The sequence below is a fragment of the Eumetopias jubatus genome, unplaced genomic scaffold (assembly GCF_037043125.1).
Source record: "Eumetopias jubatus isolate StellerSeaLion01/CBP00866 unplaced genomic scaffold, mEumJub1_p1.0 scaffold_6, whole genome shotgun sequence".
In the NCBI taxonomy this organism is placed as follows: Eukaryota; Metazoa; Chordata; class Mammalia; order Carnivora; family Otariidae; genus Eumetopias; species Eumetopias jubatus.
Genome location: NW_028274812.1, coordinates 5,081,793 through 5,370,150, shown reverse-complemented (window position 1 = coordinate 5,370,150; position 288,358 = coordinate 5,081,793).

The window sequence follows — 288,358 nt, the reverse complement described above, 5'->3', positions numbered from 1 at the left end:
ATGATGAGTAGTTCCCTGGAAATATTTTTTCAAAAATGAGAAAGCCAGCTTTAGAAAAGAATCTAGATTTCTTCTCCCTAGAGTCAAATATCACACCAAGAGCAGAATTCACTGAACTCAACGCATACCCACTGGTGTGTGTTAATCTCCCTTTGTAAGGCAGGCACTGGAGTGACTGTGCCTCTCTCTCCTCACCAGAACTCAGGCTCCCTGGGCAGGAACTTTGTCTCCCTCCCTGCCCCAACCCAGAGCCTGAGACATACACTTTTTGAATTGAATGTTGAGTGAATGCGAAGACAGAGGGAAAAATGTACCAGGCTCTTCCTTCAGGTGGACATCTAAACACAGAAGGGCAGGGGAGATTTCTCCAGTGTAGGCGAGAATGAGGCAGGGTGGAGGGCCCAGCATGAGCAAAGGCCAGGGAGTTAGAGAGAGTGGATGTGCTTGGGGAACAGAGAGGAGCTGGGTTGCAAATGAAGAGAGAAGCAGCTGGAGGGCTAGGCAGGAGCCAGAATCTGGAGGACCCACAGAGTGAATGCAGGGAGTCTGCAACGGTTGTCAGAGGAAGAGGAGAAGCGGAGGCAGGAAGGAAAGGGGACAGAGCAGGAGAGAACTGACCCCAAAGTCAAGGACGTTTAATTAGAGAATGAGGAAGCAACCAACTGTTGAGCAGCTTCAGCATTCCCAGTGGGGGAGTGGGCATCCCCCTGGGGTGCAGGGGGGCCCTGCCTCTGGGTGTAGTCAGGCTGCAGTTAACACTAGAAGGTGGATGAAAGGTGAGCTTTTGAGTCAGATGGCGTTAATTGAAATTCCAGCTTTGATATTCGGTTGCTGCTGGGGAAAATCCTTAATTTCTCTGTGCCCTGGTTTTCTAATTTGCAAAATGAGGACAATAATACTTATTTTGCATGGTGGTTACAAAGATTATATAAGATTATAAGATGATGTATATAAACTTGACAGTAGTAGTGAGAAATGAGTAAGTGATAGACACTACTTAGTACTGGAATCTTCTACCTGTGATGGTCTACACAGAAGACAAAAACCTTCTCAAGGCCTTTCTGTTCCTTTGACTCAGTGAGGATGTGTGACCAGACAGGAAACCTGGACCCGAGGTGGCCTTCCAAAAACAGCTTTTGCAGATGAGGATGAAGATATAGTAAGGCAAATGCATTAGTTTTCTAGGGTTGCTGTAATGAAGTCCCACAAACTGGGTGAGATGAACAATAGAAATTCATTTTCTCCTAGTTCTGGAGGCCTCAGGTCTGAGATCCAGGTGTGGGCAGCATGGGTTCCTTCTGAGGCCATGAGGGAGATCCCCTCCACACCTCTCCCCTGCCCCCGGGGGTCCGCTGGCCTTCAGTGCTCCCTGGCTTGTGGAAGCATGGCCCTGACCTCCAACTACATCTTCACATGGGCTTCTCCCTGTGTTCATGCTTGTGTCCACCCTCATGGCCTCATCTCAACCTAGCTAGTTCTACTTGCAATGATCCTCTCTCCAAATAAGGTCATGTTCCAAGTTCCTGGGGTTTAGGACTTCGACATTTGGGGGCACACAATTCAGCCCATATACATGACATAAATGTGATGGACAAAGCTTTAAAAAGTGCCCCTTCCTTTTTTCTTGACAAATGAAGACTTTTGTCACTCGGGTTGCTGTTTTCCTCTCCACCCTGGTTCTGCCATACACCCCCAGTGCACACTTGATGGCCTGCGTTCCTGGTGTATTGACCCTCCTAGGCCCAATGGTTCCCACTTTGTGATGGCCACCCTCTCACTTGATGACACACTGTCACTGCAGCATCACTAATAGACACGTCCGTCTCTGACTCAGTCGGCTGCTCCCATTAAACTGTCCGACCCATCAGTCCAGTTATTCATTCATCTTAACCTTCTCCTTATCCATTAGTCCCTCTCTTTACTTCCTTCCATACCCGCCTTTGAGGCGTTGGTCCATCAAATTATCACTTACCTAATATGCTCCCTGTCTCGTAACTTTGTTAGTCGTAACTCCGGCTCTAGGTGAACCCAACAATATATTTTCACTGTGCCTACTCAAGCATCTCAGGAAGGCAGAGAAATTCACACCACTGGGCAGCTAGGAGGACACCAGCCTTGAGTGGATCTCCACCCTTCCCAGTAATCCTTAGTTACTGTTTCAACCTTTCTTCCCTCTTCCAGAAACTCTAAAGCCTCAACAACATCTTCCCTCTCAGAAGTGAACCCTGATTCTTTTCAGGGAAAGTGAAAGTATTTCGATTCAAACTCATCAACTTTCTGCTACCAAACCAATACACCTGCCTGTCTTGTTCACTCCCATCTTCATTCCCTCCTTCTGCACTTGGAGGAGGCAATCATCCTCCTGATGGATGCTTCCAGTCTGTCTGCATTCCACACTGTTATCTCCTCCCATCTTTGAGAAATGTCTCAGTATTGGTTATTCTTTCTAGCTTTAATTCTCTCTTCTTCTACATTCTTATTACTATTTAAATATGCTTGAGTGGGCGCCTGGGTGGCTCAGTTGGTTAAGCGACTGCCTTCGGCTCAGGTCATGATCCTGGAGTCCCGGGATCGAGTCCCGCATCGGGCTCCCTGCTCAGCAGGGAGTCTGCTTCTCCCTCTGACCCTCTTCCTTCTCGTGCTTTCTATCTCTCATTCTCTCTCTCTCTCAAATAAATAAATAAAATCTTTAAAAAAAATAAATAAATATGCTTGAGTGTCTACTATCTTTATAGAAGAAATGCATCTCTTTTGATCTGACATTTGTCTTTTAGTTTCTTCTTTATCTCTTTTCTCTTCCACAACCAAATTCCTTGCAAAAGTGTATGTAATTACTAGATGATTTTTTTAGCTACAGAAACATGTAATTTATTTTATCCTATCCACATATAAGGGTTACATTTTCATAACTGAGTTTTTATTTTTAATTGTGGTAAAATACACATAAAATTTACCTTCTTAACCATTTTTAAGTGTACAGTTCAGTGGTGTTAAGTATGTTCACAGTTCTGTGTAGCCAGTCTCCAGAACTTTCATCTCGCAAAACTAAAATTCTGTGCCTGTTGAACAAGTGCCCCCCTTCGCCCCTCTCTTCAGCCCCTGGCAACCACCATTCTGCTTTCTGTCTCTATGAATTTGACTACTCAAGCTACCTCATATAAGTGAAATCACACATTATTTTCCCTTTTTGTGCTAGCTTATTTCATTTAGCATGATGCCCTCGAGGTTTATCCATGTGTTAACATGTGTTAGAATTTCCTTCATTTTTAAGGCTGAATAATATTCCCTTGTATGTATAGACTACATTTTAAAAATTCATTCATCTGCCAGTGTATGCTTGTGCTACCTTTTTGCTGTTGTGAATAATGCATCTATGAACATGGTATACCAACATCTCTTCCAGACCTGGCTTTCAATTCTCTTGGGTATACACTCAGTAGTGGAATTACTGGATTATATGGTAGCTCTACCTTTAATTGTTTGAGGAAACACCACACTGTTTTCCACCAGTTTACCTTCCCACCAACAGTGCACAAGAGTTCTAAATTTTTAGTCCACATCTTCACCAACACTTATTTTCTGTTTTTTTTTTTTTTTTTTTTTTTTTTTCATAGCAGACATCCTAATGGGTGTGAGGTAGTATCTTATTGTGGTTTTGATTAGCATTTCCCTGATTAGTGATGTTGAACCTCTTTTCACTTGCTTGTTGGTTTTTTGTATGTCTTCTTTGGAGAAATGTCTATTCAAGTCCTTTGCCCAGTTTTAGCATTCTCTTTGCAGCATTTGGTTTGATAGATCTCTACCTCCTTTTGTACCATTGGCTTCCTTGACACCGGATATTTCTATTTTCCCCATTCTTATGGCTGCTCCTTTTCAGTCCACTTTTCTGGCTCATCCTCTTCTACCATGCTTTTGCTTTTTGCACAGGTTTTTCTGTCAGGTCTCCTTTCCTTCCCACTCTACTCTTGCAGGGAATGCTCATCCTTACTCATGGCTGTTGCAGTCTGCAAGCACCATTTATATTCCAGTGGCCCTTAAATTTAAATTTCTAGATCAGCCAGCTTCTCTGAATTCCAGATGCATATTGTTTAATTGCCCACTTGACATTTCCACTTGCATATGTTAAGTGTACTTCAGCATGTTAAAAATTGAATCTGTGATCTGTCCCCAGAAGTCATTCTTCTGCCTGGATTTCCTACCTCAGAAAAATCACCATTATCTGTCTGGTTCCCAGAAACCTCAGAATTATGACATTGTCCTCCCTTCCTTTTGAATCTTGAGGATTTCAATTCCTAAAAATAATAAACAATTCGTACATATATTTCTGCTCTTGCCTACTTATATTCAACCTCATTGCTACACACGTGTCTAACTCTTATTATTGCCTTCTAATTCAACTCCTATATTGAATTTTCTGTTTATATACTGCATGCATAGTGATGTTTTTGAAATAAACATTGGAGTATCCCTATGCATTTTCTAAAATCCTTTATGGACTTCCCCTTGTTCTGCGAGTAATGTCCAGTGATTTCTTCTGCCACAGGGTGGGAGTGTAGGGGAGAACAGAAGGGGACAGAGGATTGATCCCTTGAAAACTCCACCCTGAAGGTCTGCAGAATGGAAAGTCATGGGAGAAATCATGGCTAGGAGGACAGGAGGAAGACCAGGAAAGGGAAGGAAACTGAAGTTAATGGAGCAGTGCTTCAGGAAGGAGGAAGGGATCAGATGATACTGAAATGTGCAGAATGCCGAGGGCTGGGAAATGTCTGGAGTGAGTTGAGGACAGAATGTGATGTGAGTAAATGGAGAGAGTTCTCCTGAGTTTTGCTGTGAAGAAGAATTAGATGGTGTATTGGTTTGCTAACTTTGTTGTAACCAATGCCACAGACTGGTGACTTGAATGACAGAAACTTACTTTCTCGTGGTTGTGGAGGCCAGAAGTCTGAGATCAGGGTGTTGCCTGGGTGGGTTCCTCCTTAGATTTTGGACAACCTTCTTCTCAACCCTGTGTCCTCATGTGGTCTCCCCTCTGTTCTTATCTGTGCCCAAGTTCCCTTTCTTATAAGGACACCAGTCATATGGAATTAGGGGCCACACTAAAGCCCTCATTTTAACTTAGTCACCATTTTAAAGGCCCCGTCTCCAAAGGGGAGATAGTCCTAAGCGGGAGTTAGGACTTCAACATACGAATCTCTGTGTGACACAGTTCAGCCCCTAATAGATAGGGCAAGGGATCCAGGGGCATTATATCACCCTAGGTCCTTTTTACGTAAAAACTCTGGGACTGACTTGGCTGTTTTTTATTTGTTTGTTTTGCCCAAATTGCTCCCTTTTCTCTACCTAGTTACCCCTCGTCACCCCTCCCAATAGATCAGTGAAGATGCTGGTTCTTTAGATAACACTTATCTGATCCTTTCAGCTGAGGCTCTGTCCCTGCAGTGATTCTCCCTGTTTACTAAAGTTCACTGGATAGCACTCACCCGTCTGTAGTCTCTCTCCCTACTAGACTATAAAATCAAGGACTGTAGGCTCTTAGGTGTTCTGCTCCCCACTGTATGCTAAGGATCCAGCAGAGTGCCTGGCACATCATAGGTACTGAGTAAATATTTGTTACATAAATGATTGATTGAAGGAAAAAACCAATATGCTCCCTGGTAAACATTTATTTTAATTTTGCATACTTCTAAAAGTATATTTCAGAGGTTCAGTGACTCATGCAAATAAATAGAAACAGGCACAGTTAAGGGGGAGGTCAAGACCACCAACAATAGGAGGCTGCAGTAGAAGGCACCTTTCTAACTTTCTGCAGATGGTCACAAAATGCTAATTATCCTTTCACCCAATGTCCTTATATTGCACCATACACCAGTTTTGTAACCCTTTATGTATTTGAAAGGTGTTATCTTATAAATGTCCCTTTATCCCAAGATGTGCTATGAATATACACTAAAGTACGTTAGCAAGAAAGTTAACCTACTTGAAGTTATATCCACATTTAGTTTTCCAGCAATTCTAACTCTATCAAGGCATTGGGAGTCAGATCCAAATTCCTACCCCACGCTGTGACATCTGGCACTGGCCTCACTGTCCCCATGTGCTCCCCACTTTCCCACTGCTGCTAACCCATGCAGGCTCCTCCAGATCTTGTGACTTTGAACTTGCTGACCGGGAAGTTCCCCTCCCAGCTTGTAGGTGGCCTTAGTTCTTCTGGTCACAACTGAAATGTCACCTCTGCTGTGAGACCTTCTGCGACTTACATAGTTGAGGGAGCAACCTTCCTGCTATCCTTTGTCATGTGTGGCATCCATCCTTAACGATTCCCACGGTCACTATCACAGCCTGTAAATGGACTGGTATTCGTGTCTCTCTCTGCCTGCTTCTCAGCCATTGCTCCCTCTGCTGGAACGTGAGCTCTGTGAGGACAGGGCGGCTTTTCTCATGAACTTCAAATCCTCAGCATCTAACACAGGGCTGTTGTATAATAAATATTCGTTTGGTACTGAAAACGTGTTTAGGTGGACATTTAATTCCATTACGAGAATTTAAAGGCCAGGAGAATTAAAGTTAAAGTTTGTCGAAAGCAAAAGCAAAGGCAGGCTTTGACTTTTAATTGAGCAAGTTTTAGATGAATAGAGACATTTTATGAAGTGAGAGCTGAGAGTATAGGGTGAAAAAGCCCCCTGGTGTGGCGGGAGGGCAAACGGTGTTTCCCTAGGGGTGCCCCGGTGGCTCCATCGGTTACGTGTCCGACTCTTAATTTTGGCTCCGGTCATGATCTCAGGGTCGTGAGATTACACCCCGCATTGGGCTCCACGCTGTGCACAGAGCTTGCTTAAGATTCTCTCTTCCTCTTCCTCTGCCCCTCCTCCTGCCTTTTTCTTGAAACAAACAAACAAAAAAACAAATAAATAAAAACTCAAACAAAACTGTGCTTCTCTATAGTGCTTAGCAGTATGTTGGGGACACCTGAAGCCACAGATAAACACGGCATGTGCTGAATTGTGTCCCTCCCCCAAATTCATATGTTGAAGCCCTAGCCCCCAGTGTGATGGTGTTTGGAGATGGGGTCTTCAGGAGGCAGTCAGGTTTGGATGAGGTCATGAGGGTGAGGCCCCAATGATGGGATTAGTGCCCTTGTAAGAAGATACGCCAAAGAGCTTGTCTTCATTCTCTCCAGCACATGAGGGCACAGCAGGGAAGTAGCCATCTGCAAGCAGGAGGAGGGCTCTAGCCAGCACCCAACCATGCTGGCATCTTGATCTTAGACTAGCTTCCAGAACTATGAGGAGATAAATTTCCATTGTTGAAGCTACCCAGTCTACAGTATTCTGTGATGGTGGCCCAAGCAGACTAATACAGCATGTCTTCTGACAGTCGTAATTTTACACCCTGGAAATTCGTTAAAGACAAGAAAGTATTTGCACACCAACTACACTAGGACTCCACATGGCTCAGTCTGTGCTTGATCAATCAAAAATGTCAAATCATGTCCAAAAAAACAATGAAAAGCAATCAATATCTTTTTCTAGTCTCTCGAGGAAACCGCAAAAGGAAAAGCACCGTCTTATTCCATTGTAAAGACAGAAAAGATGCCCTCTCTCTGGTCACTCTCACTATCCTCCATAGGCAGTAGCTCTGCCTCCCAGTGTCTGCCTTAGCTGCTCTGAATCCCTGAACCCCAGTCCTTTGGCTCCTATTGATGTGCATTTTAGAATTTGGCTTACTGATGCCGATGACTCTTCACTTGTGCTCTTTCCTCTAACATGGTGAGGTGCTCCACCACAGATACCAGGTTTTGCTCTCTGAATAAGAGATTTTATCAACCCTCATAGGAAGCAGCATTTCGTGGCTTCCAGAGCTTTCCATCCCTGTACGGTTCCTGTGACAAGCACTAACCATGACTCAAAAATCTGTCCCTGGTCCACGTTTTGGCGTGTCCTGTGACTTTCTCAAGTTCATAGTTGCTATCAAGCTGCTGAAACAGTTCAGAACTGGTTTGATGTCAAGTCTTCCAGCAGCTGCTAGCTCTCAAGGAAGCCGGTAGGTGGGTCTGCCCAGGTCCTAAATGAGCTCAAGTGTGTTTGCTGTCACTCTTTTTTTTTTTGCCTTCATGGGGAACTAGGAACATGGGTGTCCATGGATGTTGGGGTAAAGAATAACACCTGGCTTGCATTACTGTGAAGAAGGTTTTAGACTTTTCTGCTAAGTGGACTTACACATCGCCACATACGTCTGGTACTGTGCACTGAGTCCCAATTAGTATATGCTCTTTCAAATTGTAAAACTAATCTCTCTGTGATCTCTACTATGTTTGTGGTAGACATTACTAGTTTCCAAAAATAATTCCTGTTCTTCCTTTTCTAGAAACAGGAAGACTACCTTTCTCAACCCCCTTTGTACTTAAGTGGAAGAACAGTGTGTGATTCGCCATGTTTTCTTCTCCTGTCTTGGCTAACCCTGAAGCCTTATGTTGTGTTGGAGGTGCCGCAGATTGAAGAAACCTGAAATTCTGTGCTACCTCTTGTGGGAGAGCTGTCCTCCATGAGAAGACATCAGGCTTTGTGTGAAAAAAAAAAAAAAGTTTTGTTTTGTTGGATGCTGAAAATTTGGTGCGATTTGCTACAGAGCATAACCTAGGCTATCCTGATTGGTAGAACATCCTTCCATTTTTTGGATGTTTTTCTAAGGATCAACATGGCTTGGACCTGGCCATCCCCCATGATCTTGTGCTTATATTCAAAACACACTCTCGGTCAGGTATAGGGTAACAAATGGGAAACAAGCTATGGACTCCAACTTGACTTCAGAGCAGCAAGCCTAGAAAATGATGTGGAAAGCATTACCCAAGAATAACTGGGGCCTCTGTGGACAATCTTTTCTTATTATCAGCTCCAATAAACACAACCTAGCATAGAAAAGGAATTTATCGTAATTCCAATATTTAACTCCATTTATTGAGGAATTATTGGTGGGGCAGAGGAGGAGGTGAAGAATATATTCTCAATGCATGGAAATACCTCTTAAATTTCTTCCTCCCCATTTCTGCCTCTTTCAGTGTCCTCTACACAGAACAGCAACTCTGAAAAACTCTTGTCTCTCTTGATTTTTCACCCCCAGCCCCTCAAAACTCTATAGCATCTGATACTTGCCAACATGTTGTTTCACTAGGGTGGATGGGTCCTCTTTTCTCCTGTCTTCCTCTTTTGTTTTGTTTTCTTTTCTCCTGCCAGTTGTTGTTTGTCTTTCCAATAGAAGGAAAAAAAGACTGTATATATATACTCATATACATTAATAACCTTTGTCTCTGTTGCATATGAAGACAAGTATCAAATTGCTATGCCAAATTAGCATGAACTTATTAGCTAGAATAAAAAAAAAAATCAAACTTTGGGCAGACCATAGTGGTTTAGAACTTGAATCCCAGAGTCCCTCTCTCCCAAGATTTATTGTTTACTAGCAGTATGAATTAGCAGATTAAGTCTTCTGAATGTTACTAAATGCATTTGTAAAATGAAATTAATAATACTACCTACTCCACAGGATTATCATTAGGTTTTAATTCGATAGTTCAGGTAAATCATTTGGGACAGTATTTCACACATAGTAAGAGCTTTCTCCTTTCCCTCCTCCTTCTCTTGGATGCTAGCCCACCTCATTTTATTCTCCCCTGTCATTTGAGAAGCACTCCATTATATTAACTCACTCCATCCTTATAGCCACTTTGAATTAGATTGTATAGTTCTTCTTTTGCAGATAAGGACATGGAGGAAGAAAGGAGAAGAGGCAAAGGAAACAAGATGAATGAAATGCTCAGGGGCTCAATTTCCCTCATTTCAATTTTTCCTTGAGTTGAGAAGGTAAATAAGCTTTCTGCCCCCACTTTCCCCAACTCTTTTCTATATTTCCAGGCCAGACTAGGAACCTAGTTAGGAGAGCTATGATCCTTTAAAGATGAACATGAAGCAATCTGGCAAAATAAAATATGGGCTAGTGTGGGCCAGCTGTCCCATCGAATTTGATTGATGGACTAGAATTTCCAAATATTCTTCTTACTCACAGAAGATGACTAGTGTATTAGTCTGTTAGGGCCACCATAACAAAATACCATAGTCTGGGACACTTAACCAACAGAAATTTACTTTTTCACATTTCTGGAGGCTGGAAGTCCAAGATCAAGGTGCTGGCAGGTTTGGTTTCCTCGGAGGCCTCTCTCCTTGGTTTGCAGATGACCGTCCTGTTTCTGCCTCTTCTTGTGGTTGTCCCTCTGTGCACAAGTGTCTGGTATCTCTCTGTCTGTATTTTCATCTCCTCTTCATATAAGGACACAAATCATATTGGATTAGGGTCCATCTTAGTGGCTTAGCATTAACTTAATCACCCCTTTATAGACACTATCTTCAAATACAGTCACATTCTGAAGAACTGGGGGATAAGGCTTCAACATATGAATTTTGGGAGGAACACAATTTATCCCATTACAGCTATAAGGTATAAATATACTTTGTCAACGTGGTGATGTGTGAACATTTTTGATATGTGAGGAAATTCATTGTTTTTAATGCAGAAGGCTCTATAGAAGTTCAATAACATCAGGGCGAAGTTAAGTCACATCCCAGGGAAATGGAAATCACTGTCCATGTGTGCTGTCTTTGGAAGCTGTGGCAAGTGAAGCTCATTAATGTTCACTTTGGTCATGATTTAATGATGAGCCAATGATGCATTACTAGCTCATAAAAATCAACTCAGGAAGTCGAACTTGTAATGATATTTTGTGTGTGTGTGTTGAGTTGAATGTTGTGAGCATGACTTGAGAGGGAAACTAATAATGCCCAATGGAGAAAAAAACACCATTCTCTGAACCCAATTTAAAGAAGAGGAACAAGCCCAGTGTTTAAGGAGGAAATATTTTAGTCTACAGTATATTCTAAGGCCAGAGTGTTTAAAAGGACTGTGGCCTCAATATGTCCAAGGATTGTTTGACACCATCTTTGTGAGAACCTATTGGATATGAAAAAAAAGTCCTCAAGCTATTTTATTCCTATAGAGTGTAGAGTGCTATTTCACAGTGGTATCAGCTATTTTGGGTTGGATATTTTCTGCTGCTCCTTTCCTCTTTGAAAGCAAAAACTGGAACCCCAGGAGCTCAAGTTGTTATGAAAGGCAGAGTGTCGCAGGTGTGGTGGCCAAAGTTGAATATGAACACGTCTTCCTTTGTTCCTTTGTCAGCAGGTTTGGACCAGAGTGAAGGCCAAGGTGTGGATAATAATGCAGTTTTGTCTCTCTTTATCTGATAATCTCACTTTCATGGGAAGATCTTTAATCTTGGAGTTCAGCATGCTTCAGTAATGTGATGAAAGAGACTAGGATGTCTCATAGACGGTTGCGAGCACAGGATGCTCCTCTCGAGGCCAGAAAGTAGGAGCTTGAAGGGCAAAGCAGAAGCCCACAGCTGAGGGCGGAGTTGACCACAAGCATCCTCGGATTTTCTTGAACCATGGAAGGTATAGTTTGAATTCTTGGTTATTTAAAATGATGATTTCTCCAGGGGCGCCTGGGTGGCTCAGTTGGTTGAACATCCCACTCTTGGTTTTGGCTCAGGTCATGATCTCATGGTGGTGAGATCGAGCCTGGCGTCAGGCTCCATGCTCAGTGTGGAGTCTGCTTGAGAGTCTCTCTCTCCCTCTCCCTCTGCCCTTCCTGCTCATGTTGTCTCTCTCTCATTCTCTCTAAAATAAATAAATCTGAAAAAAAAGATGATGATTTCTCCAGACAAAAGTCTTGTAATCATTTAATATTGTTGAAAGTGATCTTTGGTTCTGGTAGATGGTCTTTCCTTGTAAAACTAATAGTCACATTGACCTAGTTGTTGTGGGGATTTTAAAGTTACTTTAAGTTTTCTGTAATGATTTTATGATAAATAACTTTAGTAAAATTAAAGGACTCTGAAAAATAACACTCACATTCAAGGAATCTTCATAAGACCTCTCCAACTCTATGAGTCTATGGCCCCAAGCTCCTCCTTCTTTCCACTGATACCTGATGGATCACCCTCTGTCTACAGCTTTAGTTACTATCCGTGCATTATCTTTTCTCCTGACTTCTTGTTTCCTCAATTTCATTGAATCTAACCCTTGGAGTGTGGGATTGCTTCAACGGGATGATCTGTTTCCAGTGCATAATAAACACAGAAAGACTGAGAGTTCACCTGGAGGATGTTTAAGGTATCATCTAGTTCAAAGATTTCCATAATCCCGTGCTCATCTCCATAACGCATGTACTTCTCCATTTTATCCCACAGACAATATCGTTCTTTGATTCACTCTTTGATCAAAAGAGCTTCAGTGTTGTTTGACTATTTCTGGGCTTCTGTGTCTCTTACATTCTGCCAGATGCTGCCAGGGTGGTTTTCTATAGCATATTTCCTTGTTTTCCTTAGTTTTAAGGCAATGAAAGCTTTACAGCCTTTCCAAAATAAGTAAGTCTCCAGTATCTGAGTAGGCAAAGCATTTGGCAAGTCCCAATATTTAAGAGACTTTGTGAAGTGTGTTCTAAATTTTTCCTTGTTTCTCTTCCCCCCCACACTAGGTGAGCAATGATCTTTCCCATCCTTTCATCATTTGTCTCTCTCCATGGCCCCCTGAGGCTTGCGACCAGATCTTACGGAGGTAGTCTCTCTGAATGATAGCCTGTTCATTGCCAGAATTTCCCTGGGAGGGGCTGTATTCTCTTTACAATCCAAACAACCAAACCAGAATAAAATCTCTGCAATTTTTCTGGCCTATAAACAGCCTGCCTTCCTTGGTTCACTTCCTGACACCTCCCCAGGCTGTTTGGGTTTCTGCAAACATCCTTATTGGCTTCAGGAAGGGTGGGGATGCAATTGTTTAGTTGTTCAAGGAGTTCTGAAGTCTCTCTCATCGGCCGGCAGTTCCTTAAGGAAATAGGGCCAGAACGGGCACTCCAGAGGGAGTGAGGCAGGGAGCAGAATGAGGATAGACACCAAGATGAACCCTTGCCCCGAAGTGCAGATCTGGGAAGGTTTGGTCAAAGCAATCGTGTTGCATCTCTAGCAGGCTTGTTCACGTGCAGCCATTCCATGCAATAGCACAATCACACTCAAAGCGACCTGTGAACCACTCTGCTTGACCTGTTTAGCTCAACTAGCAATCTTGTAAAAGCCTCCCAGCCTGCCACGGGGACATCTCTTCAAGGGGAAACGGCCATGTCTTCCTCTACTAAAGGGTGGAGGCAGATCCTTGGCTTAGGTTACTCAGGGTGGCTTTGTGGGGGTCAAGAACTGGGTTGGTATGAGAGCATGTCCTGTCATGGACAAGAGCGCGTGAATAAACCTGCAAAGAAACCAGGTCCCCCTTTTTTCTTTCTCTTCTTTTTTTCTTTCCTTTCTAAACCCAAGAGCAAGGAACAAAGACTAAATGGATTATCTTTCTGCTCTTTGTCCTCTTTCTGACAAGAACAGCTGTGACATTGTGAATGACAAAGAAGGAACAATTTGCAGAGATACTGAGCCAAATAATCAAAACTGAGTCTCTAATTTACACATGGAAAAATGTGTGACTTTGGGGCTGATTCTTGGAACAAATACAGACTTGCACCAGTAGTTGGAGATCTGTGTACCTTGGCATTTCCACCATGATTAATTCTGCCATCGCACAAATGCCACCACGCTGAAGCCTACCAGGCCTGCGCAGTTACTAGCCAGGCCTAAGTTCCTGGACAACTGATGTTTCAATTTTAAGCCTTTCTTTATTGACAGTACATCTATAAACCACAAAGTAGATTACAAATCCATTAATATGTACTTTCCTACTTTTTCAATGTTACAGTGTATTTTGTAGTATGGTTTTATTATTATTTTTTTATTATTATGTTATGTTAATCACCATGCATTACATCATTAGTTTTTGATGTAGTGTAGTATGGTTTTAATGTGTTCCACCCATCGCTAGGTACATACGATAATATTTAACAAAGCTTCTTCAGTATGTTTTCATGAGTTCATAGTGGGAGTGCCTTTAACATTCAGGAGTCCTAGGGACCTAAAAAGTAGCTTAGAAAATAGCTCAAAACTTACATGGTGACACCAGCAGATTCTAACTATTTTTTTCTCCATCTCTAAGCTACTCTGAAATGGGTGCCACTGTTTATCAGGTTGGGATCTGGTTCAGTGGGTCCTATGACTTACTCTGTGATCTCAGGGAAGTCTTTGTTTTTCAACCACTTGTATTTTTGAGGATGATATTCTTCAAATGGAAGTTGTCAGACAATTCTCCCAGGGGACCCTCAAGCTCTCAACTTAATATGTAAGCTAGATACCTTCACTAATGTAAATCCTGGTTCCCCTGGACTAGGGCTCCATCTAAAGAGGGACACTGAACAGTAGAGTACTTATGCTGTACTGTGTTTCAGTGTTGGTCGCTTTTGTCTCCCCCAGTGGACCTAACCATCAGTTAAGGGTGTGTGTGTGTGTGTGTGTGTGTGTATGCTTGCACGTGTGTGAAAATGGCACCATGGTGGTCCTTGTCTGTTGTTCATGAGTCAAAGTCTATGGTGAACTTGGTTGGATATCAAGCATACCAAGATGTTGATAAGTTCCCTGATCTTCAGAGTTATCTAGAAGCTCCAGATGGCGCTGAGGAAGGGTCATTAAGAAATCTTGTCTAGTCCTTGGTGAGAAGTAGGGCAACGAGAGAGTAAGCTCTGGGTTGGCTAAGTTTTATTTACTGTGAGGGAACAAGAACATACATAGCAGGGCCCTCAGGTCTAGGATTTGGGATAGTGAGGGAAACAAATGTCACAGAATCAAGTAGAATCTCTTGAGTAGATACACAAGTCAGAGTTTGGGACCCTCTGATTTTAGTTATAATGACTGAGACCTTTTTGTAGGTGTGTTATCTCTTAGTTTCTCACCATAATTAATAATATAGCGTATTAAATGGAGTTCCAAGGCTAAGGGTGGTGTTCGATTTGCAGATAGAAATATTTTAATATTGTGCTTGAATAAACTTCATCCTGCCCAGGCTCATGGCTTTGCTTTTGGTTAGAGTATTAATAAAAGGTGATGGTGACAACCACTTATGATTCCTGTTCTTGTCAAGTTTGGTTTGAAGTTTTCATTGTGTGTAGGTAATTATATTTTTCTTTAACATTTTGTTACTTTTTTTTTGATTGCCACTTTATCTTTTTATTCAGAGCTGTTAGAGGACAAAAGAATTGCTCCTATCTAGGTTAATTTAATAAACACTTAAAAAAATCTTCTTCAACACAATACGGTAGAAAGAACCCAGGAAACCGTATTCTTGGCTTTAGGTCGCGACTCTGTCCCGTGTGAGCTTTGGTGAATTACTTGATCTCACTGGCTCTCATTGTTTGTTTGTTTGTTTGTTTTATCTAGAAGCTGGGGATAAAACTGTGTGTCCATGCCCTCAAAAGTTGTGATAGTCAAGTGAGATCTTTGCAATGCTTTGTGATAATGGTTCTGTTTTTGAGATTTCACTCTTGCACCCATTACCTATAATAAAGATGACCACAAAGCATCAGTGGCATACAAGCTTAAGAGTTTATGTTCTCAGTCTGGGACATTTGGCTAGGGCTTTACCCATCTTGGCTGGACCTGGCTGAGCAATTCTCATTTCTGCTTGAATTGCTTCTATGGGCGTCAGCTGGCTGTCAGCTGATCTAGGATGGCCTTGGAGGGGACAATTCTGGTGACTGCATGTCTCTCCTTCAGCAGGCTAGCTTAAACATGTTCTCATGATGAAGGTAAAGTACAAAAGCAGGGGTGACTCTGATGGCACAAGCAATTTCAGACAAATCTCTGCTTGTGTTCCGTTTGCTACCATCCCATTGGCCAAAGCAAGCCCAGAGCCTTAATGAAAGGGCAGTGGGAAGCTACACTGCAGGGGTGTGGATTCAGGTGAAGAAAGGGCACATGTTTGTGATATGCCACAGTGCTAAATTAGGGAGAGTGGGCAGGGTCAGAGCTGGAGTAAGATTATCCATGAATTGGTCATTGTTCCAGCTGGGCAAGAAGAGTGCATGAGGATTCATTATACTCTTCCATCTACTTTTCCATAATAGAAAGGTAAGTCAAAAAGGCCCAAGTTCCTCCATTTGGGAAGCTTAAAGCAGGTTTTCTTGAGACTTTTTCGTGGATCCAGTGTTGTTTTCTTGTTCTCATTAGGCTGAACCGGATCATAATGTCATGATTCTTCTGCACGGGGAGCTGGCCTGTGGGTGGGAAGGCAGTGGGGGAAGGCACAGATTTCTGAACATATTGGAATTTTTACTTTCTCTGCGTTTGACATTGCCGTTGTGCCCTCAATTACCAAGTTTCGATATAAGAATTCTTTCTACCCGTGCCTGCCTGCCTTTTCTTATGAAGCATATGACAGAAATATTGTGTCCTTTATGTGCCATATAACATATAGGCAGATACTTACACATGTTAATTGTTTGAGCATATGACAATTTCAACCTGCTTGCGTGAGACGTTCTTTCCTCTTGGTCTTCTTCTTTCTCTCTCTTTTTTCTTTTTCTTTCATGTACTCATTTAAAAAATATATTAAACTTCAACCAGGAGCAGGCATTGGGTTAGGTCTTGGTGATGAGAGGGGGAACAGAAAGTCAGATCTGCCTTCATCCAGGCTGCAGTTCATTATTTCAAGCTCAAATTCATCAGGCATGCAAAACTCTACTGTGGTTTAGATCCATCAGAATACTTTTGATTATGATATTAGATCCATCAGAACACATGATATTTAAATGGTAATCCTTCTTTCTAATGACAGAATGCCTGGGCAAAGTCTTCTGAAACTAAGCAGTCACCTTTTATAAATCCAAACCTTCAATCATTCCGTACTTCCAGATCTTTATATTTCAAGTCATAAGTCTAATTTTTTTCCTGAACGTAATTTTTACAGTCAAATCTCTGCAAATTGCATATTTGGACCACGTTGAACAATTCACATACAGTGAGGCAATTTACACTCAAAACTCAAGAGAGGTGGGCCTGGTTATGTTCATTTTCCAGCAGCACATGAAAATAACAAACTATATTGCTTTCTTAATGCAGTTTCACTCTGAATTGGCTTTATTTTTTCCATTTGCTTGCCCAGAAACTCTCCTTTGTGGCATTTCTCTCTTTTCAGCATGGTGCGTTCACAACTAAGGCTCTCAGGTAGAGGAGGGATGGTCTATGTCAGAGCGAACACAACCTTATATTCAAGGTTGCCCTCTTAGTTCACTGCCAAACTATGTCCTTAAGGCACCATTTTGGACTTTGGCAAACGTGAGAGAACAAAGTCTCGCATAGCCACACCCAGGGCGGTAGATCCAGCTGGGCAAGAAGACGTTCATTCATCTTTGAAATGCAGCCAGGCCCCTGCTAATTCCAAAGGGCGTCACATGAGAATAAAAGCCCCCTTCATGACAAACAAAGGTGTATTTCTGGTCTGTTTCCCACCAGGTTCCATTTGTAACTTCCAGTGGCTGCTAGGAAGATGAATGCACCTAAACTGGTTTTGCTTAATTGAGGAAACCCAGTCCACCCACTGTCAATTTCCAGGTAATGGGGAGTCTTTTCGCAATTTTGTTTTAAATTGAATTTTATTTCTGGTAGTTTATGAAGAATTCAGTCTTTATGATCCCCTTAGGAGCATATTCTGTTTTGTATCAGGGTTATTTCCAAGAAGAGAGACAGTTCGGGCTGGAGCCTGTGTGCCCTCCAGCTGGCTTCTTCTACAGTCTCCTTGTGGAGAAAAAAAACCCACGGCAAACAAATGCAGGAGGGCTGATGAGGGCGATGCTATACATATGCATTAAATTGTAAGGGCAATAGGTCTTCCCAGCTGTTCACTAAATGCTTCCGCTCTGGGCACCACGGGTGAGCTTGTTAACCTTTCACCTCTGCAGAGGGGGATTGGCAAGGGTGAACTGGCTGGTGTTCTTTTGAATCTACTGCTATTTGTGGTATCAATATGCTCATGATGGGCCCAGATGGTGATAAAGGATTTTAGTCATGAGCATCTTTGAGCAGGATTCATGTGCCATATTGCAAAGTAAAGGAGCAACATTGTGGTTTAGTTTTTCTCGTTTATAGAATGGGCTTTGGATGGTGGAGGTTTGGATTTGAATCTGGGCTTTGGAAATTTCCAGTGATGTGACTGTTGTTGGGTTATTAACTACTGAGTCTCATCTTCCTTGTGTCTGCAGAATGTGAATGACATTTTATATCCCTACCTCCGGGAGCGTTTGAGGATTAATTAAATACCACTTGTAAAGTGGAGAGCATGATGTTTTAACAAAGGGCGACTTTTACAAATACTGATGATGACGATGAGGAGGGGGGGGTGAGTATGAGCGCAATGAGCGTGATGAGAGATGCTTTCCAAAGTCATGTGACCTGGGGAAGCAGCCCCAAAAAGATGAATTGAACGCCACCAGGCATCCATGTATCTCATTTGTTTTCAACTCTCCAGATCTTTATCCATGGAGGGCGAGCTTCCATATCTGTGCCTCTTTTATGAGGTACCAGTGACCTCCTTCTGGTCTTTTCTTTGATCTGAGTCAAGCAGGCTGTTGACACAGCGGTTGATGTAGCATTTCTACCCCTCTCTCTGTGCGGAGTATTTTCTCCACTGCTCTCTTTTGATATTCTTTTTGAATTGACTCTCCAACGGGGTCTCATCCTTGAGACCAAAACTCCACCCAAGCCTGTGGGCAATTGCATTCTGCGTGCCTGTTGAGACTGTGGCAGGTGTCTGCCGCTCCCCCTAGGTGGTTGCTCCCACTGATTATAGTACGGGGTTGGCTCAAGGCAGGGGTCTGAATCCCCAGTCTGCAAGCTAAATCTCAGCTGCTGCCTGTTTCTATAAACCAAGTTGATCAGAATGGCCAGCCCATTTGCTTACATGCTGGGGATGGCTGCCTCCTCCTCCAACAAAGAATCAAGTCATTACACAGACCTCTGGCCCACAAAGCCAACCTTATTTACTCTCTGGGCATTTATAGGTAAAGTTTACTGACTCCTGGTTTAGAAAGTGGCAAGGGCTGGACTTTCGGGCACAGCTCCATTATTCAGCATGGGATGTGGGCAAGGTCTCTTTGCGGAAGTAAGAACTTCCTCCCCTCAACCTCCCAAATTTTCAAGTTAGGTGGTAGAATTATTGTCTGTTTTTTTCCCCAGAAGGAAATGTTGAAAAATAAGCATTCTCCGAACAGCATTTTACCAGAAGATTTAGATCAGTATTTTTTTCAGAAGCTTTTGTGGCACCCCGTTCTCAAGTAGTTTTGCTAACTCTACTAAGCCATGAGGGGGGAGGTCATACAAGCTACTTGAGGAATCAGGTCACCGGCTACCAGGTCCAGCCCTCCCTGCAACCACACGATGCAGCTGTGTGCAAGTGACAGAACAGTATGCAGAGTTAGGTACAATCGTGGGCAGACAGCGATCCGTGAGACCACATATAGAGAATGTAAGTAAGGGTTGTAAAGAGGATCAAAAGAGCACATGTTTAAATGCAGAGAGAGACCCATTGGAACACGGCAAGAAATCTCAGAATCTTTCCTATCGTAATTTCTGGGCGTCCCTTAGACCTTACAAAAGAGTAGCACACAAAGGAGGGAGGAGAGTGGGAGACGGCAGGGCTGTGAGGAGCAGGGCCGGCTGGCACGGGGCAGGGGGACCATGCATAGCTGGACAGGAAAGGACAGGAGGTGTTTGTGTGAGGACAGACAGACGAGCAAACGCTGTTATCTAGTGCTCTTCTGTCTAAGGAAACTTCTGGAATGGAATAACAGTCAGCCAGAGCCAGAAACCCCTACCCAGGCTGAGGCACCAGGGTGTGTGGCCAGCGAAGAATAATGGGCTACTGGGAGGTGCCAGTAGAAGAAACGTCGAAATGCTAGCTTTGTGGGCGGAAGAGCGAGCGTTTGGGAAGAGCGAGATGATTTTGTATAACGGAGGAGTTAGAAGTAAGCAGGGCTGCGGTACTGCAAGACAAGAATATAAAAATAGCTGACGCGAGACCTCAGTTTCTCTCCGCGAGGCGGCCGATGAGTCCGTGGGAAAGCCCGCATCGTGGGTGAAGGGGGTGGGTCTCAGGTTCCATCTGTCACTATCTCTGTGAGTACGACAGTCAACTTCCCACAGGCTCAGCCTTCTCATCTTTAGTATTGGGTCGGGTGGGATGGGGCAGAGACTTGACAAAATCTAGGGATGCTTCTCCCTCCAAAAATGCTACTGCTTTACGTCTGTCTGTATCGTATCCGCATTTCACTGTTGGTGGTTCAAGCCTCTCATCAGCCATAATCTATCATCTATCTATCTATCTATCTATCTATCCATCATCTGTCTCCTATCATTTCTCTCTCTTATCTATCCATTCTCTGCCGTCTATCTTAAAAAAACGCTGCCATTGTTTGTTTTGTCTTCACAGGAATAAAATGCATTTTTTCCCCGTAATTTAAACATGTCTGTTGCTCTTAAGAGTTTGAATCACCCCACACAGCTTGGTGGTTGGGAAAATTCTGATTGGATGAGTTCTGGTTTTTACTTCATCGTACAGAGTAAATACAATAAGCAGGGGGAAAAATCTAGCAAGTCACAAATAAAAAGCAATAAAACTTTAAGCGTGTGGTTTTTTTTTTTTAAGATTTTGATTATTTATTTGGCAGAGAGAGGGTGAGCACAAGTAGGGGGAGCAGCAGAGGGAGAGGGAGAAGCAGACTCCCCGCTCGGTAGAGAGCCTGACGTGGGGCTCGATCCCAGGACCCCGGGATCATGACCTGAGCCGAAGGCAGACGCTTAATGACTGAGCCACCCAGGCGCCCCTTTAGGCATGTTTTTAAAAAATTATGCTTTGAAAGTCACAGAATGTACGCCTTCTGGTAAAGCGGCTCTGGGGAGAGGTGGGAAGGCAGACCCAAGACAAGAACAGAAATCTGCCATTGCTGAAGTGCTTGCACCACACCCGCATTAGCTCCTTTAAGTCTTGTGCCCTGTGGCTCTGCCCCCTGGGAAGAGGTGAGTTCTGTCCCCAGGAAGCTAATTGGCTTGCTTGGGGAAGGGGTGAAGGTGAAATTTGGATGCAGGCAGGTAGTTCCCACAGGGTCTGCCCTTAAGTCCTGTGCCCCCCGGTGCCCCCGCATTTCATCACGGTGAAGCACGCTGATTTAAGGGCAGTTCAGCCCTCAGCTTTGTGCTGGGTGGTGTGGCAGACACGACACGCTCGGCAGTCTCCAGCCGCACATGCGTATTCCTGCTCTACCAGAAGGGGAAGTTGGACGTCTTACTCAATTTTATTTTCCTATTTGTTAAATGCAGACACAAATTTGCCTCTCAGGGGATCACCGTATGGATTAAAGAAGTTACACTTATCCATTATCTGGCACACAACAGGTATACCCAGGTAATAATATTCATCTTCTCTTCATTTAGCGTCCAGAGTGTGCAGTGTTTTGTTAGGGAATGTGCTGGGAACAAAAGAAGGCTAGGGGCTGGTATCGGCAAGTTTACAGTTTAGCTGAAAAGAGAAGAGAACAAAATCATGCATCCTGGCACTCTCCATTTGTCTATGCTTCCAGACTCCAAGGAGACACCAAGTGGACGGGTAGAGAAGGGACATTTGTCAGAGGGATTCTGTTTGGATTTGAGCTTTGAAGATGAATATGGCTGTGCATTAGGAGGAAGGAGGTACAGGGCATTTCACACGAGGGAAGAGCACGAGGAATGCCCAAGTGAGAACAGGCTTGAGATCATAAAAGGGCTCACGAAGCGGAGCTGTTTTCAGGTTTAATAGGGTGTGTGTTGGTGAGAAGTTGTCCGATGAAACGTTGCGGGATGAAGCCTGACGGGAAATGCTAGGAGGTCTGTATGACGATTCCTGATGGAGGTTACAAGAACGTGGCAAAACACAGACCTGAAAGGCAGAGCCAACCGTGACACAGAGTCGAAGGTTTACAGCTGACCTCATGGGGTATGGTGGGAGGGGAAGTAGAGGGACCGGATTGCCCCAAGGTTGTGCCTGAGTGCGACCAGGAGGGTGACAAGAAGGTTGGTGATCCCTGGTGGTGTGGAGGGGAAAGTTTGAGCTGCTTCTGCTAATTAACTTTGAAAGTCTTTCAGTGGTGCTTCAAATGTCACTCAAAAGACTAGTCTTTCCCATCTTTCAATTAGTTCCTGAGGGTCCTGAGAACATATTTCAGAATATGATACAATGCCAGGGAGGGTGAAACAATCTTCTAAAACAAGGTTTCTAAGTATCTTGAAGCATCAGAATGTGCTGTTCTTTGTTAGCTCTCCTGGAATAACTGGAAACATTCTGCTTAAGGGTATGTATGTTTGTTTTCTATTGCTACTAACACATTACTCTATATTTTAGCCCGTGGGAATGCTCATGTATTATATCAGTTTCTGTGGCTCAGGAATCCGGGAGTCTTAGGATGTTTCCATCAATGTGACAGCCAGGGCTACCACCACCTCAGGCTCCCACCCAGGGAGGACCGGCTTCCAACCTTACTTAACTGGACGTCCCCGCAGGGCTGCCTCCCAATATGACAGTGGCTTCCCTGCGCGTGAGCCACCTGACAGAGGGCAAGGGGAAGCAGCTGAAATGGAAGCCACAGTCTCTGATCTCAGAAGAGACATCTGATGGCTTCTGCCATGTTCTGTTTGTTAGAAGCGAGCCAGCAGTTTCGGTCCACATCCAGCAGGACAGTGTAACCCGAGGGCATGGGCACCAGAAGGTGAGGACAACTGGGGCCATCTGTGTCCAGTGTGAGGGCTTCTGTCTTGTGCTTCCAAGCAGGCCTGGAAGCTGGTCTGTTTCATTATCAGCATTCAAGCCTCCCCCGACAACCATGTATTAAGGTCCTACTGTGTGCAAAGCCCGAGTAAATCAGAGTCCCTGCCCCACATCGCTGCCTTGGAAATGTGAGTTACCATCTGAGAGTCAGATCGAAGCCGGCTTCTCCCTCTCCCACTCCCCCTGCTTGTGTTCCCTCTCTCGCTGCGTCTCTCTCTGTCAAATAAATAGATAAAATAAAAAGAAGTGGTAAAAAAAAAACAACAAAAAACTGCCAGTTATTTAAAAAAAATGCAAAGCATTATCTTATAGGCTTTCACACGTAGTGGGGAGAAAACCGTACTTAGGATTTTATGTAAAGAGGGATGATGTCCTTGTAGATAGTTCCTGAAGCTACTATTAGCAAGAGGATGTTTTTTACTTTTCTTCCAGAAACTGTGAACAAAAGATGTTGAAACACAAGAATCTGTGCCATTTGCATATGTTATACTTGCTCTTTCAAAAATAATTAGTAGTTCATATATGGAGTGGGCCCCTAATGTGCTTCCTAAGGTCCTAAACTAAGTAGATGTCGGTAAGAATCCTTTTCATCAAACCATGTACTCCTATTAGTTTTAGAAATGATTCTAAGAACCTTCAGAACATCTTGCCTTTCTGTGGCACATATTTACATTTGTTTTGCTTCAACTTCAAGCACATTCATCTATTTTAGTGACTCTTTCAAATGTCTTGGATTTTTTTTTTTTAACTGAAAAAGGCATTTGAACAGAGGGAATCTTCTTTGCATTGGTTTAAACTTTAAGAGGTTTAGAGATTGAGTAATATTCTAAAAATAATATTTTGTAAGAGTCTGAAAAAATCACGTGCATGCAAAGGAAAAAAAATACTTATTACTACACGGGTCTCATCAAACTAAACTTGAGTCAAAATAGTGTTTCCAATTTATACAGGCTCCTCGAAGAGGCTCATTTTGCTTACCATGCATGCTTCTCAGGTGAGATGACTTTCCATTATTAACTATTGGATAAATTGAATAAATTTCCCTTGGCAAAGGTCACCCTTAATTATCAGGGCTTGCCTAATCAGGAACCTCTCTCTCCCTTTGTGTTGAAACAGCTGATTGTCCAAAAACACTTGCATAATATCCTTTGCATTGCTCTTTTCCCGCCTGAGGTAATCAATCACCCTGTTTGCTTTTTAAATGGGAGTGTTTGTAACTTCTGGCGATTCAACCACTACGGGAATACTAAGATAGGAGAACGTTTGAAAACATTTGAAAATATTTGCAAAGCCCTTCCAGATCCTTAAATAAAGACATATTTTGTTAAGAGCATGGTGTTTTCTTGCCTTATTTTAATCTTTTTACCTTAATGAGAAATCGATTTCACATAGTCTATTTGAACATGAGTGTATTTCCCCTCTCTCAGAGTTGCACACTAAGGGAAGCAGAGAGCCTAGTGTGTGTTCCCACCACGTCAGAGAAAGCTTTGTTTTAAACACACGGGGGAATTCTGCTGAGGGCCCGCTGGGCTCTGGTAAGGACAGCTGCAAGTAAGTCGATAGCTTTGGGCCAGGCCTCAGATTCACGGCTGGCCCTGGGCTGGCAGCTGACCTGGGCATGAGCATGTAATAACAGCCCGACTCCAGCAATGCTGGTCCCAACTCTGGAAAATGCTGGGCAGACGGGACAAATGCTTTAGGGAACAACTGGTTTGAAAGAATAGACTGTTTTAAACTCCCAGCTGTGAGGGCCATTTGTGAGAAAGACTCCATGCTAGGGTGAGGGTCAGAAACAGCTGTTGCCTGGGGTTTAAATTTCAAACCAAAGTAAATTGTTGGCTCCCGGACAGGATTTTGATCATATATGGATTTGTTGAAATTCAGCTGTTTACTTCTATAGGGTATGGTTCAGTCCACAGGTCTCCTGTCATTTCAGGCTTTACCAGCCTGAAGGCAGAGCCCACCCAATAATTCTTTAGTCCTATGTGCGGTCCTGAAAGCCTAGCTTTCATAGCCAGGAGGGTCATAGCCATTGCACTTGTGCAGCCCCTAATATTCGGTAAGTTCTAACTATGTGCTTGTTAAGTGAAAGAATAATTTTCTAAGTTAGAAAACTGTTTTTTAGAAGATCTGTGTGGGGTGGGAGGGGTACTTCCCTACATCAGACGATGGAGTCAGGAAGATGTCGCTTCCTTTCCTTTAAGAGATCACATAATGGCAAAAAGGAGAACAAGGAAAACACAACTTTGGTTAAACTGTGAGATATGACTAACCTAAACCACAATATATAAAAGAGAGCACTGAAGGTCCAAAGATGGATTCCGGAATATTCGAAGCAAGGAGACCGTAAGTGCAGATTGCTGGCACAGCATGCTTTTCCAAGGCATAAGGAACACTTGGAGAGGTGAATTGAAGTCTTATCTCAGGGGAAAAGGAGTTTCCCCAAATTATTTGCATAAAAGAAAATCAAGGAAGACGAGAATCAAGAAGTGGTTTGTTTTAGATTTCAGTTGTGTGGGGAGGACCAAAAGCTAAAAAAACTCATGATGTGCTATAAAGAGAATTCCAACCAGCCTGTAAGAGAGCCCTGCCTCATGACTCTTCTACTAATGAATTGGTCTGGGGGTGGGGGCATCAGTGGATTGGAATACAACATATTCCATGTAAAAATGTTACAAGAAAAAAGGATAAGGCAAAAAGAAAAACAAATGGCAGATAAAAAATAAAATGTCACAAAGCAGATTAAAACTGCGACCAGGGCACCTGGGTGGCTCAGTCTGTTAAGCGTCTGCCTTTGGCTCAGGTCATGATCTCGAGGTCCTGGGATCGAGCCCCGCTTCAGGCTCTCTGCTCAGCGGGAAGTCTGCTTCTCCCTCTCTCTCTGCCCCACTCCCCCCCTTGTGCGCTCTCTCTCGCTCTCAAATAAATAAATAAAATCTTCAAAAAGTAAAATAAAATAAAATAAAATAAAATAAAATTGTGACCAAAAATGTCCATGGATTTAAGAATAAAAGAAAAAACAAGGATGAAATAATCTAAGCGATAACCTCTATAAAACTGGAGCAGAGAGCAGAGATATGAGAGCTGAGGGCAGAAATGGTGACATGAAAGAAGATGAACATGCATTGTGAGAGCTATAGGAAAGAAATGAAAAGAAAAATAAAACCATCATCATAATGAATATTTTATCGGCAGCAGCACAAAGGAGAATACACAATGCTAAAGGACACAGTAAGAGATAAGAAAGATAGGACTGCAAAACACATGACATTCAACATATGAATAACTGGGGTCCCTAAAAGATTAAGCCAAAAAAATATAATAGAAAAAATATTTAAGGATACAAGACAAGAAGACATTCCACAAATAAAAGAAAATTAAAATCTAGAGACTGAAAGGACAAGTGGAATTCCAGGAGAAATTGACAAAAATTGATATACTAGAGATATTCTAGTAAGTTTATTGGATTAAAAAAAAAGGAAATAATTTTTTTGGCAAAAATTCCTCTAAGAATAAAGCATTCATCCTGGTCTTGGACTTCAGAGCAACATTCAGTTCCGCATAGGAAAGAATGCATTCAAGAGACATTGGCAAAATGAAGAAAACAAAACAAAACAAAAATGTTTAAAGTAAAAGAATAAGTAAATTCCCAGCAAATGCAGACAGGAATAAATCCAGAGGTCATGATTTTATATCAGACTTTAAACAACATTAAACAAGGCACGTGAAAGAGTAGAGAGTGCAAACGACAATGACGGTGTCACAGAACGCCTATACCAGAGAAAATAGCAACAATATTTTTAAAAGTTAAACAAATAAACACACATGTAAACAGAAATACTAAGGGAAACAGACAAACTTATGGGTAAAAGGATACTTTGAGTCATTCCCATAGTTCTTCACAGATCAGGCAGACAAAAAGTAACATTTAATAAGGGATATCTAATTGAAATCAATTAACATTATGTCCATAAAATAGAATATGTCTTTTCTGGTATCATTAAAATTTTCACAAAATCTCACCAAAAAAAAAAAAAAAAGAAAAAAAAGAACCCCCCCCCACACACTCTTTTCCAAAGAGTAGAATTGTATACATAATATTCTCTGTTCATATTGAGACAAACCAGATATTAAAAAAGGGAAATCACTATCCTCTGTAAATGAAGAATAAAACAGTAATAAAAACCATGATGATAATGACAAAATATATTCTTTGTAAGCTGCTGTTGAGGAAAAGAAAAAAATAAATATGGAAACTGGAGGATATCTGAAAAATAAGGAAAATAAATCCCACACAAAAATTATGGAACAAGAAACTACAGACTTGAGTGATATTCATAGTCTTAAATATGTGCATTCACATCAAAGGAAGATGAATATGTGCATGGTGAATGCAACTGGAGAAGTAGAAAAATAATAATAAAATAAGCTAAAGAAAGGAGATAATAAAGAACAGCAGATATGGTTGCATATTATACAAAAATTATAGAGGAGATAAATAAATTTAAAATGAAAATAAAATTATTATTTTTTATATTTATAAAAATGAATATTTCTTTGAAATAAAAAGGAAGTAAAAATATAGATACGTTGTTGGCAAATCCAGTTAAAATAAACAGCAAGAAAGCACAAATGCATAAAATAATAGGTAATAATTACAAGTAAGCAGAAATTAAAGAATCATAACAAGTTACTTTCTTTATTTCTGCATAAATAATTTCAGACCCTAAAGCAGATGATTTACCAAAACTGACCCTCCAAAAGGGAAGTATTTAAAGAGATCAGTTGTTGTATGTGAAATACAAAAAGTTTTCGAAGGCTACTTTTTGAAAAAAAGGAATCAGGCCCAGATTATTTGATAGGGAAATTCTACCAAACATTTCAGAAATATAAAATTCCAACATTACAAAGGTATTCTAGAGTACATAAAAAAGAAAAAAAATGAGCAGCTTCTAAATTCTTTTTATGAATTTGGCTTTATCTTGTCAACCGTAACACAAATAGGATGCCAGAGAAAGCCACAGAGACAATCATCCTCATAGATGAGCAATATTACAAATACAATCCAGGAGCATCATAAAATAATAAAATAAATAAAATGGACTTATTCCAGGAATTCAAATTCAGATTTAAAGAGAGAAATGGTGAGATCATTTCCAAAAGTGCTGAGAAGGCTTTTGCTAATATTCAATGTACATTCTTGACTAACAGAGGAGTAAGGGATAAATATTTATAACAGCTCCTACATGTAGACCCAAAGGGCAGCAGCGCGTTTGTCAGACATACATTGCATTAAAGTGAAGAGCAATCAAAAAGGATACCTGCCTGTCATGACTGTTATTTAGCAGTGTTTCAAAAACGCCAGCCAAAGGTATATGACGAGCGAGAGAGAGCGAGCACGCGCTAAGGGGTATAACCATTGTAAAGAAGAGATAAAATTATCTTTATTTGCGCATGATATGACTGTTAACTGAAACATCCAGGAGACCTAATGGAAGAACCATAGGTAAGGTGCTGGGTGCAAGACTGATATATGCATGGGTCAGCAGTCTCTGTGCATATAAACAAAAACCAGTCGAGATTATAGTGGAAGAAAAGGTCTCACTTAAAATAGTGACCAAAAAGACTAAGATGTGTGGATATAATTTTAACAACAGTTGCACATGATCTACATGGAAAACATTTTAAAGCTGTACTGAAAGACACAAAGTCAGTTTTGTACAAAGAAAAGTTTATTTTTAAAAAATAGAAAGACTATCATAAAGCTTTAGTTCTCTCTAGGTTCATCTATAAATTGAATGAGATTTAAATAAAATTACTGATGGGTGTTTTCTTTGCAAGCCAGATAAGTTGCTTTTAAAGTTTCTGTGGAAAAATAAACACATAAATTTAGTCAGGAAATTTTGAAATAAAAGAATAAAGAGGGGCATACTTACTATATTTAAAATAGTATGGTCGGGGTGCCTGGGTGGCTCAGTTGTTAAGCGTCTGCCTTTGGCTCAGGTCATGATCCCAGGGTCCTGGGATTGAGCCCTGCATTGTCAGGCTTCTTGCTCAATGAGGAGTCTGGTTCTCCCTCTGCCTGCGGCTCCCCCTGCTTGAGCTCTCTCTCTCTGTGTCTCTGACAAAAAAAAAAAAAAAAACTTAAGAAAATAGTGAAATCAAATCTAAAATAAAGTAACATTTTTCACCTATCAAATTGACAATGACCAAAAAGTTTGGTATCACAAGGATTCTGCAAGCATGTGGAGAGACAAGCACTAATTGCTTGGGGAGTATATAGTTGTACAACCCTCATAAAGGACAAATAGGCAACATCTACCAAAATTAAAAATTATGCATACTCTTCTAGGAACCAGTAGTTCAGCAGTTCCAGTTTCTAGGAATTTATCCTACACACATTCTCGTACTTGCGCAAAATGACCCACATGTGATGATATTTATTGTAGCACTTTTTCATCAGACTAGAAGTCCGTCAGTAGGAAAATAGGAAACTGTTAAATAAATTATGATACATCTACATATGAGAAAATTAAGCTTCTGTTAAAAAGAAAGAAACAGCTCGATATGTCCAGATAGGGAATGATCTCCAAGAAATGTTATATGGGAGAGGTGACAGAACAGCATATTTGGTATGTTACCATCTGTGTAAGAAATGTGTATGTTTGTGTGAGAGAGAGAAAGAGAGAGCGAGAGAGCAAGAGACAGAGAGAGAGAGGGAGCGGGAGAGGGAGGGAGAGAGAGGGAGAGAGGAAGGGAGGTTGAAAGAAAAGGAGGGAAAGGCTGACTATCTCTTTGAGATAATTCGTAAGAACCTGGAAGCAATGGTGGGGTCTGGGTATAGAAGGAAGATTCCGTTTTCATTGACTCTGGTCTTGTGCCTTCAGAATGTGGAAACCCCATGCACATACTACCCATTGACTATAATGACAAAACGAAGTTCTAGGAAAAGCTATTTCATAGTACCGTACCTCTTAAGCATCACTCCTAGAGTTAAAAAGGTCTTTGTCAAGTTTTAAAATCATGTCATGATTTTAACCAGTATCTTTATATTTGACCATCTGTAGAAATAGAAAAAGTGTCATTAGCCTCTGAGAGATGCACATTTGAACATACTATTGCATTGCTTTACAACTTCTTCCCTTTATCATGATCTCGGCGTCCTGGGGTCCAGCCCCCCATTGGGCTCCCTGCTCAGAGGGGAGTCTGCTTCTCTCTCTCCTTCTCTCTCTGTGCCTCCCACCTGCTTGTGCTCACATGCTCTCTCTCAAATAAATAATAATTAAAAAAACATAAAAAAAACTCCTTCCCTTTCTCCCTTACATAGGGTAAAGTTCTAGCAACCTGTTGCAAAATTCCAGAACTTCCATGCCCTACACTTTGCTTAGCCCTCTGATCTCATCTGCGAACACTTCCTGCTCCTTCATGCTCCAACTTCCAGAGGGGTGACCTGTGTCCCCGTCTCTCTTTTTGCTTCTGTTTTTTTTTTTTTTTTTTTTTTTGCTTTTGGATCCACACAGTGTGCATCTTTTCTTAGGAACTCTTCCCCTTTTCTGTGTGAAGCTTGTCAAGGCTGCCCTTGAAGACGTCGCTCGGGCGTTTTGATCTCTGGGGCCTGCACTGGCATCTGATCCTGTGCTGGGCTCACCTTAGTATGCGACACACTGTGCTATCGTTGCCCCATTTGTCTGAGCCCCTTCCTAGATCTGGGACTCCTTAGGGACAGGCGTTCCACTGTAGTGCCCCCGAGGACAGGTCTGCGGTTAGTCACTGAGGCAGAGCTTGAATGTGGCTCCTTGCTGCCCACTCTCAAACGGCCCCATTCCTACCTATCTCCTTACTGAGCTCACATTTCCTGAGCCAGCATCCCAGAGTGCGCTGCACACCTTCTCACCTGCCCCCCAGAAACTTGATGTCATGGGCTCTTCTTGACCTCAAGGAACACCTATACTCTCTTTTCTAATTTTTTGCCTATTTCATAAAAATGTGTGATATTCCTGGATCTCTAACCTCTTCCTCTGCAAACCAACCGTTCTCCAAACTCAGTTTCCACCTCTTAGGTGACTCCTCAGTCTGTCCCCTTCTCTCTAGCCCCACTGCTGAAATCATTTCTGCTGCATTTGTTGGAATGTCCTTTGAACCTACCTCTCCACCCCTTGCATCTCTCTTCTCCAATCTATTCTGGCCTTAGCCCCACCAGATTCTCTGAAAGGTGACTTCATCAGGTCTTTCTTGGCTCAGAGCCCTCCAAAGAGTTTGTACAGGACAAACCTCGAGCTCGTTGGTATGATGGATAATGCCCTGCACCACCTGGCAATTGCCTCCTTCTCTGGGCATGTCACTTGTCTCTCCTTTTTCAACTTCAGTTCTTGAACATTCCTTCTTCCACCTTTTGGGGGTCTCCCTCCCTACAAATCCCCTCGCCCAGCCTCGGTGACATTTTTACTGGAAACCCTTCCTTAACCCCACAAATACGCATCAGCACCCCTTCTAATGTCTCCATCTGCATCCTCTTTGGCTGCTCTCTCTGCACTTACAGTGCTTTGTTGTAATCATCTCTTTAAATATGGTAATTTCAGTGAGGGTAGCATGATGGCATTTTGCCCCATTTCATCTCCAGTCTGGTATAGTCGGTGGTCAACTAATCTTTGTTGAATCAATCAAGGAATGAAAATGTGTGATGTCCCCAGCAAACCCAAGGGAGAACAGGGTTGGGATCCTTGAGGTTAGCAGGATGGAAGCAAGAATGGATGAGTCAGGAGGGGAGGTGATCTGAGAAGTGAGGAGGATCTTGCTCTGTCCTCTCTCTCCTCTGTCTTGTCTGTGGCTGCCATACCTGCTTATCTAAACTGCCCCCACTAAATTTTATGTATTTCATATAACATTGGTATATTATTAGTATATGAATTATAATATATAATTATAATATTGTATATTGCAACATAATATTATAATAGCAGTAAAGGAAGTGTTAAACAGACACATTTTATCCCTAATCTCATCAGTGTATCCATTGCTTTCATCATTATTTTGTTTTTCCTATTTTTTGTTTTTTATCCTTACATAGCCATAGTCATATTTTACATTCTCTTTGCTCACTTCGTATTTCACTGTAAGCCTTTTCCCTACATTGTATATTCTTGAAGAAAGTGAATAAGTGGGAGTTTAGTGTCCTCTGTTCCAAGTTAAATAAGCTTGAATCCACTAATGTTTACTCAAGGGTCTTAGTTTCCATTAACTTAGTCATCGTGGCTGCTCATCTCTGGATCCTTTCCAGACCTAACACATTCCTCAAAATGCAGAAACCAAAGCCACACCCTAAACCATGCTGATCCCTTGTTCTCCATCTTTGCAGAACAATCTGTACTGCTCAGCTGCCATCTCATTGCAGGGTGTGCCCTATTTTAAGAAATGTAGGATTTAAAAATCCAAATTTATGGTACAGATTAACTGGAGAGCAATTGTTACTCACAAAGAGTTTATTTATTTATTTATTTATTTATGACAGAGAAAGAGTGCCTGTGGTGGGGGGGGAGGTGGCGAGGAAGAGAGGGAGAGAGAATGGTTTTTTTTTTTTTTTTTGAGAGACAGAATCTTGGAGCCCCACATGGGGCTTTATCTCATGACCTTGAGATCATGACCTGAGCCAAAATCAAGAGTCGGACGCTCAACTGACTGAGCCACCCAGGCACTCCCCCCTTTTAAAAATTTTTTATATTATTTTTTTAAAAAGAGTTCTTTGTTTTTAAAAGGATCACCATAATATATCTTTAAATAACAAAACTTCTGGTACATATAGGATGGATTTGAGAACAGCACTTTTGGGGAGCAAAATTGCTGTGTAAGAGGAGGTACACTTTCACTTTTCAGAGGCAAGTGTCCACATCTTTCTCTCAGATGCCCAAGTGTCCATTCCAATCTGAGAGTTGAGTCTTCCACCTAATTTAGAGGTGTTGCTAGTTCTTAACTCAGACTAACCATGGGGGAGTTTAGTACCTGGTGTAGGGCTTGGTTGGTTTTATGGTGTTATTCGTTAGACATAAGAATAATTGCTTCTTGAAATTTTCAGTTAGCATAAGGGGAAATTATTAGAATGCTTTAGTCTTTCATATGGCTATTCAATGAACTGAATGAACTATGAGTCCATGGTATTTGTTTAGTTAGATGGTCTAATAATATGCTGTTTATTTGTTTGGCATGCAAAATTATTATTTATTATAAACTTCACCTCTTTTAACCTTTCTTTTAACACTAATATTTAGATAAGAGTAGACATTTCACACAGAAAAATTACTATTATTTTGATTATTGTATATTATAATAATATTTTACCAAAAAACTAAGCTTCTAGAATTCCTGGAGACTGAAGCAAACTTACATTACGGGGAAGACTTGCAGACTATGAATGTCTCTTTTGTGTGTGAATTTGTTGGGAAAGGAAGTGAAAAAATCCACAGAATGAGAAAATATTTGTAAATCATACATCTATAAGGATATAGTATTCAAAATATATTAAAAATCCTTATTACAATAAAAAGAAGTAAAAAGACAAATAGCCTAATTTAAAAAAGTGGGCAAAGGGGTTGAATAAATATTTCTCCAAAGATGATATGCAAATGGAAAGTAAACTCAAGAAACAATAAATTCAGCATCAGGAATCATTAGGGAAATGAAAACCAAGCGCATGATGAGATACCACTTCATATTCACTAGGATGGTTATAATGGTCATTGTTATCATCATCGCTGAACAAGAACAAGTGTTGATGAGGATGTGGAGACACTGGAACCCTCACACATTCCTGTGGGAATGTATAATGTTGTGGGCACAGGGGGAAAGTTTAGCGGTTCCTCAAAAAGTTAAACATAGGATTACTATATGACACAGGAATTCCTCTCCTAAATATATACCCAAGAGATTTGAAAACATGTTTACATAAAAATGTGTACAAAATAGTCATTATTTACGATCACTCCATAAATGATCATTAGCAGCATTGTTTATGATAGCAAAAAAGTGGGAACAAACCCAAATGTCCATCAACTGATGAATGGATGAACAAATGTGGAATGTCCATACAATGGAACAGTATTCAGCCATAAACAGGATCTATGCTATCTTGTAGCAATATATGCTATAATATGGAGGAATCTTGAAAACATGAAGCTACATGAACAAAGGCAGACACAAATGACCACATATTGTATGATTCCATTTCTAAGAAATGTCCAGAACAGGTAAATCCATAGACATAGAAGGTAGATTAGTGTTTGCCAGGAGATGGTTGGAGAGGGAACTTGGAAGTGACTGCTGAGAGATGTGGAATTTCTTTATAGAAAAGTTGTGGAATTAGATAGTACTGATGGTTGTAGAGCATAGTGAATATATTAAAAAATATTGAATTGTGTACTTTAAAATGATGAGTTTTATGATATGTGAATTATATCTCTGTGAACTACCCATACCCCTGATAGATTTATTAGAAGCCCCTTTAGAAACTGCAGACTTACTCTTGGTTGCTGATGGGTCTTATCTTAGGATTGAAACAGGAAAATATCAGATGAGTTAAGCTGAAACAAATCTCACCTCACCTCTAGAAAAAGACTCTTTACTAGAGGCAAAATCTGGCCAATGGGCAGATAGAGATGGGAGGTTAATATATATATTTTTACTGGAAGTAGCTATGCTTTGGGGATAGTGCACGGTTTTTTAATGCTTTGTAAGCAAAGAGAGTTCTTGACCTTAGTAGGAACCTCAATTAATGGGCAGCAAATCAAAGAATGACTGAGTGCCCTAAGGCTATTATAAAAGTAGATGCTCAAACACAAGGGAGTAATATGGAGGCTAAAAGAAATGCCTTGGCTGATTATTATGTCAGACAGGCAGCCCCCACTGAGATTCTAACCCTCATAACACAGCAAGAGACTAAATCTTTGGAGAGATTCAAGGAGGCTGTTATAGAATGCAAGGAGATCAACTCCAAAGTAAGAAAATCTCAAACAGAAGCTTGCAAAAATTTTTTATATAATTCCCCAACACAAGATGAGAAATGACCAATGTATTCAATCAACACTGATGGGGAAATTTTACTAAAATCGTTAAGGGTGAAAGTGGGAGAGGTCTCTGGCACATGTCTCATTTGTCACCAGCAGAAATCTGATGAATTTGTAAAGGTGGGTAAAGGTGGGACATGAGCAAGAGCCCAAACCTCAGGACCACTTTACTCAACTCCAAAAGGATTACATACAGCTGCCCTCTGAAGTTGGTTTTGCATGTCTTTTGAGCACTGTTTGATTATTTTTAGGATGGACTGAAGTCTTTCCTTTTTGAAATTCACCAATTTTCATTATAGCAAAAAAAAAAAATTATTTGATTTTGTGTTCCCAACTTGGAGAATTACTACTTACTTCTCAAGTGACAAGGAATTCCATTTTATTGGGACTATTATTAAAGAGTCTTGCAAAAACCCTGCCACTTGCTCAGAAACTGCAGGAAAGAAAGAAGTAACAAAGAGAATTCTAAAATTCAAATCTGCAAAACTTGCAGGTATTTTAGAACTTCGATGACCTAAGGTACTACCACTGGCTTTAATGACAAGGTCAAATGACTCTAGGACTTGTTGACTCAGTGCTCATGAATTAGTAAGAGGCAAGCCCATGTATTTGTCAATATTATTTCCAAATCTAGGCTCCACATTATTGCAAGAGGACATGGTCAAATATTGCAGGGACTAATGTAATACACCCAACTGTATCAATGGGTACAACATTGGTACAATAACATCATCCTAGACAGACTTTACGCTATCTAAAACCCAGATACCTGGTCTTCTGGAGGGGACATCAGAGAAAAACAGCTCCCAAGCCTCAAAGGGAAGATATTATTAAGCACTATTAACAACTTAAATAGTAAAATTCCAAGGGAATGATTCTTGAGTTATAGGTCTCAATTAAAGAGGCAAAAACTTATCCTCAACTCACAGAAGACTTTCTATGGGAGACTTCAAGCCAAAGGTTCTGAGAAACCCCCAGAAGCAGATGATCTTTAGAACGAAACAGCTTCTCCCCAGAACTTTGAACCAGGCTAATGACTTCATGAAACAGAGACATCTTTCACATAAGATCTACAGAACAAGACCACAGAGGGTCATGCTTTAATCTGCATTCTTTTGTTCTTAATTTTTCTAGAGATCCTCTTTCTTTTCCAGTCAAGTTAAGGCTACTTTGACCTATGTAACTTATAAGGCCCAATTCTTAATATTGGTTTTTGCATTCTTAGTCATTCTTTGGTATGAGCCCACTATCTGGCTAAAATTTACTTGTTAAAGCATATGACCAAACTAACTGGTGGGATTTTACACATTTTACTTTGGAGCTACTCAGCTTCCCTCTGTTCCACTTTCTTGTGATAGAATTAGAAAATTAATTAATTAATCAATTGATTTCCTGGGTAACTGGACTCAACCATTAGGTGACTTTTGATTTGGCAAACACCACAATAGCTAGAAATATATATATACCTTATCTTGCATGTCTGGAAAGGGAAATTAACGTCTCCATCAAAACAATACTTGGGGACCTTTTGCGGGAGCTAGTTTTAGTAACTGAACTTTCACAGAAATAGGCAGTTTCATCAATAGTCTCTCCTCAGTGCAGGCTGAAGAATGATGACAAGGACGATACTGAGAAATAGAAGCATCTCTATTACCACATAGCATACTGTCCACCTTAACATAACTTTACTATTACAATGTCCATATTAACATATTTTCATTATTTCAGGGATTTTTGTCCAGAGAGATAAAAGTTGCAAATAACTTTCTGAAAGACATAAGGCATTGTTTAATAGAAAGCATCAAACTACAGTTTACTCATTGAACCTCTTGCACTGAATTGGAATTCCCAAAGCAGCAGGGACATAGAAAAAAATATTTGAAGACTAATGGTCACTCATGATGAAAACTATAGACACACAGATTTAAGAATCACAACAAACCCCAAGCACAACATGAAGAAAACTATACCAAAGCACAGCATAAATGAATTGCTTAAATCCAATGCTAAAGGAAAACCTCAGAATCAGCCAGACTAAAAAGTCCTGATGTCTACAGAAGAACAGATAGAGTGACTGCTAACTTCTCACTGCAAATGACAAAACAGAGGAGTAACATCTTTAGAGTCTTGAAAGAAAAACACTGTTAAGTGTTTAAAAATCTATACTTAGCAAAAACTATGAAAAACAAGACATATAGAACCTGAAAGTATTCACCGCCAGTAGACTCAAATTAGCAGAGATTAAAGGAAGCCCTCTATGGCGGAAGGAAAATGATACCAGATGGGAATCTAGATCTATACATAGGACTCAGGAACACAGGAAATGGTAACTACATGGATAAATATATAGGACAATTTTTTAAAGATTTTTTTTTTTTTTAAGAGAGAGAGAGAAAATGTGCATGAGTGCTGTGAGGGGAAGGGCAGAGGGAGAGAGAAAATCTCAAGCAGACTCCACACTTGGTGTGGAGCCCGATGTGGGGCTCCATCTCATGATGCTGAGATCATGACCTGAGCCAAAATCAAGAGTCTGACGCTTAACTGACTGAGCCATCCAAGTGCCCCTTTTGATATTTTATTTTTAAGTAATCTCTACACTCAGTGTGGGGCTGGAACCTACAACCCTGAGTTCAAGAGTGGCATGTACTTCTGACTAAGCCAGCCAGGCACCCCTATACAGGAATTTTTATTATTAACTCTCTTTAAAAGATACTGAACTGTCTAAACAAAAATAATAACAATGTATTATAGGGCCTATAATATGAAAAGGTAAAATGTATTAAAGTAATAGCTTAAAATCAGGCAGGCCAGAAATTAAAGTATATGGTTTTCAAGTCCTTTAAATTATACAAGAAATGGTATTATATTGCTTGAAAGTAGACTGTGATAAAGTAAAGATATATACCGTAAATCCTAAAGCAACCCCAAAATAACAGAGCAGAGTAACAACTAATGAGCTAAAAAAAAAAGAGATAAAATGGAATCATAAAAGAGATTCAATCAGCCCAAAATACAGAAAAAGAGGAAAAGACAAGAAAGAACAGATGTGAGCAAAATGACAGATTAAATCCTAATCATATCAATAATCACATTAAATGCAAATGATTTAAACAGCCCATTTAAAAGGCAGAGACTGTCAAATTGAATGAAAAGCCAAGTCCAATTATAAGCTGTTCACAAGAAAATTAAAGGCACAAATAGGTTAAGTGTGCAAGAATGGAAAAAGATAATCCCATGCTAAAAGACCAGTCCAAAGAAAGCTGCAGTGTCTGTATTAATACCAAGGATACCAAAGACTATTACCAGGAATAGAGAAAGTCATTTCTTCTTCCTCTTATTTTAAAGGGGACAGTCAAAAGAGCCTAAAAAATTGTAAATGTTTATGACTCTAATAACAGAGCCTCAGAATATATGAACTGGAAATTGAAAGAACTTCAAGAAGAAATAGCAAATCCACAATTATAGTGGAAAATTTCAATAGCCATTTCTCAAAGTTAATAGAACAAGTTGACAAAAAGTCAGCAAAGGAATAGTAGACGCAAACAGCACTATCAATAATCAGGACCTGATTAACACTTACAGAACACTCTGCTCTGTGAAAGCATAATGTTCAGTATTATTAGCCATTGAGGAAATAACATTAGTGCCACAATGAGATGTCACTACACACCTATTAGAATGTCTCAAATTAAAAAGATTGACCCTACCAAGTGTTGGTGAGGATGCAGAAAAGTGAAATTCCATACATTTCACATGGGTGGGAATATAAAATGATACAACTTTGGAAATCACTTGGGCAGTTTCTTTCTCTTTGTTATTGAAGTATAGGTGACATACAGTGTTATATTAGTTTCGGTTGTACAACACAGTTATTTGACAATTCTATATATTACCCAGTGCTCACCATGGTGAGTATAGTCACCATCTGTCACCATACAATGTTTTTACAATATTATTGACTATACTCCCTATGCTGTGCTTTTTTGTCTCCGTGACTTATTTAGTGTGTAATGGAAGGTGTACCTTTTAATCTCCTCCACCTATTTTGCCTGTCCCATCAACCCCTCCTCTCTGCCAACCACCAGTTTATTTTGTGAGTCTTTCTGTTTGTTTGTCCATTGTTTGTTCACTGGTTTTGTTTTTTAGATTCCACGTATAAGGGAGATTGTGTGGTACTTGTCTTTTTCGTGACCTTTTTCACTTTGCATAGTAATAACCTCTAGGTCCATCCATGTTGCAAATGGCAAGATTCAGTTTTTTGTAGCCCCGTAAAATTTCATTGTATGTGTGTGTGTGTGTGTGTGTGTGTGTATGTGTGTACACATCACATCTTTTTATACATTCATCTATGGATGAATGCTTGGGCTGCTTCCATGTCTTGACTATTGTAAATACTGCTGCAGTGAACATGGTGTGCATATATTTTTTAAAATTAGTATTTTCATTTTCTTTGGGTAAATGCCCAGAAGTGGAATTATTGGATCATACGGTAATTCTTTTTAATTTTTTGAGGAGCATCTATACTGTTTTCCATAGTGGTTGCACCAATTTACCTTCCCACCAACAGCACATGAGGGCCCTCTTTCTCCACACCCTCATCAACACTTACTATTTCTAGTCTTTTCGATCCTAGCCATTCTGGCAGATGTGTGGTGATATCTCACTATGGTTTGGTTTAGATTTGCATTTCCCTGATGATAAGTGATGCTGAGCATCTTTTCATTTGTCTGTTAGCCATCTGTACGTCTTCTTGGGCAGTTTCTTAAAAAGGTAAATATCAACCATATTATCCAACCATTCCACTCCTAGGTGTTTAACCAACAGCAACGAGAGTATATGTCCTTATAGAGACTTGTACACAAATGTTTAATGCAGCTTTATTTGTAGAAGTTCGAAACTGTAAACAACCAAAATGACCTTCAGTGGATGAATGGATAAACACATTGTGATATATCCATACAATGGAATACTTTACAACTCTAAAAGGAATGAATTATTGACGCATGCAATGCAAATAAATCTCAGAATAATAGCGCTAAGGGAAAGATACCAGACAAAAAGAGTACATGTGTTAAGATTCCACTTAAGGAACTGGAATCCACACTGACAGACAGCAGATCCATGGTTGCCTCGGAGTAATCGGCAGGGGTGGGAAGGAACAATTAAAAAAAAAAAAAACACGAGGAAACTTTTGGTGGGGGATGGGTATGCTCACTCTTTGGACTATGGTGTTTGTTCCATGCATGTATATGTATGTCACAACTTACAAAATTGTCCAATTTAAATATGTGTAGTTTATTGCATGTCATTTATACACCAATAAAACTTCTAGAAGTAAGCCATTTTACAAAAACTGGAAATAGAAAATTATTATTAATGATTCTTACCCAACCTAAGCAAACCTCCAAATTGGAAGATTCACCTTAAGCCCAGCTTCCAAAACCTCAGCAAATACCCTTATTTTGCCCTTCCCTTTCTGAAGTGTTGAAAGGCTCTGTTGAGTGCGTGCCCCCTTTGCCCCACTAAAGCCATAAGCTCAGCTTTGGCTGACCAACAGGTTGGTCTGGTGATATTTTGAGGAGCCAGAATTTGGTAGTGTTTCAATACCATGGACTACCCTGCAGCTCCAAAACAGAAGCAGTTCTAAACCAAGAACAGAGGATTTTCAGGACACAGCAGGTAAGTAGAGAAGCCAAAGGCAGAGAGAAGTCTTAACATTTTTACAAAGCACTGATTAAATAAAACAACATTTTAGATGAATAGATATATATGCTTGTGCCGTGCTGATATGACCCATGCGGAAAGCTCTGAGTAGAATTATGTCAGTTGGTAAACATTGGTTGTCTGAGGAAGTGACGGGCCAGACAGGAGAGGGGGGAAGGGAGGGGGTAAAGTGAAAAATAAGCAAGCGAGTAAACTTGTCTAAAGAAGAAGAAAAGTGTCCATAATGAAAGCAGCAGTTGTATAGTGAGCCATTTCTGTGCTTCAAACGTGGCTTTAAACTGTTCATAGCCATAATGTCAAGTTTCCTCGTATTTTCCTGAATTAACAATCACACAGTATAAAGTATTATTTTATTACACTCACCGTTACCTCTCTCTCTAACCTTAGCAGCCTATTATCTCATTGATTATAATAATTCTCTTGTAAGTAATAAATTTTGGAATAATAAGTTCTCCTTAATGAGGATCTTTTTTTAAAATAAACAACCATGACTTTCGCTTTCTCGTTTGTTTTACAAATGTCATTAACACTTGACTGCTTGATCACTGTTTCTTGGTTTTTAAAGATATGAATCTTCTAGTGTATTTTTTTTTTTAAAGAAAACTGCTCCAGAGCTCATGTTATCACTTCTATAAAACTAGCCTAATTCCATACAAATTGAAAAGACCTTGGCACTGCCTTTGTCTCTGGTGAAAAATGAGTCCCATTTGCTGACTGACCTTCCAAACAACCGCAGCTTCCACAGAAATATATAGGATCCATCGGCCCACAGCTGTTACCTTCCCAGAATCATGACTTGAGTGCTCAGGAGAAAACTCATTCCACTGGTAAGGCTGAGTTGACGGAACACTCAAACTACGCTAAAATGAAGTGGATGCATATAAACCCTGAGAGAGCTTTGATTGGAAGCAAGAGGGGTCTGTTCCTGAAGGCAGGCACAGTTGTGTCGTTGAGAATATTGGCTGCTCACATTCTGGATTATTCGAGAGCCTTAAAATAGACGTTTCTCATGGCCCTTTCACAAAATGGATATGCGTGAAATTTTCACAAATAATGAGGTTTATGAGACAGACTTGTGGCTGAGAGTGTATTAGGTTGTTTGGAGAGGTGAATTAACATCTTTTGTCTATTTGTGGTCTCCTGAGAGACGCTCAGGAATGCAGTGACCAATTCCTTTTCATGCTGTTGACGGAATTGCTTCTTATCCGCAAACAAACAGATTCCCCTTGTTCTTTTATGCTGCCAGGCAGCTCTCCGCTACCCAGATGGCCAGAAACAGGTTCTTCCCTCCCGTATTTCCTTGGAGGGTGGGACAGTCGAGCTTGATAGACGGCGGAAGCAGTTTCCTTTATGACCTCCCGTTTCCTTGATTTCTGACGCTCCCATCGCATTGCAGGGGTCACCTTGGGAAGGGTGGGTAAATGTCTTATGTCGTGTTAGGATGGGAGATTTGGCTAACGCCTGGGTAATCTGAAAGGACTCTTTTGCCGTTTGGGTATCGACTTCCTGTGTGGCCTACGACGTGTGCTTTCATATGCCTCTTCTTGCCTTACCTGCTTTCTCCTTGCCCCGAATGGGCCACTCAGGTGCTGTTCAGAGAATTGTTTTATTGTTCAGCTGCAAAGGTAAAGCGTATGATGCGAGGAATTCCAAGATGAGATTTGCTGGGATGCCGACAATAAGCCCTTGTAGATAAGCAGAGGGAAAATTTTTAATTAAAACTAATTAACATGAAATTGGAGTTTCTGGTCATTAATTGTGCAGTCTGATTAAAATTTCGGAAGCTCCTTAGGTCTTGCACTAGTGATTAAATCTGTGGGAACAAGGATATTCATGGTTTTTTGCCTTTGCAAGTGACTTTGCTCAGACTTTTCTACACAACTTTTATTTTCACTCTGGAATTAGACTGAGGTAATAGGCCCGGGGATAGAAGCAAGGGATGAGGTGGAGAAATGAAAAACTTAGCGACACCTCCCCGGAGCACAAGAACCAAAGTTTTCCAGGTGTCCCGCAACCTCTTCCTTCCTGGCAAAGAAAGAAATTCCGTGAGGTATGAATGGCCTTTGCGAACTGTTCCAGAACCACTGAAGGCTTTTCAAGAACAGCATTTCTTCCCTTTGGGCTCCCCAGCGCCTCCAGGAGGAGAGCAGAGGCCTCAGGACAAGCAGCCCCCTGGAGGCAGGGGGCAGAGGTGACCCGCCTTCCAGGTCCCGGTCTTGCTGGAGGTAGGACTGCCACGGTCAAGGCCCTGTGCTGCTGTAGGGGAGCTGTGGTCTGGGGGAGGCCACTCACTCTCCCCCTGTATCTGGGATCTGGAGGGAGTCATCCAAACTTCAGAAACCTGATTTTTATCACCAGTGGCATAGAAATGATAGCATGAGTGCCGTTGATGCCAAAGGGGCCCCCACCTCTGCGGGATGTGCTGGAAACAGAGGGGATTGATTGTGCTAGCCTCTGCTAGAAGAAGGACAAATAAGTGGCAAGAGATGCTGGTCCTGGCGGGGTCTACTAGTCTGTGTTCTCTGGAGAAACGGAACCAATAAGATATATTCTTTGTCTTAAAAATTATTCTTATTAATATATTCTTTTGATTATAAGTGCAATACCTGCTAATGTAGGATATTAGTAAAATACCATAGAAGTAGAGAAAAATAAAATCACCTGCAAATCCCTCATCCAGAAATGACCATCTTTTTATATCGTGGTGTATTTTCTTCTAGCCTTTACTTATGAAAAATTAATTTTGATGTCACATAAATGGTTCTACAAAAGTATTGCTGGAAGTTTACATTTAGCAATTTTATAGCTCATGGCTTTAAATTTGAAATACACACACACACACATATTTGTGGGGGAGAGAGTGAGAGAAACTTATTTTTAGGAATTGGCTCATATGATTGCGGGCCTGGCAAATCTGAAATTTGCAGGGTAGGCCAGAAGGCTGGAAACCAGGAAAGAGTTGATGTTGCCGTCAGCCTGCAGACCGTCTGGGGGTGGATTCCTTCTTCCTGTGGGAGGTCAGTCTTTGCTTTGTGGACCTTCAACTGTTTTGATGAGGCCCATCCACACTGTAGAGACTCAATCTGCTTTACTCCAAGTATACTGATTTGAATGTTAATGTCATCTACAACTGTCTTCACAGCAACATCTAGACCAGTGTTTGACCAAACATTTGGGTGCTGTAATTAACCTTCCAGCCCAGGCTGCAGATGGGTGGCCCAGAAGCTCTACCTTGATGGTTTAGTCGGAAAATCAGACATGGTTGGGGGGTGGGGAGCAGTTCTTGGGAAGAGGAAGGACCTTTCTATTCCAGCCACTTCACGCTGGTGCTCTGCAGACCATTTGTTAACAGACATTTGGTAGAAGCCCTTGTCAGCACATTACCTGTACACAGGCTCCCTGAGCTCTTGGGGCTCTGCGAGAAAGTCCTGAATGGACCCCTGGACCGTGCACAGTGAGTCCTGACTCTCCAGGAAGGAGTTCTTGGAGGCGGTTCCATCACAGGCCATCGGAGGACTGAGAAGTCAGAGGTAGCTGACTGGCTTTCACTCGAGTGTCCTGTGGGAGTTTCCTGATTGCTCGCCTCCAAGTCTTCATAGGAGAGTAGGAAGCCAACTGACAGAGGAGGGCTGGCTGAGGCTCTGTGCTTGGGTAAAGCCTCCATTCTTCTGGATGCTTTGCTTTAGGGCAGAGGCTGTTCGGGGAGAACTCCTGTGTTTGATTAGCAAGAGATGTTTATCCTTAAAGAAATTCATCCCTGCATCCCACCCACTTTCTAGTTATCACTTAAGAACCACTTTATTTTTAATATCTTAATGACTTTTTATCACATATTTGCCCATAAGAATATCACATGACACAAATATTTTTCTACGTTTCATTTCATCCAGTATGTATTATTTTTTTTTCTTGGTGGACATGTATATCCTGCTACATTTTTCAGTTTCAAACCACAAGATATAACATTGCTAAATGCTACCTCCAGCAGCACTTGTATGGAAACAGTTATGTGACATCAGAATTAACTTTTCATAAGTAAAGGCTAGAAGAAAATACACCCACAATGTAAAAGAATGGTCATTTCTGGGTGAGGGGATTGTAGATGATTTTATCCATTTTGTTATACTTTCAGTGTATTTTATTAACATTGTACATTAGAATGTACTATATGCATAATTAAAATATATCATGAAAGAATTTTTAAGGACAAATAATAAAATTGCATTATAAACAGACATGATCCATGTAATAGGATCTTTCAGAATTTAATACAGCAGAGATTTCAATAATTTGCTAAGCTTGTCTGACCCATCCTGATATTTGGGAACTAGACAGGCAATTATTTGCAAGGCTCTAGTGATAGAAAGATAAAGAAGTATCAAAATCTGGGGTGGACCAGGGGCACCTGGGTGGCTCAGTCGGTTAAGTGTCTGCCTTCAGCTCAGGTCACGACCCTGGGGTGCTGGGATCGAGCCCCACAATGGGCTTTCTGCTTAGTGGGGAGCTTGCTTCTCTCTCTTCTTCTGCCTGCCCCTCTGCCTGCTTGTGTTCTTTCTGTGTGTGTCAAATAAATAAATAAAATCTTTAAAAAAAATCTGGGGTGGACCACATTCTACTTGTCTTAATGGGCTGATTTTACTTTTTGTACTTGCTAAGCTTCAGCGAACCTCCTTGGGTCGGTGTTAGAAGTCGCCCAGACCCATGCTGTCCAACCTCATTCAGGGTCATCATGGAGTGGCAGTGGTGTCCCTAAACCCACTGACCCCCAAAGTCTACAGTCTGGGTCACACAGTGAGGCAGACAGGACACTCCATGTTCTGAGCCCAAAAGTCTCGTCTCAACTATACTTACTTCATCCTTTCTGTTGGAATTATTCTTCCTTGCAGGTGTCTGGATTTTATTTATTCTTTCATTCTAGAATTCATCACGCATTGATTTGTTACATTAATTTGGTGATGTCTTGTGTCCTTAATATGCTATAAACCATCTGAGGACAGGGGCCATGCTAATTTCTTCCTGTAATCTCTGGAATTGCTAGCACCTTGCTTCGCAGTCGATGTTACTCCACACTGATGTTTCTATGATGTCATTCTGGATGACTGGCTTCCCTGGCTGATGTCTCACCAATATCAGGACTAAACACAAAGGCTCAGGGTATCTGTTAGACATTTTCTGTGGGACTGAGGAGGAGGGTCAAGGACGCCGCCTACAAACCAGGCTTTGTCAAGACCCACAAGCCAACGTGACTGGATGAGGTCACTCTTTCAGACTGAAATATCTAGCCTCTTTATTTTTAAATTCAATTGAGAAGAGTGGTCAATTTAGAAATTAAAATGGATTTCAGCCATAAGGGACCAGTTAAGTCTTTTAAATAAATTATCCACAAGATCCAAGCCAATAAGAGGAAAAGCAGTATGAGCTCCATAAAGCCGCCCAGGAACATTTAGAAAGAAATTTACTCTGTTTGATCTAGAGGAAATCCAGACTCTGGTTCTCATTCACTCAATAGGGCTGTGTCACACAAGAGAGCGCTCAAGAACAAGTAAGGACAGGGCACGAATAAAAATATTCGTGGGAGTGGTCAGCACTTACACAGCTCACACTATGTGGCATTCAATTAGCTTTTGGTATCTCGCTCATTACCCCCTTCTCAAGATAATCCAGCTCCCAGCTCTTTGTCTGCCCAAACACCCTTTCTCCTAAAATTCAGATGCTGGTTAGAAGTCATTGAGATTCCTTGGATTTTTATTAAGATTCTCCATTTTCTTAGAAATGATTTCCAGGCATCAAAGCTTCTGGAAAGGGTGTGGAAATCAGATTTTATACATTGAGCTCACCTGATATAACAATTAAGTTACATGTTTATGTTCAAAGGCACTTGAATGTGGGACCTTAGGCTTCTGCTGGGAGGCTCAGGCTTGGAAAGAGGGCAGATAACCCTGTGAAGGTAAAAGGTGACACGGAGGAGGAATGGAGCCACTGCAGACCATCAGAACAACGGCATGGAAATTGGAGAGGATTATTTAAGGGCTGTTTAGGTTTTCAGACAGCAAGGAGAAAGAGTCCTCCAGAGTCTCAGACCCGACGGCTGCTTGGCGACTTTTCATGCTGGTGGACTGGAAATTGCGTCCTCCGTTGCCAAGGACAGTGAGTTCGAATTCTTCGTGTTGTCTGGATTTGAAGGCAAGTGACAGAGAGCGTCTGACACGGGGAGACTGACGATGGAGCCGGCGAGGGGGTGTTACCTAACTACGAATGTTCTGGAAATTCACTTCTTTTCATACAAACTATTCTCTCTCCGTTGCAAGGAACCAAACAAGGCACAGCCTGGGCGGGAGTGTGTGCTCCCCAGAGGCCAGGGGAGGTGCTGAGCTATGGGACAGAGTTCCTGTCCTTCGTTCCCTGCAGAGAACAGATGCCAGGAAGACAAAGTAGCACACGAAAACTCCTCCCCAGACTGCAGGATACTTACCAGCACTTCTTTTATGAACAGAGGACTGATTCTCCGAGCCCAACTTCGGGAGTGTTGGCAGCGAAGCCTGAAATTTTCTAAATTATTCTGGGGATGGTACGTCATGGCTATAAATGTTCTAAAGTGCAGTCTTCATTAGAGCTATGAACCAGTCCAACTTTTTTTGAACATATAGATCATCTAAAGAGTTAACAACTACACGAGTTGAGACTTATTCAAATAATATTCTTTCTGAGCCCTACATGAGTGTAGAAAAAGTAGCAGGTACTGTGGATGGTCTGTGAAGGCCTGTTTCCCTACACTGGTGTGAAGAGGAATTATTTGTGTAGAGACACTAGAGGATTTGGGCAAATTGTAAGGGGTGCTCATATTTTTGATGCAAATGGCAAATGGCAAAATCTGATAGTGACAGACATCCAGTGGAGTGTGTGTGTGTGTGTGTGTGTGTGTGTGTGTGTGTGTGTGTGCATTAGAGCTTTAGGGGGGAGTGAGGAAGCTTGGGACCAAACCACCAGCGAGGCTCAGGCTTCAAAGATGACAGAGGAGTTTATATGATGATTGTATGTACATGCATGTGTGTATGTATGCGTGCATATTCTCTCTCTCTCTCACACACACACAGAACTCTAGTGACTTATTGGTTTGTTTATTGTCATGCTAACTACCCTAAGCAGTGTGGTCCTCCCCAAAGCTCAAGACCCAGAATAACTGATCTCATGCACCTTGCACTTGGGTCAGCATTTATAAGGATGCGGGGCTTCATGTTCATCGTTACCCCTTTTTTGCCAATACTTACCATCTTGCCTTCTTGAGTTCCTCACGGAGTCAAATCTCAAAAGCAGAGTGGACTCCAGAGCATGCTATTTCAACCAGAGGGGCAACCTGAATGGTTGTCCTTAATTGTTGGAATGGAGCAAGAGAAGGGATTTTAAATGAAAAACCTAAGAGCTCTGACACCATTTAAGAGAATGGGGATGTTGACATTTCGATTCTTACTCTAAATTTAACTTTCTCAATTATTGCTTTGGGGAAATGGAAATTACTGTAGTTGGGGGTAATGGATACAGCAAAGTGTGCAAATTTTGCCCAATTTATAAACCCAGGTTTATGGTAATTATGACCTCAATTTTTTCTTATTCTCTGCATTCTCTGAGTAAGCACGGGGAGTTGCTCTTGGCTTTGACATTTAATATTAGGCTGATCTGGGCAGTCCATTTTCTTCCCTTCTATCTACACAGACATGTGTGCACATGCCTACACACACTTTCATTTTTCTTCAGGCGCAGGTAAAGGTCTGGGATGAAGTTCCAGAGATAACACTAGTTCAAGCCCCTGCCTCAGGCAATGCTGACCAGCCACATAACAAAGATGGCAGTAAGTCCCATTAGTGGAGAGTTCAAGGACTGCTTGCACTTAGTCATAGGGACACAGAGTTTTCCTGAAAGTTGAACAAATTTTCTTTGTATCTGATGCAGGTTTACATTATGCAGGGTCTTTATTTAAAGACAATTAAAATAAATTCTATTGTGAGAGGTGGAGGTTCTCAAAATCCTTCAGCCTGTCTGTGGATAAACTTACCAGACGGCAAATGCCAGGCAGACTCAGACTCAGGCTGGCCATAGCGGAAGACGCTTTGATGATCTTCGCAAAGTCTATTTCTGCCGTACCCTCCAGGTTCTTATAAAATAAGACTGTGTTATATGCTTTCCTGGTTTATTCTTCTAAGATGTGTCTTCCTTGCTTCTTTAGTTCTCTACTATTTTCTCTTTCTAATATTTGCTTAGTTCAGTGTTTGGCAAAAAATGGCACTTAATGAATATTTGTGGAATGGATTAATGAATATAACTCAGCATTTCACAACTGCTGTTAATGGATGTTATGCAGAAATTGGGTGCCGTTGTCAAATTCACTTAAGATATCAGAATAAAACAAAGTTGAATAGGTTCCTTTTCTATAGGATCTGTCAGAGTGTAAAATGTCAATATGCATTGTGTAGAAATAGGAGGATGGGGTTTGCTGGAGCTTCTTAGAACAGTGCTGGGTGTGAAACGTATGTCTGTGTGTGTTGTTGCTCTTGTTACTGCTGATACTGTTATTACAGTTGTCTTTGGAGCCCTCTTTCATAGAGTTTCTTAGGACTAGAATTCCACTAGAACATCCTTTTGGGGAAGGCTGACCTCCCCTCTCCTTGTATTAAGGGGATTCATTGATTCATATGACATTAATTAGAAATTTAAAATAACTCATTGGGGCTAATCTGACGTTAATCTTGCCACCATTTATAACAATGTAGTTTGCTGGGAAATCAATTTGGCAAAACAAACGTCAGGGAGAAAGCTTAATTTTAAGCAACAGAATCTTGGAAGTACCCAGCGGCACTTTGGAAGCACCCAAGTATTTGCTTAAAAGTGTAAGCATGCCAGGGACAGCTAAGAAGCCTGCATGAAGAAAAATAAAAAATAAAATGAAAAAAAGACCACCTGGACCCCCTTTCTGGCACCACCGCATTATCTTCATTTCCTTTCTCAAGAATTTATTTATTTATTTGACAGAGGGAGAGACAGCGAGAGCAGGAACACAGGCAGGGGGAGTGGGAGAGGGAGAAGCAGGCTTCCCACCGAGCCGGGAGCCCGATGCGGGGCTCGATCCCGGGACCCTGAGATCATGACCTGAACTGAAGGCTGACCCTTAACGACTGAGCCACTCAGGCGCCCTCCTTTCTGTATATAAAATCAGGACGCCATGTTTGTGGTTCTGTCTGTGGGAACTAGGGATACAGCTCCCTAAAGTTCTTGTTTTTACACTGAGTTGTGTCAGTATTAAATCTCATTGTGGTTTTAAGGCTGATTTGTCATTCATCAAGGTCCCTTTGGATCCTTTCTTTGTGTCCCAACCTGTGAAGCTTGCTGCTCTTCCAAGCATCGGTCGATTCCTCGTCCTGGCCAGCCATTCCCACAGGGGTGCAGGGTGAGAGCCACGATCGCCCCCTCCCTGTACTCCCCGGGCCATCATGACCTTGCCATGTCCCTCCAGGCTCAGGAGAGCCTTTCTGAGACTCCTAGACTATCACCTTTCTGTGTTGTTTCCAAAATCAACATTCTTCCCGAAGCCCATTGCTGACCCTATTTCTATGTAGCGAGTCATTGTCAGAGAAGGAGCTAGAAGGGATCCGACAGGATTTTCTCCCACGTTACAATCATATGATTCTCACTCAGCCTGCATTTCCAAAGGAACCCTTATTTGGAATGAATTCTAATATTTAATCAAACATCAAACTTTCATTTACTGGTCAGTAATTACCACCAATGAGTGGTAATTACCTCCATCCCTTCTTCTTTCCTTCCCTCCTTCCCTCTCTTCCCTCCTTCTCCCCCCCCCTTTCCTCTTCTCTTACTTCCTTTATTCATCGGGCCCAAGTTTGCCCATTCCCAGGCCCTGGGAAACTTCCTTGTGTCCATGTCAAATATAATAGCTCATGGCTCTTCAGTAGCATTTGCCTATCTGCCAACCAATGCGCGACTTTCCAGCCTGCCTTTGGTGTTCTAATAAATCTGGCCAGAGAGAAGGGCCCGTTGTACTCTGGATTTATGACTAGTAGCCCCAAAGAAAGTTACAAATTCATAAACACACATTTCTAAGTAGGGCTTTCACACTGATTTTCTTTTGTCAACTTTAAGAAAAAAAAAAGATTTAAAGTTGAGTTTATTACAGCTTGTGAGGAGTTGGAAAAGGACTCAAGACAAATATTTTTGGGCTGAGAACATGTGTGAGGTCACTGTGCCCTCACAGTCTTCTCCTGGTAATGCTGCTGGTAATAGGAGACGGAAATCTGCAGTCTATTCCTGGAACCTCCTCTGACTCATCCCGTTATCCGGGGACAATTCTTATTATTTCTGCATTACTCTTCCATCTGTAAAATGTGGATACACGTTAATGCTCTAACCTTCAAGCATCCTTGAGTCTAGGGTGTTCTGCTGGGATCTGTCCTTCAGCAACTTCCTGGAAGCCACATTTGGAAGAGTGGCCAGGGGCCAGCCAGCCCAGGCATGGAAGGAAGTGGAGGGGTCACGATCTTGGTGGCAAGTCTGGGGTCATTACAGAGGTGAGGGGATGTTCATCAGGCTACGCCCAGAAGTCCTGAAGCACCTCCCAAGTTTAGGGTCTGGGACATATGCCAAGTCATTAGCTGCATAATTTTTATAATGGCTTAGAGATGCTGAGGACATAGACACTTTGAAGCTTTTATAGGGTAATAGTTTCCTTTGACTTAGTGAAACGTGGGTGGACAGGAAAGGGCTTGGGGGTGGGCATCACCAGCAACAGAAATCCAGGTATGCATGCTCAGGCATTCGAGATCAGCCAAACTGGTTTCTTTATGCAAAGTCCTGGTTGTTTGCCAGGGGTGTCTCCCCGCAGTTGTCATAACTGTGGTTGTGTTGAATACTGTGAGTGAGAATGTTGGACGTCTATCGAAGAAGGGATAATGAGAAGGCTCTTGGGAAACATCACATCTGGTTGGAAGGGTGGGGACAGGCATATGCACGTTTGTCCCATGGCACATGATTAGAGATCATTGGCAGTGACTGGCTTTCATGACAGGCAGCAAGTTTACAAGCAAACCATTCAAGGACGCTGATAAGGACACTAGAATGTTCTGTAGCTTCAGCGTCTGGGACCAGACCTTATGGCAGTATCTGCTCGGGAAGTGAATGATGTTATAATGCCTGCAAAAGAATAAAGAAGTTTATGATTTAACAGTGGCTCTTTATCTTTCCAGTTAATCCATTTAACTAAGAAATGAGAGAGAGATAAAATCACCATTTGTTCTGTTTCTTGTATTTCAGGAAGGAGTTGATTGAATGCAAGTCCAAGACTGAATCCTTGTTAAAGGGATAAGGACAGAGAATTCATCTCCAGGGTCCAAGTACTTGCTCTGAGCAAATGGTATATTGTAATTAAGCACTAATATATTAAGCACCCAGAGTTTAAAATGATTTTCGCCAATTAATTCTGATTAGCGTGTGAAGACCATAAGGACAAGAATCATTATCCACTCAAGCAGTCCAGAGAGACAGCCACAGGCCACAGGGTCACCTTGAACACCTGCCCAGACCCTCTGGGTCCCTCCTTCTCCAGAGCCGTCAGAGCCCGAGGATGCACGGAGACGCATGGGGGTTCCAACTGTACCTCGCACCGAGGGGAACATGATGGTGGGACGGAGACGTGCACAGTAACAGAAGTCCCTAGGAAGCCTCGCTCTTCCTTCTCTCTTCTGGAAGCCTTCTATGGGAGGTTTAGTAACAATGCTGCTATTCACTGAAAGCTGACTGTGTACCGAGTAACAAGAAAACCCCACTACATATCATTGGCGCAGTAGCCCTGTGACATTGGTAGCGTTAAAACCAGGGTGGTGTATTATCATGTGCAGCAGGTAAGCGTGGGCTCTCGGAGCCAGATCGGCTGGATTCAAATCCCAGCTCCGCCAGCTCTGGGCTGTGACTTTGGGCACGTTTCTTGGGTCCCAGGTCCTCATCTATAAAATGGGGATAGTAGAAGCGCCCCGTCTCATAGGACTGTTATCATGATGAAATTGTATAATAAATGTCAAGTGCTTAGCTTACTACCTGATAGTAACCTTTTAATACGGACTAATAGCATGACTGGCTGAGCTCTCTAAGAACAGGAATTCAGAGAGGAACGAGCTTCTGTAATGCTGGCGCCATCAGCTCAGTCAGGGAGCTTCCGAAGGAGGATTTGTAGACAGGCTTGACTTGTTGGTGGCTGCTGTGGGGTCCAATGTAGGCAGAAGCTATTCGCAGCGTATCATGCAGCCATTTGAAGTGTCTGCAACATCTTACAGGACACTCGGCTACGTGAAGTTCCCGTGGGTAGGGGGAGCTGAGTGCCAATCGGTATGGGTTATATCCGGACCGATCCGACTTTGGCTGGAACTAGACTTGCTTTAGGGACTTTGGGTAAAGATGGACAAGATGTCATTGACACAGACCCTGGCTTGCCACTGCTCGGACCCTTAGTTCCACATGTGTGCACGTGATTTATTAAGTCTGTAATGCAATCAGTGTTCGTTAGAGTAAAAAACATCCATTTCAATTTCTGCTGAAGAATGACCTTCTGTTGTACTAACAGATGCTGCCCGGAGCGTCGGCTCATATATCTCCAGGTACTAAGGAGGTGCTGCCTGCACCCCCGAAGGTTAATGCACCACAACATGGATGAGATGAGTGGCAATGTGTAAGAAGTGGGCAGGAAGGAATGTGTGAAAAGCAGCTGCTTTACTGGGGCAATTTTCCCTTCAGTTGAGTTATCTGCAGAGGCTTTTCAAAGTTGAGCAAAAAAGACAAAATGAAATCCAATATGCTTTGGGACAAACAGGGATACTAATTCAGGATTTCTGTCTTAGTAAAAACATTCTGATTATAAGAGGAATGGAGGCTCACGGAGGAACATTGAGGAAAAACTAGAATTATAAAAAGAATAAACAGATTATTCCGATATTATTTTTCTTCTAATATTATTGGAAGAGTTTCTTCTAATATTATTTTAATGGGTGCATATGCATATACATTTAAGGGGGTGTAAACAGGGAGTATGCAATGTGAAGAAATTTGCATCTTTCTTTTTTATATATAGCGCATATTGTAAACGTTTCTTCATGTCATTCGAGAATTTAAAAAACATGGTTTTTGATGCTTCCTTACATTCCATTATATATTGGAGTGTGACCTAGAAAATCAGTATCAATAAGTTTCTTTAAATTTTTCACTATGATAAGTAATGTGGCAATGAGCATCCGTTTCTATAAATCTTTGATTGTGTGCCCCTTAGCCATTTGCTTTCCTCCATTCCCAGCCCTGCCTCCTGTGCAAGCCACTATCGGCACTTGCTTCTTCTCGGAAGTCCCTGCTTCCATACTGGCCAGCACCACCTAGCACCCAGCATCGTCGTTCAAAGATGAGAATCAGACTACGTCCTCTTCTTGGGCTGTTCTACATGCCTTCTAATCACCTGAGACAAAAGCCACACTTCCTACCCTGGCTCACGGAGTGCACTATTGCTGCTTTGTCTTTGTTCCAGCTCCGATGGCCTTCTGCAAACAGTCAAGGTCATTCCCACCTTGGGGTCCTGCGCCAGCTCCTCCTTCCTCCAGGCACCCTCCCTTCCTGCGGCGGGCTCCACTGTCTGCAGGTCTGTCTGAACGTCGTGCTCTATCACCCTGTTCTGACTGCCACTCATTACTCTGGGAATTTTTTTTTTTAAAGATTTTATTTATTTATTTGACAGAGACACAGCGAGAGAGGCAACACAAGCAGGGGGAGTGGGAGAGGGAGAAGCAGGTTTTCCGCCGAGCAGGGAGCCCGATGTGGGGCTCGATCCCAGGACCCCGGGATCATGACCTGAGCCGAAGGCAGACGCCTAACGACTGAGCCACCCAGGCGCCCCTCTGGGATGTTTTTTAATCAATGGATACGACCTATCTCGAAGCTCTAGGAGAGCCGGCTTCATTCACTGCCCTGCGTCCGATGCCTAGAGCGGTGTCTGGCCTATAACAGGTCCTTGATAAATGTTGAATTAACTAAGGAATGGGCGAATAAACTCCTTTAATGTTGCTCTTCCTGATGCTGTGCCTTTGGTGATGCGGTTCTCTCAGGCTGCCATTCGCTAATCTCTTCATTCTGCTTTTTGGGACCATTTCTAAGCTTCCATCCTTCACGGCTGATGCAGAAAGCCTTTCTCAGCCCATTGGCCTGAGTGCTCTCTCTGTTCTTCGAGGCCTGCAGGGCCTCGTGCTTCTTGGAGACCCCTGGTCCTCGCTGTGTATGTCCTGGTCGTTGATGCCTCTCATGACCTGCAGTAGAATCTCAGAGTCTTCGTGACATGGAGGGCATGTTTCTCAGCTGTTTCTTCCGTAGCACCCGGTGGTATGACACAGAGTGGGTGCTCTCTGAACATTTGCATACTTGAAGCTGCTCTTGCTGTCGTTGACTTGCGTGGCATTTTAGGGCTAATAAAAATATTAAATGGAATAAGCTCTGATCTAGCTCCTGTTCTCAAGAAAAGTACTCCAACTTTGCCGTCAGTTAGGGCTTTATTGATTCTGAATTGGAGGGAGGTGGGAAACGGGGAGCGAGGGAGTCAGGAGTAGATTACGGATTAGATCTGAGAACGTGTGGGAGCAAGTCTGTCTAAATCAGGGCTACTCCTTCTTCCCAACTCAAAACTCATTAGCATATCTATGGAAACAGTCCTCCAGCTTCTATTTTTCTTACTCTGACAAACCCACATTGGCGGCGCTTGTTTCTCGATGTGTCTCCAAAGACTGTCAGATTTCTGGTCTCCTGATGAATTGGGCTGCTGGTGGCTGAACAGCCGTGGTTGGTGACTTCACCGTGGGGCCTCTGCACTCTGTCTACTTGACAAGGCCTGACACTGGCTCTGCTTCTCCCTCTTGCTTGAAGGGACGAGGGAGGGAATGTCTACAGGTAACCGGGAAGGTAAACCTGCAGGGCAGGGTGCATCTTGGGGTGGGTGGAGCAGACAGCCAGGCAGTTAGGGAGGGAGAGGAGAGGCTCCAACGTTGTCCAGTGTTCCTTGAAACCTCGGTATGCAACATGACATCAGGGACCACGCCCTGCCCCAAACAGGCTCTATCACGGCCATCTGGCACTTGACTCTACGAGAACTTTCACTTTGCTGCCAAAAGATGTCTTTCACCACACAAACTGTCTTTTACCTGCCCCGTCTCAGACTCTCCCCAGGGCAGCTGATCCCAAGTACACTCTTTATAGAAAACAGCACAGATTTAGAAACCATTTCTTCCCCCTCTCCTAATTTCCTTTGTATTACTCCATTGTCAGGTCTCCAATACTATAATTTTATTTGCTACCAAAATGCCAAGGATAAAGCCATTTTCTTTGACACAGTCATTATTTTAGGGCTTCCTATAGAATTTACTCTGCTTAAACATGTTGTAGGATTGATTTTTGCACTTCTTAATGCCTCGAGCTTTTCACTTACAGCACATTTTTTAAAGGAGCAGAGATGAGACTCAGCCAATCCTTGGCTTCGCGGTGGGGTTGGCCCTTCCTGCTGTGGAGGAGAGTGACAGCTGCTGGTGTCGGATGGAGAAGGGCAGGAGGGGCAGCGAGGCTCCTGTTATTTAAAGACGTTGGTGGACAATGACTGACAAATCTTACTGAAACACTGGGAGAGGATACAAATTTTGCTTCCATTCTGTTAGAGTTTTCACCTTTCAAAAACATTCATTTCTCTCTTTTTGTCTCTTTTAGGAAAACCATCACACTCGAGGGGCTGGGCAGGCTACTGCATGAGAACATTAAAGAAATGCATCCATTAGTTATTGAGGGACTGAGGACATCTGACTGTGTGTGTTAATGGGTGGTGTGGAGAGAGGAGCAGAAGCCTGTTCGCCCAGTCTGGTAAGGGACACCCCAGGGTGCTCCCGGAGCTCGAACAGGACTCAGAGGTCCTGTTTCACCTGGAGGTGGTGGTAACAACACCGACAAGGAGGACTAGCTCAGCTCATGTGTGTTGAGCACCGGGTTCAGCTGTTACCCGTCTGACCTCGGTTCCCTTCCAAGGAGACAGTTACCATTCTTAGCCCATTTTAGAGAACAGGATATTTAAAATTGAAGGGTCAGATAACTTGTACAAAATAGCAAAGGTGTCAAATGATGGATCTGAAACTGAAACCCAGATCTGTCTGATTAAGGAGTCCATCCAAATTTATGACCACAAGTGTCTCAGGTCAAGGAATCGAGGGATAGTTCTGGTTTTTTTCTTCTTGCATTTGGCATCGTGGGAGACCAATATGGTTGTCCGGGCTATTTGATAGAATCAGATTAACTCTGTACTGCACGTGGAGCCTTTAGACTCTTCTGCAACTCTGGCTGATGCCATATCCTGCTAACCCAACATGCGCTCCTATGTGGCCACTTCAACACTGCCCCAGGTCATTTCAGGATGAGGGCAGGGCAGAGTCTTAGCTCTCTGGGTTTGTAATGGAGTGCTTGTATGGGGGAGAGTGGCAGGCAGAAGATGTCACAGGGTCAGATTAGAACAGGGCTAACGTGAGCAAAGTTGGACCACAGTTCCTGGAAGTCATATGTAAAACTCTCAGAGAATCTTTGGTTTCAGGAGTAGAAAGTGAGGTTGGGAAATGCTAATATCCTGGGGCAGCTGATACCTTGGAAGCTGATTCCTGGCCAATGTTACCCTGGATTTTTGTCAAGTTTATCGTGTCATACTGTTTGAAATACAGAAGCTTACCAAGTGTTGAATCTTTTGAGTTGCTTATGAGTTCCCTAAAAAATACCAAAAGCCTTTTGAAGTCAGGAACACATTACTGAAAATTTGTTTAAAAGGCTGTCTTTCTAACAGTGAAGATTAACTGCACCAAGAAAATGACAGTTTTATTTGGGCAGAGGTGAAAGGAGACTTTCCCAAACATGGAGAAGGCAAATTAACATTGATCAAGCACCTTCCTACCATGTACTCGGCCGTATGTGCTGAGGCAGATGCTGTTGTCTTCCATTTGATGGAGGGGGAAACTGAGACTCAGAGAGGAAGAAGAGTGAGTGAAGGAGGCGACAAGGTTGCTGGACAACAACAGAGTTTCTCAATTGTAGCACTAACACTATTCGCGGCCAAATGATTCTCTGCCGTAGGGCTGTCCTGTGCCCTGTAGAATGTCTAGCAGCAGCCCCAGGCTCCACCCATTACAAGCTAGTGGCCCTACCCCAGTTAGGACAACTAAAATTGTCTCCAGATCTTGCTAAATGCCCCCTGGGGCACCAGGTAGCTCCCGGTGAAAACTCCCGATTAAAAGGGAGTTAAAAGGACGTTTTGAGGAAGTCCGTGGTGGTAAGTGGAACCCAGCAAGGGAGCAGGGGTGGCACGTGGGTGCTAAGAGGGAGTCCAGGGGTCTTCTCCAGGCAGGAAGAAAGAAGTACAAATGGAACTGACCTTAGGAATAAGAGGTCGTTCTTTAAATAAAAAGAATTACCATTTATTGAGTACTAAGTTTATGTCAGTGTTTTACATGCATTACCTCATCCACCCATGTCACAAACATTATGACTGAGGTTCTGGAAGACATACAGACATGGTTAAGGCACAGAGTTGTCTCAGTAGACACAGGTGCTTCTCTCTGGGCTCCCAATCAGTCAATATTCTGAAACTGGATCTACTCTTTGTGCGAGGAGCTAGTCTCACCACCCCCTTGCCTTGTCAAGACCCCAAAAACAATTCAGATGAGGGAGTGGGTAACTGTACATTGAAGACAAAGGTGTCATTTGTCATTTAAGAGACAGAGATAGGAGTTCAGGCTCATGGAAGGGAAAACAATTCGTGAAGCTACCTGCATTACTCTTTTAGGAATATCTGTGTGTTTTCTTGATGGGAGCTCCTGGCTTGTAACGCCAGTGCCTTGTCACCTCAGAATTAGAGTCAAAATCTTCACAATGCCTGTCCTCCCCCACCCCTCAGATCGCCTCCTACCACCCACCCCCTACTCAGGTCACTCGGCTTGGGTTCCTGGAACCTCCAGGCCATGCTGGGGCCTTTGCCCCGGAGGATTCATTCAGCTGGAACATCCCTCCTGAGCTGGCGAGCGTCTCCCTCCTTCAACAGCTGCTGGAGGACTCTCCCTTTCCTTCACAGCAACGATCTTCTGACTTACTGGAGCTTCCACTCAACTTCACTTACTGTCTGGCTTCCCTTTGTAGAATGCAAATTCCACACGGGTGAGAAGTGTTGTCTGTGGTCCTCACTGCTGTACACCTGGGAACCGTGACTGGCACATAATAGGCGCTATTCGAGATAGTGTTGCATCAAGTAAATTTCCTTGCCGGACAGGTTGGTGGGATACAATGAGAGATGCCTGGGAGGGGCGTGTCGAAGTGTGTGAAGGAAGCTGAGCTCCGTCCTGAGAACCAGATTCTATGCCTTTCTCTTCGGGTGCTGTTCTACCTGCCCAGTGAGCCAGGTGGTTCTGGGAAGAATGCTGACGATGTGACCTGGTTCTTTTCTAAGCAGTCATGGTCTGTTGGATTTTGTGAGTTTGAGCTTGCCTTGGCGTGAAAAGAATAATCACATTTGGGGAAATAAAAGTAATTACTCCATATTGCTTAATACATCTAATAATTGTTTAATAAAGGATATAAAAATTTCCTTGCTTTTCACCTTAGTAAATGTCACTCAACCTATAACCTAATTACTTCAATTTTCCATTTAGAAAATTAATTCATTCTGAAGGCATGAAAAAGCAGCTGAGAAATTTTCCTTTCTGGCTAAAGACTTAGAAACTGAGATGAGTTCAAAGACCCCCCTGTCCTCAGAGGTCAAGAGCAGAGCTTTCAAGTTGGCCAAATGGACTTGTGCTCGTGCCCTCACTCCTTGAGCTTGACCTGAAGGCCATCAATTAAAGCAGATACAAGAGTCTCAGGCTTCTCTCTGTCCTCTTTCTACTTTCAATTTCTTCCTTCAGGGGACTCGCCTGATACACAGAGATCTCAGCCTTATCATTAAACCGGGTGGGAAGCCTCTTGTGTCCTTATATCTTAGTTTCCCCACTTGTGAAAAGGAGAAGAGAAGTAAAAGTAATTGTGTCAAGTACCTACTGTGTGCTAGACATCGAGCTAAGCTTTCTACACATCTTATTTACTTCCCATATCTTGGTTAAATGAGTAAGCGAACAGATGAATAATGAACATATAAATATTGTCTAATATTTATGAAAGCCCACCATCTTCCAAGTGTTATGCTAAGTATCTTACATAAGTTTTCTCAATTCCCATAACAACTCTATAAGAATTGTGATTATATTACTTGCTCCATCTTCTAGGTAAAAATGTGGCTGTTTGGTGAAGGTAAATAATTTGCCCAAATCACTTAACGTATAAACAGTAGAGCTTGATCTTGAGGTATTATTTTTGTCTGGTTGAAACAAAGCTCAAAAGTTTCCAATACCATTTTCGAGATCACCAAGCTAGCATGTGGCAGATCAGCCTACAAAATATTTCTTCATTACATGACACACTCATCTTCTTCAAAGTGGTTTCTTGCAGCCGACATGATGCTCCACTGAACGCTGAGATAATCCTTGGATGCAGACATGGGATCCCCTGTCAAGAGGCGGGCTCAGCAGCATGCCTGTGCTGGGGCAGGGCTGAGATGTGCAGCCGTGGGCCTCTCTGTGCTAGACCCACAGTGCCGGGCTTCCTGCTCACTTCCCACTGAAGCTACTCTCCGTCCTCAAACGTGAGGCTCAGGGAGCAGATGGCTGAGGGAAGAGCCGCCTCACAGCGACATCTGTGGTTCCTACTTGGAGCAGGGAAGCTGTTGGGAGGCCCTTTGAGAGCTGGGCAGAGACAGAGATATCCCCAGAGGCCAGGAGGCTGGGGTGACTATGGATATTGACATGAACATATTACCTAGAGGTGACCAAACCTGAGACAGGTGTTTTGCTTTGAAAAGAAGCAAATTCCCTCTTTGGCAGTGCCTAACTGTACTAACTCCAGATTCCAGGCTTGGTCCGAAGAAAGCTCCAGGGGGCTGGGATTTGGGGTGGGAAGAGGCTCGCTGTGGGCTAGAGGGGCATTATTGTACCACTGTAGCCTTGTTCTAAGAACTGACTCACCCAATACTAATTACAAGTTTTCTCTGGCTAAGGAGACTTAATAGATCTTTGGCTTTTTGTTCTTTTCACCCAGTGGATAAAAATTGATTGTGACTAAGCCTGAATGATACTTACTTTTCTCCTTTTTGCTCCCTCTTCACAGTAAGGGCAAAGTCACTAAGCAGAGCAACTTCCTACATGTCTCCCTTGTCCTAAGCAGACGTCTGTTCTCAGGGCCCTATTAGCACAATCCCTGCATTGACCACCCTGGGTCCTCAGTCAATACGTAGTACTAATATTGGGATGATGGTGATGTCTAGCTGATGTCCACAGGTGGGTAAAAGAATGATGTTCCTTTCCTTAAGAATGGCACAATTCCTGGGGAGGATTTTTTAACGGAATAAGGAAAAGCAGCCGGGGGGAGGCTCTGGTTTCCCGGGGCCCCGACCAGGTTGCTGTGAGAACATGGTCACTGCAATAGGGTTTGACAGCTAGCAGAATTCACCATAAAGTTCTCCAGGGGGACAGGGTGTGTTTAAAGAAACCATGGATGGAAATACAAGGACCACCTCTTTCTTCCTCTTGAACTTTAAACATGGATAGATCAATGGGCTTTTGTTATTAAAAAGGATAATGAAAATGCTTTTCCTGAAAGAGCAAAGTTCTTTTCAAAGTAGAATGCATCATTCACTTCTAGCAATTCCTGGTGAGGAAGATAATGGGCTTTCCCCCTGAATTTTACAGATTGAAGAATTCAAACCTGCACAAGGGTAGCTGCAAGGACCAATGTGGGAAGTACTAGTATGTTTGAGCCTTCTTTACATGGACCAGTGGGCTTGTCCCCAATTCACACTGCTTATGGCAAATGCTTCCTTTGTTCTTGTCTGGCTTCCTAAGATTCTCCGATGAAGATATTCACCAGTGGAAGCTAAAGGATAAAAAAACGCATGAGATGGCGATGAGACAAGGTAAACTGAGCTTGGCAAGCAAAAAAAAAAAAATGTTATTTACTGAGATGGGGATGAGAGTACAACACACATCTTTAATTTCACAGTTACATTTTAGGTAGAGCATATGTTCAAAAGTTATGAGCTTTAATATTTTAAGACTCAAAGAAAGAATTGTAATTCATTTTTGTTCATCAGGATTATGAAGCTGCCAGGAATCTCATGGGGTGCTGGGAATAGCAGTTCATTGTGACAACAGAAAACTGGCCTTGGGTTGAGCATTAGAACAAGCAGGTGACTGAGTGTCTGGCGGGGTCAATGCCTCAAATGTGGCATTATTTGAACTTGTGCCATTTCTTGGATGGATCAAGGCTAAATTTTATCTGTTTGTATGTTCTGTTTTTATATTGAGAACTTACTAGTTTTTAAAGAGAATAATGCCTATTATAAAATAGACAATGTATACTTTGCCTCCTGCTCAAAATATATGTGGTACCTTTGTGAATGGATGTTTACTCTTAAGGAGGGAAGCGGGGCATTTGGTGAAGGCGGATGGACATGTGTGGGCAGCACGTGGCAGAGTGCTGTGATGTAGCAGGAGCTTCGGGAACCATAACTAGGATAATGTCGATGTTCTATTTGCCTTCTTGGTTTCTTCCTTCCTTTCTTTCTTCCTTCCTTTCTTTCTTTCTTTCTTTTTCTTTCTTTCTTTCTTTCTTTCTTTCTTTCTTTCTTTCTTTCTTTCTTTCTTTCTTTCTTTCAGACCTTATTTGTTTGGCAGAGAGAGAGAGACACACAGCTAGAGAGGGAACACAAGCAGGGGGAATAGGAGAGGGAGAAGCGGGCTTCCGCCGAGCAGGGAGCCCGATGCGGGGCTCGATCCCAGGACCCTGGGATCACGACCTGAGCCAAAGACAGATGCTTAACCGACTGAGCCACCCAGGTGCCCCTGCCTTCTTGGTTTCTAAATAGCTTGCATTCTATTAAGTTGAATCACATGAATCGGTTCTATTTGCCTATTTCTGATCTATAAAAATAGGAATTCCATACAAATCAACCTAATAGTAACAGGTTATTGTAACTGTAATGTATAGCAACAACCTCCTAATAGTCGTCTGTGGTTACCCGGCCCCAAGAATGGAGGTGGGTTAGAATTGTTAATAGAATCCTTTGTGGAAGAGTTTCCTGGGTCTTCAACAACCCTGCATGTCCTGAGTGGTACAAGGCACGACGCGAGAACCTCTGGGGAAGAGTTGAGTAGACTTGGCCAACCCGGTCCTCCACTGGAGGCAGCAGGAGAACCAGCCCTGGGGACAGTCTCTCCAAAGCTGGAGCAAGGGGAAGGTGGAAACATCGTCTCTAAGGTGGAAGCAGGTAGCCTCACCATGGGGGTGTGTGATGGGGTAGTTACTTCCAGGGAGGGAGGGCTGAGTCTCCTTCCCTCCCTTACTCTTGCTCACTTTAGACTTTGAAAGGCCACTGCTCAATTTCCTTCAACAAGGGGCTTCAGGGCACCTACATTATCTCTAAGCCTCATTACTTGCTTGACGGTATTTTGGTGCAGTGCTAACTCCTCAAGCAATTTACGCCCCCAAACAATATTCTAAAGCTCAGCTAATATCTGTGAAGATCCATTGAAGAATTGTCATTTTTTTCCAGTCTATACATTCTGAATAATATATGCAAAACTGTGTTTTCTTGTGGCATATTTCTGCATTGGACTTAGGAGCATCTTGAGGTATGTTTGTAAGGTATTTTCTAAAAGCAAGATATTCTCCAGAAAAGGTTCTGCAAAATCAACATTGATTCTCAGGGTGAGGCATATAATATGCACCTTACTAGTTTTTTTCTATATTAGAATCAATTCCAGACCAATAGACACAACTTTGAGCTTTAAAGATTGGTGACCTTAATATCTTTGGCAGAAGGCCTTGGGAGAAACTACTGCAGAGGATTCTCTATTGTTGCACCTCACACAGGGAAATGACTGCCAACTTGCTGTCTCTAAGACTTATCAGTATTGCTGCCCAAAACCATAAAATACGCTCCTCTTGACCTTTTGAGTGCATGTTTTAATTATGATAACGCTACCAGCTGTAACAGGTTTAACAGGATAAACCCTGAAAGTTTAGTGGCTTAGCCCAGTGGAATTTATTGCTTATGCAACAGTCTAACAAGTGTGTTCAGGGGATGGTTTCCCACACAGTGATTCAGGGATACAAGCTCCTTCCCTATGGTGGTGCCATTATTTTCTGCACGTGGCTTCCAGGTTCACTGTGGGAAGGGAACAAAAGAATAGTAAAAGCACATTAGCTTCCTAATTCAGCCCAGAAAAGACACACATTATTTCTATGTATGATCCTTATTAGTAAGAACTAGTATCACAGTTCCATCTGGATGCAAGAGGAACTGGAAAATTAGTTTCCTTGCAGCAACATTGCACTGAAGGGAGCGCGCATCCTTGTTGGACCGCTGGTTGTCTGCCACAGTAGAATATAATTCTTTTGGTTTGTTACCATTGAAGACTCAAGATATCCTAATGACGTGTGCTTGGGATTTTTTCTGAAGGATGATGAAGAGCATATATTCTTGGAAAGTTGTTTCTTCTTGGAGAGTTGGCCTTCTCCCAGATAGGCAGCCTGATGGGTGTGACCCTCCATCTTCCCTGTGGGGTCTTGCTTTCCTCTGACTTCTTTTGCTTCATTGACTCTGGGAAGGAGTCACCCGCCTTCATGTTAGAGATGGCAATTCTATTAGAAATGTCACCTTTGATTTCTGTGACATATAGTGATTCGGTATCATTAGGGAGATGCTTTTCTTGGGCCATTATAAATGTCAAATTTGGTTCAGTCAGAAAGCACAGTTGGAGGAATTCACTGTGAATGCTGCATGCAAGGTAATCCCACAAACTCATCTAGGAAATCTCCAGTATCGCATGGTTGAGATAGTTGACATGGCTTTTCAGTAACTCGGGGATGTCTCCCCAGCCTATTGATTTCATTTGCAGAATTTGAATCTCTAAACAGTGATTGTTGGCTCTAGTTAAATGTGTGCCATAATTCTACAAGTGCGTTAAATATTTTATTCTTTTGTGTAGCAGAAACGTGGAGGGATATTCATGGATAAGTGTAAATGGGCAGGAGCTGAAGATTTGAAATCAGACCTTGTGACCTTTTCCACTTGAGTTTGCTCATCCAGTGTGAATACAATAGTGCCTGTACCATAGGAGAGTCTTGAGGACCGAGTGAGGTAATGCAAGCAAAATACTTAGTCCAGGGCTTGGCACATTGTAAGTGCTCAATAAATAGTAACTCTTCTCTTCCTCCTTCTTCTGTATTAGCATCCTATTGCTGCTCTAACAAATGACCACAAACAAACGTATTATCCTACGGTCCTGTGAGTTAGAAATCCAACATGGGTTTCACAAGGCTAAAATCAAGATGTTGACAGGGCTGGTTCCTTCTGGAAACTTCTTACTTTCCAGCTTCCAGAGGTGCCAACATCCCTTGGCTCATGGACCCTTCCTCCATCTTCAAAGCTAGCAACAGCGGGTGGGGTCCTTCTCACACCACAGTTCATGGCTGCAGCCTTCTCTTCTACCTCCATCTGTCATTTCTGAAGACCCTTTAGACTACACTGGCATGCCTGGGTACTCCAGAATCATGTCCCCACATTAAAGTCAGCTGATTGGCGACCTTAATTCCATCTGCCACCGTAATTCCTCCTTGTCAAGTACTCTAACATATTCACGGGTTTGGGGCAGTAGGATGTAGACATCTTTGGAGGCCATCACTCTGCCTGCCATACCTTCTTCTCTTTGTTGTTATTAAAATGTTTGAACCCTTCACATTCTGATACACTCGATATACTGCTCTGTCTTTTCTGTTTATAGAATGAACTCCTCTCAATACCGGAATCTTCTAAAGTAGTTTTTTGATGTCTAACTCCTGTTTTTGCTCCAAAGCAACTATTTTAAGCACAGTGGACCAGAATAGAGATAGCGCTCTATTATTTACCAGTAACTATTAAAAGCAAAATAATAATGCATATTACCATTTTCCCCTTTTGGAGATGCTCATGTCACTAGAAAATATGTTTCATTTGGAGCCAATATAAACCACCAATGGATGAGCAAACACTATCTGGGAGGCATTTATCCCTGCAGAACAATTCTGGAATGATGCTGTATTAATTCTCTGCACTATGTAGGATACTCAAAGGGACAAAAACAAAACTGAAAATGAAAAAACTTCCAGCGTTGTTGGCCTTGTTACTCTCTGACACATGACCCCTTCTCAGTGTGTTTGCATAGTTATCAACATCTTTGGCCATTTCAAAGGCTGGCTCTGATGGCGGGTTTCCAAGCCACGGGGTAGAACAGGGTGTGAGGGCTCGAATGGGTCACATATCAGGGCTGGTCCTGCTATCGGTATTCATGGCCATTCTTCCCCTTCTCTGCGTCCTTTCATATCTCTTCAAAGGGACTTGAAAGGTAGTTCCTTGCACAGAAAAGGTACTCTGCACAGTGGGAAGGAGGACCAGTTTCTTGGCATTAAGCATCTCTCCAACACTTGATACCCACCAGTGTGTAGCGGACGTCTCCCGGCTTCTGTCCAGTTTCCTCCCGCCCGGCTCCCAGGCCTCTAACTTCCTCCATCCTCCCCTCCCCAGCGCTGCTGTAGGGGATCCCCCGGGCCAGCCAGGGGCCTCCGGGAGGAGGAGAGCAGAGCCCTGTGCCTGGCTTGGCGGGGGAGGGGACCAGCCTCACAGGGGGCCGCAGGAAGGGATGGAAATTGGAGAGATGTGGATAAATTCTATTTAGCAAATAACACAATATGGGTACAGGCACAATGGTTTTTTCCACTGGCAGATTATCCCAGGCAGCGGCTTTGCTGTGTGAAGAAGGAGGGAGAAAGGAGCCGAGTGCCGAAGAAAGGCAAAGGCGGGTGGTGGCCGCAATCAATGCTGTCCTTTGTGGCGCCTGACATTTGAGGGGCTTGTTATCGGCGATTGCCGGCTGCTTTATCTAAATGTATCTCTCCAGCTGCCAGGCGCTGCTGATAGGCGCGGGATGCGTGATGGCCCTGCAGATAGGAGCCACCTCCCGGGCGCTGGCGCTGTCACTCTCCAGCGGGGCCTCTCCTCCCTCTCAAAGGGAAGAGGCGCCGTGTCCCTTCTCAGAGTCCCAGCCATGCTCTTTGTTCCTCCGTGGCCTCAAGGAGACAGACAGAAAAACCCAACCCCCAACAAGTCAGCCACCCACTACCAAACAAACAAAGGCTGTGCTGGAGGCAACTGAGCTCCAAGGAGGGACAGACAGACAGGAAGGAGAGCTTGCCATTTCTTCATTTAGACCAGACGCTCTTCTCCAGTGTCTGTCCTTCGGTCCCGGTCGAGGGCAGCAGCTGTCTGGCATGTATACAGCTCTCCTCTCTACTCTTCGGACCCACACATGAGTGTGTTCAGTTGGTGCCAGGTTTTGATCTCGCTTTACAAAGTCTAGCCTCTCTGCAGCTGCACACCTGCAAACACGCCTACCTAACGCCGTGGCCGGGACACATCACCCTTGACCGAGCGCACCTCCTGGTATCGGAGGCGATCATAGGCTGGAGGACACTTCTCCTGAGCATCTGGTGTGATCTGGTAGTGCCACACCAGGAAAATTGAGAGGCCACCGCATGACTGTTAGGATGACAAGGATCAAGAACCCCCAAAGACAAGCGCTGTCGAGGCGTGGCATAAAGGGAATTGTTGCACACTGTCTGTGGGAATGCAAAATGATGCAACCGCTGTGGAAAACAGTCTGGAAGTTCCTCAAAGTCCTAAAACTAGAACTACCCTACGATTCAACAATCCCATTTCTGAGTATTTATGCGAAAGAACTGAAATCAGCAATTCTGTGATCACTGCAGCATCATTCACAGTAACCAAGATATGGAGACAATCCAAGCGCTCATCAGTGCAGAGCGGATGAAGAAAGTGTGGTATATACACACAACCGAATATTGCTCAGACTTAAAAAAGAAGTCGATTCTACTACAATAAGTAACAACGTAGATGAAACTCGAGGACTTTATATTAAGTGAATTAAGCTAATCATGCAATGACAAATTCTGCATGATTCCATTTATAGGAGGTATTTAAAATAGGAAATCCATGGCAGCAAAGAGTGGACGGTGGTTGCCAGGAGCTGGGGAAAGGGGCAACCGGGAGCACCAATCCACAGGCAGAACATTCCAGTGATGCGGAATGAAGAACCTCTAGAGAGATGCTGTACAACGTTGCCTGTAGTCAGCACTAATGTGTTGTATGTATAACAATTTAAAAGGACAGATCTCATGTTAAGTGTTCTTACCAAAAAAAAAAAAAAAAAAAAAAAGGCGAGGTCTCTAGCACTAGGCATCCTTTGTTTAAAACTTCCTGCTGTTACTTACTGTTGCAACCTCAGGCAGGACCTCAGCCTTGCTGCCGTTTGTCCGTCTACGAAGTAGCAACAATGCTCACATTTTTAGCCCTTGTGAGAATTAAATGAATCATCCCTGCCTGGTGCCTGGCCTGTAGTAGTTTCTCAGTATGTTTAACGTATCATTATCTGGTCCATCTTCTTAGGAAGGGCTACACCAAAACTATTTTAAGTGTGTGGTTGAATGTCTCCTCATCATTTGGATACTTCCAGGAAAAGAAGTTCTTCCAACACCATATGGATGAATTAATGTATAGCTAAAGTAATGAATTCTTACACTGGTCTATTTTTATGTTCCCTGTCCTCTCTTGGCCCCACATTTGGATACTTCTCTCCCCACATTTAAAGTATGTTTCCTCTATCATCCATCAATAAGTTCTTGCATTATGTAGGGTGTTATAAAAGAAAAATAAATAGAGAATGAAGACACAGCGTGTTCTAGAGAGCCTGTGCAGGGGGTACAGCAGGTGAATGGAGGAGGCTGGTCTCGGCGGTGATGTCCTATAACCTACCGCCCATGATCTGCAGAGGTTTCTCCTTCCCAGCTGAGCATGGCCTCTTTTTTTCAAGACATGATTAAAATGATCTATGCCACTTAAAGCTTTGGGGATCTGCGTGGAAATGTCAACTCAGAGCTTGGCACAGATTTACACTTGCTTTTGGTGGTCATGAATTTGTTAAGATAAACATTACTGGTGAAATTAACCATTTTTCCCCTAATGTGAATTTTTGCTATTGTGTTGTCTGAGAAAAGCATCACCTAACACCAAAAAAAAAAAAATAGTTTTAGAAGTCCATAGATAGAGCAATATTCATCAACTCTATTATCTGTTTAGCTACAAGGGATTCTTTGCCAAATATGATAATTAATTAGCTCTGTACTTGAACTCCAGGGTGATTGCCTCTCATTAGGGGCTGGAGTGGCCCCTGTGTGTGTGGCTGCTCAGCTGGCTCTGCCGGATGGTGCTTTGGGAAGCTCTATGAAGAAAAACAACATCAGTATAATTATAAGTAAAAAACAACAACAACAAAAACCACAAAAACCAAAGTCAGATGCTTGTGATGTACTTTCACAAGCTTGGTGTTTCTTTTCCTGACAAACTTAGTAAATAGAAGGCTTGCGATGTGGGCTATTATTGAAATAAGAAAATACTACCCTTATGATCACTATCACTGACACAATTCTGGAGAAAAATAAAGACCGAGCCCTTTAAAATACATTTGGCATTTTAAAATGTATTGCTGCGCTTTGTTCTTCTCTAATTCAGTTTTCAACTTGGTTGTAGGATCTGATTTAGTTTGGAGCTGCTGTCTGCATCATTTTGTTATTGTGATGCTATGCTAGAGACAAGTGGAGCATAAAAGGCCATCTTTGTTCTCAGGGCAGCAAGTGTCCTGAAGGTTGAAGAAAAACAGGGGCGTCTTATTCTGCTGAACACTCAAAAGAATAAAGCAAGCAAGTAGTAAAAGTGTAATCGTCTGTGTGTTTTTTAAAGAGATAGAGCTAGACTGTGCCCGCAATGTCTCTACCCGCCTTGGCCCCCCAGCCCCGCCCCCCAGCCTCCGTCAGGGTTCAGTCCTCTCAGCAGAAAAGCAGAAATGCTCCTGGTCTGGCCTGCCCGAGTCCCCCGCAGATGCCCTCTGAGTCCCCTTTCCTCCTCACAGCCTCTGCAACTCCACGTGGGTGTCCACCCAGACATGCGTGGGCCACGTCACCTGTGGGAGAATGTCTGTGTCTGCAAAACCAGGGAGCAAGAGGGAGCCCGTTTCTCCCAAGAGCATGTTTACATCCGTCTGAACTTTATGCCAGCTGAAATATTTATGAGTTTTTGGTGTGTGTGCTGAGCCTGGCGGGATCACAGAAGCTTCAGTGGCCCAGTGGATGGAATTTGTGACCCCCCCCTTGCTCCCATTCAGTTCATTCCCCCCTCCCACACACACACTGACACTGACATTTGTCCTAAACCCTCTCTTAATGCTGTAACATAATTCATTAGGACAGCCTTAATGAGCTGATAATTAGTCTGGTGGGAGGGGGCAGAAATGCCAGACTCAGAGAAAAGTCGAGCAGGCTGGGGCTTCTTAAAGAGCCCTGGGAGAGCTTTTTGTCAACAAAATGGATCACACTTGCAGGCAGTAAAACTTTCAAATGACCTTCATGTCAAAATATTAGGCTGCTATTTTTCGCTGGATGGTAGTTTCATAAACATAAAAAGCACACATATCATTCAGAGTGCAGCAAAATTTGTCTCAAATACATGAAGCTTCCCCCCCCCCTCGCTTTTTAGAAAGACTAATATAGGCTTTGTATAGTGGAGAAAATGACAGAATGTTCTAGCCTTTCACTTGGGCTGAAACAGATATTTACAGCAGGCTCGCGTGCGCTCTTCAGCCCCCCCGCCCCCCCGCTCTCCCTCTTTAAAGGAAAACATTAAACTATGTACATGGACATAGAAGTAGATGGGAGAGAAAGATATAAATCCTAGAGAAATTTTGCTTATCTTCATTCAGGAAAATTGCCTACTGAGTTGCACAATTTACAGAAAAGGCAACTGCATTAATATTCGACGAGCAGTCAGAAGACAGAGTTATAATGAACTGCTGAAAGTAGCTCTTCTTAATGTGGAGAAAAAAATCACCATGACTATGAACAATAGATATTTTTACTTCTCTGAATCCATTTCTTCTCAAGGTTAAACTTCAGGAAGACAAATGGATATCTGAATTTTGCATTGTCAAAGTGAGAGTATAACCACATTCCCAGGACTGTGTAGTCTCTCTGCTGCTGGAGTTTTGGTTCAACGCCCCCCCCCCCCCGCCCGCCCTTCCCTCAATCTGGGAAGCATGAGGGATGTGGGATACATGTGAGCCAAAGCAGTACGAGAGGACTGATGATGTGCTCTGATTTGAGCTCAAAATCCGGTCTAAGCGGTGACTCAAGGATAAGGCACCAGCTTGGGGAATGAGAAACAATGATGATTGGAGGGACACAGAAAATCCAGCTACTGATAAAGATGAGAATAAGTAATTATATGTCATTTTTGAATAGTGCCCTGGTTACCAGTCAATAAAGATAATGCACATTAAAAGTGCTTTGCCAAGAAAAAGGCATTATGTAAATGTTGTGTTTTATTGCTGCTATCAGAATTAAGAGGTGATTACTTAGCTTGGGTTTCAGTGGCATAAATAAGAATTGGCCCTGCCTCTTTCCATCACCTTTGACGTCCCGTGTTCAAATAGAACTCCTTCCTGCCCTTAAGACGGGAATCATCAGATGTGCAGCTGAGTAAAGCACAACCCACAGTCCCTACAAACAAGTGCTTGTAGAGAGTTTGTGAAAGCAAACCTTCTTGGCACATTAATCTAGGTTATGTTTTGGCAAATGGCTTTTTGTTGTGGCCATTACTGGACGAGCCAGGGACATGGCCTGATGGGTGAGTGCCACCCATGCCAGGGGAATTGGGTCTAGGACGGTAGATCTCCTTTCCCATCCCATGCTTCTCCAACTTGGACATCCGTACAAGTCAGCAGCAGGGAGGGTCTGGGTGGGGGTCTGGGGGGGTCTGCATTTGTAACAAGTTCTCAGGTGATGTCATTGCTGCTAGGCCAAGGATAATGAGCCTTTGGTGTTTATAGTCATCTGATAGTGTTCATGTCACAAGACCAGCTTCTCAGAGACTGGTTCCTACCCAGCCCTCAGCTGCAGTTTGGGTACAGACCAGCCAGTGAGCAGAAGGGCACGAGGCTGGGAGGTCACGGTTCCAAATTACGAATCAACACCAGCATACATCATCCAAGATGACCCTATCAATTTCGCTTTTCTAAACTTTTAAAACAGTAAGATGTTATATATTCTCCCAATATACTTTAAAATTTTTAACATTCTTTTTTTATTTTTTAAAGATTTTATGTATTCATTTGAGAGAGAGAGGGAGCATGAGCGAGGGGAGGGACAGAGAGAGAGGGAGAAGCAGGCTCCCCGCTGAGCAGGGAGTCTGACCCGGGGCTCAATCCCAGGACCCCGGGATCGTGACCTGAGCCGAAGGTGGATGCTTAACTGACTGAGCCACCCAGGCATCCCTCTCCCAACACAATTTTAGATTTTATAGAGGGAAGGTCTTTTTCTTGGTTGCACATGATAAAACTCTTCAAAACAGAGTCCAGACTTGTAACATTGTTCATTGGCTGAATTTATTAGAAAAAATTGTTTCACATCTGAGCGATATCCTGTTCTCTCAGCCATCAGCTTGCTACACATGTTGGGGTTCTTGCAGTTGTGCATCCCCAGCATCCACCTTCATCTGGTTTTAGGACACAGGGTAGCCTGGGCAGCCTCAGAAACCCTGGAGTCACACTCACACTAACTGTGAGGACTGATCCTGGAACCGGGTTCATGTTATTGGTTTGTACAGCGGACGCCAGTCCATGTTCTGGATCTCTCCATAATCATAGGCCTACCCATGGTGGCCCAACTGTAATCTGATTGCTCTGTCCCAGGGCCTCGTTTTCAATGTATTTACATTTACAGGAACTTTGCTTACCAGGGTATAACGGTCCTCAAGTGAGGAGCAGTCTGGAAGAATATGAGCAGATATGATCAGGAACTTCTCTCCCAAGGGCCTGAGTAGAGCTGTCTATGTATTTTTTTTAAATTTTTTATTGTTATGTTAATCACCATATATTACATCATTTGTTTTGGTGTAGTGTTCCATGATTCATTGTTTGTGCATAACACCCAGTGCTCCATGCAGAACGTGCCCTCTTTAATACCCATCACCAGGCTAACCCATCCCCCTACCCCCCTCCCCTCTAGAACCCTCAGTTTGTTTTTCAGAGTCCATCATCTCTCCTGGTTCGTCTTCCCCTCTGACTTACTCCCCTTCATTCTTCCTCTCCTGCTATCTTCTTCTTTTTCTTTTTTCTTAAAATATGTTGCGTTGTTTCAGAAGTACAGATCTGTGATTCAACAGTCTTGCACAATTCACAGCGCTCACCGTAGCACATACCCTCCCCAATGTCTATGTATTTTTAAGTGCAATCAGAGATTGGTTCCAAGAAAATTGCTCTCTGCAGTTTTTTCTATACCAAATCTTTCTCGCCAGCAGAGAAAAGTCAAGTAACAAGGAAAAAGCCCCCAAGTGGGCATCAAGTTCTGATAATCCTACCTTCATAATGTCCTGTCTGTTCATTCCTCATCTGGTATAGCCAAGCTCCAGCATTGCCCCTGGGCTGCTCTAATCATCACCTGGACTTCTCTCGTGTCTGGGATTTTTCATGAAACCGAACTCCTTTTAAGTTTATCCTAATTGAGTCTTTTGAGTCCGTGTTTCGTAAATGAGCACGGTGATCATATTTTACCAAGGACTGCAAGTGTCCTCTCCTTCCTTCCTCACTTACGTTCCAACCCCTTAGCTCAGCTGAGTGGCTTCTGGAAGAGAGGGAGAGCTCAGTGAGCAGCCGGAGTCTCTAGCTCCAGGTGAACCTCAGTAGATAGCCTGAGGGGTCGAGGGGACAAGTTGATTTTCCAGGCAGGAAAGAAAGCTGAGTCACTTCCAGGAATGAAGGAAAAACCCGGAGCCTCAGCAACCAGAACCGGGTCGGGAAGCAGAAGCATCCACATCCACGGAACCCTCAGCTCTGATGGCTCGGCCCCTGCAAGGCTCCATTCTGCAGAAAAGACCTCTCCACCACCGCCCAGCCACCTCGTCCAAGTTTAGCAACCTCGGTGGAAAGAGGAAAGACTAACCCCCACGTTGACCACTGAGGGCCAGGCAAAGCGTCTGGCTCTGCCGGGGGGAAATGCCCACCTTTTTGGCAGCACTTTGCTGGGCGGTGGGACAGAGAGATGAGATGGCAAGCCCAGGTGGCCTCCCTTAGGCTGTGAGCGGCAGCATTTCCGACCGGTTAGAAGGGAAGCGGGCTGGCATCCTACAGAAAGAAGGCCGGGGCAGCCCCAGGATGGGGTAGCCACAGACTATATCCAACCCTGCCATCTGGACAAGAAAGTGAGGGTTCACCTCTGTAGGGTGATCCTACGTTTGTAGGATCCCTGTGTCCTGAAGTGGACCCCTGAATCCCAATTTATTGAATCCCGTTTATTTCCTGATGTCCTTAAAATGAAACAGACAGCCAAAACGTGCTCCCGTTACTCTGAACGGCGTTGCTCTGGGTTCATCACAAGTGGCCACGCTTTAAGGTTCCGCCATTTCAAGGCCTCTGGCAAGAGGGACAGCCGGAATGATTTCGCTTTAACCAGTTCTTCCCAAGTCCTAGCTGCACTTTTTCGCTGGAATTCTCACTCTCTTAACCTGTTCTGTGGGGTCTGGCACAGAAAGCACCTCTGTTCCTGACTCCGCCGAGAAGTTGTGTGGTCTTTGGAACACCCAGACTCATCTGGAAAGATTCCCAGTCTGACAGCTGAGCTGGAGGCCAGAGCAAGCTCCGCCCCCCGCCCCCTCCCCCCGGAGGCAGCGTCCTCCGCTTGCCCCCAGCCTGCGGCGCGCCCTCCCCAGACCCGATGGACGATGGACGGACCGTGTGGTCCCCGAAGAAGCCCTACCCCTGTTTCTTTCTACCCAGTCTGAACCTGGTTGAAAGCGGCAGCACTGGCGGCTGTGGGCCTGATGTCCCCCTGGGGAGCCGCCCGCCCTCGCCGCCACCGGACCCTAGCGGCTCTCAGGACCAGAAGCGAGGACTTTGCAAGGTGCCCTCGTTCACAGAGACGGTGGCACTTAGGGTCTCCGTGCCGGTGGCTCGCATGAGCTGGCTCCGGGGACATGTCAGCCCCCTGCGTCCTCACCCCGTCTCCCCGGCTCTGGCAGGGGACTGGGAGCGCGGTGCCGGAGCTCGGTGTCTGGGTTCAGATCCACTCCAGAGCGCCCACGGGCCCGAGCACAGGACTCACAGACTCTTGAGGGCTGCCCACCCCGCACCAGCATGGATGTGAGGGAAGCCGCAGACGGTGGCTGTCACAGGTCACAGGAGAGGTCCATAACCGTGAATTTCCCGCTGCCCCCACGCCTGCAGCTCTCGCTCATCCGTGTCGGGCTGTTAGCCGCCCTCCCGCCCGCCACGAGCCGAGGCCGCTGCCAGGCGGACGCTCACCCGGCCTCCCCCTCCCTGCCTGGGGGTTTGCTCAGGGACGCCTCTCCGATTCTTCTGGACCAGCCCGTCAGGCCCTGGTGAACACGCTGTTCTCTGAGCTGAGCCAGAGACCCCCTGGGTTCCCTCCTTGGGGTCCTAGGCCACCCTGGCTGGTGCGTGAATGAGGCCTCCGGAGGGTGTCTTGCTCACTTCACGCTCAGGGTCTAGCAGCTGCTCAGTAAACAGATGGTCCCAAGCTGCAGAGGGGGTCACCCTTCCCGTCTGCTCCGAACCAAACACCGTCGGGGCTCTCTTTCTCGCTCCTCCTACTGCCCCCCGGGTCCTGGAGGAAACGAGGGCATGTCCGTGACCAGAAGCTTCTCAGCAAAGGGTGCAGTAAACTGAGGCAGGGGTCTTCAAGCTAAAGAGAAGAAAAACTGAGTGCCAAAAATTGGGAGCTGGCCGTTTACATCGCCCCTGGACGACTTGAATGGTGGGGTGCACTCAGCGCGGCTCCTGTCCTCTGCCACCTCAAACCTGGCTTTCATTGTTTCTGGTCTTCACCAAGTTAACGCTTTACCAAAATGGCTAAGATTGTCTTTCTATCATCATCTCTCTTCTTTCCTTGAGACTTTATCATGGTTCACAGCACAGTCTTTTTCTATGTTTTTTTCTTCCTTTTCTTTTGTGCACTTTTTACTCCCTTCTTTGCCTCCTTCCCTCTCTTCATGTTCTCCTCTCCCTCCCTCTCCTAGACGGTGGAATAATGTTCTGTGCAATGTAGATTTTCAATGTTTGCTCACTGGATTGATTTTTTTCACCTTTTTAAAAGAGGAATTCATATTTTAAGGGCGGTTTTGGGTTCACAACAAAACTGAGAAGACAGCACAGATTGCTCACATGCACCTGCCCCCCCCACTTGCCCCTACATGCACCTGCCCCCACATATGCACTGCTTCTGCCTTATCAACATCACTCGCTAGCTGATGAACCCACAAACACATCATTCTCACCCAGAGTCCTCAGCTCACATGAGGGTTGTACTCGTGTACATTCTATGGGTTTGGACAAATGTATAATGACACGTATCCAGCATTATGGTATCATAGAGAGTATTTTCATTGACCTGAAAGCCCTCTGTGCTCCACTCATTCCTCCCTATTCCTTCACCCCTGGAAATCACTTCCCTTTTTACTGTCTTCATAGTTCTGCCTTTTCCAGAACATCATAGAGTTGGAATCGTACAGTATGTAGCTTTATCAAACTGGCTTTTTTCATTGAGTAATAAGTATTTAAATTTCCTCCGTGTCTTTTCATGGTTCGCAGGCTCATTTCTTTCTAGTACTGAATAACATTCCATTGCCTGTATGTACCACAGTTTATTTATCCATTCACCTACTGAAGGATATCTGGGTTGTTTCCAAGTCTTGACAACTATGAATAAAGCTGCTATAAACATCTGTTTTTGTGTGGACATTGAGTTTTCAGATCCTTTGGGTAAATACCAAGGAGCACAATTGCTGGATCCTATGGTAAAAGTATGTTTAGCTTTGTAAGAAATTGTCAAACTGTCTTCCAATGTGGCTGCACCATTTTGTATTGCCATCAGTAGTGAATGAGAGTTCCTTTCCCTTCACATTTTCACCAACATGTGTGTTGTCGGCGTTCCAGATGGTGACCATTCCTGTTCCCGCATAGTGGTATCTCTCTACTTTAATTTGCATTTCCCTGATGACATATGATGTGGAGCATTCTTTCATATGCTTCTTTGCATCCTTTACGGTTTTTTTTTTTTTTTTGGTGAGGTGTCTGTTAAGATCTGAGGCCCGTTCTTTGATTGGGTTGTTTGTTTTCTTATTGTTGAATTTTCAGAGCTCTTTGTGTATTTTGGATAACAGTCCTTTATCAGTTGCGTCTTCGGCAAATATTCTCTTCCACTGTGTGGCTTGTCCTCTCACTCTTCTGACAGTGTCTTTTGCAGAACAGAAGTTGTTAATTTTAATGAAGTCCAGCTTATCAATTATTTCCTTTTTGGATCATGCCTTTGGTACTGTGTCTAATAAGTCATCATCCTAACCAAGGTCATGTAGGTTTTCTCTTACCTTATCTTACAGGAATTTTGTTTTACATTTAGGTCTATGATGCATTTTGAGTTAATTTTTGTGAATGGTTTAGGTCTCTATCTAGATTTGTTTTTTGCACGTGGACGTCCAATTGTTCTAACACCATTTGTTAAAGAGACTATCTTTGCTCCCGTTGTATTGCCTTTGCTACTTAATGGAAGATCAGTCAACAGTGTTTATGTGGGTTTATTTCTGGGCTCTCGCTTCTGTTCCACTGATCCAATCTACTTGTCTCTTCTTTCACCAATACCACACTGCCGTGATGACTGTACTTTGTAGTAAGTCTTCAACACTCTGATTCCATATCCTTTCCCCCCGTGTGCTTAAGTAGAAAGTGTCCTACACTTAAATAATATCAGCTTTTTGATCTGAGAGACTCAATGCCGTTATGATACTGATTTAAGTTTATCAGACGGCTGGGAGACTGAGATTCTCTACATGGAAGTATATCCTTGACTTTCTGTGTGTTTAGAAGGACTACAGCAACCAATAAAATTAGTAAAAAGGAAGAAGGCTGTGTGTGTGCCTTTCTATACTGAGTTTTCATAGGACCTTTTGGTTTTGAGCCCATTCCTCAAAGATAGGAAGTGAGTAATTTGGAAAGAAAAGAATCTGTTTCAATTAGTTGTGAGGATAGCCCCTTCATGACACTGTTTAACGGAAGAGGTTGGGTTTCTGTTGTCATTGCTCTTTCGTTTTCTCCGTATCTCTCCCTTCATCTGTATTTATGTGTTTCAGGATTGTGCTTGACACCTGTGTCTCTAGAGAGTTGTCTAAGTTACATACACAAGAAACTCAGAGATGAAGTTGGAAAGAAGCTTATTTGAAGGTATGTTCTAGGCATTGAGATGCTTTCTCATATCTCTGTTAAGGATGTTTTCTGCAGTTCTGTTTCAGATTGGGCTGTTTCGCTTTGGGACTTCCACATGGTTGCTCCCAATTTCTGCCCCCACTTTGGTAAGTTATCCCTCAGAGTAAACCCATGGAGGATTTCTGCTACATTGGATGCTGATCTGCAAGTTGCAGGATGGTTCTGGTGCAATCTGTCGATATGCATCATTCAAAGCAACTGAACGCCTCTCCTTAGATTGTTCTCAGTTCGTGGTGCTGTGTACAGAAGAGCTCTTCTTTCCCTTAGTTCCAGGCAAAATTTTATGACATGGTTATAAACCCTTGGAAGTTGAACTCTTAATGGAGACATAGACTAAATCTCAATTACTGTGGTACAGGTGTTCTTAAAGGAGGTTGTGTATGTGGGGGGGTGAGTGATGAGAAAAGACAAAGTCATGGTGCACGTGATGACACGTAATCTGGGACCACATTAGAAGTAGTCACACAGCTGAAACCCAGGTAGGGAGGGCATGCAACATAAGTTACAGAATAAGTGTTAATTGTGTCTTTTTTTTTTTTAATTGTGTCTTTGAAACACTGAAAGGCATAACTGAATCTCCTGATTTTAGATCCATGGGTTGCACCTTAATCTCAGTGGAGCTAGACACTTAGTGCTGAGTAAGACAAAATGTGGAGAAAACCTCATCGGTCAGTAGTGTTAAAATGAAATGAAGATCGCTTTCCCCCAACCCATATAGATGAAAGAGAGGTGAATGGTTAAAAAACCAAGCTGTGGTGCAGCAATTTTATAAACTCTCAGAGTTCTCAAGTTCTTAAAGAGAAAACTTGGGGCAGACACCTGAGTTCTTTCATCTCAGAGTCACTTGTATTAAAAACAAAACCTGCTTCAGTGGTGTCGTCAAAGGCAGCCCTACCTGACTTGTATGTGATGCTGGTCAAAAGTTAGTGATGTTTAAAGGCACGCTAATGAACATTTTGTATATATTACCTCAGTGAATTTCCTGTACCAGAAAATAAATAGAAGTCAAAGATTTTCCCCCGGTTGTGACATGAAAACACAAATAGGGATTGACAAGCAGTCTGTACATTCTACCTTGACACTAAAGACAAATAAACTTCTTAATTTCTGAAAGAACATGGCTCAGAGAGGATTTACAAAAATTTTAAGTGATGAAATTCTGTTTTTAATTAAAATCTCTGTGGAACCCTGCTAAGAACTGAATTGTGGTCCCCCTCCCCACCCAACACATACCAATGTCATATGTTGAAGCTCTAACCCCCGGGGTGATGGTTTTGGGGGATGGGGCCTTTGGGAGGTGATTAGGTTTAGATGAGGTCGGGAGGGTGGAGACTCCCATGATGGGATTAGTGCTCTTTTTTTTTCTTTTTAAATTATAGTTGACACACAATGTGACCCTAGTTTCAGGTGTTCAACTTAGTGGTTTGAGAAGGGATTAGAGCTCTTTTAAGAAAAGACACAAGAGAGTTGCTCTCTCTCTCTCTCTCTCTCTGTGTCATGTGAAGACAAAACGTTTAAGAAAGGTAGCCACCTGCAAGCCAGGAGGAGAGTCCACAGCAGAAACTGACCCTGCGGGCATCTTCCAGAACTGTGAGAAATAAATGTCAGTTGTTTAAGACCCCTGGTCTGTGGTAATTTTGTTATAGCAGCTCAAGGAGACTAATACAAACCCCAATACATAAAACAGGTTAAAGTGATGCTTATTACACATAATTTTATATCATATATCATTACAGAGTTTATTATATATGACAAGGATCCTGTCATATAATTGTGTATTATATATTATATTTAAATGTTTTATAAGTAAACTTTATAACACTTACTTAGGATAACATCAACTAATGGTAATTCTAGTTGGTTTGATGTTGCCTGATGTGTTAAATTTGATTTATAACATATTAGAGTGTTTGTGGTGTTTTTATGTATTTATTTTCATTGTCAGAAAGGTTTAAAATTCAAACCAAATATTTGCAGAATCTTAAAGCAGCTCTAGGAAATTTGGCTCTAGAAGTTTGAAAACAATTGACTGAAACTGTATGGGACTGCATTTAGGCATTTTTGGAAGGTGTTTTGAAGAGCTGTCTGGTGAGAATGTGGACTTGTGAGTAGAGTGGAGGCCACACAGCCTGGTGTGTAAGAACATGGGCTCTGTCTGTGAGGAAATGTGGGCCCCCACTTACTAGTCCCACTTTCCTGATTTGGGGCTTGTTGCTGGGGCGGCCATAACATAATCTGACAGACTGGGTGGCATAGACAACAGAAATATTTCCTCACGGTCCTGGAGGAGGGAAGCCTCCCATCCAGGTGCCATCCCGGTCTGTTTCTGCTAAGGCCTCTCTTTCTGGCTTGCAGACCCCTACCTTCTCTCCAGGCCCTCATGTGGGTTTTCGTCGTGTGTGAGTCCTGAGAGCTCTGGACTTTTCTTCTTCTTAGATGGACACTAGTTCTATCAGATTTGGGCCCCATTTAACCTTAATTACTCCCCTAAAGTCCCTAGCTCCAAATACAGTGACCTTGGAGGTTGGGGCTTTCACATACGGATTTCGGAGGTACACCATTCGGTCCACAAGAGGGGTGATTAGATATTTATCTCATAGGACTGGTGGGAGGTTCAAGTGGGTTGATACATAAAAAAGGCTTAGAACAGTGTCTAGCACAGGTGAATGCTTAATCATCATTAGCTGTGTTTTTATTAGAAAATCATGGCTTCAAAGAAGCAACCACATCCTTAGTTAAGACAGCCAGCAAACGTTGGGAAGCACTGGATATTTCATGTGTTTTTCCTCGGTGCTGTCTAGGTGGAAGGCACCCCCGGGATCCTTGGGTGGGGGGGGGAGGACCCGTGGAGCTGCTTCACGCCTTGGCAGCTGAGTGTGTCATTCTCTGGCTGTCTGCAGTCTTGTCCTGAGCAAAAAGGTCCATAATGCATGATTAGAAGGTGACTTGAATGGATGGGTGTCCCAGTCCAGATCTGCACATTTCAGATGTACCAGGTAGCACCGGCCGAAGAGAGCTGGCAGCAAGCATTCAAGTGTCCGCCTAGGGCTGGGAGCTGGTTCCAGCATCTTCCGTAGCTGTGACTTCCAGTGCAGTGCCTATGGACCTATGATAAGTGCTAGATGAATGAAAAGTGAATGATGGTGGCTGAGTGACATCTCTTTTTTTAGTGACAGATCCTATAAGACACTAAGGATCATTGGCTGCTCCTTTTTTGGCAAAAAGGAAAAGAAATACAGAAAAGAAGGAAGAAAGAAAGGATGTGAGCAAGGAAAGAGGGAGGGAAGGAAGGAAGACAGGAAGAGAAAGAGAGGGAGTGAGAGAGAGAGACAGAGAGGGACAGTAGGAGAGACGGAGGTGAGGAGGGAGAGAGGATGAAGGACTCGCACAGCTGTTTCGGAAGATAGAAGCAGAAGCGCTCATCGCCGCTCCAGGACCTGCTGCCACAGGCTTATGGCTGCCTCACTTACCATGTCTGTCACCGGATTAATTACTTTCCTCTTTGACAGCCACTCGAGCATGCTCCCTGGGCTGTGCTGAGGTTGGCTCCACCCAGGTCTTCTTGACCACGAAGACTGAGCAGCCACCGTCAATGGGTGTGTGGACACACGAGGGAGGACATTAATTACCCAAGGCAGGAAAAGCATAGACAGAGAAGGAAAAGCTTCTTCGAAGTTTCATTCCTCTTTCTTTATCCTTGTGGGCTTTTTCTAATTGTGGAAAGCCCAGTGCAGAGGAAAGAAACAGAACGGTCCAGCTGGATGTGAGGTAGGACTGGGGATTCATGGGCAGACCTGTCTGCATGTGTTTGGGCATCTTTCAGGCACATGGTGCCCTGAGGTCAGGTGGCCAAGCTCCTGGGCTGAACTGAGCAGGTGGGCACACACACAGACAGACCCACACTTCCATCTGTAACTTTGAGAAACTTCACGGAGCGGGAGTGGAAGGAGAATAGTCTAGAAAGCAAGGGACTTGGGTTCAAGATAAATACTTGTTGCTCACCGGTTTTGTGACCTTTGCCCATAGCGTGATTTCTTGACTTTCTCATCTGGAATAAAAAGGTTGGTATCTCCCAGGCTCTCCTCTGGCCTCTAAGCCTTATAACTATTTTACCCACTTTTACTCTTCTGCTGACAGGTTTTTCTCATTCCCAGACGTTCAGAAGGAGGCACCGATGGAGCTTTGGAGAGCTGCAGAGGGGGCACGGGATACGCTGGGGGCTGGGATGGGGGCTGGGGCTTGGACTTCCTGGGATTTTTCAGGAAATTTTAGGCAGCCCAGTCAGGGAGATGCTACACTCTCGAAATGACAGGTTAGCAATAAAAACAGGGGAATGAACACCAGTGAACAAACTAAGAACATGGCCGTGAAGACTTCAAATGAAGGACGCAAAGACTCTGGGCTCTGTCCCCACTGCAGCGCCTGTCCCCCCCCCCACCCCATCCTGGGGCTCCTACTGCCATCAGGTGCCCAGGGCAGATACGGTATCGGTGTTCAGAGCACCGGACGCTCTAACAGGAGGTAGAGTGTGACTGGCCAGGGCCAGAGTTTATACAAACCTTTGCAACACAGAAAAGCAGTTTGGGATTTAGGGGGTTAACATTCCCAGCAGCTTTTAAAAAATTGTCCCCCCAAAATGAATAATCAGAGGCATTTTGGCCACTTGGCCATAAATAGAGCAGCTCAATAGCACAAGAAATCACGCCGACGGTGTAGGGAGGCATAAAAGCTCTGAATTATGTATTAATATGTCATGTGCGAAGAGAAAGGGCTAAAGAAATGTGTAAGAAAAATAAATAAAACCACATTAAAAGTGAATATGCCCCATTTGGTCAGTTATGTCAAACGTGAAACAACAAAATCACTGCTTGGAAGTTAACAACAGTTTTAATTTTCCTGCTGCCTTCTCCATTATAAACTACATCAAGGTGTGAATAGGGCCGAGGATGAAACATTGATTTTTACGTCCATATTAAATATACGTATATTTTTAAAGAATTTGCAAGGTGGGATGTGTATAAAATTATTAAATTGGCACTCATGGCCCTCTCGCCATTGTTAGTTCCTTGAAGAAACAGCTCATTCTATTGACACCTCTACTCTGTGGTCGTCAGAGGATCTGAGTGCAGGGTCTGCTCCAGATCTCACTGTGGCTCACATGCTTCCCTTGGGCCTTAATTTTTCCCATCTATGAAGTTGGTATCCAGTCTATGTTCTTATTTATCATTATTAACAATAGCAATAACATAATTGCAGTTGCTGCAAAGACTTGTATTCATCGAACTAAATATCCCCATGCACATGAAGGGATAAGACACAGGCTATTTAGGCCATGCCCCCTCCCCATTTTCTGGAAGTAGGGAGCTTGTTTTTTAAATGTGGTCTTGAAGAACCAAACAAATCCCACGTGTTTCCCTTTGTTGTTGTTCTGTCTATTGTTTGGCCGTACCTTTGGTTAAGTCACTAAAAATTTCTGTTAGATTTCAAGGAGGAAAAAAAAAGTCACGTGAATGAGAAGAACCACACATTTTGAAAGGCTGAGTACGGTTGCTGTGGGGTTTAAGATAAGGAGTTTGATAGCTATGGGGTGCTCAGATGGGGGTCTCTAGCGCCCCTCATGCAAGGTTCTTTTTTCCCACACCCTGCCCCTGTTTTTCGTCTTATTTCAACCAGACTCTGTCATGAAGAGCTAGAGGGAAAGGGGTGGCCTGAATGATAAGGTCTCTAAGGAATGTGCACCTGTGCCCTCTGCACTGAAGACACTCCATCCCTGGATATTGTTGGCTTAGATTTCATTGTCGACTTTTTCTACACTGGGAGCTTGACTAACACCATAGACAGTTGCTGGCATTGAATATGCTACATTATATTCCATACCTATGCTACACTAGTCTAATGTAATAATAACGATGAGAGTAGAATTGCCATTCACGTTTTTATGGACATTTACTCTTTACCAGGTCTATTCACAGGCGTTGTTATCTTGTATTGATTAGGAAACTTCCAGGACTCATGTGGTAGTTCAGCTGGGTATTCTCGAGAGATTAATACTACTATTATTTGTAGTACTTAGTAGTAGCTGTTGCTTGAAGGGCTAGCTTTCCACTTCCAGTTAAAAAATAAGCAAATGATCAGCTGGTATTACCCCATGTTGTTTTGTACTGTTATCACGGTGACTAATTTCCATCTCAGTTTGTAAAGGAGCATTGATCAACTTCATTGAGGTTTCAGATCCTCGTGACCATGTAGAACTACATGGAGTAATGACACAAGTTGTGTCCTTTTCCTGCATCATGTTCTTAAGGGCTGATTGTGGTGAGTAGACAGCACGAGATCTTAACTGGACTGGTTTCAACACTGCACAGTCTGAGTCTGTTTTCTCTGTCCTTATCAGGTCTTTGATAATCAAAGATTCCTCACGGACGTGTTTGGGTCCTTGCAATTCACTGTACGGTCAGAACAGGGGGAAAGTATACTTAACTTCGGGTCTCAAATTGGAATGGACAAAAAATTCCTACTGTGTGTGTGTGTGTGTGTTTTGTTTGTTTTTTAGATATCAAGACTTAGACATACTTGCTGTAGGAGGTGGCTACAGTGCTGTTGATGGAAGACTAGATTTGGAATAAAAATTTTAAGCTCAAATCTTCGTATCATGGTGCTAGCTGGGAGGCATTGGGTAAGTCACATGAGCTCTAGAAGATTCCACCGTCTTCTCTGCAAAATAGGAAAATAATGACCAGCCTGGTTATCAGAAACCTTTGTGGTAGTGGGTAACAGAAGTAAACGTGGAAATAAACATAAAATCCTCCTGTAAAGTGAGACACTTGAGAGGAACGTAACCTGCTGTTTTCTCGGCAGGGACGTGGCCCCGCTGGGGGCCACGCTAAGAGACGCATTACCAGGAGATTGGAATATGGTAGTGGAGTTGGTGCTCTGCTGATCTCATGGGGTTAAATGTGTTACTTTTCTTGCCGGTATTTACACTTCCCTCCCCTGTGATTATTTTTCATTAAGCCAGCCACTGGTTTTACCTGGTCAAATTCATTTTTCTCCTTTTTTTATTTTGAACCACCACATGCAAAATATCATATTCTTATAAGTACAGTTATATAAATACACAATACATACCCATTCGCCATGGCAACTGATTTAAAAGCTATCGCTACTTATCTATATGCTTACATTGCAGGGCTTCTAAGACAAAAGCTGGCCCACTTGTCATGTTTGCTACTATTTTTATCAGCGATGATAAATAAGTAAATAATTGAACTGTTCTCTGAAGTCTTTTCCTTGTACGAAATTATATTACCTAGGCAGGGCATATCCTCAGTGGGTTCTTGAAGGCTTATTTACTTACTTATTTATTTTATAATGCTGCTGCTGTTACGACAGGTGTGTGCGCGTGTGTGAGTGTATGTGAGTGCGTGTGCGTGAGTGCGTGCGTGTGAGTTGTGCACGCGTGCGTGTGTGTATGTGGGTGCCTGTGTGAATGTGTGTGAGTGCGTGTGCGTGCATGGGCACACGCGTGTGCGTGTACTCACACGTGTGTGTTATGCGAGTGCGTGTGTGAGTGTGCGTGAGCGCGTGTGAGTGTGTGTGGGAGTGCGTGTGTGGTTTTGTGTGTGAGTGTGCACGCATGTGTGTGTACGCGTGTGTGAATGTGTGTGCGTGCGTGCGTGTGAAATAGTAAAATTACAGCTGGCCAAGCAGATAAAGCAGATAGCGGCCTGAGTGTGGGCTCCAACCTGCAGAAGAGGATGTTGAGATGTCCTGACTGAAATCCAAATCTGTCACAATGGGGCAGAATGGTGGTAATTTCGTGGAATGCTCATTTGTGCTTGTACCAAATATAATGTTGAGTGTTTTGCTCAAGATTGAAAAAAAATCATTACTAATGGCTGCTATCAATCATTCTGTCCTCTATTTGAAACCTCCTAGCAGAGGGGAACAAGGCAAAATAAAATGTGTCTAGTTGTAACAAAAAAGCAAATGCCTCATCTGGAAAGTTTTATTCACCCAAGAAATATCCTGAAAGTTTCATTTAGCTGACTAAAGAGAAAATGTAGTAAATAACTAAAGGAAAATTACTAAGAAATGCTTAAGGGAGGCTTAGGTTAGCTGCTTGGGGACTAGCAAAATAGCAATTAAGTTTATAGAATGAAGGGATTAAAAGGAACGTAAATGAAAAGTAGAAGGAAATGAACTCTGTTCTAATCTCTAAAAATGGCTTAAATAAAATGCTCATTATAGAACGGGTTTATGAGGCACACGGAGCTGCAAGGATTAGCAGGCAGGGATTTAAAAGGCGAGCAACCTGCTTTTGACGAGGCTGACAAAGTGTTGTGTGGCGGCCTCCTCTTGCCCGTGTCTCTCTGGCCTGTGCAATAGGACTTCTGCTCCAAACCAAGCGACTTGCCATTGTCGCCATCAGTATTGATTTTTTTTTTTTTTACAACTTCGATCTACAATTTATAATATTTACAAGTATCTCACGCACCCTTAAAAAGAAATTTCCACCTGATTCATACCTGGGTGAAAATTACACCCACCCACCCACACCCACACATATTTATATTTTAGTATGTATTTATTTTTGAAAGTGCTTTCACATTAGAAACATTGTACCAAATAGTGAACTACAAAATGATTCCTGAAACAGAGTTATTGCAATTCGGGAATGGAAAGGAAATGAGTAGCCAAATGCGCCTCTAATCTTAACGCCAAGGTTTTGCGTAACTGAAGTTCCGTGAACCTAGTGTGTGCGATCGCTCGGGAGCTGAGGGATTTAACGTGGAAAGGCGCTGACGCCTAATGATTTATGGCCGTGTTCCCCGGTGAGCCGGCCCCTAGCTGCTCTGCACAGAACACGACCGGGCCACAGGGAGCCGCAGCCTCATTTGTGATACGGGGAGCCTCACTGCTCCGTGCCCCCGGCCCAGCGACCTCGAGGGGTGCCCGCAGCCTGATAGCCCATCGGGCTATCAGGATACCTGGAGAATCCGGGGAGCCCTCCTGCCTCCTGTGGGGAGCTACTTGCTGCCTTGCCCAGTTCGTCACGGTAATCTGCCCTTCTGTTGGCTAAGCTCTCTTATTAGACCCCTTTCTTGGTTCTGAAAGCTCTGTGGCTGGCCCACCGCCCTGTAAAATCCTCCTTTCTGGTGGAGAGCGTGCTTTCAGCCTTGTGACTAAGTGTCGCATGTGCCATGGTCAGAAGGACTTCAGAATTGCTGGCGAGTCTATCCGTTCCAGAAATCTGTAATTAAATGAGCAGTGAAACAAGGAGACAAACAGGCACAGTTTGATTCAATTAGACTTCGGTAACTTGGGATATGTGTGAAATCAGATATCCCAAATGGTCAGGGGCCACGTTTGCCTTTCACACTCCATAATGAAAGGATTCGCTCACTGGGTAAATCTAGGTTCCACCGGGAATGTTCACACTAAGGGGAGAAAATGTTTAAAAATATTTAGGTGGTATCCATTCAGGTAACAAAGCCCATAGGAAACTCTGCTGGTAAATACTTTTTAAACTAAGTCACTAAAAAAATATGTAGAAGCTGTGAAATAGCATTTTTCAAGTTCAAATTAGTGAGGCTTCACTGAGTTAATAATAAATGTATGCCACGTTTAGGCACACACGTTATGACTAAATATTTTCTATACCATAATGGAGGTTTATTTTATCAAAAAGAGTACATATTTTTCTCTCATTTGTACACAGTGGGTTGGGAGTGTACTTTTTGAGATTCTGGCCAATGCTTTTCCTCCTCTTGTGGTTTACATGGCTTTTTTCTTCTTAATCCCCTTCTCCTCCCCATCCCTCCAAGGGATGGACTACTGAGCTCAGCAGGACAACATGGGCACCCAGCAAGTCATCCTGCTTTCTCCTGCCTCTTGAGTTCCCACAGCTGAAACCCTTGGTGAAAACCCTACAAACATAGAAGAATTAGGTGGAAGAAACATCCTGGGTCAGAACAGTGCTTCTCTTCGCCAGCTAGGAAAGCTTCTCTTGGATTAAGTCAAGAGGAGAGACGGCATGAATGAAGAACACAGGGTGTTGGGAGGCCCCAGAGAAAGGCCCGGAGAAGTTTGGGCACACAGACACAACAGAATCTGCAGCCACCTCCGTCCTCGGATTGCACGGCTGCACAGCCCTCTAGAGAGGGCTGGAGGCACAGCGGGGGACCACGCAGCCTGCGCTGCGGGATTCGGCATCCCCCGCACTCCACAGCACATGCGCGCTTCTGCAGGGCTGAATGTGTTAGGAAGAAGAGGGAGCCTCTGGACGTGAGGGATGGGAAGATGAAAATGAGAATGGCCCAGTGAAGCTTCAGTGAATCAGTCGCAACGTCCAGATGGGACCAGACGATGACCGAGAAGATGGCCACTTAGACATTAAGGATCAAATTCTGGTTCTCCACCCACAGAACACAGAAACAGGAGCCCTTTAGATCAGGGAGTCCCTGACATCTAGACACAGCTTGTGGCAGACTGTGGTTCACTGTATTGGCTAAGCTTTAAACATTTTTCACAGAAGTTAAGCTGTTTTAGATTAGTATACGGAACTATTCAAGAATTCTGTAGCAAAGTTTTTGTTTGTTTTGTTTTTTAAATGGACTCCTTTCCTCTGGTTATGGGTTGTGTGGTGTCCCCAGAAGTGATGTGCCGGAGAACGACACCCAGGACGTCAGAATGTGATCTTATTTAGAGATGGGGTCTTCATAGAGGTCATCAAGTTAAAACATAGTCCCAATGATTAGGACTGTTGTCCTTATAAAAGGGAGAATTTCGATGCAGAGAAAATTCAGACAGAACGGTCTCTCTCTTATAGCCTCGGAAGGAATCCATCCTGCTAACACCTTGATTTCTGGATCTAGAACTGGGAGAGAATGCATTTCTGTTGTTTAAGCCATCCAGTTGCTGCTACTCGTTATGGCAGCCCTAGCAACGTTGTATACTTTTCTTCTCTGGGTTGGCAGGTACTTAGTGTTCTTTCCTGAATAGGTCAGTAAGTGAGGGCTTCTGTTTCTTAATACCTCCTCTTTTTTTTTAAGATTTAATTTATTCATTTGAGAGAGAGAGAGAGAGAGAGAGCACAAGTGGGGGGAGGGGGCAGGGGGAGAGGGAGAAGCAGACTCCCCACTGAGCAGGGATCCTGACGCGGGGCTCGATCCCAGGACCCTGAGATCATGACCTGTGCTGAAGACAGATGCTTAACATATTAAGCCACCTAGGCACCCCTTATAACTCCTCTTGTGCATTCCATACCCACTGGGAGATGGGCCCATGCCACAGTCACAGGAATGGAGCAGTGTTTCCATAGCTCACATCCTTACCTGGATCTGGGGATTCTGGGAGAGTGCCTGCGCTGGTGATTGAGATCCTCCTGGCCTCCAGGTGCAGATGCTTGTCTCTGCCACCCTCCAGGTAGGAAACCAACATGCCACTGCTGTCATGTGGTCTCTGCGTTCAGGGCTCTTTGGGTGAGGGGCCCTGCAGGAGCGCCCTGAGATGTTGCTTCTGCTGCGGGTAGCTGCCCCTTCATTCTGCAACCTGAAAGTGACGGACATAGAATAGGAGCCACCTCTATCGTTTTAAATTTTCTACTAACCCCACCAAAAAAGTAAAAGGACACAGGTGAAGTTAGTTTTAATAATATATTTTACTTAACTGAATATATCCAAAATATATTTATACCCTCCATCAGTATGAAATATCTTCCTGAGATACTTAAAACCCTTTTCTCCCCCTAAGTCCTCACATTCCAGTGTTCTTTCGCACCAACAGCACATCTGGGTTATACTGGTACGTTTCAGGTGCTTAGTGACCACGTGGCTTCCATCCTGGAGAATGTATTTCTAGACCCCAAAAAGCCGCCTATGCGCTTTCTGCCTTGGGGTGGCTCATTTTCAGGATCCGTGTCCCGGGGACTTTGGCATGAGGACATGTGGCTTCTCAGCAGGACCATCTGAGCAGCATGTCTTCCTGTGTCATGGGCACATCCCCATTCCAGCCACTGGCCTGGGACTTACCTACTTGTCATTCCAAGAGGGCCCTGGGAAGCTAGTTTTCTTATTACCTTATTCTTCCTCCTCTTTTTCCCTACTATTTTTTAAAAAATATTTTATTTATTTATTTGTCAGAGAGAGCAAGAGAGCACAAGCAGAGGGAGCAGCAGAGGGAGAGGGAGAAGCAGGCTTCCCGCCAAGCCGGGAGCCCGACACAGGGCTCGATCCCAGGACCCTGAGATCATGACCTGAGCCAAAGGCAGACGCTTAACACACTGAGCCACCCAGGCGCCCCAATCTATCTTTGCTCCCCAAAGAAGTCTCTGAGAGGACATTACTCTGTATCTTTGGAAGTGTGGTTTCTTGGTTAATTGATTTCTATTTTGTTAGTTTAACTAATAGCGGTCGGATGACCTTTTACCTAAAAGAATCACGCAGAGAAGTGGACATCTTTGCTCAGTGAGATGTGCTGCGGGAACCTCCACTCTCATGTTGCGTTTCTTCTCTTTCCATATTTTCCATCTATGTAGAAGTTTCCTTGTGCCTTTCACTCGATCAGGTAAGACAGTGCCGTAAATTCATCCTTACATGTGATTTCCTCCCTGGGATAACTCAATTATTCTGGCTTCTGGTACTTCATTCCCTATTAATGGGGTTGCTTGAACTTTTTGTGGTCTTTCTTCTTGGCTTATTTCTCTGATTTATTGGCACTGCTTAAGTTCCCGTTTCACACTAAATTCTTCCCGACCCTGTCCCCATAATTTCATTCCCATCAATAAATGTTGACGTTTGTTAACTCCTGATTGTCCCAAAGCTGAACCACAATTCATGTCACCCGTTAATCCATCAGACTGCTGCATGCGGTTCGCTTCTGCAGTCCTAGTTTGGACCAGAAAACAGCGCTTCTCGTGGGAGTTTGGCTGTAAATGCTGGTGAACTTGATATGGTTGTGTCTCGATCAGCTGTGGCGTGTTGTGCTCGTTGTGTGCTAAGGGACCACAGAGCAGAGAAGCCGGCATCTGGAGAAGGTGAATCCCACCTTGTCCTCCTGATACGTAGAAGGGGGCGTAAGGCACAACTGCCACCCTGGGGGGCAGCAGCCAGAGGTTGCCTGGCCCTCTTCCGGTGCCTTTTGTGGAAGGCTGGGTGGTTTTCTTTTCTCCTCATGGCAGAAGCCTCCTGCACCCCCTCCTCATGGCAGGTTTTCGGGAAAGGTGTCCCTCCCTGGGCCATTTCCCACATGCACTGATGCTGCCTCTATTCTGGGCTCTGAAGATTCTGCTGAGCCCTTCACCACCCTCTCCCAAACCTGCTCCCTGGATAAGCACCCACCTCTAAGTGGAACCATACAAAACTGAAGTCAAAACTTGTTGAAGATCAGCCTCATTCCACCTAATGCCAGTGAACCTTCCCACGTCGTGGTGTAAGTTATCGTGATGCCTGTTTGCACTTCCCCTTTTTTTCATCTGAACCTGGCCACGCTCAGGGAGCCGCACCCCTGAACGTCCTCTGTTGTGCAAAACGCTACTGACGGCTGAGACGACCAGACTGAAGGGTACATAGGATTACAGCTTCCACGAGGGAAATATGACAGAGATTCCTACAGAAAGCAGCAGGGAGAAGGAAAAGAGAGCCATGGCTTGAGTGTGCAGTCCAGCCCTGCTTCTCCTGGCTGTGCTCCCCTGGGTGAGCCCCTCATGCCCCAGGCAGTTGCAGCTTCTGGTGGTGTTGCCATGCAGTGGGTGAGCCCACACCAGCCTCAGGCTACCCTGGGTTCAAATCCTGGTTTGGTCACCTGCCAGTGGTATGCACACGGGCCAGTTACTCACACCTCCATACCTCAGTTTCTTCATCTGTAAAATGTAGAGATTTTATTTACTTATTTGAGAGAGAGAGAGAGAGCACGAGAGGGAGAAGAGGCAGAGGGAGAGGGAGACTCTCAAGGAGACTCCACGCCGAGTACAGAGCCTGATGTGGGGCTCGATCATAGGACCCTGAGATCATGACCTGAGCTGAAATCAAGTCGAACCACCCAGGGGCCCTCATCCTCATCTATACAGTGGAGATGATAATGTAACTACCTGTGAAGACTAGATGGGTTAATTCATATAAAGTGCCTAGAACAATGTCTGGCACCCAAGAAATGTTAGCTATTATTATTATTATTTTAAGTAGGTTCCACACCCAACATGGAGCCCAACACGGTGCGTGAACTGACGACCCTGAGGTCAAGACCTGAGCTGAAATCAAGAGTCGGGCGTTTAACCGACTGAGCCCCCCAGGCACCCTGCTATTATTTTACTGTTATAGGAAAACAGGGGAATGGTTACACCAAACTCACTATGTGCTTCTGAAATTAGGCAAGAGAATGCATGACACTGCACTTGGTATGGGAAGAGAACTGCCACCTCACACACCTTGACACTGTCCCTTTGTTTGGTCAACAACCCCGGGCTATACTGATGTGGCATCTTTCTGGATGATGAGGTTGTTTAATGAGGCTTCAGACTGGGGCGCGAGAAGTTCACAGTCGGCAGGGCAGGAGAAAGCAATATCTGGAAAAGTACAGACTAATCAGTAAAGCCCCAGTGGTCTGATACCAAAGAAAGGCTTTGTGCCCAAGGGATGGGTCAGAGGAAGACCCTCGCCTGGACACAGTTCTTTGAGAGAAGGGGAGGAGACAAGAGGGAATTGGCCAGAGGCAGGTGGTGGGAGAGGCAGCTGGAGGTCTCGCCCCATGCCAGGGAACGCACACACTGTGCCCAAAGTGAGCCTTACAGGGACCTGCATCTTCAGTAGAGGCTTGAGTGTTCATGTGGCCAGAGACTGGAGCCCATCTAGCAGAGAAGCGCTCCCCTGTGGTGTCGCCTTTGAAACTTCAAGTAAAATAGAAACAGGCACCGCTCTTGACTGGGTATGAGGAAACAAGGGCTCAGACACCCTGGAGGTGTTAATATCCATAACCTATATTGATATTAATATGGAGACTCCCAGGAGCTCCCGTGACAGATCTGTCAGATGGGGACACTTGACAGTTATATTCCCTTCCTCACATGGCTCCTCGGTACCAAAGGCATGGGTCTTGGTCTCCCATTTATAAATCCTGAGCGCTGGTGAAAGAGCTGTGGATCACCTCACGGGGAAATATAAAGCCCGGTTCCTACAGAGAAACACACGGAACTCCTGCACAGACTGGTCCTAAAAAGAAATCTCACCCCTGTTCCCTTTGAAGCTAAGGCTGCCTGTGTGGGAGGGAAGGCCAGGCGCCTGGGTGGTGGGCCTGCAGGAGTGGGAAGGAGGCCGGTGAGGTGTCCGGAGGAGGGTGCAGAGGCGGGGGAGGCCAGGGTAAGGGCCCTGCCTCATTCTCAGAGCCACGGAAGCCACCGAGATTTGGGAGCAGGACTTACTTAGCTAGAAATGAGGGGAGTCTCCCTTTGTGTGATTTGTCAAACTGAGAAGAAAGCGTCTTTTAGGAAATGTGCAAGATGCTTCACCCAGAAGGGATGCTCGAAGTAAAATATTATATTTATGGTTTGGCAAATCTGGTTAATTCTCATAGCTGAACGCTTGCACATTTCAAGTAGCAGTGTCGATTAAAATCACCCAAGAAAGCGTTTCTGTTTCAGAGAGAAACAAAATGTATAGTTTCTTTGCATAATCTCTGCCTTGTGCCATTTTCTTGTTTGAGGTTTCCTTTTTGAGGAAACAAAATTATATGTTATCACATTCAACCTACCCGTAATTCCGGCAATGATATCTTGGCATCGATCTTTCTATGTTGCGCTGTTTCTGGAATGAACGGTGGCTTTAGGTTCAGATGTATGTCCGCGGTAGCTGATGCATTCAGCCACTAAATCTGGAGATGCTTCTATGGTTTTCTTCGTCCATTGTATTAAGCAAACATCTCTTGCATTTTGTTTGCTTTCCATTCCCTTGCAGTGAAAATAACTACTTGAAAAGAGGATACGTTCCTGTTCATATTTGTATAAAAGTTATTAATAATAAAACAAAATAAATTTTCTCAAATACAATTTACCAGGTTGCATTTGGTAGGGTGGATGTAGGTGTTTTTGTTCTAGAAGAAATTCAGCTTTAGAGGGATGGGGTGTCTTGAAATGCCTAAAGTCATAGCAACCAGCAGGTGGAGAAGTAATCTGACATTTCTCATCTTTAGTTAGAGATTGGAGATTGGCAACGAGGAGCTGACCCATCAGGCTTCTGGGTCACGAGCCCTTTCATCATTACTTAATGACTTGTTCATCTCTGGAGTTACAGAAAATAGAATTAATTAGCTTTGCAGTTATTTGTCTTCTTTAGTACAGAATTTCCACTTTGACGATCCACTGACATCCAGTTTTTACGCTGGTTCCGTTCTTCCCTGAAGGGGAAAGTTTGAGAACATCTTGCCCTTGGAAAGAGGTTGAATGAACCTAATGCTTCTCTTTTCCCCTGCTTCCAACCCCGTCGGGAATCTGGACACTACCTGAAGAGGTGACATTACTTAGTTATGATCCCTGGGGAGGACTGGAGGTCCCGGTCATAATGCCCATCACATGGACCAGAATTGCCATCCAAGACCTGCTGAGGGACAGGCCAGTAGATGATGTCGAGGGACCAGGCTGAACAAGCCTTTAGTAAAGTGACCGCATGGGGGCCACCACTCGTGAATGCTGCTGGGAGGCCGTCCCTGGGAGGAGAACCCACATGTCACCCGGGGACAGCGGTCTGTGTCCGGAACCCACCGGGTCTGTGCTTGTCCTCAGAGCGTCCCTGCCACGGTCCTTCGGCACCAGGCCCTGACTTCCACGGGCAGGTCAGCCCTCCCCACACCCCTTCCGTGGGCACTCAGTTGGCTCTGGTTGCACCAGGGCTGGGGTGGCCTGCAGAGCACGTCCTTTTACCCTGCTGCCTGGCTTAGCAGGCACGTAATCGAAGCTGACTCGATCACAGTGAATCTCGGTGAATCGCAAGACTTCAGTTCCCATGATCACACCCAGGGTGGCTCTTTTTTTTTTTTTTTTTTTTTCCCCCAGACGGGAACCTGAGAAGATGTGAGAAGCTGTAAAAGATTCCTCTCTTCACAAAGGAGTTAACACTGGAGAAATGTTCCCAGGGAGAGTGGGAAAAAGTTACCGTGCTACATTCAAGCCTCTGGGTCAAGTCGTAGCCCACACTTACCTTCCTCTGAGCTTTTCACTTACATAAAATTGTGTATGTATATGTATACCAACATACATAAAATATGTTTATGTGTCTAAACAGACATGCATATGTTTAAGCAACATACATACGCGTAAGCAACTTTGGACTGGATTTTCTGCCACATGCATCCCGGGGGGACTAACTCATTCAGATTGTAACTTCAACAACATTTGGTACTGAATGATGGAACACAGCATTTTGTGGGGTCTTGTGGCATATATGCAATAAAGATAAAACCTGGTTTTTGTCCTCAGGGGGGTCGCCTTCTAAACTATTGGGACTGATATAAATACCTCGGTCCATCAAACTGTTAATCACTTTGTCTTCTCCACTGGCTTTATTGAGATGAAGACTTTATGCTTCTTTCCATTTTCTGCATCCATCCTGCTGTCTCTAGCGATTGCTTTTGGCAAGGTTTAGGTGCATAAAGTGCTTGTTGGCATAAAGTAACAATTTGTGATAACGTGTTAGAGCGAGTGGCTAATCAGCATTTAACTTCCCTGTAGGATAATTGATCGCAGTGATACCATTTTATTCTTTGAGCTCTCAACACTTCATGAAATTTCCCTGGTGTAGAACACATTTTCTTTCTCAAATGTAAAGTGTGAGGCAGGGGAGGTGGGTCTGGGGGTTGGGGGTGGTAGAAAAGTTAAGAACACGATTCAGATCCCAAGTGCACTCTTTTCTAATGATGTGACTTTGGCAAGACACTTAATCTCCCTGGGCTTTAGTTTCCTCCTGTGAAAATGGGGCTAATCATGCCAATCTCAATAGATTTAGTATGAGGATTAAATGCTTTCGTGAATGTAGGTCCTTAGCAAAGCATCTCATATATAGTAATGACATAAACAACAGACGAATTTTGATAGAACTAGACAAGTCTTAGAATCCTAATGAATGGGAATGATTTTTAGCGTTGTGAAATGTTTCATTAACTGTTTATTCTTTTTGTATGTTCCTAATAAATCACTTTAAGTTGGTATGAAATTGTTTATACAGATTTGTCAATGAAGCCTCACTTAATTAAAAAACAGTACATTTTAATGTGTGAATTTATACATATAAAACCTGTGAAGTAAAGTGACAGTTCCTTTCAATTCCTCTCCCCTTCCCTTTTCATATTTCAGACATAGCAGTAGACATAGTTAAGACGAATTCCTCTGGATATTCCTGAATGAACAGAAAACATGCTGTGTGTTTATGTGCCCGTGTGGACATTATGTGGAGGCATGTGTGTGTGAATAATATGAAATATGTGGTCCTGCAACTTGTGTTTTCCCTCAAATAACGTATTATGGGCATTCATAATAATAGAATGTCTAAGGACATATTTTGGTATTTTTCTTTTGTTGAAATTTAAATGAAGATGTCATGGCTTCTGGAAGATTCCAGTTTGTGGCAGCGGCAGAAATATGGTGCCAAGAACTTGGATCCCCCTGACGTGGAACAGTTTGCTCACTTCCATGATCCCGTTAAACAAATCTAAACACACAACTGCCTCATAGGTAGGATCATTCCTTCAGTGTAAAGATATGCCAGCCTCCCAAAAGTAACCTGTAAAAGTCTACATTTTGTACTACAGATTTGGGACAATGTTTTTTTCTTCTCATGTTCATGCTTCTGTTTATGAGAACACTAGCCTGGTATGAGATCCTTTTTTCTACTTTTAAAAGTCACAGAAATTGACAAATTTGTGACAACAAAACCAAACAAAGCGGAGATTGACCTGGAAGTTGTCATATTATAAGCTTGGAAGATGGTGTTAAAGACAAACGTATATTGGCTGGTAACTACGATTCTATGTTTAGAAAGACACTGAAGTGTCAAAATTAGTAGGAACTGATTATGTATTACAGAATCCTGGTTGGAAATCAATACCAAATTTCATATCTTTGGCAGTCCTTGCAGTTTTTCTACTCAAACCAGCTCTATTTATGCTGAATAAATTTAAAAGACCCAAAGAGGAGACATAGTTGGCTCAGGGGTCACACAGCTAGTTACGGACACAATTGGTTCTCAGACCGAGATTTCCAGCACAGGAGCAGGTTAGCAGCGGTGGTGAAGATAGAAATGACTATAAATCACTGGGTACACTGTTACCATACACTGATCGTTGGCCAAGACTTTATATTATGCTTACTCTTCACACATCCTTTGAAAGATAGATATGATTTTCCCCAATTTTAGAGAGGAGGAGTTGCTCTTAGACAACCTCCATTGGATTTGAACCAAGGTCTGTAAAGGACTTGAAAGCCTGGGAGGTTTCAAGAAATGCTGTTTTGTGTGTGTAAGAATGGCACACACAAATGCAATTTTATAATGTAATGCAATATTATATTTTTTTTCTTCCTTATTTTGTTGCTAAGATCACTCGCCACACAAATCATGATCTCCGCGTTTCAGTGGGAAGTCTCGGACACCCCATCATTCTCATGGGCCTCTGTGGCATCTACAATCAGAGACGCTGCCGTGAGGTGAAAGCAAGCAGGAATTTGGACTCAGAAATAACATCTTAAGAAAACGAAAGATAGAAATGTAGTCCCCTCACACAATGGTATCTGACGCGGAACTCTGCTAGTGAAAGACCCCACGGCCGACTTCATGGAAGCCCGGTCTTAGCATTTTCTCCACCTGCTGCTCCATCTATTCTCTCCTGTGGTTTTCTCATGCCCTTAAGCCTTCAGCCCCTCTCCCCCAGCTCCTCTTATCCTTAGTAGCATTATCTCCTGCCTCGCAGAGAAAAGAGACGCCATGAGAACCCCCTCCCCTTTTTGCCACGTTTTGGACAAGCTGAACCTGCTCCCTCATCTCCCTCTGCTCCCTCGCTCCCAAACGATGGAAGAGGTGTCTCTCTGCAGGGCTCCTTCCTCCTCATTTGTCAGGCAAAGGCTGCTTCTCCATCCTGATCTCCTTTTTCATCTTACCAGCAGGGTAAACTGTAAACACTGTTGATCATTTTTAATTCTTGAGTCATTTCCTAACGTCTGCTTTCTCCTGGTTTTCTTCCTACGCGTCTGGAAGAACTCTTGGAGTTTTCATTTCTTCTGCTTCTCTTTTGACTTCATGTGGGCTTCCCGATCCCGCCTTACCTCCTGTTTACTTCTCTCCCTAAGTCCCATGCCTCGAAGACCCTTCACACGGCGCTCCTGACCTTCAAGTCTCTTGGCTCCATTTGGGACCGTTCACCTCACTACCGAGTGCGTGTCTGCCCTGGAGAAAACCCAGCACATTTCCCGTACCAGTAGGTCCCAAACTGCTCTTCTCCAGTTTCCTACTGAAATAAAGCACTAGAGTCCAGGGCTCCAGGTTCTGTAAGTCCAACGCGTCGTGATCCTGTACTGTCTGTTAATTCTGCTTAACGACCCGTCTGCCCTTGTCTGCTTTACAAAACCATCATCTCTGTTCCCTTGTGGTTACAAATGTTTAAATCATTTTTATGGTGAAAAACATAACTCATGTTAAAGAAGCATATAAGAAACCGAAGTGTGGATTGCAATAAATTAGCATAAAGTGAATGTATTTTTAAGCAGAACCCACACCCAGAAATTGAACATTGCCTGAGGCCCTGGCTCTTCTTAGTCACCACACCCTCTATGTCCTGCTCTTCCGTTATTTTCTCCCTCCCACATGGTTTGTGTCTATTTTGTGTTTCTTGAAGCAACTCGAGATGGGTGCTTAGTCCCTGACATTGTGCAGCCTTTCTTTTTCTTCTGACGTCTGTACCTGATGGTCACACGTTTCCTTCTACGGTTGCATAGCTTTGCATCTCACAAGTATTGGTACATAGTGTTTTTGTTACCATTCAGTTGAATCTATTAATTTCCATTTTAATTTTGTTAACAAATGAGTCATTTATTTTTTTTAAAGATTTTGTTTATTTATTTGACTGAGAGAGAGAGAGAGAGAACACAAGAGCTAGGTGAGGGGCCGAGGGAGAAGCAGGCTCCCTGCCCCCTGAGCAGGGAGCCTAATGCGGGACTGGATACCGGGATGCTGGGATCATGACCTGAGCTGAAGGCAGACACCTAACCTACTGAGCCATGCAGGTGTCCCAACGAATGAGTTATTTAGAGATTTTTCTAAATTTATAGAAGTTGGGGGATTTTTCTTGCTATCTTTTCGCTCCTGGCCTTTAACTTAATTATCTTGTCATGAGAGCAGAAGGTCTGTGTAATTTTAATACTATGAATTTTTAGGATCTGCTTTATAAGGTAGGCGATAGTCTTTTTTTTTTTTTTTTTTTTGCAAATGTTTTGTTAATGCTCGAAAAGAATGTGCATTCCGCGGCTTGTTGAATCCAATAATCTATATATATTCAGTAGGTCAATTTGCTAATTGTAGCATTCAGGTCTATATTGTACTGATTTCTCAGTCTGCTTTTCCTGTTAGGTATTGAAAAGGGTGCACCAACATTTTCCACTATGCTTGTGGATTTGTCATCTCCTGTTTACATTCCTTATCATCCCTTATCTACATGTGGATGAGCCTCCAGATTGGTCCCCCTGCCTCTGCTCATGCTCCCCACATTCAGCCGCAATGTCTTTCTGAAACAAATCTAGTCAGGCCATTCCACAGCTAAATATGCAAGAGCTCTCTCGTTCTGCAAAAGTTCATTGAGCATTAACAAAAGTTTACTGATGTGTCAGGCACTGCTCTAACCCGTGCAGATATAGTTGAGAACTCAAAGGACAATGGTTAAGCTCTCTCAGAATTTATGGGTACATGGATACACAGATGATAAATAGATGATCAATTGATAGATCAATTGATCATAGATAAATAGATGGATAGGTGATACATAGTAGATAGACACTAGGTAGATCGATGAGTGATAGAAGAAAATTTCCTTTGTTGCTATCAGGGTTATGTTCAAATTCTTTAACGTTGCTTATAAATATTTGTCCAGCTTATTCCCTGATTACTTCTACAGCCTTTTTAGCTTAGTTAACATCAGTTCTTTAAATATCTAGACCCACTTTTATTCCCTGTAAAGCCTCCTGTTTCCTGGCTCCTTCCCACTCACTCTTCACACTTCAGGGTCCGTATTCTTCCACTAGGAAGCCTTCCAGACCCCGGTAGCCACAATGACTACCTTTCCTAGATGCTCACACAGCCCTCTGTCCTCTGCAATCCGTCACTTTTTCTAATCCCTCACTGGTTTGTAAACCCATGAAGTCAAGGATTGTGTCTGTCTTTCCACTCGAATCCACAGCACATAGTGTTGCTCAATACTTTTTTCTTGAAAGTGTGTTAAATGCACATGTAGCTAAGAAGATATCATTACACATCATTTAATATGTGCTATTAGCGCTTCTTAATTTCTGACATTTGAAAGTAACAGAGTTATGGAGTATATCCAGCTAAGATGCAGATGCTGTATTTTAATTTTTTGAGGTCATTCTGCTGATTTCTAGCATGCAGTTAATGTCTTCTTTGCTTTTTGTATTTCAGTGAAACCTTCCTCTCCCCACCAATAATTTATATATATGATCCCACCAAAACCTTCAAGCTGGTTTGATGGGAACTCAGGGATGGGCATACCTAAAGAATAACATGAAATAGAAGAATCACTTGTCACAGTATTTTTAGAGACATCCAGATGTTAATTGTTAATGACATCTAAATAATGCACAGTTTCTGACTTCACTAGGGAATGTGATTACTTGTATCTTAAAAATTTAAAAAATCAATGTGTAAAGGATTAGATAATCAGTTTGTGGTACCAGTTTTTAAATTCCAGTTATCTTGCAAGATAACTACAATTTTCTACGCTTCAGGAAATGAGTAGGCTGCATTTTCATGGGTAAATTTTTCTTTTCACCTCTTTCCTTTTCTCCTCTGGTTAGAGTAGATCCTCTAGGTGCATCTAAAATGACCTGGCCCTGCCACTGGGCTCTCCACTGTGTCCACAATGGTTGTTGATCCCTAGCAGACTGGCCTAGGTGCATGTCTGTTCTGCAACAAGGCTGTGTGAGTGGTGCCCTGTTCCCCATTTCCCTCGGCTCTAGAGAAACCTGGACAAGTAGACCTGTGGTTGCCTTTTCCCGAGGCCTGGTGTGATTGTGCTATCATGAGATCTTGCCATGGTTGCTCTGCTTTATCATGTTTCCTTCATTCACACTTCCTCCAGTCCTTTGATTTTCTTTTCTTACTGTGGGCAAAGTTAGGCATATCTTTATGCCTAAAAAAGGCCTTTACAGTGGATTAATTTGTTACTTTAGTACTGGTAAGAGGTTAACAGACATAAAAGTAGGAGGTGTCACTATTTTGCTTACGGTAGGGATTCGGTGGTGCACTGAACTGAGGCTGACACACTCCTGGAATCTTAACGAGGCTGATTGCACACCGTTGACTCGCTCTTTCCACACACATGCTCTTCAGCATCTGGCGTAATTGGGAACAGTAGCCGGCAGGTATCAAGTGTCAGGATAAATTGTCTACTGCTGAGTGAGCGCCAACTATGAAATTGATTTACTATCTTTTTGGGAGCGTAGTTTTATAATAAGAACAATATAAAGTTCAAAACCAGTACATCTATTATTTATGCAGGTGTTGTTCAAATGCATGATCAACAAGTTTAAACGAACTATTTTGATAGATAGTTCCATTTTTGACTCTGTGAGGACATTTTTAAATGCTTTTTGTTTTTTTTTTAAAAAGTGGAGCTGCGTGAATCTTTGAAATCACATTCTTCAGAAACGGGGCTGGTGAGACTTCATTGTGTAACAACCCCTACCCTTAAACTTAGTGGCTTAAAACAACTGTTTAGCTCATGATTGAGTGGGTTGGAAATTCACGCAAAGCTCAGCTAAGCTGTTTTTCCAGTTCCAGCTGGGTCACTCCTCACTTGTAGCCTTGAGATCAGTTAGGGCAGCTGGTCTAGGATGGCTTCAGATGAAATGGTTCATCTTCTTTGGGGGACTTCTCATTTTCCAGCAGGCGAGACTGTTGTTGGCACATGGCTGGACAGGGTTCCAAGGCAGTGAGTGGAGCCATGTAAGGCACGTGGAGGCCTAGGCTGGGAATGGCTGGATTGCCATTTCTGCTGCATTTACTGGCCAAACAAATCACAGGACAAGGCTTGATTTGAAAGGAGGGGGATAAACTTCACTTCCTGTTGATGGGAACTGGCAAGTCACAATTAAGAGGGCATAGATAAAGGGAGAAGTGAAGGATTTGTGTAATCTAACACAGAAATAAATAAAACCATTAAAATATGCAGATGTCAAGGAAAGATGGTAGGTTGCATCCTTATATTTACTCTTGCTCCTTCCTGAATCCCCACTAAAATGACAAAGCATAAACCCAGAAGGACAAATAGAGAAAGAGGGGGGAAGTAATAATTCTTGGAAGCTGGAAACAAATGGATGAATGGAAGCACAGATGGAAAAAATGGAATCCTAAGCCAGCCGTAGGGAACAATTCTGAGGGGTGAAAGACATCAGAGACCTCTGAAAACAGAGAGAAGGTGGGAGAAAAATCAGAAGGATTGCTTTGGGAAGTGATAGGATTCCCAGACTCCCTCCCAACCCCTGAGGAGATGGGAGGGAAAGAGTGTTCTCTGGAAAAGGTGATACCAGAGAATTAGGGCTCCCAGGACGATGTCATGGAAGAGGGTTTTGATGCTGTTCAAAACAAGATGTTAATTATGAGTGATCCCATCTCATGTGCAGAGCTGTGGGCCTTTCTCCCCAGTCGGCTTCCAGAATGATAACCTCCAATACACAAAATTCTTCAGTGGAGAATCTGAGCCTCCCAAAGAAAAGATCGAAAAATACTGATAGCAAAATTTCTTCCATGAACAAGTCTAACCATGGAAACCCTCAGGGCTACCCCTCAGTTTTCAGAGCTCACTGTTAAATATAAACAGACTGCCGAGGATCACTAAACATGTTAAGAAATCTTGTCATGTGAAAGGGAGAGACCAAGGTAAACAAGCAAACACACACAATTTAAGCACACATAAGTTCTAAAGGAAGAAAATATCTTAAAATAACCCCAAACAGCCTTCACTAATATCTTCAGTGTGGTGAAAACATTATAGCTACCCAGGAAGAAGAATGTGTTGTACAGAAGGTGACCTTAGAGAATTACAAATGCTCCTGGAAATTAAAACATGATAGTAACAATACAGAGTTAACGGAGAGGAATAGAAGATAAATTAGAGGAAATATCCCAGAAAGTAAAACAAAAAGGGATGAAAAATAGGAGAGTAAAACTACAAGATAATCAGAAGATCCATCTGGAAAGTGAGGTATCCTAATAATAGAGGTTCTGGGAGAAAGGACAGGGAAAACAGAGCACAAAAATCATCACTGAAATAAATCAAGAAAACAAAACATCCCAGAAATGAAGGTGAGGACTTTCCATATTGAAAGGCCAATAAAAGGACTTAGGACAGTGTATGAAAATAGACCCATGCCGAGCACCAGCATGATATTTTGGAACACAGGACAAAGAGAAGGTTCTTTCAGCTTCTGAGAGAGAAATAAAAGTGTCATCCAAATGATCAGGAACAGAAGGGCTTTGGATTTAAGACCTACATCAGAGGTTTCAAGACAATAGAAAACGGTCTCTAACTTAGAATATTGTACTCAGCTCAACTCTTAATCAAATGTGAGCATAGAAGAAAGGCATTTTCAGACATACAATTTCTGAAAAGATTTATTTTCCATACAACCTATCTCGAGAGACCACGGGAGGATCTCCTCCATCACAGTGAGATAGAAATCAAGAAATGAGCAGAGTTGAGTTAAAGGAAACAGGGAATACAGTGTAGGAGAGAGGCAACGTGCATTCCCAGGATGAAGGCATGGGTGATCGCAAACGACATCCAGGCAGCTGCCATGGGGCCATCAGGCCACGCTGGAGCATGACAGGGACAGAACATTTCAGGATGAAACTGATAAACTACCTGGTTCATCGGGGTATGTTAAAAAAGAGATTTTGATAAGGTATTATGTCTGGGGTTGAAATGTTGATAAATACACGGAAAAAGGCAAACAACAACAAAGTCAAGAAAATTATTTATTCAGATAAAATTAAAAATGTACACAAAATATAAATCATATTGCACTGTATGGCCAATTCTTATATATATGTAAGTGATATAATACTTAATCATGATCTAACCAAAATTAATATGTCTATATTGGGACGATGGGGATGAAAGAGGAGAGAGGTGAGCAAGGGGACAAGCAGGGTCACTGTGTCATGCAAGTTGTGGGGGGACCATTTATATGGTGGGAAGTTTCCCCAGATTAGCCAGAAGGATCCTTTCACAGGGAGTGCAGTGAGACTGGGGCTTTTCTAGAGTGGCACATGCTGTAGGGGCAAGGGCCCTGGGAAAGAGAGCTGTCCATCCATACTTTAGGGTAGAAAGTTACTAATAGTACCTGAAATATATCATGAAGACACGGGAATATAAACACACAATTTAGAGATACAGAGGTAAGTATCAAAAGACAGTGAAAAGATTGAAAGTAATTTCCTCAGAGAGAAAGAACGTGGACATAAGGGACACTACTGTTTTTCCTAACAAATTTGAGGACTCTGACTCTTTATGTGTATGTACCAGATAAATGTATAACTTTGATAAAAATACACCCTTAGAAATGTTGTAGGGACAAACTGCCTTATCTTTCAGATATCAGAGTCTATTTGAATAGGACTGTGGGAGACAAATAGATTACAAAATTTCCAGTCCATTCCATCAACCTGTTCTGAGTAGACAAGACCAATTTAAAAAATATTAGGAATGTAATGTCTCAGACCCAGCTTCTCTTACTTCTTGTTAACTGGGCAGAGTAGGTGAAGAAGAGAAGAGGTAAATGGACTCATTTGGTTCTGTCTTGGTAGCAGAAAATTTCAGTTAAAATTGGCCCAGCCCTGATTCCGTGCCTCAGGCTTATTAAATCAAATTGGGACTTTTGGCAAGTCTCTGTGAGGTCAAATAAGTCTGTATTTGAGTACTACATTTCCTCTCATCTGAACTCTCCACCTTGGTGACCTGTACAGGTACTTAGCTACCTAGGGAGAAGTTCTTAACGAGCATGACAGCAACTAGAGTCCCAGAAGGTATGGACATGACGTAAAGTTCCTGATATAGCTACCTTTTCAAAAGCCTGTAGTTGGCATTTGAGGACCGGAATATGGACATATTATAAATAAAGAATAATTTTGAGCATAAGTACACACTTCTTAGACAATAAAATATTTTACTTTTTATTAATAACAGCATGTAATGTTGTTTTCAGTATATAGAGTTATTTTTAATGGTACTACCAAGATATGGATGGACACATTTTCTATCTGAAAATTATGTTGAGTAAGCATATATTTTTAGCATTTTAAATCACAAGATTTGGTTACATACAACAGTCTGTAAGCTACATATGTTCATGTAGCTATTTTATTTTTAAATCATGCACATGAGTAATTCATCCTGTGAAGAAATTTGAGAAAAGATTCAGGCTTGAGTTCAGTCATTATCATATCTCTCAGAGAGGTTGCCTCTGCCTAAGACCTTTGCATGTTACCTTAAGGACCGTATGGCCTGGGACAGACTCTGGGCTTAGAGGCTCAGAAACCAGATAAGCTGGCACACAAATAGTGGTTCATACTTCAGGGGCAGAGTCACACTCACCAAGCCATTAGACCAGGTAAAAAAAAATCTGAAGTCCAGCTTATAATAAAGAATTAAAATGTCCAATGGTAACATGGATACTTGCACATTTGCCAAGAAGGAGTGACAGGAACCAGATTTTCTTTCTTGAAAGAAAATACAAACATTTGAGAAAATATACGAAACAGTGCTTTTTCAGATATTGGGTATCAGGGAGCATATAACAGTAATCCTTGAAGGAGGGGCAACAAACACAGCAGTCCTATGAATGCACCCAGCTTACTACAGACAGAGCTACCAGGCCATGCACAGGAGAACCCATGTGGGGTGGGAAGGACTCTGCATTGAGGAGATGAAGCTAGGAGTCCAGGTCAACCAAGGCAGCTGGGGTTTACAGAGAAGAGCACTGGGAGTAGAAAGTTGCACACAGAAAGACCTCCAGAGTAAAACAGAAGTGTCTTCTCAGTCGTATGCTATGGCTGATCAGCAGACATGTGAGGAAACTGTCCCAAGCTGAGGTCATAGCCACCTGAAAGCAGGAGAAGAAAGAATCTCCAGGCTCACACGGCATCAAGAGCAGCGCCATTCACCCAGGCAGACTGGAAAAAGCCTGGGATTCACAGGGCACCTAGAGTACTCAGAAAAACTGGATGAAGACTGCTCTGTTCCTACCTAACAGGGCTTAAGAGCAAGTCTTAAAAGGACCAAACTATTACCAAGTAGTTTGCGTCTTAGTACAAAGGTCAAGGTATTTATAGGGACACAAAAAATATACAGCACCCAACAAAGTAAAATTCAGTCTTCTGGCATCCAATAAAGAAGTTCCAAGTATGCAAAGAAGCAGAAAAATACAACCACATGGGGAGAAAAATCAATTAATAGACTAAAATGAGTAGGCAAGGAAAATAAAATAATTATTTTAACTATATTACATATATTTAATTAGGTGCGGGAAAGACTAAGCATGTTAAGCAGAGATATGGAAGATATAAAAAGATTCAACTTGAACTTTTTAGAAAATACAGTGATAGAGATGAATACTACTTTGGGAAGGATTAGTAACAGAGTAGACACCACAGAAGAAAAGACTCGTGGACTTGAAGACATAGCAATAGACGCTATCCAAGAAGGAAAAAATAAATAAGCATCTGTCAGCTGAGAGACAATATCAAGTGGCCCAATTTAGGTGCAGTTTAATTGGTATCCCCAAATGAGGCTGGGGGGACAGGAAATACTTGAAGAAATATGGACCGAGAACTTTAAAATTTGAGTAGAATTGTCAACCCATGTATCCAAGAATCTCAACAAATCCCAAAAGGAAAAAAAAAATGTGAGTAAAACCACAGGACATTACAATCAAATTGCTCAAAACCAATGATAAGGAGAAAATTGTAAAAGCAGCCAGAAGGAAATAAAAGATATATTATGTCAGAGGAATACTGGGAGAATGACAAGAGATTTCTTGTCAGAAACAGTGCAAGACAGAAGAATATATTTAAATCACCAAAAGGGGGAAAAGCCCCTGTAAATCTTGAATTCTGTGCTGAATGAACTATCTTCCAAAAACAAAGGCAAAAGAAAGACTTTTGTCGTTAGTCAAAAACTGAAAGAATTAATGACCAGCAGGCTTACGTCATAAGAAATATTAAAGGAACACCTTCAAGCCAAAGGAAGATGTTAGCATATGGAAATCTACACAAAGACCTACAGAAAGATCACCAGAAATGGTAAATGTTTGGGTGAATATAAAACACATTTTTTTTTTTTGCTGTGAAAAAAATCTCTCTTTTCAAGATTATATTTTTAAGTAATCTTCACACCCAACATGAGGCTTGAACTCACAACTCTGAAATCAAGAGTCACATGCTCCAGTGACTGAGCCAACCAGGTGCCCCTAAAAAATCTCTCTTTAGTAATGGGTATTAACTAAACTTATTTTGGTAATCATTGTACAATATATATAAGTCAAATTATGCTGTATATTTTAAACTGACAGAGTGCTGTATGCCAATTAGATCTCAATAAAACTGGAAAACATTTCTTTAACAGATAATTAAGTGCTTAAAGCAAACATAGTAACACTATGTATTTGGGTTTATGAAATGATGTGTTGGTAAATGCTCAGTCTTCCAAAGAAAAACAAAAAACCTTAATGTGTAGCAGTTACCTATTTCCACAGTACACATGTTCCTGTACAGCTGATTACACGTGAGCAAACTGAAGGTGGAGTTGAGAAAGGAGGCATATGGCTGACTTTCATGAGATGGTAAAATTGGGTCTATAAAATGTGTGTAAGTAACATATACAACGCAAATAGAACAAAGACTGGGAGGGGAGAAAGGCAAGGGTACTATTTGTAAAGTTCTTATGCTAAGCATGAAATGGGATAATAGCGCTTGAAGACAGACTGTGACTACATGCAGATGCTACCACTAGAACCGCCAACATGTAACAAAACCAAAGGTTATAGCTCCCACACTAACGAAGACATGAAACATGCTCAAGAGACAATAAACCTAGATGCTTTTATACAAGAATTTTAGAGCTACTTGTACTGACATGGAGAAATCTCAAAAATCATATTGGTCAGAAAAAGCAATTTGTACTAGACATGTTGCCATATAACACTATGTCTATAAAGCTTGGAATAATGTTTTATGGATCTCCACCATACATGTGTAGGTATGGGAATAACAAAATCAAAGTCAGAGTAAGTGTTATTTCTAGAGAGGGAGGAAGAGAGATTGCTTGGTAGAAGACAAAGAATGAATTAACTCTGTATTATTTTATGATCTAAAAAGAAATCTGAAGCTAACATGAACATGGTCTGATTTGGTAAAGTTTAGTGTTGGGTATATGAGTTTGTTTTGCTGTATCTATGGATTTTGAATGATTTTGGCATCTTGTCATAAAAAATATTAAACAATTTTTTCATCACAGGTTTCAGAATACCTGAGCTGAATGACCAGTCTGCTCTCCCTCCCAGGCACAATTCATGGCAAGGCACACTGTGATAACCAGAGAGCAGCTTGGTGAGCACAACTTCAGAGCAAAAGTCAGCCAGTAAAGGGAATCACACGTTTAATGGCATTATTCTAAGGAAACATGGCATCTGGAAAAACATTGCCAAAGGGATTGAGGTTCCTGATATTTACTCTCAATGCTTCAGATATTTTAATATATTCCACTAGATAGGGGCACAGTTTTGCAGATCTAGTTGACCTTTTTCCCCTCCCTCCCTTCTGTCCTTCCTCCCTCCCTCCCTCCCTTCCTTCCCTACTTCCTTCCTTCCTTCCTTCCTTCCTTCCTTCCTTCCTTCCTCCCTCCCTCCCTCCCTTCCCTCCTTCCTTCCTTCCTTCCTTCCTTCCTTCCTTCCTTCCTTCCTTCCTCCCTTCCTTCCTTCCTCCCTTCCTCCCTCCCTCCCTCCCTCCCTTCCTTCCCTACTTCCTTCCTTCCCTCCTTCCTTCCTTCCTTCCTTCCTTCCTCCCTCCCTCCCTCCCTTCCCTCCTTCCTTCCTTCCTTCCTTCCTTCCTTCCTTCCTTCCTTCCTTCCTCCCTCCTTCCTTCCTCCCTCCCTTCCTTCCTTCCTTCCTCCCTTCCTTCCTTCCTTCCTTCCTCCCTTCCTTCCTTCCTTCCTTCCTTCCTTCCTCCCTTCCTTCCTTCCTTCCTCCCTTCCTCCCTCCCTCCCTCCCTCCCTCCCTTCCTTCCCTCCTTCCTTCCTTCCCTCCTTCCTTCCTTCCTTCCTTCCTTCCTTCCTTCCTTTTCCTTCCCTCCTTCCTTCCTTCCTTCCTTCCTTCCTCCCTCCCCCCCTCCCTTCCCTCCTTCCTTCCTCCCTTCCTTCCTTCCTCCCTTCCTCCCTCCCTCCCTCCCTCCCTTCCTTCCCTACTTCCTTCCTTCCCTCCTTCCTTCCTTCCTTCCTTCCTTCCTCCCTCCCTCCCTCCCTTCCCTCCCTCCTTCCTTCCTTCCTTCCTTCCTTCCTTCCTTCCTCCCTTCCTCCCTCCCTCCCTCCCTCCCTCCCTTCCTTCCCTCCTTCCTTCCTTCCCTCCTTCCTTCCTTCCTTCCTTCCTTCCTTCCTTCCTTCCTTCCTTCCTCCCTCCCCCCCTCCCTTCCCTCCTTCCTTCCTTCCTTCCTTCCTTCCTTCCTTCCTTCCTCCCTCCCTCCCTCCCTTCCTTCCTCCCTCCCTTCCTCCCTCCCTCCCTCCCTCCCTCCCTCCCTCCCTTCCTTCCTTCCCTACTTCCTTCCTTCCTTCCTTCCTTCCTTCCCTCCCTCTCCCTTCCCCTCCCCTTTCCCTGCCTCCTCCTCCTTCTTCATCTTTGACTTTGCCCCCTTCTTTGTCTTCTTTACCAGTATTTTTTTCCATAGCTTTGTTTTGGTTTATTCCATGTTGATATTTTTAGTTTAAAGTTTATAGGGAGGCAATATTTTTCTTCCTTCAGATGTGAACTCAGGGAGTACTTCCTTATAATCTCAAAGTACTGACAGTGGTCTGTAGTAGACTTTAAAACTTTTACTTGACTTTGAATTTAAATAAAAATAATTTCTATTTACATCCAGATCATTGCTCATGTAGAAACAATGACATATATAACCATTTATATAGGTTATATGAGTTATTTTTTGAATGGAATTTATTTTTTGAACAAAAGTGATCTATTTCTGGCCAGAAATTATGATCATGCGTGAAGAATTCATGGTGTATTTCATCCAAAAATGTGACTGAATCATCTACCAGGGTTCTTTGGGCTGGCGGAAGGGTTTTGGACAGAAAGATTGTGAAGCCTGGTTGTTGGCTTTGCCCTACTCTGCATGTGTCAGTTAACTCAATCTCCTCCCTTCCTCTCAATTTCCTCATTGGTAGAACGAGAAGGGTGGGCTTTCTGAGATGCTATGAAGGCAATAGGTCCCTTTCTGATACCTCTAGTATCTAGCATTCTATTCCATTTCTCAAGCTGTCACAGACTAAATGAGGGGAGATACATCAATATATAGGAGTCGCCAGATGCTGCCATTTCAGATAACATTCAGTATTTTGTTGGCTGAATAAACACATAGCAGGATCTGGGGATGCAGCGTTATCTTTATGGCCATTGTTATGATGGAATTCCGTGGGGAGCTTTCACAGTCTCCAGCGAGTTGTTTATTAGATGGTATTTTGACTGGAACTATTTTCTATGGTTTCTGCTATCTCCACTGACAAAGAGGGAAACTTATAGTATTTGCACATTCTCACTGCTCAGAAATATGTGGCTGCCCTAAATTATGAACTTGAGTTTATGAGAAATGGAAAAATAAGATGTGATTAAACAGTCCTAAGGTTATTAAAAAATTAAGCTTGGCTTATTTGGAAGGGAGGTCTAAAATTAAAAATGAAGACATTGAGTAGAAATGTGGCCTGAGTCAATGGTAGCAGCATCATTCCTGGTGTCTGGATGTCAGCAAATACTGACAAATACTGAGGACTAGCTGCAATTCATTTGATTAATATAATAAATATAGTTTCTAATTATCTGATAAAAGACATGTAGGTCATAGTTACCCCCCGTATAAAATCACCTGTGGAGATGATTAATATCCAAATATTCAGTCCTACCCAAGATCTATCAAACCAAAATAACTGGGTCAAATCTTGGCAAGTGTGATTTGACAAAGATGCACAGTGATTCTAATGATCATCTCACATTGTGAATCCTGAGGCTGACCCTTCCTTCAAAACTCAGAGCAGGGGAACCTTGCTAACCACTGGTTTGGTTTTGATGCTCTGCTGCCTTTATCACCATATTTGTTTCTCCAACTGCAGAGGAAGGGAGTTTCCCTTGCACACCACCCACACCCACTAGAGTGTAAGCCCTGCAGAGGCAGGGAGCAGGGCTCAGTCAACTGTGGATCATCAAAGCTTATTCCTTATCAGACTGTATTGCAGGATGTAAATAATGACGTTACACTACTTTAAAATAAGCATTTTGTGAGTCACCTAACAATCTTGTAAGGTCGATGTTTTAAAAGCTTTCATTTCACAGATGAGGAAATTGAGTAAATGTGAGTTTAAGTCTCTCTCCCTCATGTTTTTTCCACAAAGTTCATAGTCCAGCAATCCACAAGCCATGGGGATTTTTTTACATAGGCTAATATTTTTCCTGAGGCTAGAAGTGTGGGCAGCTCCTTGATGTGACTCAACTTTTTTTCTGGATGCCTAGAGAAAGTTTTGGAGAACCCATTGGTTAAGACATGATGGTTTAGCCATAACTTTCTAGTCAGTGTGTAGGCGAGCAGTTCAAGGACACCTCACATTTTCTTATAACCAGCTTGTACTGCAGAGGTACCACCAAGTAGAGGCACCACAGAGAGGGAAAAATGTAACAAACCTTGCCTGATGCCATGTTGAATGTAGGACCATTGTCTATTGGAGGGTCGCTTGGCCTGTCTCATTGCATGTTCCTGGGGTGACCTGTACTTGTAATGTAGGGAGAAGAATGAGATGTTTAGGAGCGTGGACTGATTTAAAAGATTTCTGTTTGTTCCATCTTTTTCTGTATAAAATAATATTTTGCTCTTAAATTTATTTGTTGAATAGATGGACTGTGGATTTGGGCAAACCTGCACTCAAATCCCAACTCGGCTGTTTCTAGGCTGTGGGATCTTAGAGACAATTTAGTTCATTTCTCCAGGCTTCTGTGTCTTCGTCCATAACATGAAGTTGATAAGAGTTACCTGTCTGGTTGTTTCACTGTTAATTCAATCACTTAAGTCATGCGCTCGAGTCAGTTTGTGCTGATTTTGAGGCGCAAATGTTAAGCTATTGATAGCTTGAAATTGGTTATGGTGGAAGAAATTACACCACAGAAGTTGGCAGGTAACATTCTTCCCTCTGCCCTACAGAACTGACTGACCAATGTACCACTGGACTTAAGGCACAGAAACAGTGCTAGCTAGTGGTATTTACCACCCGAGATGACAATGGGGTGGTGCTTTCCTAGATAAACAGCAGTAGGGCTATCATTTGTTTGTGTGGGTTGATAAGGAATGCCTTTGCTTATGAAACTGCATTTAACATATACTTATGACAAAGGAAAATGTGCTTAATGTTCCAGAAACTAAGTCCTGGCAAAGAGGAAACCAGTCAATTGAGAAATTTGATGTGAGTTAAGTTTCTATGATAGTCTTTGTTGACCTGGATGCCAGACTATAAAACTAGCACAAGAGGCCTGCCCGTTTTGTAATTTATTTCTACTTGCTTATGGTCTCCTAAATTTGCAATTTTGATTATTTTTGGTACATACAGCACTAACTTAAACAATGAAAGTGATGAGTAGCAGATACTATAGATGTCCTTCTTGTTGGTCTTATGAACACCGAGTAGTCAGCACTGACTTTGTATATTTAAATTCTTGTGCCATCAGTGCTAAATATTTTTTGTTAACATCTTCTTGTTGTTGTTGAACTGAGGGATTTTCTCCACACAATACAGTTATTCTATAATTTTGCCTCTGCTAGGTTTCTCTAATTCACGTGAGACCATTGTGATGATGACTTCCTAGTACTCAATGGAAGGAAACTATATTTATTATGATCATATGTCCCAGGTTTTCCAAGACAGTTCCAATTTTATGATAGTTTTATAATTTTATTCATTTCAATTAAGAAGATTTATTACATGTCAAGCAATCATTATCTAATTTTATATTGCTTTAAGACTTTAACATGAATGAACTAATATATTATAAAAATAGTATAATTTCTTAACACAAAAAGTAGACAAATAATTTATATGAAAAATCATATAAAGGTGTGATATCCAATTCACATTTAGCTGTACATTTAATAACCCTCAATGATCGAAAAGAACAAAATTACTCAATATTAACTTGGCAAATTCAGAACATATAATCACCAAGCATGACCTTGAGTTTAGTAATGGAAGGCAATCAGTGTGGCATATATTCATGCATGAACTGCTATGTAATACTTATCACAGGATTCAGCTTGATAACCCCGTCAGAAAAAGAACTAAAGCAAATTGTCACATAGGTACTTTATTTTAGGAAAGTCAAACCGCACACCTCTCATTAGAGGAAAACAACCAAAAAGGATTGATTTTAATTGATATAAATAATCTATAGGAAACATGGAGACTTTTGAAGAAACACCTTTTTTCCTCTGTAGGCTAGGAAGTCTGTGAGATTGGAAAACAGAAGTTTTATCTTACTAACTAGAGGAGGAAAGGAGGCATTCACAGAAGGGAAAATGGTACTTTGCCCAATGGGAAGAGAAGAGAGGAGTGAACACAATATAGTAGATAGTTGAGGTTACGAGGGAGGAAGTTAACATTATTTTGAGCACAGCTAGTTTCCAAAGACTATACGAGTGGCTTTGGATATATTTTTAAATGTTGATTCTCAGAACATATCTTGCAAAGGCAGATAATATCCCCAACAGTCACGATTGCCTAAGTTGTGGAACCAGAACTTGAATTGAATTTAGGTCTGTCAGATTTCAAAGCCCACACTCTTTCCAAGATACCATCCTGCCTCCCAGCCACTTACTGGACCTCTGTGGCAGGTTCCTTGCAGGCAATTTCTCATTTTAGACTCAGGAAAACAGTGAAGATATTTTTTACAGACAAGCCTGTTTCATTTATATAATATCACAATTTTAATTCTCAAAGGCTCTTTCCTGTTACCTGAATGTTCCTTTATAAGACTTTGATTTTTTAAAGATAAAACCAATACCACACATAAAAAGCACAGTGAAAAAGAACATAGCAAAGAAAAACGGAACGAACTGCATTTTAGAATGGTGCTTTCAGCTGGCTGATCTTAATAATGAACTTATACCTCGGTGAATCCTGTGGCCTAAGCTGTGGCTTCAAGCCTGGCCATGCCCCCAGATTAACCTAGGGAGCTTTGTAAGACCACAGATTCATGCGTCCCGTAGCTGGAGGTTCGACTTCCCTAACTCTAGAGTGAAGCCTACGAGTGTGTGGTTTCTTCAGTTCTCACTTAATTTCTGAGCCTACTTTTCTCATCTACAAAATAGGAATGAAGACACGAATCTTCCAGGATTGTTGTGATAGGTGACATAATGAGTATCAAGTGCCTGGTGGTCCTTGGCATACATCCATTGTAGGCGATAAATAGTGGATACTTACCCTACTGTTCAAAACATGGTCTTGGCTTTATGGAAATATGCATTTTTTTTTTTTTTTGTAATTTGTAGGCAGTAAATGCTCCCTATATTCCTCCTAAATTTCCATTTGTCTTGAGTTTTTCCTTCTTGAGGGCAATCCTTTTACAAAGCTAGGATAAGTCTAATTGTCTCCAAGCAAACTGCATTTTGTTTGGGCGCTATAATGAAGTCATAAAAACATCATCTCTTTTTCAAAACTACTTGCTCTGAATCCACTGCACTGGCGAAGTGTGAAGTTACATCAAAATGAGTCACAGATACTAAGGAGCCATCCTCAGGAACCGTGACAGGCAGAAATCATGTTCTCCCCCATACTGTACGGATCACTCACCTCTCAGGTGTCAGTCCCAGGTCCTCATGCCAAACCTCAGATGAGGAATCCCTGCACGGTGCCATCTGTACAGATGCCCAAATAGCCTTGAGGGTTTGCACCTCTGAATCTGCAGTTAACTCTCTTCTTGGGCCTAAAGATGGAATTTTCTCTTTTTTTAATTTAAATTTTATCAAATACCATCCATATGTGGTTTTAAAAGTCAAATATCACTAAAGGGTTTAAAATGTAAAAGCAAGCATCCCCTGACCTTCTCCTTTCCCAGGGGCCCAGAACCCACTTCTGCTATTTTGGGCACTGCTTTCAATACTTACCTCCCAATTCTAAATAATATTATATATAACTTTTATATTTTTAAAATTTTAGACATCATATATGTGGACTCCTTTTTTTTTTTAAATGGAAGATAAACATTTAGCTCTTTTAGACATCTTCCTGACCTTCTCCCCAGACTTTTAATAAGTTTATATGGTGATTTTTGAATATTCAGTGTTTACATCACTATAACTTGTTCACAGATGATTATGATTCCTTTCTTGTACGATATTTGTTTTCTATATTGACTTGCTTGGCTATTTCTCCATCACCGACTCCCCTCCAAATTTTGCAGTCAATCAATAAAACTCCTTTCTATAATTAAAGACATGAGTTGCATATTTTTCTTGGATTTCTCAGCTCTGGAATTTATCCTCTTGGAGCTCAGCGGCATCTGGGTCCTGTAGGCGTGAAGCACTCTTGTCATATTGGACTCCCCTCTGTAAGCACTTGGAGAATTCTACTTACTTCTTCTCCAAACTTCACCTTCTGCCTCTTAGATCTTTTTCTTAGTTTACTCTCTGGTGTTGGTATAACTCATTGAATTTTTCTCAGCTTTCTGAGAAAAATCTATGTGGGAAACAATCTTTTCAGAACTGCAGTTCTGAAACTATCTTTTATCTGTCCTTGAGTGATGCTTTACCTAAACTGAAATTTCAATTTGAAACTGTTTTTTCTTCAGAATTTGAAGAAATTGCTCCATTGTCTACATGCTTCCAGTGTTGCTGTGGAGAAGTATAATATTATTTTGATCCATAATTATTTTGGTTTTTAAAAATTATTATAATCTCTAGAAGCCTTTAGAGTCTTAGTTTGGTGGTCTGATGTAAGTTCTTTTTTTTTTTAATTTTTAAACTATTTATGCTAGACACTTGATGGAGTCATTCAATCTGGAAATTCTTATCCTTACATCATCTTGTGAATTATTTTGTATTTTTCTTTGCCAATTACTTTTCCACCATTTTCTCCAGCTTCTCTTTCTTGGATGTCCTACTATATGGATGTTGGACCTCTCTGGTTTTTTTTAATTAATTAATTTTGTTAATTTTTTTAAATTATTTTTAATTTTTAAGTTATTTATATGGACCTCTCTGTTTGATCATCTAATTGCTTTATATATTTTTATCCTATTTCTTTTTACTTTTTTTTCAGATGAAAAATGTAAATTTTATTTTATTTTTTAAATAATTTTTTATTGTTATGTTAATCACCATACATTACATCGTTAGTTTTTGATGTAGTGTTCCATGATTCATTGTTTGTGCATAACACCCAGTGCTCCACGTAGAATGTGCCCTCTTTAATACCCATCACCAGGCTAACCAATCCCCCCACCCCCCCTCTAGAACCCTCAGTTTGTTTTTCAGAGTCCATCATCTCTAATGGTTTGTCTCCCCCTCTGACTTACTCCCCTTCATTCTTCCCCTCCTGCTATCTTCTTCTTTTTTTTTTCTTAACATATATTGCATTATTTGTTTCAGAAGTACAGATCCATGATTCATCAGTCTTGTACAATTCACAGCACTCACCATAGCACATACCCTCCCCAATGTCTATCACCCAGCCACCCCATCCCTCCCACCCCCCACCACTCCAGCAACTCTCAGTTTGTTTCCTGAGACTAAGAATTCCTCATATCAGTGAGGTCATATGATCCATGTCTTTCTCTGACTGACTTATTTCACTCAGCATAACACCCTCCAGTTCCATCCACGTCGTTGCAAATGGCAAGATCTCATTCCTTTTGATAGCTGCATAATATTCCATTGTGTATATGTACCACATCTTCTTTATCCATTCATCTGTCGATGGACATCTTGGCTCTTTCCACAGTTTGGCTATTGTGGACATTGCTGCTATAAACATTGGGGTGCACATACCCTTTCGGATCCCTACATTTGTATCTTAGTGGTAAATACCCAGTAGTGCAATTGCTGGATCGTATGGTAGCTCTATTTTCAACTGTTTGAGGAACCTCCATACTGTTTTCCAGAGGGGTTGCACCAGCTTGCATTCCCACCAACAGTGTAGGAGGGTTCCCCTTTCTCCGCATCCCCGCCAACATCTGTCGCCTGACTTGTTAATTTTAGCCATTCTGACTGGTGTGAGCTGGTATCTCATTGAGGTTTTGATTTGGATTTCCCTGATGCCGAGCGATGTTGAGCACTTTTTCATGTGTCTGTTGGCCATTTGGATGTCTTCTTTGGAAAAATGTCTGTTCATGTCTTCTGCCCGTTTCTTGATTGGATTATTTGTTCTTTGGGTGTTGAGTTTGATAAGTTCTTTATAGATTTTGGATACTAGCCCTTTATCTGATATGTCATTTGCAAATATTTTCTCCCATTCTGTCGGTTGTCTTTTGGTTTTGTGGACTGTTTCTTTTGCTGTGCAAAAGCTTTTTATCTTGATGAAATCCCAATAATTCGTTTTTGCCCAGGCTTCCCTTGCCTTTGGTGATGTTTCTAGGAAGAAGTTGCTGCGGCTGAGGTGGAAGAGGTTGCTGCCTGTGTTCTCCTTTAGGATTTTGATGGACTCCTGTCTCACGTTTAGGTCTTTCAAACATTTGGAGTCTATTTTTGTGTGTGGTGTAAGGAAATGGTCCAGTTTCATTCTTCTGCATGTGGCTGTCCAATTTTCCCAACACCATTTGTTGAAGAGACTGTCTTTTTTCCATTGGACATTCTTTCCTGCTTTGTCAAAGATTAGTTGACCATAGAGTTAAGGGTCCATTTCTGGGCTCTCTATTCTGTTCCATTGATCTATGTGTCTGTTTTTGTGCCAGTACCATACTGTCTTGATGATGACAGCTTTGTAATAGAGCTGGAAGTCCGGAATTGTGATGCCACCAGCTTTGCTTTTCTTTTTCAATATTCCTCTGGCTATTCGGGGTCTCTTCTGGTTCCATACAAATTTTAGGATTATTTGTTCCATTTCTTTGAAAAAGGTACATGGTATTTTGATGGGGATTGCATTGAATGTGTAGATTGCTCTAGGTAGCACTGACATCTTCACAATGTTTGTTCTTCCAATCCATGAGCATGGAACGTTTTTCCATTTCTTTGTGTCTTCTTCAATTTCTTTCATGAGTATTTTATAGTTTTCTGAGTACAGATCCTTTGCTTCTTTGGTTAAATTTATTCCTAGGTATCTTAGGGTTTTGGGTGCAATTGTAAATGGGATCGACTCCTTGATTTGTCTCTCTTCTGTCTTGCTGTTGGTGTATAGCAATGCCCCTGATTTCTGTGCATTGATTTTATATCCTGCCACTTTACTGAATTCCTGTATGAGTTCTAGCAGTTTTGGGGTGGAGTCTTTTGGGTTTTCCACATACAGTATCATATCATCTGCAAAGAGTGAGAGTTTGACTTCCTCTTTGCCGATTTGGATGCCTTTGGTTTCTTTTTGTTGTCTGATTGCTGTGGCTAGGACTTCTAATACTATGTTGAATAGCAGTGGTGAGAGTGGACATCCCTGCCGCGTTCCTGACCTTAGGGGAAAAGCTCTCAGCTCTTCCCCATTGAGAATGATATTCGCTGTAGGTTTTCCATAGATGGCTTTTATGATATTGAGGTATGTACCCTCTATCCCTATACTCTGAAGAGTTTTGATCAAGAAAGGATGCTGTACTTTGTCAAATGCTTTCTCTGCATCTATTGAGAGGATCATATGATTCTTGTTCTTTCTTTTGTTAATGTATTGTATCACGTTGATTGATTTGCGGATGTTGAACCATCCTTGCAGCCCAGGGATAAATCCCACTTGGTCATGGTGAATAATCCTTTTAATGTACTCTTGGATCCTATTGGTTGGTATTTTGGTGAGAATTTTTGCATCCATTTTCATCAAGGATATTGGTCTGTAATTCTCCTTTTTGATGGGGTCTTTGTCTGGTTTTGGGATCAAGGTAATGATGGCCTCATAAAATGAGTTTGGAAGTTTTCCTTCCATTTCTATTTTTTGGAACAGTTTCAGGAGAATAGGTATTAATTCTTCTTTAACTGTCTGATAGAATTCCCCTGGGAAGCCATCTGGCCCTGGGCTTTTGTTTGTTGGGAAATTTTTGATGACTGCTTCAATTTCCTTAGTGGTTATAGGTCTGTTCAGGTTTTCTATTTCTTCCTGGTTCAATTTTGGTAGTTGATACATCTCTAGGAATGCACCCATTTCTTCCAGGTTATCTAATTTGCTGGCATAGAGTTGCTCGTAATATGTTCTTATAATTGTTTCTATTTCTTTGGTGTTGGTTGTGATCTCTCCTCTTTCATTCATGATTTTGTTGATTTGGGTCATTTCTCTTTTCTTTTTGATAAGTCTGGCCAGGGGTTTATCAATCTTGTTAATTCTTTCAAAGAACCAACTCCTAGTTTCGTTGATCTGTTCTACTGTTCTTTTGGTTTCTAGTTCATTGATTTCTGCTCTGATCTTTATGATTTCTCTTCTCCTGCTGGGTTTAGGCTTTATTTGCTGTTCTTTCTCCAGCTCCTTTAGGTGTAGGGTTAGGTTGTGTATTTGAGACCTTTCTTGTTCCTTGAGAAAGGCTTGTATTGCTATATACTTTCCTCTCAGGACTGCCTTTGCTGTATCCCAAAGATTTTGAACAGTTGTGTTTTCATTTTCATTGGTTTCCATGAATTTTTTAAATTCTTCTTTAATTTCCTGGTTGACCCATTCATTCTTTAGTAGGATGCTCTTTAGCCTCCATGTATTTGAGTTCTTTCCGACTTTCCTCTTGTGATTGAGTTCTAGTTTCAAAGCATTGTGGTCTGAATATATGCAGGGAATAATCCCAATCTTTTGGTCCAAGTTGAGACCTGATTTGTGACCTAGGATGTGATCCATTCTGGAGAATGTTCCATGGGCACTAGAGAAGAATGTATTCTGTTGCTTTGGGATGGAAGGTTCTGAATATGTCTGTAAAGTCCATTTGGTCCAGTGTGTCATTTAAAGTCTTTATTTCCTTGTTGATCTTTTGCTTAGATGATCTGTCCATTTCAGTTAGGGGGGGTGTTAAAGTCCCCCAGTATTTTTGTATTGTTGTCAATGTGTTTCTTTGCTTTTGTTATTAATTGCCTTAAATAAGTGGGTGCTCCCACGTTAGGGGCATAGATATTTACAATTGTTAGATCTTCTTGTTGGATAGACCCTTTAAGTAGGATATAGTGTCCTTCCTCATCTCTTATTACAGTCTTTGTTTTAAAATCTAGTTTGTCTGATATAAGGATTGCCACCCCAGCTTTCTTTTGGTGTCCATTAGCATGGTAAATGGTCTTCCACCCCCTCACTTTCAATCTGGGGGCGTCTTTGGGTCTAAAACGAGTCTCTTGCATACAGCGTATCAATGGGTCTTGTTTTTTAATGCACTCTGATAGCCTGTGTCTTTTGATTGGGGCATTGAGCCCATTTACATTCAGGGTAACTATTGAAAGGTATGAATTTAGTGCCATTGTATTGCCTGTAAGGTGACACTGACTGTATATTGTCTGTGTTCCTTTCTGATCTATGCTGCTTTTAGGCTCTCTTTTTGGTTAGAGGACCTCTTTCAATATTTCTTGTAGGGCTGGTTTTGTGTTTGCAAATTCCTTTAGTTTTTGTTTGTCCTGGAGGCTTTTTATCTCTACTTCTATTTTCAATGATAGCCTAGCTGGATATAGTATTCTTGGATGCATATTTTTCTCTTTTAGTGCTCTGAAGATATCATGCCAGTCCTTTCTGGCCTACCAGGTCTCTGTGGATAGGTCTGTTGCCAATCTAATGTTTCTACCATTGTAGGTTACATATCTCTTCTGCCGAGCTGCTTTCAGGATTTTGTCTTTGTCTCTGAGACTCGTAAGTTTTACTGTTAGATGTCGGGGTGTTGACCTATTTTTATTGATTTTGAGAGGGGTTCTCTGTGCCTCCTGATGCCTGTTTGATGCCTGTTTCCTTCCCCACATTAGGGAAGTTCTCTGCTATTATTTGCTCCAATATACCTTCTGTCCCTCTCTCTCTTTCTTCTTCTTCTGGGATCCCAATTATTCTAATGTTGTTTCGTCTTATCGTATCGCTTATCTCTTGAATTCTGCCCTCGTGATCCTGTAGTTGTATATCTCTCTTTTTCTCAGCCTCTTTATTTTCCATCATTTGGTCTTCTATATCGCTGATTCTCTCTTCTGCCTCATTTATCCTAGCAGTTAGTGCCCCCATTTTTTATTGCACCTCATTAATAGCCTTTTGGATTTCGACTTGGTTAGATTTTAGTTCTTTTATTTCTCCAGAAAGAGTTTCTCTAATAACTTCCACACTTTTTTCAAGCCCAGCTAGTATCTTTAAAGTCATGATTCTGAACTCTAGGTCCGACATCATACTAATGTCCGTATTGAGTAGGTCCCTGGCAGACGGCACTACCTCTTGATCTTTTTGCTGAGGTGATTTTTTTCGTCTTGTCATTTTGTCCAGAGGAGAACAGATGAATGAGAGAACAGAATGCTAACAGGTTAACAATGTCTCCAGCAAATATACTCTATACAAATCAGAAAAGACCTGAAACCAGGGGACAAGAAAGGGAAAGAAAGAAGAGAAGAAAAAAAAGGAAAAAGAAAAAGATAAAAACAAACAAAAACAGAACAAAACAAAACAAAAAAAACCAGAATATGATCAAATAAGATCAGGCTAGTGCATAGATCAGTGCCACACGCTAGCTTTTGGGCATATTTTGGTCTGTTAGAAGAAAGTGCCTCCTAAAATTTTAAAGGAAGAAAGACTTATATGTACAAAATAAGGGTTGATACAATGAAGGGATGGCAGATGACTGTAAAGATGAAAATTGTAAAAGATTTTATAAAAGGAATTGATAAGATAAGAAGTTGTTTTTAAAAAGAAAGAAGATTTAAAAAGAAAAAGAAAAAAGAAAAAAAAGAAAACAAAAGGGAGAGAATGTGATCAGGCAGGAGAATAGAACAAAGCCATACACTAGTGATGTAGGGTATATTTTGATCTGTTAGAAGAAATTGTATCTCAAAATTTTAAAGAGAGAACAACTTATATATATATATATATGCCAAAAATAATGGTAACTACTATGAAGGGATAAAAATATGACTCTAAAAATGAAAAATAAAAAATATTTTTTTTGAAAAGGGATTGATAAGATGTTGTTTGAAAAAGGGAAAAAGAAAAATTAAAAAAAAACAGTTAAAAAAACAAACTTTGAAAAACTAATGAATTATGTTAAAAAGCCATGAATTCTATGTGCAGTATTCCCCTAGCGCTGGAGTTCTCCCGTTCTCCTTGATCGGTAAACTTGGTCTTGGCTTGCGGGCTGTTTGTGCTGATCTTCTGGGGGAGGGGCCTGTTGCCGTGGTTCCCAAATGTCTTTGCCGGAGGCGGAATTGCCCCGCCCTTGTGAGTCCGGGCTAAGCAAGCTGCTCGGGATTGCTCTCAGGAGCTTTTGTTCCCTGCAAGCTCTCGGTACAGCTTTGGAGGACCAGGGTGAAAATGGTGGCCTCCCAATCTCCGCCCTGAGGAGCCGAGAACTCGGGGCCCCGCTCCTCAGTGCGCCCCCAGAGAAAAGCAGTCACTCCCGTGTCCCCGGTCTCCGGCCGCACTCCGTGCTCACCCGGCCTGTGACCGAGCGTTTGTCTTTGGCACCCGACCTGGCGTGGAGTCTCCAAACCCAGCAGATCTCTGCAGTGTGCTCCCGTGCCGCTCCTCCCCGGGGAGGAAGGGGAGTCTCCCCGGCTCTGCCGCTTGTTGGGTCCCTGCTGGAGGAGCAGTGGCCCGACTGGGCCGCGGATCACAGTTTATGGCCACCCCGAGCTGAGAGCCCGCGTCTCGGCTCCGTCTCTGCAGCCGGCTTCCCCGCTCCGATCCCTGGGAGCTCTGCCGCACTCAGGCACCCCCGGTCTTTCTGTGACCCCGAGGGTCCTGAGACCACACTGTCCCGCGAGGGTTCCACCCCCCGCTTAGCCACTGGAGCAATGTCCCTCCGCGGAGCCGACTTCGAAAAGTTCCGATTTTGTGCTCCGCGGCTCTAGCACTTACCAGAAGCGGCCGACGGAGGCCCACTCCCCGCCGTCTATCCTCCCGAATATCGCCTCGGATTCACTTCTCCGCACGTCCTACCTTCCAGTAAGTGGTCGCTTTTCTGTTCAGAGAGTTGTTGCTACTCTTTTCTTCGATCTCCTGTTGAGTTCGTAGGTGTTCAGAATGGTTTGATCCCTATTCAGCTGAATTCCTGAGACCAGAGGAAATCCAGGTCTCCTACTCCTCTGCCATCTTGCTCCGCCCCCTTCCTTTTACTTTTTCTTTTAGTTTTATTTTATAGGAAATTGCTTCAACTTACCTTACATTTGATAAATTTTTAAAATATAATATAATCATTTTAATTCCTAGGAGCTCTTTGTTATTCTTACAATTACCCTTTTCTAAAGCAGCTGATTTTTATTTCAGTGATGTATTCTTTTGTCTCTCTGAGCATATACATATATTTTGAAGTTTTTCCTACTTCCTGTCTAGTCTCCTTTTCTCCAAGTTTCTTTTCTTGATTTGTTTCTTTTTATTCCCTGTCTTTTGTGTTAGAAGCTTTCTTCCAATGGTTGGTGGTCTTTAGTTATCCTATAGAAAGTGTATTAGAAGCTATGTATACTGGGGTAAAGTTGTTATCCGGTGGGCATCACTATGGGGTGATTATGATAAGGAAAATCTATGTCCTAAGATGGCCGACCGAGCCAGCGAGAAAGTCCCAGTCCTTGCCCCGGGGCTCTTCCAGGTTCTTCTCCCTGCTCTGCTTCCTGTGTGGACCAATCCAGGTTCTTCTCCCTGCCCTGCTTTGCACACACGCCAAAAGTGCCAAGTATGTGAAAGTAGATGTGTATAGATGGCCCCTTTGTGTGTGCTCGGGGCTCAGACCTTTGGAGACCACTCTCCTCTGAGCTCGCGGCATTAAATAAACCTCCTGTCCTCCAAGATCTCCGGGTGCCACTTGGTTTTTCCATCGGACGATCCAGTCCAGGTTCTGTAACAATTAGACAGCACTTGGCTATTTTGTTGTGGATGGCCAAATACCATTATCTTTAGGAATTTCTCCAGGGCTAGTTGCTTTACCCAAAGAAGACTCTTCTATTCAGTCTGCCAGTATAAACCTGGGTGACTGTGGGTTCTAAGGACACACAGGGCTGGGAACCTCACCATCTAGTACGATGAATTTCATGCAAGTCCCCTTGTTTTCAGTCCATTGCTTCACTTCTCGACCCTATCTGTATCTAGCATCTGGAGTCCAGAAGACCTCTAGCCTACCTTCCTCAAGAGTACATGTCTTGTCTCCTGCTAGGTTGGAGAGAGAGGGAGAAGAAGTTGCCTAGAAAATTGGCATTGGAGAGAGGATCTGGGGGTCTAAGTGCTCCTCACACAGACTTTCGTTCTGCTGGCTGTTTCCAGCCTCACGCCTCACTCCCTCCTTCCCTTTGCCTGGTGTCTACACTTTCTGTTGTACTTGTAACTTGTTTTCTGATGGTTTCCCTTTCCCCAGGCCCTTTATTTTCTCTACTCTGCTGAATTGGCTATCAGTCTTTTATCTGCTTTCTATCTTCCAAAATAGCCTTTTTTGTGTGTGTGTGTGTTTTCAGTGTTTCCTCTGTGCAAACTTTCATTTTAACTATTTGAACTACTTAGAACCTAGGTTGTACAGATTGTCTTCTTGCTAAAACTTCACTCTGGCTGTGGGCTTGCTCAGCACTTGTGAACACTTTGTGTGGCCCAAACTCCACATGACTATGGGTTTTGGGTGGTGGAAGAGGAATGGAAAATTGCAAAGTGCCTCCTGGCTCCTGTCTGCATCAGTGGGCTAGAGGCTGGGGATGATGCCACAGAGAGACAGTGTTTTCTCCTCCCTTCCCATTTTTATCTATTTTGTTTGAAGGTAGAAGGAGAAAAAAAAAATTCTCAATCATTCAAACGATTGAATCAAGACCTCTGGGATAGAAATGGGGTGGTTGTATGAGCCTGTGCTTTCTTGCTTTCCTGAGACCTAGGGGGCACATCTCTCACAGGTCCAAGACTGTTCTGCTCCCCAAGAACCCTCACTGGGCCTGGCTTCACACTGACTGTTGGATGGCTCATAGCTTCTTTCAGCTCAAAATAAACTAATTTAATAGGATTATCTTCAATCTTCATGTCTTCTCCAGCCAACCTATTTTTCAAACCAGAAGTCAATCCAGACTGTCTCTTCCTCATTCTCTGAATGCTGTTAGCCAGTCAATAAATCCCTATTCTGAGTTCACTTACGTCTCTCCCTGTCCCCGCCACCTCCATTCATGTCTACTAACCTCAAAATATGGCCTTATTTGGAAATAGGGTCTTTGCGGAACAATTGGTTAAATTAAGACGAGTTCATACTGGATTAAGGTGGGCCCTAATCCCATGACTGGTGTCCTTATAAGAGAGATTTAGAGAAACACAGAGACACACGGAGGGAAGAAGACCATGTGACAACAGAGGCAGAGATTGGAGTGACCCAGCCATAAACCCAAGATGTCAAGGATTGCCCGCCACCACCAGCAATTGGCTCTTGGCAAGGGAGGATTCTTCTCTGAGAGCCTTCAGAGTGAGCATGGCCTTGCTGACACCTTGACTTTGGACTTCTGGCCTCCAGAACTGTGGCAGCATAAATTTTGATTATTTTAAGCTACTCAGTTTGAGGTACTTTGTTACAGGGGCCCTAGGAAATAATACCATCTCATTGATTCTACTTCTTTAATTTTCCCCCTATTGATCCCTTTACAGGCCAAGCATAATGGCTTTAGTTAAAGCCCTGTCCTTCCTGAGCTGGATTACTGCAATGGAAATTTATTTATTTATTCCAAAGTTGCTCTTGCTGTATCCTCCCATGCAGATACACCGCCCTCTTCGTTCATGGATTTTTTAATGTTTTGGTACTCTCAATATGGGCCCTCTTTAGAGTGTAAGCTTTCAGTAGTGTTTATGTCCAGCAACTTTTATAAATTTAGCTGATTTCCAGATAGACTCAGGCATCAGGGACCAGTGTGGAACCCTGAAGAGTCACTGGAGATCCTGTTGTCACCATCACCAATGGAAATGGAAGGTTTAGGATTAGTCATATTTAATATTCTTTCTCATTCTGACATCTTAGGACCTTGTGATCTTAAATCTGCCCCAAAGCCACATTTGGGGTGTACTTATGACACATGGCACATAAGTCACATCTGCTGGAGTAGGATCGAAGGAGCCAGAAGCCCCAGAGCATGTGTCAGGGATGGGTGGTGAGGTTCCTGGCAGTTCTGCACACTTTGCCTCATCTGCCAAAGGAAGAGAGTTAAACCCAATGATCTCTGCAGACCCTCCAAGCTCCAGCCTCAGAGGAACATAACGACAAAAGCGGATGAGAGTCATAGTCGTGTTTTTGAGGACCCATGTGTACACACGGGTGATCACGTTTAACTGCTTGGCTCTATGTTGTCTCACCAGGTAGTAGTAATTCCACTGGACTGGTGGTTGGCAGCCAGCGTAAGATTTGCCGAAATTGCCCTGTGAGTGAAAGTAGCTCCTTTTAGGAAGGTAAAATGCCTATCCTGTGAAGAATGAAGATAAATCTTTAGTCTTTTACTACCTAACTTAGGTAACAACTGTCATAACCAACATTAACTGAGTGATAATACGGATGAGTAGTGCACTAAGGGATTTACTTGTCTTTCTTCAAGTTAATCCTATCAGAATTTGTCACTTAATATAAATGTAGTTTGAGGTTGTTGTTTTTTTTTTTTTTTGGCACAAGAAATACAAGAGTCCACAAAAAACACTCAGTCTCTCATCCTCCTGAAGCACTGTAATGATTATCTCCACTTTACAGAGGAGAAAACCAAGGTTTAGCAAGGTTATATAGCCTGCCTAAGATGATATTACCAGTAAATGGCAGAGACGGGACCAAACTCATATGGAATATAGGCACCTCACTGCCTAGCAAAAGTTTTGAGTGTCCAACTTCCTTATTTAACAGAGGAATTGGCAAAATGTTTGTTTCTGTACCATGGATGTCAGTGGCTGTTCTTAATGATCGATATTCAAGGTGACTTTCCAGTATTTTCATAGATTTCCAATATGCTTCCAATCGAGGAGGCACAGCTATTCCTATTTAGATTGAGGGGATGGAGAGTTCGAGCCCAGCACCAAAGGCGCAGAGAAAGTCCACACTTTGCCTGCCCTTGCGTGAAACTCTATTTTCCCCAGTTTTCACTCCTTGTAGGCTACTGCTTGATGACTGTGGCCTAAAGTAATTCAGGCAGTGGACTGTAACTGTGGCCAGTGCTCTGCTCAGATTGTTCCCTGGCCAGTGAGGTGGGACAGACGGCACATTCAGACTTAGCACATGCATCTGAATCAGTAGCTGTGTCCCGGAAGGAAAGTACAATTGCTTTATGTGTCAAGGCAACAATGTCTTGGAATTGCTGAAGGAATTATAATTATGCTTGCTTGTTTCCCCAGAATCAAACAGTGAGGGAAGGGAAGGCGGCTTTGCTGAGCACACATTATTCTTTTTCATTTATTTATGGCACAAAATGTACACCGGAAATAGCAATAGTGACCATTTCTTTTTTGATAACCTTAATTTGTTCTCATTTGAAGCCTTAAAATTTATGAATGGTGTTAATGGAAATCTTTTAGTGTAACTATGTAGGTGCCGTGTTTTTAACCTCTTACCCCCAACTCTGTGAGGGGAAATTCGTCTTGCAAAGCTTTTACAAGAAGTACATTTCACGTGAGCACGAATCTCCCATTTTGTGTCTCTTTCCCCCATATTTTTACTCCACCTCTGCTGGCCAGTATTGCATTAACGGCATTAGGATTTTTATTTTCCCGATCTAAGGGCAGAAGAATTGGACCCATTATATCTGGTAATTTATCAAACAGTTTCTCTATCACAAAGAACATTTTTTTTCTTCTCTCTGGGTTTCTGGCAGCTCATCTCACCCTGCCAGGGGGAGATTGAACACTTTAATCTTTTGAAGAGTTCACATCAGAAGATTTCACCACATGCCTCTAAGATTTCACCTCATGAGAAATTCCCCTTAAAATCTGTGGTTTTGCCTCTTCCCAGGACCTTTTGAATTCCATAATGGTGTCATGTGTTGGCTGTGGAGTTTGCTCGCTTTGAAGCAAATACAGATGCTTTTACTAGTCTCTTTTGAAAGAAAAAGGTTGGTGGTAATGTTAGGAGGAGGGTTGGAAATCCTTCAACAGCCAGAAGATGATCTTTGGATAATTCGGGATGCACCCTGGGGCATTCTTAATACCCCACCTCCTGAGGCCGGAGTAAATATTAACGCTCTGATTTCTGGTCTCTGGGAGAAATACCTGTAGTAGAGTAGGAGGTCCTCTCCCCTCAGCAACGCACAGCTCAGAGCATGTGAGGTTTCCTCTGAACTCGGGCTGCACGTTAGCACCTGCTGGGAAAATGTGGGGAAATACCAACACCTAGCCCCCATCCCCCACCTGGTCAATTAAATCACAACTCCTGATTTGGAGGCTAGGAACCAGAGACTCTCAGAGCTTCTTAAGCAATTCTAGTGTGCCCCTCGTGCTCATCCTGGGTCCTGGTGGGGGCGAGAGAGCTCTGGAGGGAAGTGGAAGGCTTAATCATCACACTCTGTCCATCTGCACCGGCTGCCCTGCCTGCGTTTTTTTCCCCTTTGCTCCTCAGACGTGTGGCAAGCAGCTGCCTAGAGCAAGGATGAAGTGGATGGCCAAGGGCAGCAACTCTCCTGGGCACGCTGAGTGCCCAGAGCCTGACAAATGGCATCGAAGCAACTGGTGGGCATGCTTCATGTGCATCACCTTTAAGAGGAGCGATCTAAGCAAACATCCTTAGGCTTTTTCTCCCATTTCCAGCAACGGACCTTCTGTCACAGGCCTGCCTTCCCTTGGCATTCCAAAGAACGTTCCCATTCAGGGCAGCACGTGGGGCCGGTCCTTTTTCCACGGTGATATTGACTTCCACTGCCCGTGGCACCTGCGCTGGGCTGGCTGGTTCCCTCAGGAGAGCTCCAGCGCCCAAACTTCTCTGACAGGGGTGCAAAGGAAACATGTTCCAAACAGAAAGTAAAGGCCAGAGGAGAAGGGGAGAAGGCAGATTTTCAGCTTTGCTGGGCTAGTGCTCCTAAATGAAATAAAGACAATTTTTTAAACTGAAAAATCAGGAAATTTAGTTGCTTTGATTAGACTGTTTGTCTCAGGTCTCACTGATTATTCCCAGGATTTGTGCAAATTTAGATTAGCGTGAAATGAAGAACTTCACGAGGCAGGAGAGGGATGCTGCACTTTGCAAGTCTTCTGTTTTATCCTGGGTCTTCCCAGAACGGCCCTCTCGACCACACATTCTGTTAGCGATTCTTCTTTTTTTTTTTTTTTTAAGATTTTATTTATTTGACAGAGAGAGACACAGAGAGAGAGGGAACACAAGCAGAGCGATTCTTCTTTACAAAAAAAACAATGTATCAAACAACAAAACTGTGTAGTTAAATATAGGCACGGACCTATGTGTCTTAAAAATGAATCCTTACTGTTTTAATGTTACAAAAGGGAAATAAATATGTTTATTACAGTAGAGTTAGCACATATTAATTAACAATAAAAAAATCCCACTATCACATCATCCAATTTAAAAGTCCTTGCTGACTTTTTCTCTTCCTCCATCCCTTGCAACCAAAATGGAATTTCATAGTGGCTGACTGTTTTACAACCCGCTTTTATTTTTTACTGAATATATGCACATATTTCTGTGTGTTTATTTAATATTACTTGAAGGTTGCATAGTAGTCCATAATGTGGATACATTTTAATTCATTTAAGTGAGGTCTACACATGGGCATTTAAGTTGTGTCTAATTTTTTTCTGTTTCATCTATGATATTCTGCAATAAATATACTTACCCAAACATTCAGACATATCCTATGATGTGCTGAAAATACCTTCTGGAGCTGCAGGGGGGTAAGAGCCCTGACTGTAGTGCTGGTGGATTTTCCGAGGTGGTTGTGCCCCTCTCCTACCTTGAACAGCTTCAAGCTGCCGGGGTGCTGACCCTGAATGCACAGCTGGGAGGCGTGAGGTGTGAGTGGATGGTTCTCACAAGCCGGCACAAGCAGGCTGCAGCACAACTGGGACCACCCGGGCTAAGATTTGAGGATAAATCCCTGAAAGTGGAGTTTCTGGGTCAAAGGGCATGGACACTGTAAAAGGTTTTTATGGGTTTTGTCGAGCTCTCCTCCAGAAAGATCAAAATTTCTAGCCCTGTCAGGAGCAGATGGGTGGGTTCGGAATCTTCTAATTTCCCCAGGGTCTCCTCTGTCCTGAGTCGGAAGGGACTCCCTCTGCAGGCAGTGAGAGAGGTCTGTCTCGGGGAATTTCTCAGGTCCGTAGGCCAGGCCACCGACCTCTTGGCCGCACATTCAAATATAAAAGGAAGAGCCGGCCTGAGTCTTCGAGGTGCCTCTTTGACCTCTGAGATTTTAGGAGAAGGTAAGTACAAAACAACAACAACAGCGATGCCGGGAGGGGATTCATAATAAGTACCAGACACAAGTGATGTAAAGGTTTGGAGGATGGAGAACAGGTGTGCAGGAGCCTGGTTAAGAAAGACTTCACGGCGGGGAGGACTCTTCCGAAAGAAAAGGTCTTCGCTGGTGTCTGGGCTGCTGGGTCCTCATCAACAGGCTTTCGATCACTGAAGTCGCGATTCTCAGCCTCCGCGGCCGACTGATGGAAGCGGGAGGCACTGAGGAGAAGCACGGCCCCGTTTGTCGGGAGGACACTGTGCAGGGCGGGCCTTGCCACCACCTGCACCCTTACGTGAGAGGCCAGCCCCGGAATGGGAGCCCCGCCCATGGTTCTGGCCAGTTTTTCTCAGCCGAGCCCCACCTCACTACCGTAGCTTGTCTCCCCTTTCCACGTTAGGGGTTAAAAAATCCAAATTGTAATGCGTATCTCCACTCCCGCCCCAAGAGCGGGGCCGGTGGACGGAGGTGTGCGGTGCCAATTGGATCTGCTGCTCTGTTCCTCGCCCGGGACCAGCCCTCCCACGGTGCGCTCGGGCTTGTACAACCCAAATATCAGGTAACATGAAGGCTTGCGTTCTGTGTGGAGAGCTGTCCCCCGAATTTACCGATGTTTGCGGCATCTGATCACTCCTGAGCCAGAGAAAGCCAGGAGGAGAATCTTTTATTTTTCCTGTTGACCTTTGAAAAGTAGCATCCTGTGACTTTCTCCATAAAGCCCCTGACCTTCAAGCAGCTAAATCTTCAACTTTTCCACAAATTATTGCACTTTTTCCCAATGTTTCCTTTAGTAGATAGGGAATGGCATGGGTGTTTGCTTTGGCCCCCAGGAGGGGAGCTGCAGGAGGGAGAGCGGCTGTCTGGAGGGCGAGGCCCTCCCTGCACAGCACCTTCCTTCCCCTGCCTGGGAGCCTAGGACGTTAACAGCCCACTGGGGATGCCTTCAAATGGACAGGAAACATTTTAGGGAACAAAATGGTTTTAAAAAACCATTCTCACACCAGATGAAATCTCAGATCTTGCAATTTTGTTTTGTCTTTTCCCCTCCTCGGCCGTTTCCCTTTGAAGTCTGAGGCGCCTTTCTTTGTGCAAATGCAGTTGTGACTGGTGGATTGTGGTTTATTTTAAGGCAAGAAAAAGAGTGGAGCAAAGACACGCCTCTTTTCACCCATTAGTAAAATTCGAGCACACGCAACCTTGTGCAGACATGCAGAGGACGATGCCGAGCATGGAGATGCTTGGGCTGGGGTCCCCGGGCCCTGCTGGGTGGGGGGCTCTGGGTCCGTGTTCTGGCACTGTGATGACAATGTAGGCTTGCAGATTTACATTCTCCTTTCGTTCCCAGGCCAGCTTGTTGCCCCCCACCTCAGTTCAGAGCTCTGTTCTTTTGGGTCTTAAGGATTATAGTCGACTCCATATTCATTTTCCTTAGAATCTGTATCTCTGACCAATCTTTTCTGCATACTGTAGCCAGAAAAATGCTGAAATGTCAAATCAACCTGATTACGTCCCTGTCTTCCCGTTTTGTACAGGATAAACTCTAAGTCCACTACTTACCCCTCGCAGTGTTTCTTAGTTAACTGCCATCTAGCCTTCCAGCCTTAACTCCCAGCTCTGTTTCTGGATCACTCACAGCCTCTAAAGTGATGCACTTACCAGGCAGCATCACGTTGCCAAGACCTAGAGCAAAGACCTTGTCTGCCAAGAAGTCTTTGTTGGAATGCCACCTGAGGGAACACTTCCTGCTTGGAATCAGATATCTTCTCATTTGTATCATTCATAGATTTTTTTAGGATCGATGGGGGCTTTTGCTATCTTTGTTCAATCTTCCAGCATTATAGATGAGGGAACTAAAGTTCGGGGATGAAGTGAATGACCCAAAGCCACCAATAATGACAAGACCAACTGCCATTTATTGATGGCTTTCCTATACTCCTGGCCAAGTGTTTAAAACATCTCACTGAATTAGCTCAACATGCTTACTCAATTACAGAGAACTGGAGGCCCAGAGAGGTTCAGTGACTCCCTAAGTCACTGGTTCAGCCAGCTTACCCAGACAGCCAGCACTGGGCCCAGCTCACGGCCCGCTGCCTGGCTCCAAGGCCTCCCTCACTCCGCCCTCCTGTGATGCATGTCATGGGATGCTTTGTTATATTTGTGGATTTACCTCATTGGTCCAGCTCCATTTGTAGGTTTCTGGGTAGCAGGGCACATGCTGTCCTTCTTACACTCCCGCCTCCAGGACGGGGCAGGGAACTGGCCAGTTCCATGCCCACATTGTGAGAAGTGTGAACACATTACATCCTGTTGACCTCATTGTACCTCTATGGCATAGATATTTTTATCTCCACTTAATCAATGAGGAAATTGATGCTTTAAAGATCCATAGTTCACCCTGGGTCACGCTTCGAGGCAGGACCAGGTTTTCAACTTACCTCTGGCTCTGAAATCCGTGTTTCCCTCCCACACAAGGCTTTGCTGATGTATACACCCTAAGAAGGGTAACATCATAGCATCACAAATCTGCAGGCATGGAATTGTGTCCAGTAATCCTTCTGTGCTGATGGGGTCAGAGGCCTGTGGGCTGGGCAGGTTTGGGAAGTCTTGTGTTACTTACTGTGAAATGATCCCCAAGCCTCCAGTTGACTAGACAAGAAAGGAGTGTTCACCAGGATCCAGGGTGGGATCAAGGAGGACAAGTCATGTCAAATTAGCCCCATTCATCTTGGGATAGCAGGTAGTGTTACCAGACGTATAGGCCAGTCTGGGAAATGACAGAAACACCATGTAACTAGAACTTTTCAGGGAGTTTAAAAAATTCCTAGAATAACCTTATAGACACATGAAGAAGTAAAGATCGGTAATGACTTCTAGAACTTTCTATAATTGTACCTCAAGTGAAATTGATTAATAGATTGAAGAGATATTGATGAGCAGATTGAAATAGTCTTAGCTAATTTACTATTTTCAATACTTTTAAAAAATATTTTATTTATTTATTTGAGAGAGAGACTGTGCAAGCGGCAGTATATGGGGAGGAGCAGAGGGAGAGACAGAATCTCAAGCAAATGCCCCTCTGAGCAGGGAGCCTGTCATGGGGTTCGATCTCACAACCCTGAGATCATGATTTGAGCCAAAATCAAGAGTTGGACACCCAACCAACTAAGCCACCCAGGTGCCCCTTAACACGTTTTTTTTTTTTTTTTTTTTTTTTTTTTTTTTTAGTAGTCTCCACACCCAGCATGGAACCCAGCCTGGGGCATGAACTCATGACCCTGAGATCAAGACCTGAGCTGAGATCAAGAGTTGGACACTTAACCGACTCAGCCAGCCAGGCGCCCCTGTTGTTTTCAACACTTTAATCAATAGCTTGGAGGAAGTACCAGAGGGTATGCCACGCTCTCTGGTGGGTGTAGGAGTTGACACTTTCCATACTTCCTCCTCCTTGGATGTCTCTCCTTTTTAGGGACCCTTGACAAAATTTCCTTATTTTTTTTGGCCACTGGCTTTTTTCAGTTTCTTATATGGGTTCTTTATCCTTAGCCTGTTTTTAGAGATAACCCAGGTTCTCAAGATTCTTTCTTGGGCACCCTTACCTCTCACTCATGGAGAGGCCCCCTGCTTCCATGGATTCACTTCGCATCTTTCAAAATGACAGCTCATGACTTGCAGACCCAGCTGAGGTTGGGTATCTCTGTTTTACTGTCCCACACATGCTTCATATTCTACCAAGCCCAAACTCAACCCTTTCTCTTCCCCCACAAACCCAGTCCTCCTCCTGAAGTCAGTGGGTAGACCTCTTCTTTGCCATTTGTCCTTGCCAAAAATTCCAGCCGAGACCTCTGGTTTCATTCTCTTTTCCCACTGTCACTTACAGCGTCTGTCATTTCTAAATTCCTAAATATGCCCATCCTCCCCCATCTCCATTGCTGTCACTGTCGCTCCTGCCAGCATCATGCCTCAGACGGTGGAAAGTTTCCTAAGTCATGACTTGTAACTGCTGCTCTGCATCTGGTCTTGCTCCCTTCATAACGTACTCGGGGGTGTAGCCAGAGTGGTCCTTTGAAAGTACCAATGCGGTCAGAGCACTGGGCGGAATATGTCAAGTCCGTTGTTTCTGTACGTCTTGCCCCCAGTTTCTGACAGAACTACTCTGCCTGCATGCTGTGCACCTGTTTACTCTTCCCTCAAGACTCCAGTGCCCTGGACACAACACTCCAGGACGGGAATTTTATTTACATCTGGAATAGGGCATGCTTTTTCTCATTTGGGGGGACACTGTGTATGTGGTTCCTTTTGCCTGAAATATCCTTCCCTCCACTGGTGTATGTAGATAGTTCCTGCTCACATTTTCTTTCTCATCTTAGATTTCCTTTCCTTCAAGAACCTCTGATGCTCCAAGCCTGACTTAGCTGTTCTTCTTATGTGCTCACCCAGCCATCACTTATATAGAGGTGGAATGACCCAAAAAGGGGGTATCCAAAGACTTATGGAAGAAATTTTACCCTTTGGGCTCAAATGCTCAGGGATATGCTGAGGTTTAGCAACGTTTGATGTATTTTGTTAACAAATAATATAAAGGACACAAACCTGGTGGGAAATCCACCTGATATCATCTTTCTGTGGGTAAAAGTGATGCACTCCCCAGAGACCCTCCTTGTGTTCCTAGACAAGCCTCACATGGGATTTTTGCCCGACTGTGCATCTCCTACACTTCCCAATGTTTTCCTTGCTTAACCGGACAGATTTCTACCAGAGCAAGCTAGCACTCAACCCAGCATTTAACTGCTCTGCTGTGGATAACAGTTGATTTTTTTGTGACATGCCCACAACTTTGATTCCGACAACTTTCCTCTTATGATTTTGTGTTGTTGTTTAATTACACGAATTATAAGGGATATGACCCTGGAATTTGGGAAGAAAATTAAAAATAATTTTAAAAAAGTTGGCGAATAAAGCTGACAGCTCATTTATCAATGCCAATTCGATTGCCTACTCATGGCTGGTAGGTGAAGAACTCCATTAATCAAATTTGTAACTTATGGTTGACATTTGAAGCAGTAAGGCATCATGTCTTTAATTTGTGAAAATATTACTAAGCTATTGCCTATTTGCCCATTTTCTTCTTGAGATTTTTTTTTTTTTTTTGATTATTGCAGTGTGTTCATTAGTCTGCTTGGATAACATTTAAAAACACATGTATATAAAATCATACTGCATTGAAACACATACTAGTAGTAAACATCTTGTAATAACAAAAACATCACTGGCACATTGTAGGCTCTCAACATTTATTGACTTAAAGTGAATACTGTTCATATTTTTATTTATTTTAACTTCAGAGCGTTCTTTTATTTTTGGTTTTTATTTGCAGGTATTTCCAATTTGCTTTTCATAGTTTAGAGAATTTAATTTCAATGTATAGTAACTGTTTGCTTTTTATTATGATAATGTCCATGATAGATATTGACTTGAAAAATATAAAATCGTGTATTAGGAAAAAATGATGTTGAAATTTAAAAAGAATAGTCATTTCATCCAATTCAACCAGTTGACTCCTGAGAGTGAGTTTTTAATTCTTTATTTTATTATTTTTATGTCTCACCTGAGTCTTAAATAATCATGGAGAAAACACACTGTACTGTTTTATTAAGACACAAATAGCTATTCTCTAGGCAGGAAAATATAGTAAAATGTAATATTCCACTGTTGAGGTAAAGAAGTTAAGAGTAGTACAGAATTGTACACAGAAATGCTACTTCCTAAAGACTAGTACTGAGGACAGCAGATCTGGGAAAGTCTTGATGGGCTGGCCCAGGAAAATACAGGTCTGAACAGAGGTACCCAAGTGTGGCAAGTTAACGCCGCAAGCAAATAGTATTTCTGTGTTTCATGCTTTTTACTTACTCATGGAAACAGATTCATTTTTTGATAGGGTTACAATGAGTAATTTCAAACTTTAAAAAGTACAGTTGATCCTTGAACAATGTGGGGGTTGGAGGCACTGATCCCCACACAGCTGAGAATCCACGCATAACTTTTGACTCCCTTAATTCAGCTAATAGCCTACTGTTCACCAGAAGTCTCACAGAAAATAGTCAATTAATACATATTTTGTATGTTATATGTATTGCATTCTGTATTTTTATAATAAAGAAAGGTAGTTAAAAGAAAATGTCATCAAGAAAATCATAACAAAGAGAAAATACATTAATAGTATTGTAGTCTATTTCTTGAAAAAAAGATTCATGTGTAAGTGGACCCATGTAGTTCAAACTCGGGCTGTTCAAGGGTCAACTGTAATTCTGACCTCACATAAATAAGAAGAAATCAACTTTGAATTTGAGGACAAAACTGTTACTTTGCCTGTAAGGCCCAAACGTCTGAAATCTTTTGGGGGGTTTAACACAAGCCCTAGTAACTTGATATTTGCATTGCTACAAATGCTTTATTAAATAGGCATGGCCCTTTCATTAAACTTTTTACCAAATTTGGGAACTTTTTTGGTCATTATTTGTTTCCATTATTTACTTCTGCCCCATTCTCTCTTCTCTCCTTCTGTGATTCTTGTAGGTATAGCATGTGTAGGTGCTATTGTCCAATAGATTTCTGAGCATCTGTTCATGTTCCTTCAATCATTTTTTTCCCATTTAGTCAGAATGAATAGTTTCTATTTATCTATCATCAGGTTCACTGAATCTTCTGCCACTTCTAATGTTATTAAGTCACAGCCATTAAAATTTCAACTTAGTTGCATATTCAGCTCTAGAATTTACATTTTTTAGGACTCCATTTTTCTGAAAGCAGTTTTAGATTCACAGCAAACTTGAGGGAAAGACAGAATGATTTCTCATATGCCCCTTGCCCCCACGCATGCATAGCCTGCGCCCTTATCGACATCCCCCACCAGCGGTTCATTTGTTACAAATGACACATCATAACCACCCAAAGTCCCTAGTTTCCATATGGTTCACTCTTGGTGCTGCACATTCTACCGGTTTGGGCAAATGTATAATGGCATGTGTTCACCGTTCCGGTGCCATACGGAACATTTTCACTGGCCTAAAAATCCCCTGTGCCCCACCTATACATCCCTCCCCTCCTCCTTCTGCTGACCAGTGTCTTTTCCCAGTCATAATTTTGTCTTTTCCAGAGAGTCATATAGTTGGAATCATAATATATAGCCTTTCCAGGTTGGCTTCTTGAGCTTAGTAATATGAATTTAATTTTCCTCCCTGTCTTTTCAAGGCTTGATTGCTTATTTCCTTGTTGGGACCACACTTTATTTCTCCACTCACCTACTAAAGGGCAATTTGTTTGCTTCTAAGTTTTGGTAATGATGAAGAAAGCTGTTATAAGCACTTGTGTGCAGGTTTTTTTGGTGGAATTTACGTTGTTTTGCAGTTCTATTTCTCTCCTGAGATTACCCATTTATTAATCCATTATGAGAATATTTCCCTCTGTTGTTATGTGCAAACAATGAATCATGGAACACTACATCAAAAACTAATGATGTAATGTATGGTGATTAACATAACATAAAAAAAAGAATATTTCCCTCTGAGTCCCTGAATACTTTCGTGTTAGTTTCTTTAAAATTTTGTCTGCTAATTGCAACATCTAGATCATCTGCGATATGATTTTTTTTTTTACTGCTTTTTCTCTTTAATTTTGGTCAGTTTTCCTATTTCTTCATATGTCTAGTGATTTTCAATTTAATTTCAGGCATAGGACTATGTTATAGAGAGCATGGATTCTGTTCTATTCCTCTGAAGAGCATTGTTTTTCATTCTCATAGCAGTTAACGTGTCTGGACTCGAACTCCAAATTCTGTCTCCCCACAGAGGGTAGAAGCTGAAATCCCTGCTTTCTTAGTTAAGTTTTCAGCGGCTATTTTCTCATAGGGATCACCGAGGTTTCTGTGCGCACATAGTTTCAGAGTCAGAGTTCAGCTTGTGGCATCTCTTTCCCTTCCACGATTTCCTCCCATCTTTGCAGCTGCTCTGCCGTCTGTCTTCTCCATCCTCTGACACTGTTTGCTGGTAGGGCTCCCTGCTGCACGAGATGCATGGAGTGGGGTGTATCCTTGGTCAAAAAGCCACAAACTCACAAATCTTGTTATAGGTCTTTTCATCTTTTCAGGGTAGACGCCACTCCACTGCCCTTTATTTGGTCATTATTAATGCCTTAGGCTTTAAAAAACTGTTTGTCCATATTTTCTAACTGTTTTCTGCAAAAGGGTAATCTGACCATGCAAATCCTCCATTACTTCCTTTTTGTTAAATTTTGATGACTCTGAGTGGTCCTGTAATTTGCATAGAACATGTTGGTGATTGGTCAGTTTTAATGATGTGGGTTATTTTATACACAGAACTAACAGAGGTCAAGGATGTTATAGTGGAGAAGAGCTGGGGTGCAAAATGAGTGATCTGGCATTTTTTCAAATAGGGTCTTAAAATGGTAAATCCCAAGACTAAATCCCAAGAATAAAGCTATTTATTCATGCAATGATTTTTTACAAAATTTATTGAACAGATAATTTATAAAAACTGATGCAAAATGTGCTGGGATGAATATTTAAAATGAGTCAGATGTGGAAGACTGTTCTCAAGGTACTAAAAACCCAGAAAAAGCAGGAATATATAGCCTATGTTGTGAAGGTGAACAGAGCTGGAAAACAGAAGGGACAGGGCCCTAATCCTTTGCCTAAGAACATCTTTTACCACTGAAATAGCATGTGCCCTGTGGGCTGATCTAAATGAAAGGTGCCAATGGTTAAATAGCAAAATCCCAGATAGCTAAATTCTTGGGGGAAAATAGGAAGACAAGCAGATAAATGTTTGAAACAGAAAATAAAGGAATTATAATTTCTGCACAATATGGAGCTCTTTATAAGGAATGCTCAATTACAAAGTTCTATTCCACATTATAAAGCACCAGACATTTTAATGCTTGTAGATGGAAGTAGGGTAAATGTTTGGAATTGAAGAGAGAGCACTGTAGTCTCCAGAGGGTAAATATTCCAGGAAAGCAAATTTCTTAAAATGTGCAGAAAAGGTGTGAACTTTGAGCAGTTACGGCCAGGAAGGCTGATAATTCTCTCTGTACAAAGGAGAAACCCGTGCGTGCCCATGAAGGTGGCATGGGACGTGGCAGGGTCAGGCAGAGCCAGTCATGGAAGAAGTGTGAAATTAGACCAGCCTGGGTCAGAAATTTCCCTTAGGACACACACTACAGGTTTCATCAAGTCTCTGGCCAGTGGGGATTTGACATTTATACAAGAAGCATTGTAGATAGATAAATAGACAGACAGATAGATAAATAGATAGATAGATGATAGATAAATATAGATAGATGGGTAATGATAGATGTAGAGATAGAGATACATGGGTAAATAGAGAGAGATATGCGTATAGATATCTAAACACACACATACGAAATGGGGCTTTGGGTCACTGTTCAGAACAGCACGCATAGTTCTCATTTCCTTTGTTGGGCCATGGTTCTCAGTTCTTTTGCGGCCTTTTACAAAGAAGCCCTTCTAAAGTTTGTTTCTGAATAGATAGAGCTCAAAGGAAAATTGTTTCAAGATTTTGGCTGTGGAATGGGCAAGCCAATCTGGCAATTAAATAAGACTGGTTAAATAAGATACAATACAGGGATGTGCAACAAGTCCTAATTGAAATGAATGATTATAAAATTAAGATTGGAGAAATTTTTGTTTACAAATTTTTATAAACCCAGTTTAAATCACAAGAAAATATATTGTTTTGATGAAGCTTTGTCTTTACGCTGTGCGATACCGTATTAAGTACAATAGGCAATGGATCTCTAACAATGAATTTAAAATGGCAATAAGCCCTGATACCTTTGTGTGAGAGAGAACAACTTTAAAAAGCAAGATACATGGTTACACAATGCAAACACATAAACAGATTCTAAGCTCTGTGAACTGTGCATTTAGTATGTGCGTTGTGAGTTGCATGTGTGAGTGGAAAGAGTTTTTCCCGAAATGAATGACTTCTTGGAAGCCATACCAATACGTTTCTTCGTATCTGGTTACCAGCCAAGCATTAAAGTCCTCCAGATCAAGGTGTCCATAATTACCTTCATGGCTTCTATTAGAATGTCGTTCCATTCCCAATACTGGCCTCTACTTTGGTCCTGGAACACCAGCTTCTTCTAGTTCATGACTTGAATCCTGCCCCTTTCCCAGAATTCACATGTGGTTTATCTGAATTTTAGGATTATTTAGCATTGAGTAAAGTAAAAACAATCTGAAGGAGTTCAAAGTTGCAAGAATTTTTCAATCTAATAATCTATTTTAACAAACTTTTACTGCTGTATGGCATGTAAAAAAGTGCACAGATCATAACCATATAGCTCAGTGAATTTTCACAACGTGATTACATCTGTTTAGTCACAGCCCAAATCAAGAAGCAAAATATATCAGTGCCACTGAAATGCCCCTGTGCTTCTCTCAGTCATTGTTGCTACTCCAAAGGCAATTGCTATTCTGAATTCTAAAACTGTAGATGGGTGTTGCTACTCTTGAACTTTATATAAAGGGAATAATACAAGATATACTATTTTTTATTCATGTTCCTTTCCTCAATGTTAGAAGACTCATCCATGCTATGGCAGGTAGCTGCAGTCCATTTTCCTTGTTATATAGAATTTCATTTTATGGTCAGATCAAACTTGCTTATTCATTCTCTTGTTGATGGATTCTGATTTTTGGTTATCATAAATAATACTGCTACGGACGTTCCTGTATGGGTCTTTGAGTGCACAAAAACACACATTTCTGTGTGGACCCAGCAATATAATTTCTGAGTCCTAGGGTATCCATACATTCAATCTCGAAGATACTGCTTGATAGTTTCCCAAAGTGATATACAAATAAATATACACTCACACCAACAATGTATGTGTTCCAGTTGCTCCACATCTTGCCAGCTCTTGCTTTGGGCAGTCTTTTTAATTTTAGGTTTTTTTGGTGGTTATATAGTAGTAACTTGTTGTACTTTTAATCTGCATTTCTTTGACGACTAAGTGGCTAAGGACATTTTGTATATTTATGGACCAATTGGAAATCTTATTTTGAGAAAGCTTTTTGTTTTTCTGTTTGGTTGTCTGTCTCTTTCTTATTAGTTTATAAGAGTTCTTTTTTTAAATTTAAAATCAATTAATTAACATATAATGTTTTATTAGTTTGAGATAGAGTTTAGTGATTCATCAGTTGCATATAATACCCAGTGCTCATTACATCACGTGCCCTCCTTAATGCCCACCACCCAGCTACCCCATCCCCCCAACCCATTCCCCTCCAGCAACCTTCAGTTTTTTTCCTAGAGTTAAGAGTATCTTATGGTTTGTTCTTTATATAATGTTTATGTGTGTACACAGTGTAAGGGATTCAGTGTAGCTGCAGATTAGAACTTGCCCAAGCCCTCCATTGTTCGTGAGGGACCCCTGGAATCTCTGCAGGATGTCAGGTTAAACATATTTCTACCATTTTGGATGCGTTCCCTGGTAGGACCAGGCCCAGGGGGAGGTGAGAAAGAATAGTCTTCGTGGCATGCTCACTGCTTGCCTTCTCTGCTTGCCTGAAACAAATGGGAGCAGGTTAGCATTCACCTGGGCGCTCAGTTCAAACTGTCCCAATGATGATATCAGGACCAATAACCCCCTGAAACCTGGCACCAGTTGGCAACATTCACCAAATGTTCTGCAGGAGTGCCGAAGTAGCAAGGAAATGAACATCTCCCATGTTCCACAAAGAGCTGGGGGGGGGGGGTCCCAGAAATTAAAGGACCCTTGGATGACCTCTTTCTCCTGACAGACAGTGACCTCAACTTTGCCTAGACACTTCCAGTGGTGGGAAGTTTCATCCTGTATTTTTCAAGGCAAAGGGACCCATTATTTGTCAGCTCCAATTATGAGAAAATCCTGATCTCTATTTATATGAAATGTGGCTCCCGTTCCGTCTATCCACTGATCTTCGCTCTGCCCCTAGGAGGTAGCAGGTGTTAGGGCACTTGTCCCCATCCCTTGAGTACCTGAGACAGCCATCTTGTCACTATGTCTTCTCAACTGTTCCTTTAGACTGAAAACAACAACTAACCTTTTTGGAATAAACATCTTTAAGCAGATAAAAAAAAAAAGCACGATGGTCAAACAATGCACTAAAATCGAAGATAAGGAATTTATCGAGGACATTTTCTTGTTCGGTAACATCCATCATTTTCCCCTTTGTTTCTTTTTCCTCTTATTAAACAGTGATTACCAAGTGGCTCCCAGTAGGCTCATTAAAATCCTTAACTTCCTTTATTACAGGTAATGCCCCTCATTTTGTAGACCGGTTTCCTTCTGCCTGCTTACACCTGCTGTTACCTTTTTTTGGATTATTGTCAACAGAATAATTTGGCAGTGGGGATCTTTTAAATGTGTGACCCTGGTGAATAGCACAGCATTGCTCGAATTTTCCTTTTGTGTGTGTTGTTCATATTTTAAGGTAATTGGCAGAACCGTTGTAATGTGTCTGCTCATTTATAGGAGGAACTGTCATTCATAATTCTGTTTCCTGAAATTCAGGAAATTTCATAGAACTGTTCTCAACACATCCTGCACTGTGAGGTTCGACCTTTAAGGGAAGAGCGGGGCAAAAACCCCAAAAAGAGACATCTGTTGATTCCCGATAATAAAGAACACTCTGGCCCTTTGGAGCAGTTCTTTTTTAGGCTTGAAATGGACTATTTGTAAGCATTTATTCATTCTGTAGTCGATAAATATGTATGAAGTTCCTGCTTTAGTCCCGCACCCGGCTCAAGTATTGAGAATACATTGGTGAAAGTTGCCCTTCCTGAGCTTACCTGCCGGCTGGGGAGACGGGGAACAAATGTGGACTTTGCACTCTTAACAATGCGGCCCCTATACCTTCTGGTGTAGCTGCTGCAAGTGCTACCGTAATTACCTCTGCTTAGACTACTCTCCCTACTACCCTCGCTATGGCTACTGCTACCGTCAATGAGTGCTGTGGTGTCCCTGCTCCTCCCACTGCTGCTAAGTTCCTGCGGCCCCCCTATTTCACTCCTGCAGCCGAATAGCCACGTGACCTTCAACACAGTCCTTAACCTCCCCGGATGTTCTTCTCCCCTGTACAATAGAAGCACATATGCACTTCTGCCTGCCAGGGGGCAATTACCCATGGTACCAAAAAATAAAGAGGGGGTGTTGGTCTACCGGTTTGTGGGGGAATGTGATTTTTGAAAAGTTTACTTACGGAAGAATTCTCCTTTCCTGTGTTCATAGGGACTATGAATCTCTGAGTCTGCACCAAATTTATCTGCTGCAAAACCTTTTTTTGGAGGGGTGGGGGTTGTTTCTCAGTGTTAACAAAGCCAATTTCTGAGGAAAAAAAAAATCTCTTGTTCTGGGGAACAGATTTTTGTCCCTACGTATTGAACTGTGAACTGTGTTTTTTTCAAAGAACTTCCCCGCTTTAATATTCTGTGGCTCTACTGGGTCTTAAAATCTCTCAGTCCTGGGGCAACCTTGCATCCTACTGTGTGTGAGATGAGCTAATTATTAATAGTGCTCCCTTTTTCTTTAACATTTTTCCCACTCTGAACAACAAATGACAGGGTCGGCTCACCTAACATGGTGATCCTCACTCGTTCTTGTGGAGATGGATTTTGTGGATTGCTTCACTTGCTCCCAGAGTTCCCGAACACACAATGCTCATTGGATATTGAATAATAGGAACATTCTCCTTCCTCAGCTCCTCTCACCTGATCAACCCCCATTTCCCTTGTGTGATTCTCTGTTTGGATAAAGAACAATAAACAGGGCTACATTTCATTAGCTGGGGGCAGAGCAGTGGGCGTTTAGTGAGCACTCAGCCCTGGGATAGTTGCTATGACACATAAAATAAATACGAGGCATGATCTTCGCCTTTAAGGAGCTCCAAACCTAACGCTGTTTGGGGAAGCATGAATTTGGCAAAGCGTTTTAAAATGTAATAAATTCATTAAATAGCAAACGTTCTCACAATGATTAATAAGACAAGCCAGTTACATTTATCCTCTCTGCTTTCATTTTGGTTTTTGTTTTGTTTTGTTTGGGTTTTTGTAGCACGTGCAACCATCATCTGAACAAAAGCCTACGGATTGGATCATGCAACTAGGCTCCTAAGCTTCCATTTTTAATTTGTGACATTGATTTGATATTATTAGTTTTTCCATTCTTTTCAACTCTCATATTTCCCTTGGTTCCACATGGCAGGGATATGCACTCGTCTCAGACGGAAGTTCAGCCTAGAATAAAAAGGGAAATTTAATTTTTGGATGGATTTCTTAGACAAGCAACAGAAACAATAGCCAGAAAGCCAAACTGACTTTGATTTATAAGAACTAGGGTTTCCTGAGAAAATAGTAAAGATTTTGGGGGACTAAAAAAGTTAGGATTTGAATATCAGGAGCCAAGCTTAGAACAGTACACACAGAGGATCTAACAAACCCTTTAAAGGAAAAGGGAAATTGATTACACTATAATCATCTTCCTCTCCTAAAGGAGATATGATTCAAAAGTAGGCTAATGTGAAAGTGTTGGAGGGAGGGTGACCGAACATAGGGAGCCCAAGAAAGTCTTCATCGCTCACTCATTATCCACTAACCCTGGGGAGGACAGAGCCTAGCAGATACTTTGGGGAGGACACAAGAGCCGGACATCACACCTCACTTTCCAGGCTAGTGCCGAGGAAGACTCATGCTCTTATAGAGAAACTGCATGTTCAAAATAGCCGTGGAACCATGGAGTGTCTGATCCAGACAGCAAATGGACACTTCTAGGGAGAGCCTTCTAACTCGCCCACTGGTGGCAGGGGCGATGTTCTGCTGTCCGCAGCATGGCGGTTCTGAACAGCCCTCTCCCCAAAGAGGATGAAAACAGTGCCAAGAAACCCAGCAGATGGGGGTTGCCTGGGGTCAGGACAAGGATGGAGAGGCTGGAGAAGGTGCCAGAGCAGAACACCCAGGGGCCAGGAGGGTCAAGCTGAACCTCAGCAGGTTCAACATCAACAGCCAGTGGGAGGTGGAGGGAGTAGAGACGAGAGGCACAGAGGCCAGGAAGTCTCTTCTGCTGTGGGGGCCACATCCAAGCCTCTGAGAGGTGGGAGGGGAGACGCAGGAAAGATAGGCAGAGTGGGGGAGGGTTTTGAGTTGACTATTCCTCTTCAAGAGACTTGTTTAAACTGCCAAGTGGTTGAATTTTGTTGAATCGACAATTTTAATGAAGATTTCTACCACCCCTCCAAAATAAGAGCTTGAAAAATAAAACACATCTGAGTAGTGACCGTAGATCCAGAACCTGCTCACTAGCATTAGCTGAGGAGTTTGGCTGTCCCACACACGGCAGAGGTTTTCAAGGCAGGAAGGACATTCTAAGTTCAAAGAAGAGGAACTTGGCCTCCATTAATGAGAATAGATGCTTTTTTCATCTTAAAGCAGGTTTCATACGTATTGTAAACAACGATTCCACCTGCTCTAGGCTATTGCTAAGAAGGAAGGTGGTTTTTGTTTTGTTTTGTTTTGTTTTGTTTTGTTTTGTTTTGTTAATGTGTACATTTCTCTAGTGTTTGTAGTAGCTTAATGAGGTCTTACCTTATAAACTGATTCGGAGTTGACTTATTTTGAACCCTGTGACTTAAATGAAATCTGATATTTCCTATGCTTTCCATTTCTGATTTTCTACCTCTCACTTCCAGTGCACAACTTCCCCGTTACCTGTTGCTGACCCTCATTCCCCACAGGGCTCTACCTGTCTGCATCCTCACACACCGCCTGGATTTTGGAACCTGTCAAAACCACCATCCTTCAGTGCATCATCCTGGCATTGGAGGGTAATTAGGGCTATGAGTTATAAATTTAAATGAACTGACACACCTAAAGTCATAACTGGCTTTAAAAACTAGGTCTTCTCTTGAAAAATAAGTATAAATTGGACTTTTTATAAATTAGATCACTTAAATTATACTAAAGTGGTCTGATGAAAGCGTCTAATTGTGAGTTATCTTGAAAAAGTGACAAATTACTTTATGGATAAATTAATTACCATTTATTCATTCAAGTAATTTGTGTACGCATGTGTTTGGGCACTGTGCTAGGTCCTTAATTTATCTTGGTTGAAAATCCATTTTGTTAAACGTGGAGTTTGCTTAATCCTTATTGCTGTCCTCTGTATAGTGACAGTAGAGTCTCTTCTAAAGGTTGTCGAGAGGGGCGCCTGGGTGGATTGGATGAGCGTCTGCCTTTGGCTCAGGTCATGGTTCCCGGGGTCCTGGGATCGAGCCCTGCTTCGGGCTCCCTGCTCAGCAGGGAGTTTGCTTTTCTCTTTGCCTCTGCCTCTCCCCTCCACTCGTGCTCTCTCTCTCTCTCAAATAAGTAAATACAATTTTTTTTTTTAAAAAAGGTTGTCCAGAGAAAAGGTACAAACATATGTTTTAAAGAAGATAATAATTTTACCTTTGAGTATTATAAAATCCCCAATTCATTATTTCCATATTTATTTCACCTTTATTTCAGAGAGCCTTGGACTGCTGGAGGTAGTGCCAACATGGTCAAGTTCCTTACATGACCAGGCAGTGGGCGCACATCACGAGTGCTGGCTTCCACAGGCAGGCCTGTGCTCTGAGGGGAGCACATCCACCCAGCATTCTTTCGGTAGCAAGAATTTGAAAGATGAAAAGGAACAATGGCAACTTGGCCTATCATTTATTTCAACAAAGCAAATCATGAATTATCGAGCCACTGCAATTTTGTTTTTTCATTTAGTAACCATCTGTTAAATACCTATTCACTCTTAGATGCTGTAGATATAGCATAAATCTGTGCTCATTCTCAGATAAATCTATATCTCAAATAAATCTATATCTGAGAATTTATCTGAGAATAAGTCATGTGTGACAAACACATAATTCATTAAAATACACCATTTATATATTATTCAACAACTCTCTAGTAATGCTTTGTATGTGTTTGGAGACAAACATTTCATTAGGCGTTACTTGTACTGTGCTGGGTGAGGGGCAGGGAGGAGCAGTTCACTTACGAGGCAGAGCAGATACTGTAGAGAGCTGTTAGAAAGAGCTTTTCTAGAAGAAAATACTTGAATTGAGCCTTAATATTGGGGGAAGGAGTACTACAAGTATCAGAATTGAGGCATGGAGGGTGAACGTTGATGATAAGGGAAAATAATGTGCACTGCAGCTTAGGCTAAAATAAAGTTCCTGTCCAGGTGTTTTAGACATAAGCAAATAGACATGAGGATTTTTGTCTTGTTTTGTTTTTGTTTTTCTGTAGAGACTGCCTTGAAAGAAAGTTTGAGTATATGTCCAGCAGCTTAAGTTTTTATTGGTTATTCATTATTTGGTCAGTGTCACTTCTATTCATTTAAGAGAGGTATCTGTTTGTCTACATTGACAATTTTGGCAGATTCTGCTAGTTATCTAACTCTGGGCGCTGAGAACTTAGCATAAAGACTACATTTCCCAGAGTCCTTTGCCACCGAGGATGGTCATGTGACCATGCTCTGGCGAATCACTTTGGGTCTTCCAGAAAGGTGCAAAGTGGGATGTTAGCAGGGAGGTGTTCCCTCTTGGTCCTCTCCGCCCTCTTTCATGTCTGGAATACAGGTGTAATGGCTGGACCCAGGGCTGACATCCGTTAGCCAGGTAGGTACAGTACCTACTGTCTGCCCTACTTTAGGGACCCATGAAAAAATTTCCTTTCCTTTTAAAATCAGAAGAAAGAAAAATAAACTTTTTAATTGAAGAAAATGTTTTAATACAATGTTCACATATCTGCCTTTATGCCAATGTAGTCCTAAAATGTAATTTTTAAAAGTTTCTGAAGGATCCATGAAAGCAAAAGTGCCCAGGGCCAGCGGAGCCGCACCTCAATAAGGACTGAGCGAGAGACAGCGACCCCAGAGCTAGTGGGGCTGCCCCCGCAGCATGGGCGGCCCCCCGCGGACTTCTAATGCGTGCCGAGGGAACCCTCCTGTGCTTAGGCTGCGGTAGTGGGGTGTCGGTTACCTGCATTTCCTAACTAATGCAGCCATTTCTCCCGCCGTCCCTGCCTGACTGCCAGGTGCTAACTGCAAACAAGTGAAGTGGTGGCATCCATCTTTCAACTGGCCATGTATACATTAGCAAGGTCCGCTTAAGAGCTCTGTTTGAGGAGACTGGGTCAGTGGGTTACTGAACTCACAAAACACAAACTCTCAAACAGCTCCCAGCATTAAAAAGAAAGAAAGAAGAAAGAAAGGAAGGAAGGAAGGAAGGAAGGAAGGAAGGAAGGAAGGAAGGAAGGAAGGAAGGAAGAGAAAGAAAGAAAGAAAGAAAGAAAGAAGGAAGGAAGGAAGGAAGGAAGGAAGGAAGGAAGGAAGGAAGGAAGGAAGGAAGGAAGGAAAGAAAGAAAGAAAGAAAGAGAAAGAAAGAAAGAAAGAAAGAAAGAAAGAAAGAAAGAAAGAAAGAAAGAAAGAAAGAGAAAGAAAGAAAGAAAGAAAGAAAGAGAAAGAAAGAAAGAAAGAAAGAAAGAAAGAGAAAGAAAGAAAGAAAGAAAGAGAAAGAAAGAAAGAGAAAGAAAGAAAGAAAGAAAGAAAGAAAGAAAGAAAGAAAGAAAGAAAGAAAAGAAAGCATTTCCCTGTATGTCTAGTGTAGGGCTCCCACCCAAAGTGGGCTCAGTGGCATTGCATCTGAATACGAATCCATTCCAGCCAGCTTTCTGGAGGTTTTAGACTGTTTTCTCACTTCAAAATCACCAGACACAGGAAAATGCCTCTCTCTTTATTCACAGGTTTCTTAGGGAATAGGAAGAGATTTTTTTTCTCCTAAACATGCCCTGGGGTCCTCTCAGGGTCTTCGCTTTCATTCCAGAGCCCACTCTGAGGTCTGTTCTGCCCTGCAGCCTCATGCCCCCCACCTCTATGCCTCAAGTGGAAAAACCCCCGGTGTAACATGTAACAAATAACAAAACTCATTCACACCGACTTCTTCCGAAACAGATGATTTCCAGCTCCTCTTAAGCTCATTCAAATGCACGCCGTGGTTTGCATTAATAAATATGCTGATGCCCTCAGTTCAGGACTCTCTCTGCTTCCTTGGTTTGGATCTGAGGAGGTGACAAGTCCAAGGCCTGGTGGTTCGTAAGACAGGCCACTGAGATTTCAAAACCTTTGTGAAATATTTACATTTTTAGTGGAAGTAAAGGATGACTCAGAGATGTTCCTTCTTTCAGGAGCTCTGTGCTCCTTGGCATCTTATGATTTATCTAAATAATCTTAAAAAGGGCTGAGGAAAGGCTCACTAGATAATAACAAATCAATAAAAGCGTCAGTAATAACAGAGCATTTTTCTCTCTGTCTCTCTCTCTTCTATGTGTAGCATAAACAAGAGTAGGCCAGGTTGAGCCCATTTTGCTTTCATTTATAAGAGCAGTTTTCGTGGCACATTGATTTTCAGCAGCTCGGTAAAAGCTGGCTAAAATATTAGTTTGTACATTAGATGCAACATCTTGGCTTCCAGCCTTGATCACAAGTCCGAGAGAGAAGAAAGTTGCTTAGATAAAAGAGGTGAGTCTGAGCAAAGGAGTCTGATTCCCGTGGAGAAAATGAAAGAAAAGGATTAAAGTAGGTCCCAAATGGAGATGGGGCGAAGCAGAAAAATGATCCTTCATTTGGGAAAGAAAACAAAGGGCCAGAATTAGAGTTATTTGCAGGTGTAAATTGGGAGACCAAATGGACCAGAAGCGCAGAAATTCTCCAGTGCCCATGCCAAGGTGGGACGAGCCCACCCGGACCCCCCCAGCAGCTCGTGGGGGTTCAGTGCGAGCCTGGCTGTTGTGTGCTCTTTCTCGCTTCCTGCCTCCGTTGAACAGGGCTTCTCTGCTTCTCTTCCTCCTTCTCCTTTCTTAATGCTCATCAGGGGCGCAATTGTGAAAAAGACCTTGAAACTTACCTTTCTGGTGTTGCTCTATCAGCTTTATTGACACATATTTGAATGTTACTTTTATTATATCCTAGGGTAGTAGAAGATCCTAAATTATATCTGCTACGTCTATGCAGCTGTTACATAATTGTTACATGCCCCATCACGCTTTACTGTCAGACCATTGACTGCTTCGGGAGCTGTTCCTATAAGGTATTAAGAAAAAGAGAGACAGAGAGAAATAATGTCATTAATAGTTTGCCAGTAAGAGGCTCAACATTATTTCAAAACAAACTTTGCACCACTGTTTTATTTTTAAAAACAGAGCTTAGGCATCTCTGAGTCTTGAGCAGATGGATAATTTTATGCATTTATAGTGAAGGTTCTCTGAATGCTTCATTATGGCTCTTCTTTCCCACTGGTGAATTATGTACATTTATGTGGCAGTTAAAACTCTCAAATGGCCCCATGGAGGCATGGATTACATGAAGCTAGGCTGCCTTCAAATGCCTTTCAGGTGGCCTCAGCTAATCCATTGCATGAGCTCTGCTTCTTTTCCTTTCCAGAACACCAAGAGACATAAGAACAAATGCCAATAACAGAGCAAAGAAGCAACATCCTTCCCAGGGGAGTGCCGAAATGTTTCCAAGTGTAATAACTAGATTGTTTTTAAAAATATATCAATTCATCCCTTCTTTATGCTTTCACATCACTTGACATGGATTTCTGTCATTGAACTTATAGTAATCACTTTATTTACTTAAAGAGTTTTCTGTCCTCCTTCTTTATACCTGTTCTGAGTTCTTGTTGGGGGAAGGGTGATGTCCCAGAGCCATCATGGTTAAGGGCACCAACAGCATAGGCTGTGGGAGGTCCAGAGCCAGACCCCAGCTGATCCACATAATGGCTGTGTGACTTTGGGCAAGTTATTAGCCTCTCTGAGCCTCTGTCCTTTTATGTGCAAAATCAGGCCAGTGCTCACAACCTCTGTCTATGGAAGATTTGGTAATGGCTGTAAACAGCCTATCCCAGAACCTGAGATAAAGTAGGTGCCCAAGAGTTGTTTGCTGAGTTGAATTGAATTAAATGCTTAATTTGCTTTGTTTGACACAAGCTCTTGCCAATTAAGAGATTCCAACAATGCCTAAATGAGATATGGAAAAGAAAACATCTTTTCCCTAGGAATAATGTTTCATACTGCATTCTAGAAGCCTTCCCTATTTTATTCCTATAAAAAAGTCTCTTAGAAGCCTAGCTGATCTGCAGTGGCAAGGACCTAGCTTAGCTTAATTTGGGGGAGGCCCCAGTTTCATTTTACCACAATTATATGTCTGTTAAGACACATTCCATGAGTTGTCCTTGTAGCCTAAATATATCAGCTTTCATCAACTCTAGAAAGTGCAAGTAGAGAGTATTTTACTTTTGGAAATGGGATTCGATACAGTGAGCCATGAAGATTTGACATGCTGCAGTTGTCTCTTAAAAGGAAGTGGACCCTTCTGTGCTTCCAGGCCCAAAGGGGAAACATAGGGCATTCCCCCTTTGCTGCGACTAGATTGCAAGGGGGGCGGTACAGAGGGTGTGCTGTGAGCGCATGGGGGTGTTCTCTTGAAAATGGGGCTAGAATGCCTTTAGGAATAAGCAGGGTGCTCCGGGCCTGTGATTGCCTCTGTCCAGCTCCGCGGGCCACTGTGCGCTGGTAGGAAACTCAGCTTTAGAGCTTGCCTGCTTGGCAGTTGCCATGACTGCTGAGTCCACTCGGTGCCAGGGGCAGCTGACTTTGCTGGGAAGGAAGAGATTTCCTACAATGCATTGAATGCAGCACAGGAGACCGCGGGCCGGCCCAGGGGCCAGAGATCTGCCTCTGCATGGTCATGGCATGATTTGGCTTGGCTTCCATTTTTAAAAAGCCTTGGTAAGCTCTAGAAGGTAACCGCTTACCTTGTTTGTCCTTCATTTCAAGCAATTTGAAAACTACTCACTTGTTTATGGACCAGGCTGTGCAGGATCTTCCACAGTGACACTTAAATGGAAGGGGGCTGGGGATTTTCTTCTTCTGTGATCCTGTTCCTTCTGTTGTTGCTTGTTTAGTAGCGAGGGGCTTCTTTGCTTTTGGAGTTGGGTGTATCCATTAGGATCAGTTATTTTTTTAAAAGAATTATTTATTTGAGAGAGCGAGAGAGAGCAAGCAGAGGGAGAGGGAGACAAGCAGACTCCCCGCTGAGCATGGAGCCTGACTCCGGGCTTGATCCCACGACCTTGAGATCATGACCTGAGCCGAAATCAAGGGTCAGACGCTCAACCAACTGAGCCACCCAGGCTCCCCAAGGATCAATTGTACACATTAGGGCCAGTGGTCCACAATGCCTTTGGTCTTCCCTCTGGCACCACATTTCCAACCAATTCTCTCCTAAAAACTACCTGGAAAGGAGCATTCTCCCATAGTGGAATTCAAGATCCTGTCAGCTTTCTCTCTAGCCTTCAAAACAGAATGACATAGAAAGCTCATTTGCAAGAAATAGGTAATGCATATGGCACAAATTTGGGTATTCTTCCCCTTCCTGAAAGATCCTCAATCCACATTTTTCATGCACTCACTTGCCACAAGTATATAATTAAATACAAAATTCCTCATAATGGTCAAGTCTATTCTTTCAGAAGCCCCAGAAATGCTTCAAAAAGCAGACACTAACAAAGCCTTTCAAGAGAAAAGAAAATGTTATAATAAACCAGGAAAAAAAAAATAAAAGAAAAAATATGAAAGGAAAAAAAATAGGTAAACAGCATGTTGAAAAGACAGGAAATCTTTCCAGAAAAGCCAATCAATGAAGAAAAAGAATTCATTAGGAAAAGTTGACTTCCACTAAGAAAAAACCGCGTCTGAAGAATTAAGCTGACAAAAAGCCAATTAAAAAAAACCTCTAAAACAATGAAAGCATACAGTTGCTTTATATCATACACAATGCAGAGCTGAAGTTTTTTCTGTTGATAAAAAGGCCTCCTTTGAACCAAAAACCAACCCCCTATCCAAGTCTTCCAAGTCCTTCCCGGGTTGCCCAGTGCTTCAGTGGAAATGTGATTGCTGAACGTAAGGGGCTTTGGTGTTTATCTGATCCACTCAAAACGTCCACATAGAGCTAAGAAAATGGGAGAGAAAGGTTGCTTTTTGGAGGCAATCCTTATTTTTGCATCCCTAGCTCCACTAGACTGAGTGCAGTTTGAATCTCAAGGGCCCCCATCCAGAGTCAAGAACAGGGTGGAGGGTCAAGGTTTCTGGCTTGCTGGTGTTCTCCAGGAGCTGTGTGGAGCTGCCGTGTTTAAGGGCTCCGGCTCTCTGCAAGCCAGCTGACCATACTGCCATTGGCTCCCATCTCCATTAGTGTCCCAAGCCAGACCACAAGCAGCTGAAAGCTAGGTGACAATGGGCGGTGGAGGGCCCACAGCATCCTAGCTCCTTCCTCTCTTCCTGGTCACAGTCGCTATGACGGTGGGCACCATTACATCATCTTTGGACCCTTCAGCACTGCTCTATTTTATAAAAAAAATGATGGCAGTGGGAGAAGAAAGATGTTACAGGGAAACTGAAGAGGAAGGAAGAAAATTAAGGAAGCTTTATCCTTGCACTTCTTCCTTTCATGGCTGTTAGCCTTTCCCGAACTCGGGGCTTACTGCTGTTGGCAGCAAGGGAGGGATTCCCTATGCTTGGAGTTTCTCACAGGGGTCTTGGTTTATGATCAGAATTTGAAGGATGAGTCAACGAACGGACTCTATGAATTGATTGTGCTTGAGTAATATTTGATTTTCAAGGTTGCTCATTTGGTTAGCAAGTGCTCATTGAGTACCGACTCTACTCTTGCCTTAGGGATCGAGTGAGAGCAGAGAATAAGACAGACAAGGGCCCAGTGGGGAAAGAGTAAAGAAATCAGGAAAGAAATAAATCAATATAATACAAATCTTAGGCCATCAGAGAAGCTGTAGGAGAATGCAAGTTGTCCAGAATGTGGTCGAAGGGGCATTAGTGGCCACTTCTGGCCGCGCGGCACGGAAGAGTGAGGATGGGAGAAGATGCGTGCAACCTGAGATGTGAAAGCAGCAGCCAGCAGCAGAACAGGTGAGAGCCGCAGCTAAGACCACGGGCGGGAACTAGTTTGTTGTGTTTGAGCTGGAGAAGGCAGGCCAGCCCAGCTGGAGCGCTTGGGCCAAGGCAGAGGGAGGTATGGAACAGGATCAAAAGATGGGCAGAAGCTCTTCATGTAGGGCTCTGTCATAAAAATAGATTTGCGGATGATCAATAATTAAAGCTATGATAAAAGCTTTCTAGAGCGCTACCAATATTGAGCAGTGACTGTCCTGTGCAGTACTAGTACTCCTTGTGCATTATTTCTGATCTCTAGGACAGCATTTTCGACATTATAATCCTTGTGGTGCAGATGAAAAAGTTGATTCTGAGAGGCTTGGTGCCCTGCTGTAGGCCAGCCAGCTATTAAGTGGCTGAGCTGGATTCAGATGTGGGTCCCCCTGACCTGGCGCCTTAGCTCAGACCTCCACAGAGGGGCCCTTCGCTCACCTGCACACACTATAACGCCATGCCTGACTCCTTCTCCCAGTGACTCCAGTCCAGCAGGTCTGAGGTGGGGCCCAGAGACACCTGCACTTTCGGGAAGTTCCCCAGGGCATCCCCAAATCAGCTGAGATTATAACAGAACTATAGCTCTGTTCTTGCAATTTTCCACAAAATTTTAAATAATCAATCAATTAAGCAAACAGACAACAATGAACATGTGGCCCTCATGTCTGAGAGGAGCCAGCATGCCTTCTTCCAATGCAGGTCAGATGTTTGAGACGTGTTCCTCCCTCACCATGGAACAGCGCCCCCCCCCCCACCAGACGTGAGACGCTCAATTCAGGGACCCCTGTCTCTTGCCTATTCGAACTCTTTTTTTCCTGAGAGTGTCAGTCAATACAAAGACTCACAGGAGCTCAGAAAGGGAATGCCAGACTTTTCACTAATGAAATATTTTTCTGCAGAAGCATGGATGTGGTAGCGGATTTTGAGATGACGGACTGGAGGTTTTCTGTACGGGGTGCCCAATATTTCCCTGGACCCGTCACATAGTTACATGCTGCTGCTAGAAAGGCCAGGCATAGATCTCTGCGGTGATTTTTCTTTTTCCAATTCATTCTTTTATCTTTAATTGCTTTGTTAATGTGTTGCCTCTGTTATATGAATGAAGAGCAGACATAGGTTTCTATCAATGGGTATTTAGCACTAAGTTCAGAAACAGATTGCTGACCTATAGCTATCCAGAACCGAGCTCCTCACCTTGCCCTTCCTTCTGCCCCCACAGTGCTCCTTAGGTCACTCAGTGGTGACCCATCCTTCCCACAGCTCAGGCCATAATCCTTAGCATGACTTTTGACTCCTTTTTTTCTTTACACTCCAAATTTGATCCATCAGCAAATCGTATCTTCCATATCTTCAAATATGTCCTGATGAGGCTTAGATAGAAAAAAAGTTTTGTCCAAATTACATGTCAGGGTTGAAGCCAGAATTTGAATCCCAAATCTCATCCTCCAGAGTTGTTCATCCTCTTCTCTCTCCACCATGGGAAGGACGGATGTGGGAAGTTTATTTTGTGTGTAGAGGCTGTTAACGGGAGAAGGGGACTTTGGGACATCAGACTCCGAGTTAGGTTGGAATCAGATTGTGGGGGGCTTTCCATTCTAGGGTGGTCAGTTTGAATTTTATTCCACAAACCATAGACATTTCATGTTTTGAGGATAGAGTAAGGACAGAAGCTAACCTCCACTTCAGGAAGATTCATCTGGCCAGAGAGCACAAGATGACTAGAAGATGGGAGTGTCTTGAAGGGGCGACTACAACAGTGGTCTGGACAGAGGCACGGAGACTCAGAGTGATTGCATTGCAGCTGGAGAGAAAGCAATGACATCAGGTATTTCAGGGGTCAGTTGAACAAAACTTCACAATTTATTGGATTTTGGAGGTAAGGAAGGAAGACACAAAGATCGTGATTTTTTTCCACTTTCTCAAAGTAAAAGTAACATAGAATCACATGCACCAAGATTGATGTTTCGAATCTCTGAGTGAAAAATGATGGTGATATCGTTAACAGAGTTTATTTTGGAAGGAAATGAGAAGTTCTACTGATTTCGAGCCATTTGTGGGTCACATTGCTGAAGTTACATGGTATGGGAATGCAGAGGCTGTGTGTGGTTCAAGTTACAGACTTAGTGGTCACTCCATGCACTTCATTTTCATATCAGTGATGTTTTGGACTAAGTGGTCCAAAATTCCCCCTTCAAGAATCACCTAGGCAATCTTGATTATATATAAAATATACAAACTATTTTGATGGCCGAGTTGGACTCACAACGCACTAAGCTCCTATGAATGAAGTGGGACCATTTGTGTAACACTGAGACACTCAAATGTCTATGCTGTTGGTGGAAGATTCTAGTTTTTAGTATGTGGCTGCAAGGGGGGAGACCACTCAGGACCTTATGTTTCTTGTTGTGAGTTCTGCATAGAATAAAACAATCTCTTCTAAGGTTTTACCACAGGAATGGCCTCATACTATTTTTGGGGTTGCAATGTATTCTATCTATATAGTGCAGGAGCCCCCAAGCCAGACAATAATGTAAAAAGTCATCCTAGGCTCACAGTACTTTCAGGGCATCTGTAAAATTAAACACAAGAGACCTGTAGTTATATGCCCTCGCCCAAGGTCACATGAGAGTCCCTCAGATAGAGTCCCACTGAAGACATGACATAAAGGAAAGACGCCAGTATGACTAGTTCTCAGAGAGATGCTGTGATGTCGAGGGAAGGGATAGAATAGTAGATTGGAGTAGAGTGAAGGGCCCACAAGCAGACACATACACGAGCAAAAACTGAGAAACGGCCTTATAAATCAGTGGGGAAAGGGTAGAACTCACTAATGAGTCAGTAGTCATTGTTGGTACTATTAAATTTCAAAAATCAAGATTATGTTTGTACCTCCCCCTGTGCACCAAAAATCAATGAAAGGTGTGAAAGGCAAAACTTTTAGAAGATCGTATGAAAATATATTCCTGATCTTATAGAAAACATTTCCTAAATATGGCACGCAAAGCACAAACTTACAGGGAAAGACTGATTAATGGACAATATTAAAAATGAAGACTCTCTACAATGAGAGATGGTTTTAAACAATTGGAAAGACTGGAGGAAGATATTTGCAAATGCAGAGATCCTACAGAGGATTATTATCCAGAATATATTATAAGATTCAACAATTCAATAAAAAAGATAAGTGAAATAAGTAAAAATTAAGCAAGCCATATAAATAGGAAATTTACAAAGAGAAACACTAAATGGTCAAGAAAATATGGAAGAACGTTCAACCATTTGATTTTGTACAGATTAAAGTAACAATGAGATGTGATTAGATACCCCCACCCTGACCATGGTTGGTGTGGGGTACAAATTCAGAGGGAAGACACCCTCACACCCTGTTGATGAGAATGTGAATGGTGGCATCACTTTGGAGGACAATTCAGCAAAAGTAGTAATACTGAATACACCCATACCCTGTGATCCACAACGTCCTTTCTGGGTACATACCCTGGAGTCTAGGACCTAGGGAGACTTGTACGTGTACTCGATGAGTCATAGGAGTGGCAGTGTACAGAGAGATAAGGAAAAAGCATTGAAGATGGGTCCTTGCAGAACCTCTATGGAGGAAGGAAGAAGCAGGAGGAAGAAGATCTGGAAAGACTGGAGAAGAGCTAAGAAAATAGAGGCTAGTGCTGTCAAAGACAGCGAATCTCCAGAAAGAGGATTGGTTAGTTGTATTCAATGCTACTAAGTTTAAGGAGGATGATATCTTCAAAGGGGCTGTTAATGCTGTTTGTTGGGAAATCATCAAGGAAAATCTTAAAAGAGCTTTAAACAGAGAGATGAGGACTGTCCTCCAAGGGATTAACCTATGTGTGTTGAGATGGGATAGAAGCCTGGAGGGGTAGTCTGAAAAAGCCAGGATAGACTATCCAATAAGCCTGAGAGTGAGAGGAGAGAAGAAAATCAGTTATTCCTTGCTGGATGTGGCAGGATCGGGGGAAAGATTGTTTTTGTCTGGAGGCGCGAGACTTGAGCTGTTTGCTGAGAGGTAGGGAGAATCAGGATGCAGTTGGGACGGAAGAAAGTGATGGAGTGAGTTCCTTACCGGAAAGATTTCATTTCTACTGCGGAAAAGACAAACAAGGGTGTTGTACGTACTTTCAGTTGAAATTTAACCGTGTGCACTGGGAAGTAAGGGACCTTTGTGGAAAGAAACACTAGAGAGTATGCAAGTGCTTAATAATTATGATTCGAGGAACAGTCACATTTGAAAAATGTGTTGTTTATAATTGCACTTGTTTTAAGACTTCTTCTGGTTTTCTGTTTCTTTTTGGTCAGGCAAGGAAAGAGTATCACCAGAAGATGGGTGGAATCTTTCCTGTCTTTTCTTCATAAACGTTTGGCAAGAGTTCAGGCTTGGTGTGTGTAATGTATTAGAGGAAACTACAGTATACCTTCTTCAGAACAAGGGTTTCATTTATTTGTTTGTTTGTTTTAAAATCTCTTTTCTCTCGCACAGTCGGGAGAAAGTCTGGGGGAAAATTCTAATTGTATTTTCTTTCCAAGAGATTTCAAAAGAATATAAATACACTCTGGTGGTCTTTCTTTTGGCATGGACAGAGATGGTTTACTCAGCCTCAATTTGGCTTCCTGTGTCTTGGCTACTTCCTTCCTTTGGCCCAACCTGTGCCCTCAGATACTGTGTGGGGGTCACCTGGCCCAGCCTTGGCTGGCCACATGGCATATCTGCTGACTCTCAACTCAGTACACATAACATAAAGCAGCTAAGGGTAACCCAGAGGCTTAACTCAAGGCTTCTCTCTGAAATCATACTGGACCAATACCGTCAGGCTGACACACAGAAGTCTGTAAGAAAACCTTTTCCCAGAGCCCCAAGGGGGAAAGTCGGGGCATGGGGGTGGTGGCATGAGCCTCCCCCTGCTCCCTGTGTTACACACAGTTTCCTGAAACTCCCCTTTCTTTCAGGAGACAGCCTGGACAGTCATACCTTTCACTCTGTACTCTGTGTCCCTCACCATGTCCTAAACTGTAAAAGTATCAGCCTTTTCTTTTTCTTGCCTTATATAATTTTCTACTAGTAGTAGGACAGGTCTCATCCTCCTAAACCGAAAGGGTAACTCTCTCTATTCTAGGAGAGATTGATTTGATGAAGGTCCTCAAGGCCTGGTTCTTGATTTGCTCAAGAATAGAGTTGTAAACATTTTTGAAGCATGCTCATTTAACTTGACGACCTGGAAGTCAAACTTATCAGGAATCCTTTTTTTGTTACATTATTATTAATAAACATGAATTTTAATGGCTACACTTAACTTGCTAATTCTGGTTGATTAAATGATGAAGAACCAATCCTGGGGACAATCAAACCAAAAGAGGATGTCAGAAAGAGAGGAAGTTTTGTTGATACAACTAATGGGTTAGGTTGCCTTCGATCATTAAGAACCAATATTAGAATAGCAGTAGCTGTGCTTTGGGAGTTTACAAAAACAAGATAACCTTGGGGTGCATAGGTGGCTCAGTCAGTTAAGCATCTGCCTTAGGCTCAGGTCATGATCCTGGGGTCCTGGTATCGAGCCCCGCATCGGGTTCTTTGCTTGTTGGGGAGTCTGCTTTTCCCTCTCCCTCTCCCTCTGTGCTCTCTTGCTCTCTCGCGAATAAATAAAGAAATAAATAATCTCAAAGAAAAACTAAACAAAACAGAAAAAAAAAAACCAACATAAGCTCAAATTACTTTAGTGTAAAGGTCAAAATAAAGTCTTGCCATCTTTTATTTACCAATTTATGGACGGTGAGTGCAGAAGTTAGGCGTAAAGGATAAATTTTCTCCTTTGTAAAATTGCATCTATTTTTGAGGTCATGGTCACAAAATGGCGGCTGCATGCCAGAAAGTTCCCGGCTCATCTCCTGAGAGTTCACTGGATACACCGTATTGTCAGAAAGCTCTGGGGGCTACTTGCTCAAGAAGTTTTGCTGCCATACCGATCAGAAGATGTTCACAAAATTTTAAGGAGCTCTCCGTTGAAAGGCCTATTTCCCCAAGGTCCTACAAGACAAGTTTCCCTCAGGGCTAAGGTCATCCTGTCCCACCACACGCCTGAAGCTGCTGGAGCTGAGTGTTTCCAAAGACAGGCGATCCTGTCATCTTCGGCTATTTATGTCTTGTCATGTGGTGACATGCGGATTCCTAGCCCTCTCTCCCTCCTCCCCTGGCACTGAGTGACCATCTGAGATAGTGACTTGAACTTGCCCTGTTGCTGGTATGCCTATTCCATCGACGAGAAGGCAAAACGTTTTCTTATTTCAACGACTTGCCTCCCAACCTTCTATCCAAAGATTTTAACGTGGAGAAAACACGTACAGAGATACCGTATAGAGAGATGGGGAGAAGCTCTAAAAGCGCCATCTGTGATTTGTGTCTAATGGCATCTCTTTGGTTCGAGATGAAGCCCAGTATTCTTGCTGTGGACATCATGGCCCCGAGGGACCTACATCCCTTCCCGTACCCCTGCTTCTCTTTCTCTTGCCCCTCCAGCCTTACCAGCCATCTTCAGTGCTGCCCAGCATTCCCGTCCACTCCATCTTCCTTCAGGACATTCCAGGTCCTTCTCATCCTTCCCAATCAGCTTCTTCATGCTCTACCACCCCAGGTGGGCACTGCGCCCTGTGCTTTTTCCTCGTATTTTAGTTGTAATTAATCACTCTAACGATTATTGGCTCGACTTCTTTGCCTCCACTAGGTGTTAGTTCCAGAAATGCAGAGAACCCCATGTCTTTCTTTTATCACTGTGCTTCTGCTGCTTAGTAGTGATATGGTGGGTGTTTCTGAATGAATGGATGCTCTTTTTTAGAGTCTACCAAACCTAGAATGTCCACGGATTTCTTGTGGATCTATGAGGTGCTAAGCATCCCTGGAGATTCCGAGTTGAATTGGATAGTCTCTATGCTCTAGGACCACATATTCTTGTGGTTTTCAAGTCTGTTTCCTACTTGGAACCCAAATGAACTTTTGGATTTAGAATTCACCTGTACGTTGTAACAATCCGGGTCTGATGTACAGAAGCAACGATTGGCGTGTAATGGAAGGGAAGTTGTGGATGCTTAAGAAAAGGCAAGACGTGCTAACTGATTTGCAATTGGAGTTGGATTTAAATGGAGGGAGGTGAGGGCAGAGAGAAACTAAGGAAGAGGATCTGGATTTAGGAAAAGAGGAGGATGTCCGACCGGTGGGAGAAACAACAGGAGACCGAGTGGTATGCAAACACCAGAGTAGGGTGTTGAGCGTAGACGGGGGGGGGGGGGGGCGGCAGAATAGAGGCCAAAGCAACCCTGTCTGCCTGTGGAGCCTTCTGGAAAGTGGGCTTTCTGCACTAAAGGGTGTGGGAGCTGGACCTCAGAGGCTGGACATAGAAAGGAGGGCTTGACAGAGGAACGGCAGACCCTTGCTGCTGATTTCCTCCCTGAGCAAAGGAGAGACATGGCCAAGCCCCTTCCCACTCCGAGACCCTGTGAGCCTGCCATTGCCTGGTAGCTCTGACCTCTCTGTGGGGTGATTGTACTGTGTGTGACTAGAGAAGGTGAACAGAGGATGCTGTCAAGCCTGGTGGAAGCATTTCCAGATTCTTGGAGACCTACCCATGTTTCAAGGCAGAGGCCACAGAGGCAGTACAAAGAAGGGGCAGGAGGGGCGCCTGGGTGGCTCAGTCGGTTGAGTGTGGGGTTCGGCTCAGGTCCTGCTCTCATGGGTCATGAGATGGGACACACCCCCTTGCCCCCACTGTTGGGCTCCACGGCGAGTCTGCTTGAAGATTCTCTCCCTCCCTCTGACCCTCCCCCCTCCACTCTCTCTGTCTCCCTCTCTCAAATAAATAAATAAGTCTTAAAAAAATTAAAAGAAGTAGAAGGGGTTCCAGAACAGGGAAGGGTGGTACCTTGGGGGGAGGGAGGGAAGGATGGGGGAGGCTGAACACCAAGGCAGTCTAATTGGGAGACGCTTTTTTTCCCCTGGCACTGGAAGGCAGGGAGGGTGGTCACTCTTCCCTGGGCCCCTGTAGAAAAAGACTGACTTAACACACCTGCGCTCTAACAATTACCCAGTTAATTCTTTGTTAACCTGCCTCCCTGCCCGAGAATGGGATTTCCCTTCAGGCATACCAGTCATGCCCGTTTCTCTCCTGTAGGAACAAAGTCAAGTGGAGTCTGAGGTGGGCCGAGCAGGTGGGTAACGTTGCCTTCTGCATTCTCAACTGGGGACGTGAAAAATACTGGGTTTTGAAGAATAATGCATGCGATTATTAATTTCCCAGGAATGTGGGAGAAAAGCACAAGCTCTAATTACTGAGAAAGGGGTCCCTGAACTTCAGGGCATCCTGAACGCTTCATTCTAGGAAGGTTCTTAGGGAGACAAGGGAGAGAGCAGAGCAGAGAAGAGAAGAGAAAACAGACGAGGGGGTGCAAGGAAAGAAGAAAATAAAAAAAAAAAGAGAAGGAAAGAATAAGATGAAAAAAGGGAAAGAGCAGACTTGTTCCTGTGACCCTGGAAAGTAAAGGGGCCTGCTCAGGATTTTCAGTCTGCTTAACATTTTGAGAAATAATGTTTTCAGAGACTCCCACGAGGTTCTGTGGGAGAGAACAGAAGGGGCCAGCTGTGAGAATGTAAAATCCTTACAGATTGCTGATGTCCTAACATCTCTGTGATAAAGAGACATTACATCCATGAGGAGGGTGAGTGCGGGAAAAGATGGATTTAAAGATGGGCTCTGGCCTTTATGAAAAAATCATATTTCCGATTCACTAAGGCTGGAAGTGGCCCTCAATCTTTAATAACTCTTTTCATGCCATATATCTCGAGATACAGTTCAAAACTGTAAGATTGCAACTGGGTTATACATAAATAGGTTAAACTTGTTTTTTTTTAGTTTTTACAAGTTTGAATCTAAATGATAAAAAAATCTAAATCATAAATTTCATCTTTGCAAAAGAAAGTGAATTGTAGTTTTCCTAAATAAATACTTACAAACAAAATGCAAACGTCTTTGAATCTGAAAGCTTTCCTGTGAATAACATCGGGGTTTTTGCCAGGGGTAGACTTTGAAACATTCTGTAAAGCTTTTAAAGAAAAGACTGTCTTTGAAAGCCTGAGGAACTTGTAGCACTAAATATCTTGGTGGTGATTTATGAACAATGTTAAGAAATATGTCTTTCCTTTAATAAAAAGAGAAAAAGTCCTGACACTTGGTACAATGATGAGGATTTATGTGCTAAAATGTTTTTGCGTGGCAGCCTCTGAGTAATAGATTCATAAATATTTCCCTTTTTTAATTTAAAGTTCAAATGAATTAGAAAAAGGTTCCATATTAAAGACACCCCATCAAATAGAGAAGCTGAACCTTGGGATTTACTTGGGCTCACCGGTCTTTGAGTCCTGGGCCACCCGCCTCATCAAGGTGGGTGACCGTCTAAGAGTTTCTCTCTCATACACTCACACAGACTATATCAACATTTAAAAAAAAAATTACTGAGTGAAGTTTGTTTTAAATCATGTTTCTCTAACCATTTTCTGTAAAAGGCATCACCATTACTACTTTTCTGTACTACCCTGTGTGTCCACAACATTTCATGCGCATGAGGACTGAATTCTAAACTGATCCGTCCTGTGTGTGTGGTGCAGGAACTGAGTTCAGAAATGGTCACAACCCTGCTTGAGGAAGTGATACGAAGTGAGACCAGAAACAGCGCGCCGGCTGTGGTCCTTTGCACGGAAAGCCTGCTCCCAGTCGCCCGGACTACTTTTGTGCTTCGTGATTTAATTCAGCCCAGATGCTATGGGTTCTCCGTTTCTTTTTCTCTTCTGTGGCAGTGAGTGTTGTTGCCCAGGACCGACGGGGCCAGGGAGAGTGAATGAGACAGAAGAAAAGTTGGCCACACAAATACAGTCACAGGGCAGTGGCCCCGGTCCATGGGCTGGAGGGAATGGGGAGTTGCTCCAGCCACACAAAGCAGCTCCTGTTCCCATAGAAACCCGTGTTTAGCTGAATGAGTGGCTTGACTCCGTGGAGCCCCTTCCTCTTTCTTTTTAAATCTCTGTTGGAGATGCATTGTCTTCTGGTTATTTTCGTTTTAATGAAAACAAAGACCAAAGACCGTGGAGAAGAAAATGCTCCCCACTTGAGGGCGGCTTGCTTTACAGACTGATGACATATATTCCAGGCGGGTTTGAAACCTGGCTGCATCTCCCCGGATCTGAGATCTGGTACCTTTTCTTCAAGCCTTGTACTGACAGGCCGGCCAGAGCTGTGCCAGGCTGAGATTGGCAGCCTAATTTGAATACCAATGCTGCTCTGGGCCGCCTTCCAGTTGCAGGGCGGGAGGCTGGGCTGCCCTCTGGAAGGGCTCAGTAGTGACTTCTGCGGGGAGGGGGAGAGGGGGCACTCCCACACTTAGGAGCTTCCTTCCTTCTCTAACTCCCATGCCCCTTCTCTGCCGGGTTATTGGCAAGTCTGCTTTCTATTCTTGAAGGATTAATGCCTCAGTGCAAGGGGAAAATGACAATTAAAAAAAAAAAACAAAACTCAAAGCCTGGGATTTCTGTAGCTTTAGCATTTTCCAGTTCGATTTCATTAGGACACCACTGAAGAGAGAGGTTTAGGGCTTTGTTGTTGTGTTGTTAAAGAGTTTAAAACTATTAACTGGATGTTTTTACCTTTCCTAGAAAAATTCAGGCAACCTTTTGTGCTAATGGAGCTTAGCTAACATCCATAAACAGGGGAGCTTTCTAAAGGGAAAGTAAATTACTATAATAGTCTCCAACAAAGTAATCTGCTTATAAAAAATAAGAGTTTAGCTTTCTGTGAGAACTGCTGAATTTATTTGACACTGTTCTCATATATGAAATATTTAAAAATCAGAGATTATATGCACTTATCAAAATTCCCCAATAGAATGTTTTAAATATAAAAGATTCTAGGTTTCCATCTTTGCATTGTGAAATACCATCAGTAATTTCCCTCCCTCTGAGATTCTAATTAAATGCCCTAGCAGATCCAAGTGCCATCGTCTGGGGTAAGAGCTGGTGGGGAGTCTTCCTCCATGCAGTTCATCACTAGCTAGCCGGCTGTGCTGGTTTTGGAAAGGGTGGGGTCCAGCACCGTGGCTTCACACACTCATTTTGTGGCTCCCCAAGCCACCTGCTGCTTGCATTTGGGATTTGGGGGGCACAAGGCCAGTGCCATCAGACAGGCAGGGATATTGACCAGTCTCCAGGGCAGATATAAGTTGTCATCATCAGTGAATATTTATTAGGTGTTGGTGGGTATTGGGCATTCTGCCAGGAGCCATCAGGGAGAGACCAAGAAACACAGATGAAGCAGTTCCATTCTTGAGGGCCAGGACGTTTTTATGCTACTTGTCAGGAGCAGGTCCATTGTATTTCTTGGTCAGTGTGAAAATATGGCCCGTAATTTTCTTACCAGTATTCAGACAGGTTGGCAAAAGTCCTGCATTGTCGTAACAGGGTGAGAACTCTTCTTTTTATCATATTTTTGAGGTTTATATATGTCGAGAGGGTTTTTGGTCATTGTACAGTAATGCAGTGCATTATTACTGCAAAAAAACTCAAGAAGATTTCTTGTTCAGGCTAAACAAAACAAAACAAGACAGAAGCCATTCGAACTAGTTAAATTGCGCAGGTGAGGTTTTATTTCTATACTGGTCATAAAAAAAAGTGACTTCGGCAAGTTTTGAACACATTTCCGGGGAGAAGAAAGCTAAAAGAAGGCCCTAGTTATTTGAGGAAACCCTTTCAGGGTGACCTCTGATGGCGCATTTGCGTTAGCTTCTCCCCCGGGCAGGCCTGTGGGCGTTCTCTCTGCCCAGCCTGTGAAATCGTATGGTTTAAGAGAGGGAAAAGTTCAACCTCCAAATGTGAATGTTTAGTCTGATTAATAGACACACTTGGGGCACTGGGTCAGCTTCCATTTCCATTTAAGCGATATGTCATTACAGAGGATGTATGTGAGCACGGAGGAGGCTCTTCAAGGCCTGGGAGGAGCTGTAAGCCTGTGAGTTCCTGGGGGACCTGAAAACAGCAGAACGAGTCAGATGGTGTTTTCCAACCCCACTTCCGCGTTGGACCAGAAGGCTGCATCATCGTGAGGATGCAGAAACACACTGAGGAGGGATCGGAAGGAGGAAGGGCCCACAGAGTTTCAATTTTCTTGTCCACTTCCAGCCTGGGAATGGGATTCTGTCACTAACAGTCTCTATGCTACAGGGTCACCTGCTTTCCATCTCCATGACTAAGGCTCTGTTTACCTGGTGACCGTGCAAGCCTTCCATGATGGAGCCCATACTTACTATTTGCATATGTTTATTTTCTTCCACCCACATGATTGCCGTGCCTGACCCACAGGATTCCACAATGTTTGCTAAATAAAAGAAAGTTCCTGCTTTCGTGTTTCAGCAGAATAGCAAGATGAGGCTCTTCGTGGACTTGCACTTTTTCTTATTTTGACTTTGAAGGCTTGTCAGGGGAAAGCCCAGCTCTGCTTGGAGGTCGGGTGGCACTGAATGAAGCAAGAGGCCTTGAGCAGGTGGGCCAGGCGCCTGGAGAGATGCTCTGGGGGGACTCTGCACCAAGGCCCGTGGCCCAACCAGCCTCACTGCTTAATTTCTCAGCTTTTCGAGGCCTTGGGATTGTGCAAGCCTTTGGATCAATTTTACTCTCATTTCTGCAGCATTACTTCAGCTGCCGTTCCATGAAGGCAACTTTCCCAGGGGCTTCATTAATAAATATAATTTTACAGCAACAGAAGATGCCGTGAGAACCAGAAGTTCTAGAGGGAAAACAGCACTTTCTTTTGTATCCAAGTCAAGTTTTCAAAGTCGCGACTGTGTTCTCCAGCAGACAAGAGCACACAGGCCCTGACTGAGGGATGCCTGGTTCTTTCCCCGGGAAGTTTTGCATCGCCCACCTCAAGACAGTTGTGTAAGTTCAGGAGCCCCAGATCTTCATTTAGGGTTCTTTTCTGCAATAACATTACCCACACTTTCTTTGTGCCCTATCCAATTCAAACGTGCATGCGGTGCTTTTAGACCATGTCAAGCCGCAGGAATGAGCAACGAGGAAATGTTCCTCTGGCCTTGAAGACGAGGCTTGCAGGAATTACACAAGTGTTGGAAACGTGGGTCTGTTTCCTCTCTAACTTTTCCTTTTGTTTCCTTCCCTCAATTTTAAACATCCCTCCATCTGATCCAGGGGTACTTTTCCATGAACACACAAAGATGGTGTGAGTATTTTGTAATTCCAGGGTCTTTTTTTTTTTTTTTTTTTTTTCTGGGAATTCTGCTGCCTCTGTCGAGCAGACTTCAGTGAGTGTGGATAATGGGTTGGTTTGCTGTGTCCAGAAATACATATTCATTTGTGTGCAGCCAGCTGCTTAGGACCTGTCCGTGGAAGGTTTCACTGGCAAACAGGACATGTAGAACGAGAGGGCCTGACACACCAAAGACGTTCACAATTCCGGTTGCACATCAGCAACAGCAAACAGGTCTCTGAAGTCACACCCTCCCCCCACCAGCCAGTGATATTGTGGACACTTCTGCCACCTTCCCCTAACTTTCTGCCATGGTTGTGCCCCTCCTCCTCCCATGGGAGCCTCCCTGCTCATGAGCTCATTCGGTGGCTGGGAGGGGTGTGTACTCTCCGGTGACAGAGAAGCACCAGTGGGTACAGGGTAAGTCATTGATCATTGATTGACTCATGTGCTGATTAGTTAGTATATGAAATATTGAGTAATCCCCTGAAAGGGGAAATAAGACAGGTTTAGGCTTCCAAAGTGCTCACAGTGCACTGAGGCTCAGACAATGATAATTGATGTTAATATAATCATTGCAGTAATGGGTGTGTATAGGTTCAAACCACCGTGGGAATACAGGAAAGTTAGCTATTGACTTTGTTGTTGGGGAAACTTTAAAAATGACAGAGTGGATTTTACTGTAAAAGTAAAGTGACAGTGTTGGTAGGCTTAGTGGCAGGAGACGACGGGGTGACATTATGACTATTGTGGGCCTCGGGACTGTTGTCTGGGTATTCCTTCTTCCATAAAAACTACATATTCACAACTATATTTGACGACTCTGTCTCTATAAAGATGAATATGTTAAATTGTTTATTGACACATTTGATTTGACCTAAAAATTCATGGTTTCTTCTGATTCTAAAAGCAATGGAAACATTTCATGGGCCTCTCGAAGCATCGAGCTCCTGGCGCCATGTCCACCTCACCTTGGGGGAGAGGAGGGAGGGGGGAAGAAGACAAAGAGAAGCACACAATCACGGGGGAGCCATGGCAAGAGGTTCTAGAGAAAGGAAAGGAACCACGGGGGAAGGAGAGATCCCAAAGGAACGGATAAAGTAATTTCACCAAAAAATGGAATAAAAATATGAAAATGGCAGAAGAAAACAGGAAAGTGAGATAAGAAATCCAATGGTCATGGAGAATGACAAACCGAAGGACTCTTCCAGAAGCTCTTTCTTTGAGCGCTGCTCCTGGCTGGGGGAAGAGATTATCTTTCCTGCTTCGCTTGGTCACAGCAGCTCCCTGCCTCCTGCTGGCAGACCAGCACGTGTGGGGCGAGGCCACTACAGGACTGGTGGGTCCAAATGGTCGGAGACCCAAAGGGAGCTTGCCACTTGCGAACAGGTATGGAGTAAGCACCCTGCCTTAAGAGGCTCCTTTTATGATCTAGTTTTCTTTCTGGAAATGAAGCGTAATTCAAGAATCAGGAACAATGGTACCAGACTTAAAAAGCATCACACTCAAGATGGATCATTGATACTTTTATACTTGTCTGCATCTCATCCGGTTTTCACCTTTTGGACTTTGTTTCATTAACTTTGTTGCTTTCTCTGATGTCTCTTTATAAAACAGCTTTTCATAGTTTTCATGGGTTTCAAGGACTTATTTAATATTTGCAATAGTCCTGTGAGGAAATGGAAGACGTAACCATTCTCCTTTTGTACATTAGAAGCCAGGCTCAGAGTCTGCGACTTGTGCAAGGTCACATAGTTGCAACATTTCATGCCAGGGTTGTGTGTGTGTGTGTGTGTGTGTGTGTGTGTGTTTACTCGGCACTGCTTCTCTATGAACATTAAACTCAAAAGAGAAGTGATTTCACGTTAAGATACCCTTATATACTTTCCCCCATTTTTTCCTCGTATGGTTATTCATGCATTCCAAAATCTGCCTACCATTTTCATCCTTCTTTTTAATGAAAACACCATATCCATCATTGATTTGACCCAGTCAACATTGTAAATACAGAACCATGAGGAAGCTACTAGTCCTTTGATGCTTAGGCATAAAATTTGGCATACCAAATGTTTATGTTTATAAAGTTTTTCTAACACAGCTTGGGATTTTCATGTATCTGTTGATGACATGCAAATTGTTTCCCTTAGCATGCAGAAAATCCAAATGTAATTTAGGAAACATTTCTTAGAAACATCCAAATGTACTGAAGGTTGTCACATTCAATGCATAACTTGGCAAGTTTTATTTTTTTCCCCTGTAAAGTATAATTTTCAAGGCATCTAGTGCTGAGGAAAGATCCTCATGTATTGGAGCTAAGTAGAGTTTTACAAAAGACGTTAGACTTCAATAGGTTTAATGCTCTATCTGTTGGCCTCACCCCGTTTTGTGCCCCAAATAGTGCCATGACCGGTTGTCATGTGCTTGTTTCAAATCAGTAAGAGATATATCATTATTGCTGACTCATTACCCTACAGGGATGAGGTAGATTCTAGCCATCTCCTACTGACAGTGGCTGTTAATAGAAGGAGTGCTGTTTCAACCCTATCCTTCTTCGTTAGGTCTAGTCCACTGAGTTACAGAATGGTTCAATGGACTAGATTAACCTGGAGGTTCAGTAAATCTTGGCTCCTAGCTGAGGCTTTGTTGTTAATTCACCAAGAAAGGCCTGTAAATTAGTCTAGCTTTTGTGTGCTAATGTTTCTTCATGTAAAAAAATGAGCCCATCTATGCTATGAATTTTGCAAATAAAAGGTTTTCTAATGCAAGTCTTGTTGATACGTCACCTTGCTTATAGAAGGAAAGTTGAGAGTTCAGGAACCTTTGAAAGAATATATAACGTCTGGGTCGATCTGAATCTATATATGTCTTTGTGTTTATCTATCATTTAATAGAATGGCTGCTAACTCACTGGGTGAGTCTAAGCATTGTGTCTGTATTTTTGAGTCTGCAAAATGGAAAATCACTGATCTTAAATAATCAAATCTGTAATCTTATAAAACCCTATTTATTGAACTAACAATTGCTATGTGTTCACTGTGGGTGGGCAGTTGGATATAGAACGAAAAACTTGCCCTCATCCTCAAGGGACCTCAGTCCAACTTAGACACACACATATTAACAATAAAACAAATATGGTCTATTCTAAACTTGAATACAGTGTGATACCTACTTAACTCTGTACAATCTTTTTGTACAAGTGAGATGCTCTCGGAGCAAGGAAGAGTGAGAATTAATTCTACCTGAGGCACCAACCTGAGGAAGTAACACTTGGAAGTAACCAATGGAAGATGATTAGTTAGCTGTGTAGAGAAGGCAGATGAGAACTTTCTAAGGAGATGGGAATGAGCCAGGGTTGAGGGTGGGGGGCATGCCATCAATCACAGAATGGTAGATTGGGGCCATCTGATAAAATACCTTTACAATTTTATTTATGTCTGTAGACCGAACACTGGAACCATCTGAGGTGTTTATGTAAGAAAGTAGCATGATCAGAGTGGCTATTTCAGAAATATGTTGGTGCTGGCAGAATGGAAGAAGGGGGTTAGAGGGGAATAGCGTGGGGTCTGGGTGGTCAGTTTGGAGGCTATTGTATTGTGACACCCTATCACCATGACAACACCAGAAAATATTGTATATAGTACCAAACTGACTTTATGAGATCAGATCCTTGTAGAGTAGCCACACGCTCCACCAAATCGGCCACGTGCCCTCTCTAGGACGCTATATATTCTCTTCCGCTAGTGTATAGAACATCCACCATGTCTGTAATTTCCCACAACGCTGGGTTGGAAGAGTCCTGCATGTATAACCCTACAATTCATGCAGGCTCTTCTGCCTTTGCTGATTCACTTGCTGTCGCTAAGACACATATGCACTCTTACCAAAGTTTCAGCCTGGATGAAACGAACCCATGCTAAATTTTACCCTGGTTTTGCATCAGTCACTCTGATCGCCCCACGTGCCCCTCAACTTCCAACATACCCTCTCCACGCACAAGAAGCAGGTGTTAGGAGTAGTTACCTTTTAGATCTGTTTCTGGTTTCTTTGAATTTTGAGATACTGTGGTTGGTTTGCAGTGTTAAACAACAAAAAAGCACCATCCCCCATGAATAGACAGCATGGGTTTTTTTTTTCCCATTTAGAACTGGGTTTAACAAATTGCATTTACATAAAACTGTCAGGTTTTCAGAGATGTTTAATAAAAAGAAGCTTCTTTCCAACACATGTGGTCAGTGATACTCCCTTTGTTGGGATTTGTCCATCTCCTAATGAGTCTTTAAAGATGTGCAATTTACTTTATGCACTTCAAAAAGAGGGAGAGGGAAAAGGCATTTGGACAAAGCCCCTTGTGTTAGATTTATTTTTTACCATGTAAATACTGAGAGGAACTGTGTCTGTCCTTCCACCTGATTCCATTGGTGGTTGCTCAGAGGTGAGGCAACACAGTGAGCGCTTGTCTCTTGGTATTTCCTTTTTGTTGATATTTTCCTTAATATTTTTGCACAGTATTGGAAAATTCTTTAGTTAAGTTGGTATTGCTGGACTCCCGTGGACCACCCTTCATTTTTTTTTATTTGCATTTTTACTGTTGTTTCAAATTTTAGTTAAAATAAATAACAAGCAAAACAATGAGGTTTCCCAAATACACTCATCTAATTATCTAATTGCGATGTTCCTCTTTAAAGGCGTGTCTAGTTTTTTTAGACCCTGATTTGCTTCTTTGTTTCCTTTGAAAATGTTCTTGATATTTAATTACCTTCACTAATTCCTCAGTGCTTATATTGTTACATGCTGTATTTTTATAGAGTTCATCTTGCTCTTTTTTACGACTGATTTTACATTTTCTTGGAGTTATTGAATATGGCACTTCGAAGATGCAAAATCCTTTGAGTTCTATCACATATATATTTTATTCTAAATGACATTGTTAAAATTCACAAAACTGGTCTATATCAGTACCTTTAGTCAAATTGAAAAAAGAACATATCACCTTGGCATGTTCAGAATATTTGCAACCCTAAATATTTTTTCCAAGCACAGAAAGTGTTTTAAGAGCAGTGGGGAGCTTCCAAGACACAAAGATGAAAATACCTGAATTATTTCCATGCACTCTACTAATTGAGGTAATGAAATAAACCCAGAAATACCACAATGAATAAAAATGAAGAGTTGGGAATTTGAAAAGTTTTCAGCTTTACTCATCTAAGACACTCATTATTTGGAGGGGGCTTATTGTAAATTTCCATGTCTTTGGTGGCTCTTGATTAGAATAAACACACACAAAGTATAGTATCAAGGTTCTTACTGGTCCAAACCAATTGTTTGCTATTGTACGTTAGAGCCATTATGAGTTTCTTTCTCAATGCTGCCTCTTTCTTTAGCTTCATATTCAATATTCGGCAGGCTGAATATTTAATCACATAAGATCCATAAGAAATGTGAATGCTTTGAAGTTCGTATGTCCATATAAGAGCTTTATGGCTTCTGGGCATGAGAAGAAATTTCATTTTTACTTGGCAGTAAGAGGCGAGAGGATAGAAGCCTTATGGAAACATATGGAGATAACTTAGACCGACTCCTTGTTTTTGGTAAATGGGCCAGGGGCTCAGCGAACACTTCTGCTGCTTCTCGCTGTTTTTATTCTGTGCTTCCTGCACCATCCACCACTCAGCACCGTGCCTCCCAGTCCCATAGTGAGAGAGATTCTGAACAAGGGATGCTGTATGACAAATTGAGGGAGAAAAGTGAAGCTAAAATTGAGATGACTCTAGTAGTGAAACAGAAGAGGCAGCAAAAAAAAAAAAAAAAATTGACTTGAAAATTTATTGAGTATACGTTATCCAAATTATGTCAAAATAAGGTACAGAAACGTACGGATGCTTGTTTTCATATTCCATTACCGAACGAGGGGTGTGGTTTTCTTCAGAAAAATTATTTTTACGGTAGTGAAAACTACTTTTAAAAATACAAAATAAGTTTGCTTATAGGATTTAATAAACATCAAAATACTATAATAAGTATCTGTTTTAAACAAATTCTAATCTATGAGAAAGAGAAGTAATTCCAGCATGGGACCCAATCCTGAACCAAATATTTGTGTTCTAACTATGTTCCCTGGACCTGGAGTCTGGAGCCTGCTCAGAAACCTGCATCCCCCGCCCTGGGCTGTCTGAGCTCAGTGCTGTGCGCAGACCCACTCCCACGGGCCAATTGGACATCTTCCTGACTCTTCATCCAATGACCTCACTCTGGTGGTTTGAAATTGGCCAGGGTAGGAGTATTTATATCCCAGATACTGGCAAATGGTACAAATCAGGGCTTTATTCCCTGATTTAGTGTTCGTTTTTAAGTATCTGGCAGCCTACCTCTGTTTCTAGCTGATATGTAGGGCGCTTCCCGTTTGAAAACTCTGTGATGATCTGATCCCATGGAATAACTTGCTTTTAGCTCTTAGTTGCCACTTTCTCTGTGACATAAACTCCGGAGACTCATGTTTAGTCTCCAAGCCCCCTCATGTGGGGTGTGACCAGCGAGGGGACTGGGGAGTGGCAGGCATGGGCTTCCGGTGAGTTCTGAGGCTCTGTCTCCTCCCTTTCATCAGGGCCTGTTATTCCAGCCAGGTCCTCACTATTGGCTGCTAGAAATAGCCACCCTGTGGCCTGCAGAGCCCCACTTGGGGGAGAAATGCCCGGAGGAATGCAATGGTCTCCCCGGTAGTCAGGACTGAGAACCACCTCAGTGAATATCCCCTTTGTAGGAAAATGCTCGGTGTTACTTACTTACATTACATTGTACTTGCCCTACACCTGATCTGCCCCCCTGCACACAGTTCACAGTGTGCGCCTTCCACACATTCCAGAGTCACTGGTCTGGGGCAAAATAAAAAGTACATGACAGCACAGAGTATGTGGGAATCACATCTTTACATAACACTGCTTTTTTAAAAAAATTATTTATTTATTTGAGAGAGAGCGAGCAAGCACACAAGGGGGAGGAGAGGCAGAGGGAGAGACTTTCAAGCAGACTCCCCGCTGAGCGCAGAGTCAGACCCTCAGGGCTCAATCTCAGTACCCTGAAGTCAGGACCTGAACCGAAACCAAGAGTCAGCCACTTAACCGACTTGAGTTACCCAGGTGCCCCAACATAACATTGATTTTTAATTATGAGATCAAAATGTAGGATGAGAGTAATCACATTCTCAGACTCATCTACACATGATTATGGGAAAATTAGAGGGCAGACCATTTGAGTTATTTACAGTTTATTTGTAAAGATAGTTTTGGCATTTTAATGAGAGAATGGCAAAGGTTTGGCTGTTTCATTGGTGAGATGTGTGTGTGTGTGTGTGTGTGTGTGTGTGTGTGTGTGTGCGCGCGCGCCTATTATATATAAACCCTCCTAAGGCTTGGGAGGGACTAAGTCGCTCCCATCTTGTAGATACCACCGTTATTAGCCTCTTGCACCTGTCATGCTGCATATCTTGCCCAGTGGGACTAGGTGCCCCTCCGAAGAGCCACTGTCTGCTGTGAATAAAGCAAGAGCAAAATGTTGTGTGCGGCAGTGAAGTCTATTTTGCACCCTTGATCTTCTTGTCTGGCTACTTTATTTGTCCTCCTTCCAGCTTTTCTGGTTCAAGTGGCACTGCTTTCACTTTGAACCAAATACTTGTATCTGTTTACAACCCATTTATACGTTTTTTAAAACACTCTTTCTGTTTTGTTTTGGTCCCTTCGGGGGTAGGTGTGTGTTGAGTGAGATCTGGGAGAAAGGGTTTAAGAAAAAAATAATCCAGATTACATTTGCGAATTTCACCGCAGTACAACTTTGCCAACACGATGTGCTTTCTTTAGTTGAAGGAGGTTGTTTTTGAGAGAGGTATCTGTTCCTCATCTCCGTGGAAGTCACTTATTTCCACTTATTTTCAACTGTACTTTCACATTTTTGTTTTTCTCCACTATTTTTGATAGAAAATTGGCATACTTGAGTTGTCAACTCAAGGGAAGTTGTAGGGAAGCTTTTAAGTCCTTTAAAATTTTCCAGTGTAAGTCTTACAGTTTGATCACTATTTTATAAAAAATATTCCTTGGTTTTTATCTCCCCCCCCCCTTTGGGATCTCTTAGCTATATTTGAAAATGCACACATGATAAAACCTAATAATAAAATTCTGAGCACAGATTTCTCTCATGCTACATTCTTGAACCATGATTACATTTTTTTTTATAATGCTGTGTCCTAATGGGCCAGATGACATTCCCGGCTTGTTATTTGTTGAGCCGTCTTAACCTTGACGGGCCTTCAAGTGCTTGGCTGTCAGGGCTAGTGAACAGAGCCCCCTGCTGGACGTTCTGGGGATCAGATTTCCAATGCAAAGGAGTGGGTCCCTCCTGAGATCTGGGAGACCAGGAGGCGGGAACACCACCATCGCAGTGGAAAAAGGGACGGCATGCTTTTGACTGACGGCGCAAGTCAATATAATCTCAAAGGATTTCTTCAACGGTGCTTCATTTCCTTTGGAAAGTTTGGGTAATAAAGGCAGAGACCCTGATCTATTTAAATCATCAACTTTATCAAATTAGTATTTCCTGAGAAATCATTCTTTAGGTTGTTGATAGGTGGTGTGCGAGAGGAAAAGGTGTCCTGTTCTCCAGTAAGTCTTGAAAACGGTGGATTAAATATGACTCCTTGTTGCAGAACTTCTCAGAGCCTTTAATTTGAAAAGAGAATTTCAAACAACACAGATCACTTTCCCTAAACTTGTTTGACCATGGGTATTTATTCTGTGACACATTTATTAATATTTTTGAAACATTTCATAGAATATCAGTGTAGGAAGTCCATTGATATTCTTTTTTCATTTTTTCTAAGAGTTTTGTTTAGAAGACTATTTCACTGTACTTACATTCTAATTTTACTAGAGTACATAAAACTGAAGACTATTACTGATCAATATTTTTGACTGTTTTTTTTTTTTTTCTTTTTTGCCCTCCTCTGATGATTTCTTTTTTCTTTTCCTTTTTTTTTCCTTTTTAAATCCTGGGGACAGAGAACTTTGCACTTAGTGACATTTTAAATTCATCTCAAGCCTGTGTCTTTGTTCAGTGTTTGTGCTAACCTTATCAATATCTTTGTTTAGACCTCGGCTCATTCATATTTTATAAAGATTATTTTTCCTTAGTTTCTATGGACATGCTTTGTGTTAACAATTTGCAGTGCTTGAAAATAAGGCTGAAGAATTGTTCTTATATTAGATTTATAGGAAAATGAAATATTGATTCTGTGTACAAAAAAGTGAACTGAGCTCATACAGGTATTATGTAACCAAACCCTTCTCATAAAACCAAAGTACATTTGAAAATAAATGTATCTTATTTTTATTACTATTACAATTGTTTTCTCTTAAAATTTCCTGCTTTAAGAATATTCTTCTGGGCTCATATGCAGATGGATATCATTTTGCAAGTGTGACTGAGGAAGGGGATATGTACTTGAAAACACATAAAATTTTACAAGAACTCTGTCATTTTGCAGGATTTGCAGGATTTTCTGTTTGAATTAGCTACAAGGTTCTAATTGTCTAGATTACATTTTAATAAAGGAGTGTTCTTGTCAAATCCGGATCTGACTTCTGTGTCGCTGTTTGCTGGTTATTGTTTCCCTTAAAGCCCTTACACCCAAGAAACAGTGCTCCATCCACAAACCAAGCTCTGGGCTATTCTTCTTAGGTTCTAGAAGACACCGCCCCGAGTCTCCCCCCAGGGAACGAGGTTCCACTGGCAGAGTTTCAGCTTTGTTCTCAGGAGCACCGTGTCCTGCGGATTCTCTTCTGCTTAATTTAGGCCACTGCAAAATGCGGCACAAAATGATTGGAATTATTGGGGTCATGCAGTGCTTACTGGCTCGTTTCCGTTGGGTACATTCATTCTGTAAGGATTCTTGGCTTTAGAAAAAGAGCTGCTTTACTCAGGAGGAAAAGAAAATTAATTTTCCAGTCCTAAATCTTCCATCTCAGTGCTGCGTCTCGAAGTTGCTTGTAAATTCTATGGCAACCCTGCTGATTCCGGGTCAGAAGACAACACAGGCTCCTGCTTCCTCCTGAGAATATCGGGGCAGGGAAGGATTGGGCCGTCTGTCCTTCTGTGCCCGGGAGGACTCCACCCCAAGCTTCCAGATGGTGGCTGTGGGGACTTCTCAATCACTTCCCATCACCTCTTCCAGGGCCTCAGAGCCCTGATCTTCAGAAAGCTTTGCTTCTGCACTTTCCTCTTTTAAGAAAAGACAACATACAAATTTGATTTGAATCAAATCCACAAACGTTTATTAGATAATTGCTTCTTCCCACTACAGAAATATTCTTTACTCTGAAAATGCATTTGATTCCTTGGAACAAAAAGCTTCTGGTCACTCTAAATATGACGGATATTAAAAAGACTGGAAAGTTCTCTTTAGGTGCCCAGCTGCTGAGCCCACCGGGGCACTGCAGGCCTCTTTGTGCTCTGCTCTCTCGTGAGTGAAAGGCGGCTAATCCCATCGTCCTAGAAGGACGTCTATCTCCTCCCAACTCCTTCCAAGGAGGGTCCCAGACACCACAAAGAACGCCCTGGCAGCACCTAGACAGACTTCTACCAAATGATTGTTCACTCTCTGAAATTCGAATTCATCTGGGTGTTCCCTGCACTGGATTTTTTGAACAACGTTTACTCTGAGATGAGAAAGAGTAATGCAAGTGAGAATTCTTTTTGTAGTAAACAAGCTTAACCTTTTTTTTTTTTTTCCTTTAACACTGAGGTTGATTCACACACCTCAGAGGAACCCTGGACTTTCTCTGGGGAGCTATAGGGAGGCTTCGGTGCCCCTCAGTGTTTCCCCCTAAAGCCAGGGTCTCCGTGGCCAGGGCACATTCACAGAGGCCGCGCAGGACATCTTGTTCTGGAAGACAAGGTGTCTTCGCCCCGTGGGCTCCCCCTCTGTCCCAGCCTGACCCGGGCCTGCTCCGCACCAGCCCCTCCAAGCCTCTCCTACTCTGTCTGGAGGAATCTGGGCTGGCTCTGCTCACTGCAGTCAGTGGCACTCACTCTGGGCTACGACGCACCCCTTCTATGCATCTTCTTCCCAACACTGCAGAGTCCTCCAGTTGTGAGTTTTCTGGCTCCCCCTCCCAACTGTGCACTATTCTTAGCAAGTGTTTAATAAATGCTTCCCGAATGAATAAAAATGTCATTCCAACAGAAGTTCTAGTCATGCACTCGGGAGATTTAGCCCTACAATCTGACTAACATGTTCAAAAACCCATTTTTCTGTAAAATAACAGATCTTACCAATGGCTCTTGTAATAATCCTTATGGGGGGGGTAGTTATCAGCCTCTTTTAATACCAGAAAGATAATCTCTACAGACTAAGCTTCATCGTGGCAATTATGCTAGTCCTTTGTTGTTCTGGTTTAAATTTCTGTTTTCTAAATTCTCTTTGAATTGCCAGGGATGGAACTGGGCACTCTACTTCTTTTATGTCCAAGTCTCCTCTCTCTCTGCAAGAACTGAAGCCTTCCCTCAGGATGCCGTGGATTTCTACTGTTTGCCCCACCATTTCATCATAATGCTTTATAGTTCCTCTTTCCAACTAGCATGGAAGAGCAGAAAGAATTCTGACTTTGGATCCAGAAATGCTGGGTTCAAACCTGGGCTCACATTCCCTGCTCGGCTAGAATTGCCCTCAGCGTCTCTCTCGTGGCAGCCTGCAGGGGCTTGGGCACCCAGGAGGCCCCTGAGAGATGCCAGGCCTGTTCTCCCTTCTTTGTGCTCCCCCATATTTCCTTGCAATACAGCGTGGAGGGCGTCTGATGGGTAAGTAAAGGGGCAGCGCGTGAACTCACGTCATCAGCCCAGGAGCTCAGCGCCTAACACACTCGCTGCTATCTGCCTGCATGCAGTGTTGATCTTCCTTGAGAGGACACGCTCCTGCCCCTCCAGGATTGGTCATTAATTAGCCTTGGGGACTTCCTGTGGATTATCTACCCCCCTCCTCTCCCCCCCCCCCACCATCATCACCTCTCCCTGCAGGCCAGGCTTGCTCTGAAGCCCCATGTGCATCATTGGGTTTCCCCTACCTGCTCAGGGCTAGGAAGCTGGTGACAAAAGGGGGAGTCACTGACGGCATGTTGGAGGCGAGCTTGTGTCCTGGGTAGTGTATTTCCCGAGCCACCAGTAAATGACATCGGACTTTGTTGGGGGCAAGTTTCAGTTCCGGAGGGGCGCACAACTTGCCCGAAGAGTTCGCCTGGGATGCTAAGCCCCTTTGTTGTCACTCCAGAAGAGAGGACGGGAGAACGGATGTACTTTCTTTGGTCTGAAAAAAATTTTTTTAAATGTTACGGCTGGTATTTCTTAAGTGTTTTTAAAACTTAGAGATTTAGAAAAAGGGTTACTTACACTTGCTTTTTGAAACTGTGCTAGATGGCAATGCATGTTATCTGTGATAGCTGACCGTGGGGTTTGCCTTGCATCAGCACGCCAGGCATTACCTCCCTTAATCCTCAAAGCACTCTCTGAGGTAAGTGCTTTCATTGTCCCCGTTTTAGGAATGAAGATATGGAGGCTTAGAGAATATGCCCGGCATTAATTGCTGTACAGTAAAAGCCCCCGAACTTAGTGGCTTCGAGCAGCAACCACGGATGGAGCCCGTGGTTCTCTGGTTCACTAGGCAAGATCGCCTCCTGCCCTTGTCCAGGGCACAGATGGGTGACAAGGGTGACCAAGCCTTGACCACAACTTCCGGCAGGGTGGCGGGAGGAGTCTGGCAGCAAGAGAGGGCACATCCCAGTGAGCAAGAGCGTCTCAAGCCTCAACTGTGTCACTCTTCTTACTGTCCCGTTGGCCAAAGCCAACTCCCGGCCAAGCCCAGAATCAGTGGGAGAGGGTGCTAGTCAGGGAGGTGGAAAAATGAAGACATGAGCCAATGGGGGGCATGACTACCATAACCTAACACAGAGAGGTTGAGTCACTTGACTGTAGTAACACAGCTCACACTTGGACTCTGACAACTTAGGTTAGACTTCTTCTAGTTTCTTTACTCGATTCCACTTTTCTCCTTGCTTTTAGAAATGGAGTTAAAGGTTAGCTTCCTTGTGTGAAAAGCAAATTCTTTCTTGGAGAACATGCTGAAATGGTTCAGATCCTTGCTTTTTCATGGCTCACCCTGGCCAGATCAGCTTCCAGAACCTGTGTGTTGGTTGGACTATTTGAGAGAGACTCCCCGCGCGAACCCCACAGCTCAAATTTTAAAAACAAATTTTCCCTTCCTTTCCTTTCCCCCTGTAGCTCTCAATCTTGAAGACAGGGTTCTGTGGCCCAAATGCAAAGTCCAAGTCTCTAAGTGCTCTGTCCTTCTCTAGCCCTAAGTTAGCAGCACGTGTCCAGATGTGCACTCTCAGCTAACAACCTTGTCAGATTGATTTGGGCGTGGAAAATAGGTTCCCTTAAAGAGGGATGTGTTGCAAGGAGCTTTGGAGTTCTTGCAAGGACCATACCTGACACCTCTGCCCCTGAAGGGTGGCGTGCAGGACCTGGGCGGTATGCATTTCAGGGCTCCTTTCTAAAGGGTGACGTTGGCATCTGATGGGTTACCTTAATTACACCATTTCCTTCTCCCTGTACACATTTCCAAAATCTATTTATAGTGCCTGTGACACCCCGTGACCAGCCAGAAGCCAGAGATTAATATAAAGTCACAGCAGGACAGTTTGCTGCCTGAAGCCGTTTACATGGCACGACAAAGACAGTCCTCGAGGATCTGATGCTAATACTTCGATGCATTCCTCCTTGCTGCAGCGGGTGGAGCAGACGGTCCCTGCTGTCTGACTCAGCTCCCATGGGAGGAACAGCTCTGGTCTACCAGCCCGTGCAGAGCTCCCCCCACCAACTTGTTGTTCTCAGCCTGGGGGTCAGCATCTATTTGGAGGGTTCCCCTCATTTAACAACATCCCCCTCCATTCTATGTCCTACCCCTCTGGAAGAAGGTGCCGGGAGCCTGCTCTGCGCTGTGGGTCTGGGAGGACAGAGTGGGACATTCTCCGGGGCGTGTTATCTCTGCCGAGATAAGGGATGGCGGGCGGGGGCCTCTGGGCCTGGGAAGAGCACCTGTCCTCTGTCCTTCTGCAGCTGGGCTCCACTGGAACCCCACACCAGGCCCTCGGGACAGCGTTTTCTCCCCAAATTTGGAGAGTGGCCTTGTCATGCATTTGAAGATTTTTGAAGACCAGTCTCTGAACAGATTAAAAATTCTTCACTAAAATGTCACCGGGCAAACAATCCTCCTACCCAGCTGGGTCTTCGGTGACTCAGGGTGCTGGGAGTTTACAGAAACAATTGTGAGAGCAAGGGCAATGGAGTTAAACCTTAAACTGCAGTCATGTAGAGGGACACCCAACATCAAGCCGGCGCCAGGCACCATGAATTCTTTTGTCGGAGGGAGAACCAAGTTGGACTATAAAGGCAAGGGTTTGACTTTCAAGGGTGGAACAGGCTTCCTCAAGTTTTGGGCAACGACAGGAGGCTTCCGTAAAGCCAAGATGTTCAGTGGGATCCGGTGCTGGGGGGCTCTTCTCCCCCACCACTTTCGTCGGGCACTCAGTGCTCCACGTGGCCTCGAAGGTCACGGGGGCGGAACCTCCTGGGTGAGCTGGGCCAGGAAACCAAGTGCGGGGCTGATGGGAACGTGCTCACGGGTTTTCTGAGCCAGCAGAGCACCAGGCGGAGCGCAGAGCACAGGTGACCGAGCTGCAGGAGGAGGAGCTGAGCATGGGGCGTCCTGGGGCTAGGAGCATGCAGCATCTAGAAGCCACGGCTCCACACCCTAGGTGCCCTCTGCCCTGAGGGCCCGGACAGGAGCCCAGTTTCTCCCCATGTGCGAGGCTATCTTCACGCAGGGCAGAGGGTCAGGGACTCTGTCACAGAAAGGAGAGCAGCCTCCCGATATCCAGCAACAGATCGTGGCTCCGAAACAGATTTGATGTTTCTCACAGACGCCCTCCCTCGAAGACCTGGAACGAGCTGTGTGGTCGGGGTGGGGGTGCGGGGGTCCAAAGGCCCTTTTACTAAAACTGTCATTTTTTCGTAGAGCCGCGGGCACACACACTGGTATTACTTTTCCCTGATTTCATCTTCGTAGAGAAACAAGGAGGTGAGAAAGGCTCTTTCCTGACTTTGCTTTCAAGTTTAGAGGCAACATCCCTGCTAATTATGTAGGAAATGACCATTCTCAAAAGTCAGTCCATGAGAGTCCTGTCTGAGCTGTAGCAGGCCGTGTCCATTCACTCTAACAGCGGCGGGAGTGGCTGCTTCTTGCCTGGGTCGCAGATGTGGGCAGCGGTGGTGTCCTGATGGTAGAGGGTTTATTCTCGGTGACAGTGTCAGAACGAGAAAGAAAACTGCTTGATTTCCAGGTTCCAGGTTGAGCCCGCCAGGCTGGCAGGAAACTACTACTTTGTCAACAGAGCAAATTGGCTTCAAAAGTTGCCGAGAGAGAGAAAAAATCCAGGTCCTTTAATGTCACTTTTAATATAATGGTGCTTTAATAACTCTGACATCTCTTTATATCATTCCAGGATTTTAAGACTTCACTTCAAGCAAGGGCCACTAGACCACATTTGAATGTTTCAAAAAAAACACAACCCTCTTTTTAAAATTAATGTGAAGTTCATATATACACACGTGGGCATGGGCGTGCCCATGGGCGTGTATGATGCATGTGTGCATATGTATTCACATATGTGTCCATTCCCGTGAATATGCATGCACACGAGTGCATGTATATTCATGCGTGCAGTTGTGTGTTTATGCACGCATGTCGGTGCACAGTACATGTGTGCGCATGTGTGTGTATTCGTGTGTGTGCACATGTGTGTGTGTTCACTACTATGTACTGTAGGAATTTCAAACTATCTGTTATGGGAAGGGAAAGGTGTGTGTCTCATGAACACCATAGCAACCGTGAGTGGTTAATGGTTTTCTAAATCTAAATTGAGGCTTCCCTTCAGAAGTCTCCGTATGAACTCAGATCATTTTTTGCAACTGACCTAAAGGCATCCAAATTGTTTCCAATGGAAGGGGCAACCAAGATTTTAAAATAGCCCTAACCCTCGAAGGGCCCAGCACCTAGGTCGGCAGAGTGGGGTTGCTGAGTAGGCCTGGCAGATCTCTCAAGGATGCATGAAGTATCATCTTTGGAGTCGTGGATGCCGGGAGGGCTGAAGTGACAGCTCTCGATGGCTTTGCTAAGACATGCCACTGATTAGACATTAAGGTCAGGTGCTAAGAAATCAAGGTCATGCCATGTTGCATTTTTCTCAGTTGGGCCCAGATAAGTTAAGCAGTGGGTGATACCAGCAAACAGATAAGGTGGCAATTTTTAACATTCTTAAAATCTTGTTACAGCAAGGAAGGGCATGCTGAGACCGAGGCGTTTGGAATGATTTCAGTGGCGCTGAGATGCCTTTTGTCCGCTGCCCTGGCCCGCACCCTCCCCCTTCAGTTCCACTCAGCACACATACAAACACATGGCTCCTCGGAAGTCTTCCTGAATATGCCATTCTCCGGATCGGCTTTTGAATATGAATGCAGGGAACACTCGTGATGTTTTTTCACCCTCAGAGCGGGTTGATTTATGGCCTGGATTACTAGAAACAGTAATTCTCTGCTCTTTATGATGTTTTGGTGGAAGGTGCAGTAGCCTGCAGTCAGAACAGCATGATTTCAACTAGGTTTTTACAAAAAGGTCTCTGCAGTGAGGGTGGCTGTGAATTGTACAGCTTTTGTAACAGAGCAGTTAATAAGACACCAGCACATTAATCATGTGACAGCTATTGGGTTTAGCAGGGAAAGGCACTGGCTTTTGAAAGCAGCAATTTAGGTTACTACTGTGTTGAAAGAGGTTGGCTGAACACTCTGTTTTTAACCCGTAGTTAACAGTTAAATTGTGTCGGTCACTTTTTCCAGACATCTTTTCACTTATCTTGAATTTTCAGGAAGCCTAAGGAAGTAATTGATCCTTTCTGTTATCTCCCATTCTAATGCCACTCCAGAACCAGAACTGTGTGGAGGGATAAGCCAGTTAACTTGTAGTTCTGGAAGAACTGCCAAGAAGTTATTCTGAAATTATCCGGATGATGCACAAACTCTTTCCCTTGATCATGTCGACCTGGCAACTCCATACCCAGTTTTAGAGCAGGGGAAGCAGCAACCAAACACTGTTTGTGAGTGAAATTGGTAACAAATCATAACCGAGCTGAGGAAATTTGTCCTGTATAGAAGTTGACATCTAGAAATGTATCAGAATTTCTGTTTTTCAAACCCATAAAGATTCACGCTCTAAAACCTCAGAAATAAAAGGACAGTGATTTCATGAACTTGTTTCTAGAAAACAACAGTTATCAGTGTGAATATTCTTAGAAACGAAAACAGTACCTTTTGAAATCAAACAGCGATTAACCTTTTTTCCACTTGTTTACATTGTATTTCTCTAATGAAGTTGCATTTATTCGGCACTTAAAATCTACAAGAGGCTACAAAAGTTCAGTGGGAATAACCATGCCTTTTGTTCTGAAGGAGAGTTAAGTGTGATAATGAATTACTTAAAAGAATCAGTCTTCTGTGGGTATTAAAATTAGGGCGGCTGATACCAGAACTGACTAGCTTCAGATTTTGGTTCTGAATCTTACTGTTTAATCAATCTAAGGCAAACTGTTACATAATCTCCTTGTGCCCTGGTTTCCTTGCTGTTAAAATATGCATACTGGTAGATCCCAGTGCATAGGATTGCCATGAGATTAAAGAATCTTATGACTTGATGACTTCATTTTAAAAAACACAAACTGTAAACAATACCTTTCTCATAGTGAACTCTGAGGAAGTAAATTTTGGCATACCTCTATTACAGGTTATGATGCATTAATTAAAGATGATGACATATTGTCGATTTCGAGGCAAAGGAAAATGTTCATGACATATTGTTAAGGACTATATGTCATGAACATTTTATAAAGGCTACAAAACAGCTTTTATAAATATATTGTGCATATGCAAATTCTTAGCAAAGTATATATATATTTTAAATTATAAAACAATAAATGTTTTAGTTGTTAAAAAATAAAATCAATACCCGATGTTGGCCACAGGGTTAGAATTAGATGCAGGCATGTGCTGTGTGGAGTTGACCCAAGAGTAAATCAGTGCATCTTTCCTGGAAGAGCAACTGGAAATATCTATCAAAGGCCTTAACATTTGATGTTTGTCTTATGAGTTCCACTTCTTCAGTTTTTTGCTAAGAAAATAATCACCGATATAGGAAAAGATGCATTTGTGCAATAGACTACTATACCACAATATAAATGACAAAATCCTAGTTACATGCAATAACATAGATGAATCTCAGAATCATAACTTGGCAAGAGAAGCCAGGCAAAAGAGGACACAATCTATATAATTAAAATATATTATAATTAAATATAATTATGTAAATGTAATAATTAACATAATTAAAATGTATTATGATGGTACAATATTATATGTTATTATATAATATTACTATTATAATTTAGACAGCACTGTTTGTTTTAGAAAGATCAAAAGCGGTCAGAATTAATCCGGAGTACTAGAAGTCGGGATAGCAGTTATCACTGGAGACGGAGAAGTGACTAGTGACAGAGAAAGGTTAGGAGGAGGCTCTGGAATCTGATAATGTTCTTTTTCTTGATCTAAGTAGTCATTACAAGAATAACATTGTTTATTCAAAAAAGGAAACACCTTAACTATTCATTAACTGTGGTCTGCTTAAGTAAATTTTTATATCCATATATTTTGTTGCTATGCATTAAATTAATAAACTTAGCAATATGGAAACTTCTAGATTATTAGTTCTGTATTTACCAACATGAAAAGCCATCAAAGATTTAGTAAGCAGAAAACAATGTATAATATATTGTATGATCTCATTTCAATATAAAAACAACACGCAACTTATATTTATGTGTAAACACAGGCATAAAAAATCTCTAGAAAGCTAGGCTCAGTCAGTTAAGCGTCTGCCTTCAGGTCATGATGTCAGGGTCCTGGGATCAAGTCCCACATCAGGCTCCCTGCTCAGTGGGGAGCCTGCTTCTCCCTCTCCTTCTGCTTGCTGCTCCCCCTGCTTGTGTGCTCTCTCTCTGTGTGTCAAATAAAATGTTTAAAAAAATCTCTAGAAAGCTATATGCAAAGATATCTTAACAGAGATTATCATCAGGTAGTGGAAGCATAGGTGATTTTTTGCTTTTCTTTTTCTTTTTGGTATTTTCCAAAGGTTTTGCAAACATCACATAGTACACTAGTCGTCCACTTATCTACTGTTTTGCTTTCAGTGACTTCAGTTCCTTGCTGTCAAATGTGGACAAGAAGCAGATACTCTCCCCGACTTCCTGTCAGAAGGTCAAGAGTAGCCAGCCTCCCGCTACCTTACGATGCTACGGCGCTTCACCGTTCACTCACTTCTGACCATAGTCACATGACTTTTGTTTCAGCATGTTGTTATAATTGCTCTATTTTAGTATTGTTCATCTCTTCCTGGGGCTCATGTATAGATTAAACTTTCCATGGTTGTAGGCATCCACTGGGGGTCTTGGGACGTGTCCCCCCTGGATAAGGGGCGGGGCAGGGGGGCACTATCCACTGAAAACCTGTTCTTCTCTGCTCACTCCAGGCCAAACCACACCATCCGAAGGCCAACAGCTGCCCCCACTTCCTAACGCTCCGTGTGTTGCTGTCGTCCCTGCCCCATGAGGACGCCAGAGCCATCCCTCAGGCCTTGACTCTTGGGTGAACGCGGTCAGGTTGCCCCCGCAGCACCCATGCTAAGACCTGCTCCCTGCGCGGCTTGGCTGCGCCTCTCTCTTCCGCGCACCTGTTCCTCAGGTGTCCTGGGCTTCTGCTCTTCCCTTCCATGGACCTCCTCATGTCTTGAAACACGGTGTCCCCGCCGAAGGGTCCCCTCCTCGTTGGTTGCCATTGCTTCATGGAGGTTTCTGGTCAAAACCCGTTACTCTTGCTTATCGCCTGCCCTTCTTTTCCTCCAAGATACTTATTAGCATTTATAATTTCATCCTTAGTTTGGAGTTAACTTTGTAAACACCTGCCTAATACGGGTCTCTTCCCTCAGACCCAGGGATCATTAGGTGGCGGTGCCTCTCCAGCTCACCAGCTGATGCCTGGAGTCAGACTCGGACCTGTTCCCCGATAAATGCAGTGAGTACAGAGAACTAAAACATGAATTTGAAAAAATAAGCAATAGCTTATTGAAACTAAAAACTAAGCTTAACTTTGTAATAGGAAAAGAATGGAATAAAGCTACATCACCATTGAATAACAGCAAAATAAGTTATTGTTCAAGTGATGTTCTACAAGGATTTTTTATGACAATGAAATTGGTTTGTGATATATTATTAAGTGAATAAGAGAGTTACAAAGGGATGTGACAACATGAGTCTATTTTTGTGAAAAATAGGTGACTCTATCTAAGGAGAGAGCCGTTTGGAAATAAATGTACACAGAGCACTCACAGTAGCTATCTCCATGCAATGAGATAATGCATGTCTTTTAATTTTTTAAAGAAATTTTGCTTATCTTTATTTCCTCAAACATGAGTCGCTATAATAATGAAAACACAATGAATGTTACTTTTAGTTTAAAAATACTAAACTAGTTTGTTATGTGTTTAAACAGCATGAGGCTATAATCCATTCAGAAAGGATGTGTTTTCACCGTTCTGTTGCAGCTAAGGTGTGGTAGGTAATTTGGAACTCGGATCCCAGTGGGTCCTGCCAAAGCTGAGATACTGAATCAGCCCCAGAGAACCTTCCAATCACCACCCTTCCTTTGGCTTCGACCTGCCTGAGACATCCTCCTGTGCATTAGTAATGTTCATATCATTGGATATTGCTGAAATTTAAAACATTGTGACCATTTGTCACAGCCCCCTAGTGATGAAGCTGGAATACACCTGGAGATAGAAGTGAAAACTCATGCTGCTGCATATTCCTGTGGCACCTTTTGATGCCCAGATGAGCAGGTGCCAGGTCCTGGAAGCATAAGGCTCAAAATGCCAGTGACACTCCATAGTCTGGGTCTTACACCACTTCCCAAAGGAGCACGCTCCAGAGACTGAGGGATCCACGTACAGAGCACAGTCAGTTCACTCATTCCTTCCGGAGAAGAAAGTCACGAGGAAGAACACCGTGCGGATGGCAGCGGGGCACGTGAGGGATGCTGGAGGGTGCTTCGATGATACATACTTGGGGTCCCCGTAGCAATTTATTTCTTTACATAGTGGCAATCTTCACCTTCAAAGGAGTTTTACGATGTCAGAACGACCAGCCTGCCAAATTGGCATTGTGAAATATGGAGCACTTTTGTCACTTTTAACCAATTTTATGCAACTAAATCTTCATAAGTAATTTTCTTAAGAGTTTGGAAAGAGAAAATCACATCCACTGAATGGGCCTTGCTACATGCCGTTCTCTTGCTCTTTTTGAAGGCGGTGTCATAATTCTGTCTTCTAATGATCTTAAGAATCCATTTAATCGTGGGGGCTTCCCCAAACATAGTTCTTGGCGGCAAGTTGCCATAGTTCACACATTCCAGGAATCCTCATTAGCTGGGAAAGATGGGACAATGTTTGTCTTCCACATTCCAGGCTCAGGGAGAAGGCTCTTTTTCAGAGAGTGAGAGCCTGGCATGTTTGCATTGCTGAAGGATCACCTCAGGCCATTCAATAAAACAAACAAGCAGCCCCTGTAGCAAAGGTCAAGGCTGATCAGAAGTGGCCTCCAGGGGCTGCAAGGGGGAGCCAGGCCAGTCTCCCCGTGCTTTGGTGTGGTCAGCATGCTCCAGCCTCCTGGGTACAAAAGGTATTTAGGAATTTCTGTTGATTGCTGAACTGCTTCTTACCGACTGGGAAGTGGATTTGTGGATAGGCTCAGGAATGTCGGATGAAGAGATAAGCCCCCAGCTCCTCTCTGTTCCGTTCCCACGCGCGCCTGCTCTTAGAGACAAAGCACGCGCGAGTGAGCTATGAGAACCTCAAACAAGCCTCCTTCCTTTTCTTTTGATCTGTAGAATGGGAAAATTAACTTCACAGATTCAATGGACTAATTTGCAGTACTTGCTGGAGTTTCCTTAGGAAGGACATTGAAGAGATACAGTCAGTGATCACTATTTGCACTTTTCTTCTGGATCAGGTTCTATTCTGTTATCCCTGTAGTACAGTTCAGGCCACAGTCTTGAAGCCACTTCCCGACGCATTCATAATCATGATGTCATCCGGCACAAAAAGGCCTTGTCTGTGTGTGTCAATGTGGGGAGTGTGATGTCTGCAGAAATTAGGGGTACGTGGGAGCATTGGCATGAGGGCCACGGGAAAAGGGCAGCTTCCCTCTCCAGCAGCAGCCCACAAGCCTGTCAGAGGGAAAGCAGGGTGTGAGCACAGACCTCCAGGCCAAACCGAGCAGCACACAGATCCACTCTATGAATTACTGACTTAAGCAGATGATGCTGATAAATGGACCGTCAAAAACCAAACCACACAGATGCAAACTATAGATGCAAAAACTCTAAATTAAAAATGGGCAACCAAAATCCAATGCCATCCCCCAGATTACCTAGATTTAAACAGACGTTATTTTAGAAATGTAGGAATGATTCACCATCAGGACATCTCCTTACACAATTCACTACATCACCCTCTTTAAGGAGAAAAATTATGATCATATCAATACATTCTAAAAATGCATTTGATAAAATTTAGCAGGTATCCATCCTTAATAAAATATCAGGCAAATCAATTAAGAGGAAATAATTTAAATTTGAAAGTGGCAATTTTTAAAAAGCCAACAGCAGATATTATTCTAAATGGTGAAATGCTAAACTGATTTACACTAAAACTGCAAAAGGACAGGGATATTTGCTATCACGATTATTATTTTATATGTTTCTAGGAAATCTACTAAGAAAAGGACATCGTCTTTATATAAGACTGATGAATCACAAACCTGTACCTTTGAAACCAATAATACGTTCTATGTTAATTAATTGAATTTAAATTTAAAAAATGTTTTAAAAAATAAAATACTTGGAAAAAAGATAAAACGATTCTTCTTGCTGATGATATGAGTGCATATCTACAAAATCTGAGATCCTCAAATATGGAAAAATGGAACAATATTAAAATCCTAGTAATGGATCCCAGTACATTATGGGAACTTGACAAAGGAGTAAATTCAGTAAGAAAGAGAGCGAGGCATGGCTGCAACTGGCTCACTGTCTAAAGTAAAATCAACTTGGATTCTGTCTCTCATGATATGCAAAATACTATATGGGCTGATGGCTTACGGATAGAAATTTAAAGGTGAAAATTTTAAGACAAAACTAGCCAGGGTGATCTGTGGGACTTAGTGGTGACAGGGTGTTCATAAGCACGGGAGTAAATCCAGAAGCCATAAAATAAATATATTTGACTACTTAAAAATAAAGTAGTTTTTATAAAGAAAAGATACCACACACACAGTCAACTGACAAATGAAAGAGGGAGGAAAAACATTGCACTCCAGGGGCATTAAAGGGTTAAATTCAAAGGGAGAAAAAGGATTAAAATTTACAAATAGGTAAAAAAACATTCGCAAATTGGTAACAATGATGTGAATAATCCAAGAGACAATATACAAAAAGTACCAATAAACTACAGACCAGTAAATCCTTGTAGCCTATAGACTCATAACAGGATGTTCAACCTCTCCTGTAGTCAGAGAAACTCAAATCCAAGTACTAGCTCTCACATTATACCCACCAGATTGGAAAATTAAAAAAACAAAACAAAACAAAAAACAAACAAACAAAAAAACCCCGCAAAACTGGCTGACATGTGGGAAAACTGTACTCTCACAAATTTTTGGTGGAAATGTGAATCGTTTCATCCTTTTGGAAAGCAATCTGGAGACTTCTATTAACATTTAAACTACTCATATGTATTTTTGACAGAGCAATGCCATGTGTAGGAACCTATTCCATAAAAATAAAGTGTCAGACTGTAAGGCTATCTTTGTAAGAATGTTCATTGCATCCCTTAATATTCATACCTAATGAACTCAAACCCCAGATAAGTGCCAATTAATATGAAAATGGTTCAATAAAATATGGTACATTTATGCAATGAACTATTTTGTAGTTACTTAAAATAATGGGATTGATTTTTATCCAAAAACTTGGAAGAAATCTTACTATGTTCTATTAAGTGAGAAAACCAAGACCGAGAGAAGTTGAATAACACATATATACAATTTTTTTTGAAGGAAACAATAGGGGTTTGAATTACGTATGGCCCCCAAAAGTTATCTCTAAGTTCCAACCTCCTTACCTGTGAATGTGGCCTTATTTGGAAACAGGGTCTTTGCAGATACAATCAGGTTAACATTCTGGAGATGAGATCCTGAATTTAGAATGAGCCACAAATCCAATTTTTGAGTGTCTTTATAAAAGAAAGGAGAGGGAGGGGCCCCTGGGTGGCTCAGTCCGTTAAGTGTCTGACTCTTGATTTTGGTTCAGGTCATGATCTCAGGGTTGTGAGATTGAGGAACCCTTCCCCCACCAACATCGGGCTCCACCATCAGCAGGGAGTCTGCTTTAGATCCTCTCTCCCTCTCCCTCTGCCCCATCCTCTAAAATAAGTAAATGAATCTTTACAAATAAAGAAAGGAAAGGGAGATTTGGGAAGCAGAGACGCAGAGGGAGAGCACCATTGCAAGAAAGAGACAGAGGCAGAGATTGGAGTGGTGCACCTGCAAGCAAAGGAACACCTTGGGGGCTGCCTGTGACCACCAGAAGCGGGGAGAGAGACATGGAAGGAATTCCCCCTCAGAGCCTCCAAAAGGAGCCAACCCTGCCAAAATCTTCATTTCGGAATTCGGGCCTCCTGAACTGCGAGAGAGTAAGTTTCTGTTTTAAGCTAGCTATTTTATGGTGATTCGTTACTGCAGCCCAAGACCACTAATACAGAAACTAGGACGAATACCTTATTTGTATACATAATATCTACGCGTATATACATACGCTCTAAAGATGGAAGAGGTACGGCTGGACACTCGCCATGTCGTTAGCATCGGGGGGTGGGGGTGGAACAAAGGATGCTGATGGAGAAGACGTGGGGCGAAGGGGAGAGGAACATAGCCCCGCGGCATGCATAATACAGAAGTTGAGAAGAGTCCAGATGCCGTCCAGTGCCACACCAGAACCACGTCCTTGCTACAGTAGCTGAACGGGAGGTGGCCAGCTCTCTGGAGTGAAGAAGATGGGGGCTGAAGCAGTCACGTGCTTTCTTTTGGTAGTATATTGGTTAGTATGTAGAGTAAAATATATAATATTCTCATTTAAAAATACGCCTGGGTGGCTCAGTCGTTGGGCGTCTGCCTTCGGCTCAGGTCGTGATCCCAGGGTCCTGGGATCGAGCCCCGCATCGGGCTCCCCGCTCCGCGGGAAGCCTGCTTCTCCCTCTCCCTCTCCCGCTCCCCCTGCTTGTGTTCCCTCTCTCGCTGTGTCTCTCCCTGTAAAATAAATAAATAAAATCTTAAAAAAAATAAAATACAAAAATAAAAATACAAATATAAATTAAAAATAAACATGGTAAAGTATTACATACTGACTCTATTAGACTCTCCTGTTCATGAAGTATATACTTCTAAAAGTAAAGATATTTATATAAGTGTGTATGTATGTATTTATGCATGTACATGTGTACATATATATTCCTCTGTACGTGTGTGTGTATATACATACGTATGTCTCTCTGACTTCCTGGGAATCCCTGAGGTTAAATTGTTTTGCCCACTTGCCCATTTTCAGAGATACTCATTTGATCTGGCCTCAATTCACTGAATTCTTTTTTTCTTTTTTAAAGATATTTAAAATTTATTTATTTGAGAGAAAGAGAGAGAGAGAGATAGTGAGAGAGAGCACAAGCAGGGGGTAGAGGGAGAAGCAGGCTCCCCACTGAGCCGGGAACCCGACGTGGGGTTCAATCCCAGGACGCTGGGACCATGACCTGAGCCAAAGGCAGACACTTAATCAACTGAGCCACCCAGGTGCCTCCCCCTTTTTAAGAAGATTTTTTAAAAATGTATTTGTTTGAGAGAGAGGGAGATAGTGAGAGAGAACACAGGCAAGGGGGAGAGGGAGAATTGTTAAGCCAAGGAGGATGGAGGGTGGAGGGCACATGAAGAGCCAGCTACAGACCAAGAAGAAACCTTCAGAAATCTGGTACCCTTTTTTCCTGCTTCTAGGGGTAGCCTCACCTCCTGTGTCAGGAGCGTTCTGTTGAGGAGGCTCTTCGGGAAGCAGTTTCCTGGGGCTCCCTCTGCACTCCGCCCCCCCTTCCCAGTCTGGTCACCAAGGGCTGCCATTCAGAAGGCAGAGATGAGCACAGCCTGGACTCTCCAGGTCTTCTTCCTGTCAGCCCCTCCCTCCCTGGCACACCCAGCGCTCTTTTAGCCCCCACAACCCAGGCTCTCCAAAGTGTGTGTGGGGGGTGAGTGTGTCAAGGAGGGGGCGGGCGAGTTTTAACACCTCATTGCACACATCAAACTAAAGGTCCATCTTGTTTGGCCTCTGGGAGTAAGCAGGAAGCTGGGGCAGGGATGACAGCAAGGAACGGGCCACTGTGACCAGAGTTTTCAAAAAAAGTCAGGAATTTGGATTTTTCTGTGAACTCTCTTGATTTATAACCATGGACAATGATTTCAAAGATCAGTGCCCTGTATGGGTGACAACCAAGAGATTATCTGAGGACAGGATCTGTCCCGAGGTCACCAGTTTGTCACCTCTGATTTCTGAACATCTTTTTTTTTTTCAGGTTTTTCAAAATGACTAAATTTTAAAAATCTCTTTATAAGCTAATCATACCACAGTGTCAGTTTCTTAAAATATGATCTCTTTCAGGCTTCCTCACGTCCCGGCTAACCCTATTAATCCCGATGTTTCCTGACTTCTTCAGGGGAGGAAGACTCTCTGAGATAACACTTCTTTTAAATTTTTGTCTAACAACACTGAAAATCCTTTGTCAACTTCAAAAAAGTTTTCAGATTCCCAAATGATGATGATATTCTTCAAGTACTATTTGAGTAAAAAAAAAAAAAAATACATACTATCAAAAATCTAAAAATTCAGCAATACTTTTAAACAAATGTGTATTTTGGTAATTTCAACATTATGCTTTTTGTAAGTATACTCCAAACTCTAGTTTCTGAGTAATAGGGACTGGATTTGCCTTGTCATCAGAAAACAACAAATAAAATCAGACAAAATATATGTAATAATAGTTTGAAAACACCGGACATCAGGCAATAAGGGGCAGCATTTTTTTTTTTAAAGATTTTATTTATTTATTTGACAGAGAGAGAGACACAGCGAGAGAGGGAACACAAGCAGGGGGAGCGGGAGAGGGAGAAGCAGGCTTCCCACGGAGCAGGGAGCCCGAAGCAGGGATCGATCCCAGGACCCAGGGATCATGACCTGAGCCAAAGGCAGACGCTTAACGACTGAGCCACCCAGGCGCCCCAAGGGGCAACAATTCTTGAGAGTCAGACACAACTGAGGTAAGTCCCATGCTTGACCTTCAGCAAACACTGTACATCAACAAGCCACAGACTGAGGGAAATTATTTGTAAGGCTTACATCTGCTAAAAGATTTATACCTAGAATTTACTTAAAAACTCTCCAAACTCAAAAATAAGAAAACAAATAGCCTAATTCTAAAAATGGGCAAAGATTTGAATGGAACTTCACCAAAGAAAATATAGAGATGGCAGGTAAGAACATGAAAAGATGTTCAACATCATCAGTTCTTAGGGAAAAAATACAACCATGAGACACCACTATACATCTAGTGAAAATGGCTATAGTTAAAAAGACTGACTTTATCAAGTGTTGCTGAAACTGTAGGCGAACTGGACCTCTCCAGTCAGCTGGTAGGAATGCAAAAAGATACAACTACTTTGGAAGCAATTTGGCAGTTTCTTAAAAAGTTAGAGATGCATTTACCATATCATCCAGTCATTTCACTCCTGGGTATTTCTCTAAGAGAAATAAAAACTTACATCCATATAAAGACTTGAACACAAATAATCATAGCAGATTTATTTGTCGTTGTGCAAAACTGGGAACCAAGTTGTGGTACATCCACACAATGGAATACTTAATTCGACAGTAAGAGGGAATGAACTATTAATACAGGCCGTAACATGGATAAATCTCAAAATAATTGTGCTGAGCCAAAGAAGTCAGCCACAAAAGCATGATTCTATTTATGTATACAATTCTAGAAAATGCAAACTAATCTCTTGGGAGAGAAAGCAGATCAGTTGCCTGGAGACAGAATGAGAAGGAGAAAGGGACAAGAGGAAGAGATTTCAAAGGGTACAAGACTTCCACGGATGAATGGATAAGCAAAATGTGTTGTATCAAAACAACAGCGATTGTTGACCCTTTAGACGGAAGGGAATTCTGACACATGCCGCACGTAGATGAACCTGGCAGCCGTTCTCGTGAGTGCAATGAGCCAGTCCCCAAAGAACAAATATTGCATGATTTCACTTCTATGAGGTACCTAGAGTCGTCAAATTCACAGAGACTGAAAGGAGAAGGGTAGGTGCGAGAGGCTAGGGGAGGAGAGTGGGGAGTTAGTGTTTAATGGGGACAGAGTATCAGGGCAGGCAGACGAAGACATTCTGAGAATGGACCTTGGTGATGGTTGCACAGCAACCATTCCACTCAATACCACTCCACTGTGCGCTTAAAAATGGTTAAAATGGCAAATATTATGTCATGGGTATTTTACCACAATTTTAAAATTGCATGAGCCAACAGGTAGGGGTGACAGCAGGACTGGCTATGTACTTTGTGGGGCACAATGCAAAATGAGAATGTGGCATCTCTTGTTCAAAAGGTACTAAACATTTCAAGATGCCAATTGCAGAGCACCAAACAGAGCTGGTGCCCTTCTCAATGCGGGACCCCGTGCCAACGAGCAGGTCGCACGCGCACGGGGTCTGCTGGTTGAAAACACGGGTTGGTGTGAGGGGACTTGTGTTTGATCCTGCGCCCCCAACCTCTAACTCTGTGACCTTGAACCGGTCCAGGATCCTCATGTCCTAAATCAGCTCCACTGGGCTCTTTGGAGGGTTCAATGAGATAATAATATGAGGGATGCTCAGCACAGTGCCTGGCCATTTGTGCTTAAAGAGTCATTTGTAGAAATGCATCAGTGCACCACTTTCCTCTCCTAGGTATGTGACAGCACTTTAGAAACACACCTTAAATCTCAACTGTAGGTCATGCTTTTCAGTGTGGCGGAGTGTTTGCATCAAACCTGGGTGCACCATCCACCGGCCATGTCATCTCAGAAATCTGATTAACTTCCAGAACCTCAGTTTTCTTGTTTGTGCAGCACCCATAATAATCGTTAGAACAGAGGCTGCACGTAATAGGTGCTGTTTACGCGGTGGCGATTATCTTCTCGCTTTATCCTATTGTCTGGGATGAACCCTGCCCAGCACAGCACGCAGTTTCCTATTTAGCATAATTTCCCATATAAACTAATAGTGATTCAGAGAATTCTATCTCCATCTTCCTGACTTGTTTCACCTCTTTAAAAAAAAAAAAGTCTATAGAAGAGATCAGACTAAGGTAGCTAAGTAACACAGTACTCTATTTATTTGAATTTCAACAGAAACAATGGAGGACCCGCAAATAAATGGGTGAATGTTGTGTGATTGATGTTTAATCAACTGCAAAGTGTTTATAGAGAAAGGACTGATCCTGAAATCACTTGAAAATGCAACTATTATTCTAAAGGACTCACAGAAGTAAAAACAGCCAAATACTCTTATTTTCAATTTTTTTTTTTATGTTTTAGATGCTTTTTTTTGGTATAGTTTCTTTAATTTTGACAAAAGTTCCTTTAAAAACTCATTTGAATGTTCCCTTTAACAGAGTGGGGGTTGCAAATGCTCTAATAATTTTTTACCACTTTCGTATTTAAAAATAATATGCCCTCTAAACATTTACATTCAGGATTTGTTTTTCCTCAGATGTGTAAATAACACATAGTAATTTGCATCTCATGCATAAATCTCACTCTGTTGAATACAAATATTCAGGAAAGTTCCTTGTTTCTCTTCTCTGTTTTCCCCGCTCCTGGTAGTTTGGTTGACTAATATTTCCAGAAAGATGAGGAGGGGGCACTGGTTGGCAGTTAGAAAATGAATCTCTTGGTACTGCTCTCTTTCAGGGGCAAGGAACTCAGAGATGAATAAGTAGCTCCGTCTTTTACAATACTAATAAAAATATTTCAATCTTTAATATTTTCCCAGATGAATGTACTAATGTGTCCTTCGTTAGTGACATGTGTAGAGGCTGCCTATCAGGGGATTTATCCAGAATGGATTTGCCCCTTGGGTTCCTTGTGGAATGTGCCTGACTCAAGTCAATTTCACTTCCCCAAGCCCTGGAAAGAAGATGGGCATCCGAGCAGCAGGCTTGGTAGACTGGCATTGCTCCCTGTCATCTCACGTTGCCGTCCCTTCACCACCGGGACATTGCATTTCGAGAAGCTTGCGTTGGCCTTGCATTGATCATGTCTGGTTAAACTCTGAGGCTTGTTTTATATACCGAATTTCCCGCACTACTGGTTTCTTGCCTACTGATCATTTGCTGGGTCTCAGCCTGGCAAAAGATGTCTCAGGAGAGCCTCACCCCCATTACAAAATGTGACTAAAATATTTCATTGAGTCGTCTGCCCTTGGTGCAACTAACTCTTTTCAGCAAATGTCTGGTGATGCTTTGAATAAAAGATGCTACATGAAAATAAATTGCAATGTTCTCTGCTTCTGCTGCTATTTATGTGTATTTTCTTTCTACCATTAGAAATTTATCTTATTTAACTTTTAAGGTCTTCGTCATATAAAATGGGCAAAATCTGGTTTTCTAAAATTATTTATTCACTCTTTTTTTTTCCCTTCCACTTATTCTCCAAACGATTTACTAGGTATGCACTGAGCACCTGTCCCAGCGAGCTCCATGTTAGGAGACAGGAAGCACATTGCAGGGTCCTGCTCTTTAGGAGACCAGGTGTTTGAGAAGACAGGACTCACAGATGTGAAGCAGCTAGATAACAATACCAGGCAGAATACAATGAGATCAAAGACAGCGAGAGCTTGAAGACTCTAGAAGATGGAGCAGAGTGTGGGACATGCATCAGTGGGAGACTAATACTAGACGTTATTATCGGACAATATTGATAATAGAGAGAATCCTATCAGTGTGGTTATCACGGACCAGGTACCAAGTGCCAGATCCCGTACTTTGTTTATGTATTCCCTTGATGGTTCCTGTCAGGGTCTGGGTATTTTGTAGAAGTAGTAAGGACACTAAAATTTACCCTGGCTTGGCATCCTGGCTGAGATCATTTTTCTGAGGGCACTGACTTTGGTGGCCCCTCCACCCTTATGCAGCACACATGTACGCGCGCGCGCGCGCACACACACACACACGCACATGCACTGGCACACATGCGTGTGCACACACGTACATGTGCACTAACACACACACCCCTTACCCAGAAAAAGTAGCCACTGGCTGCCATGTTTGTCATCTGTAACCCCAGGCCCTTACCAACAGATCCAAGCTGTGCCAGCAGGATTATCTCCCCTGGGAATTCAGAATTGGGGAACTTTCTACCTGTGATGATTCTACCCTGTGGTACGTCTTCTCTTACACTGAGGTATTGTGATCCTCAAGAGAGGCAGCAGGGGCATGGGGAGCAGGCAGAGAGGAAAATCTCTGTATACTACACCTTATGGAATTATCTTTTGTTTTAGAAATGCCCTTTTTAAAGGGGAAAATGATTGAATATCGACAGTTTTATTTATTCATTTTTTAAAGAGTATTTATTTCTTTGACAGAGAGGGACAGACAGAGAGAGAGAGAGCACAAGCAGGGGGAAGGACAGAGAGGGAGAAGATAGGAAGTTTCTAGCAGTTTGACTATGGTCTGCCCGAGTTTGGGTTTGCATTTGCCAAAGGTCAAGGGTGTGCAGATAATCTGGAAAGCCCCATTGTTAAGGCATATGGTGCTTTCCTCTGTGACTAGGTAAAGGGATGGGACAGTGGATTTCCCTTCACCTGGAATGTTGTCTTCATCTGGAAGAAGAAGCTATGTGAATCTCTTACTAATTCATTTTTTCAAAGCACACATACAGGAGAAAATGTCTAAAAGTAAATGAGGCACTGTAATATTTATTAATTCAGTTGATGGGAAGTTGAGTGATCATTATTATATTTGTAACTTCTAAAAAATTATTTGTTTCAAAGGAATTTGGTGATGTTTAAGAAGAATCTACATTTGCTCAATCCAGGTTCTGCACCCAAACGCAGAGCCAACTAGACTTTTGGAGGAAGGAGAGAAGCTGGGAGTAAATAAAATTCAGTTTTATCCCCTTGAAAGAAGACTGTCTCAGTGTGCATTCAATCAGGGATCTCTGTAAATATTTATTCTGCTATTTCTTAAAGGGGTTATACGTTTACAGGAGAGAAAGTGGTGCTGGTTGAGATAGGGCGCATTCTGCTCCTTGGCGGACGTTGCCCTCTGTGGGAGCATCGCCCCGAGAGAGCATCCCGATTAGCAGGAAACCACTGTTCTTAGACTGGCACCACCCTGTTCCCAGGCAAATGGTCCAGGCTTAATCAGCTCGCCTGAGGTGCGGTGTCACACAAACCCAAACATATCAGTTCGTGCTCTTTTCAGGCTCCATCCACAGAGCGGGCATAGACGGAGGCCGACTGTGGGCTTCCATGCTTCTTTGCCCCGACTAATTAGAGGCAGGCAGGCCAGCCGCACTCCCGCCTCTCTGCTTCCCAGCAGATTTTATGGTGAGTGGACTTGGCCTTGGGTCGGCCTGCGCATGCTTTAGAGACTCAAGACCCTCCTCTAATCGACATTGCTTTTCTACATCCATGAGGGCCAAATGCTGCCCACGCCTTTTCTACCTGAGTCCTATGACTGCCCACGGTCTCTCCATCTGCCAGTGGGGCCTCAACCCCATGGCCCAGCCCTGTTACCCCACTTGAATGGGGGCCATATTTCTGCCTGCCCCAATCCCTGGGGAACTGGCATGCTTCTGTTCTTCCCTTTCTTGCTTGAATGGGCTTTCCGGCATGACCCGGCTCAGGCCTGGGAGTCCTGTTCTCACCACTTGGCGCCACCAGAACTGGACCCCGTCCATGGCTTTGCTCTCTCTGGACTCCTTAGATGTGAATGAGTCTGCTGTGTCCCTGTGGGACTTGGTCTCTTGGCCTCGTTGTGCACTCTCTTGTGTGGTTCTCACCATCGTCTTCTTCCTGCCCAGCGTGTCGCAGAGTTGGACTCCGTTCTCCACTTTATCAGCAAGCGATCATGCCAAAGCCTATTTGCTGGTCACAGTCATCACAGATGCTGTCACTCCAACTCAGCAGATGGACAGCAGACCATATGAGGACAGAAGGAGTGAGAGTTACTTCTCTTCCAGGAGTGCCCCCACACTGGAATAAGACCAAGGGCTGGCAACTTTTACTGGGGTTTAGGGTCATGATGTATTAGTGAGTCATTTACTTTTCTTGCTAAAACTAACAACAAAAGAAAAGGTCCTACTAAAAGGAAAGATAAATGTGTATTATTTTGTTGTTGGTCCTGGACAACTGGTTTGCTTAAAATGCACAGGGCAGTTAGTATAGTAAGTAGTGGGGGGATACTCTGTCTTTTACCAGGAACATTCATGTTTTCAGGGAAGTTCTGATGCATAAGAATTTTTGATTGGAGGTAGCTTCTTGGGGAAAGTAACCCTTATTTCTAAGTTAGAGTGTGCCATCATAATTAATTTTCTAATTTTTCCAAGGTTTCGAGAGATTCATTCTTATGACCCTTGTGACTTTCTGTGGTGTAAGACTAGGCCTTTGAGTTCTGAACAAGATTCCATTTACAGTTCCTTATTAAGCATTTGGGAAATTTAAATATTCTTAACTTCAGGAGGCTCCGTTTTGAGAGCATGGCAAACAGTTCCCTCATCATTCCAGACAGGCCGGGTCTGTGTCTTCCCTCCCTAAGGATAAATTCTGAGTCTTTCTTTGATTCATGTTTGACTGACATGGCAAATCCCAATTGTAAGTTTATAGACGGGTCCTCTGGAAGATGAAGTATGAAAGGTATTTATTTAAATTACTCTTGGTTTTGCTTTGTAAAGTATGCTATTCTTAAGTCGCAGTGCTTCACATGAATTACGGACAAGTGATGGTTTGGCAAAAACACAACGCTTACAACACATCACATGTTACCAGCAAGATGCCACACGACATGATTTTATTAACACGAGTTAAAGTTAAGGGTACAGGTTTGATCTGTTTGCTTTCAGGCTAACAGCAGCGGGAGCCGGACTCCCAGGCAGGGATGGAAGCTTTGCTACTTCATTAAGCAAACTCCACCAAGCATTAGCTCCCTATTACCTAGCTAAGCAACTTTCTTGGGAACTGATACAATGTCTCTTTTCTCCACCCACCACTGCAATACTCAGCTGATAACACCATTGCTATGTGTTTTCCATAGTTATATCTTCCATTTTTATATGAATTCATTGCAACTCCGGCTTGTGGATTTTTGCTTCTTTCTCTAGAATTAGAGACCCAAATTATAAGTGGATTGGGACAGGTTCTAATTCTTAGAGGTGCAAATAGGTTCTGTGTGGTGACGGTTTCATTGCTTACTGATCACTTAGCCTCACAGCCAACATTAAATATGAGTCATTAATAGCAGCTACCATTGAGCTAAGTGCTCTGCTGTATACATTGTTAGCATGTGAATTCCATGGGGTTGGACATTGTTTCCTTAGAGGAGCCTGAAGCCCATCATTGCCATGTCTCTCTTCTTGGGAAGGTTTGCAGACATCGGTGAACTCCGTAACCAGATCTCCCTGTGCTCACTGAGGGGTAGTAGTTACATTTTTGTGGGTTAGCGAGAGATAACCTGTGACCATGCAGGTTAATTATGTTTTTTCCCCTGCTGCGTTCTAGAATAACACCAGTGTTTTAATAACTGAAACCTTTCTATGCGAGAGGTCCTTTGAGATGCAAAATTGGCAGTAGTAAAATAACAATAATATTCTTTTCAATGGTAATGGTGGAGATAATTGTACAGTGAAGAGGTGCCATGAAAAGGTGGCTCAGGCACCACCGTGACCTGGCCCATTGCTGTGTCATCCTCATGCTTTCTATTTTAGCATTAATAACATGCCTTTATTTTGTTCCCCTTCTTTATGATAATCTGGAAGTCTTAAGTGCCTCAACCAAGCCTAATGGATTGTCGAGAAGCCACAATAATGACATTTTATTCTATTATTATAATTTGTTTTCAGGGGGCATATTTTTAATTATTTGCATGAATAATGTTATCGTGTATTCATGCCAATACAATTCTGATAATTAATTTACATGATGGAAATTTCTTAGTGATTTTGATGTCAATGTTAATAGCAACATCTGATAGTTGATGTGGGGATGTTGACATAAATTTAACTTTTAATATATTATTGCTAACACCACCGGCAGTATAAAATTACTTTGCAAGAAAAGAAAAAATCCATCGGGGAAGAATTCCAATGAAAAAGAAAGTGAACCTTCCCTAGGGTTTATGAGTCCAGAACAAAATATATGCACTCAGATGTGACAAATGACTTACTTGGACACAGACTTGGGAAAATGAACCTGTCGAAATGTGTGGCTTCCTATAAAGAAAGCTCGCTGTGAAAATACTGTACATGCTGGAAGAAGTGGCTCTTACAGCCACTTTTTTTGTTGGTTTGTTTTCGTAATTTTTTCTTATAAAATCTTTCAAAGCTTTTGAACTCTTTGTGTGCTTCTTTTGTATTTTGCCTTTGTTAATTTGCATTTTACTTATAAGATTTAACAGGGGAAGTGATAGGCCATTGTTATTTTACAGAACAAAAAACATTGTGCATGTCCGGGAAAAGCTCTATTTTCACGTTTCAGTCAATTAAATGACTGAGGTGCTAATAAATCCATTATGGAAGAGTGGACCGTGTTAATAAGGTGATCTCAGGTGATCCTCAGGTAACTGCAGAAAATACGCTCTTCAGTTTCCACTGCGGGAGGGAAGTACAATCCCAGAATGTTCATTGCATTGTTGGGAGTTGTAAACAGCAAATGGTACGAAAACAATGAATCACGGATCACTACATCAAAAACTAATGATGTTTTGTATGGTGACTAACATAACATAATAAAAAAAATAAACAAAACAGCAAACGGAACCCCTCCTATTCAGATATATATATTCATAAATATGCATATAAAATACATACATACACATATACATATGTGTGTGTGTGTATGTGTGTATGTATTTCTGGTTTAAAAATATTGGAATTTGGGGGCACCTGGGTGGCTCAGTCAGTTAAGTGTCCAATTCTTGGTTTTGGCTCAGGTCATGATCTCAGGGTCGTGAGATCGAGCCCTGCGTTGGGCTCCACGCTCAGCACGGAGTCTGCTGGAGCTTACCTCTCTCCTTCTCCCTTTGCCCCTCCCCCCTTAAATAAATAAATCTAATAAAAGTATTGGAATTTTATAGGTCTGATAGTTTTTAGGAGGAAAACGCCCCCAAATCCTGACTGACCAGATCTGTGCTTGGCTCATGTAGCTGTTTTTCCAGGCTCCCCCTCACTTACAAAGAAAGGCACCATCTTCCCTAATGTGGCATTTGCACCACAGGACATGTTCAGGACTGTGTAATGGGTGATGTCCCACTGTCTTCTCATCATTCAAAGTCACTACCGTGGCTCTTAGGTTTTTTATAGAAATTAGTTTGCAAAATACTCACACTCTTGAATAAGGTGAGCATGGGAAAGCAACGAAAAAATTCAAGGCCAGTTATAATTTTGATTTGCTTTTGGCTTTTGAGAGGCTGTATTACAGTGACCGGAGCAGATGGGAAAAACCATCGCGCTGCATTCTGTTCATCAGGTTAGTTATTTCAGGTTATTGTGATTGAGAAAAAGGAGGAAGGGCAGGACTCCAGTGACAGTTAAGACGTTTTTGTCTGGCCAAACTTTTTCCACGTCCTTGCCATCAACAACAGCAACAGTGTCCCTCATTAGCTCTGAACTGACTGGTCTCAGCTCTGTGTGTGAAAAGAGGTTTTGGAGGGCAGCAATTAGTACGGGGCAGATTCGAAATGCAAGCTCTTCTGGGTCTCTCCTCGGTGGATACAGCCTCACTGCTTCTCGGGAGCAGAAAACTTTCACCCCCCCCCCACCATCTTCACCTCTTTAACTCTCATTTTCTCTTCTAGTAAAAACAGGAAGGATGGAAGCAAAGTTGGAATACATGACGAAGTAGGATGAGCTAGTTCAGTGTTGCCTGTACTACTGAGCAGGTTCTCTAAACTTGATTTTAATGAATATTTTGAGAGTGCTTATTTTGATTGATTGGTTGAAAAAACTTCACCACCACTGAGAATTGAAATATGATTTTTAATGTTTCTGAACAAAAACTATGTACTGGGGCGCCTGGGTGGCTCAGTTGGTTAAGCGACTGCCTTCGGCTCAGGTCATGATCCTGGAGTCCGAGGATCGAGTCCCGCATCGGGCTCCCTGCTCGGCGGGGAGTCTGCTTCTCCCTCTGACCCTCTTCCCTCTCATGCTCTCTATCTCTCATTCTCTCTCTCAAATAACTAAATAAAATCTTAAAAAAAGAAAACAAAAAAAACTATGTACTGTGTGATTTGTCAGAATTCACAAGAAAGTGTGAAGTCACTTCCTATGGGCTTTGTTGTGACCGATTGATCCTGATGATTTAAAATATCTTTCTCTGGGTGTTGCACACGATATAATTCAAGGAAAAAATTTGTAATCGACACTTAATAACTTCAACCTTGTCATGCTATATTTTCATTCCTTCACTTTATTGGTTTCTAATTGCCTTGACAATATATTATGCTTATGACAATAGTATGCAGTTCTTCCTGGCATAAGAACTCAGAAATATGCTTTGACTAAGTTATGAATCACACATTACAAGTAACGGTGGACATTTTTGTTTTGGATTTTCCCAAACATGCTATTTGCAGTTGTTTACATATATTAGAATCCCTTGCATTTAAATAGCTCATTATGTAAATATTTAGGAAATAGGTGGATATTTATTTTCATGGAAACTTCCACTCAGTCACTGAAGTTAAGATGATACCTTAATGTTGACGGCTATATTGCATGTTCAGTAAAGAATACATAAATATAAAATGGAAATCAAATCACATTTAACTTCTGAAAGTAAAAAAATAATGTTCATATTTTGAAAATATATAATTAGCAGAACCCACTGGACCAGAAGAATTGCAGTGATGGACCCCTAGGTAACCAGCTTTGGCTTTCCCTGTCTTCTGGCTAGGAAAGCTCCCATTTTCCATCTGGCAGAGGAACTTTTGGCAGCAGAAGAGTTAATTGCTGTGTTTATGGACTATGCAATGTGTCTGTGTCTCAGGGCATTTTAGTGCATTTAGTGCATTGAGGATTGACCTACTTGAGCTCCCAAAGGCCAGCAACAGCCCTGGTGGGCGGAGGCCAATGGCTTGGTTTGCAGATGGCTACTAATCCTGCACTTCAGCAAGTGAGATTTATCACACTCAGTCTTTGAGAATTACCTAACTTTGTGTTGGGTTTACTTCCATACTCATGCTGGCTGCAGAATGACATCAGCTTTGGGAAGTCCAGCCACTGACCCAGGATCAGATAGGGGCTGGACAAGTGGTAGATCAAATGGGCATCAGAATTGCTGTGGGGGATGAAACGGTCATGTGTCAATTGCTAGACTTAGATCCAGGAAGCTGGAGTTCTCGTCCAATAATTAGCTCTCTAAGCTCACAACTCAGCCTCTGTGAGCCCTGGTTCTCTAATCAATAGAAAAAGGGGAGTAATAGAGGGCTCCTGGGTTCCTTTGCATTCTAATATTCTCTGATTTTAAATCTTTTGGATAAACGGTAATTACACCAAAAAAAAAAAAAAATAACCACAGAGAGTGGTAGAAATGGAAACACCCATTCCACGTCAACTCTAGAAAAGATATATTGAAAAAGGCACAGAGCAGACATCGAGGGACAAGATAAGGGCATCAGTGTGCAGAGAAGAGGGGCATTTTGCTCTGGGGATTCAAAAACATTAATAGTTTATCGGAAAGGTAAACAATTTGAGTGAGATGACCTATGTATGTCAAGTGCCCACATTGCAAATGCTCCAGAATGGTAGCTTTGATTACCACTGCTATTATGGAGAAGATGTGAAGATGTGGCAAGTGTTCTGTTCTCCTTCACACACACACACTTTCCCCCAGTCTGGCTTCTCGGGTAGATGTTCCTGTTAATAATTGTTATCGTCTGCAGAAAACTTTCATGTCTTATTAAACAGATGTATTTGATATTTATGTTTAATAAAAAACATTTAGTTTTGTTTTAACTCTCCCGTGCTCTTGGTGAGCATATTTTAGTTGCCCTAAAACATAAACACAGTCGAAGGGCACTTGGTGATGCAGTCAGTAAAGCATCTGCCTCTTGGTTCTGGCTCAGGTCATGATCTCAGGGTCGTGAGATTGAGCCCCGTGAGCCCCGTGTCAGGGTTCACGCTCAGTGCGGAGTCTGCTTGGGATTCTCTCCCTTTCCTTCTCCTTCCTCCTTTCCACTTTTCCTGCTAGTGCTCTCTCTCTCTGTCTCTAAAATTCGTAAACAGAATCTTTAAAAAATATTAAACATAGTGGAGAGCAATCAACTTGAATTACCCTAACAATCTCTGGCACCTTGCTTTTGTACCCACATCATGCAAGTGTCAGGAGACAGACTGCTCCGAGCTCCAGCTGGGAAGTAGGTAGGAGCTGGTCCTCAAAGGGTATGGACAACGTCTAACTGCTAGCCCAGAATAACAGGATGGGAAGAACTTTCAGGCCCAAGGAAATAGAAAGTGAACATTAATTTTTGATTGGGGTTTGGAGGACTTTAGAAAACCAGCCAAATCTCCGACCCTTATTAGTTAGGTGTAAACTGGTGAAAGGTTAGGATTGAATGTGTGAAAAGGCAGTGTGTGGGAATGGCACACAAGGAAAGTCCTAGAAGCCTTCTCTCCAGGATCCCCACTTCACCAACTAACTGAAGTACTACATCTTGAAATGCAAAGATTCCATTTTTTTTTAATTGTGCAAATATTTGGAAATGTCCCTTGGTTATTGCGTCCTGCCTTGGTCCTCTCCGGGTCCACCACCGAGTCCTTCTTGCCTCTCCGGGTCCACCACTGAGTCCTTCTTGGGAGTACGGTCCATATTAACCCTTTGTCGTCTGGCTTTCACATTCATTTTATTGAAAGTGTCTCTCCAAACCCTTGTGACTTCCTATCTACCATAGCGTGTCTTTTCCCTAGACCTCACCTTCTTCTACTACTCCATTGTATTCAATGTGTGGGCCCACTTCCTTCCTAGATATCTCTTTACCCTTAGTGTCTCAACACCCTACAGTCCTACTTTTCTGTCTTCATTGAGTAAAACCCACTCTCCTTTACTGGTTCTTTTTCCTCTCCATGCCTCTAAAATGTAGGGACCCACTGCCCTGAGTTTCTTGTCTCCTTGCTCTGTCATGTGCTTATTTTTTTGGTGATCTCAACCAATTCCTGCAACTCCAGCTCCCCCCAACTCTATAGAGACGACTCTTGCTACTAAACTCCAAATCTGTATTTTCAGCTTTCTACAGGGTATGGTATGTATTACTATCTCGTATCAAACTTTAAGGTGGCAGTGGAAATGAAATTTGAGGAGAAGTTTGATGAACATTCTAGCAAAACAATGTTCAGAATTTTGTAAGTGGCTGGACGTGCAAGATGGGGAAGAGAAACTGCCAGAGGTAACCTTGTGTGTGGAGTCTGAGCTCTGGGTGCAACCTTCGGAGACTTTGTCTTTGGGCCTGTCCTCTCTTCTATGAATGGTGTCTTTCTGGAAGATCTGATTCATCCCTTGAGTCCAGCCTCTATGCAGATGACCAGCACAGCTATCTTTTGACCTGACTTTTGTTTGAGTTCTAGCTCTATAGAAAGAACTCCCCCTGGGCATCTATGCTATCCTCTCGTGACACTTTAAATTCAATACATCGAAAATGGGGTGCATTATGTTCCTCTCCAAATTTAATTTCTTCTTAATACTTAAGATTGTGGCTTCCAAATAATCATAACTTCCCAGGTTTGAAACCTGAAATTCATCTTTTCTTCTTTTTCACACTCCCTTGCTTATTTCCATGGGAGAGGTAGACATCCCTACTTTATTAGTGCTGTGCTTGACCAGGGAACTTATTTAGCCAATGGGAGGTTAACAGGTCTGACACAATAGAGGCTTGACATGTGCTTACACAAAATGTGCCTGGGCTCGTACATGTCTGTCCTCTGCAATCTGCCCTTGCCCGGGAAGACTGGCATGAGCTAGCCCACTGGTCCTAGGGTATAAGCTATCTGGAAGCCCAGATCAGCTGACTCCCAGCCAACCTGCAGATTTGTGACCCCAAAACTTACTGTTGTGTGCTGCTGTTAATTTTGTGGTTGTTTGTTATGCAGCATCATTGTGACCACATTGACTGGCACACCTCTGCTTCTCTTCTAATAGTCCGTGCTGGTAACCTGTCTTCTCTCTGCCTGAAGCCCAACCTCTCCTTCACACTTTGCAGACTACCGTCCTGAAAGCACATCTGTAGTCCTAGCCTTCTCTTGTTCAACAGCCGTCAGAGGCTCCCTATTACTTAGCATGTGATCCACCTCCACGGCTGGTTGGGGAGCGTCCTTTGTGATGTGGCTCATCCTCCATCTCAGGGTTCAGCTCGCTCTGTTTTCTACCTGTGTGCTAGAACCCAGTGCTGGCAGGCCACAGTATACCACAGCTTCTGCTTCCGTCTGTCTTTCCTTACATGGCTTCCTTGGCTTGGGTTGTCTGCCCACATTGTTGGTCACATTTTGAAATCTTAAATTTCCTTTCAAGGTAAATCATCGACGCCATCTCTCCATAAGTCCTTTCACCGCCCAGTGTGTTGTGATTTTTTCCTCTTCCCAACACCATTCAATCTTTCTCTTTTATTTACGACCCTCACTTTTTTTGTATCCATATCTTCCTGTTTCTCGAACACTGCCACTCACCCTCCCCAAGCATTCTTATAAGCTTGGTTGTAAGCTCTTTGTTTTTTGTTTGTTTGTTTGTTTGTTTCTGTCTTGTTTTGTTTTTGTCTTTTCTGTGGTTTGGAAATCAGTGCATTACAAAGTAGAGTGTTGATTTTTATTTGAATTGGGTTGAAAAACAATAAATTGTATTTCCCCCAATACCTAAAAACATTACCTGCAGTACTAGAATGGAAATTTGTTCAATTTTAATTGTTTTGTGTTGTAGGGAAGAGAGTGAGCGGTTCTCTGTCTGGGGTGCTTCACCTCAGCAGGCAGCTGGGCACTTGCCACAGGGCTATAGAAAGCATCAGGCATCCTCAGAGTCGGGCAGAGAGAATGCCGGGATTTGGTAGGTGCAGAAAAGCAAGTGTTCGTTCCCTCTGTCATGTCTCTCTGGGACCTGAGCTGCCGAGACTCATGTGGACCAATGCTTAACCCAGAGATAGGGACACCAGTTTTTATAATGAGAAATTATCTTCTGATCAAATTGGATTCCTTAGAAATCTGGTCCATTTGTTTAATTAATTGTTTTTCATTTATTGCTCTTTTGCCACTTTCAGTCTAAGGGTAAAGAAGCATTGTGTTTTTAATCCAAATATTCTGTGATGCCAGAAATTCCACAACTCTAAGCTCAGGATATATTTTGACAAGGGAATATGCCAGACCTTCCCATAGTCACTGGGACTTCTGAAGGGGAAAGTTTCATCCAGAACCAGGGGTCATGGGTATATAACTAGGGGTCGCACCAAAAGTAGTGGTTATAATAGCCACGATTCAACCGCTTATCCCTAGAAAACATAAACCATTCTTTCCATCTTCCCAAAACTGGGAAATATCTCTTGTATAATTTGGTGAAATCATTCAGGTTGTTAGGATTGTCCGGAACATCGTTTCTGGATTAGTTATGTCAGTTGGGTCAGTGACCTTTCTTTCTTACCAGTAATTAACCGGACTTCTTATCAGACATATTATTTAGCTACATGACTTCAAACTTTCACAGTGCTTTAGGAAATCGGCCGAGTCTCAGAAAATGGGAGCAAATGATTCACTTTCTATGAGAGGAAATTGAGGTCAGTCCGGCATCAGGGTGGCTGAGATCCTTGACTCTAACACATCTACAGACCCCACCTCCTCACCTCACTCAGCATGGCTGATGAAGAGTCATCCTGATCCCGGGTCCGAGTTTCTTCTTCACGGGAGGTTCATTACATGCAATGCCTGATTCAGACACAGACATTCTGAAAATCCAAAGAGGGCTAACCCAATCACTGTGGCTTATTCTTCTACTCCCTGGAAAAAGACAGGTTTGTAAATGAGCAGTTTCATAACTGTTCACTGATTATTCTGCCCACCATGTCAGTTTTGATTATTGTGTAAAAAATAAAAATGCCTGCTTCTGTTCTGTAGACTCGCCAGCCATGCTCAATAGCAGGAAGCTGTCAAGTGGCTGGATATGCGTGTTTCTAGATAGAAATGTTTAGTTTAATAAATTGTGTCTTTTTGTAATATATTGTGACTTTAAGTCACTCTCCTTTAAATTTACATATTTATGCATATACGTGCATATATATCCTTATACACACATGCGCACCCATCACACACATGGGAATGCATAAATACATCACTTTGTATTTTTATCACTATTATTTGTAAATAGGAAATGAAGTTACAATCCTTGAAATTGTAATGGCGAGCACACAATGACACAGTTGCTGGCACAGAATTCAATTAACAGATAGCAATCACCCCTGGGTGACTGTGTGAGGTAGAAATATACAGGCATGCTAATAAGTAATATCTTAAAGCCGCAACGTTTATCAGCCAGCAGCCAGACATGGGCACAAGTGTGGGCAGACAGCGTTGCTCTAGGATATTTAATACAAACCAGCTCTCTCCGTTTAAGGATTTGTGTTTAATCATTCAGCAACATTTTAAAACATCCCGGCTGGCAAGCTTTTCAAATGGCACTGCTTTGGTCAGAAAATGCAAGAGCTTATTTCGCTCCCCATGGTTGAGAGGGATAGGAGGGGCGGGAATAAGGAGTTTAGGAATAATCAATCTGCATTTGTATTTTTAAATGTTTTTTCCTTGTCATTTCTGATCTTTGAGCTACTTCAGTGTGCATCTGCTGGGTGAATCATAGCTTTATCTAAGGAAACACGCAGAAGGCATTCATTAGTACGGAATAGCCAGATGACTGACTCCCTGTGAAATAGCATTTTCCCCAGCAGCCGCTTAGTATAGCTTATGGTTATATTGTTCTTGAATTTTAGTGAAAGAGGAACACAGGGGTGCTCAGAAACTAGAGGCTGTTTTATCTTATTTTTTTTCATGCACATAGGGATATTTCTATAGTAGGTTAAAGAAATTCTTTAAGTGCCTTTCAAAATATTTTGTACTGTGTAGAAGCGAAGAGCCAAGAAAGGTTATGATAAGGTGGGGCATGGTGTCGCTTTTCCGAAGGAGAATGTGAATTTATCAAAAGAATGTGACCCCTCGTAATGGACAAAAAGAAACATTGTCTTACACTGAAATAAAGTGGAAGCCATATTTACGATTGCCAAGATTAAAATCCTCATCACCCAGAAATGGTTCAAGAACAGCGAGTCTACTGGCATCTGGGTCATGCGATTTGCCTGGAGGTGTTATGTCGTATTTATTACAAGCAGATGCCTGGGGGAATCTGGCTGCTTAGCAGATGGCTTTGCTGGGAGAGCATCTCCTACATTTGGTTCTTTGAATCAATCAGACCTTCTGTAAAGCTCTTCGTTCTTCAAAGCAGAGAGGTAAAGGGGGAGAGAAAAGAGGAGAATAAAGGGAATAGTTCCACTGTAGGTACAACTGACAGAAGTGTGAGTAGATTCTACTTCAATTGTATTTTTCAAGTACTTAGGTTAGTACTTACTATTTCTCCTCTAAGGTTCAAGTTTTTATTTTTTCAAAGTAAAAAAAGAGAAAGAAAAAACAAGCAGAGGTTGTTGTAGAGTCCAGGCATTTCATACTTTTTAAGCATGTGGGTTTTTAAGAAATAAGATGACAGCACTATTAATTTTAAGATTGAAAAATTGTTTGCAATTTTCACCGTTTGCTGACCAAGAGCCATATTCTGAGAATCAGGGCTCTGTGGTGTCCAGTGGTTCCTTCCTCACTGCAAGACCCTCATTGTTGTCCTGAGATGTTTTCCTGTCTACAAAGTAACCTCGAAATTATGCCTGAGAAAGAATCTTCTCTGAAGGAAATGGGTCATCTCCACAGGGAGACCATTGATGCAGTGCCAACATCTTATCCCGATTTCTGTGATTTTCTCTTCTGTCAAGTAAATATGGTTTCATGAACCCAGAATTCACTTCACTGATGTCTGGAAGGATCCACTGTAGCCAAATTGGGAGACAGTGGATTATATTTAATCCAAAATGATAACAGATCTCTTAAACTTGCCATTTATAATTTAACACAGGATAATGACGTCAGTAGAGTGAAAAATTCAACTGGTGAACTTGGGTGTTTGTGTAGGAAATGAGTATTTAGAAGTTTCACGGACTATGGACAAGAGTCCCTGTAGATTCTTTTCCATTTCCTTAGGGCTCACAAGTTTTGATTATATCAAGAAGTGCACATTTCCCACAAGCCTTGTTGCAATGGAGAATTTACAAACTCCTACGATCCTTAAAAGACAACAGCTGAAGTGGCCTCTAAGTATTTACAAATGATGGGTTAGGTTAGAGAAAATGCCTAATATAAAAAAAAAAAAAACAGAAGTGATTATTTTTCTTATCAAAGACTTGGTCTCTGTTTTAGGGGAAACAATATATTCAGATTTAGTATTGCACATAGTTGTGTAGCCATTTTTTAAAAAGTTTTATTTATTTATTTTTTAGTAATCTGTACACCCAATGCAGGGCTCGAGCCCATGACACCAAGATCAGGAGTCACATACTCTTCCACCTGAGCCAGCCAGAAATCCCTGGTTGTATAGCCTTAATATTAAAAATTATCATAAAAGATTTCTCCTGGTAGTATTAGGAAATTTTAAGCATGATTTTGTCTGTCTCTATTTGTGCTTAGCTTGAACTGCTAACATGTAGCTATAAATGGATTAGCTCTAGGAGAATGAATTATAGTTTACTGCACACACACACACACACACACACACACACACACACACACACACCTGCACACATGAAATACTGTAGTTGGTCAGATCAACAATCCATGCAGCCCATTATTCAGCCTAGAGGGTGGTACCAACATTCTTTTAAATATAAAAAATACAGTTGACTAGTATGATATAATTTCAAATTTTTCAAGGTTAATTACTATTGTTTATTCTAAAATATCTCAATGGTTACAATAATAGGATTTGTGGGGAATATAGGAAAAAGGCAGATGTGGCCCCGAACTCAAGGAGTTTATAATCTAGCTGAAGTCATAGAATGGACATCCATGGGATAACGTCAAACATTTCGAGATAATGTGTAATTGAGTGGTAACCTATATGCATAGATCTCTCAGTCCTGTGGGCACTCAGAACGAGGAGCTCGCAGAGGAGTGGGACGGGCCAAGGCAAATGAGCCGCATAGACTCTAGGTACTCATCACACCCACTCCTCCGCTAGAAATTTATATTATGCATTTATGCAAGTTTTTCCTGACCTTTTAAAAACCATTTCAAAATTTCTCATTCTTCAGCTATCAGGTTTGTAAAAGCAGTGTTTAATTTGACCTAAGTTGTCCTTTCAAGTTTCGAAGAGTGTCCACTAATTCTATTATGTTAGAACAGAGATCGTTGGATGGATGAATGACTTACCTCATCCATGTATTTCAGGATTTTCTACACTTCAAACATCTCCTCATGTTCTTAATGAGTCTAGGTGGAGTGAAAGCCAGTGCAATTGTCCAAGTGAGGGAGGTTCTACCCCAGACTTCGTACTGGGAGACTTCCCACTGGGCTTTGTCTGTGGCATTCTTTTGCCTGAGCTCCAGGGTTGGGCTGGAGAGGAAGAAGGGGTGCTCTCCAGCCAAGGGTAGCTCCGGGAGCTTTGGGAAGGTGAGGTGGGTGGGCATCGAGAAGGAAAAGAGGGGCTTGCAGCATAAGCAGAACAGGGACAGCACCACTGTTGGGGTCCATGGAGGAAACGGATGGGGTTGCAGAGACAAGCGAACACCACAGGAACAACAGGAGGACTGGGGGGAGGAATACAGCCAAGTGCAGGCAAACTGTGTGTGAAAGTGAATTTCAAAGACCTTGGTCACTGAGGGGGTGAGCGAGCAGAGGAGTTCCGGGCTGGTGTGCCTCGGGAAGCTGAAGACAGAGAAGACAGAGACAATGCCACGGGGATTGAGGATCGGGTCAGTACAAGGTCACAAGGGATTTTCGAGATGGTCTTTTCAGTGAAGTGTTGAGGAGGAAGCAAGCAGGTGTTAGGACAGTCGGGGGTGGAGGGAATTTTCTACCACTTTTCCAAAATGTTCAGCCTTAAAAGAAAAAAGAAAAGGGGAGTAGCAGGATCCAAAGAAGTTTATCTCTTCTCTGTCCCCAGTAGAATTAGGCCTATTTGTGGGCAGAGAGAAGTGGCACAGACAGAGCACGCAGTGAAGATGAAGTAGCATATACAACTAATGGAGTAAGGTCCCGGGGTAATGGCTGGGCTGGGAGCTGAGCCATGGCCTGGGGGAGTAGCACCTTTGCTCAGGGTCAGCCCCCACTCTCCTGGTAACTGGGAGCTTGTCATTTAGCCTGTCTGAGCCTGTTTCCTGGTCTGTGCTTCGGGGTTAGAACAAAATACAAAAGCGTATGTAATAACCTTAGCACAGTCTGAATAGCAGGCACATAGTGAAAATCTTCAGGTCAAAATCTTCACAGGACTGAGGGAGGGCAGGAGTCTAGGGGTGCTCTAGCGTGTGGTACCCATGAACAGACAGACGGACAGCTGGGAACTCAGAATGCGCTCTGAGGCAAAGTACAAATCCACATGGGCCGGGGTGGGGGAGAAGGAGACACAGAGGTCCCAGCAGAGAGCACGTGGGGGAGGCAAGGATGGGGAGAGTCTTCCTTTCAGAGGGCACCTGAGGTTTGCCCCACAGGTGAGGAGGAAGCTGTTCCAGGTGAACAGTCTGAGCAGAGGTGTAGGGCGGGCACAAGGAACCCCTGACCCACTACCACCCCCAGCTGCTCAGCCGGTTCCATCGGTGTTGGGTGTGAACACTCTGAAATGCTGAAACAAGCATTAGTACAGAAAGGCACACTCATCACAGGATGAATAACATGCAAATAAGAAACAAAAAAGCCCAATTATTAGAGAAAAATTTCATACGCGCTCATGTGGTCTTGCCATCACTGGGAATGATGACAGAGTGGGTGCCCATCAGTGGGCATGGGCTCTGTGCAGTTTTAACTTATGGCATCCTTTGTTTTCGGAGTCACCTCTGGTGGTCACGTGTTGGTGGCCTGGTAATTAAGTTGGACTCTCAAAAGAAACGGCCTCATGGGGTTCTTTGTTTTTAACATGGGCTGAAACTCTCCCCAGGAGAAAGTTCCTATTTCTTCAATGTGTCACCAAAGTCAAATGCTCATCACGGAAAGTCAGTCAATTTTAAGTAAAAAGGAACCCTTCTGCAGTTAAACCGTAGATTCTATCATTTATGCTCCTTTTTCTTTGAACATACATGTTATGCTTGGGAAATGCCCTCTCAATATTTATGCTCAGAACAACTCCTTTACTGCACAGTGGAGAACACAGATTTCAGCTGTAACACTCCTGTTTCTCAGCTGTTGCTAGACATAAAAGCCAGGTTTCATCTACATCTCTTCTCCCAGATTAGTATTTACCCACTTGTATTTGGTAGTGGTGGTAAGAGGGCACAAGCCAGGCTTCTGACTGTCAAATAGTTTCTAGTCAATCATGTGGCAAAAAGACCGTTGCAAAAACCCAAGTCCAAAACAAAGCAAAGCAAAGCAAAGCAAAGCAAGGTGATGAGTGAGATTGCGCCAGCACCGCGAGGCAAGGCACGTGTAGAGTCAGTCATTGCCACTGCACTTAGGGTTGGAAGGTGGCGACTGGTAAAAACATTCTGTCTGGTCCTCGCCTTGGGCACATCAGTAACTTCCTCCACAGGGCAAACCCTTGCCACTCTTTCCTACCCAGCTCTGGTGCTGGTTCTTGGGTCAGACTTACTGGATTTCCCCAGAGGTCCAGGTGTCCCTCTCCACATCTCCAAAAAGCACTCATCATATGGAGCTGGCTGTCAGCTGGCCTGTCTCCATTATTGGACTCTCTGTGTGAGGACAAGGGTTGTCACCAGTCCATGTAGTCACAATATTGACTACAAATAATCTGGAACAGTCGTATGCTAGTATAATAAATATGTTGGGGCGCCTGGGTGGCTCAGTCATTAAGCATCTGCCTTCGGCTCAGGTCATGATCTCAGAGTCCTGGGATCGAGCCCCGCATCGGGCTCCCTGCTCCGTGGGAAGCCGGCTTCTCCCTCTCCCACTCCCCCTGCCTGGGTTCTCTCTCTTGCTGTGTCTCACTCTGTCAAATAAATAAATAAAATCTTAAAAAAAAATAAATATGTTTTAGTCCTCATGTTATTGCCAGGTTATGCAATTGAATTCTTAAAAGTTTAAAACTCTTGTCTACAGCTAACGAGTGGTACGTCATTATATATGTTGTGTACCAGGTAACACATTTATCCTAAAGCCAGATATTCTTGACTTTCATACCCAAGTCCTTCAGTTGGACCATTAGAAGTTTCTAGCTAAATTAGCTAGTAAACTTATCTCCAAAATCTCAGTTAAATATCAGCTAGACAGAGAATGAGTGGGTAGACATATTCACTGCCATCAAGCCAGGGTCCAGTCAAGAAACTTGCTCTTATGGCTTCACCATGTATGGTGGGTTCCCCCATCTCCGGTGCTGTCTGTTAGAGAGGTTGGAGCCCTGGAAAGCTTCTCCAGCCTAAGGTGGCCAGAGGCTGCCCCTGGCTCACTGAGTCTTAGAAAGGCAGTGAACACCCCGCTACTGCCTGAAGAGTAGAAACTCCCAGAAGCCATAATGCCCTCCCCACTACATGGGCCAAGAGGATAGATGCCAGAGCGAGGACTGTTTCCTGGGCAGTTGTGTGAACATTGGTGGGATCTCCTGCCTAATAAAGCTGCTGGGGACGCAGAGATACTCCAGAACATCATAATACTTGCAGAGAAGGTTCTGAGGTCCTTGCAAAACTGACCCTTGAAGACCAGCCCCCAGTAATCCACTATCAGGTATGATTTCCAGATGAGAATGTTTTAGTGGAAAATTTAGGTGTAAGACTGATGGCTTGATTGATTGTGCTCCAATTTCCTGAAGTCCCATGGCCACTTTCTTCTCTGTGGAGCCCTTCAGATGGGTTCAGCTTACCCCCATTAACTTCCCATCACACCTGGCTCAAGCCTAGTGAAGAGGGCAGGGTTGGTAAACACCAACACAGCCAAGCATGCCTCAGACTCACTCTTGATCCCTTTGACAGCAGGGTCTTTGCAGTTCCTTGGGAGTGAGGGGCATTGTTTGCGGCACAGGAGGTTGAACCCTGAGCCACACCTCATCCTTTCTACAGCACTCAGTGTGTGGAATTATCCTCACAGAGCACTCTTGGGCTCATCAGAAAATGCCAGTCTCTTCCCCCCCGCCCCTTTTTTTTAACCCAGTCTGAATATCCAGCCCTCTGACATGCAGTTATAAACTCACCCCTGAATAAAACACATCGACATTGAAATCTTCCCAACACATACATTCCTTATCAACCTCATGGTGGCTCCGAGTGGCATGTCTTCCCGTGGCCGTCCATCTCTGCCAATGTCATCCTCCTTGAACTGCAGGCGTACACGAGGCTGGCTAGGGCTTCTGCCACGCCCGTTGGGCAGTGTTCAGCCATGCATTCATTACCTCTGGGCAACTGCCTCAAGCTGGGACTGCCCACTTTTTTGTCATGATTACGAAAATGTATGCAAAGCACACCTAGCATGGAGTGCAGCCCGACACGTGACTCTTCCTCCCAGATTATAGACACACATTCTCGACATCCAGCGTTTCGTTATTTATTTATACTCCATGTTGTTCCAAATGAATTGAAGGCACCGTCTTGGAACACAGACTGCAGCAGTAATGAGAGAGAGCGTCCTTTCCACATAGCTTTTCACGGAGCGGGATGACGAGTTGATGACAAACATTTTTGTAATTGTGGGTTTTCATCTATTTCTGTCCTGTAGCTCACTCATCATTTTTCTCTTCTTGTTGCTTTCCCGAGGTTTTTATTCTTGTATCACGAGTCTCCAAAATAACAGCTAAGCTAACATTTTTTTTTTTTTTTTTTCCTGTGCAGGGTGCTCCGGGGAGTGCTTTACAAGCCTGATCTACCTTAAGCCTCCAAGCGCCCCTGTGATATGGGTAGTGGGTTCTGGTGTATCCCTTGTAGGAATGCGAAACTGAAAATCGGAGGGGTTAATGTTCCGTCTTGGGGTCACACAGAGAGGAAGAACGGGATAGCAGGACTTGTCCTGCTGATCTTCTGTAGCATGGCTTATCATACCTCTGAGGGTTAGTACCCGGCAGGTGAGGGGCCTTTGGATGCAGCAGGCAAGGGTACCCTGTTGGGGCCAGAATAACTCAAAACCGTCTCAGTCAGGAGCTTTAGGACTGAAACTCAACGAGGAGCTGAACAGAACAAATGCTCCACCATCTCTAGGAGGGCCCACAGTGAAACATCCTGCCAATTTCGTCCCATAGGCGCTCTTCAGGGAAAGTTGCAGACATTTTTATGGAGAACATCCTGCTTCCAAAGCTTCAGGGAGGGAGTTTATAAAAGCCACAAACTCAAGGGCCTGATGAGAAAGGACTGTGGACTCGCTGACCGAGGGAGGAGAAAGCCAGGACCTTGTTTGTCCTTGCTTGAAATGAGCAAGTGAAAATTTGGAGAGTTTAATGCCAGTTTACTAGGCTTTGTTAATATTGTTCATAAGTCAAATACTCTGCCATGATTTTGGTGTTTAAGTAAAATTCCAAAATGTCTACCGCTTTTCAAAGACCTTGATTAAATTGGACTTTCAAAAGCAATGGCCTTTTGTTGAATATTGCCGTTAGAGAAAAAGGATTCTACAATTTGCTTTTATCCTGTGGGAAAGATGCTAAGGTTCTTCGTTGTTGAGCAAGTATAATTGAATAGACCCAGTTTTAGTTACTGTAACAATGCTATATAACAGTTGCATTATCTGCTAACAATATGCAATATAGAATAACCAGAGTATAATACCAAAGGGCATTAAGCCTCCAAATATCTTTGTTTTAGATACTGGGAGGCAGATTTTGTTATATTCTCTTGGTAAAATGATTTCAATGGCATAGTGGTTTATTGATCATCGAGGACTTCTGGGTTCACTTACTGGTAATGTAGATGAAGTAAATTATTTCTTCTTAAAGTTCCTCGATTTTTTGGATCATGACAGCTCATTCAGTCTTCCTAACTTTTTTGTTTGCTTTGCTTTGGGAGGAAAGGGCGCAGGCAGCCCGTACTACTGTAATGATGTTACTGCTGTTGAATAATACAATATTTTGGGTCTCAAGGATACGTCATCTGGAAATAAAATTCAGTCTTTCAGTAGACAAAATGCATACTTACCTTCCCGGTTACTTTGCCAGTCTAAGCAGGAACTATGGTGATGACCCGCAGCGTCACACTTTGCATTTCCCAATAAAGTCACATTTCTATAATTCACAGGATTTCTACCACAGACTGTGGTGGGGCTTATTCAGTAATGCTGGCGGGAAGATGAGAGGAAAGAAGAGTGAAAGAACACAGAACGAGGTGGTTTTGTTGATTACAGCTTTTTATTCCCTGTGGAAAACGGGTCCGGCCTCACTCGGCCTTTTGTTTCAAATATATTCATGCCAGCTTCTCTTCTCGAAGCAGTGGTTGCCCTCTGCCAATTCTGTGGCTGGGAGTCTTTCCTTGGGAACATACTGTGGCTTCCCAGTTCCTGTGTTTGTGATATCACAGAGCTTGGCTCAGCAGAACCCTGAATGGTGTCTTTGTAACAGCCTGCGAGAGATTTAAGATGCTAAGAGGACCGCATTACTAAAGAATGTCTTGAAAGAGAGGAAAATTAAATGACCAATAAAAAAAGAATCGTCACAAGTTCCTATTGTATCTTGTAAAAAGAAGTACTGATGTATTTGGGTCTAGCTCCTCAAGGCCTGTGGGCAGTTGCCAGGCTCCGGGGCCGCCCCTCCCCTCGCCTGGGAGCTGGGCTGGAGTCTAAGTCCCAATTAATGAATCTGCTTCGAAGTTGAGGAAGGAGCAAGTAAACCACAGCTGTGAGTCTCAGGTCACTGGGGATTTCTGTTTCAAACTCAGCCAGTATGGAGTCTCTGAAATTATTTGATTTGGGAGTGGGATAAAAAAACTGATAATATCTGATTTGTAGATTAGCCCTGGAGGGGGAAAATACTAATTTCACATATCATTCATCTTCCTTTTTATCTGGTCTCCTCAAACTGTAATGAAATTACTGAGTCCAGCTTGAGAAAACCTCAAAGGAGTTTGCACATTGAACTGGCAAATTAATCTGTGAGCAGCCCACAGCTCAACATTTATTTGGTCAATATTCAGTGAATAATAAAGCTTGAAAGCACATTTTTTAATTTGTCCATTTATTCATTGAAATGTTTTCAATCAAGTCTACACCTTGAGATTTATTCTCATTTCTGAAATCACGAATTTTCAACCTAATTGCAATTTTTTTTTCCCTCTGACTAAAACCTGGACGACACAAGTAAATGTATTTACAAGTTAAACTTAGCAGACTGATTTGGAAGGAGAATTAGAGCAGGGCTCAGGAGATAAGAAATATGTTCAGTTCAGTGGAAGAGTTTATCATGGAATGTTCCCAAAGAGTTATGTAATTAATATAATGTGAGATGTTATACAACAAATAGAGATATATGCTATTAAGTTTATGCATGAAAATAAGATTTCAGAATCTGAAGATCACTACAAATTCTCTGCTCTTTGGGTGCATTATACACTGGGCATGATTATTGCATATTATGTCGTCCCAACATTCTTATGAGGCCAATGGGTATTATGAATCCGTCAATTTATTCAATAAACGGTAAGGACACACAGAGGGGCCGATAAATAATATTTACTGTGTGGAATTAGGAACCACTCCAGTGGGCTCGAATCCTGTCTCTATCACTTACCATCTGTGTGAACTTGGACAAATTACTTAAACTCTTGGAGCCTCAATTTCTTATCTGTATGGTGAGGATGACGATAATAAATAAATGATAGGGTAATTGCCAGGTTTAAATGACTTTATATATGTAAATTGACAGGAATGGTACCTGGAACTCAGTCAGCATGACTTAAAGACTTGTAGGCATAGGGAATGCTATGACCCAGCTGCCACCTCAGGTGCTCACATTATGGTCAGGGAGGCAGACGTGTAAACGATTGAAAATAATGGCGTTATAAATTTCACAGCAGAAGTGCAAATGAAACACGGTGGAGAAAACTTTGTTTGGAAAGGTAAATGAAGACTTGACAGAGGGGAGGAGAAAGCCAGCCTGTATGCAGAGGGAGCAGCAACCTGCTCAGCACGGGTGGTAATTGTTCAATAATATTTGATAAATAAGCAGTTGACGGAGTGACTATGAACCCATAAGTGAATGAATGAATGGGTGAATACAATCACATCCAGACATGCACTAGTCCAAGCCAGATTCTGGGAGAATTCTGGTGATTATAGATAAAGAAAACACATTTACCTCTGACCCATCCTCAGTCAGATGTATAGAGCTGAGATATTAGACATAATTTCAACAGAAATTAAGCCTCCAAAAAATCCAAGATCAAAGAGTCTATTGTTCGGACAGATCTTTGCTCTCTGTACTAACTACATCATGCAGCCTCTCTGTGAATTTCTCTACCATCAATGCTTCCAACTGCAGAAAGAAGGTGCCATGGGTTAGCAAGGTTATAAAACGAAAGGAACAAGAAAAAGCCAGGGCGGATGAAGGGCAAGATGTTCTTAAAATCTGAAGTGGAAGGACACCTGCGAAGAGCCTTCCAGAGACAGGGAGTCTTCAGGAGACCATTTTCTGAAAAAACACTAATCATGAGTCATTCATAATGCTCTGCTTTTATGAGTAACGAGCAGATGTATCTTCGGTGTTCTGTTCTTAGAACTGTATCTTGGGATGACTTACATTCTGGGAAGGATAGAGGGGGCAAACCTGCCTCTCTGACCTTTAGGTTTGCATTCTAGTTAGTGATGTCAGTGCCCTTGTCTGAGAGTAGAGCCTCTGGATACCCTGGGGTATGCTTGGAGGAGCCCCTGGAGTTCTGCTGATTTATGAAATGCCTCCAGGGTGGGAGGAGGTGGGAGAGAGGATGCAGGACACTTGCTCACTCACACAGCAGGGCAGATCTATTGCACAATAGATCCTTCCTTCAGGCTCCTGGGTATTGTTTGGATGCTGCAAAAATTTCTGCTGACAGTTTTTCTTTTTTTTTTTTTTAATTGAAGTATAGTTGACACACAGTGTTAAATGAATTTCAGTTTCTGCTGAAAGTTTTCAATGCAAGAGTCAAGACTACCCTCTGGAGCGGGGGCTGCTCCTCTCCAGAGTGGTCTCCAGCCCAGCTACAACCTCCAAAGCAAGCAGAGAGTTCTGGCAGGGCTGCCCAGCTCACAGTGTGCCAACCAGAACATTCTAGGTCAGACCAAATGGATACGGCTTTCACCTCATATATATATCACTAAAATCATGAAAAAGAAAAGATATTTTAACATTAAAAGGGGGGGAGGGTGTTAATAAGAAAAAAAATAAGATATTACCTTATGAATCTATTTGCCTTTACAAAAAACTCTCTGCTGTCATTATTTTCTTATTTTACCATGAACCAGTAAAAATTTGGGCAAGGATCAGTCGTGGTTCCCAAAACAGTTTTTGTGTCTGGTCTCAGGACCCAAAATTTAGATGCAAGAAGGATCTTGTGTTTCCTCAGCCTGTCAATGGTCACTATTCGCAGCCAACAGCAACTATTCAGGACCGAAGGACTCCGTCGTCCCCCCCACTCCCCATGGACAAATGAGTCTCTCTTCCTCCTTCTCCCATTTCCCTGGAAACACTTCTGTGTGTTCACATTACCGCTGAATCTTGGAAGAAGCTCGTCCTGCTCTCCTGCTGGCATGTTTGCTGGCCTTGCGTCCCAGCTGAGGCGATCCAAGTCACGGAGGGGGTCTGTAACAGCTCCCAGGACCCCCATCTGCAAATGCTAAGCCAGCACTGAATCTTAGCTTCTTCCCAAAGTAGTTCCCAAATGCACAGTTGGCACCAGAATCACACCAGCCAGTGCAACGGACTCTCCTCAGCAGGTTCGTGGCTGTGGGATTTGTGTTGCCATCTGCACGTGGCTTTGGAGTGTGACAGGAGCCTACACTCAGAGATGGTCAAGCTCCCTGTTGTCTCCTTATGATAGCCATGGCAGTAGGAAATGAAACCCCCTCTTTGTCTTGCTTACAGGCAACTACTTCTCTCTTAATTCTTTGTGATTTACTTTAATTGTATCTTTAACTTCTTCCTTAGTTCCCTAGTTTGAGGGATGTTGGCTTTCGGACAAAAGTGCCATTGACAACGTGAAGTTACCTGTGGAGGCCAGGATCCCTGAAGGTCGCCTCCCACTGTGGGACGATTTGGTTCTGCGTGTGGCCCTTGCTGGTGTTGGTGCAGCATGAGGTGACCATGACTGAAAGAATGCCCCGGTAAGTGGCTTTGACCAGTGATGCTCTTCTGTGTGCTCTTTGGCTTCAGTGATACAATTAGGTGCTCCCTTGTTTGTTTTTTGAAGAGCCTATTCAAGAATATTCTTGAAATGTGTACATGGAGTGATTGAAATACGCTTATTTTTCAGCCTTTAATTCTTGGAGGCAGGCAGAGTGAGGAGGCCACCAATGACTTAGTGGATCAATAAATGTCAATGAGTGTCATGCATTATGTCAGGGCCTATTCATAGGATGGGTGGATACTCCTATGGTCATCCTTGTCTGGGTAAAGGACAGCTGGTATTAAAAATGCTGTCACAACCATGACAATGACCAGCCATGTCCATGGTCTCCACCAGGAAGCTTGGCTCACGTGAAGAAGAAGGCGAATGCAGTTGGCCATAAGGAGAATGGTGGAAACTCTATCCTTGTAGGATATGTCTGGGCTCATGAAAAGAAGAACCATGTCTCCTACTTGTGTGATGTCTCTCAGGGCATTCTTTTATTTCTTCTTCTTTACCCAATAAGCATTTCCCAAGAGCTTACCACTTGTTGAGTCCTGGAGACACAAAGAGGAAAGATAGCAACCTTCAAGTCTAGTATAAAGACAAGAACATAGATGACATAAACTTGTAAGTACCTAATGAGCATGGAGGGCACCAAGGGAGCGTAAAAGAGGGGGGGTGGTCAATGAGGTTTGAATGACTGACATAAACTAGGAAGAATGTGTGTGTGTGGAAGGGAGGCACAGCTCAGGAAGGGCAGGTGTCAACATTTTTGGATCTTAGAATTTCTTTCTCTAAAACCTCATTTTGATGTCTTGTTATTCCAAGAATTGCTTGAAGTTAATGGGTTCCTAGATTTGGAAAGAACATCAAGCATATCTAGTACCATGCTTAGGAACTAAAGCTAAAATTACATACCACTCTGTCTCTGGACATTCTCTAAGAGAAAAGGCTATCACGTCCCTGTGTGACAATCCACTGAACTTCTCCCCTGCAGCACAGGAAAGGTTGAGGGTAGGGCTAGTTCAACAGAGATTGCCTGAGCAAACTTGTCCAGTTTTGACTTTCACATCTGTTCTCTGAGAGGAAATTGGAACTGAATGATCCTCGGAGCTTCGGGATCAGCTGTACCGACTAATGAAGCTACGATAGGGAGCCTTCTCTCCTTCCCTCGTGCCCTGATCCCACCTTCCACAATAAAAATGCTTTCCATAGGCTCCAGTCTGAAGAGTGTTCCAGGCATTGGCCTCCACATGTGTATTCTTGGTTTGCTTTTCTTCATCTTTTTAGGTCATTTGTGGAATCTTGTTATCCGTGTGCATCACCTTCCTGCTCTGACACAGATCTAATGACCTCCTGAAGCCGTAGTTCCCCCTGCAAGTCTCCCAGGTGATGGCTACTTCCCACGTGGTGCATACTGCAGGGCCTGGAGGTGAAGGCCTTTGTCCCTTGTCCTTCCAGAACACTGTTTGTCTCTCTTCCATAAAACAGACAAGAAAAACCAAGCAGAGGAGTCCACCAAGATGTTTGCAGCACACATCATTAGATTATCCCAAGTGCTACCTGTCCTTGTGGACATCTACCATTCTCCTGGGCCGAGTTCAGAGCCCACATCCGCCTCACACCCTTCGCCCCCACCCGCTTCCCCCGCGCCACCAAAGCACTGTTCCTCACCCCTGCTGACTTGCACATCCAGTTTAAAAGACCATCAAACACACTGCCCCTCAATTCCCTCACCTCCAATATAATCTTTCCTCCTCCCACTTCTGTCATCCATTTCTGCGACCATTTCTTGTACTTATTATTACCAGGAACCACACTCTCTACAAAATCTTTAATTAAAGCATTTCTGACCCAAGTTTTTATCTTCCTGGCTCATTTGCTCTGGTACTTCCACACCAATGCGACTTCATCTAAACCGAGCCCTCTCATTCATGCGTGCCACCCTTCCCAGCATTCATCCCACTTCCTCCCCTTCACCCTCCCCACGTAGCTTAGGTGGCATGGTCCATCACCGTGGTGACTCCTCTGATACACCCTCAGTGCTCTTGCCCCTCCATCTCTAGTCAAAACACCATTTGGGTTAAATCCAACTCTGTTAACTCTGTGCCCAGATGAGTTGAATGTGGCCTGGGAAAAATATCTAAAATTCTGCTGGTGGTGGGCAGATTGCATCAGCACACGTCCCAGCTTGATTTACTCCTCTCCCCTCTCCTCCTTTCCCCTCCCCTCCCCTCCCAGATGGCCACTTCACACCTGCCCTCTCTCTGCTAGGGTCCGACGCCCCCAGCACCACACTCTTGGCTGAGGACTTGGTTTTCACTGAAAAAATGGAAGTGATTTATAGGGAAGTTGCTCATACTTTCATCACAAAGCTGTCTCCTTGTAATTATATGTTCAGAACTGGTTTTGTAATCCATGCTTCCAATCCGACCAGTAATTCAGGCCAAAATTCCAGGAGCTATCATGCTTCTCTTCTCCTCCTGCTTCTCCTCCTCCTTTTACAGTCCACATTCATTCCAGAGATTCAGATCAGTAGACAGACATGATTCTACCTTCAAATATACACTGACATCCATCCGTCCCCACCGTCTGCACTGTGCCCAATCCAAGCACTCTCATGTCTCATGGAGCCATTGTCACCTACTGGACTGATCAGAATTTGATCTGCCCACTATAAACCCAGTGGAAATGGAAGCTCATGCTTTCACACAGAATTCCAGAGGCAGGAATCCTTCTGCCCTCCTGCTCTACCACCCTAGAGGTGGCCCATGGTCCAAGCTGCCTGTGTCATTCCTGCCTGCCATCAAGGTCACATCACTGACCACACCCAGTGGAACCAGGAAGGGCAAGCAGGATGCATGCCACATGCTCGTTTCCCTGTTTCCACGCCACTAGCAGCGCCCACCTGAACGAGGGCAGGTGAACACAGTTGTCTAGGTGGTCACATTGCTGCCCAGAAACAATGCTGAATTCTTTTACTAAGTAAGTCAAGGAGAAGAGGTGTGAGTAGGTATTAGCAGTGCTTGACCTGGCTTTGTATTTTTCTTGTGGCTTCTATTCATGCACTTACCAATTCATGCTCCATACAGCAGCCAGTGTGATATCTTAAATCCCAGTGAGAACATGTGAGTCCCCTACTTACATATTAGTAAGTCGCTTTCCAACACTCCTCAACAAAAGGTCCTATGTCCTTTGTGGTCCTTCATGCTCTGGCCCCTCTTCACTCCCTTCTCCCTAGCCATAAGGTTTCTAACACCTAGCAAACCCATGTGCACATCTGGCCTCTACCCTTGCTGATTTTTCTCCCACACATTTTCACATTTTCCTCTCATTCTCTTCAGCCATGTTCCTGCTAATTTCTTACTTCCTCCTGGGAGAGGATGAGCTCACTCCTACCAGCCAGTAATCCCCACCCTCGCATCCATTTTTTCATGACCCCACTGGGCAAAGTTGTCCTCATCTTATTTGAAGTTAAATGTTTCTCTTTGTTTGCTCATTGTTGTCTGTCATCTGCCCTAGCTCAGTGGATCCATAAAGGCAGGGATCCCATCTGTCTCGTTCACCATGATGGCCCCAGCTCCTACAACCATGCCAGAGTACTGTAGGATCTAAGAAAAAAAAATGTTGAATGAAAGAATTAATTAATTCTAATATGAGGTGTTGGTTTTATTTGTAAAATCTAAAAAGTATGTTAAAAGAATATCTCTGTAATATGCCCTTGTTAATGCCCTCATTTTACATGTTATATTACAACATTATAGAATGTTATAACATTCTACAATGTTATACACATAGCAATTGAAAATGTGCCAAACTTCAGCTCAGTTCATGTCTTCCCTTACAGAAGGGAGGTTTACAGCACTAACAGGTAGGAGGCTAACCATGAGTTTACTTGTACATATTGATTTTCTAGAAGGCATCAGACAACAATACAACTAGTAATCTGAAGTCTACTGTTGCTGAATGCCTATCAGTTGAACACATTATGCATTTTAATTTTGAATTATGCATGCCATTTTATGTAGATGTCTAGCCAACTTTCCTACGTGATTCTTAAGGATGCATTTTACATTTGTACAAAAGACTTCTTCAACTTTAAAAACAATTGAAATAAATCATGTTATTTAATGCAGGTTATTTTTTAAAAAATAATTCAGTGGAGTAGGTAATCAGGAAGATCAAGCAAAATATAACACAAACCCCCCCCCAAAAAAATTCTTCAACAAGAGGCATGCTCCTAAATTCCTTAGATTACTGAAACCTAAGAAATTGGATAGCCTGCAAGAATCCGAAAACGAATCCCCAGTCTGAGTCCCTAGTAAGTTTATGTAAAATCATTGACCCTGATCCAAGGATAGACCTCTTTAACACAATCAATACAGGTGCAATCAGATAAGAACATTCTACTGTTTTATTAAAGTGCATCTAATTCAAAACTCAATAACCCTCACACGTCCTTAATCAGGGAAGACATCCTGGGAGGTATTTACATGAGTGGTCTTAAAGTGTTGGTTTCTGGCTTGTTAGCAAGACTTTCTACAAATAGATCTTTCAGGATCCTGTCTATTCTCTCAGAAATTTTTTTCACCCGCTTTCCTATTTGTGACTATTGTAAATATGTTGAAGTTGTCCTCCTGTCTCCCCCGAAAACGGAAAAGAATTCTCTGGGGTGGACACTGAAAAGCTGATCTCTATTCCCGGGGAGCTGGAGAGGCCCAGGGGAGGGTGTGTGGGCGCGTGTCTGGAGCTGCTAATAACTTCCCCTCCCCGCTCCTGTTCTTCCAACAGCGGCGCCTTGGGAGAATTCGGGGAATTGTGTAGCCGGGAGACAATTATCTTGTTTCCAGAAATAATTTGAATCGAAACAATACGTTCTGAACAAGGCAGAATGACCCCAAGCACAGGCTGGGGCGTCACTATTCATTTTGTGGGGGCGCGATCTTTGGGGTGATCCGCAGCACGCCCCGCTGCAATGTGTGAGGAATTGTAATTTGGGACAGTTACACGGAGTCTAGCTTATCTTCATTACATTAACTCGAAGTCTATTGAAAATGGAGGTCTAATCTTTCAGGGTAATATTTTTTACTAAGGACTTCTCTCCGCTTGGTCAGTCATTCGCTAATTCCTCACGGAGGCCACCTGCGCTGGAGAGGGCCGGTGAGAAGTTCAAAATCCAGCAAGGCCGGGAACCACGCATCCCCAGGCCTGGAGCCCACACCCTGTCTGGGTGAGTACTGCCCTCAGCAGCAGCTTTCCCTTTACAAATAAAGGGCTGCGCGTTCTGGTTGGAATGCCTCCACCGAGAGATTCCTTTGACCTTTTCCAGGGTAAAGACAAGTAATGTCAACATTTCCTCCCAAAGCACAGAGAACTCCTTTTTGGCAGTTTGTTTACCTGCCTGCTTCACTTTGAACACTCCTGCTCTGTATGCACGCAGGTGGGGAAGCCCATGGGAACCCAGCATTCGATCAGAATCATGCAGGGTGCTTGAGACCTTTTTTTCAGTGTCCACACAGTTTTATACCACACATTCTCTTTCTGGGTTTTTATTTGAGCACCCCACCTCCCCAAGATGCTTACAGTATGCACAAAGATAGCCCCCAAATCTCCATTAGGTTAGCAGTGTGGTTGAGGAGCAAGTGGAGAATTGATGATTCATTAGAATTAACCAATCAATTGGCTCATATATTTATACATTTAGAGAGAGCCACCTGTGACTGGAAGGTGCTAGAGGTTGCCCTAGAGGCAAAGAAAAACCTACTCCTCAGAGACAGAGTTCAGTAGCAGATAAGAAGAAATTATACAAAAACAACATTTTACTTTGTGGAGGAAGAACAAAAGAAAGAGTATTATGTCATAGAGGTACCTTGCACAACCCCAGGAGGGCAATATTCATATGTATTCCGATGTAACTGGCTTTGAAAATAGCACCCACTGGAGTTGCACAGTGAACGACCTGGGCAACTATATGTGGTGGTCCAGAGAGGAGGAAAGATTCCTCTAGAGGAACACTGGAGAGGAGCTCACACTGAAGGGAGGGAAGATGGTAGAACGAATAGGAATTGGCCAGATGATAAAGAGGGAGGGAGGGATTCCTGACAGAGCCAGCATCATATATGAGGGAAAGTTTAGAGCCTGGGATGATATCAGTATCAGTAGAGAAGCACTGTGGGGTTTCGGCCATTGTAGAAGAAGTTCCTTCCCCCAGTCCTGTTAAGACACACCCCACAATATTGCGGCATTACACTGATATCCCAGGAGGGGAAAGTTGCAACCATCCCAAAAGTGTTAGGGGGAGATTAAGTATTCCAACAAGATGAAGACACTTGTATGCACCAGTAAAGGGGTCATGCCTTCAGGAGGACCCATTGTGATAAGCCGTTTGGGGACTTCCAGGGTATATTGAAGTAGACCACAAACACACACACACAAACATGCATATGCACCCATGCACACACCTACACGTGTGCATGCACACACGCACCCACGCATGCGAACATGCATACAAGCACCCACGCACAAGCACACACATGAGCACAGGGAGGGGAAGAGACATAGGCCTGGGGGCTGCCCCAAAAGAGGTGCAGCCGAGGGGTGGTAGAGGCCCATTAAAGCTGCCTTCTGCCTCTGCTGTGTCAGCTCTCTGTGAAGTCGCGTTGCTCACTCTTGGGGTGGGAGTGAGTGGCTCATCTCCACGGCAGGTAAGAAGCGCTGATTTCCACAGCACATAGGGTGTGGGAGGAACGAGGGATCAGTGGCATCCTTCTGTGGTCACGGCTGGGAGTGTCTGCTTCTCACATGGCTCTCCTCCGAACCCCCACCGTCTCTTTATTACGAAAATGCATAAAAATCCCTGCGTGTCGTAGTATGTGGAGACAGCAAGAAGGTGGGGGGTACATCGCACATCAGATGTGCTTTTGGAAGTAGTGAACGGCTGGATGAAGTCAAGACCTGTAAAAGCGAGGAGCCCTGGGGCAAGGGGTCTGGGAAGAAGGGAAAAGCTCAAGGAAAGTTAGTCCTTATCCTTGATGGGGGTTGGAGGAGGACAGTGGAGAGGACAGCATCCTCTTCGGGCTTCTGGACAGGTAAACGGGGGAATGAGGATGTCAGAATGGAGTCAAGAATATTTACAAAAGAACAGGCTTGGGATATGCCGATACAACGAGTGCAGATTTGGACATTTGGATTCTGAGATGAATGTGGGATTCGTTAGTGTCAATAAGATGGGAGAGGCATCTGCATTTAGAAATAGCAATAGTGATACTTTAAAAATGGCTGATATTTATACACGTGTATTTGTTAACACTGTGGGTATAAATCAGCTCATTTAATCCTCACGATAACCCCATATAGTGAAGTATTATTATCATTCCTATTTTACAGAAGAGGAAACTAAGGCAGAGATTTTAAATAATGTGTTTACAGTTCCACAGCTGAAAAGTGGTAGAGCATCTGGCACCAGAACTCCTGCTACTAATCATGACATCATAATGGAGGCTGAGCATGTGGGAGCAAAAGGGATTTCTGAGAGAAAGGGCGAGGAAAAGAAGCAGGAGGGAGAGGATGGAATTTTGCAGAATGCCCATATTCATGGTTCCTTGTGAAGCTTTGAAGGAATCGGATTCGCATCCAGGGGACTGGGAAGAAAGGGAGGGGCCCGGGAGAAAATGGGAAAGGGGATTGGTGTGAATAAAAGGGGGAGGGCGTGGGGGGGGAAGGCGGAGCCTCGTGGGAAAGAGGCGGGGCTTGGGGGAAAGGGAGGCGTGTGCGGAAGAAGGAAGAGTATGGGTGTGTCTTTATCGGCCTGAGGTCCAGCCTTCCTCCTGCTCTGTTCTCCATGCCTCCTGCAAGTAAGGATTAGAAATGAGGTGACGCTTGGTGCTGCATCTTTCTGTCCCACCGGCTCCCGCAATACCCACTCAGAGCGGCTGCCTGCACCTGTTCAGGGTGTGCTAGGGAGTCAGCTTAAGGTTCCATTCTGCCCCGGAGAGCGGTGAGAACCACAGTGCAAAACAGCCAAGTTTCTCCCAGCCTGAACATGACTTTGCTGTGCTTTTTCCATTCATTATTGTGTATTCACAGGCGACGTGCATGTTTCCATGGGGCGGAAAGTTGAAAAGACTTGATTCATTCTCAGGGCATTTGGAATCAAGTTTGAGAGTTTGGAATATTTGACTCCTAATGAACCATAGAAATATCGTTGAAGTATTCCTCCACACTGCTAATCATTAGGCTGAGGTGGACAAAACTATTACATGTTAAGATGTTTAAATTGTCTCTGTAAATTAAGATAAACACACCCAGAATTCACAGGAGAGAGATATAGCACAGGGCATTAAATGCCCAGAAATACCAAGGACATAATAATTTTAGATTAAAGAACCTAGTGTCCAGCTCCGGTGCGGTTGGAATGTCCTCTGTAGGAGCCAGTGGGCCCCAGCTTCCCCTACCCCGATCCGCCAAAGAATTTGTATTGGGTAAAACTTTGATACCAGGCCGTCTCTGATAATTCATCGGAGGCTTTTTAAAAATTGCAATTGACTTCTTAGAACTAATAAAATAGGTTTATGATGATTGTGGCAAAAGTGATTTAATAACTCTTGTCTGATGAGCAAGTTTTCCTTCTCTTCAGGGAACAATTCTGGATTTTCTTTAGTCTTGCAGACATGGGTGAGCCTGGGTGGGGACCAAAAGTTGTTTGAAGAGCATATTGTCAGGGGGCTGACAGGGTTTACCTAGGGAAATGAGAAAGCGCAGGTGCACAGATTTAGCTCTGTCCTGGGGGGAATGAAAATCTCTTTGTCATCAGTGCTCTAGCATCGAAGAAGGAAGGCGTGTGTGTTTGCTATGAGCAGCGGCAGCTGGCTGAAGTCTGGCAGTTTGTCATCCTAGGACTGGGTCTAAAAAAAAAAAAAAAAATCAAATCCTCAGCTGAAAAAACCTAGACAAAATAATAGTAGCTAACATTTTTAGTAATCTCTGCACCCAACGTGGGGCTCGAACTCACAACCCTGAGATCAAGAGTCACATGCTCTTCTGACTGAGCCCGCGGGGTGCATCTGCGGTAGCTAATGTTCACTTACTGCTCCATGCCGGGAGCTTCGCTGGAATGATTCCCTTTCTCCTACACCAACCCTTTGAAGATTCTATAATTATCCATGAGCTAACTAAGTATCAGAAGGTAAAACAACGTCTCCCTTGTTCTCAAGACTGTAGTAGAATTATTTCAACGCCTGTTCTGGCTTCTTGGTGTGTATACTCTACTGCTCTGCCCACCACCACCCTGTCAGGCTGCCGGCGCCATAGAGCCTCACACAATCTCCCTGTTTACCAGACAGAACCCCAGACTGTCAACTCCACGGGTCACACCCTGTGTTGATTGGCCCCCTCTGATTCCAGCTTCCAGCTAAGAGCCTGTCCCATAATCAATAATCAATATTGGTTAAAGGAATGAATGAATCACTCAATGTATGAAAAATGAGTCAGTGAAAGAAGTGAGCCTTACTAAATCTTCTACTGAGTCAGCCTGGGAGAAAAACAGGCTGGCGGAAGTGTCCGGGGTTTTGGGAAGTAGACATTTTGGAGAAGGACCTCTATTTACGAAAGATACTGCACTTTAGCAAAGTATGCGGTTGCCTGTGTAGCCAACGAAGCAGGTACCTGTGAAGTGGTTGCTTCATGATGAGAGACCTTTCTTCTCCAGGGTCAACTTCATTGTGGGGAAACACTAAATTCCTAGCAACATTTCAATTGCGAGTGGGAAAGAAGGACAAATTAAGCAGAACGCAGTAGTGCAAAAGCTTCATTACAGGGCAAGAAGAAGGATTAAGTCAGGGACTCTTTAGTAATAAACAAATTGAATAGAAAAAGGTCACATGCTGGATGCTCAATAATGTTTTGTTTAAAAAATGTTTGTTGAATTGTATTGGACATGCCTCATTGAAATAGCCTTGTGTTTTACTTTAAGCTCTACATTTTGGGGTGTTCTTATTGCCTATTTTTGAGTGCTGGTAAAACCAAAGCAGGTCTGAATTATTTCATTATCTTGTAGTTCCTGCCCATAAATTGTCCTCTCCTACTTTGAAGTCCCTGAATATGAAATTCCAGTTTCCAACTCATTATGATGGTGGTGATGTGCTGTTTACTGAGGTGAGCGGCTTTCTTTCCTCATGGCAGGACACCCCTATTTTTGGAGAGGTCAAACACCTGTGCTTAAGAGCATACATTTTGACAGTAAGCATCTCATTAAAATCCTGCACATCTGCAAAAGACTCACCGTGCTGCTTTCTGGGGAGGAGGTGAGGACAGAAGCTCATTGCACGGTTTTCACTTGTGTGTGTGACGGAGCCCAGCCTACTCCTGGGAATGACCTTGACTTAGACACTTCACGACTCCACTTCCCTTGCGTCTAGGGCAGAGTAGAGAGGCAAGGTGTAGAGCCATCCAGAACGGGGCTGCTGACTGCTGCAGAAAGGAGGGGTTCCTGGCTCCAGGGAGGGAGTAAGAAGTCCATATCCATCTCACTTTGACATTAGAGTGGCCAACGCATGTCAGGAGATGGTAGCAGGGTGCACAGAGAGCTCCTTCCCCTTTCTTGCGATTGAGGAAATACTCATTATAACTCTTTATCAAGTGGCTGTTATACACAACGCACGAGGCAGGACCATATGGGGCAACAGGAGGGAAAAATGGGCACAGTACCCAAAAGAAGTAGAATTTTTTAAAAAAAGTGTATGAGGACCTTCGTTTGTACCTGACGGGTAACTATAGAAATACTTGCTATACCAGCAGTGTGCAGTGTGTGTTTAAACGATGCACAATCACTAAACGTGTGCTCATGGTCCAAGAGGAGCATGTATTTGATCCTGATGAAACCATGTAAGATTTGCTTTATTTAATTTCTATGAGGACTATTGCAAAGCAGATTTATAAAATCATAACTTAGAGAATTTCCTTTTATTAGAGTAGTGTGAATCAAACATAAAAGTCATGTCTTCAAATATCATTATGTTCTAGTGCTTTATGATGTGTTAGTAAAATCAGACTGTAAGAATCTCCTGTACCAAAGTGCTCGGGGTAATACTATTTAGGGAAGTAAATGAACTAACATTTGTTCAGTGCATTGTTGGTAACAACATTATCCTTCATTCTTTATGTATTTTACCCCACGTAATTCTCAAAGCTGTATTGTAAGTTAGAATTGTTTGTCTATTTTTCAGATCAGGGAGGAGGAGGTAGAATTACTTCTCCAAGGTCATATTTATCAAGTTAACTTTAAAAAACTTATGTTACAAAGTTATGTTTATAACTTATGTCCTTCTATATCTTTAAAACTTACGTACTTCTGTCAAATACATCAATAATTATTCAGGAAATAAGAACAGAGATTTGGGATTCATTAAGCAAGAGTCCTCTTATGAGCTGAGTTTTTATTCCTTTTACCATTTTCTCTTAAACCTTTTCTTATATATTCGACTCAATAAATAATTTTTAAGTATCTACCTTTTGCACACAACTTAAATTTTCTTGCTTCCCTAATATTTCAAGTTACAGATGCTTCCTGATCTGCCCACCCCAAATTTGAGCACCAAAACTTGTCCCTTTCCTTCAAAATTGGATTTAAAATTCACCAACTTTATGAAGCTTTCCCTGATTAATTCTAATGCTGGATTTACATATATAATATATAATAAATATCTGATGTAGAATAGTTAGAATTGCTGGCCACAGTTTACATGGGGGTTATTTTTGTGTTGTGTTTTGTAGTTTAATTTATGTGTCCACTAGATCATGAGGAGGAGTGTTCATGTTCACTTCTGTATCCTTAATGCCCAGCTGAGGGCCTCTAAGTGGCTGACTCACTCAGCACATATCTATTTAAATGCCATGAGTCAGTATGGACATCAGGTTGGGTTATGTCATCGTCTTTGTAAATTTTGGTAGCATCTTCTGCATGGCGTTCAAATGTCTTTTTTTCCTATTATATTCTTTTCTACCTTTTTTGTTTTACTAATTTTGAGATTAATTACTTCCCCTCAAAATAGCTCTTTGTCAAATATTTACTGTCTGCAGCATGGGGCTTCACACATGACTATTGCAGGGCTAGAAAAGACGGTGTTTAGTGGGCTTTGGCTCGTTCTTGAAAGGAAACACGAATCAGCATGAATACTTGTTAGAGGTAGGCATGTTTTCCAAAATAATCTAGCGTTGAACCAGAAGGAAAAATGTCTTCCTACATTTCAGTGTTAGATGACTCTGTGTGGTGTGCGTCTCTGTGTGTGCACACGTTTGTGCACATGTGTATATGTCTGAGCACATGTGTGTATGTGTGTGAGCGTGTGTGTGTGTGTGTGTGTGTGTGTGTGTGTAAGCTGTGTGGGACTCCTTCTGATGTCTCCTGCAATCTCCACATCTAGATTAAATTCTGCCTCTGTTTTTCTTTCAGTATCTTAATTACTCATGGGATGAAGCAAAATGGCAAATTATTTTAACAGCCTCACAGACATTACTGTTTAGTGTAGTGAATGAATGAATAAATGAATCAATCAATCAATCAATGAAAATATATGCTTATATTTTGAAATGTATGAGAATGTATGGGAATAAATGCTTATTTGGCACCAAAGTGAAAGCATTGCAAATCTTTCCCTTGTTTCACATGCATAATTACTGGTTTCTTTTAATAAACTAGTGATCATATCATATTCTACAGCCAAATAGGGACTTCTAAAAGATTTTCACACTCATTGGTTATTAAAGTTTCCAAAGATCTAAATACTCATAACATCCTGAGCCTGTGATTTTCAACAACAAGACTTTAAATTCTTCTGACATTTAACGGAATTTTCTGTGGTGTTAGAACAGTGTTCTACACAAAATGCATTATAGAACATTTGATTTTTCTGTGGGAAAAAAAAAAGGTAGCAATAATGAACTCTTAAGAAAGAAAACCCAGTTCAATCGGATTTTAAATATGCATGTTAAAAATAGATTGTGCATACATGTAATGTTGGATGGTACTTAATCAACAGTAATTGTATTTCAAGCAAAGCATGCCCTTTCCATATTGTGCTTGGCACTCCCTACACCAGCAAGGATGTGTCCTGCTCAGGGATGGTAGCAGCTTCTGAACTGCTGTACTCAAACCTCTTTTACACTGGAGTGAAAGGTCATGCCATGTGTCACTGGAAAGATAATGTCCTACAGGTTGTCAATAAAATCTGTGATATGATTTATTACTTGGAGTCAAGTGTTAATTGGATGGCAGCTGCCCTTGAATGGATAATCTTACTCTTTCCTTAATGCTGACAGATAAAAATGGAGAGATTGGTTGAAATAAAGGAAGCCCCTTAGGCCTAAATGGAAATCTGAGGTTCACTAAATGTTTCACATTTATCCATCCATCCATCCATCCATCCATCCATCCATCCATCCATCCATCCATCCATTTTATCTATCTATCTATCTATCTATCTATCTATCTATCTATCTATCTATCTATCATCTATCTGTTATTTTACTTACTTGCTTACGTACTTAGAATTTTGTTGTCTCACTGTCAAAAATGGAGAGAATAAAAAAGATTTCATCCAGAAAGGGAACCAGTCTGCTTTTCTATCATCCAGGCTCATTTCAACCTCATTTATGGGAGTTTGATCCAGGCTCTCCTATTTGTGAACGGACCCGAGAAGAAGGAGCCTTAGCTTATTCATCTATACTTTGGGATAAAAATATATTCTCACTGGGGTGTTTGAGGAGATTAAGTGAGGTTATATCTAATTTGAAAGTCTGTAAGTCACCAAATGCTAATTAAAATTATCCCTATAATGATCACAAATGTCAGACAGACCTGACTGTACAAATTCAGAAGGGTGGGTGCAGTATTCCACCAAGCAGTGAGAAATTCTTAGCGACTCCCAAATAGCACCTCCTAGAAGTTCACCCTTTTAATTGTTGCTTTGTGTGAAGAAATATTAGATTGTCTTTACTACAGGTTTTTAAATACTTAATTTTAGAGAAGACACACCTGACTTCGGTGTTTATGGGTACATTCAGCTTCATCTAATATTCAAACTAAACAATTCCTGGAGTCTCTCTCACGACTATGGGTTCACATTCTTCCCTTTGCTGTTCTCCTTCTCCCCTCCCCCCCTTCTCTCTTCCTCTCTCCAGGTACTCCATGTCAGAACCGAGTGGATAATGCCCAGAGCAGAGAAAACCAGAAGGCTTGCTCAGTTTTCTTCACTTGAAATTTCTGCCACCGTTGAGTTAGAAATGACCGGGCCATTCTGGTGGCCACACTGTCACTGTGGGGAGATGGAGCATGCTGGCATCTAGGTTAGGCAGTCGCTTCTCCATGTGTACGTTTGACAAGGAGGAAGTGGAGTAGACAAGGTTTATGTGACCCATTCTGTATCTCTGTTGGCCTGAGCATCCAATACTGAAGACCTTTATTATACTTATAATGATCTCCCCAAGGCATGCCCAGATTTCAGGGTGTCCACATCTGGAGGGGTCTTGGTCTCAGCCACATGGCCATCAATTAACTACAGCCCACCTGCAGGGAGAGCCTTTCTCTTGGACCCAGATCTTCTCAAGAGTCCACAGTTCCCCGGGTGCCTGGGTGGCTCAGATGGTTGGGTGTCTGCCTTCGGCTCAGGTCATGATCCCGGAGTCCTGGGATCGAGTTCCGCATCGGGCTCCCTGCTCCTTGGGAGCCTGCTTCTCCCTCTGCCTTTCCCTCTCTCTGCCTCTCTCTCTCTGCCTCTCTCTCTCTGCCTCTCTCTCTCTCTCATGAATAAATAAATAAAATATTAAAAAAAAAAGAGTCCACAGTTCCCCAATATACGTCCATGGCCACTTTTTCCTTGGGAATGTCTGTTATTACATCAGCAGAGATGTTTTAACAAGGTTCAGCTTCAAAAGATGAATCAGGGTCTCCCAGTAAGTTCGTTGTTCCTTTAAGTACATAGACCTATCTCTTTCCAGCAATCCTGAAAATTATGGGTGCATTAGTCAGGATTCTCGAGAGGAGCAGAACTCATAGGATATCTTGGAGTGCCTGGGTGACTCAGTTGTCACTGAGTCTGTAAGCATCAGACTCTTGACCTCAGTTCAGGTCTTGATCTCAGGGTTGTGAACTCCAGCCCTGTGTTGGGCTCCATGCTGGACATGGAGCCTACTTAAATAATAATAATAATAATAATAATAATAATAATAATAATAAAACTAATAGGATATCTTTATCTATCTATGATCTATTTATTTACTTATCTAAAACAAGATTTATAAGAAAGTATTAGCTCATATCATTATGGAGACCAAGAAGTCCCATGATGAGCCATCTGCAAGCAAGAACCCAGGAAGGCCAACGCTGTGGTTTGAAGACCCGAAAGCCGAGAATTGATGACCCAGATTCCAGGTTGAGTCTGAAGGTCTGAGAACCAGGAACACTGAGGGCAGGTGACCCACATACTAGCTTTATAGTCAGGCAGAGAGCTAATTCAGGCTTCCTTTGTCTTTCTGTCCTCTTCAGCCTCTTCAAGTGACAGGAAGATGCACATCCATATTGGGGGAGCTGTCTATTGAACTCGGACCACCAATTCAAATGTTAATTTCTTCTAGAAACTTCATCACAAATATGTCTAGAAATGATGTTTCTGGGCATCCCATAGCTTAGTCAAGCTGACGCACAAAATTAACTCTCATAATGTTGTGGGGAGATCTTTTTCCTAGTCTCTGAATGCCTTCTTATACTCTCTTCCCAGAAAAAAGTTTCTTGACAAAAAAGGCTTAATTGTGTGTGTGTGTGTGTGTGTGTGTGTGTGTGTGTGTGTGTGTGTTTTAAGGAATAAAGAATGTATAGTTGACCCTTGGAAAACATGGGTTTGAAGTGCATGGATCCATTTAGATGTGGATTTTTTACAGTGCTGTAAATGTATTTTCTCTTCCCTATGGCTTTCTTGATAACATTTTCCTTTCTTTACCTTAGTTTATTATAAGAATGCAATATATAATACATATAGCATACAAAATATGTATTAATCAACTGTTTATGTAATTGATATGCTTCTGGTCAACACTAGGCTATTAGTAGTTGTTTTGAGGGAGTTAAAAGTTATATGCAGATTTTTAACTGCTCAGGAGTTTGCATCCCTAACCAATATGTTGGTAAAGGGTCAAACATATTTCTATTTACTTGCAAGCAGAAATAGAAGAGACTAGCAGATTTTCTTGCTAAATAATTTTAAATTCTACTTTTCTGAGTACTTGGATGTATGTTTTTACTAAAAATAAGTATTTTTTTCACAATGTTTTCTAATGTATAAACATTTTATATCAAGCCTCTGGCCAACGTGTGAGAATCTGAATGAGTATGCCATATTTGGTTTTTAGCAGTTGTAAACAGCAAAATCTTAAAAATTAAAAGAAATTTTAGAAATCTAAGATCCAAGATAGTAAAGTCTTAAATAGAATACAATTAGCATAGTGTTAAGTAAAGTACCATGAAAAATGAGGAAGTTATATGTTTAAATATGAGTTTGTCAACATATTTTTTATTTGTACTAATAATAGTTTTCATTGAGAATGATTGGCTTTAGATGCTAGCCAAGAATGGGCTATTATCAAGGATGGACAATTACTATGGAGTTGCAGAGAAAATCTTCACCATGACCTATTTGCTCAAGCCTGTCATCGTTACTGTGATTTGGGAAGAACAACAGGATGCCTGGTGCAGCATAATGAGTGATTTTAAGGATACATCTTCACTTGTTAAGATGATGGGGAATATTCTAGGCAAGATAAAATGCACTAAGAGAGTAGATTTAAATTTCCTTTAGTGCTTCTGTCGATGAAATGGTGAATAAAGTTGAGAAATGTTTATATTTTATATTTAATTTTTATTATTTTATAGTTATATTTTATCTTTATCTAATGTTTATATTTTATATTTATGTTAATGTAAACATGACTTTGTATTACTTATGTGAAATCAGAATATACTTAGATTATTTGCTATTAAATCCAGGTGAATTCTCATATATTTTTAAAAATGTATTATATACTCATAATATGCTTCCTAGTACTGGGTGCTAAAGGTGATTGTGACGCACTGTCTACCATCCGGGAACTTACAGTCTAAAAGGAGGGGGACATGAGGCATGTGCAAATCAGTGTAACACAAAGACACTGGAGCTGGGCAGAAGGGAAGGTCAATACTGACTGGAGAAGAGGCGGGACAGGAGGTTGCCGGGAGGATTTGACGTTTGATCTGGACTCTTGGAAGGGTGGCTAGAATGGCACCACGCAGAAATGGTGGAGGGCAGCATGGGACCAGAGGACCACCAGAACGAAGCCTGCAGGTGTGGAGGTCATGTGGAGAAGGGGATATGGAAGCAGAGTGGGAAATCCTAGTGTCGAGATGTCAGGGCGGTCCCCGACTATTACACAAGGAAGGTCGGGCTCTACGTTGATGCCCCTGCAGAACTCTCAAGGATTTTTACAGTGAAATGATATGAACCAAACTCAAAAATGTGTCTGATTATGTAAGAGGAAGAAGAGAAGAGGAGAGAGATGGGTTAGAAGGGTATGACAGTACTTTAGCTCAGGAGTCCGCAAACTTTTTTGTTGTCAGGGGTCAGCTAGTGCAATCTTAGGCTTCCTAGGTCTATGGCTCTGCTTCAGTTATTCAACCCAGAGGCTGCAGCGCAGAAGTGAACACAGATAATATGGCACCGGTGAGTGTGGCTGGTCCAATAAAATTTCATTTATAAAAATGAGATTTGGCCCATGGATTATGGTTTGCTAATCTCTGTTCTAGTGTATTATGACCTGGCACAAATCTGAATCTCACAATTTGAATCTCCCTGACCTTTGGTTAGGGAGGCAGCATTGTATGTTAGAAAAAAAAAAATTGGGTCTGGAATCACACATGTCATGGATTTTAATTCTAGCTCTTATTCTAGTTATCACCACACAAGAAAATAAATGTGATAATGTATGTCAGACAGAACACCACTTGCTTAGCAGTCTTTCAGGTAGCATGAGATTCTTTCCCTTTATTCAGTGCCATGAAGTTTACTTCTTTAAAAAAGCAACAGCAACAAGGCAAATCAGTATTTACTTAATTTTCGGGAATATATAATAAGTCCTTGTTTACAGAATCAACTTTCTGAATTCCCAATCACATCCAAGTATCTTTGCATTCATGTTAGTTCACAGATTTTATTTCTCTTGTGGTCTATTTGAGACATTTAATCCATCAGGCTGGTTTGTTCATTGTCTTCATAATACTATTGCTGCTGATAAAAACAATCACAGTGATAACAGTAGTAGTTGCTGTGTATTATTTTTACCAAGCATTGTGTTTATTCAGCATTATCTTACTAACTACTCACAACTACTGACAAGATGAGCATTACTGTTTTCATTTAAGAGATGAGGAAGATGAGAATAAGGGGGCTCCTTTCCAAAGTTAGGCCCCTAGGAACCTATAGAATTTCTCTTCAAACTATGTTTTGCTTCTCTGTGTTTCTTTAATTGTTCTCTCTTTGAATTCTTATCTCCTCGGAACCCATCAAAATACGCTCAACCTCTGCCAAAATCTGTTCCTTTTTATGAAACCTTTCTAGAGTTCTCCAGCTCCCTTTGATCGGTCCCTTCTCCAACATCTTAAATCATTTAGAATTATTGTTGTAAAAGTCTCTGTGTCTTGCACAAAAGGAGAATTTTGGCTTCCTCAAGGTATGTGACCAGCTTGCTCCTTCTTTTGTGTATACCTACTTTTTGATGGACCTATAGGTCTTTGCTCATTCGGCAAATACCTACTGAGCATTTGCTAGGTACCACACGGTGTTTCTAAAATGCTATGAACAGAAGGGACCAGGGAAGAAGAGCAGTTTCAGATGAGAGTGAAAATAGATTTCTTGGCCCCCTGAAGGGGTCTAAATTCAAGCTATGAAAGGGTACACCCAATCTTCCAGGGGAGGTGGGGAAAGTGATCCTGGTCTGGGACAAATAAGTCATTTCCTTCGGAGATCCACTCTGATGGCACCAAGGAATCAATAAGAATTGTCCTCAAAGGTCGGACTTTCCAAACTTCATGAATGTCTAGTCTTTGCAACTGTAGATGCTTGCTTCTCACTGCCCACACTGAAAGAGTGGCAAAAACAAGAAAGAATACTCACTGGTGTGAAACTGCTGTGGCCACTTCCTACAAGTCACGAAAATTGTCCAAAGGGATTAAGTACAAGGTGAGGAAAGCAGAGCTGGCTGCTTCCCACAGTGGCCCAAGGGAAGGAATCTTCAGTCCCCGCCTGCTTGTGATGAGCACTTTGTAATTATCCAGACTGTTTTGGGGTAACACACAAGAGGCAAGTTCTTTTCACATGATCAAAGGTGCCACCATTTTAGAGGTTTCCAGGTGTCTACAAATAGAGGATGCATTTGGAGCAATCTTTCTGCATAATGTAATCAGGGAGATGGAGGAGTGCCTCGCACCATTAGACAACATTCAAGGGTGGCTAAAGACAGTCAAGCTGTTCTACTGTACGTAACTGTTCAGACGTGGGAAAGCCTCGGGAAGCCGTGGACGGATTTAATGAGTCACAGATTTTATTACCTGTCCGACAGGTTTTTTTAAATAGCGCTTGCTTTTCCTTTCATGTCAAATGCAAAATGAAAGAAGTGGTTTTGAAAATTGTTACTTGAAGAGACAAAGGGAAGAGTCATGATGTCAGCCTTTAAATTGGTCCAAAGAGATGCTGAAGGCAAATACAGCCCCTTTTGGAAGTGGCAGGTGAAAGATGAGGTGAGATTTCAGGACAAATCCTGCCACTCTGCATAGAATTCAGATTACAGGGAAAGCCCTAGGTGGGCCACAAAGTAACTGCCATTTGTTATCAGGCACTGAGCTCTGGACTTTCACACTGTGGGTCCTTTAATGGGTTCCCAGGAGGACATCTTCTTGGTTGACCAAAAGCTAGAGGTAGCATGAATTCTCTGGAGGCCTTATTTAATCTCCTTGTGTGATGCAGAGAAATCCATAGGCATCATCAGGGAAACTAAGATATTCACAAGTTTCTATCAGACAGCTGTATTTCAGAGGAAACTAATTGGCATTTCTGAATAATGTTGGGGAGGAGAACAATCACTAGAAATGTGGTGAATCTGTCAAAGACTCCCAAAATATCAAGGCTTGAGGAAAGCTGAGATTTCATTTTTGGTTTTGATTAAAAACTCTACCCAAGGCTTTATGAAAAGAACAGGAAGTTCTGGGGGAGAAGTTCCAGTTCCCATCCAGAAGTGTTTTAGAGTCCATTATTAACATGAACGTGATGATGATAAGGATAATCACAGTGGCTAGCAGATTTGTGTATGTTCTTGCTTTCCTTAAAATTGGATATTGAAACCACAAGACAGAAAGCTAAATTTCTCTCTGGTAGGAATATATCAAAGAGATATGTCAAATAGAATTGATGCAAATTATATTTAATTATAATCATAAGAAAAAGGAAGGGAAATGCACATTCTCTAGGCACTTACTGTGTGCTAGGCCCTGGACAGAGTCTTTGCCTATGTGACTGTTTATGATCTATTTATTGATTTTAATAAAGGCATTGTCAGAGAGCCAGATCTTAGTTACAATGGACTTTCAGGTTGAAATGTGCTTTTTACCTGTGTGGCTACGAGAGAGGCAGCTGAATCCAATGCATTGTTCTTCTGAAAAGTAGGTCAAACTTGACTGTAGGTCCTCATGTTTCTGGCAGGAGACTGCACGGCCTTCTGGTCTACCTCCCTTGAGGCCCGTTTAGGAGGACAAGACACAGGCTTTGCAGACACACAATTTTCAGGAAGAAAACTACTGGTGTTATGGTTCAGAAATGATCACACCCTGAAAATGAATTGCCTTTTGATGAGTGTTGGTAGCTTTTGATCACAAAGAAAACCCACGGGTTTTTCTTAAACCATGAACAGATAGAACTATTTTTCAGAAATCCACTTTTAGCAAATTATCTCCTTGATCAGCAAGTGATCTTGACATCTTTCATATCATTTTTATACAATCTCTCTGTACTGATAAAGCTGTTTGAGGAATTTAAGATGAAAATCAGGTGAAATCCCAAGCTGAATTTAGTAATGACAATCCAAAGACTCTGCAATCCCTAGATAACAAGGAAATAATAGGAAAACGGAGGGTATAAAGGACTCCAACGGGTTTATCTCTTGTGTCCTGGAAAAGACTCTGATCTTTTTAAAGATGTGGGAGTCATATCTCCCGGCAGGACTCAGAGGATGGCATGGGAGCTAAGCGTGAGCCCCTCAGAGGTGAAGGGATCAGTCTTCCTCCTCCTTTCAACACACAGCCAGGCTTACTTCACTTTGCAGAGAAAAACCCTGGTTTTTAAATGAAACAAATTAGCCTTTTTTTTCTCCCAATAGTACCCACTCCTGAGCTAGGGTCACATGGAGTGGCTCTGGGTGGAGCCAAAAGGGTAAGAGAGGTTCCCACCTCCTTGCTGCTGCCACGTGCCCAGGCTGACTTCAGTGCTGTTTTCAGCTCTGCTGCCCTTGGGGGCCCTGGTGAGGTAAGGGAGGTTCTATCAGGGGGCTATGGGTCTGAGACAGGTGGTGGGAATGGACCCAGGTCTGAGGCAAGCCTTCCCTACTTCACATTGAGGAAAATGTGGAGAAAACACTGGAAAGGTGGGCTAGAGGGGTATGCCGGTGCCCAGGTGTGGGCAGAGATCCCCAGAGCAGTGAGAGAGTCTACACAAACACTGTCCAGGCCGGGCTTTTCCCCCAGAATGGATGGTTGAGAGTCTAGGGCACGGTTCTGGTAGTCCTTGTAACTGGTACATTTTCTAGATTATTAGAACAGGTCCTTCTTCGAGGTATTGATGTCCTATATAGGAACGATCTCATAGAAAATGCTTTTTACCATTTAATGTAAAGTTTACTCCTCATTTGAGTATAGTGTTTGGTTGGGACCCTATTGTCTATCACTGTTCTCTGATTGCTGTCCTGCCAGATGTCAAGATGGTGTCCTCTCACACTGCCTGGCCCCATGACTGCAAGATGTTACTTGTATTCGAGCATTTCATGCGTCAGCTGGTAAACACGAGGCCCAGGGATGGTTAGAGTGGGAAACACAATGCAGCTAATGCTGTTTTATTTTACTAGGATGGAGCAAGCCCACTCATCAAGGTGGAGCTGTCTCAGTAGGGATGGTCTTCCCTCCTCTTACTTCTTGGGAAAGAGCTGAGTCCACTTGCTTCAATGCCAAGCATGGAATTGGAGCTAGATTTTGGCAATGGGCATGAGATGGCATAGAGCCCAGAGCAGGAAGGTGAGTCATGGCTCATTTCCAGCTATTGACTGGAGGTCACCCTCAGAACCACATGACCAGATCCAACTTATTAACTTCTATTTGGCTGAATGTAGTCACAGATGCCTTTACTGGCTGCTCAGTCCACCTATGAGATGTCAGGGAAGGTGGGATTCCTCCAAGAGTGTCCCAGAAAGCACACATTTAAGGCTCATCGTGGGCACTTGTAAAGCTGCAGAGCCCTGGTCCCATCCCCGAGTCACTGAATCAGAATTTCTGGAGTTGGGGCTCTTGGAATCTTCCAAGAAGAACCAACAATGACTGATTTTGGAATTCCTTAGAGAGCTGGTTCCTTACAAGTCTTGCTTTACCAGAGGGTGAGAGCAGAAGCTAGTTTCATTTCCAGACACTTTGTCTGCCCTTATGCACCCACATGTCCGGTCAGATGCAAACTTCCCCTTCAACCTGTCTCATTGGCCCATTTTGCACCTTTGGTTACCTTCATGTCAGTCCCACCTCTTGGCACCTGGGCCTTATTTCCTGCATCTCTGTTGATGTGGGTCCAGTTCTAGATGGACCGATCACCCAGAATCTCCATGTTAACAGCTTTTTAACTAAGACCACCCACTGCCAGGGACCTCTGTTTTTCCTTGCCTGTGAATAAGCTGTGGTGCGAATAGCTACTCAAAGCAAGATTGAGTTCCCTACTTCCCTTTAGAGAAATGGTTCTCCCAAACTTGATTGTGCATTTGAAGCATCTTGGGAGCTTTTAAATATACTCAGAATTGGAATACTGCCTTTATGGAGCTTATATTCTAGTTGAGGAGACAGAGAGTAAATTCTCAAAAACAATTTAATATAATCTCAGGCAGTGGTATGTGGTAGGAAACAATAAAAAGACAGTCTGGGAGATACAGAGCTAGTGGGAGGTGCTCAGAAAATGCCTCTTTGAGGAAAATTGGAGCAGAGCCCCAGACCAACTGGAGGTACACGTCATACAAGTATGTGAGGGAGAAGCCTTCCAAGGAGGGAAGAGTGAGTACACATGTCCTGGAAAGGAAGGCACCTGGCATGTTCCACACAAATGGAACTCCATGGGTCAGGAGGAAGGAGTAGGAAATTATGTCAAAGTAGGTGCAAGGGGCCGATGCATGGGGCGGGGGTCTTGTAGGTCATGGGAAGGACTTGGATTTGGTTGTTCTGATGGTGGTAGAAAGCCACTGGAAAGTTTACAGCATGAAAGAAATACAATTCAATTTATGTTAAAGAGTAGCTCTCGCCACCCTGTGAGGAAAAGTCTATATGAAGCAGGAGTAAAAGTGACCCCCTGGGAGGCTCTGTCATAGGACTGTGGGCAAACCGAGTAAACTTGGTGCTGAAAAGTATACATTAGGGACAACAGTGGCTTGACTTGCACAATGTAAAATTCTGGAATGAGCAAAGAAATTTCTTCTGGAACTAAATTCCTGCTTCGATGATACTCTGCGTGTCGTGTTTCCTCCGAGTGGAATTACAGAACACAGAGACTGAGTGTGGTGAGAATCTGATGAGGCAGCAGCAGATTGGCAATGGGGATGCACCTCTTTTGAGGCATCAGAGAGAGTTGTCTTTGTGTCCTGTCAAGAGGGAGACACCCGAGTAATCTGGGACAAAATGGCAGACAAAAATATTCGGCATCCCTGTTGAGTTATATAGTTAAAAGCACTGACATGGTTTCTGTAAAAGTGGATTGCAATCTTGGGTGATTTATTTAACCTCACTGCACTTCAGGTTTTTTTATCCACAAATTAGGAATACTAATAGTTAGGAATTGAATGGGTGATCAAGAAGGTTCAATAAGATATGTACTTCAAATGCTCAGACTAGGGCTTACCACCTAATAGTGTTCAATAAATGACAGCGCTGTGGTTGGGTAAAAGACAAACAACAGAGAAAACTGGGATTGTTTTCTCCTGACTTCAAGTAAGAAGGAGTTTTAATAGGGAGAAATTCATCAAGGTAAATAATCTGACATCTACAGTATTAGTTACACAAGGATTATCTCATCCTGTTATGAAAAGAAATTCAAAACCTTAAAAATGGGCCTCTTTTTTACTCATAGCTTATATGTCATTCAAAAGAAGATTGCAATAATGCAGTCCCTGTTTCCTACGGCACACAGTGGGGATTAGAGACGAGGTCTCTACGTAAGTGTCTGAACATGGGGAGCTCCTTTGCCACCATATCTTCATTCTCATTTTTGTTCTGTTCCACCTCGCTGATTTAATTTCCAGATTGATATTTCTCAAAGTGTGTTCCGTGGACCACCTCCATTGAAATAGTCTTTGGGGTTTTTAAAAGATGCACACTGGCTTCAGAAGTGAGAATAGAAAATGCGAATGATCAAAAAACTCCCCAAGTGACTCTAAAGTTTGAGAAACGCCAGAAGTTTCACCAGACATTGTTTCCTTCGAGTATTTTATGTGTTTCTCAAGTCATCGTGCATTCTTGTGTCAGATATTTCACTTTCTTTCCATAGAAATAGAAAGTTTCACTTACTTTAGAAAGTTACTATAGAAAGTGGCATATAGGATGCAAAAGCCCTGAAGGACTTAAAACCCGTATTCCCACTCCTGCTTGTTAATTAACCCCCTTACATGATATAAATATAAACAGCTTCTGTCTATAATAATCTATTATTATCATTCCCCATAGGAAGACTAGTCGCCCCTGCTAATCAAGCTATATCATTATATAACATGCTTATTAGTACCCAGATAGTGCAGGTGCAGTGATGTAGGGGCACACGGGCATTTCAAATTCTGACTCTTCTGTTTACTCTGTGATTTGAAGCAAATTATACAATTTCTCCTTGCCTCAATTTGCTCATCTTACTGTGGACCTAAAAACACTCATTTGATGACAATATAAAATGAACTTATATAACAGTAAATATCACATTTCTTTCTTTCCTGGTAAAAGCCTGAAACCAGCTCTACTGAAGAATTCCTTTTACTTCATCACAAATGTGTGTCCTGGCAAGGCTGAGATGGGGGACAAAAGTTGCCCAAGGGCCAAGTTATTGGACTTTGTTTCTAAAAACGCTTTCAGACATAAACTCACAAAGCACAAGAACTCAGATAATGGACTTTTTGTGCTAAAAGATGGCTTTCAGATTTAAAGTCACAGGGAATGGATTCTCTTTTTAATACCCAGAACATGGTAGGTGTTAAGTAATAAACTCTAAAACAACCATATTTAATGACAAAAGAATAGGAAATCTGGAAGTTGCTTTGAATATGGTGGAGCGAGAAGACTCTATAGCAGATCTGGTGAGAATGTATGTCTGCTAAACTGGTGATGTGATGGCTTTATCTGATAACTGCTGTACTTTAAATCTCCGAAACGAGTTTGTAGGGCAAAATCTCTCCATAGACTTTTGCAAAAGGTTTTATTTCTTTAAGAGCAAAAAGAAATAAAGAAAAGGTAGACGGAAAGGAAAAAAAAGAGCAAAAATCTAGATGAAGAATGAAATTAACCTGCTGTAGGAAAAGCAATTAGGTCCCACAGGTAAACCGGGTTTTTTTTTTTTTAATTATTTCTTTATTTTATTTTATTTTATTTTAGTCGTCTTCTTATTTTTTTTAAGCAGCAAATATTTCCCTGTGATGACTTTGGCAGAAGCGGAAGATCTGAACTCTACCGCCTAATACAATGAAGATGGAGAATGACAACCTTTGAGTGGGTGAGGGAGGCAGCTGACCATTGATCACGTGGGAACATTGTCCCAACAACCAGCACTTGTGAGACAGCATCCTCACTGAAAACTCAGGAGGAAGGCACAACCCATCATGAGCTGGCCGGGCGGGTGGGCGTCCCAGGTGGCCTGAGGTGAGCCACAGCCCCTCGCTGCCTGAGCCCGAGAGCCCAAGAGAGGTGCTGACTGTGTGTGTTTCTGGGTTTTCCAAATGAAATTAGTTCTTCGCCCTGTCAATAATCATTTTTTCATAGTCCCTGGGGAAGCCGACAGAGTTTAGCATTTTTAGATCCTCTATCAGATTAACACTTTTCTTTCTGTCCCAAGCAAACCAGTTAAGATGAAGACAAAAGGCTCCACACCTCGGAAAATTCTTGTGGATCCAACAAGGCACTTGACTAATTTTCTTTTTCCCATGGGAATCTGAGGCATTCTTTCAGGACACAAAATTTTTAAAAAGATTTCTTCCCCGGGATCTTTCTATCCATTACACATAGTGACTCTCCTCACCTGATCCAGTGCATGCTTTTTGTGAAGTGATTGTCGGAGATGTTTGAAGATGGATAATCTCCAAAGAAAGGTTCATGGTCTTAAGAAATGAGGAACTTAGGAAAGAAGTCCATTACTTAAAAGACAGTTTCTTAAGCTCAGTTTCTGAAGAGAGATACTAAAAGCACTTCATTCCTTTCTAATAAACCTGGTAAAACATTAATAATGAGCTATTTATTTATTTACTTATTTATTTAATTATGGAGACAAATTTTAGACAGAAGAATTCCACTGGTATTAAGAAATTCTAAAAAGCAAATTTCTGTGAGTAGGTCCAGGTATATAAATTATGAAACCCAATGAAACATGAATATGAAAGTCCTTTGTTCAAAAAGCTGGGAAAAGTGCCATTAAAAATAGTAAGATACAGATTCTTCTGTATAAAATGTTTTAATTATTTATAAAGATAACAGGGGTAACAGTGATACATGGGTAACAGCAAGGTCTTACAAATTAAAAAAATACTTTGGGTGTCATAATTTTATATAATATGGTAAATAATACTTTATTAATATGGCATAGTAATTGACCACATAACTTTTCTAGCTCAACTTCAGTGGAAATTCATTTATTAGGTCACTGTAACTTCATTTTTGACTGATAAAATTGAAAGCGACATTAGTGGCTCATGGCAAATGCCAGATCGCAAATAATTTTTCATGCTTTTTAAATTTGAGAGGAATTTTTCTGTGGTTGCAACTGTTACTGTAACTTTGAAGAGGAGTTCATTAGCCGTGACAACACTGGGGAACATTTCTGATAAATCATTCCAAAATGTAAATTTTAGTGTATTTAGAATTGATGATTCCCATTGAACAATTTTTCTAAAAAGATTTAACTCTAATACAAATCAGTTTTGTGCAAATCTGAATTGAATTTTAAGTGTAAGTTTATAAAATGCCATTTTGATAATTATACTGACATTTTCTGAAATGTATAAGACTTGTACAAGAAACTCAAAATGGAGTTATTATTTGTGTATAATTCAGAACGCTTATTTATGCATTTTATTACTCCAACTTCAATTACAAGAAAGAAAAATTTGCCTTCCTTATTAATAACTGGCTTATCTGAAGCTTCCTATGAAAATAGTATGCTTCTCCATAGGATGTGATGCTCTTTAAATTTAATATCTATTTCTAAGCCTGGGAAAGCTTGCTTTGCAAGGTTGCACTAACTTTCAAGAACATAGATTCTAGATTTTTAACAGAATTCTGTTAATTTCCTGATATACATTATGGTGATGTCCACGTGTAGAGTTTTGTTTTGTAACAATTTACTGTGACAAAGTTTGCTGCCGGGACTACCTGTGTGGGTGCTCAGGCCAGAAAGCCTGCGGTCATGCAGTTGCTGGAGAGACCGCTTCCAGAGAGAGGTGGGCATCCAGCCTCCATGTATCCTGGGGCTGCCCCACATGCAGTATCTCCCTCTCTTTGTTTGTTTTGTTTTGCATAAACAATAAACAACAATCATAGTGTGTTGTTAACAATTTCTACTTTTTTTTTTTTAAAGATTTTATTTATTTACTTGACAGAGAGAGAGATAGAGAGCATGAGCAGGGCAGAGGGGAGGGCAGAGGGGGAGGGAGAAGCAGGCTCCCCGCTGATTAGGGAGCCCCATGTGGGGCTCCGTCCTGGCCAAGCCGGGATCATGACCTGAGGCAAAGGCAGACACTTAATCGACTGAGCCACCAGGCACCTAACAATTTCTACTTCTAATATCCTTGAAGAAGAGTTAAAAATTCAAGATTTTTGCAATCTAACCTGAGCACAGAAGCCTTTGGAATTTTAACTTTTCTCCCCCTGATATGTCCCACTTACCTTTCCTATACTTTGAGAACAATTATTTTTAGCAAGTCTGCTTTTGTAGTAGCTTCCAGAGCATTCGACTTAGTTTTCATAGAAATGTCCTTCTTTTTGCATTGATATATTGTTAATTTTTGTAATACTGATTCAAGTGATTGCACTTGTAAGCTCAGCTAGTGGAATGGGGTTTGGGAGCAAACACAATGAACGCTTTGGAGTAAACAAGTCAACTGGAGAGCGTATAACAGAGCCACGAGCATTCGCATCCACCACAGACATCAGTCAGGTGTCTTCTGGGGGAAATTGAGAGGTTTCTGGTGAGCTGGTTAAATAAAAGTTGGCTAAGAACAGTTCCATTGTAGCGGGTCAACTCCACTGCATGTCATGTGGGACACAAATATTTATCTCCAAGTGTATTTTTATAAAGGCCTGTGCCCCATAGCATTCAGATAATTATTTTTATTTTACCTAAAAAGTGAAATAGCCTGCCTAGGGGGTCCTGACGGTCTCACTCTCCGAGATACAGATACACTTCCTTTCTTCCTCCGTTGGGCTCCAGAGTTATTTCACTCTGTGTTGTCAGGCCCTGGGCCACCACATGTTTACTGAAATCATCTGGATTCATCAGAAGGTTGAGTCCAAGCTCACCAAGTTCACCCCTCACGAGCCCAGCAGTCCAGCTCTTACCTGGAAACAAGAAGCCTATGGTCCCTAATTGACCCAAACCATCCCTGTGGCCCGGGGGCCACCCCAAATCATTATCTCATACACTAACCTAGCTCAGCTCTCCCAGACTCTTATGTTCCCGATTCTCAGAGTCCCGGATTGCACACACATCGATGCAGGATTGCAGCTTTGAATAAATAAGGTTGGGGCACCTATTTCCCTGCTTCAGTGATAATTTCAACACACATAGTCTTAAAAACAGTTGCCTTCTCCTTGAGAAAGGCAAACATCCACAACTCTGTGATCCTATGGCTGCATCCTCCTTTGAGCTCATGGGTTTCTCTCTCTCTCTCTCTCTCTCTCTCTTTTTTTTTTTTATGACCACAGCCCCACTGTCGCCTATAATGCAGTCACTGAGGTAACTGCCAGCAAATGGACTCTGGCAACTACTCTGTCAACCAGGGCCCATCTCTCCACTTCATTCAAGGTTTTTAAGAGTTCTGTTAGGACAGCATCTGGTGGAAATCTCTAATCCGGGTGTTTACAGTATCAACCGTTCTAACTCCTACCCATCACGCTCTCATTCCCACTGGCCCAAACTTCTGCTTTCTTGGGAGTGTGCCTGGTTCCTTCCATTGATTTCTCCTTCTTCTGGAGGAGAACTTCCCTATTTCAAATGTCAGGTCCCATCTGCCACTGTTGGCCACCTTTATGATTTTGAAACGCACGTGAAATAGAGCATAAAAGCCAGGCGGGCTACATTGAAATGGAAAGCCCTTCAGCTCATGCTTCCTCTGGGCTTGCAGTAGCTGATGATCCAAAAAAGTTGTCTTTACAATATTAACAGCCATAAGCTGATGACACTTTGAATGATCGTGTGTGATACCGTGAGGGTGCTTGCAGGTGGAAAACAAGAACGTTTGAACTCCGTCAAGAGATGTGGCTAGAATGTGGGGAACCTAATCTTGGCTCAAGGCCTGGATCCCCATCACGGTAACACCGTGAGCAAATGTACTAGAGTGGGAAATTTTGTCAGACGCACTTCATTTCCCCTGGGATAACGGATGGTTTGTAGTGGCACCAGGCCAGACTCCTGGGGCCCTCGGAGAGTTGTAGGCTGTGCGGCACTTGATGGCACCAAAACTTCGAGCTCTGTGGATTGAAACTGTGCCTCTCAATAAATTTCCCTTTCCTTTCTCGCAGCCGAATAGGAGGAGTGTCTGAAAGACCCTGTTTTTAGCTGTATACCATCTGGATGTGAGAAACTGTATTGCCAACATCGGGGAAACTGGTCCCTCTCCTTAGGAAGACCTGATAATAATAACTAAGCACGTGAAGGTGGAAATGAGAAGACAAAAGGGCTTATGAGTTCTCAACAGGACACACGCTTATTCTAATTCTAGGCTATTAAAAAATGGTTTGAAGTGATTCACATTATTACATAAATCATAGCAAGGTTTTAAAAATAAAATAGATTAGGATAAAGGAAAAAACACGAGTAGGGAAAAAACAAAACCAGTGAATGCATGTATTAAGTTCCTTTGCAGTAATTAGCAGAGGATAGAAGATTTGACTGAGTGTCCTAGCATACAAAGAACAAAGAAACAGCTGCTTGAAATAGATGCAGCTTTTGTTCTGATGCTAAGTTAAAGAAATTTAAATTTTAGACCCTCCTAAAGGAGACTTTTGGAATTTGTTGAACCATATCCTCAAACATATCTGCATATTAAATGCAAAAATAATGTTTCAGTATTTCTTCTAAGATTCACCAATTCATGCCAATGGCATGACACCAAAGCACCATTTAATAAAAACAAGTCAATGATGAGTTAATGCAGTTGAGATACTGATATGCTTGTTTGATCCACTAATAAGATGTAAATTATCCGGAAGAATAAAGAGCCGGTCAGCTCAAAGAAGGACCAGTGATGCCATCACCTAACTAGCGCCTTTTGTAATAAAGTTCTCAAAGAAGACAGACTCGGCAATGCACACACACATAGGATTGTGTTTCCGGCTTAGGGGAGCATTCTTCAGACAAGAATCAGTTGCACATGCACTGTCCTATAAGTTAACCTGTAAGCATTCAAGAAGTAAACAAAACAGAATAAGAAAGGAGGAAAAAGGAAAGATGCATAAATCATCAAATTTTCCTTTCCCCAAATCATGATGGTATTTGCTTTTCTTTCCTTTTGGAAACATTTCTTTTAGCTTTTCTATTTAGATTTTTCTCAAATTAATTTTTTGTGTATGGTGTAAGGTGTGGAGATTAAATTTTTTTCATATCTAATAAATGGATTACTCTTGGTTGAAAAGCTCATTGCTTCTCTAATGAATTGCAGTGGGGCCTTTTTCATAAATGGAGTGACTGTGTGGGTTTGGGACTCTTTTGGACACTCTGATCTATTATGATATATTACAATGGTCTATGAATCTACCCTTGCCCAGCATCACATTGCATTGATATCAACGTTACATGTTCTCTAGCTTTTTTCTTTATTAGCTTCGGCTTGGCTATTCTAGTCCCTTCCTATTTACATATACATTTTAAAATTACCTTGCTACAAAAAAACCTTCTGGGATTGCATTGACTCTTTGCTTCAATGTTGGGAGAATTGACTTTTTAACAATATTGACCTATCCAATTTATGAACACAATAAGTCCCTCCTCTTATTTAGGTAGTCTTTCATTTCTCTGTTATATTTTTACCTGTTCAGTTAGACACTTTTTATTTTCGTTCTTTAATTGTTTATTCTTTTGTAAATGTGTCTAAAATTTTATCTTCCACATGTTTATCTTTATTATGTAGAAATGAAACTGATATTTATATATGGACCTTCTATTCATCAGCATTGTTGTATACACTTGTTACTTTCTACTTCTGTTTGTTACAATCTACTTTTAAATTGTAGATTCTTTCTACATTCATAAATATGTCATCTGTGAATAATGACAATTATTTAATTTTTTTTCCACTATGATACCTTTTTCTCTTTTTCTCCTGCCTAGGATGCAGTACAATATTAAGTGTAAGTGGTGATGGTAGACATCTCTTTTGTGTATCTGACTCTGGCAGAAGACTTTCAATATTTAACCACTGAGTATGAAAGCAATATGGTTTTCTTTGCAGATATTCTTTAGTAAATTAGAGAAGTTTTTTTTTTTTCTATTCCCAGTTTGTTGACTTAAAAAAAATCTTAAGTGTATACATTTGGTCAATTAAAACTAAGAACTTTTGTTGATTAAATGCATCATTAACAGTGTAAAAAAAACATAAGCAGCAGGAGCATATATTTACAATACATAAGTCTGACAAAAGTCTTATAAGAAAAGACAGATAATCCAACTAAAATAGGCAAAAACAACGTAAAAGAACTTCCAATGGCCAAAGCCAGTATAATCCAAAACAGAAAAATTTTTTAAAAAGTCTTGGATTATACTCAAAGAACGAAATAAATATCCATGAGTCCATACTGATATAAAAAAGGATTAAGAAAAAAATAAATAAGAAGGGACAAATATTCCTTACAAAAGAATTACAAACAATGTTGTGTAAATACTCTCCCTCTTAGGGGATTGGGTTTAATTCCTCTTCCCTTGTATGTGGGTTGGACTTAGTGGCTTATCTCCAAAGACTAGAGAATGCAAAGGGAAAACAGGAAAGTGGAGAACCTGCAGATACCACCTTAACCAAGTGATGAAGAAGGTCTACTCACAGTACTGAGTTGCATTGCTATCATTTGCTCCCTGAGATGTTGCAATGGAGATGAACATTTCATCTCAATAACACTCTACTGAAAGAGTTGCCCCAGAGACAAAGGTAGAGTTAGAGCACGTCACTGAGACCACAGTAATGATTCTGAGTTTTGTTTGAAAATCACCAGCAAAGCATTCAGGTTAAACCTAGTTGAGATTTTTGCGGGAGCATGAGAGGCAGAGAGGAGGTCAGGGAGCTAGGTGTTCTGGGGCACAGGAGTTATGAGCAGGGTAGTACAAGGGAACAATATCATAGGAGTCCCCGCATGCAGGGAAGACCTCTCATAGCTCTAGACCCCATGTAAGAGGTCATACTTCAGCTTTGTAATCACAGATGATAGAAAAAATGTTTTTATTAACATCTATACTGAAGTAAAAAATGATCCCAATATATGTTTCAAAATTATTTTTTTTAAATGCCAATTACACATCAAAGGAGGCAATAGTATTCTAAGGTCATGTTTTTCTTATTACTATAATATCCATTACCTCCTAAGTAAGCAATGCTAATATAGAAAGTCATTTTCTCGGTACACACTCAGTAATGAAGTGACTTCTAGATGGGATTGCTAGTTGATTTATTACTGCCACTAGGTGATGGGAAGACTTCCACTGGAAGGCTTTTACCATTTATCAAGTTTTGTTGGCCTAAGGAAGGGTAATTACTTTTCCAGGGTTGATGTGATGTGTGAACCAATACAAGCACCAGGGAGATGAACAATGACCAATCTTTTACTCAAACAAAATTAAACTGTAACACACTTACTATATACATAGACTAGGCATTTAAGAGTGTTAAGGGATAGTTCTGGAAATACCTTAATCTTCAAATTACCCAATACAATATGAAATATACATCTGTCCTATGCATGTGACAGCAGGAGCTTGGGGTACCCATTGGTCGAAGGATAGGCTTTTGCAATTCAAATAAAATCATCCTGTAAAAATTATAAATCAGTGCATGGCACGACTTTCGGAGTGACTCATGAATAACCTTATAGGTACAAATGTATTTTTAAAATATGTATGGTGGCATCAAGACTGTAAAGCTGTTTTCTAATCATAGGCTTTTGATATCATTCTATACTAATAAGGCATGGGGATATTTCACCTAAACAGGAGGACGATGAGGGCACAAGGTGTCTGACTTAGAATATAGTCAAATGTCATCATGTGGAGGATGAAACAGATTTATTCTATAATACCGCAGAGGGTAAAATAAAGAGCAATAGTTAGTGATAAGGACAGAGCAAATTCAGATTTATCACAGGAAGAATATCCCTCATGATCGTAGTGGTGCAGTAATGGAATGGTCTCGTTTTCTGCTTGTTTGCAAAGCCATGAGTTTCTGATCACTGAAATTACACACAGAGAAACTGGATGGAAGTCAGAGAAAAGCTGACTCCTGCGTGAGGGGCACTTTGGACTGGATTGTTTAGGGCATGACTAATAAGACTTTAAGCACTTGTATTGTTGCCATTACTGTATGTTGTTGAATGTCTGCCTTTATCCCAACCATGCAAAAGCCATAAGTTATTAGGCATTGAAGCATGGTGTAGGGGGGGTGAGACCAACTGTAGAAAGAGTTACTAGTTGGTCTCTCTGGGATCCCCCTGGCCTCTTTGGCTTCTCTTCCCCTTTCCTGCGTGGGAACTGTCCCATCTCTGTGCTTCTGTCCCAGGACCAATCCCCCTTCTGCCCCATCTTTTATCACAGTAATTAGCTCAAGAACTGTTATGGGACCGAAACTGACCCTAATCAGCAGCTTCCCTAAGATTTTCCTAATAGACCTGGAACTTAAAGCCCCCTTTCTTAGTGGTTCTCAGAGTTATTGGAGGCCATGTTCCTAAGCAGACAGCCCATCTGGAGGAAAGAACATCCCGGTCCATTCCCCATATTGCAAAAGAGAAGTATTTCTAAAACCCAACTAGAGATAGTCTGAGGGGGGGAAATGAGGGGTATTATCTATTGAGAGGATAACGATGTGTCCTAAGGAGGAGCTGCATGGGCCAGGCCAGTTCTGGGTCCAGTAATTTGTAATCTGAGAGTAAGGACTTTGTGGTTATTATATGTCAGTATATCTCATTCCTTCCTCTACATGCAGATCAGCTCAGTCCTCTTTGAATTCAGGATATTTGTTGAGGCCCTATGAAGGGCCCGGAACTAACACACACAGAAGAGCCACGTGTGTCCCTGCTATTAATTAACTTACGGTTAGAAACAAAGGATATCATGTAAGGAGGCAATCCAGAGCATTAAAATGCACATCAGGGTTAAGTACCAGACACCAAGAGAAATCACAAGGAGGAACTTAACCCTGCCTTGGAGATCAGGAATCTATGAGGTTTTGTGGTACAATTCGGGAAGCCATGTATTCGCACACGTTTCTTCAGGATGTGATTAGAATTAGTCCTGAATGATCAGGAGGAGCTAGCCAGGTAAAGGGGGGGAAGTGCTCCATTAGCCTAGAGGTAGGATGACTAAAGAATATTTTAGGGTATTTCAAGCTCCTCTCATGCCCTTGTTTTTGTGTCCCCTGTGGTTTGGGGGTTTCCTTAGAACTCTTCCTTACCTAGAGATTTGCAGCCCTCTCAGCTGTAATCCACTGTTACTGTGCTGGAGCCCTGCTTTGTATGTAGGGGTGAGGTGAAGGGAGCAGTGGAAGTATTCTAAGATCTTATGACTAAATCTAAATCTTGTAGTGGAGGTCTGCCCCTACGTTGTGACCCTCACAAGCTTCTCTTCACTTAATTTCCCCTTCGGGTTATGTAGGAAGGCTGAAAGGGGCTAGAATTGGGAAATACCCTTCCTCAAGTTTGGATAAGGTGCCAGGAGACTTCTAGGCCCAACGGTCAGTCTTTTTTGAGGAGAACGTTCTGGTGTCTTCAGCAATGCTTGCTTTTCCCATCCTCCTGCTAGAACCCGGAGGGGACCTGCTTGATTCTTCACCTCAAGGACCTGGTGGGGTTCCAGAGGATGAAAACCATAAGCACATGTCTTGCCCCCAAGATGGCACCCTTCAGAGCTTCTCATTCTTGCACTATTCCACATTCAGCCTTCAGAAATTCATCAAAATTACTATTGCAATGTTTCTACTAGTTTATGACTCCAGCAGGTTCTGCTTCATATCAGACCTTGTCTGTAAATCTCTGGATTTGTCTACTTCTTCAGGTTTTTGGGTGGGAGATTGCCTTTTGGACTCCTTTTTCTGGTGTGTCCAAGAAAAGCCATTGATTTCCAGTTTGGGTTTGTGTGTGTGTGTGTGTGTGTGTGTGTGTGTGTTTAATTCTCTTATTGTAAGGATGGGAGTGATGACTTCCAGGCTCTTTACATGTCAGAACTAAAACTGGAAGAACCCCAGCAGAATCAAACCAGAAATCCAAGCAGAAAAATGACAATAACTCCCCAAACACTTGGAAACTGAGCAACATATTTCTAAATAATTCACCGATCAAAGAGGAAATCTCGAGGGGAAAAATACATTGAACTGAATGAAATGAAATACAACATATCAAAATTTCTGAGACAGAGCCAAAGCAATACTGAGAAGGAAGTTCATAGCAATAAACGCTTACATTAGAAAAAAAAAAGTAAAATTTCAATTCAGTGATCTATGATCCCACCCAAAGAACTTAAAATAAGGAGAAAAAAAATAAACCCAGTGCAATCAGAAGGAAAGAAATATAATGGTAAGAGTGAAAATCAACGAAATTGAAAATAGAAAAATCAATAAAACAGAAAGCTGTTCTTTATAAATATCTATATAATTGACAAATCTAGTAAGACTTACAGAGGAAAAAAGAGACACAACTTACCGATATCAGAAATAAAATAGTAGAAATCATTAACAACTCAGATATCAGATATCAAATGGCTAGTATTGGAATCCAACTATCTATACGTACAAGTGTGACAACTTAGATGAGATGAACCAATTTCTTGAAAAAACACAAACCAATAATGTACTCAATATGAAATAGATAATCTGAGTGGCCTTATAATTATTAAGAAAAATAAATTTATAATTAGAAATCTCCCCAAAAAAGAGCTCTGTATACTTAGCTGGATTCGTTTGAGAATTGTGTCAAATGTTTAAGGAAGAATTAAAGAATTAGAATTTCTTCTAGAAAACTGAAGAAGAGAGAGCACTTCTTTATTAGTTTTATGAACTTAGAATATTACCCCAATACCAAAAACAGATAAACTCAGTTAAAAAAAAAAACACAGAGCAATAACACACATAAATTAGATGTAGCATTTCTTTTTTAAATCTTATTTATTTATTTATTTAGGGAGCACAGAGCAAGAGCCTGGGCAAAAGGGTGGGCAAGAGGGTGGGGGGAGGAAGGGCAGAGGGGGAGGGAGAGGGGGAGGGAGACTGAATCTCCAGCCGACTCTGCCCTGTGCGTGGAGTCAAATGCAGGGCTGGATCTCACAACCCTGAGATCATGACCTGAGCCAAAACCAAGAGTCCAAAGCTTAAACCGACTGAACCACCCAGGTGCCCCAGATTTAGTTTTCTTAACAAATTATTAGCAAGTATACTTTAGCAATAAGAAGAATTATATACCAAAAGAAAGTGGGATTTACTCCAGGGTTATAAGACTGGTTCAATATTTAAAAATCAATCAATATAAGCCATAATATTAACAGGATAAAGAAGAAAAATTGGATGATTATACAATTGATGGTGCTGGAGCAACTGGACTTCATAGGCAAAAAAAAAAAAATAGATGACTGACCTACACCTTGTCCAAACATTAATTCAAAATAGATCATGGACTTCAAAATAAAATGGAAAACAACAAAGCATTTAGAAATAAACACGGAAGAAAATCTTCTGGATCTAAAGCAAGGGAAAGTGTTTTTAGACTAACACCAGAAGCAAGATCCATAAAAGCAATTATCCAAAATTGATAAATTGGACTCCATCAAATAACTTTTGGCCTTCAAAAGATCCTGTCAAAAGGAACAGAAGAGGGGTGCCTGGGTGGCTCAGTCATTAAGCGTCTGCCTTCGGCTCAGGTCATGATCCCAGGGTCCTGGGATTGAGCCCCGCATCGGGCTCCCTGCTCAGCGGGAAGCCTGCTTCTCCCTCTCCCACCCTTGCTGCTTGTGCTCCTTCTCTCGCTGTGTCTCTCTCTGTCAAATAAATAAATAAAATCTTAAAAAAAAAAGGAACAAAAGAAAGATTACAGATGTGGAGAAAATGTTTGCAGACCAAGAATGCAATAAAGAACTAATATCTAGAATATATAAAATCTCTTAAAACTCAATAGCAAAGCCAAACAAACAAAACAATCCAATTAGAACGAGTGAGAAGGACACAAATAGACATTTCACCAAAGAGGAAGTACAGATGGCAATTAATCGTGGGAAAAGATGTGCAGCATCTAGCCATTAAGGAAATGCAAATGAAAACCAAAATGAGATGTATGAAATGCCTATCAGAATAGCTAAAATAAAACAAAGTGACAACACCAAATGCTTGCAAGGACCTGGAGAAATTAGATTCATTCCTACATTCCTAGTGGGAATGTATGTAAAATGTCACAACCACTTTTGAAAAGAGTTTGGCATTTTCTTAAATAAGTGAACATGCAAGTGCCATATGACCCAGGGATTTTTTTCCCTGCGAAATGAAGACTTATGTTCAAGCTAAAACCTGTATGTAAATCCCCATCACAGCTTTATTCACAACAACCTCAAACTGGAAACAACTGAGATGTTTTTCAGTGGGTAAATGTTTAAGCAAAGTTTGTTAGATCCAAAACATGGAATACTACCTACTGAGCAATAAAAAGGAACAGACTCTTAGCACATGCATATTAATCTATTGAAAGATGTAACAACTTTGATGAATTTCCGGAGACTTGTGTTGAATAAATGAAGTAATTCTCAAATGGTTACATACTCTATGATTCCATTTATGTAACATTCTTGAAACAAAAAAACTATAGGAACAGAAGACATCTGTGGTTGCTAGGAGCTAAGGACAGAGGAGAGAGGGAAGGAAGCGCGTCAATAGGAGGAATCCCTGTGGTGATGGAAATATTCTGTATCTTGACTGTAACAATGTGTCTATCTGCAAGATGTGGCCATTGGGGGAAGCCGGGTAAAGAGTACACGAGGGAGAGGATTGAAATTTGACCACCCTTTTAGGTGGTCACCTATTAGCTTAACACCTAATAGACAGAGAATACAAAGATGGACACTGGTCAGTACTCAAGCTATTGAATGACAAGGTTTCAGCTTCTCTTCAAGGTGCTTCAAATATCTTTGAGTCTCGGTGAGGACAATTTTACCAGGCAGCTTACTGACCCAGGCCTAACCAAAGTATTATCTGGAACAAAATAGAAATAGTCACTTCCTCTTTTCTTGAAAGTTATGAAACAGTGTAATTGTATAAAGAAAGGAATGGAGTGAGGGCTAGAAGTGAGAACCAATCTTTGAAAACCTGGTAGGAACAATTGCCTTAAACATCATCTTATATGGTCTTTGCCTGAAGCCTGCAGGGTAAATAATATTGTTCCCCATGTAGCCCCAACCCGCCTAATTACTCTAAGTAAAAAGTAGAGTTTAAATGTAAACTCTACTTTTTTTAGGTCCAGCTTACTAATGCGTGCAGTCCCTCTGGTTTCTTTTTCAGATGCTAGCTTTATGAGCACTCTGCCAGAAAGTGCCTCTCAAATGTTTCTGAGCTTTCCAGGGAAAGTGTGGTACTCCCAATCAGTTCTCTACCATCTTGTCATGGTGACACCTGTTGGTATCAATCATCTCCAGCCACCTTGTCTTGGTGTCAAACTGTTGCTTTTGCTCCTTGTGCTGGTCACTTTGCTGGATGGGCATGGTGGATTTGGCTGGTGAACTTTGCTGATGCTTCCAAACTAGAGATTTTAAGACATCCATGCCCTGGATGCTAGCTGCTCTGGATTCTGGCCCCAGTGTTGGTGCTTTTACTCCTGTTCATTGAGAGGCCAGCTGGAACTTGTCTTACTGCCAACATGTGGGTGCAATGTCATAGCCAAGAAAGTCTTGCTTGCACCTCCAGGACCACTCCAGTCCAGTCCTGCCCAGGTCCTGGTTCAATACCCCCACTGGCTGTCTGCCTTCAAAACAGAACACCCCCTTTCTCCTGTGCCTGCTCATTTCCTGCCCTGGGATGGACCATGGTCCTGGCATGACTGACCATCACAATATCCATTACTTTTGACCACCCGGCAATGTGGAGGTTGAGTGAAGTTCACCCCTGTCTTATGAGATCACCTCAGAATCAGCTAGATTTGGTTTCCCCCTCTAAAAGTTCCTAAAATTGGTCTAATCAGCTTTAATGCAAGGTGTTGATTTTTATGGCAACCCACTGGAAAACAATATGAAAAATGTTGCTCATTTGAAAGGGACTGGGGTTAAATAAAATCTTGCAAATACTCGCACCTGTGGAAAAAAATCATCTAGATTTGGTACATTCCAGAGATTTCGGAGAGTCCGTTTGGTTTGTGATCACATAACTACATACTTTTCAATTTACCTTGACACAGACTTGAAGAGGACGCATGCACAGCACTGACTCCTAGGACGAGAACGACTTCACTTTGTTGGCATGGTTTTAAAAATCGCATTCCCTCCCTCTGCTTTCATTTTAATCTGAGCAATGACAATAAAGTTTAGTGAATCTAAAAGAGTATTTAGACAGCACTGAATTGTTTATGTGGAGGCTGGAAATGAGATTGTTTTATTCAGGTTCTGATCATGTTTAATACAAATCTCCTCATTAATTCTCAGCTTTAGAATTATAAGGAACTTGGTTAAACACATCTATATGGTTATTGCTGAGTGCGAACAATAAGGCTGCACTTAATTATTTATTTATTGAATAATAGCTTCTGTTTTCCTGGACCCAGTTCACCAATATTAAAAGATAATGGTGACATATTTATATTTCACTGGATTTAATTTGCTAGATTATTGGTCCCTCAGGAAATATTATAATTGTTATAATTATTATTTTCCAAATAATCGAATGCAAACATCTCAGGATTATTTAGTTGGAGCATGGTGCTGAGAGTGATTATTTGAAGCAAATCTACTTGTAATACAATTTGCAACTGCATTATGCAACTTGCTCTAGAAGAACATGGGTAAATTGATTTGCAAGTAAAATATTTCATAGAATTAATATTAGTGCATTTTATGTGACTTGTAAAATTCCGGTGTTGTTTTAGAGACCACTCTTGAGTGCTAAAATTCCTTACATATCTTATAAATTAATGGTGAAGAAGAATCTTGGTCGTTGGTTTAAAAAATTGTAGACTTGTTACTGGTCGTGTCCTATAATTTAATTTTTAGTTTCTGGAAAAAGCACTTAAAACTTACAGCAACGGCATTCTTGCATAGGGCCTATATTAGAATATATCTTCATTCTATGAATTTAAATATGCTACCATGTTGTATGTTCATGTTTTTATCTTTTTGATCTTTTTCTGTTCACATTTGAGAGTAAGGGTTTGAATTCACAAAAGTGTGATTTTAATTGCTGTCCAGTTTACATGAGCCAGATTCACCCAGCAGCGCTGACTTCTTGTGATTGAGATCGGAAGGCTGACATATTCTAGAGAACACTGATCAGCTCATGTTTATCTTGTTGACTAGTTTGCTTCTGACAGGGTTGCATTTTTTGTTTGTTTGTTTGTTTCTTTTGTTTTTGTTTTTTTGTTTTTGTTTTTGTTTTTTAGAGATTAGAATCTAGGAACTATTCTCATGTCACATGAAACTTTATTTTAGTAAATGCTGCAGACAAAACAAAACAATACAAAACAAAAACCCAAAGGAAGACATCTGAATGGATATCTCCCTTTGTATTTAATTTGTGGACTTGTGTGGAGATTAGTATGTTATTTTGGATTTCTAAGGAAAGGCATAGAATCCAGCAGAAACCCATGAGTAAACAAGCTTAGTCTATGCCACTTTATAATCTAAAAACATATAACAGCATTATTAATTTGATACCGTTGACTTTAAAAACACGTATATTGTGAGACAAAAAAAGAGGGCATAAATAGAATTATGCAGAGTTTAAAAAACATTCAGCTTTAAAAAATAGATTATTATTCATACTTTACCTATTTCTTTTATGTTCCTCCCTGATTCTGTACCCTGACTAAAAGTTGTTTATTTTTCTGAGTTTTATGTTTCTTCTTTTTTTTCTTTATAGTTTTCCCATCTATATCTCTTTCCCTGAACAATTAATTGTTTCAATATGCCAGCTTTGAAGTGCATGGAGATGGAATCATACCACATATATTCTTGTCTCACTTTTTCTTTTTCTCAACATTATGCTCTAGAGATTTCTCCATAGTGATACAGTAGCTCTAGTTAATTTATTAGTTGATTTATTTTTCACTGCTTTGGAGTATTCCATTGAAAAGGTATTTTGCAATTGACTTGTCAATTCTACTATGACAGGCATCGCAGTTCGTCCTCCTGTTATTATGAACAGTGCTGGTGTGAGCATGTGTGTATGACCTACACAGGTGTACATGAGCAGTATTTTCTTGGGGGGGGTCAGTTTAGTCATAAGGCACTTCTTTGTCCAGCTTTACAAGATTAATACCAGCCAGTAGTCCAAAGTGTTTGTACCGATTTACATTCCCGCCGGCACATATGTATTCTCCTTCTTATACATCTTCTGCAGCACTTGATGTCATCAGACTTCAATTTTTGCCGATTTGGTGGTAGTGAAATAGATTTAAATTGCAGATTTAGTTTTAATTTTCCTGATTAATACTGTGATTGAGTCTCATTTCATATATTTGTGGGCCATTCATATTTCCACTTCTGTGAATACTAACTCATGTATTCGTTTGTTTCTTTTTGGCTGCTTTTTCCATTGGATTGATTAGTACATTAAAAATACTCCAGATGCTAATCCCTTATCCATTGTAAGTGTTGAAAACATCCCCTGTCAGTCTGTGGCTTGCTGTTCAATTTTATACAGTATCTTTCAATGAATACAAGCTTTTTCCTTTTAATGTGGTCAAACTTATCTATCTTTTCTGCTTTTTGATCTTGTTTAAGAAATCTTTTCCTACCGGGACGCCTGGGTGGCTCAGTCAGTTAAACATCTGCCTTTGGCTCAGGTCATGATCTCAGGGTCCTGGGATTGAGCCCCGAGTTGGGCTCTCTGCTCAGTGGGGAGCCTGTTTCTCCCTCTCCCTCTGTGCTCTCTCTCTCAAAAAATAAATAAAATATTAAAAAAAATATTTTCCTGCCTAGAGATCATAGAATTTGCTCAGATTTTTTTAAAGTTCAGTACAAACTTTACTCTTTTTTAATATGAATAACCATTATTGTAGACTTTTTCTTTCCCCACTCACCTGCCTGACCCACAGTCCTAGATCCTTCCTACAGTTCTGGGTCTATTTCTGGGCTCTTTATTGTTTACCTTGGTTCCACATCACAGTGTTTAATTACTCCTACATTACAACACATCTTGACTGCTACTTACTTTATTAAGTATTTGTTACTTAATTACTTTGACTTTATAAAAAGCCCTGATGAGTAGTAGGGAAATTACTTCAACCTTGTTCTTCTTCAAAAGGGCATTGGTGGTCCTTGGCCATTTGTTCTTCCCATTAAATTTTAGAAATACCTTGTGAAATTTGTGAAAACCTCTGTTGGGAAATTTATTGAAATTGCAATGAACTCATAGATCAATTTGTGTAGCACTGATATATGTTGAACATTGAGTTTTTATTAAAAATTTGGCACCTCTCGCTTCATTTAGATATTCTTTGATAGCTGTTTTTTCTTTATTATGTTATGTTAATCACCATACACTACATCGTTAGTTTTTGATATAGTGTTCCATGATTCATTGTTTGCATATAACACCAGTGCTCCATTCAGTACGTGCCCTCTTTAATACCCATCACCAGGCTGACCCATCCCCCCATCCCCCCTCCTCTCTAGAACTCTCAGTTTGTTTCTCAGAGTCCATAGTCTGTCATGGTTCATCTCCCCCTCCGATATCCCCCCCTTCATTTTTCCCTTCCTACTATGCTCTTCTTCCTCTTCTTTTTTTTTTTTTTTAACATATAATGTATTATTTGTTTCAGAGGTACAGGTCTGTGATTCAACAGTCTCACACAATTCACAGAGCTCACCATAGCACATACCCTCCCCAATGTCTATCACTCAGCCACCCCATCCCTCTCACCCCCCACCACCCAGCAACCCTCAGTTTGTCTCCTGAGATTAAGAATTCCTCATATCAGTGAGGTCATATGATACATGTCTTTCTCTGATTGACTTATTTCACTCAGCATAATACCCTCCAGTTCCATTCAAATCATTGCAAAAGTGAGATTTCATTCCTTTTGATGGCTGCATAATTTTCCATTGTGTATATATACCACATCTTCTTTATCCATTCATCTGTTGATAGACATCTTGGCTCTTTCTATAGTTTGGCTATTGTGGACATTGCTGCTATAAACATCGGGGTGCACGTACCCCTTCGGATCACTACATTTGTATCTTGGGGTAAATACCCAGTAGTGCAATTGCTGGGTCATATGGTAGCTCTATTTTCACCTTTTTGAGGAACCTCCATACTGTTTTCCAGAGTGGCTGCACCAGTTTGCATTCCCACCAACAGTATAGGAGGGTTCCCCTTTCTCCACATCCCCGCCAACATCTGTCATTGCCTGACTTGTTAATTTTAGCCATTCTGACTGGTGTGAGGTGGTATCTCATTGAGGTTTTGATTTGGATTTCCCTGATGCCGAGTGATGTTGAGCACTTTTTCATGTGTCTGTGGGCCATTTGGATGTCTCCTTTGGAAAAATGTCTGTTCACGTCTTCTGCCCATTTCTTGATTGGATCATTTGTTCTTTGGGTGTTGAGATTGATAAGTTCTTTATAGATTTTGGATACTAGCCCTTTATCTGATATGTCACTTGCAAATATCTTTTCTCATTCTGTCAGTCACATCCTAGGTCACAAAACAGGTCTCAACTGGTACCAAAAGATTGGGATCATTCCCTGCATATTTTCAGACCACAGTGCTTTGAAACTAGAACTCAATCACAAGAGGAAAGTTGGAAAGAACTCAAATACATGGAGGCTAAAGAGCATCCTACTAAAGAATGAATGGGTCAACCAGGAAATTAAAGAAGAATTTAAAAAAATCATGGAAACCAATGAAAATAAAAACACAACTGTTCAAAATCTTTGGGATGCAGCAAAGGCAGTCCTAAGAGGAAAGTGTATAGCAATACAAGCCTTTCTCAAGAAACAAGAAAGGTCTCAAATACACAACCTAACCCTACACCTAAAGGAGCTAGAGAAAAAACAGCAAATAAAGCCTAAACCCAGCAGGAGAAGAGAAATCATAAAGATCAGAGCAGAAATCAATGAAATAGAAACCAAAAGAACAGTAGAACAGATCAACAAAACTAGGAGCTGGTTCCTTGAAAGAATTAATAAGATTGATAAACCCCTGGCCAGACTTACCAAAAAGAAAAGAGAAAGGACCCAAATAAATAAAATCATGAATGAAAGAGGAGAGATCACAACCAACACCAAAGAAATACAAACAGTTATAAGAACATAGAGCAACTATATGCCAGCAAATTAGATAACCTGGAAGAAATGGATGCATTCCTAGAGACGTGTCAACTACCAAAACTGAACCAGGAAGAAATAGAAAACCTGAACAGACCTATAACCACTAAGGAAATTGAAGCAGTCATCAAAAATCTCCCAATAAAGAAAAGCTCAGGGCCAGATGGCTTCCCAGGGGAATTCTACCAAACATTTAAAGAAGAATTAATACCTATTCTCCTGAAACTGTTCCAAAAAATAAAAATGGAAGGAAAACTTCCAAACTCATTTTATGAGGCCACCATTACCTTGATCCCCAAACCAGACAAAGACCCCAACAAAAAGAATTACCAACCAGTATCCTTGATGAACATGGAGGCAAAAATTCTCATCAAAATACTAGCCAATAGGATCCAACAGTACATTAAAAGGATTATCCACCACGACCAAGTGGTATTTATCCCTGGGCTGCAAGGTTGGTTGATAGCTGTTTTTAAATGCCTTATACATCTTTGGTGAGATAGTATTTCTGTAGAATGCTTAAAATGTTTAAGTTCATTCTTAAGTCCTATGTGTTTTCCCTTTCTATTTAAATTGGTATCTTCTTAATTATTTAAATAATTTTGTGTTGCTCTAGAATAGATACAATTATACCTCTGTGTATTGATTTTGCATACTCCATGACAAATATTCTTATTAATTGTAATAATTTGCCTGTAGATTTTTGGGGGGCTTTTGTAGATGATTATATTTTCTAAAAATATGGACAATTTTATTTCTTATATTGAGTTTTACCTTTAATTTCTACATCTGTTTTACTGTGTTCACTTATTTTGATCTTGATCTTCAAGAAAATACTTGTAACTTTTCATTCAGTCCACACGTATTCACACATGGCTTAGCATTTGCCAGCAAATGAAGCCAACAAAATCCCAGACATCGTGGAGCTTACATTTAAGCAAGGGTAGCAGTGATGATGGAAAATAACCAATCAGCATAATAATAACTAAATTATGTGGTGTTGTGGAGGTGGTAAGTTGTCATGGGAGAAATAGTAATGTGAAAAGTGGGTCAGGTCTGGACAATGTAGACGTTGTAATCAGGTTTAAGAAGCTCCTTCTTGTCCTCTTGCTAATACACAGATAGGACATCCAGGTTCCAGAGTTAAGCAACTCAACTCTCCAAGATCAGTAGTCCCGTGGGGGTGCCTGCGATTCTAGTCAGCAAGGCCTCATGCCCTGTCAAGTGACCACACGCTTATGCATCTCACACACTCCAGCTGAAGTCTCTTTCCTTCTGCCTCACCTGTGTGTGTCTGCTGGTGACAAACTCAATTTTGACTTCAATGTATCTTTATTGTACCCTCATTCCTCAAAGTTATGGACACTTAGATTGACAATTATTTTCTATCAATACTTGGAAGATATTAATTACAGTGCCTCGTGGCTTCTGTTCTTACTGTTGAGAAATCACTCATCAATCTGGTTGCTACATCTCTGCGGTGATCTGTCTTTCCCCCTTCGCTTTTGGCTCTTCTGCAAATTCACAACGAGTTTGATTTTCATTTCTGTTGATTGGAACTCTCTGGGCTTCCCAATGTCAGAATTGCTATGTTACAACAATTCGGGAGGGCTTTCAGCCATTGTCACTGTCTTTTGAATATTGATTCTTACCCTTTATTTTCTCCTTCTGGATCTGTATTGAGACAAAGTTAAGACATTTCACTTTCTTTTCTGTGCTTAACCCCTCTGTTATGTTTCTCATCTTTTCTTTTTTTCATTTGTTGCTGCTTTCAGGATGAGCTCTTCAGTTCTGACAGTTTGCTAGTTCTTTTTTTCAACTTTCTCCAATATGCTGTTTAATTCACTAATTTAATTTTAATTTCATTTGTAGACAGTGAAATTGTGATGTCATTCTTGTCAAACTCCTATTTCTTGAAATACGTAAAATATGATTTTGATTCTGATAATTCCCATTTTGAGTCCTTGTGTATTTCCTTTTGCTGTCTACTGTTACAGCTGGCTCCCATACATGGGACATTGTTTCTTTCTGAGCTTTATGCATTTCAAAATGTCAACTATTACTTTCCCTGGACTTAAATGTCGGGATATTTCATACCTGGTTGCACTCAGCTAGGATTTGGATCTGCTTCTGCCAGTGGCCTGGTACCCCACCAACCTGGGACAACTTTGTTACTTCCTTCCTTCCTTCCTTCCTTTCTTCCTTCCTTCCTTCCTTCCTTCCTTCCTTCCTTCCTTCCTTTCACACAAACGTTGTGATTTGGGGCTGTAAATTGTGTGAAGGCACAAATTCTTCAGAGAGGTTTACCCCCATCCCAGACAGTATCAAAATTGAGATCAATCAATTTCCTTTCTGGACAGTGGCTTTACTCCTTTAGGATCTCAGCTTTATGAGGGAAGGCACCCTCTGAGATTCTTCACATTGAGCAGGCCTAAGTGTTATCTGTTTCATATCAAAAAGCAGAAGCTCAAGGCCTCCAAGTTTCCAATAAAATCCCCAGGCAAAACCAACTTTGTTTCTTACACTTCTTGCTTATTTCCCAGGTTTCTGCTTTCATTTTTATTTAGACCTCTGCAGGTTCCTTCTTCTGTGCCAACTTGAAAATGAAGCACAACAGTGCCATCTATGTATCATCTATCTTCCAGTATTTTAATTGTTTTAATAAAGAAGATCAAGGTCACCCTGGGTATCTAGTCTGCAAGAAATGGAAGTCCTATTGAACAATTTAATAAAATAATTTTAGAATATCATAAGCATTTTAATATGAAATAGTCATAGTTTTGAATATTTGTCTGAAATCTGCACTGAAGTGTGTGTTTCTGTTCTTAATACTCATATTTTTATGTTATTTTATTACTTGAAGTCTAGGAACTACCTATATTCTATATAATTATATTTTATACTTCTAATACACATCTTATATCTTTTTAAAATTACTTTCAGAGGTTTACATTCTAGAATCCAAGAAAAGTTGTTCTATAATAATATCTCTTAAGAGGTAGAATTGTGTGTGGGGGGGATAAAAATAGCTTTCATTTATACTATTTCTTTCTGTATTTTGTTCTATAATTGTAAATAGATGATACTTTTTAACCATCCATATAAACATTGTAGTTTTAAGAACTGACATTTTTCTAGTAGTATCCACTAAGCACTTAATGATGCTGTTTGATGAGAAAAGAGAAGATTCCCAATAGATACCCTGAAGAAACAAGGGTAGGAAGTTGATCTATTTTACAATGTCTTCTTGGAGAAAGAGAAAATGAAGAGAGGGTTTCAATTTTTTTTTTGTTAGCTTGTTTAGCACCAAGAATAACTCTCCGAACCTCTCTGCATCCTTTGCTGAAACTCTTCTACTAGATACTTCATATGTAAGAATAAAGTTAAAATAAGGGGGAAATTAGAAGTAGGGGGAAAAGAAAACCAGAATCCCGTGTGTTTACCATATAGTGGGATAGCATGTTTGGGTTTTGTTGTTGTTGCTGTTTACCACTTTCCTTTCCTTTAAAAAGTCACATTGAAGGTAGGGGAGCTACCTAAACAATTGTTCACATTGAAGGAAACAGTGTAATTTCGTGATGTCTGCTGGTGTTTTGCAGTTTAAAGGATGACCACTTATGGTAGAGCCCTTCTTTAGCAGAAAGACTTGGAATTTTGTTTGGACAAAGAGGGAAGAGCCACACTTCTCTGCCTTGACTTCAGCAGGAATTCGGAAATTTGGGTTTGGGAGGGGAGTGTCAGGTCTGAGAAAGAGGGACATGAGCAATGAAAAACTCTTCAAGGCAGGCAGTATTTGGATATTTAAGAGAAAGTCGCCCTATAAGGCTGGAGGTCTTGGAGGACACCCCAAATCCAATGAGCTCAAGTATCTCCAGGATTTCTAGCTTTGTGGGTTCATCCTTATCTTAAATATTTAAATAAATGAGACAAACAGAAAGTATATACGATAACTTTTGTTGCTCAGGAAAAATAGATAATACTGAGAGGGATATTAACTGGTGGTTTTCCGCACCTTATTTCAAAGTCTATAAGATTAAAGCCAAGCATTACCCAAATGTGTAGCACTTGATTGGGAAGTTCTGGAACGAAGTTTAGGATGAAATGCCCGAAGCTTGATGAAGTATGTGCACTCTTCATATTAAACGGGGTGGCTGATTTGAGAAATTCACATGAAGTAAGTTTTGACACAAAGAATGGTAAAGAGCTCTTGGAAATGTGGCAGGAAGGGGGTCCATGAGGCTCACACACTTATCTGTTAACTCTGTTGTTACTGTGTTTGATTTCTTGATTTCCACCTCACTGTTCCCTACCCGTTCATCAACAGTGGCAGAAGGGAACACAGAGGTCTGGCCGGCCGTGCAGCTAGATGCATCAATCCGAAGGTTACCTCAGCCCTGCCCTGGGGGGCTGAGAGCCAGACTAGGGGTTCAGCTGGGCAGTCCAAACCACTGAGGGTTACTTCATAACACAGGTGACCTTTCTCACTAGACTGTGTTGATAAATCTTTTTTTATTTATGTTATTTCAACAATTAGGCTGATTTATAATTTATAAAAGGCTAAATTCATCCATAGTCTCCTAAATATTTCATGAAAGCAACATACCCTGTCAAGAAGAAATTTCTCCCCACAGCATAACACTGCCCAATTAGGCATATTCCTTCATGACTCTGAGCTCCTCGGGGCAGAGTGTTATTAGCGAGGCACAGTCTTATCTATCACACTGCTCTGTATACATTTATGGTGCCAAATAAATGTTAAATAATAATTATGGGGATTTTAATGTCTTCCTCAGAAGCATCCTCCATAGGCCACTGTAGGAGATGGACTAGCGGCCATTAGATTTTACCACAGTCCTATGTATTTTGGGCAGCCTAGAAATTGTCTAGGTTGATAATAATCTAAGTTTATTTTTTTTACTTATGCCAACCTATATTTTCAAAATTGGTAGAATGCCATTTGTAAGACTCAATGGGCTCTCACTAAATTTTTTAAGATGCTGCCAACACGATACACTTTTTTTTGTGTGTTGCTTTGTTGTCCTTGTGTTGATACATACACAGGTACATATGTGCACGATAAATTTATTTCAGAGCCCAATGCAAACCTGAGCTCCAAAATCACAAGTGCCGTACCAGTAATAAACAGATAAACCAATAAATAAGGAAGAAGGGCTAGTTCTTCCTTACAGTAGAATGCCACATGCCAACTAGGAAATGTGAGTCAATGCTTGAGCTGGAATGTTAGTATTTTGCAAACATCAAAGTAGAAATTGGATCAGGCAAGAATTGTCAATGGATGGGAAACTTAGGGGGGACATTTTGATAATAAGCACCCAAATATCTGCCCATAACTTTTTTCATTAAAAAAATAATGATGCAGCGGAGAAATTGGGCAATACTTTGACTGAGTACTTACAATGGACATCACTGATGAGGGACAGATGGACACCGTATGCTTCTGGATGTGCCACACTGAGAAGGACACAACATCCCCTCTGTTGTTTTCCAGCCCATGGTGCATATCCCGAATCCAATCACGAGGAGACATCAAGCACGACATGAATGTTCTGTTTAAGAAGGGAGGAGGGGCACTGTACTCTTGAAAAATGTCAAGGTCATAAAAGAAGGCTGAGGAAGTGTTTTATGGGAAAGGGATCTGCAGACACAGGACAACCAAATGCAATCCCTGACCCTTGGCTGCATCCTGTCCTGGAGAGAACAGAAGGTATGAAGGACAGCACCGGGTCAATTACACAATTGGAACACAGATGGTAGATGAGATAAAAGTGTTGCATCAGGGTTAATTTACTAACGTGGATAACTATGCCAGGGTTATGCAAGAAGATTTCCCTGTTGCTCATCAATAGGCACTGGAGAGTTTCAGGGTAAAAGTAACACCCCATGCAAAATTCATTTACTCCATGTTGTGTCTTCTTTTGTGTATATGAATCATTACATATCATTCCCTTTCTTCATTATCAGGCATTCTAGTTCCAATTTATGAAACCCGAGTTAAGTAAATATTCGCCTTTTAAGAAGTATGGAAAGTCTTTCCTGTTAAGGCTGTAAAATCACTTGAACATAAACAGATCTCCAAAAGGCATGTGTATTAGGCTCCCTTTCTCCATTCTTTGCCTTTCTTGGATGGGGGTTTGGAGCTGCAGATCAGGCCTGGAAGAGCCCCTCAGACACCAACCCCGAGCGAACACAGGGTTTGAAGCAGCTTAATTCCCAGACCCGGAACGCCGGCACAAGAAGAGTGAGCCACACTCCTCTCTTCGCTTCTTTCCCTCAAACACCGCACGCCATGCCAAGGGTCCCTTTCTCTGACCTCCAGCTTTCTCTGATCCCGAGCATCCTGGTGACTTCATCCGGCGTGTGTAATGCAGGCCTTAAATCATCGTGCAAGCCTGACAACATGATGTCACTCCCTGGCACCCGGCCCAGCGCTTCGTGGTTTCCACCATGCACCTGCCATTCCTGACCGCACGCGGATGGCCTGGGCCTCGGGGTCCTGGGGCCAGCTTCTTCCTGAGCGGTTTGACAGAAAGATCGTGGATGCCAACACATCAGAAATTCCTTTCCTTTTTGTTCATCCGCATGAAATCTCCCAATCATCTGCAAAAAGGAATGCCAAGCAGTTTTGTCGGGGCAGGGGCACAGGACAGGGAACAATGACCAGTGGGTTAGTACAGGTGAAGCTTCTGTGTCTGGGATGGAGGCATCCAAGGACACGCACAGGTGGCTGGTCCGCCAGGGAGGTCCCAGCGGCTAGTTTCAGCAATCCGTGCGAGAATGTCGACCAAGCTCCTGATTTCACGGTTTGAAATAAAATAGCCCAAATGCAATTATTAAAGCTTATTAATTTCTTTGTTCTGGGTCAGTAACCCTTGCTGGCTGCAGGGGCTTTTTATGTATGAACGGCAAGGATTAGAACTCTATTTGGGATAGTTTGATGTGTCCCTGGAAGTGGGAGGAAATCACCAACAAACTGCTTGTTGTAATTATTGTACCCTGGTAAGAACCAAAATTGATATCTAATTTTCAAATAGTTAGCTTAATTTTGCCAAGAAGTAATCCCAAACATCTCATCAGCACACACCACCAGGGGGATATTTAAAAAGTGACAATGTGGGCCTGATTTAGTTGTAGTGAACAAAAATAGAAAGCAGGAGGGAAAAGTTTACAAGAATGTATCTAACTTTGCATTTGGGTACTGAGGAAAAAATTTTAATAACCTTTCTTCGGAATTTTTATTAATTTTTAAAAAAAAATTGAAAAACTCGATGCTAAAAATTAGTTTTTCCCTGGAATAAATTTTTGATCGAAGAAATTGCATGAATATATCAATTTAAAAGAGGTATTGAGGGAAAGTGTTTTTTTATGTTACTTCCTGAAAAACCCATGTCTCAGAATTAGAAACATACCTCTTAATTATAAATAGACTTCAATTTCACCTTCTTGCTGCCTTTTAAAAATGTAGGTGTACTCATTTAAAATGCAAAAGTGGAGAGTGACTCTAATTTGCATTTAGACTTTTCGCTGTATACAAATGAGGTTGTAAATTGTCAAGTCTATTGTCATTTTTCTCTTAAAATTCATATTGTACAAATCCAGGTTAATTCTTGAGATCGTATTTGTTGAGTGGTTGTTTAATGTTGCTTTACACTCATGTGAAAAATGAAATAAGAAGCAATATTTAAGCATGTGAGTATGACTGGTTTTATGATTAGAACAGATAGCACTGATCATAAAGTAGAATTTTTCCTGTGCTACAGTCTGCATTAGGAGTTGGGATGGAAAAGTGACCACCAGCCCCTGCCTTCAAGGGGCTCACAATCCAGTGGGAGAAGAGAGAGAGCAAGCAAATGGTTAAAACTACTCCCACAGCCTGAGTCACATGGGTTGGCTCTGGACTGGGTCTGTACTGAGAAAAGCTCTTTCAGTGCCCTGGGGACTCTGCTCCTGGCCCTGCCTCATTAGCCACTGAGTTAACCTATTCCACGAGGTCCTGATCTGAATGAAATGTACTGTGTGAATGTCCTGAATATTCTAAGAGTTCCTTTACATTAAGGATCTTAGGGGAGTGAAAGATAGTTCTTAAAATTGAAATATCTAGGTGTGTTTTGAAAGACAGACTTTTCTCCTAAACTCCAAGGTATAGACCTCCAAGGGGTGATTGGTAACTTTCAGCCACGAATAGAACTCAAGAAAGGTTACTGAAATTTTTACCATATACTGCAATAGACCATAACAACAAATCTGTAAAATGGTGTTATTTCTAAAATGTTCATGGGGAAAAGCCTTCCAGTTAAATAAAAGAACTGCTTTACTCCTTTGCTGGATCTGGGCCGTTAGACAAGACTAAGTGCTAATACTTTCTCTCATCGGGATGAAGTTGACATACTTGTTTATGGGGTAAAAATGACCCTGTGAAGAATCCTTCTGTCATAACCCACAGGCTCGGTGTCTTAGTCAAATTTGGCAGCCCTGCCAGAAATTCCAAAGTGAGGAACTAAGAGAGCCTGGTGCAATGCTCCAGAGTTTGCTCTGACCATCAGAATCATCCAGAGCGCTTGTTAAAAATGCATGTGACTAGACCCCACTCTAGACCTATTACATCTGAATAGCCACGGAAGGGGCCAGTGAATCTGTGTTTTAAAACTTTCTCTTTGGAGATGGTTGTAGATTCACATGCGGTTCTGAGAAACAGTACAGAGGGGTCCTGTTTACCCTTCACCCAGTTTCTCCCAGTGGTAGCATCTTGCATAATTATAGTATAATTTCACAACCAGGATATATGCATACATGGGCGTGTGCACGAGTGTATTTCCTTCTATGCATTTTCATCACGTGGGCAGATCTGTGCAACCACCAATCAAGACACAGAACCATTCCATCACCTCAAGGTACTCTCCTTCTACTCCATACATCCACATATACGTCTCCTCGTTCCCCTGTCCCTAACCTCAGCAGTCACTAACCTGTTCTCCACCCCAATACTTTTGTCATTTCACAAATGTTCTCTGAATCGAGTCATACACTATATAATCTTTTCACATTGTCTTTTTCTTACTCAGCATGATCCTGTGGAGGTTCAATCAAGGCATTGCCTGTATGAATAGTGCATTCCTTTTTATTGCTGAATAGCCTTCCATTGTATGGATGGACCACTGTAGGCTTACCCATGCCCCCACTGAAGGACATCCAGGCAGTTTCTAAGTTTGGGGCTGTTGTAAATAAAGCCGCTGTGAGCCATTGGTATTTTTACTAGTTTTTGTATTTTAGCAGTCCTGATAGGTGCATAGTGATAGCCCATTTTAGTTTTAATTTGCTTTTCCCTAATGACTAATGATAGTGCACATGTTTTCATCTGCTTATTTGACATTTGCATTTCTTCCTTTGTTGAATGTCTGTTAACATTTTTGGCCCATGTTCCCACTAGAGTATCTGCTTACTGTTGAATTTTGAGAGTTCTTCGTATATTCTAATAGTAGTCCTCTGTCAGATACATAGTTTGCAATTTTTTTTTTTTTTTTTTTTTGGCTAGTCAGTAATGTGTCTTTTAATCTTCTTAAGAAGGTCTTTTGCAGATCAAAATATTTAATTTTGAACAGGTGCAACTTATCATGTTTTTCTTTTATGGCCTGTGCTTTTGACGTTGAGGCTAATGACTCTTCATCCAGGCTCAGGTCTTGGGGATATTTTCATATTTTAACAAGTTTTGTAGTTTTCCATCTTACATTTATGTTCACGATCCCCTTTGAGTGATTTGAATTAGTTTTTGCATAGGATGTGAGGTTTAAGTTGGAATGATTATCTTTTGCCTGCAGATGTCTGTGTCAGCACCAGTTAGTGAAAAACCACCCTTCCTCTATTACACACTTGTAAAAAAAACCAGCTGAGCATATTTGTGTGGGTCTGTTTCTGGGCTCCTTATTCTCTTTCGTTAATCGCCATGTCTATCTCCCTGAAACACCACATTGTCTTGACCACGGTGGCTGTATCGTAACTCTTGAAATCCAGTAGATTGATTCTTTCCACTCTAATTTTCTTTTGTAAAATTTGCCTTTGTCTTTCCATAAAAATTTTTAGAATTAGCATGTCTATGTTTACAACAGAACTTGGTGGGTTACTGATAAGAACTGCATACAACCTGTAGGTCAGTTCAGAGAGAAGAGACATATTTATTACGTGGAGTCAAGTTTATACCTATGTATTTCATTTTCTTCACAGTAATTGTAAATTTTATTGTGTTAATTTTGGTGTCTAGGCATTTATTGTAAGTATAGAAATGTGATTGATTGTGTGGGTTGATTTCTTTTCTTGTGAACTTGCTGAGCTCACTTACTATTCCTCTGAGTTTTTTGGGTATATTCCCTGTGATTTTCTATATCCACAATCATGCCATCTGCAAATAAGTATAATTTAAATTTTTTTTAATTTGTACTTTTTAAGTTTATTTTTCAAAGAATTTGCACTGGCCAGAACTTCCAATACTATGTCAAATAAGCCAGGTGAGAGCAAACACCCTGGTCTTGATCTTTATCATAACGGGAGATTATTCAATCTCTGCCATGAATGATGATATTTATTATGTGTTTTTTTGTAAATGCTCTTTTTCCAGTTAAGAAAGTTTCCCTTTGTCCTTAGTTTTCTGGGAGTTTTTATCATTGAAAAAAAATTGATAATAGATTTTCCCGCTAGATTGTGTCAAGTGCTTTTCTGTGTCAATTGATATGAACATATGATTTTTCTTCTTTATCCTATTGATATGGTGAATTGCATTTATTGATTTTTGAATGTTGAACCAGTCTTGCATGCCTAGAATAAATGTCGCTTGGTAATCATGTATAATTTTTTTACATGTTGCTGAATTGGATTTATTGAATCTGTATTTTTCATGTCCTTTTGTTTATTTGCTTGCTTTGGTAATTTACAAAATCAAGCCCAGTTGGAAAATAATGGTCTAAGAAGCATGTGATTATAGCCCCAATCGATCTTTTAAATTAGGACAAATTTGTTGGAAAAAGGAGATTTTGTAATTACTAAGCAGAAGACTATTCTGCCACACATCTTTCCTTTATAATATTATATCTCACTGCCATCAGGCACCAGATTCATCCAGGCAGCTGGTGACCTGTGTCTAATAAATTCATAGAGGAGTCTCTGCCACCGCATTAGAGAGAGTATCTTCTATTCTGGGGTATTTAGGACATGGCTTTATTATTGGCTAGACTGATCATTCCGAGGTTACAACAGAAAAAAATAGATCACTGGGGAATTCTAAATTAAATATTTTTTGTTTTAGATTTTATGTACCGCATTTTTATTAAATACTTTATTCACTCAAGAATTATTGATTTGTTGAATTTCAACAAAATCATATTGCTTTCTGTGAGGATTGCAAAGTTGAATGAGACATAGGTCAACCTTTCTTATTTTTTTCATTTGGGTATTCTACAATAAAAGCATGTTTGGGTCCCTAATGTGCCCGGACCTATAGTGGACATCGCAGATAGAAAAGGACGTGCTCTCCTGGTACTTCTGTTGTCGAAGAGTGTGTGGGTCATGTGTGGTCATGGTAGGAGCTTATGGTGCAGTGGTTATGATATGGGTTATATACACAACTACTCACCATACGAGGCAGAAATTTAGGCTTAATCAAAAGGGTGGTTTAGTGATTCAGAAGTTCGACAGAGGATAACATTATTTTTGGTTCAGAGTTGAGCTTCACGGGGAAGGTATCATTGGAGCTAACCCCTTAAAGGACGAGGAGCATTCAGACAAGCAGAGAGGGTGCTATTGTCAATGGGAGGACTGAGTAGGGCATTCCAGCTTTAGAGGCGTCACGGCAAAGGATAGAGAGCACTTGGGAAAGGTGGGGAGATAGCACAATTAGAGCAGTGTAGGGATGAGGGTTGTGACATGGGTTAAGAAGTTAGAACATTATGACAATGTGAAAGGTTTCCACCATCCTCTAGGTTTTGAGAGCCACTGGAGAAATTTAAACAGGAAGGTGACATGATCAGACATATTTTATAAAGAACATTCCATTAGCAGTAAGGAAGGCAGACTGGTGATGGGGCTGTGCAGACACAGTGAGGAACACAATGAGGAGACTACCGCAGTGGTCCTAGCAAAAGCTGATGAGACACGGTTGAGGCAGTAGCGGGTAGTATAGTGGAAAGGAAAAAAGTAGAGAGATGTTTGAGAGTGAAGACTCATTCCTTGTGTGGGCAACAGAGTGAGGGCATGGGGAAGTGACAGAACTAAGGGTGAGGCTTCTAAGGTTTCTTGCTGGAACAAAGGGGTGATTAGTGAAAGCATTATCAAACTTTGTAAATACTCAAAAAGAATAGTTTTTGGAAAAAGTTAAAATATGCAAATTTATGATCCCAAAGGGAAAATACAATATAAATCTTTGTATATATATATATACATACACATAAAATGATTAAATGAAAAGGAATAAGAAGTGAATTAAACATAAGGAATAGCAGGAGGACATCAGGAGAAGGAAGGGAAAAATGAAGGAGGGGGAATCGGAGGGAGAGACGAACCAGGAGAGGCGATGGACTCTGGGAAACAAACAAGGCTCTAGAGGGGAGGGGGGACGGGGGATGGGTCAGCCCGGTGCTGGGTGTTAAGGAGGGCACGGACTGCACGGAGCCCTGGGCGTTATACGAAAACAATGGATCGTGGATCAGCACATCAAAAACTAATGATGTATTGTATGGTGACTCACATAACATGATAAAATTTAAAAAATTAAAAAAAAGAAGTGAATTAAGATTGTAAGGAAATGAAAATTGTGGTATGGAAAGATGTAGAGAACAGAAGTAGATTTAAGTCTCATAAAACAAGGTCCTTTGGTAAAATGAGGAGTATGTGTATAGTGCCCCTTCCTATATATATGGAAAGAACAAACTAAACAGACAAGACCCCTTTGTTGTTCCTGGTTGTGGGGTCTTTGCTTGATGTGAGTTGATGTCTAGATTAAGAGAAACACCAGCTTAGCTGGGAACTGGGGACTTTGGGTCCGGCAAGCTTGCCAACTATCTCTGGAGCACACCACCACACACATAAAGACAAACAAGCAAGTAAATAAAAACACAAACACATAAACCAATAGGTAAATGTGCATTTTACAATTTGACCATCCCCAAATGCCACATTCTATTGTGATCACATCACTTCCTTTAGAAAGACTTCATTTAAATAAAGTCTAAAACTTGCGGTTCTCTCGATTTTCTTCCACTTCTTTTTCTTGCTTGACATTTGAGTGTTCTTCGTGAACCTCCTTGTAACTGACAGGCCCCCCTTTTTTTGCTGGCCTTAGCAAGAGTCTCACCTGGATTCAGGTCTCCTCTCTTGACTGGCTATCAAATTGCTACTGTCTTGTGAAGGCCTGGATGAAAACCCTCTGTCTGGCACTTGTGTGGATCCAAGTCTGAGATCTCTTCCACTTCAGAATTCTGACTTGAGTTCTTTGGCAGGTACATCTCTGGTGTCCTTGGATCTGCTGGGCCAGCTGCCCCTGACCAGGTGAGGAGCCCACGGAGGGCCTCCCACATGTCCTGAAGCCACCCGACCTGTGTTGCTAGTGGAAGAGTGCATAATCAACATTTGTCCTTCATAACGATGATAAGGACAATGATAGCCAGCCTTTCCCCTTGTTTTCCTTTCCTTTCTTTTTCTTAATTTTGTTTTGCCTTTTTCTTCATTATAATGTATTACTATTATTTTCTACCCCCCTTCTCCAAAAGAGAGTTATCATGCTTTGCAAGTGGTGTTTGTAACACCATGGTTTTCAAATTTAGAGGAAGAAGAGATCACATGCTTTCCTTAAACTTACAATAATCTTCCCTCTGTGAGATTTAAAAGACCAGAGAGGAAAATGGAGTGCTGCTTTGTTCTAATTTTCAGCATGCAGTGACATCTCACCAGAAAACAGCAAGCCAGAGAATTGGCTGTGGACAATCTTACGTCGATTAAACTGCCCTATGGTGGGAGTTATGGAGCTTGCTGCTAGCTGAAAATTTTCGATAAAAACTGCACATCAAGTGTCATCACTCTCATCTTTTGTTTGTTTATTTTTACTCTCCTGAAAGGATGCGCACTATGCTCGGATCAGAAGGAACCCTAGAAGGCGGTGACCACGGCTCCTGAGGAATCTCTGGTTTCAGCCCCAGTTGGAAGCTGCCCATTACAACATGGAGTTGGGTTATAGTCTGAACTAATCAAGAGAACTCGGAAGGTGGGCGCAGCTCATTAATCTGCTTGGGCTCGTTCCTGAATGTTCGGAGCCCTGGAGTGTTAGCTATTTTTGTGTACTCTTGAGTGAGCAAATAAAGAGAGGAGATCAGCTTCTACGAGCTTACGGGGATTTGATATACAACGAGAGGTTTTTGTGACAGCATGACAGAAACGTTCCCTGTGTGAAGTCTGGTCCTCTGCGAAGCAAGGAGCAAGAGAGCATCCTGTGTGCAGGGGACCCGTATGGCAGCGTCTGTGGTGGGAGTGTGCTGGACACAGTAAGAAAGGGCGTGCGGATGCCCACGATGGCAGGAAGGCCCTCGTCCTGAGCATGGCCATCACCCTCCCTGTCTGGGAGAGCCCAGGGACACATGAGCTTGGCACAGTCACCATGCAGATATCAAAGTGCAACAGCTAAAGCTGACCTGTCCCCGGGGCCCCCAGCCACTGGCACTCTTGCGGGCGGACCCAGGCAGTGCACCTCAGTGTCTGTGAGGACCCCCCTCCACCGCACACACCGGCTTCTCCTGCATGCCTGGGAAGCACCTCTCATCGGCCTCATGAGCTGCTCCTCCTGATGGGGGACAGAGGAGGTATTCCTGTGGCAAACTGCCACCGCTCTGGGGACAGACGCACGTCCTCCCCACCCTGCTCCCCCGGCAGTGCGCCCCTCCCCTAAGACAGCACATCTGCCCCCCCCCCCCCCCCCCCGCCCCAGGCTGTGTTCATTTCCTGTGGCTGCTGGGAGGGAGCGCCACAGCCTGGGGGCCTAAAGCAACTGAAACTCACTCAGCTTGTGGAGGCTGGAAGCCTGAATCACGGTTCCGGCAGGGCCTTGCTCCTCCAAAGCCTTCAGAGGAGGACCCATCTTGTCTCTTCCAGCTTCTGGAAGCCTGGGCATTCCTCGGCTGGTGACCACGTCCCTCCCAGCCCTGCCACCTCTGTTCTCACATGTCACTGGGTCTCGCCTCCCCTTCTTACAAGGACACCAATCCTATTGGATTAAAGCCCACCCGAATCCAGTGAGACCTCATCTTCAGCTGCTTGCATCTGCAGAAACACTGTTTCCAAGTAAGATCACTCTAACATATCTTTTGGGGGGACACCCTTCAACCCCCAATGGTGACCTGCCTGGTGGGATGACACCTTCATTCCCGAAGGGTCGGAACCCTCGGTAATCCCCCGCTTCCCTGGCCGGGGTTGTCACAGATCTCCACGCACAGTGATAACAGGACAAGAGACGGCCGCGAGGCTCTTCTGGGTTCTGCACCTATTGTCTCCCAACCCAGTGTGGAAAAGCAGCCCTACCTTCCCCTCCTAGCAGGATAAATTCCCTCCTCAGGACAGTGACCCCTCTTCTCCCCTCTGGTCCTTTGACATAAGAAGTTCACGGGTCCAGGCAACAGCCACAGCTTGGGGTTCAAGGGAGCCTCTTCTATGACCCCTGGTGAAAGATGAGTAGGATCTTCCCACCTTGCAGATCCCAGAGTTGCACAGACGGCAGTGTGGACTTTTTCAGTGGGTCGTGTGGAGTGATACTCAATGGGTCTTATGCCTGCTTTCACTTCCACTCCTTCCGTGTACCTACCCTTCCCATTGAAGATGCCCCACCATAGAGAAGGCTCTGAATAGTGCACGTACTGGGTCCTGTTTGGCACCTCATCCTTGCAGGGTATGGCCTGCAAGTGCACTTGAGCACTGTGCCTTCAGCAGGCTGTTCCAGTGCTCCAGGGAGGTGATTCCCTCCGGACCATGTGGTTTATGATACAGCCAATGGATTCCGTGGTCATGGCCCCACACCCACTCCCACTTCGACGTGAAGTGGGTCCTGCGCTCAAGGGCAAATTAGTGGATACTGGAGCTGGCTGAGGCTTTTGGACAAGAAAGGCAAACTCATGCCCAAATAGGCTCACGCAGCTCATTCTTGTCCATTAGTTCTGCCTGAGGTATTCCCAGATGTATCATTTCAAGACAGGTTTTGCTGTTATGGACTTAACAGCCAGGACAGGTGGTGGGGGCGGCTTGTGTGGGACCTGAACACTAAAGCTTTTCAGGGAGGGGCCTCTGCAATGTCTTCCTGCATGTCGTCAGGCTAGCTCTTACGAGGGAGAGGGCACAAAACTGTGAGCTCTGAGATTTCAGGGTTTCTGCAGAGTTAAAATGCTCTGGGCCATTCACCCAGATGTTCCCATCCTGAGTTTCAGCTAAATTTTCCCAACTGGGACATCTCCCTTGCAAATCAGACCTGACTTGTCTGATTATCTAAACATCTGTGGAGCTCTCAACTCCAGCTAGTAAGTCCTGAGTCTGCTTTCCAGCCTCATCTTCCCTTCTACTGCAGAGCCTCTTAGTGAGTTACCAGCCAGGCCTGCTGGCTCGCCCACTTAGCCTTGAAGTGTTCACTCCCCTCATTTACTCATCCCTGTCTCTAGGGCATCATTGCAACTTCATAAAAACCAGCCAACTTTGCTGTTCTCTTAAGTACTCTTTCCTCTGCATTCTTCAAATGTTTGAATCATCACCACCCTGGACCTTCCCCCTGGCCAGACATTTCCTCAGGTCCCCACCAGTGAAACAGTCAGCAACTGGGCTGCCACCTTGTGCTAGGGACCATGCATGCCCCACATTCTACGCAGGACAAG